The sequence below is a fragment of the Macaca mulatta genome, chromosome 6 (assembly GCF_049350105.2).
Source record: "Macaca mulatta isolate MMU2019108-1 chromosome 6, T2T-MMU8v2.0, whole genome shotgun sequence".
Taxonomy (NCBI): Eukaryota; Metazoa; Chordata; class Mammalia; order Primates; family Cercopithecidae; genus Macaca; species Macaca mulatta.
This window is the reverse complement of record NC_133411.1, coordinates 158,682,889-158,916,517: the sequence shown is the minus strand read 5'-3', so window position 1 is coordinate 158,916,517 and position 233,629 is coordinate 158,682,889. Positions and strand designations below refer to the sequence as shown.

The 233,629-nt window shown below is 46.6% G+C and overlaps 2 protein-coding genes and 1 non-coding gene across 11 annotated transcripts; 1 reads left to right on the top strand and 2 right to left on the bottom strand.

Moving 5' to 3' along the window:
- The first annotated feature begins 10,097 nt into the window (after nucleotides 1-10,097).
- On the top strand, nucleotides 10,098-93,804 carry PDE6A (phosphodiesterase 6A). The gene is given in 22 exon segments (NM_001278479.1): nucleotides 10,098-10,691; nucleotides 19,451-19,603; nucleotides 20,152-20,241; nucleotides 21,682-21,822; nucleotides 31,457-31,531; nucleotides 38,633-38,697; nucleotides 50,393-50,459; nucleotides 54,407-54,454; nucleotides 58,745-58,894; nucleotides 59,762-59,905; nucleotides 61,555-61,620; nucleotides 61,829-61,975; nucleotides 63,077-63,184; nucleotides 67,865-67,974; nucleotides 69,372-69,459; nucleotides 69,660-69,760; nucleotides 70,549-70,656; nucleotides 86,191-86,254; nucleotides 86,539-86,613; nucleotides 88,096-88,179; nucleotides 91,185-91,332; nucleotides 93,482-93,804. Coding segments are annotated over 22 exon segments (2,583 nt in total). The 5' UTR covers nucleotides 10,098-10,217; the 3' UTR covers nucleotides 93,559-93,804.
- Nucleotides 78,508-223,675, bottom strand: PPARGC1B (PPARG coactivator 1 beta). 9 transcript variants are annotated; one of them, XM_077937329.1, is made up of 12 exons: nucleotides 223,565-223,675; nucleotides 133,832-134,005; nucleotides 127,594-127,806; nucleotides 123,627-123,743; nucleotides 120,764-121,886; nucleotides 119,831-119,867; nucleotides 119,175-119,239; nucleotides 117,393-118,203; nucleotides 114,362-114,437; nucleotides 112,135-112,256; nucleotides 108,650-108,804; nucleotides 78,508-78,654 (listed from the first exon to the last, which is right to left on the bottom strand). In XM_077937329.1, exons 1-12 carry the CDS (start codon nucleotides 223,640-223,642, stop codon nucleotides 78,635-78,637), a joined length of 2,991 nt encoding a protein of 996 aa, XP_077793455.1. In that variant the 5' UTR covers nucleotides 223,643-223,675; the 3' UTR covers nucleotides 78,508-78,634. The 9 variants fall into 9 exon arrangements, 7 of the variants coding, with proteins under 7 accessions (XP_077793455.1, XP_077793454.1, XP_077793456.1 ...); XM_077937328.1 differs by lacking the exon at nucleotides 78,508-78,654 and adding an exon at nucleotides 95,827-97,207; XM_015141222.3 differs by lacking the exon at nucleotides 78,508-78,654 and adding an exon at nucleotides 99,563-107,176.
- MIR378A (microRNA mir-378a) lies at nucleotides 221,087-221,152 on the bottom strand. Its single transcript, NR_032504.1, has one exon. It is a non-coding gene; the product is annotated as a microRNA mir-378a (primary transcript).
- Nucleotides 223,676-233,629: the final 9,954 nt, after the last annotated feature.

Below are 233,629 nucleotides of genomic sequence, written 5' to 3'. Positions count from 1 at the left end.
CCAGGGGTGGTTGTGTGCATCTGTGGTCCCAGCTACTCGGGAGGCTGAAGTGGGAGAATCCCTTGAGCCCAAGAGTTCGGGGCTGCAGTGAGCTATAAACATGCCATTGCATTCCAACTTGGGCAACAGAAGGAGACCTTGCCAAACGACAACCAAAACAAAAGCCACAAAGCTTCACCTCCATTGCAGTCTGTTGGTTAAAAGTCATAAAAGCCTGCCTGATTTTAACGGGAGGGGAATAGACCTCAAGTCTCAATGGGCAAAGTGTCCGAGTTGCATGATAAGAAAGGGATGTGGGACGGGAAATATTGGCCACAGCAGCCGCATGGTATTCCATTGTTTGCGTGTATCATCAATTATCTAAGCATTGACAGACGTGTTGTTTTTAGTCTTTTAATATTACAAACAGTGCTCTGAATGTTGACAGTTTTCCTCTGCCCTCTCTCACCCAATCCCTAGAGGGGGCTTGGCCCTCCATGACCATTTATCTGTCAGAGCCACTGTGGCAGGGCAGAAAGCCACCATGCCCAGGCTCAAGAAAGCAACTATCTATTCCTGCTGTTGACTTTGGAGGGAAATTAGGCTGAATTGCTTCAGAGGGAGAGAGAATGGAAGGCCAGATAGTCGAGAAGAAAGATTTTTGAGAGCCTTCCCCAAAATGCAGACAGGGTCTGGGCTTTGCAGGAGCCCAGAAAAGAACCCAGGCCACTCTCTGCCCTGGAGAGTGGGGACAGCCTCCTATGAGGGTGGCTGTTAGTGCCCCGGGAGGCTGGAGCCTGGAAGTGGGAGGTCCCAGCCATAGCAAGGACCCCCAATGCCTGGCTAAGAGCAAAACTGCTGGCCTTTCCGGGGCCACGCCAGCTTAGATGAGGGGTGTATTTGTGGTGGCAAAGCAGACTAAAGGTAAGTTGGCTTTTATGAGGCTGGAGTAAGGCCAATAAACCTTCACATGACCCTGGAGTGGGACATCGGTCACAATAATAATTGAGATTGAATATCCTGCCAGCACTGTGGGGGAGGGGCTTAGAGCATATAAAATTTGATTTGGTCTGGTTGAACCCTGACTGAAAAAAGATAAAATTAAAATAAAAAATTGAAATAAAATTTGATTTGGAGAAAGAAAAGTAATGTGACTCTTACACTCAGGGTGAGGGAGTACAAATCACTCTTGTTATAAATATTTAGATACAGAAAGCGATCTGTTATTTGACATTTCACAGCAACCACAAGCCCCACCATTCAGATCTGTTCTTTCAGATACATGGGCTAAGAGCTGTGGGAGATGGTCATTCAAAACGAAACATGATCTTTGCGTCAAAATATTGACTTTCCTATTATTTCCTTATTTAAATTCAGATTTCTGGATAGCCAGGACAAGATCTTAAAGGATTACCTTTTTCTGTCTTTCTGGTCAAGTTTTTGATTAAGAAGATTTAAAAAAAAAAATCAAGCAAGTGGGCAAAGATTTAACTACACAAATGTTCATATAAAAAATGAACAGTCAAAATAACCAACAGTTGAAAATATGTTAAATAAATTACAGTACAGCCTCCCTATGGAAGTCTGTGAGGCCATAAAAAAATCACTTGATAAAAGAATATTTAATAGCACAGATGTTTACATATATTTTATTTTTATTATTATTATTATATTTTATTTTTTTGAGACAAAGTTTTGCTCTTGTTGCCCAGGCTGAAGTGCAGTGGCGCAATCTCGACTCACTGCAACTCAGCTTCCTGGGTTCAAGCGATTCTCCTGCCTCAGTCTCCTGAGTTGCTGGGATTACAGGTGCCTACCACCATGCCTGGCTAATTTTTGTATTTTTAGTAGAGATGGGGTTTCACCATATTGATCAGCCTGGTCTCAAACTCCTGACCTCGTGATCCACCCACCTCGGCCTCCCAAAGTGCTGGGATTACATAGGTGAGCCACTGCACCTGGCCTATTTACGTGTTTTTTAAACAAACAAAATATGTGTTGCAAAACCACAGTTGTGTTTTTTAAATTACATGATTGGGAAAAAAGGATATATATTAAAATGTTTCTCTTGGTTGTAACCATTATATTCCTGTTTTGTTTACTTGTATTTTCTCAATTATCTGCAACACAAAGATATATTTCTTTATTTAAAAAAAAATTTTGGCTTGCCAGGCGTGGTGGCTCACGCCTGTAATCCCAGCACTTTGGGAGGCCGAGGCGGGTGGATCACGAGGTCAGGAGATCAAGACCATCCTGGCCAACATGGTGAAACCCCGTCTCTAATAAAAGTACACAAATTAGTTGGGCGTGGTGGTGCACACCTGTAGTCCTAGCTACTCAGGAGGCTGAGGCAGGAGAATCGCTTGAACCCAGGAGGCAGAGGTTGCAGGGAGCCGAGAGTGCGCCACGGGACTCCAGCCTGGCGACAGAGCGAGACTCCGTCTCAAAAAATAAAAAGATGTGGCTTAAAAATAATAGGCAAATATATATATCTATATCGCTTCTTCTTTTTACCAAATATCACTGCCTCATACTTAGCTTACATTATCATTATTAATAGCATAATTGATTGAGAGCCGGCCATCAACCAGGTTCAATATACATACTGCTTCTTCTTCCCACAACAGCTCTATAAAATAAGTATCATTGTTTCCCACAATTTGCAAATGAGAAAATGAAGACCAGAGAGTAAATAATGTGTCTAACGTCAAAATTATAAATTGTGGGAAAAGCTGTCTCTGATTCCAATGCCTAAGCATACCTTCCTGCCTGTTGCCTTTTTTTTCTTTTCTTTTTTTTGAGACAAGGTCTTGCTGTGTTGCCAAGGCTGGCCTCAACCTCAACTCCTGGGCCCCAGAAATCCTCCCATCTCAGCCTCCTAAGTAGCTGGGATTACAGACATGCCATATCATGCCCAGCCTAGCTGTTGCCTTTCTGTGACTATTGCCAAACAGTAGGTTTTCAGGACCTAATTTTACCTGACCTTTTCAGGACTGCCCAAAGTTCCCAATTCTTTTTGAGTATAGATTCCTTTCGTAATCTGGCTTTTAAAAAAGGGCATAAGGTTAAAATGCACATAAGGATGAACTTTTTCATGGCTCATCTGCGGACCCAGATTAGATCCTTAAGGTAAAACAAAGAGAACTTCAAAGATTAGCCAAGCGTCAGGGACACAGACCCAATGGGTCCCACGTAGCCAAATAAAATCACTTAATCAACAGGTGACCAGAAAATGCAGAATTGACATCAACTCTAGATCAAGGGTAAGCACAAATGAGATGTGGGAGTGTGCTAAGGTTAAGTATAGAATGAGGGTGGAGACCGACAAGGCTGTTCAGGCAGTTCTAAGGGCCGGTTCACAAGGGAAACAGTCTTCCCTTCTGTGGCTTCCCAGAGAAGGTAGGGTTTGGAAAGCCAGAAGCAGAAAGGCTTCCATTAGGAAATGCAGGCTAAATTGACATTTAAGTCCAGCGAAATGTCCAGAATGGGGACACTTAGTGCCTCCGGGATGTCCTACAGAGGCTCTAGGACACACAGATCACACAAGCTTGCACCATTCTTTCTCAAGCCCCCTCTCCTAGTCAGCCAGCGTGGCTTCCACATTCTACTTCTTGCTTCTAACCCTCTCATTTCTCTCCGTTCTTTTGCCTCCTATCTTGGGCCAGGTCCTCATTACTCCAGGAATATTGCAACAACCTCCTTATTAACTCGCTAGCCCCAGATTCATCTTCTTATATAAATATCGATATTTGATTCCTCTTTGCCACGTTCTCTGCTCTCATACCTTCAATGACAGGGAGCTCACTACCTATGAGGTAATCCAGTTAGTCCTTGGTAGTGACAATAACTAGTAATGATTGAATACCTATGATTAAATTGAGCAGTATGAAATTGTCATTTGTGTAGAATAAAAATAATCATTGGCAGTTTTATATGGTTTAACTTAATATTCATCAGGTGCATAGCTTTGCATTATATTTACTATATTATCTCATTTAATCTCCAAACAACCATGTCAAATAATTCTAATTTTACAGACAAGCAGAGTGAGGTCCAGGAGAAATTAACTAATTTACACAGATAGCAAATAACAGGCCCAGACTCAGCCCCAGGTCTAACTCTCAAGCTCTACGTCATAAGCACTCTGGGTACTGTCTTCTTATAACAACCTGTATGTCTCATCTGCTGGCTAGTCCTGCTTTCTGAATCCTTCCTGAACAAACTGGCACTCTCCCTCACCTCCAACAGCCTTTCAGAGCTTCCTCCCAATTGAATACCCCCAGTTCCTTTACCATAGCTATTTGCAGTAGTGATGAATGGCCTGTGGAGATCTTTACACCCCACACTAGAATTTGTGGTGGCCACTCATATGCTGACCAGCCTGTTCACATTCTAGTAGGTCCTGAATTTCAGAGTGCTATTCTTTCCAAAAAGAGAACTTGCAAAACATCTCTCCTTGATCCATTTGATTCCTTACTTGGTCCTGTTTCTTTTCTTTATTCCCTCCTCTTTACCTCCAAACTTGCAGTCTTTTTTTTTTTCTTTTGTTTGTTTGTTTGTTTGTTTTGAGATGACATCTTGCTCTGTCGCCCAGGCTGGAGTGCAGTGGCTCAATCTCGGCTCACTGCAGCCTCTGCCTCCAGGGTTCAAGCAATTCTCCCATCTCAGCCTCCCGGGTAGCTGGGATTACAGGCACACGCAATCTTGCCTGGCTATTTTTTGCAATTTTAATAAAGACTGGGTTTCGCCATGTTGACCAGGCTGGTTTGCAACTCCTGACCTCAAGTGATCCACCTGCCCCATCCTCCCAAAATGCTGGGATTACAGGTATGAGCCACCATGCCTGGCCCAACTTGCAATCTTAAAATCACCTGTGGACCCAGCAATTCTGCTCCTGGATATATACCCAAGAGAAATGAAAACATATGTCCACACAAAGACTTGTACAAGAATGTTCATAATAGCCAAAAAGTGGAAACAACCCAAATGTCCATCAAGTGATGAATGGCTAAACAAAATAGGGTATATCTATGCGATGCAACATTATTCAGCCATAAAAAGGAATTATACTTTTCATTCAAAAAGGAATGATACATTTCAGCAGAGCATGGTGACACAAAGGAATAAAATACTGATACATGCTGCAACATGTATGAACCTTGAAAACATTACGCTAAGTGAAAGAAATCACACAAAAGGCTACATATTATATAAATCCATTCATATGAATGTCCAGAATAGGCAAACCCATAGACAGAGAAACTGGATTAGGGGTCACCAGGGGAGAGTGGAAGAAGAAAGCTTGGACTGATTGCTAATAGGTGTGAGGTTTCTTGTGGGGTTGATGCGAATTTTCTGGAATTAGTGGTGATGGCTGTACAACACAGCAATTACGGTGGCCTCCCTCACTCAAAACTGACATGGGGTCCTGGAACTGGGAGTATTAAAGATAAATTGTTCAACTCCTTTGTTTTGTTGATAGGGAAATCAAAGCCTTGAGAGAGGATGGGACTTTATCAAAGTTACAGAATGAGTCATTGGCATTGCTGGACCTAAAATCTCATATTCCTCTTTCTAGTAGTATGTGCTCTATTTTAAACTAGATTACATAAAACATCTCCCCTAACTCTACTTGTATCCCCTTTTGCCAGTAAAAGAAGCTTCAGATTTCCAGTTTCTTCCCTGACATCTGAAATCAGGTCCATTTCATAGGTTAGTGTTAGGTGTTAGGTGACTCACTCCAAATACCAACTTATTTGTACCCACCCAAGAATTAGACTGAAGTTTTTCAACAGCCTTGCCTTCCTCATTCTGGCATGTTGAAAAATGAGATAAAAGTAGATTTTTTGGCAAACTGTTGCTTATATTTCTAACCAGAACTTGGTGGTTCTGGTGGGCATGCTATGGAAAAGGACCTGTGCTGAGCTCTTTGGGAAATCTCTTTTTAGAGACAGGGTCTCTCTGTCGCTCAAGCTGGAAGGCAGTGGCATGATCATAGCTCACTGCAGCCTAAAACTCCTAGCTTCAAGTGATCCTCCAGCCTTAGCTTCCTGAGTAGTTGGAATTACCGGCATGAGCCATCATGCCTGGCTCTAGGAGACATTTTAAAATGGGTCAGGTTTTACCCCTATAATTCAAGGAGTTTGTCCTTGATGAAAGTACAGGTGTGCCGAAATAACACCACCTGAAATGTAGAAAATCCCCTTAGAATGGAAGGAAACCAATAGTTTGGGAGTTGTAAGTAGAAAAAGAGTCTGGTTGGTACATCAAAGAAGAATTGACAGAAGTAATGACATTCGGACAGGGTAGTAAGGGACAGGTGGAGGGCACAGCAAGAATGAAGAGGCAAAAGCAAAAAAGAATGAAAACATTAGGGTAAAACTTGGAGTATGTGTAGAGAAATTGTGAAAAACAAAGTAAGACGTGTTGGGGACAAATTCTAGAGAGCTATTAATGCCAGGATTAAGAAAAAGTGTTTAATCTACTAGGCAACAGGATGTTGTTGAGGGGTGGGTTAATGGTTTGGGACAGGCACTGTCATTCACGCTGGTAAAGCCTTGGAGATAATTTTTTTTTTTAAATTTATCAAATTCCTTAGACAGCTGCATACTCTTTGGACCTGGAATTTCACTTCTAGGTATTTTCTACTAAGAAATATAAGGATATTCATTACAACATTGTTTCTAATATTAGGAAATTAGAAACAACCTAAATATCTAACTATGGGATAATAGTTCTCAACTGAGGTGATTTGGAAATTTCTGGAGATATTTTTGGTTGTTATAACTTGAGGCGGTATTATTGGTATCTAGTGATAGAAATGAGAGTAAACATCCTGCAACATACAGGACAGCCTCTCACAACAAAGAATTACTGGACCCAAAATGTTGACAGTGTCAAGGTTGAGAAACCTGGCTGCGGAGGGTAGTACTATGGTATTCTGGTACCTCCATGCAGTGAAATGCTTTGCAATCATTAAAATGAATGGGACAGACTGGGCATAGTGGCTCATGCCTGTAATCCCAGCACTTTGGGAGTCTGAGGCAGGTGGACCAGTCCAGGAGTTCAAGACCAGCTTGGGCAACATAGTGAGACCCCTATCTCCAGGAAAAATACAAAAATTAGCTGAGCATGCTAATGCACACCTTCAGTCCCAGCTACTCAGGAGGCTGAGGTAGGAGGATCACTTACGTCTCAGAGGTGGATGTTGCAGTGAACTGAGATCACACCACTGCATTCTAGCCTGACTGACAGAGTGAGACCCTGTCTTAAAAAAAAAAAAAAAAAAAAAAAAAAGGAAATACCTTTGAAAGATTTTCATGATATAGAGTTCATAGCCCTGTCACCCTGAATGTGTCTGATGTCTCCTAATCTTGGTAGCTAAGCAGGATTGGGCTGGTTATTATTTGATAGGAGACCACTAGCTAACTTCCAACTTCTGGGCTCAAGTAATTTTCCCGCCTCAGCCTCTTGAATACTATAGGTATAGCCCAACTCATGTGGATCTTCTATTTCAATTAAATCCTGACATTTTCTACCTGGAGATAGCCTCAGATTCCATAGGTTGAGAGCTCAGTCCCACAAGACTGTTCCCCTGTGCCTCACCTTTGGGCCTGCAGAATTTCTGACCAGCCAGTTTCAAGTTGGGGTTCCCATGACACCCTTTATGGGTTCAATTAATTACCAGAGTGGCTCACAGAACTCAAGGAAATTTACTTACCTTTACTGGCTTATTATAAAGGATATCACAAAGGATACAGATGAAGACAGGCATAGGGCGAGGTGTCAGGGAAGGGACTCTGGGCTTGCATGGTCCCTGGGCTTGCCACCCTCTAAGAACCTCCATGTGTTCAGCTCTCCAGAAGCTCATCCGAACCCTGTCCTTTTGGGTTTTTGTGGAGGCTTCATTACACAGGCAAGATTGATTAAACCATTGGCCACTGATGATCAACGAAAGCTTCAGGCCCTTTTCCCCTTCCCAGAGGTTGGAGGGTGGGCTGAAAGTCCCACCCTCTAATTGGGGCTTAGTCTTTCAGTGACCAGCCCCTCAGCCTGAAGCTACCTAGGGATTGCCAGGCACCGGCCAATCATTAGTATACAAAAATACATCACTTTGGAGATTCTAAGGATTTTAGAAATTGCATTATCTGGAAATGGTGTCAAAGACTAAATGCACATATCACAATATCACAATACTGAATACCAAGGATGTGTCGGGCATCCTTGCAAGGCCTAGGGAATCAACCCTGACAGATCCCTGCCCTCATGAAGCTCACAGTATAATGGAAGGACAGACAATAGCACAAGGAAACAAAAACAAACATGATAATTGCTGATAGTAATAAATGTAATAGAAAAAATAAGTAGGCTGATACGACCGGCAGAAACCGGGGAGAGGGTATTTGGGGGCTACTTGGGATAAGATAACTAGAGATGACCTGCATGGCCTGAAATCTGGAAGTTAAGAAGGAGAAGGCGTGCAGAGAGCTGAGAAAGTGCATTGGGTTAGAGAGTTCCAGTTCTTTCTTATGGGAGTGTCTGGAAAGTTTGGCTGCTACACAGGCTGCCAGATTGTGGGGTGGGCACTTGTGCAGAGTGCTGGATGAGTGCAGTGCCCCGAGAATTTTTTACACTTTCCAATAAAGGAGGCAATCTGCTTTCCAGTAAAGGTCATTTATGAAGTTCAAAGTGCTAGCAGCTATCTATAATTATGCATTCCACATGGTTCACAACATAGAGCTGCCAGGCTCTAGTGGATGTAGTCATGGAAGCTAAAGTAAGTTTCATCCAGAGAGAAAAGTGCTCTGTCTCCTTCCTAGTGGGCAGGAGGGGCATTAATGAGGATTCTGGTATTTCAAGATTCACTGGAGTTGACAGAACATGGACCATTGTGTGTATTTCTTTCCTTCCTTTTCTTTTTTTCTTTTTTCTTTTTGAGACAGAGTCTAGCTCTGTCACCCAGGCTGGAGTACAACGGCACGATTTTGGCTCACTGCAACATTTGCCTCCTGGGTTCAAGCTATTCTCTTGCCTCAAGCTCCTGCTTAGCTGGGATTACAGGCAGTGCCACCATACCCTGCTAATTTTTGTATTTTTAGTAGAGATGGGGTTTCACCCGGTTGCCCAGGCTGGTCTCAAATTCCTGACCTCAGGTGATCCACCCGCCTTGGCCTCCCAAAGTGCTGGGATTACCGGCATGAGCCACTGCACCCAGCCCATTGTATGTATTTCTGACAGACAACCCAAGAAATTACAGGTTGAAACCAGACAAAAACACATTAAAGCACCAAGAGAAAGATGGAGTGGGTTGAAGGAAAACAGATTTTTAAAGTTAAGGCTCTGTGAAATGGGTAGCGTTAACTAGAGGTTAAAAACAAAATGTTAACTAAAGGTTACCTCTGAGTAACAGGATTATGGGTGATTTTAATTATTTTCTTCGTGTATGTTCAACAGTGAATGTAATATGTATTACTTTTGGAATAAAGGAAAAACTGAAAGGTGTGTTGTTTTATAAGGGCCCTTAGGTCTCTAAAATTAGAGTCATTAAAATCTAAAGCTGATAAAAACTTTAGTGCAAAGATTGTGACATGGGAGACTACACGTACCAGATCCATAATGTACATGAGGACAGCAGGCAGAGGGGCCCTGCATATTGAAAGCCCACATGGGAGAGGCCCTTGGGAAGGGGAGTGGAAGGATGAGGGAAGGGGTCAGGGGATGCAGAGGCTGGTAGGCAGTCATGTCTCAGCTTCAGTCATTCCTGCCATGGGGAAATGTGGACAGAGAAGCCAAACAAATCTCCTAAGCAGTAAATGTCAGTCTTCTGTGTCAGATATTTAAGAAAATTAACAAAGGTCGGAGAAGACACACCTATAGCAAGTAGATTGTCCCTGTGCTGCCTTTTTGCAACCTCTGCTTTGGCGGTGCTCCAGCCCACCTCCTGCTCTGTGCAGACATCTCTTCTTTGCTCTTCCTAGACCAAGGTGAAAGAAAACTCTCACCTTCTCCCATCCGGCCCCGCAGCATCTGGAACACACTGATCCTCATAATCCTTGTTCTTGAGAAATATTAATGACTTAATCTCTCAAGCTTGCTCCCGCTTCTGTGTGGGCCATCACAGTATGTTTTGCAGACAAGACCCAGAGAAGTCCAGACTGGACTTGTGGTAGACCGCCAAACTGCCCTTGGAAGACCTCCATCCCAGTCCTTCTACAGTGTAGCCCGTGGGATTCCCAGTCATGGGCGAGGTGACAGCAGAGGAGGTGGAGAAATTCCTGGACTCGAATATCGGCTTTGCCAAACAGTACTACAACCTCCACTACCGAGCCAAGGTTATCTCCGACCTCCTTGGGGCCAAGGAGGCCGCCGTGGACTTCAGCAACTACCACTCCCCGAGCAGCGTGGAGGAGAGTGAAATCATCTTTGATCTCCTGCGGGACTTTCAGGAGAATTTACAGACAGAAAAATGCATCTTCAACGTCATGAAGAAGCTGTGCTTCCTCCTGCAGGCAGACCGCATGAGCCTGTTCATGTACAGGACCCGCAACGGCATCGCGGAGCTGGCCACCCGGCTTTTCAATGTCCACAAGGATGCTGTCCTCGAAGACTGCCTGGTGATGCCCGACCAGGAGATCGTCTTCCCTTTGGACATGGGCGTCGTGGGCCATGTCGCACACTCTAAGAAGATTGCTAACGTCCCCAACACAGAAGAGGTACTCTCTTCCCCATGAGAGAGAGGGCATGGGGCATTATTTCCATGGAGTTCTGGGGTACAAGTGGGGTGGGGGGCTACTGGCCACCAAGACAAGGCTGGTGACAACATGGTGCTTCTCTTTATTTATTTACATATTTACTCATAATTCTTTATTTTGAAAAAAATTTTCAAACTTAACAGAAAAATTTGAAATACTACAAAGAACTGTTGTCTTTCATCCAAATTTATCATTCATTAGCATCTTGCCACATTTGCTTTCTCTCTCCATTTTCTCTGACCCATTTGGGGGAAGGTTACAGACATCATGCCCTTTTGTCTGTAAGTACTGGCGATGCTCCCATTATTGCACTGTGGATACGTAAGAAATGTCTCTGTTCTGGAAATACACAGTACATCCACAGTACTTCCACACAGTACTTCCACAGTACCTCCACAGTACTTCCACACAGTACCTCCACAGTACTTCCACTCAGAACTTCCACAGAACTTCCACAGTACTTCCACACAGTACTTCCACAGTATCTCCACAGTGCTTCCACCAGTACCTCCACAGTACTTCCACACAGTACCTCCACAGTACCTCCACAGTACTTCTGCTCAGTACTTCCACACAGTACTTCCACACTACCTCCACAGTACTTCCACACAGTACCTCCACAGTATTTCCACAGTACTTCCACACAGTACTTCCACACTACGTCCACAGTACTTCCACACAGTACCTCCACAGCACTTCCACAGTACTTCCATAGTACCTCCACAGTACTTTCACAGTACTTCCACAGTACTTTCAGAACAAGGACATTTCTTACCTATCCACAGTACAATGATGGAGTCATAGAAATGTAATGTGGATACGACACCATTATCTGCTGGGAGTAGTAGCATGTGCCTGTAGTCCCATCTACTCGGAGCGCTGAGGCAGGAGAATCACTTGAGCCCAGGAGTTTGAGACCAGTTTGTGCAACACAGAGAGACTCCTGTCTCTACAAAAAATGAAAAAATTAGCTGAGCGTGGTGGTGCACACCTGTGGTCAGCCTCAACATGGTGACTTCCCAGGAGTGAGGGACCACCAGGCTGCCTAAGGTGGGGTGAACCAGCCCAGGTCAGAAAAGGAGCAGGTCAAACTCCCATGCTGGTTAGTAGTGGGATTGCACCTATGAATAGACACTGCACTCCAGCCTGGGCAATATAGCAAGAACCTGTCTTAAAGAAGAAGAAAACATGAAAAAAGGCTGGGTGTGGTGGCTCACACCTGTAATCCCAGCACTTTGGGAGGCTGAGGTGGGAAGATCACTTGAGCCCAGAAGTTTGAGACCAGCCTGGGCAACATAGGGAGGTCCCTGTCTTTACAAAAAATAAAAAAACCAGCTGGGTGTGGTGGTGCACACCTGTGGTCCCATCTACTCGGGAGGCTGAGATGGGAGCATCACTTGATCCCAGGAGGTTAAGGCTGCAGTGAGCCATAATTGCGCCACTGCACTCCAGCCTGGGTGACAGAGTGTGACCCTGTCAAGAAAAGGAAAGGAAAGGAAAAGAAAGGCAAGGCAAGACAAGGCAAGGCAAAAGGCAAGGCAAGGAAAGACAAAGAAAGGAAAGCTACCATCCAATCGGCTGGATGAAAAGGAAAAAAGAAAACAATTGCTAAAAAGTAAAGAAAAAAGATGCAACACCATGATCTAATAAACAGTTCATATTCAATTTCTGTCAGTTGTCTCAGACACCCATGTAGCACTGTCTTTTGAGTCTCCTTGAATCTCAGACAGTTCCTCAGTCTGTCTTTGTTTCCACGGCGCTGACATTTTTGAAGGATACAGGTACAAACCAAATCTTTTGCAGAACTGTTCTTTCATTTGGGCTCATCTGATACTTCTTTGGGATTAGATGCAGGTCACGCATTTCTGGCAGGAGCACCACAGAGGTGATGTGTTTTCCTTTGTGCTTTACATGCGGAGGCATAATGGCTGTCTGTCCCATTACTGGAAATGTAAACACTGATTACTTGGTTAAACACTTGGCTCTTTCTTCCAGGATCCACTGTTCCCTGAGGTTCTACTGGCAGTTCTGGCAAAGACTTCTTTGATCACCTTGGGCAAATCACTCCCCCTCTCTGGACGTTGGCTTTTAAAGGCAGTAATGCAGTTATCCACATAGCCCTCTGCCCAGGCCAACTCCTACTCGTCCTTCAGAAAAAGTCATTTCCTCAGGGAGGCCCTTTCTAATCCCCCTGTTATAGCCCCCTCCCTAAGCCATTTCTCATAATAAGCCCTGGAGGTCAGGGACCAGGTCTGCCTTGTCCACCAGGCATTTACTCCAGGACCCAGCACAGTGTCTGGCACAAAGCATGTGCTCGGTAAGCACTTGGTGTAAAAGATTCACAATCAAGTCATTATGCAATAATTTCTTTAACACTGTCTCACCCAAAAGAATGTTTGTCCCATTGTGGCCGGGCCCATGCAGGTCTCATTCAGCCCTGCACTGGCCAAACCAGGAACTGTGTTCCAGCATGTCCAAAATCCAGCCCTTGGACATGGTGTGATTTTGTGCTCATTTTACCTCTGGCGTTACTTCAGATTAAGTGTCTTAAGGTTAAAAATAGGAGAGGAAGGGGGCTTCAGGGACTGTCTTATCCAACTGCCTTATTTAATAGACAAAGAAACTGAACTCAGGAGAGCATGGCAGAGGCTTGCCGACGCTCCACATGGCACGAATGCAAGAATTCAAACAGGTCAGCCCGGCACGGTGGCTCACACCTATAATCCCAGTGCTTTGAGAGGCCGAGGCAGGCAGATCACTTGAGGTCAGGAGTTTGAGACCAGCCTGGCCAACATGGTGAAATCCCATCTCTACTAAAAATACAAAAATTAGCTGGGCCTGGTGATGCATGCCTATAATCCCAGCTACTTGGGAGGCTGAGGCAGGAGAATCACTTGAACCTGGGAGGTGGAGGTTGCAGTGAGCCGAGACCGCGCCATTGCACTCGAGGGCAACAAGAGTGAAACTCCGTCTCAAAAAAAAAAAAGAATCTGAAGAGGTATCTTTTGGTCTTGGGCTCCTTGGTGAGGCCAGACTTGTGCCTCTGTGGAAAGCACACCCGGTGGGCTCCCGAATGGGCGCATGGCTCCCATCGTCTCCTCTTGGGCATCCAGGGGCCAGGCAATGGTTCTCCACTCAGGAGATTTTCTGGAGGACTCATCCAACTGGACTGGAGTCTATTCTCCCTTCAACTCTTCTGACTGTAATTGTAGCCAACAGGGATTGCCTCACTCATTTCCCCTCATAACAATCTATGTCATCACTGTCATTATCCCTGTTTCACAGATGATGAAACAGAAACCCAGAAAGTTTTGGTAACTTGCTCAGGATTATACAGATAGAAAGTGGCAGACTCTGGCTAGTCCAAGTACACAGGTGTTTATAACTAATTGATCACAGCCAGTTATAGATTTCTGTGTTCCCCCTCCACTCCTACTGCTTCACACCACTAGCTTAAACAAAGAAAAAAAGGAAAGAAAAAAAAAAGTGGCAGACTGGGAATGATTTGAACCCAGGCACTCTGACCTTGAGCTCACACTCTTGGTTCAGCCAGGGAGTCGTCATAGAGCCTTAATTCCTCTTAATTGCTCTGCTATTCTGTGCTGCCTCCTCCTCTATAAAATGAGGGCATTGCACTGGGTATTTCAGCAAGGTCATTGGATCATGTAGCAGAGAGTTAAGATCTTATGCTTTGAGGTCAGATCTGGATGTGAACCAGGACTCTGTCACTTTCTAAGAATGTGGCCTTGGCAAATCGTTTAGCTTGACTGGGTTTATTTCCTATTTTATAAAATGGGGAAATATTAGCTACCCCACAGCATTGTTGTAAAAATTAAACGAATGGATTATTTCTCATTAGCAGTGTTCTCGGCACACCGTAATGGCTCCTATCGGCAGCTCCTGTTCCTTGTTACTATTACAACTATTTTGCTGCTGCTGCTGTTGTTGTTAAGGATCTATTCTAAGTGATGGATATGTTGTACCAGGTTTGGGTGGAATTTGGAGAAGAATCCAGTCTTGCCCTTCTGGAGCTTTCAAGTTTAGATTCTGTCTGTGGGAAAACAGAGAACATAGATGCTGAGAGCTTCTCTATACCCTAGTGTTAAGGGATTGAGGATTCAGGATGTTTTTCTGATTCTAGAAGATCCTGACTTAACAGTTTGTGGAGCCTCTGTGCTAAGGGACGGCCTGTTGCTTTCTGTTCATCCCTCAGAGTTTACTCAGGAAACCACACCTCACCTTCCCTGGAAACTTTTGGGGCCTGAGTCAGTCTCCCTGGCCAGTGACTTGGGCCTGTGGGTGAAGTCTGTCCAGGCCAGTCATCCCTGCATACACGGTATTTGCATGTGTTTACTTCAGGAAATCTTACTCAATTCACGGCCCTGGGCAGAATGCAACCTTGGGCCCCAGTGGCAGAATGCAGCCTTGGTCACCAAACAGTGATTGGGGCTGGGTGAAGAAGGAAAAGGAAGGTGGTGTAGACAGTGGTCTAGAATCTTTCTGAACCACCAAAAAGTGATACTCTCAGCCGTCAGCACCCTCCAAAAACCTGGGAAATGGTTGCAATCGCTGCATTGTTGAAACGCGAAATCACAAAGGTAGTTCTTTTGGGCTGTAATGAACTTCCCCACCCTCTCCAAATTCCTACTTACCTTGGGAATTGCCTCAGGAAGACTTGCCAGAGGACTGCCAGAAAAAAATATAAGATGCCCAGTAAAGTTTGCATTTTAGATAAACAAAGAATAATATTTTAGTTAAAGAAGGTCCTGTGCAATATTTTGGACACAGTTACACTAAAACATTATTTGTAGTTTATCTGAAATTCAAATTTCATTGGGAAGGCCCACTTGCCTTTCAATATTTACTTGTATATCAATCCTTTCCCCTTTCTCCTAACAGGAAAACCCATGAGGCCTGTCTGTCCCTGTCTATCTTATTCACCACTGGCCCCTGGCACCTAGTCCAGTGTCTCGGACAGAATGCGTACTTAAAATAGTTTATTGAGTGAGTGGATGACTAAATGTCAGCCCTTGGCCAGCACTTCCTGTGGCTGATAAATTCCATTTCTGAAGGCTGTACCTGAGATGACCGTCATTTGTAGACCCTCTCACATTTGTTGTCTGCCCCTGCTTTCCTTCATTTCCCATGAGACCTGGGACCCAGCATGCTAGAACAGGAAAAAAAAAAAAAAAGAAACAAACCTCAAAGAGGATCTTATTCAATACTCTGACTTCACCAAAGGGGAAATTGAGGCTCAGAGGGTTTTCAACTACTGACAATGTGCTGAGTGGCCCTTGAAGCCACTCATAGGACAATTTTATCCTTATCTGGGCTTCCAGGGTGGTCTGCTTCACACGCTTTGAGTCGTGGGCTCATGTTTTACATGACATTCCACTATACCATGAGAACCCAGTGAGAACAACCTCATCTTACAGGTCTTTGCACATGCAATGCCTGGCATAGTCAGTGCTCAATGAATATGAATGAATCAATCTGTCAATCAGTGAGTCAATGAATAAGTCAATGAATAAATAAGTGGAGCAGCTGTGCCACATACCAGCAAGGGAGTTGTCTATAAAATGGGAAAGGTGGCAGTTCTATTTGGCAGGGCTGATGTGAGAGTTAATGAGATAATATATGTAAGATGTCTGGCTCTGAGCCTCATCATTATTACTTAATAAACAGTAGATCTCCTCATGAGACGCAGCAGAGCTTGGCACTGTGAATGTTTGCAAAGGGGAAATGAGGAATCTGAGAATAAGAAGTGGTGTTGCATTGCACTTAAAATCCAAACTCAGCCAGGTGCAGGCTCACACCTGTAACCCCAGCACTTTGGGAGACCAAGGTGGGAGGATCACTTGAGCCCAGGTGTTCAGGACTACCCTGGGCAACACAGCAAAATCCTAGCATTACAAAAATTACAAAAATTAGTCGGGCATGGTGGCATGCCCCTGTAGTTTCAGCTTCTCTGGAGGCTGAAGTGGGAGGATGACTTGAGCCCAGGAGGTTGAGGCTGCAGTGAGCCATGATGGCGCCACTGCACTCCAGCCTGGATGGCAGAGCAAGACTCTGTCTCAAATAAGTGAATACATAAAAATGAAATCTAAACTCTTTCCCATGGCCGCCCTGCTGGATCTGGTCCCTGCCTGCCTGTCTAACTTCCTTGCCCTCTGCTTTCCTTCTCCCTCTCTATGCTTTAGTTACACTGATTTTCTTTCTGTTACTCACCAGGGCCGGCCTCATTCCCATCTCCTGGCCTTTGCATGCTCCGTGCTTAGAATGCACTTCATATAACTGGGTCCCTTGATCCTTCAGCTCTTAGCTCAGCATTACATCTTCAGAGAAGTCTCCCTGCCCACCAGCCTGCTATTCCTTTTATCACTCTCTACAGCACCATCCAGTCCATTTCCTTCAAAGCAGTTGTCTCAAGCTGCAGGAAGAATGCCTAGTTGTTTACTTGCTTTTTTTTGTCTCCCCATTTGAATGTAAGCTTAACCAGGGCAAGAAACTCATTCTTCTTGTTCATTGCTGTAGTTTCAGGGTCTGGAAGAGTGCCTAGCATATAGAAGGCACTCTGATCATGCTAACTGAATGGATGAATCACTTTGGGCTTTCGCTAGCTCAGCCTCTGATTCTGGGCTTTAAAATAAATATAGGTCGGTGCAAACTTTTAATAGTTTGAGCTAAATGGCTTCTAAGTCTCCTCTGCATTTGATAATCTGAGGTTCTGTGACACGGTTGTTTAGAACACTTTATATGCTAAATATATAAGGATGACAATGATCATGTAAATGCCAGTCAATTGGCAGTTGAAGTACTCATGAGGGGAGTTCCAGGACTGAGGACCCAGTGGGAATGAGCTTTCTGGTGGATTTAGTAGCATCTGCCTTGGATGCAGGTGAGGCCCTAAGTATTTGCTTTTCCTGATAGAAGTGAACGTTGGGAAAGTAAAATGACTTCATGAAATGAATCTGAGCATACCTCACCTAGACATGTGCTCAGGAACTCATCACTTCTTGACTAATGCCTTTTTAGAGATTTTGCTTAATCCTCAAATGTTAATTCAAGTGCAGCACTATAAGCTTCTCTTAATTCCTTTACCCTTCACCTGGTTTGAAACAGCTTCACTGATAATAATGCTGTTGACTCTTTATTTAATCCCATTCCAACTAGAGGAAATCTACAGATGCAGAGCATTATGCTCTGAATTCCTTCCTTCTTTCCTTCCTTCCTTCCTTCCTTCCTTCCTTCCTTCCTTCCTTCCTTCCTTCCTTCTTTCCTTCCTTCCTTCCTTCGTTTTTTAGAGACAGGGTCTTGCTCTGTCACCCAGGGTAAAGTGCAATGGTACAATCATAGCTCACTGCAGCCTCCAACTCCTGGGCTCAAGCAATCCTCCTGCCTCAGCTTCCTAAGTAGCTGGAACTACAGGCGCATGTCACCACATCTGGCTAATTTTTTTGAGTTTTAGTAGATACAAGATATTGCTATGTTGCCCAGGCTGGTCTTGGACTACTGAACTCAAGCAATACTCCCACCTTGGCCTTCCAAAGTGTGAGATTATGGGTGTAAACCACCACACCCGGCCCAGACTTAGTTTTAGAGAACTTCTGTGAATTGGCTCTATGAAATACATTTCCACTCAGAACAGCATGAGCTGTGCAGGTTTGGGCTGGCCTGTGTCCCAAGCAATGCTGACAGTCCAAAGACCTCACAGTGCTACCAATAAACAGAAAGGCGGATTCTTGTAAATTTAAGAGAACAAGTCAAGCTCTGTCTTTTCATCCTGACCACATGGTCCACCACAGCCTATACTGGCTTCTCTGGGCTGCATTAGGGGAGGGTTATGGAGGTGTGTGCTCCTCTATACACCCAGAGCTTCAAGCCAATCCCTTGTGACCTATATTACTATTATTGATTTTTCTGTGAGCTGGCCTGAACCTTAGTCACCCATATCCCCAGTGCCCAGTGCTTGACATAAGGCCTGACACATAGTGGGGCTTCTACCAAGACTTGTAGAATGGGGATATCCACTGAACTGGCTGTGTGGTGCTAGAACTGGATTGTTTAAAAAGCTGAAAACAACAAATTCTTTTGTTCAATGACCTGGGCCCAAGTCTAACCCTATCCAGGCTTCTCTAAGAGGCAGCAGGGCTGAGGGCAGGTTCTGGAGTTACACATACACACACGCACACATTCTACACACATGACATTAACCTTCTTGAGTTACAGATACCCCTTCTGTAAGATGGGCTACTAACGGTACTTATCTCCTAGCTTATTGCGAAGATAAAAGTAAGATGATGCAGGTAAAATGCCATGCACACTGCCTGCTAGCAACTGTCATTGTACTTCCTGAAGTCTTTCCTTGGCTTCCTCTTAGCTCTCCCCTGGGTTTTTATTCTGGGCTTAATTGTAATCACCTCAAGAAAGCCTTCTCTAACCCTCCTTCTCCAGGCAAAGTCGGTCCCCCACTCCCATCCCTGGCACTAACGCTACTTTGCACACATCTCCTCCATAGCCCTCAGTGGATTGCATCTCAGACTTTCTTCTTCTACTGGATTTTGGAAGCTTCCATGACAGATATCATCTCTGATTGCCCTGCCCCTGTTGAAGAGGAATAGATGGAAGCACCTTCATTCCCGTGTCAACAGGGGCTTTGGGCTGTTCCATTGTTCTTGCTCTTCATTTGCCTGTCCGTGCTTATCTCTGCCTTCCTTTAGGATGAGCATTTCTGTGATTTTGTGGACATCCTCACAGAGTACAAGACCAAGAACATCTTGGCTTCCCCTATAATGAATGGGAAGGATGTGGTGGCCATAATCATGGCTGTGAATAAAGTGGATGGATCCCACTTCACCAAGAGAGATGAAGAGGTAAGAATGCTTCAGAGACTAAGGATAGCCATACTAGCACATTCTCCTAGCCTATGAAGTCCCCTAAAATTTGCTGTTTGGCCTGGCCTCAGTTTTCCCATCTGTAAGACAGGGAATTCACCTGATATTCTCTGAGGGAGGCAGGATAAAATAATAGTTAACACATTGGGCTTTGGAGTCAGGAATAGAGGGGTATTTGTTCTGGCTCTGCCAATATCTAGCTGTTTGCATTGTGCAAGTTATTTAACTTCTTGGAACTTTGGTTTTCTTATTTGTAAAATGTGGATAATTTTTCAGTATCAACCTCATAGGGAACTTATCAATAAATAGTAGCTATTTTTCATGAATACTCTCCCATCAACATCAACATTCTACATTCGGTGAGTTTTACACTTGTGCAACATCTTATGAGTCTGCTCTAGGATCCATCTGCCCAAATTGTCTCTGATGAAGCTTTGAAAATATTCAGATATTTGCTGGTGGTAAAAGTAGCCAGAGGATGGATTTCTTCTTCTCATCTGCCTGCCCACGTGCTGTTTGATTTTTAGATTCTTCTCAAGTACCTCAATTTTGCAAATCTAATCATGAAAGTATACCACCTGAGTTACCTGCACAACTGTGAAACTCGACGTGGCCAGGTAAGGGGCTTGGGCCAAAGGAATGGACTTGACACATCCTTTCCCTGAAGCATTGATGTGGTCAGGACTGGCAGGCAGATGGGAATGAAGGTGCCTGGGAAGCATTATACAATCTCTGGCCAGCATCACGAGTGTTACAAGGTAATGGCTATCTGTAAAGCTGTATACCAGAGTGGTTATATGCACAAGCTTCAAGTCAGATGGCTTTGATCTGAATCCCTGCTCAAACCACTGACTAGCTCTAAGACCCTAAACGAGTCACTTAATCTTTCTTTTTTTTTTTTTTTTTTGAGATGGAGTCTCCCTCTGTCGCCCAGGTTGGAGTGCAGTGGCTGGATTTCAGCTCACTGCAAGCTCCGCCTCCCAGGTTTACGCCATTCTCCTGCCTCAGCCTCCTGAGTAGCTGGGACTACAGGCACCCACCACCGAGCCCGGCTAGTTTTTTTTTTTTTCGTATTTTTAGTAGAGATGGGGTTTCACCGTGTTAGCCAGGATGGTCTCGATCTCCTGACCTCGTGATCCGCCTGTCTCGGCCTCCCAAAGTGCTGGGATTACAGGCTTGAGCCACCGCGCCCAGCCCACTTAATCTTTCTATGCTTCAGTCTCCCCATTTGAAAAATAGGGATGATTATGGTGCCACCCTCCAAAGGTTGCCATCAATAGTAAATGAGATAATGCATATAGGACAATAGTGCTCAATTGAAGTTCCTTATTATTTTTATTAAAAACCTATGAGATAAATGAAAGGGAAACAGTTGGACCCAATGTAAAGCAGCCAGTTACTTCACCTCTCTGAGCCTCAGTTTCTTTATCTACAAATGGAAGATAATTGGACTGGGCATGGTGGCTCATGCCTGTAGTTCCAGCACTTTGGGAGGCCAAGGCAGGAAGATTGCTTGAGCCCAGAAGTTCGAGACCAGCTGGGGCAACATAGTGAGACCCCCATCTCTATTTTTAAAATAAAAATTTAAAAAAAATGCATGATAATGGGCTGGGTAAGGTGGCTCATGCCTATAATCCCAGAACTTTGGGAGGCTGAGGTAGGAGGATTGCTTGAGGCCAGAAGTGAAAACTCATTTCTACAAAAAATTTAAAGATTATCTGCGTGCACCTGTAGTCCCAGCTACTAGGGAGGCTGAGATGGGAGAATTGCCTGAGCCTGAGAGTTGGAGGTTACAGTGAGCTATGATTGTACTACTGTACTCCAGCCTGGATGACAGAGTAAGACTGTCCCTAAAAAATAAATAAATAAATAAATAAACTTAAAAAAAATCTAAAAGTAAAAATGGAGGATAGTTAACCTGTCTATTTCTCCAAATTATTATGAAGATTAAGTGAAATAAACTCTACAGAACTTCACAGAATTTTTGTTATTCTCCAGCTAAGTGAGCTACTACTTTGCACCTCAAAATCTATGAATATATTTCCGTATTTTTTCAGATACTGCTGTGGTCTGGGAGTAAAGTCTTTGAAGAACTTACGGACATCGAACGACAGTTCCACAAAGCCCTGTACACAGTCCGTGCTTTCCTCAACTGTGACAGATACTCTGTGGGTCTCTTAGACATGACCAAGCAGAAGGTGAGAAAACTGCAGCAACAGACATTTCCAAGAAAAGATTAAATAGGCACTGACTGACGGCTAGAGTCTTGGCACACATTCAATTGCACAGGGAAGAGGCTGGGTGAATTGGGATGGTTGTAGAAAGTTTTACATAGGTCTGTACTGAGGAGAGGAGTGTCAGCCTTTAAAGGGGAAAAGTCAATCTAGGACACAGGTGAGCGAAAACAATCTGTATTTTCCTTAGTCATTTGGAAAGAAAAAAAAAGTGTACATGAAAAGAAACTGATGAGGTGATGAAGGTCAGTGATAAAGAAGTTTCAGTGCGGGTTGAGAGTCAAGGAGAAAGTTGCCAACGTCAGGGATTCTCAAAAAATGTCCTGAAAGTTGCGTGTAAACTTTGCTGCAATTTATCTATTACAGAGCTCACCCAGGCAATTAAGTGGAGGCAGACGCCAACATCTGGTCCCTCACATGCTCAGGGGCCAGATTTGTGGCAGAGACAGCAGCTAAGGGGGCAGAGTTCAATGCAGCTCCCAGAGATGTTTTTTAGATACATTTCCCCAAACAACTTCCTTATTCCTCTTTGTTTAGTTGTTTCTGCCCTATGAGGCTAATTATTTTCTGCCTTGAAACAGAGTTTCCAAGTTATCTATGCTTATTATCTCCTATCCTGAAAACCCAAGGATTTCAGTCAGTGTTACTTTGTACGCCTTGTCATGCTGAGGTGCCCAGGCCAATGCAGACTCTCCAAACATATTGGATCGAGTGAATACATGGATCACAGAATCTTGGATATAGTCCAGAGGCTCCCAAACTTGACAATTCATCAGAATCTTCTGATGAGCTGAGTAAAAAAATTGCTGGACAACATTTTCTGATAGTCTGCCATTTTTTACTTAATGTTTTACAAACGTCTTTCCATGTCAGCACATATGAATTCTTTTTAATAAGCCTTTATACTGAAACATGGGCCTGGCACAGTGGCTCACACCTGTAATCCCAGGACCTTAGGAGGTTGAGGTGGGAGGATGGCTTGAGGCCAGGAAGTTCGAGTCCAGCTTGGGCAACATAGTGAGACCTGTCTCTACAAAAAATAAAATAAAAATAAAAAAAGAAGGATAACACAGACACAGAAAAGGAACATTAATTATAACTGCGGATATAATATTTCAATGAGTGAACGTTCCCATGAAACCACCACCAAAATTAAGGAACCGAACACGACAAACAGCACCTCAGCAGCCTCCTTCATACCTTCTTCGGTACCTCCCACAGCCTCCTCCTGAAAGGTTACCACCATCTGACCTTTCATACCATATTGGTTTTGCCTTTTTGAGGTTCATATACATGGAATCCTACAATACACATGCCTTTGTGTTTGGCTTCTTTTGATTCATCCTTATTGCTTCATTTAGCATGAGTTCATTCATTTTTATTCCTGTGGAATTTTCATTATAGGTATAATCCACAGTGTATTTATTCATTTCCACTGTTGGTGGACATTTGAGTTTTCAGATCTGGTCTATTATGAATATTGTTGTTATGAAACTTCTAGTACATTACTAGTACACAGTTGTGCCATTTCTGTTAAGTATTTACCGAGGAGTAGAATTTCAGAGTACTAGCTTTAGTAGATATTGCCGATCTGATTTTCAAAATGATATGATTGTACCATTTTATACCCTCAGCAGCAATGTATCAAGGGTTTCTTCATCAATACTTGCTATTGTTATTCTTAGTAACTTTAGCCATTCTGGTGAGCATGTGGCTTTATCTCTTTTGTTATCAACATGAATTCCCCTAATGACTGGATGAATATTTTTAAATACATTTATTGGCCATTTGGATGTATTATTTTGTGACGTGACTGTTTTCCCCCATTTAAAAAAATCACGTTGTCTTTTTTATCTCACTGATTTGTAGTTCTTTGCAAATTCTGAGCACAAGTCCACTTTCAAATACATGCATTGCAAATACAGTCACGCACCACATAACGACATTTTGATCAATGATGGCATATACCATGGTCCATAGAATTATAATGGAGTTGAAAAATTCCTATCGTCTAGTGATAGTGCAATGCATTCTTCACATTTGTGGTGATGCTGGTATAAGAAAAACCTACTGCACTGCCAGTTGCATAAAAGCATAGCACATATAGGCCGGGCATGGTGGCTCACGCCTGTAAACCCAGCACTTTGGGAGGCTGAGGTGGGAGGATCACGAGGTCAGGACTTCGAGACCAGCCTGACCAACATGGGGAAACCCCTGCCTCTACTAAAAATACAAAAATTAGCTGGCTGTGGTGGCAGGTGCCTGTAATCCCAGCTACTCAGGAGGCTGAGGCAGGAGAACTGCCTGAACCTGGGAGGCGGAGGTTGCAGTGAGCCAAGATCGTGCCACTGCACACCAGTTTGGGTGACAGAGTGACACTTCATCACACACACACACACAAATATATATATATATATATATCACACACAATTATAAGTTGTAGTACATAATGCTTGATAATAGAAAACTATGTTACTGGATTACATATTTACTATACTACACCTTTTTTTCCATTATTTTAGAGTTGACTCCTTCTACTTATTAAAAAAGAAAAAAGTTAACTGTAAAACAGCCTCAGGCAGGTCCTTCAGGAGATATTCCGGAAGAAAGCATTGTTATCACAGGAGATAAGAGCTCCATACTTGTTTTTGCCCCTGAAAACCTTCCAGGGGGACAAAGTGTGGAGGTGGAAGATGATGATTTTGATAATCCCGACCCTGTGTAGGCCTAGGCTAATGTGTGTGTTTGTGTCTTAGTTTTTAACAAAAAAGTTTAGAAAGTAAAAGAAAAACAAATTTAAGAGAAAAAAAGCTTGTAGAATAAAGATATAAAGCAAATATTTTTGTTCTGATTCAAGCACCAAAGACATAAAAAAAGAAAAAAGAATAACAGAATTTGAGATAATTTTTTTAAAAAGAAAATATTTTTGCACAGCTGTATGATGTGTTTGTGTATTAAGCTAAGTGTTATTACAAAAGAGTCAAAAAAGTTTTTAAAAATAAAAAATTTTGTAAAGAAAAATTTAAAAATTTATAAAGTAAAAAAGTTACAAGCCAGGCTTGGTGGCTCATACCTGCAATCCCAGCTACTCAAGAGGCTGAGGTAGAAGAATTGCTTGAGGCCTGGAGTCCGAATCTGCAGTGAGCTATAATGAGCAAGATCTTATCTCTAAAATAATTACTTAATTAATTAAAAATTACAGTAAGCTAAGGTTATTTACTATTGAAGAAAGAAATTTTAAAAACACATTTAGTGTAGCCTAAGTGTACAGTGTTTATAAAGTCTATAGTAGCGCACAGTAATGTCCTAGGCCTTCATATTCACTCACCACTCACTCACTGACTCACCCAGAGCAACTTCCAGTCCCGCAGGTTCCATTCATGCTAAGTGCCCTGTATAGGTGTATGATTTTTAAACTTTTATAGCTTATTTTTACTATATCTTTTATGTTTAGCTATGTTTAGGTGTGTAGTAGGCTATACAATCTGGGGTAATGCAAGTGCACTCTATAATGTTCACACAATGACAAAATTGCCCAACGACACACACATTTCCCGGAGCATATCCCCATCATAAGTGACGCATGGCTGTATTCTCCCACTCGGTGCTTCCGTTCTCTCTCTCTCTCTTTTTTTTTTTTTTTTTGGAGACAGAGTTTCGCTCTTGTAACCAGGTGGATCACCTGAGATTGGGAGTTCGAAACCAGCCTGATCAACATGGAGAAACCCCGTCTCCGCTAAAAATACAAAATTAGGCTGGGCGTGGTAGCACATGCTTGTAATCCCAGCTACTCAGGAGGCTGAGGCAGGAGAATCGCTTGAACCTGGGAGGCAGAGTCTGCGGTGAGCCGAGGTTGCACCATTGCATTCCAGCCTGGGCAACTAAAGCAAAACTCCATCTCAAAAAAAAAAAAAAGAAAAGAAATTTAATAATCTATTTCTTATTAATTTGTAGGAGTGCTTTATATATGATAGGGATTATGTATCTGTCACATATACTGCAAACATTTTTCCCTGTCTGTGAATTATATTTTAACTTTGTTTATAACATCTTTCATCAGACAGAAAATTTAAATTTTCTCTTTATAGCTTCTGAGTTTTGAGTTTTATTTAGGAAAGATTTTTCTACCCCCAACATTAAAGATAATCTGAAATAATCTCCTCTATTACTCTTAGTATTTTTATAGTTTTAATATAGTTTAATCTTTCATTGATTTTTAAGTTAGGTATGTGTATGGTGTGAGATGGGGTAACTTTTGTGTTTTTCCCTGTATTTTTCCACTTAAAGAGTAGTGTGGGCTGTGAGGGAGATCCAGCTGTGACATCGGTGACACCATTGATTGCCAGTGTTAATTTGGCTGATCTGGCTGGCTAGGTGGGTGTCCCTTTCCTTTCTCACTGCTCCATGCGTGTTCTTGTCTTTGCACTCAGTCAAAGACGGTGACCTTCCCCGACAGAGGAGGGTTGTTCTTGGGTAAGAGTATATGAGTAGCCATGCTCTTCTGCTAGAACATTCAAACAAGCTCTTAAGAATAGGGAGAGGCCAGGTGCAGGGGCATGCACCTGTCCCAGCTACTCAGGAGGCAGAAGTGGGAGGATGGCTTGAGCCCAGGAGTTCAAGGCTGCAATGAGCCATGATCATACCATTGCACTCCAACCTGCTGGGTGACAGGGTGAGATCCCATCAATTAAAAAAAAAAAAAAAAAGGAGTGAGAAAATATATACTTTAAGAAAAAAACAAAAAACGGAATCTTGCTCTGTCACCAAGGCTGGAGTGCAATGGTGAGATCTCGGCTCACTGCAACTTCTGCCTCCCAGGTTCAAGTGATTCTCCTGCCTCAGCCTCCCAAGTAGCTGGGATTACAGGCACATGCCACCATGCCTGACTAATTTTTGTATTTTTCAGTAGACACAGGATATCACCTTGTTGGCCAGGCTGGTCTTGAACTCCTGACCTCAAGCGATCCACTCGTCTCGGCCTCCCAAAGCGCTGGAATTACAGGCGTGAGCCACTGTGCCCGGCTGAGGAAGTATACTATTTTGAAGTACCATCATTTTGATAAGTCGCATCATCAGATACCAGATGTTCATATACATGGGTCTCACTTTTCTGGGATTTTGTTTGTTTGTTTGCTTCTTGATTTTTTTTTTTTTTTTTTTGAAATGGAGTCTTGCTCTGTCACCCATGCTGGAGTGTAGTGGCGCGATCTCGGCTCACTGCAACCTCTGCCTCCTGGGTTCAAGCCATTATCGTGCCTCAGCCTCCCAAGCAGCTGAGACTACAGGCACGTGCCACCACGCCCAGCTAATATTTGTACTTTTGCTAGAGACAGGGTTTCACCATGTTGGCCAGGCTGGTCTTGAGCTCCAGACCTCAGGTAGTCCACCGGGCTTGGCCTCCCAAAGTGCTGGGATTACAGGTGTGAGCCACCAAACCCAGCCTGTAGCTCCTTAAGTGATTCTGTACTGTTGGGCCACATATTGGTTTTAGGGAACCTCTGATTCTAGTGAAACCATTTATCTGATTTAAAAAAAATTCTAGAGACAGGGTCTCACTATGTTGCCCAGGCTGGTCTCAAACTCCTGGGCTCAAGCCATCCTCCCACCTTGGCCTCCCAAAATGTTGGGATTGTAGGCATAAGCCACCATGGCCAGCCTCATCTGATTTTGGCATACCCTTGATTCATAAATATCTTGCCAAATATTGCTAAGCCCAACAACATGCCCTTTGTTTCTCCTTCAGGAAGTGGCAAATGAATGGACTCATACAAATGAATGATTACTTTTTGATTAAAATAATTTCTGGCTGGTCTGAGTGGTGTTTGCACCTAATTAATCACAACCCGTTACAGATTTCTTTGTTCCTTCTCCACTCCCACTGCTTCACTTGACTAGCCTAAAAAATAAAAAACAGAAAAAAAGGAAGATTTTAAAAATGTTTTTTAAAAAAGATTTTTGTGTAATTGAATTCAAAAGACTCCATTTTGAAGTTACCATTCACAGTTTGCAGCAGGATTTGGTCTCAGGCTTAGGCCACTGTGTGCTATAGTGATCTGTTCTCTGTTTATTTTAAACTGCCTGCCTGTCAAACGGGAAAACTACTTTTACGCAAAAATACTCTGAGCTGGGGGAGGTGATACATACCTGTAGTCCCAGCTATTTGGGAGTCTGAGGCAGGAAGGTTGTTTAAGCATAAGAGTTTGAGACCAGCCTGGCAACGTAGTGAGATCTCATCTCAAAACAAAACAAAAAAACAAAAAAAAGAGAGTATCGAACTTCGTCATCCTCAAAATATTAAACAATTTTGTAATTAGAAGTGGCCTATGAGGCTGGGCACAGTGCTTCACACCTGTACTCCTCACACTTTGAAAGCCTGAGTCAGGAGGATCAATTGAGCCCAGGCATTCAAGAGCAGCCTGGGCAATGTAGTGAGACCCTGTCTCTACAAAAAAATTCAAAAATTAGCTGGGTCTAGTGGCACATGCCTGTAGTCGTAGCTACTTGGGAGGCTGAGGAAGGAGGATTGCTTGAGTCCAGAAGGTTGAGGCTACAGTAAACCAGGCTTGCACCATTGCCCTCCAGCTTGGGTGACAGGACAGAACAAGACCCTGTCTCCAAAAAAAAAAAAAAAAAGAAAGAAAAAGGAAAAGAAAAGAAAAAGTGTGAGATGATGATAGCAAGAATGAATAAAAATAAGTGATCTAGGCCACCTACACTCTAAGAACCTGCCCCTCAGGTAGTTAAGATTTTACTTGAGCTATTGGCATTATGAAAAAAGTCATTAAAGCTGTTGATTTGTGCACTTTAAATGGACAAATTATCAGATGATGTGGGAACTATATATCAATTAACCTGTTAAGAAAGAAAGGAAGAAAGTGCAGAGGGAGGAAGGGATGGAAGGAAGAAGGGAGAAGTCATAGATACGTCCAGCTTGCCATATAACCCCTTGTTTGACAACTTCTTGGGACAATCTTCTCCTTGGATCCACTCAGTGTTTGGCCCACATGAGGTGTCAGGCCAATATATTTATTCTTCTTCTGGGCTCCTCTAGCATTTATCCTCTCCTTCCAGCACTGTTTTGGTTCTTGCCTCATTTACCTCACTATTCATTATCTTCTTCATGAGACAATCAGTTCTTCCAGGATACAAACTGTGCCTTATCCACCTGTGTATAACTAGCAGTCAGCAGGTTGTGAGACTCAGGTAGGGCCTGGTTATATTTTTGCCTAGAATTAAAGTTGTTTTCTAAATTTTCACCTAGAATTAAATTTCTTCCTGTTGCTGGCAGTCTAGAAAAAGAGCTCAACTGGGGAGAAGGACAAAAACATGGACTCTGCATTTCATGTGGCTTCCCTTCTGCTTCTCTGGATGATATTAGAATAAACAAACCATGGCAAACATGTTCAAATGAGAGAAACGAGGAGGGCTTGGCATCCTACCCACAGTAACCCAGTGCTAACAGATCAAGGTTTATCCCTGGATAGTAACAGATGAATGAACAGAAAAGGCACTGGAGGATAGAAGCTCCTCTGTCAGGCCCAGACTTGACCCCGCACAAGCTTTGTTGCTCTATGTGCAAAGGAAGCCATGAGGAAGTAGTGGGGAAGAGCCTGTGTGGTTCTCAGTTGGCCTCTCATGAGGCTGCATGACCGTGCAGCTCCTTTTCTGGCTCATTTTCCTCTTCCTTCTGCCTGTGTCTTGGCCGCTTTTATTTATGTTATGTTATGTTACGTTATGTTACGTTACGTTACGTTACGTTACGTTACGTTATGTAATGTATTTATTTGAGACAGGGTCTCACTCTGTCATTCAGGCTGGAGTGCAGTGGCGCAATCTCAGCTCACTGCAACCTCCCCGTCCCGGGTTCAAGTGATTCTCCTGCCTCAGCCTCCTGAGAAGCTGGGATTACAGGCACACACCACCACGCCCGGCTAATTTTTGTATTTTTGGTAGAGACAGGGTTTTGCCGTGTTGCTCAGGCTGGTGTCAAACTCCTGGGCTCAAGTGATCCACCCGCCTCGGCCTCGCAAAGTGCTAGGATTATAGGTGTGAGCCACCGCGCCTGGCCTTGGACACTTTTAGACAAAAAAATTCAACAGAGTTTATTTGAGCAAAGAACGACTCATGAATTGGGCAACCCTCAAAACCAGAAGAGGTTCAAAGAGCTCTGCTGCATGGCATGGCCAGTGAGCTTTCATAGCTGAACATGGAAGCAAAGTATAGAAATAACATGGTCAGTAACAATAGGGCATTTGCCTGTTTTAGGCATGGCCTGATCATTTGGGCTGCCTGTGATTGGTTGAAACTCCACCATTTGTTACAATAATATACTCCTAAGTTGGGTTTTGGTTTGTTTGTCTACTGAGGTTGCAGGTTGTTTTGTAGGAACTCAAATTATTACAGAGAAACTGGAAAAACAGAGATAGCCTCAGGCTAAGGCACCTGTGTATTTTGCTTTAGCAGCCACTTATCTTACAGGTGTCAGCCGTTCTTACTGGATCCCAGATATAGGTCTATTGTCCATATTTGGCATCATTTTTTTCTTTATTATTTGTGAAAAATTATTTTTTCCTGATTACAAAAGCAATAAAGTTTATTATGAAAAATTTCTAAATACATTATAGTCTGACTCCAATCACTCAGAGAAAAATCACTTGTTAATACTTTGTTGTGGGCCAGGCATGGTGGCTGATGGCTGTAATCCCAGCACTTTGGGAGGCTGAGGCAGGTGGATCACCTGAGGTCAGGAGTTCGAGACCATCCTGGCCAACATGGTGAAACCCCATCTCTACTAAAAATACAAAAATTAGCCAGATGTGGTGGCACACACCTGTAATCCCAGCTACTTGGGAGGCTGAGCCAGGGGAATCGGCTGAACCCGGGAGGTGGAGGTTGCAGTGAGCTGAGATGGAGCCACTGCACTCCAGCCTGGGCAACAGAGTGAGATCCTGTCTCCAAAATAATAATAATAATAATAATAATAATAATAATAATAATTTGTTGTAAATGTATTCACAACATTTTCTATGTATAACTGAACATTAGGGTCACATGATATATTCTTTTTGGCCTCTCACATTTTTCACTCATCAGTGTATCATCATCAATGTATCATCTTTTCAATCAGTACACACACATCTGTAACATCATTGTTAATAGATGTACCATAATTGATTTAATAAGTCTTATCTTGTTGGGCACTTAGATGGTCTCTAATTTTTTACCACTATAAAAGATACTGCTTGGGACATTGTTTTAGCTAAACCTTTCAGCACATATTAGCATGGTCTTAAGGTAAATTTCTTAGCCATAAAGACCATACTTTCCCTCTCATGTCCAATAACACTGACGGTGCCCCAGTTCAGCTCCTGTGTATTTGGCTAATGACTAGGCAGGCCCAGTTCATCAATATTTTGAAGGGCAAATGTGACTATTTTCCAACTGTAGTGAGTCTTACTGCCTTTCCAAGTTTAGGTTTCACTGAGTTCTTCTCACTTTCTAAATTTCAGTGTTAGCTGACTCATATAGGTGGGACTTCTTAATCTCCTTTCCTTGATCTCTTTTCAAAACATGTAATTATTGTTTTTTTCATTCCTAGGAATTTTTTGATGTGTGGCCGGTTCTGATGGGTGAAGTTCCACCTTACTCTGGTCCCAGGACTCCAGATGGAAGAGTACGTTCTCTCTGGCCTTTTCAGTGTGATCTGATGTTTAATATATTTCCAATGCAAGGCACAGTAAACCCTGTTGAAGGATTTTTTTTTAGCAGATAGGTATTTGTCTTTGTGTTGGGTTGTCTCCCTTGAAGTTAGAATAATCCCTCATGTTCAATAGCAGACAGGTGCTAAAAGTAAAATAAAACAGCAGAGAGAAAAAAAGTAAAAAACAGCAACAATTCCTCCTAATTGTCATGCCCTAACATCCCTAACATGTGCAAAGTGGCCTGCCTGCCTTCCTTCCTTCCTTCCTTCCTTTCCTTCATTCCTTCCTCCTTCCTTCCTCCTTCCTTCCTTCCTCCTTCCTTCCTCCTTCCTTCCTTCTTCCTTCCTTCCCTTCATTCCTTCCTCCTTCTTTCCTCCTTCCTTCCTTCCTCCTTCCTTCCTTCTTCCCTCCTTCCCTCCTTCCTTCCTTTTTCTTTCTTTCTTTCTAAGCACTATACTAACAAGAAGCAAAGTGTTTAATATCTTATTGGAGTTTCACAGTAACCTTGTGGGGTAGACCAAGCAGGGACCAACATACTCATTCCACAGCTGTGGAAAGAAACCCAGAAAGGTCGAGCAACCTACTCAAGGCTTCACCTTGCAGGAATTTAGAGTTATAGACAATATGAGCTTAGAAAACCCTCATTTCTAGTCTATAATGTACAAATTGGTAGCCAGAAAGCCAAATCCAGCTGATAGATATACTTGCTTGGCTACATAGGTTTTTTACATATTTTTTCTATTTTCTTTCTTTTTTCCTTCCTTCCTTCCTTCCTTCCTTCCTTCCTTCCTTCCTTCCTTCCTTCCTTCCTTCCCTCCTTCCTTCCTTCCTTCCTTCCTCCTTCCTTCCTTCCTTCCTTCCTCTCTCTCTCTATCTCTCTCTCTCTCTTTTTCTCTCAGATAGGGTCTTGGTATGTTGCCTAGTCTGGTCTTGACCTCCTAGTGCTCAAGTGATCCTCCTTTCTTGGCTCCCCAAAGTGCTGGGAAATTGGCGGCTAACCCTTAAAAATCAAAGTCTTTCCCATAAATATCTGAATTCTCAGTTTCTTTTGAAAAGGTGGATGATTAATCAAAACTGGACCCACAATCCAACAGGGCAAATTTGACTGGGGCTAGTAGCAGCTACCTCCTTGGGATGTGGCCTGAGCTCTCTAGTTTGCCACAGTCCCCACCACTCTCTCTTTTTGAGACAGAGTTTTGCTCTTGTCACCCAGGCTTGAGTGCAATGGCACGATCTCGGCTCACTGCAACCTCCGCCTCCCGGTTCAAGTGATTCTCCTGCCTCAGCCTCCCGAGTAGCTGGGATTACAGGCACCTGCCACCATACCTGGCTAATTTTTGTATTTTTAGTAGAGACACAGTTTTGCCCATTGGCCAGGCTGGTCTTGAACTCCTGACCTCAAGTGATCACCCACTTCATCCTCCCAAAGTGCTGAGATTATAGGTGTGAGCCACCGCGCCTGGCCCCCACCACTCTCTTTTATGTACATCTGTGCCCTGCTTTCATTTTTTCTTTTAATCAGACCTCTCTAGGCATTTAAGATTATGATCTCTAGTCTCATCCAATTGCAGCATTTTATTTTGTTTTTATTTTTATTTTTTATAGAGATGAGGTCTTGCTATATTGCCCAGGCTGGTCTTGAACTCCTGGCCTCAAGTGATCCTCCTGTCTTGGGCTCCCAAAGTGCTGGGATTACAAGCATGAGCCATGGTACCCGGCCTAAATTAGGCCCTTTAACATTCCCTCTTCCTTCTAACATCCCTCTCACAATTAATCTGCCACATTCACTTGGAAATACAGCTTTCGTCTGAATTTCAACCAATTAATGTTCCCAAATCTTAGGTCAAAAGCCTCACAATGTCAGCTACATCTTGCTTCATCTCCTTTTAAAAATAAAATAGTGTGTGTATGTTTTAAGTATTTAAAAGTTATACGGGCTAAATAGACTTCATGGAAAAAAAAATAGCAGTCTTTTAAAAAGTGGTATATTTCCATGGGTATTTGTGGCTCTTTCAAAGCCCCTTGTGTCAGCTGCTCAGGTAGAAGGAAACAAAGGTACTTTTGATGGCTCAGTTTTGACTTTCCAGAGGCTGGTGAATTTGTACATGAATATGGCTTTAAAGACTTTGACTGAGCTACAGTGTGTGGAAAAAGCCTAGTTACCCAAAGTACACGGATCTTTTTGTTACTTTTGGGAAAGAAAATTGATTCTCCTGTGGGATTCCAAAAAAATGTCCATTTCTTTTTTTGAGATGGACTCTCACTCTGTTGCCCAGGCTGCAATGCAGTGGCATGATCTCAGCTCACTGCAACCTCCGCCTCCTGGGCTCAAGCAACTCTCCTGCCTCAGATTCCCGAGTAGCTGGGATTACAGGCGCCCCACCATCGTGCCTGGCTAACTTTTGTATTTTTAGTACAGATGAGGTTTCACCATGTTGGCCAGGCTGGTCTCAGACTCCTGACCTCAAGTGATCTGCCCGCCTCTGCCTCCCAAAGTTCTGGGATTACCGGCATGAGCCACTGTGCCCAGCCTAAAAATGTCCATTTCTAACCTTTCTAAAGACTCGTGGGAAACCCTGGGTAGGACAGCAGCGAGGCCCAGGAAGCCCTGAGCCTGCCGGGAGTACAGTGGGCAGCACAGGCCCAAGGACAGGTGGCCCTAGGGGAAGACAAAGATGTCAATAAGGTCCTGGAACTCTGCCTTCTCCCCTTCCCAGGCAGAAACTTATCTCCTAGGATATAATGCAGCCACCTTTGCTTTCTAGAACTGCTTATAAGGTACAACTTGACTATTTAAATTTTTTTTTTTTTGGACGGAGTCTCACTCTGTCGCCCAGGCTGGAGTGCAGTGGCTGGATCTCAGATCACTGAAAGCTCCGCCTCCCGGGTTTACGCCATTCTCCTGCCTCAGCCTCGCGAGTAGCTGTGACTACGGGCGCCCACCACCTCACCTGACTAGTTTTTGTATTTTTTAGTAGAGACGGGGTTTCATCGTGTTAGCCAGGATGGTCTCGATCTCCTGACCTCGTGATCCACCCGCCTTGGCCTCCCAAAGTGCTGGGATTACAGGCTTGAGCCACCACACCCGGCCTAAAAATATTTTTAAGAAAGTTTGTTTTGCCAGGTGCAGTGGTTCATGCCTATAATCCCAGAACTTTGGGAGGCTGAGGCAGAAGGATCACTTAAGGCCAGGAGTTCAAGACCAGCCTAGACAACAAAGTGAGACCTTGTCTCTAACTAAAAAAAAAAAAAAAAAAAAAAAATAGTAGCCGAGCATGGTGACGTGTGCCTGTATTACCAGCTACTTGGGAGGCTGAGATAGGAGGATTGCTTAAGCCTGGGAAACTGAGGCTCCAGTGAGCCAAGATTGTGCCACTGCCCTGCAGCCTGGGTGACAGAATGAGATCCTATCTCAAAAAAAGTAATAAATAAAATAAAGCAAAGTAAAAAATATAAAAAAAGAAAATTTGTTTGTATGTTGAAAAAGTAATACATGAGCACAGTGAAAAGTTCACTCCATAAGAAATCAAATGCCCCTTTCCTCCTGGTCAGCCTCCGTGAAGCAGCTGCTGTTAGCAAACTCTCTCGGCAGGAGTGTTTATGTATATCCAGATATTCACGGAGAAGTACACATATTCTACCACCACCACTCTGCACTAAAGTTATGATTCTATTTTGTGCCTTGCTCTTTTTACTTAACTGAATATTTTGTCATCTTTCCCTATCAGCACAGGCACAGCAATCTCACTCTGGAAACATGTGGTATCCACTGTACAACTACTCTCTTAATAAGAGACGTCACATCATCTCCAGACTTTTTAAAGCAGTCTAGTTAAGACCCCTGGATGGGGCAAACAATGCTTTTACCCACATTTGGGAGTATATCTCTAGGATCCATTACCACATGTGGGTCAAAGAATATGTCTGTTTTGATCTTTGAGAGATATTGCTAACTAATCATAACCTTAAAATCATAGCTGGGAGGGTATGTTATCTAATACAATTTTGTTTTTCCCCCATTGTCCTTAGAACCTTAGAGTTCCATAGTAGTTGCCTTGACCAGGGGTTAATGGAAAAGGAAGAGGGCAGGAAAGGTAGTAAGAGAGAACAAAGCTGCAGGGCCTCTATCTATATACCCGGCCCTGATTCCGTTAAGACAGTTTTATATGATTTGTTTCCATCCTTTGCTTGGGGGAAAGAGAGCTGCTACTTAGCAGCAACAAACACGTACCACCTATCTAATTTTACAGCCAGAGAAACTGAGGCCCAGAGAACACACAGAGTAGGACCGAAACTAGAACAGGAATCCTCACTCTAGGTCTAGCCTCAGCTCCATTCTATTTATCATGTTTCAGGGTTCATCTAGTCTCCCCTTGGATGCTTCCTGTTTTAGGGAGCTCACTACCCCTGGGGGTAGCCTATGCCATTGGAGCGGTTTCAGCTTCTGTCTTTTGTTTAACCAGAGCTTGCCTCCTGGAAGTATTCAGTCAGTGCAGCTGCCGCCAATGCTAGGCTTTGAGCAGCAGAGCCTCTCCCTTACGAGTTGGAAGGTGACCATTGCCGATTGCCCGTCAACCAAACAGACCTTCAGACATCTTTAACTGATTCAGGGATTTCTCTTTGTGGAGGTTCTGAGTCAGAAGGCTTGGGGTGGAGCCCAGGTATCTGCATTGAATTCTCTAGGGAGGTACTTCTCAAAATACCTGTAGTAAAGTAACAGTTTGGTTTTCCTTTTTAAAAAAATTTCCAATTTTGTGTGTGTGTGTGCGTGAAAAACACAAGAAAGGGGAGTGCAGGCGTACTCAAGAGAGTGAGTCATGGCTTCAATATGTTTTGATTGCTACTTTTAAAAATATGACAAAATATATTCCTAGAAAAACAAAATTGTGTAAAGACAGACAAAATATAAACCTGGGATCATGCCACTGCACTTGTGCTCCAGCCTGGGTGACAGAGCAAGACTCCATCACACACACACACACGCACACACACACACACAAAAATATATATATATATACATATACATATGCCCCTTCCCCTTTTGTTCAATTAAACAGACCTCATCTAACTCAGTCAAATTGTTACAAAACTTCCTAAATGACTCTCAGTCTCTGTTTTTATCTTCTCCTGGAATAGTAAAGAGTTCGCAGACTGGCACCCGTCCACGGATTACACCCTGAGCAGCCCTGTTCAAGGTGACAGTGATGCAGACAGTAAAACACTAAGCTGTTAACCTTAGGTGACATAGAGGAAAAGCACTGAGCTGAGAATTAAGGACCCAGGTTCTGATTTTGGTTCACTGTCTTGCTACAAGTGAGTCCTTTCCTCTGTCTGTGTCTCAGCTTTCTCATTTGTGAAATAGTTGCTCGTCACACTTGGGCACACAGAGGACCTAAGAAAAAGGTAATAGAATTTCCCCTGGAGAGCTAGGGGAATGGAGCCACATGCCAACATCTAATTGTATGCTAGAGAGTAATGCAATTGAAGAGCTCTACTTTAAGGGAATAGGAATTTTAACAATGCAAGGAGGTAGGAGGGATGGAAGAGGCAGAGAGTTAGTTTGGAGGCGTGAAGCATGATTGAGAAGGTAGGTCTGAAGTGACGACACAGCCAAGAGAACAGCTGAGTGGTAGGCATGAAGGAGAAATGGGGCCATGACCATAGAGCAGGAAGGATGGCTGATTGGCTGTGATTTTAAATGGGATGGGAACCTCCTGACCACTTTCCCATCTCCCTAGATTCTGGCAGCCGTCTTTATCTCTTTCTTCTTGCACTTATTAAAGTCAAAATTAAAACGCAGAGATGAATCTCTAAATTGAATGTTTTCGGGCAAAGGAAGACTTGCAATGTAGGGCATACACGCAGACTAAGTAGTCTTCAGTATGTCCAAAGAACATAGAGAAAGTGAAGGTTTTATAAAAAAGAGAAATGAGGTCGGGCATGGTGGCTCATGCCTGTCATTCCCAGTGCTTTGGGAAGCCAAGGCAGGAGGATCACATGAGCCCAGGAATCCGCGGCTACAGTGAGCACCCCCATGACTGCGCCACTGCACTCCAACCTGGGTGACAGAGCAAGACCCTGTGTCTAAAAGAAAAAAGAGAAATAGTACATGTTGCCCTCTGAGAAAGTTCATTGACACCAGTAAGGGTCTAGGGAGCTGGCAAGTTTTGACTGATGAGTAATGGCAGTGGGTAAAATTAGTCTTAGATTGCAGCAGGTTGTTTCAGCAACTATCAGATAAAACTGGTTTTCGAGTTACAGCAGGTAGTGTAAGCAGCCAGGCATGCAGATAAGTACATTCTGGGAACAATGCTGTGTCCTGAGTACTTTTTTGCCCCCTGGCTTCTCAACTCTCTTTTAATTGGGTATGACAAAAATGTCCCAATTTGTATGATCAACTTGCACCCACTCAACCTCCAGATCCTCTTAGAGAATTTCCTATCCCTCTTCCCAGCCTCAGATCCCAGGCCTCTGCCTGGCCACTGTGAGCTGGCTCCAAGGTGGAGCACGCTGAATCCTGAGAGTCAGAGAGGACAGGGAGCACCAGAAGACAGCCCAGGCACATCCTTGGAGGGAGCTTATGGCCAGGCTTGGCGATCACTGAAAACCATGGGGCAAAATATGTACAACTACTATATATCAATAAAAACATTAATTTATTAAAACAACAACAAAAACCACGGGGCATATGACGGTAAAGAACGAAGTCTGTTTTAGGGACATACTCCTGTTGAACTTCTAACTGACTCTTAAAGGTATAATTTTTTGGCTGGGCGTGGTGGCTCACACCCGTAATCCCCAGCACTTTGGGAGGCTGAGGTGGGCAGATCATGCGGTCAGGAGTTCAAACCCTGTCTCTGCTAAAAATACAAAAATTATCCAGGCATGGTGGTGCATGCCTGTAGTCCCATTTACTCGGGAGGCTGAGGCAGAAGAATTGCTTGAACCCAGGAGGTGGAGGTTGCAGTGAGCTGAGATCATGCCATTGCACTCCAGCCTGGGCGACAAAGCAAAACTCTGTCTCAAAAAACAAACAAACAAACAAAAACTATAATTTTTCTCTCTTTTGCCAGGAAATTAACTTTTACAAGGTCATTGACTACATCCTGCATGGCAAAGAAGACATCAAAGTAATCCCGTAAGTTTCACCTGTCAAAAGACAAAATTACAATAAATTAGCTTAAAGATCTCAATTAGCTTTATTGGCGATTCTAGAATTGGGCAACACTTCATTCCATAAAATACATAAGTGTTCTGATAAGGTTGACTTTATAGACAGAGAAGGGCTGAAGAAAGCCAAGCAAACATCAAAGAACATGTTAGTCATTTTTAAGATACTTTTCTTATAAGGTGGGAGAGGGAGATAGAATAATAGAAAAATAACTGATTAATATCAGGTTACTGCTGCCTTTTTGTGTGCGTGTAAGGATTAAAGCAGAGGAACTTCGTTATCATGCCTGTTAAAGACTGGAACAGGTCTTTTTGGGAAATTGGCTTTTACCTCTCTCCTAATCGCTAAGAGGATCAGAAACAACTTAGTTTAGGTTTGATGAGGTGGAACGTTATCATGGGTGACTCCACGCTGGTTTTTAGTTTGGTTTGTTGGAGCTTAGTTCAGAGCTTCGTCCAAAACAAGGGCCTCCTAGAGTTTTTATTTTAACACATCTCAAAACATGGAAAACTGCAGGTACATTATCAACTTCCAAAAGATACTCATTCCAAGATCAACACTGACCAAATCCAGAGACCCCATAGTTGATTAGAGGCAGGGAGAGTGGGAAGGAGGCAGTGTAAGATGGTAGAGAGACTCAGAGGGTGAGCAGTGAGGCCCAAGAAAGAGGAAGACTTGACCAGAGCGGTGATGAGGGCTACGGTGGACCAGATTGTGAGTCAGTTGCTCTGAGTCCCAGTCTCACAGCCAGTGCCAGTAAGTGGTTTGTCTGGACCTTAGAGTCCGATGTATGGAATAAGACTGGGATGAAATCAGGGATTTTCAATGGTGCTACTCTTCTGGTACGTGAAGGAGGCAAAGCAAAAGCAGGAAGCTGCAAAGGAACTGACTCAGCCCTCACGGAAAGCCTATTCTCAATGTCCCCTCATGTGTGACCGAGGAGGACAATGAAAAGAAAAGGAAAGAATGCTCTCAGTCCTGCGTCTAGGTAGCTGGGACTCTATGACCATTCGAAGATTTGAACAGTTGCAAACTTTTAAAATATAGGCTTACACTTTTTTGGTTAGTAGACCTTTCTTAAAAACCTGATTACCTTCTTCTCTGTTTGAATCCTCTCCATGTGCTAAAAGCCACATCCATGGTTCTGTCTTGAGACATAGCCCTCTTTCTCAACTTAATTGCAGAGGCCTTGAGGCTATAATTCGGTTGGTGGGAGAGCCACACCTTTAGTCTTATCCCCCACAGCAATTTTGTCCCACTAAAGGGATTTACTGCATGCTAACTTAATCCTCAAAGAGTGGGTGTGATACGCCATGCTGATTCAGTTTGGTCACCAGACCAAACCGTAATAATCCCATCACCCAGATAAACAAGTTCTCAGGGTTATTTGTTATTGGTGAGGATGAGAAGTTGCCTCAAGTTCCTCAATTTCTAGATTATCTCTATTCTTTCATTCCTGCCTGCATAAGGACTGATTACCTTATTCTATTCTCTTCTTCTTTTTTTTTTTTTTAAGATGGAGTCTCACTCTGTCTTCCAGGCTGGAGTGCAGCAGCCCAATCTCGGCTCACTACAACTTCCTCCTCCTGGGTTCAAGCGATTCTCCTGCCTCAGCCTCCCAAGTAGCTGGGATTACAGGTGTGCGCCACCATGCCCAGCTAATTTGTGTATTTTTAGTAGAAATGGGGGTTTCACCATGCTGGTCAGGCTGGTCTCAAATTCCTGACCTCAAGTGATTCACCCACCTTGGCCTCCCAAAGTGCTGGAATTACTGGCGTGAGCCCCAGCACCCAGCCTGATACCCTTATTCTCTCCTAAAGCTCATCTCTCTTTTTTTTTTTCCACCTTATCAAAAACATACTCTTCAACAATTCTGTTTCCTAGTCCCTTTTCTAGCTTCTAGAGCCGCAATCTTATTAACTCACTATCTGTCTCTTAAATGGTCACAGGTCGCAATTCTCTGTTTGTCTCTGCTTGACCAGCATCACATCCTACTAGCCTCTGATAACACTCATCTTGCTGCCTACCACCCAGTCCCTAACCTATGTCTCTCATTTTAGGGTTTTTATTATGGCAGCACCTTGTTTCTAACACAAATCGTTGTTTCAGCCAAGATAGGCCAGGCTCTGCTTTCATAACAAGACCTTGAGACCTGAGTGTTATAAACAACTAAAATTTATTTCACCATCCCACTATGTGTGCATTGCCAGCTAGCAAGTGTGGTTGGAGGTATGGTATGTGGATTGTAGTCAGGTAGGAGCCGAGGCTAATAAAGCAGCCGCCATTTTGAACTTTGCAAGATAGAATAACCTTGCCATAGAGAAGAGAAGAAAAATACACACTGGCTCTTAAAATCTCCATCTGGAGGTGACACATAGCACTTATACTCACATTTTATGGGCACAGCTAGTTACATGGCTACACATTACTTGAGTGGTTAGGAAACGCAGTCTGACTTTGTGCCCAGGATAGACAGCCAGAATGTCTGTAAACATCCAGAATGGCTGTCACAGTATATGCCATCCACACTAATAGAGGGGAAAATCGAATAGTAAATAAATGACTAATCAAACCAAAGGAAGGCAAAATGAAAGTTCAGGAAGAACATAGGTGCTGGATGTGGATGCACTGTCTGTAGCCCCAGCTAATCAGGAGGCTGAGGCAGGAGGATTATTTGAGCCTAGGAGTTTGAGGCTGCAGTGAGCTATGACTGCACCTGTGAATAGCCACTGTACTCCAGCCTGGGCAACATAGTGAGACCCTTTCACTAAAAAAGAGAGAGAGAAAGAAGGAGAGAAGAGCATAGAGCAGGTAGGAAAATAAAATGTACATATCAAGGTGAAATTCAAATTCAAATATATCAATTACTTGAATTAATTAATTAATTAATTTAGTGTGTTAGTGTTTTATAGAGACAGGGTCTCACTATGTTGCCAGGTTGGTCTCAAACTTCTGGGTTCAAGCGATCCTCTCACCTCTACCTCCCAAAGTGCTGGGATTACAGGCATTAGCCACCATGCCTAGCCAATAATTTTTTTTTTTTTTTTTTGTAATAGAGATGGGGTCTCACCATGTTGCCCAGGCTCTCCTCTTCAAACTCCTGAGCTCGAGCAGTCCTTCTACCTTAGCCTCCCAAAGTGCTGGGATTATAGGCATGAGCTGATGCACTGGCCAATAATTTTTTTTTTTTTTTTTGAGACGGAGTCTCGCTCTGTCGCCCAGGCTGGAGTGCGGTGGCCGGATCTCAGCTCACTGCAAGCTCTGCCTCCCGGGTTTATGCCATTCTCCTGCCTCAGCCTCCCGAGTTGGGACTACAGGCGCCCACCACCTCGCCCGGCTAGTTTTTTGTATTTTTTAGTAGAGACGGGGTTTCACTGTGTTAGCCAGGATGGTCTCGATCTCCTGACCTCGTGATCCGCCCGTCTCGGCCTCCCAAAGTGCTGGGATTACAGGCTTGAGCCACCACGCCCGGCCAATAATTTTTAAAAATATAAATCAACTAGATGTTCCAGTTAAACGACAAAGATTGCCAGCCTGGATAAGAAAGAAATACATTACCTTTCATTGATTCTAAGATGCAGTTTTCTACTTTTTGACATTTCTGAAATAGAATTGTGCGATTGTTGTTAGCCATGGCAGACATGATGCAGTTGTTATTGCCTAGGTGTGAACGTGGTCATAACCACAGTCAAAAGACAAAGTTACAATCAATTTTGTCTAAAAATCTCAATTGGTTTTATTTGAGATTCTAGAATTGGGCAATGATTTATTGCGTAAAATAGAGTAAATGTTCCAATGAGTTGAGCAGAAGGGGTTGGTTTTATAGGAACAAAGAACAAAAAGCAGATTGGTCATTTTAAAGCTAGTTTTCTTGTAAGGCAGGACAGGGAAACAGGACAATAGAAAAATAACTGAGAAGTAGAAATCAAGCTATTTCAGGCTACCTTTGTGTGTGTGTAAGGACTGAAGCAGAGGAAACTTCATTATCATGCCAATTGAAACTGGCTTGTTGCTGGGCACAGTGGCTCACACCTATAATCCCAGCAATTTGGGAGGCTGAGGTGGGCAGATCCCTTGAGCTCAGCACTTTGAGACCAGCCTGGGCAATATGGCAAGACCCCATCTCCACAAAAAAGTACAAAAATTAGTCAGGTGTGGTGGTGCACACTTGTGGTCCCAACTGCTCAGGAGGCTGAGGCAGGAGGATCACTTGAGCCAGGGAGGTGGAGGCTACAGTGAGCCACAATTGCATCACTTCACACAGGGGACAGAGTGAGACCCTGTCTCAAAAAAAAAAAAGAAAGAAAGAAAGAAAGAAACTGGCTTAACTGGCTTGTTTGGAAAATTGGCTTTTGTTTCTCCTGTTTTCTCAGAAGGTCAGATAACAATTTAGTGTGTTTAGTGACTTGGAACTTTGATGTAGGTGACTTCATTTTAATTTTTAGTTTGATCTGTTAGGGCCCCTATTACAGGAGTTTAGTCAAAAACAATGGTGTCCTGTAATTTTCATTTCACACCATTCATATCATTGTAAGTATAGTTAATGCTGAGCAACCATTGCTGGTTGCTATTCACATTGAATTCAATTGCCATGCAAAATAATTTTAAAGAGAGATTATGCTATGATTCAGCATTGAAATGAAAAATTGTCTTAACTGGCACAAAATGACAGAAAAAAATGTGAGATACGATAAAAAAAAATCTGTATCTAAAAGAACAATGTTGATCTGAATAAAGTAAAAATTACAAGTGATAAGCATTATAGACTACATTATAGATTAATTGGCAGCATTTAATCTTTCTCTGCACATACAAAAGTCAACAATGATTACTTCCAAGATATGATGAAAAATCCTATATCCTGTTTACAGGGGACTAATCTGAAAGTGAATACAGAGAGGTTGAACATTAAAGATTGAAAAAAGACACACCATGCAAATGCTAATCAAAAGAAAACTTGTATAACCATGTTAACATCATATAGAAATAGACATATCAAAGAACATTAGTAGAGATAAAGAGTCACTTAATGATAAAGGGGTCGATCTACCTCAGTATTACAGGAAGATATTACTATTCTAAATTTGCAAGCACATCATAACATGACCTCAAAAAATATAAAGCAAAAACTAACAGAAATACAAGGAGATATAGACGAATCTATGTTTGCTAATTGACTTAAGGAGCAACTAAAATCAACAAACAGAATATAGAATATTTGAATAATCCAATTAATGAATTTAACCTAATAAATATAAAGAGAACACTGCTCTAAGCCAGTAACAATAAGCTAATTAGGAAATTCTCATATGCTTGGGAACTAAGAAATATCCTTCTGAAAAAATAAAAGGAATATACTTCCAAACAACCTATAGATAAAATAATCAATTAATGGAAATTAGAAAATATTCTGAGCTGAAAGATAATGAAAATATAACATATTAAAGCCTCTATAAAAAATAAAAAACCTGTGTGATGCAGTGAAATTGTGCTTAATGTAAAAATTTACAGCCTTAAATGCACATATTTAAATTTTAAAAGGCTGAAAAAGTAACAAGCTATGTATCCATCCGTATCAGTCAGGGTCTCAACTGAAAATAGGTGTCACATTCAAATCAGGATAATTCAGTGAGGGTTTATTTACAGAGGGACAAATTGCAAAGGTGGGGGTGGAATGAAGGGAACCATAAGAGAATGTGCTATTAGTTGGGGAGCTACTACCACTTCTGGCCCCAAAAGGAAATTTCCATAATCTGGAATGAAAAAGAGTCTTGTAGAGCAAACCACCTTGAGAGAAGCATTGACCTTCAGTCAAGGAACATAGCCAGCTCAAAGCAGCCTTGTCAGTGGTTGTCCTGTCTCTACAAAAATATTTTTAAAATTAGCTGGATGTGATGGCACAGGCCTGCAGTCCTACATGTGAGGCTGAGGTGGGAGAATTGCTTGAGCCCAGGAGGTTGAGGCTGCAGTAAGCCAGGTTTGCCCCCCTGCACTCCAGCCTGGGTGACAGAGTGAGACCCTGTCTCAAACAAAACAAAAAACCTAGCCAGGTGGTGGCACATGCCTGTAATCCCAGCTACTTGGGAGACTGAAGTGGGAGGATTGCTTAAGACCAGGAATTCAAGAACAGCCTGGACAACATAGTAAGACCCTGTCTTGAAAAAAAGAATAAGAGGAAAAAAATTAAAAGTGAAACTTACAAAATCAAGAAGAAATATAACACCAAAACAGTTTTATTACAATACAATATTTATTACAATAAAATAAATAAAAACCTTCTCACAAAGATACCCCAGGCCCAGATTTTTTTCACAGGTGAATTCTACTTAGTGATTTTTATTCATTTATTTATATTTTTTAGAGATGGAGTCTCCCTCTATTGCCCAGGCTGGCTTTGGACTCCTGGTTTCCAGTGATCCTCCCACTTCAGCCTCCCCACTAGCTGGGGCTACAGGCACACACCACTGCCTGAGTTCTAATTAATATTTAAGGAAGAAATAAAAATCTCATACGATTATTGTATGATAACAGGCAAAGAAGTGGCTAGTATAAGCTATATGCCAAAACCCAACAGAAAGGAAAGTTCTGAGTATGCTCCCTTACGGACACAGATGTAAATATCCTAAATATAATTCTAGCAAATAATGGACATAGATGTAAATATTCTAAATAAAATTCTAGCAAATAATGAGTAACAATATATAAAAGATTGCACATCGTTACCCAGATGGATTTATTCCAGGAATGCAGACTTGGTTTAATGTTAGAAAAATCAACCTATATAATTTGCCATTAAGAGAAAAATGACATAATCATCATTATAGAGGAAAATTTTCTTAATCTTCTAAAGAGAATTTTAGGCCAGGTGCGATAGCTTACACCAGCCTCACACTTTGGAAGGCTGAGGCAGGTGGATCACCTGAGCTCAGGAGTTTGAGACCAGCCTGGGAATATATCCATGGAACAGAACAAAGAGCCGGAAACAGACTTACACATATACAGCCACTTCATTTGTGACAAAGGTGCCATTTTAAAGCAATGGAAGAACGAATGATCTTTCAAATAAATTATGCTTGTATAAATGGGTACCAACATGGGAAAAAAAAGAAATGTGATTTCTCCCTCAAAAGTAAATTACACAGCCGGGCACGGTGGCTCACGCCTGTAATCCCAACACGCCTGTAATCCCACCCGAGGCGGGTGGATCACCTGAGATCAGGAGTTCGAGGCCAGCCTGGCCAACATGGTGAAACTTCATCCCTACTAAAAATACAAAAATTAGCCAGGCATTGTGGCAGGCACCTGTAATCCCAGCTACTCGGGAGGTTGAGGCAGGAGAATCACTTAAACCCAGGAGGCAGAGGTTGCATGCAGTGAGATGAGATCGCGCCATTACACTCCAGCCTGGGTAACAGAGCAAGACTCTGTCTCAAAAACAAAACAACAAAGAAGTAAATTACACAAATATAAATTCTAGGTGAATTAGGGGTCCAAATATAAAAGGTCAAACTGTAACACTTTTAGAAGATAGTATAAAAGAGCTTTATGATCTTTGGGTAAAAAATTTATAAATAAGACTTCAGAAACAAATAAAAATATTGATATATTTGACCACATTTAGAACAAAAACTTCTATTTATATCAAAATATACCATTTGGGAGTGTATTAGTTTATCTATTTCTACATAACATATTGTCCCAAAAGTTAGTGACTTAAAACATCAATAATAATTTATTATCTCTCTTTATTGTTGTTATTATTTTGAGATGGAGTTTTGCTCTTGTCATCCAGGCTGGAGTGCAATGGCATGATCTTGGCTCACTGCAACCTCTGCCTCCTGGTTTCAGGTGATTCTCCTGCCTCAGCCTCCCCAGTAGCTGGGAATATAGAAATCCACCATCATGCCCTGTTAATTTTTGTAATTTTTTTTAGTAGAGATGGGATTTCACCATGTTGGCCAAGCTGGACTCAAACTCCCAACCTTAGGTTACCTGCCTTCCTCAGCCTCCCAAAGTGCTGGGATTACAGTTGTGAGCCACTATACCCGGCTTCTCTTTATTATTTATTATTCTGTGGGTCAGAAATTCAAGGGTGGCTTGACTGGGTAGTTTTTTGTTTTTCGTGTTTTTTTTTGAGATGGAGTTTCACTCTAGTTACCCAGGCTGGAGTGCAATGGCATGATCTCGGCTCACCGCAACCTCTGCCACCTGGGTTCAAGAGATTCTCCTGACTCAGCCTCCCAAGTAACTGGGATTACAAGCATGCGCCACCATGCCCAGCTAATTTTGTATTTTTAGTAGAGACAGGATTTCTCCATGTTGGTCAGGCTGGTCTCGAACTCCTGACCTCAGGTGATCTGCCTGCCTTGGCCCCAAAGTGCTGGGATTACAGGCGTGAGCCACTGCGCCGGCCGACTGGGCAGTTTTAGCTTGGGGTAGCTCATGAGGTTGAAGTCAAATATGAGTGTGGGCTGCAGTCATCTGAAGGCTTTCCCGGAATCGGAGGATCTGCTTACTAAATAACTTACTCAGATGGCTGGCAAGTTGATGCTGGCTGTTGGCAGGAGGCCTCAGTTCCTTTTCACATAGGCCTCTATAACGGGCTGCTTGAGTTACTTCGTGGCATGGTGGCTGACTTCCCCAGAGCAAGCAGGTGAAAGCTACAATGCCTTCCATAATCTAGTTTCAAAATAACACATTCATCTCCACCATATTCTTTTGGTCACTGAGACCAGCTTTGATTCATCGTTGGAGGGGACTATACAAGGAAGTGAGAATCACTGAGGGTCATATAGGAGGCTGGTTACTATAAAGAGTAAAAAGGCAAATCATGATACAAGAAAATGTATTTATAGCACAAATAACTGACAAAGGCTCGTATCAAAAATGTATATAGGGCCAGGCACAGTGGCTCATGCCTGTAATTCCAGTGCTTTGGGAGACCTAGGTAGGAGGATCACTTTAGTCCAGGAATTTGAGACCAGCCTGGGCAACACAGTAAGACTCCCCATCTCTATGGTACAGCCTGACAGGTTCTTCTTGCCCGCTGCCCAGAAAAGACAATACACTGAGAACAGCAAGAGTTGCAGCAGAGAAAGAGTTTAATTATTTTAAGGCAGTTGAGCAAAAGAACCAGAGATATTTCTCAAATCTACCTCCCTGAGAATTTGGAGGCCAGGGTTTTTCAAGGATAGTTTGGTGGGCAGGGGGCTAGGGAATGGGAAATACTGGTTGGTTGGGCTGAGGATAAAATCACAGGGGATTGAAACTGTCTTCTTGCAGTGAGTCAGTTCCTAGGTGAGGTCACAAGACCAGTTGAATCTGGCTACTGCGTTCCAGCCTGAGTGACAGAGTGAGCCCTGTCTCTTAAAAAAAAAAAAAAAAAAAAAAAAAGAACATACAAAGAACTCCTACAAATCAATAAAAAGGAAACACTATTGAAAAATGAGCAAAAGTAAATTTAAAAGTAACTTTAAAAAATGAGTAAAAGACATGAACAGAGGAACTTTACAAAAAATGCAAATGACAAATACATTTATGGAAGGTACTCCATTTTATTAATTTTGTAGAGAAATATGAAAGAAAAGTACGATGAGATACCATTAGACCTCACCACAAGGACTATCATGCAAAAGTCTGAAAATACTAAGTATTGACAGAGATGGAGAACAAAGGAAACTTTGTACCACTGAGTTATGGGTCCGGGTAGAGTCAGTCAGTAGCCAGAATGCGAAAGTATAAAAAATATCTCAAAGACCAGTCTTAGGTTGTACAACAGTGATGTTATCTGTAGGAGGGGAAGTTATAAATCATGTGATCCCCAGCCACATAACTCCTGAGCAGTAAGGAATTATAGAAAACCAGCTAGGGAACAATGGCTGGTTATTGTTTAACTACACTTACATCTTAGCAGAATTCAGGTCCCTCCCATAACCCTAACCTTGTGGCCTTTCATTAGCCTTACAAAGGCAGTTTTAGTCCCCAGAGGGGGTCAATTTTGGGAAGGGACTATTATCATCTTTGCTTCAATGTTAAATTATAAACTAAATTCTCCCCATAGCTGGCTTGGTCTATGCCCAGGAATGAGTAAGGGCAGTTAGCTTGTAAAGTTAGAAGCAAGATGGAATCTTGTGAGGTTAGATTTCTCTGTTATAATTTTTGCAGACAGTTCCATCTATGAAAAAAATTTTTAATCAGCTGAGCATGGTGGTTTGTGCCTGAAGTCCCAGCTAAGTGAGCAGCTGAGGTAGAAGGATTACTTGAGCCCAGGAGTTCAAGTTTAAGCTAGGATCATGCTCCTGCATTCCAGCCTGAGTGACAGAGTAAGGGCCTGTCTCAAAAAAAAAAAAAAAAAAAAAAGAGAGAGAGAGAGAGAACACATAAAGAATTCCTATGAATCAATAAGAAGGAAACACTATAGAAAAATGGGTAAAAATAATTTTTTAAAATGAGTAAAAGACATGAACATTAATTTTGTAGAGAAATATGAAAGAAAACTATGATGAGATACCATTAGACCTCACCAGAAGTACTATCATTTAAAAGTCTGAAAATACTAAGTATTGACAGAGATGGAGAACAAAGGAAACTCTAATGGACCACTGATGGGAGTGTAAATTGGTACAATCATTTTAGAAAACAGTTTGGCCTCATCTAGTAAAGTTGAAGATACAAACATCTTATGACCCAGTACTTCTACTCCTAGGAATATACCATGTAGCACTGAGAGCACATATACACCAATGTTGACATCAGCACTGTTTATATTATCCCCTAACTGGAAGGATAGGGGATGTCCACCAACAGTTGAACGGATAACTTGTGCTACAGTAGTATAGGGAACACTGTAAGTCAATGAAATGAGTGAATTACAGCAACGTGACAAAGAAGACAGACAAAATAATATACATTGTATGGTTCCATCTAAATGAAGTTGAAAAACAGGCAAAAGTAAACTAACAAGTACAGGAAAACATGCTTAGGAGGTAAAACTCTACAAAAAAACAACAATGCAATTTAGCATAATTTCAGAATAATGGTTACCTCTGGGTTTAGGGAGAAGGTTATGATTGCGGGGGAAAGTCAAGGGCTTCCAAGGAGCTGACAATGCTGTTCTTGATGTCTATGTGGTTTTATAAATGTTCATTTTCTAATGATTGCTGAGGTTTTTAATGCGTGTTTATGTGTGTGTTTTTTTCTCACAACAAACAAGCAAAAATAATAATACAAAAAATTATAGTATTGTGAGGGATAAGTATATATAAAGCACTTAGCTTAGTGCTTAGTACATGGTAGGAATTCTCCATAGATGAATTTTTTCATTCCCTACATAGTTTTAGTAGCTTCTAACTTTATGAGGGAAGTGATGGTATTTGTTTCTGCTCAGCAGCAAATAACAATCTGTAGAATGAATGCTGTCTCTTTTCTCGGACAGTGAAACTTGGTGGGCAGTCAGTAAAATGTTATATTCGCCACCCTTTTCTCCATGTCTAGATTTGGACATGAAGATTGTTGGCCAACATTTTGGGTTTGGTCAGGTGTAGTGAATGTAAGCAGTTGCTGAGAGCCACCTGAGAGCAGGGGGAGGGCAAAGGCCCACATTTTAGTCTTCAGTCCAGCAATCCCCGCACTGAGAGTCACCATTTGTCTTTGGCCTTCACAGGAATCCACCTCCTGACCATTGGGCTTTAGTAAGCGGTCTTCCCACTTATGTTGCCCAGAATGGCCTGGTAAGTAATGTAACTTTGAAGGGAGAGAGTTTTGGATCAGGTGGAAGAAAGAGTGGAAGGATTTTAGATCAAGAAGAGAGTGGAAAAGATGATGGCAAGTGTGGATCTCTAAAAGCCTGATTCTCTTGTTTCTCTCAATTCAGTTGGCAATTGGTCTAAATGAATGAACAGATCATTGACATTTGAGGAAATATCAAATACATAGATAAATAATCCTTAGGTAGAAAGGTGCAGTCTTGGCCAGGCACAGTGGCTCAGGCCTATAATCCCAGAACTTTGGGGGGCCAAGGCGGGTGGATCACCTGAGGTCAGGAGCTCGAGACCAGCCTGGCCAACATGGCAAAACTCCATCTCTACTAAAAATATAAAAATTTGGCCAGGTGCGGTGGCTCACGCCTGTAATCCCAGCACTTTGGGAGGCCGAGGCGGGCGGATCACGAGGTCAGGAGATCGAGACCATCCTGGCTAACACGGTGAAACCCCGTCTCTACTAAAAATGCAAAAAATTAGCCTGGCGTGGCGGCGGGTGCCTGTAGTCCCACCTACTCGGGAGGCTGAGGCAGGAGAATGGCATGAACCTGGGAGGCGGAACTTGCAGTGAACCAAGATCTTGCCACTGCACTCCAGCCTGGGCGACTGAGCAAGACTCCGTCTCAAAAAAAAAAAAAAAAAAAAAAAAAAAATATATATATATATATATAAATTTGCTGGGCATGTGGCGGGTGCCTGTAATCCCACCTACTCGGGAGGCTGAGGCAGGAGAATCACTTGAACCTGGGAGGCAGAGGTTGCAGTGAGCCGAGATCACGCCATTGCACTCTAGCTTGGGCAACAGAGAGAGGCTCCATCTCAAAAAATAATAATAATAAATAAAATGAAATAAATATGTCTTAGGCAGGCGGGGTCATAAAAGGAGGTTCCAGGTGGAAGGAAGAACATGGGCAAACAACATGGGCATGGAGGCCTGCAGCAGTGTGCTGTATGTGGTTAAGTGTGGCTGGAGTATTAGATTTGAGACAGGAAGACGGCAAAAGATGAAGCTCAAGAGGGAGGAAGGGGTTAAATTACAGCAGGCCTTGGATGCCTTGTCTAAAAGGTGGACTTTTTTTTTTTTTTTTTTTTTTGACAGTGTCTTGCTCTGTTGCCCAGGCTGGACTGCAGTGGTGAGAACTTGGCTCACTGCAACCTCTGCCTCCTGGGCTCAAGCGATTGTCATGCCCCAGCCACCTGAATAGCTGTGATTACAGGCGTGTCCCATCACGCCCAGCTAATTTTTGTATTTTTAGCAGAGAAGGGATTTTGCCATGTTAGCCAGGCTGGTTTCGAACACCTGGTTTCAAGTGATCCACCTGCCTCAGCCTCCCAAAGTGCTGGGATTATAGGAGTAAACCACCATGCTCATCCTTAAAAGGTGGGATTTTAATCTACAGGTGACAGGTAGACAAGCAGGAGATTCACATAGTCGATTTTCATTTTAGAAAGATAACTCTGGCAGGGCATGGTGACTCATGCCTGCAATCCCAACACTTCGGGAGGCCGAGGCAGGAGGATCACTTGAGTCCAGGAGTTTGAGCCCAGCTTGGGCAACATACCAAGACTCCGTCTCTACAAAAAATTTAAAGATTAGCCAGGCGTGGTGGTGCACGCCCACAGTCCCAGCTACTCAAGAGGCTGAGACAGGAATATCCCTTGATCCTAGGAGTTCCAGGCTGCAGTGAGGTATGATCACGCCACTGCATTCCAGCCTGGGCAACAGAGGGAGACCCTGTCTCTAAAAGAAAAAAAGAAAGAAAAGAAAGATGACTCTAGCAGCTTCCTGGAAAATGGATCTGAAGGACTAGGACCGCAGGCAAAGTAACCAGAGCACATTCAAGTAAGAGGTGATGAGAATCTCAGCAAAGGCAGGTGGAATAAAGAACACTATCATTCTTGCTAACAGCTGCTGGGTGCTTATCGTGAGTCAGGCACTACCTAAATTTAATACTCACAACAACTTTGACAGAGGCAAGAACACAAGAAGGGGACAAGGGGTCAGGTCCAATATTGAGAGGGTGAAGCTGGCAGGGCTTTGTGATTGGCTGTAGGCAGAGAGTGGGGAAGAGAGGAGTCAAGGCTAATTTCAGGCTTCTAGACTGGATGAATAGTGCTGTCATCACGCTTGGATGTAAAATGATGAAGTCAGTTTCAGACAAGGTAAAACTGACATTTTTTAGAAGCAGATGTCCAGCAGGTAGATGAAGAGACAATTCTGATGCTGTGGAGAGAGAAGAGTGTTGGAAGCAGAGATCTGGAAGATATCAGGACCAGATGGTGTTTGAAATTATGAGTGTGGAGGAAGGCACCTAGGGAGAGGGAGACAGGCAGCAGACCCAGGGTGCAATCATGGAGGGTGTCAGCATCTACAGAGTGGGTGGAGAAAGAGGAGCGTGTGATAGAGAAACAGAAGGAAGGTTCAGAGGTGTTTGGAGACCCAAGAGAGGGCAGTGTCATGGAAACCAAGAAAGTGGAAAGTTTCAACAGGGAGAGATGATGACATGCAGCAGAGTGAACTGGTAAGATAAGAACTGAAAACCCTCATTGGGTTTGGCACTGAAGAGGTTATTGGCGGCCCCAATGAAAATGGATTTGGTGGTGAGGTGGAAGCAGAACCAGCATGTGGTTTGCTGAGTAGTGGGTGGGTAACGAGAAGGTAAAGAATGCAAAAGAAAAGAGGAGAATGCCTGAGTGGTTGCTATGGGGACCATGATGGATGCAGGAAGGATTTCATTTTCAAGCATGAGAGAGACACCAGCATGCTCACAGACGGAGAGGAAAGAGGCCTCCAAGAGCTCTGCCGTCAGGAGACAATGATGGCAACTGATAGAGTTGGTCAAAGGAGAGGTCAGAAGGCTGATGCAGTGAGCGGGCAGTCCTCGGACAGGAGCAGGTACAGCTCGCTCTCTGAGACCACAGACAGCCCACTCCTGTGTTGTCAGGCAGGGTCTCTGTGAGCCAAGTAGTACGTTTGTGAGAATTAGTAGGCAGCATTTCTCAAAGGATGATTAAAGGAAGGTCAAGGTCATGGTGCTGCAAGCAGATCACAGGCTGGATTTCAGCTCCCAGTTGCCCCTCAGCCTGATGCCCGTGTGCAGTTCACACATTACACAACCGTACACAGTGGCCTCACAGTGCCCTGTAAGTGTCATCTGATCCCTTACCAGTAGGGTAAACTGGTCCGACTTTCAGGAGAGGAATCTAGCAATATAGAACCGGAGCTACAACACCTTTCATTTATTATTCTACTTTGGGATTTATAATCCAGGGAAAAACCCCTACCTGCCCAAACAAAACAGAACCCAAATGTAGTTGAGTCAAATATAGTTGGAGTAGCATATTTTATTTTATTATTTTATTTTATTGAGACTGGGTCTCACTCTGTAGCCCAGGCTGGAGTGCAGTGGCATGATCTCGGCTCACTGCAACCTCCGCCTCCCAGGTTCAAGTGATTCTCCCACCTCAACCTCCAGAGTAGCTGGGACTACAGGCACGCGCCACCACTGCTGGTTAATTTTTGTATTTTTAGTAGAGACAGGGTTTCACCACATTGGCCGGGCTGGTATTTATTAACTTAAAGACCTTGGATACAACCCAAATAAGCAAGAAAGGGGGAACAACAACATGGGATACCCTCCAGTTACTAGTAATGACAAGTTGTAGCCTTAACTTTTTCAAAGCTTAGAAATTATTCAAGAGTGGAGCAAATCATAAAAAGTAATGTTTATAAGGTGACTTTTCTGTCTAGTAGCCTCAGTTAATAATTCCAAACCGTCTCGACTATGTCTACTTGATGAAAAGAATGTGAATGCCTTGGGCAAGAACATGGTGTTCCTGAAAATAGTATACAGTGCTTCGCTGGGTACTGTCTCAGGCCTAATCACACCTTCATTATTCCCCTTCACGGCTCTCAGATTTGCAACATCATGAATGCGCCTGCGGAGGACTTTTTTGCATTTCAGGTAAGTCATTTTTTATTTGCTGTCTTAGTCATATGATTTTTTTTTCTTCCCCCAAAAGCATTAGAATACATTAGAATCCACCTACTCTGCTGGGAAGCAGCCTCAAAAAAGTGAAAATATGACAGGATAAAAGTCCTGTGCCAATGGAAATGGGGACAGAGTTAACTGGGTAATTTCCAAGGTCCTATTCAGTTTTAACATTTGCACCCTTTGCTTTCTGGCCTCAGGATCTATTTTTCCCGCCACAAGATATACAAGATATACAATATATAGTATACAAAAGCTCCAAAGTTTCAGGATCATATTCAGACATTAAAGTTGTATTTCAATAAATATAATCAAAATGCTACTTTGCCAGGTGTTTTGTTGTTGTTGTTGTTTTCTTTTGTTTTTTTTAGAGAGGGTCTCACCCTGTTGCCCAGGCTGGAGTGTAGTGGTGCAACCATAGCTCATTGCAGCCTCAACCTCGTGGGCTCAAGCAAAGCTCCTGCCTCAGCCTGCCAATTAGCTAGACTACAGGTGTGCACCACTGTGCCTGACTGGCCTCAGCACCTTTGCTTATGCCGTTCTCTATCATCTCCTGCTCAAATCCTGTTCTACCATGTCCTGTTGAAATCCTCTCTGCCCTTCAATGACAACCTCAAACGCTACAACCTCTATTAAGTTTTATTATGATTCCTCTGGCTGAATATCATTTCTCTCTCCTTGGAATTTTTATGGAATATTGTTTAATATTCCTTTTGATTTTTTTTTTTCTTTTTTGGAGACAGAATCTCGCTCTGTCACTCAGGCTGCAGTGCAATGGCGCCATCTTGGTTCACTGCAACCTCCACCTCCTGGGTTCAAGCAATTCTCCTGCTTCAGCCTTCCAAGTAGCTGAGATTACAGGTGCCCGCCAGCACGCCCGGCTAATTTTTTGTATTTTTCGTAGAGACAGGGTCTCGCCATGTTGACCAAATTGGTCTCAAACTCCTGACCACAGGTGATCCACTCACCTTGGCCTCCCAAAGTGCTGGGATTACAGGCATGAGCTACCACACCTGACCTTTCATTTGATTTTGTCTTTTTTTTTTTTTTTTTGTAAACAAATGTTTCATGGAAGATATCTTCTGCAAAGGCACTGGCAAAATGCTAACACTTGCTACAGTGGTGGGCCAGACAGGGGTAGTCTTTGTCTCCATGAAGCTCATGATTGCATGGGGAAAGAGACACCGAGCCATGATTAGGAGAAGGGCAGGGGGGAGAGGAGGGGCATTGCAGGAGGTTCTGGCTTAATCTGGGAGGAATCAAGACATATGTCCCCAAAACTTATGTTTGGGCAGTAGAGAGAGGAGAGAAGATTGTAGGAAAGAGATGGCTTATTGGAAGGAACTAGAATAAGTCAACAAATCTGAGTGAGAAATTGAGGGGGAGACTGGCACGAGAAGATTCTAGAGAGGTGGACAGAGGCCAGATCCCACAGGACCTGGAAAGGCACACCAAGGAACTTGTGTCTGCTATGTATTTTCCTTATGTCATCTTTTATTATCCTTGCCTCTGTGTTAGACTAATTCCTCTTAGTGAAATGTGACTTCCTTTAGTCAAGATTGGGTCTTATCTTTCTTGATATCCTCAGCTCTAGGGGCCCTGTCAATATTGATTTGGTTTAGCATGCTAGACTAAACAAATAAAAGAAAAACAAATCATTATCAATCAGGAAATAATTCAGAAGGAAATAAAAATGACTCAGAAAAGTCAGAATTATTTTTTTCTCCTTCAAGAACATTATGAAAAAGCTTAGAGAGAAAATAGTTCCAAAGTTAAAATTGCACTTCATGTGTTGTGATTTTGACCACATCAATGCAACAAGCCGAAGACTTGCTAAGAGTTGCTAACCTGACCACAACCACAGCAGAACGTGGTATTTACTCAAGCCATCCACTTGATTGCAGTTTAACTACACTAGTGAAGCAAATTTAATCTTGTTTTTAGATTCTGGTCTTCCTCCTCCAACTCATCCTCCACAAAGTAGTCTGAATAATGTTGTTTTTTGTTTGCTTGCTTGTTTTTGTTTTTGTTTTTTTGAGATGGTGTTTCGCTCTTATTGCCGAGGCTGGAGTGCAGTGGCATGATCTCAGCTCACCACAACCTCTGCCTCTCAGGTTCAAGCGCTTCTCTTGCTTCAGCCTCCCGAGTAGCTGGGATTACAGGTGTACACCCCCATTCCTGGCTAATTTTTTATTTTTAGTAGAGATGGGGTTTCTCCATGTTGGTCAGGCTGGTCTTGAACTCCTGACCTCAGGTGATCTGCCTGCCTTGGCCTCCCAAGGTGCTGGGATTACAGGCGTGAATCACTGCGCCTGGCCCCTGAATAATGTTTTTAAGAAACATAGGTTGGGCCAAGCGCGATGGCTCACACTTGTAATCCCAACACTTTGAGAGACTGAGGCGGGCAGATTACCTGAGGTCAGTGGTTTAAGACCAGCCTGGTCAACACGGTGAAACTCCATCTCTACTAAAAATACAAAAATTAGCAGAGCGTGGTAGTGGGCACCTGTAATCCCAGCTACTCGGGAGGCTGAGACAGGAGAATCACTTGAAACCAGGAAGCAGAGGTTGCAGCGAGCCGAGATAGTGCCACTATACTCCAGCCTGGGTGACAGAGCAAAATTCCATCTCAACAAAAAACAAAACACGTAGGTTAAATCAGTGACTTCTTTGCTTAAAAATCTTTAATGGTGTCCCCTTTCATTTTCAACAAAATCTGTCTTTTCATCATGGCCTTCAAAGGGAAGGGATTCCATGAAAGTTAGGTAGAGTGCTAGGGGCAGCCAGGTCTGAGTTCAATACAACTCTGTGCTCTTCGGGCAGTGTTCTCCATCCTTTTGGAGACACTCTTTCACCAGGTGCTGAGACAGCTGTTTTGCTTTCCAGTGTTATTTAAATAATAACAATTATCATCTCACCATGTTAAGGATCTTGAAACTTCAGGATTGGAAGACTCACCTACTCCAGGAAGCCTTCCTTGACTTCCTTTTCTCCTCTGGCTCCCATAGTTCCATAACGGTAACTCTCTTAGAGAACTTCCCACACTGCGGTGTAATTGCTGGTTTACCTTACAGATTATGAGCAACCTGAGGACAAGATCTGTGCCTTGGCTTCCCCAGTTTCTAGCTCAGTTTCTTGCCCATTCTAAATGTTTGATGAACCAATGGATTTTATATACACACACACACACACACACACACACACACACACACACACACACACACACATATATATATATTTTTTCAAGATGGAGTCTCTGTCTGTTGCCCAGACCGGAGTGCAGTGGTACGATCTCAGCTCACTGCAACCTCTGCCTCCTGAGTTCAAGCGATTCTCCCATCTCAGCCTCCCAAGTAACTGGGATTAGAGGAGCATGCCACCACATCCAGCTAATTGGCTAATTTTTGTATTTTTAGTAGAGACAGGGTCTTACCATGTTCTCCAGGCTGGTCTCAAACTCCTGACATCAAGTGATCCACCTGCCTTGACTTCCCAAAGTGCTGGGATTATAGGTGTGAGCCGCCATGCCTGGCCTCACCAAAGGCGTCTTATAATTGATCAAGAACTTCGTTTGTTCAGTGAGGCACATATTCTTTCCATTCCAGGAGAGAAAATGAAGTGTTAAAAGTAACATAGGAAGTCAGGGCAAGAGGCAAAATGTGCAGGTTATATCTAGGTTGTTAATTCAAAGTTACAAGAATCATAGCATTGCCCTTTTATGCCAGTCCCCTGCCACTACCTCCCATATCTGAAGGAGAAACATTACCTCTCTGGGCTGTTCTGCACATCAGTACATCCCCGTAATATACTGCCTGACACACTGGGCCTGACATCTGAGGGGTGAACACATCAGTACATCCCCGTAACATACTGCCTGACACACACTGGGCCTGACATCTGAGGGGTGAACACATCAGTACATCCCCGTAACATACTGCCTGACACACACTGGGCCTGACATCTGAGGGGTGAACACATCAGTACATCCCCGTAACATACTGCCTGACACACACTGGGCCTGACATCTGAGAGGTGAACACAAAATGGCTACTTGACTTAAGGAATTCCAACCAGATGGGTTATTTCTCGTGGTAGTTGTTGGTAATTAAACTCATGCAAAATCCAACAAACTCCATCGTCTTGCCACCTCCTCTCAGCCAATCAGGGTCATGATGTAGTGTGTCATGATGTAGTGTGAAATCTATCATCATTGCCTCTGTGGCCTGGAACATGAGGAAATCTAATCTATTCCTTCTCTTGTAGAAAGAGCCTCTGGATGAGTCTGGATGGATGATTAAAAATGTGCTTTCAATGCCGATTGTGAACAAGAAGGAAGAAATTGTTGGAGTGGCCACATTTTACAATCGTAAAGATGGGAAGCCCTTTGATGAAATGGATGAGACGCTCATGGAGGTATGGCTTGCTAGGAGGCCTTTTGCTGCTGGGATTCAGAGTCAGCTTGCTGGGGGAGGCTGGAGGGGGCTGGATGTCACTGGTCTATCACATGGGGCAGCATGGTTGCTATAATCCTGATTCAGCCTCATCAACCACTTTCTTCACTCTCACTTCTGTACTGCACTGATGTGCTGTCCGAGAAATCCACATTTCCTTTTTAAAAAATTTAATCAAGCTGGGCAAGGTGGCTCATGTCTGTAATCCCAGCACTTTGGGAGGTTGAGGCAGATGAATCACTTGAGACCAGGAATTCAAGACCAGCCTGGCCAACAGGGCAATATCCTATTTCTACAAAAAGTTAAAAAAAGATTAGCCAGGCATGGTAGTGCATACCTGTGGTCCTAGTTACGCAGGAGACTGAAGCAAGAGGATCACTTGAGCCCAAGAGGTTAAAGCTGCAGCGAGCCGTGATTGTGCCATTGCACTCCATCCTGGGTGACAGAGCAAGACCCTGTCTCAAAAAAAAAAAAAAAATTAACAAACTTTACTTTTTAGAGTAGTTTTAGGTTCTTACCAAAATTGAGCAAAAAGTACAGAGTTCCTGTATATCCCCTATCCCCACATATGCAAAAACACATTCTCTTTTTGTGAAGTTATTACACATAAGAATGGTGCTTTATGTATGCTAGTGCTTTGCTTACATTGTGGTCACATCCATTCCTTTATCTTAGCCTTATAAGAACTCTGCAAGGTGGACAGCACACAGTTTATCAAACCCACTTTATAGCTGAGAAAACAGAGGCCTAGAGACTCTTGCTATGAGTTTTAGAGGCGAGATTAAACTTAGGTGTTCTGTCTCTGATTCCTCCTTTCTTTCTTTTTCAGTCTTTGGCTCAGTTTCTGGGCTGGTCTGTCTTAAATCCTGACACCTATGAGTCCATGAATAAACTTGAAAATAGGAAGGATATTTTCCAGGACATAGTAAAATATCATGTGAAGTGTGACAATGAAGAAATTCAGAAAATCTTGGTGGGTAATGTTCTTTACTTGTTTCTACTCTAATACAGACTGCGTCTCAGAGATGTGGCCAGATTAAGGCAAAACTTGCAACTCCATGAGAGCATAGCCTGGGTGTGGGTTTGTGCACGGTTGTATCCTTCCTGCCTAGCACAGGGATGCAGCAGCCCTCAACATTTAATGAATGAATACATTAATGAATGAATGAATGAATGAATGAATGAATGAATGGATGGATGGATGGATGAATGAGTGCATAAGCAGATGAGTGCCTGAGAGTGGTACATAATGACTGCACTGTGTGACCTGGGGACAGCTATTCCTTGCAGAAACACCTCATTCTTGGGGTCAGATGTTGGCTTGACAGCTCTAGAAACTCCATTTTTTACTGTGCTCAGGAATGAGGTGGTACTGGAGACAGAGTCAACCAGCCATAGCCCCTACTCTGAGAGGAAGCTTTATCTGGAAGACCAGTGGACAATTACCAGTTTCTCAGAGCCTCCCTCCTGTGGGGTCAGCTCACTTAAAAGACCCTATTAAGCTGGGTGCAGTGGCTTACACCTATAATCTCAGCACTTTGGGAGGCCAAAGTGGTCAGATTGCTTGAGCCCAGGAGTTTGAGACCAGCCTGGGCAACATGGTGAGACACTGTCTCTACCAAAAAAAAAAAACCCACAAAAATTAGTCAGGCATGGTGGTGCGTGCCTGTAGTCCCAGCTACTCAGGAGGCTGAGGTGGGAGGATCACCTGAGCCCATGGAGGTTGAAGGCTGCAGTGAGCCGTGATTGCCCCACCGCACTTCAGCCTGGCTGACAGAGTGAGATCAGAAAAAAAAGAAAAAAAGAAAAAAGAAAGACAGGCTAATGTTTTTAGAGGGCATTTCTTAAGCTGGGAAGATACCACAACAAATTTGATCATTTCATTTCAATAACTGGTAAATTCAGAGGAGAAAACATCCAGTTTGAATAAATTGCCTCATGATTTGCTTGACTCAGTCCGCAGTTTCAGCCAAAGAATGAGTATGTGCAACCTATCGGGCACAACCTCAGTGAACCAGTTACAAGTTGACAGATTTTGCTCTGAGTCAAGAAGTCAGGAGCAAGTAACGGGGTCCAGTTCCCCCTCCTTTGGCACATGGGGACATAGGCCCAGAGAGAGAAGGAACTTGCCTCAAGTTACACAGCAAATGAGAGGAAGAACCAGGACTATGGCCAAGGCCTCCTTACTCCCTGTCAGTAATAATAACAATAAAACTATCAACAACAACATTAATTTATGTTAGTGCTTACTATGCGCCAAGCACTGTGCTAAGTGTTTTATATGGATTATTTAATTTTACATATGTTACTTAAGAATGACTTTGCACAATTGAATTTTAATTCACCAGTTACGTATGTTTATTATCCTCAATTTACAGATGAGGAAACTGCAGATCAGAAGCATTAATAACACTGCTAGTAAGAGGTAGAGCTCGAATTTGAATGCAGGTCTGTATGGCTCTAAAGTCCAGGACCTTGTGCATCAATGAATGTTAAGTGGAATCCTCTTTGCGCTGGTGGTTCTGTTGCAAGGACTTTGGAGGAAGGAGATAAATGGGAATGGAAACGCGGAGGCATGTTGTAACCTATTTTTTTTTCCCCTGCCATTTTGGGTCCTGGCAGAAAACCAGAGAGGTGTATGGGAAGGAGCCATGGGAATGTGAGGAAGAGGAGCTGGCTGAGATCCTGGTGAGCTGAACCGGGGCAGCACAAGGCCTGATGCATAACAAGTGCAAGGTGCTCCTGAGCACGCAGGGGTGTCTCTTTGCAAAGCCTGTTCCCCATCACTCTATTCTGATCCTTCCAGCAGACCCAGGATAGGGACAGGGCTGGACAGGAGGTGGGCACCCAGAAACACTTCATGTTTCCTCATCGCTTGACTCTATTCTTTATACAGCAAGCAGAGCTGCCAGATGCAGAGAAATATGAAATTAATAAATTTCACTTCAGTGACTTGCCCCTAACAGAACTGGAGCTGGTGAAATGTGGAATACAGATGTATTATGAGCTCAAAGTGGTGGATAAATTTCACATTCCACAAGAGGTGAGGTCAAAACAAACATCTTCGATTTCCCTTTTTTATTTTCTTACTTGCTTGCTTTAAAAAACAAAACAAAACAAATTCAATCTGTAAACTACCTTAAAAATAATCTACCCTCAGCATTTAGGATTTAAAGAATTAGTCATGTTGCACAGATGAGTCATTTATAAGAAAAGAGACGCGCTGTTCTCTGTGTCCTGTGAAGTGTGATGTTCTGGGTGCATTGGTTTCTTGCAGTGGGTTCTGAGATACTAAGCTCTGAAGGCTGAGAATAGACGTGCTGCAAAAAATGGGTCCTATAGTTAAATGAGGGCAGAAAATGTGGGCTAAACCAATTTAAACAGGGCTCATTCCCTGCAGGATTCCTTACTAAGCTTTGCTGTGAGTCTAGGGGCATGGGGGACCGGAGAGAAGGTATGTATGGAAGGCAGTGGGATATGGTGTGAAGAATTTCCTGAACTTGTTTGATTTTGATTAAAGCAGTGGTTCTCAAAGTGTTGCCCCAGACCACATCCACACCACCTAAGAACTTACCAGAAATTCACATTCTTCTCTTTCTTTCTCTCTCTCTCCCTCTCTTCCCTCTCCTCTCTCTCTCTCTCTCTCTCTCTCTCTCTCTCTCTCTCACACACACACACAGACACACACACACACTCTCCCAGCTCTGATAAATCAGAAGCTGTGTTAACAAGTCCTCCAAGTGAGTCTAATGCACATGCAAGTTTGAGAACCAGTGGATAAAAGAGTCCTTTTGTTTTTTTTTTCCCGGTAGAGCCCCTGTTAGCTTCTCCAAGGACAGTTGCTCTCCAGGGCACAGTTTGGAAATCACTGATGAAGCTCAGTCAGAGGAATGACGCATGCTCAGCTCGTTTCCTAACAACAAAACAACAACATCTTCTTAGTGTTGAGCAGTTTGCAAAGTACTTTCACAGCATAATTGCATTTATTACAAGTTCTCACCTCCTGGCCCAATGATGGGGTTGGAGGACCTTGAGCCTCAAAAGAGAGGGCCATGGGCTATGCTTTCTTCATGTTTTTGTTATTCCAACCCTCATGAGACCATTTCAGGTGTGTCCTACCTCACTGATGTGCATGTGTTCACAGGCCCTGGTGCGGTTCATGTACTCCCTGAGTAAGGGCTACCGCAAGATCACCTACCACAACTGGCGGCACGGTTTCAACGTGGGACAGACCATGTTCTCCCTGCTGGTGGTATGGTGGGGCTGGTGGGGCTGGTAGGGTGGGCTTGCATCACACTAGACAATCTCATGCAGACTTTACATGGTAGCAATAGCATTGTTCTTCTTTCTCTATTTGTTGTCTTTTAAGAATGACATGAAAGCAGTACAAGTTTAGTGTAAAAGGATTCCAAGAATAGAGATGCATATAAAACAAAAAGTGAAAGAAAGCTGCAAGCTATCCCCAACCTCAGTCTGTTTATTTGGGGGTAACCATGTCACAGGTATAAAAATAGTTCAACAGGGCCGGGTGCGGTGGCTCACGCCTGTAATCCCAGCACTTTGGGAGGCCGAGGCTGGTGGATCACGAGGTCAGGAGTTCAAGACCAGCCTGGCCAAGATGGTGAAACCCCATCTCTACTAAAAATACAAAAATTAGCCAGGCGTGGTGGCAGGCGCCTATAATCCCAGCTACTTGGGAGGCTGAGGCAGGAGAATCACTTGAACCCGGGAGGCAGAGGTTGCAGTGAGCTAAGATCAGGTTACTGCACTCCAGCCTGGCAATAGAGTGAGACTCTGTCTCAAAAAAAAAAAAAAAAAAAAAAAAAAAAATCAACAGTTCAATTGGTCATTGGTTATAGTCTTTGTTTGGGGCATAATGACAATTAGGAACATATTTCATTTTTCAATGGCCTCATATAAAGAGGTATCCATTTCTGTAGTTAGCCTGGCAGTGCAAGTCATAGTAATCTGGAAATCCACTTAAAAAAATAAAGATTAGAAAACCTTGGAATAGAAAAGTTTGCCATTCACCATTCAAGATGCCTGCAAACCACCTGTTAGCTGCTCCCATAAACACAACGTGTGTTCTTTTCCCCAGAGAAATTTTCTGAAATTTCTTTAAATTGTGGCAGTGTTTAGAGAAACAGCAGTATCAGCCACCTTTTAAATTAAGCTTTCTGTAGTATTAAAATCAGAGAAAAGGTAAGTGCAACATTCGGTTTTGTTCAGCCCCATATGCAAGCCCCAACAAGGACAAAGAGGAGGTCTAAAGCTGCATCATGTTCCTTTAGGTATTTCCATGAATCTTCTCATCCACTTTTTAGAGAGTTGCTTCTACCTGTCTGAACCCTGGGAGGCCTGATTGACTATAAAATCGAAGATTTCCCTCTAATGTATAATTAGCTTTAAATTCCCTATTACTGGTACTTACTGGTACCTCTCTACCAGCAAGAGTGAGCCCCCAGGAGCACCACTGGAAACTTTCCTCATAGACGCTAACTTATCTTCATCTATTTTGAGGTCGGTAGTAATTCTGGTTATCGATTGCTTTGGCCTCTGATTGCACGAGTTATTATGGGAACTTTCAGGGAAAGCTATTTGGGAGCAGGAGTGAGCCTGGCCAAATAATAAGTTCTGAACCATCAGGGAGACAGAACAGAGTAAACCAAACCCAATATAAGCCCTTGGGGACTAGAAAAGAGGCCACTTAGTGGTGCTTGAACAGAGTTCAGTTAAGTTTGTCCACTCATAAGTCTGCATAGCTCCTGAACAGGGTCCAGTGGTACACTTACTTTTTTGTGGTCCCTTCATAGCATCCTGTAAGGTTGCCTCCCAAGGGACTGTGATGTGGTGGTGCATGCCACCAGGCCAAGCTAACTTTTTGTACTTTTAATAGAGATGATATTTCACCATATTGCCCAGGCTGGTCTCGAACTCCTGACCTGAAGTGATCCACCTGCCTCAGTCTTCCAGAGTGCTGGGATTACAGGCATGAGCCACCGCACCCAGCCCAAAATAAGATCATTTAGCCCAGCGTGGTGGCATGCACCAGTAGTCCCAGCTACTCAGGAGGCTGAGGTGGGAGGATCACTTGAGCCCAGGAGGTCCAAACTGCAGTGAGTTGTGATTGCACCACTGCACTCTAGCCTGGGTGACAAAGCAAGACTCTGTTTCAAAAAAAAAAAAAAAAAAATTAAATAAATAAATAAATAATAAATAAAAATATAGTAAGTTAAATACTTATAGAAAGACCTTAGCTCTTTTAATAAAGAAAACTCAGTTTTCTTAAGTGATCAAAAACCTAATAAAGACAACTTGGAGTACAGGAAATCAATTTGGTAAAGCACAGAATCTTTGTTTCCTAGGCCAATTACCTAAAATATAAATTTCCTATTAAAAGCAGACCAATACTCAAAGAAAATATGTTGTTTTAAAAGAGAGGTCCAAGTTCTAGTTTTGCATCAGTGTACTGTTGACATTAATGTTTAAGACAGCATTAATTTCAAAATTTCAGAAAAACTCACAAATAATTTTCTTCTAATCTTAGCCAGCTTAATCACACATACAATTACTTTCACAAGATTTATCCTCCACAAGCCTTCTACAACTTTCTTATCCATTCAGCTTTTGTCTTGTAGTTTTTCCTCTTCTCATTTTGGAGCAACCAGTTATCCTACTTTAGAACAAAAAAAATTTTTTCCCCTTAACAAAATAAAACATGCTAATATCTTATAGCTTTTTCTGACCAAAAGTACTTTTTGCCCTCTTATATAATTGCTTATAGAATTGTTTCCATTATTGTTTTATTCATAATATATTTTTAATTATTACTATATTATAAATAACATTTTAATTGTGTTAAGAATTCTAAATAATAAAGAAATATATATTAATATATGTTAATATAGCCTTATATTAATTAGAATTCTTAACCCTTAGTGACCTTTATTTCTAGTGAACACTAGGAAGCAAGCAAAAATTGTGAACTGTCTGTCACGCCAGCAATCTGTAGATCAATAGTCTGTGAATAATAATTTCTGGAAGCATGTACTTTCCCATAGTACAATCTGTCACTGTGGCACAGAACATGTTTAGTAACAGTCTCAAATATTTTTAGTCTCTTGGTAATAAGAAATTGTAGAGGAGTCTACATTTAATCTCTATCCTCTTAGAATTTTTTTTCTTTTGAGACATAGTCTTGCTCTGTCACATAGGCTGGAGTGCGGTGCTGAGAACACACGACTCACTGCAGCCTCGGCCTCCTGGGCTCAAGCGATCCTCCCACCTCAGCCTCCCAAATGTTAGGTTTTGAAGGGAAGGCGAGGGTTAAAGAAAGACACACACACACACACAGAAAGAGGGTGGCTCAACAGCAAATGCAGGCTTTACGCCCAGCATAAAACCTACAGAAGCGGGAACCGGCCTAATGCCAGAGCCCACCGCTGCTTACAGGCTGGGGGTACTTATAGGTATGGGCGGGAGGGGTCTGGGCAGTTTGGCTTGTTGCCTGGCAGGCTATTGATAAGATGTTCTCATGATGAGGCGGTTTTGCCCTTGGCCTGGTGGGATGCCATTGTGGTGTTTCTTGGACTTTTGCCCAGCAAGATATGATAGGAATGTTTCTTTAGTTGAGCCTTTGTCTGCCTTGTGGTCAGGTGGTTAGGAAGGATGTTTCTCCCGACCCAAACCCCCGTGAAATGTTTCACTTTGACCAAGGTCTGCAAAATAATGGGGAGCTTACAAAATGACGCAGTTGGGCCTAACACCAAGTAGCTGAGACCACAGGTGCGTGCCACCATGCCCAGCTAAATTTTTAGTTTTGTAGAGACAGGGTCTGGCTATGCTGTCTAGGCTGATCTTGAATTCTTAGGCTCAAATGGTCCTCCTACCTCAGCCTCCCAAAGTGCTGCCATGTGTGACCTGCCATGCCTGGCCCTATCTTATTTTTTGTTTCTTTCATCTTGACTATTCTATGCACCTCATATAAGTGAAATCATACAGTATTCGTCCTTTTGTGTCTGGCGTATTTCACTTAGCATAATGTTTTTAAGGCTTATCCATGATACAATTTTAAGGCTGCATAATATTCTATTGTTGGACTTGGAAGTCTTTTCAATCTTTCACGATTACAGTGTCACAATACCCTTGGATGGACTTTTTTTGTGTGTGTATTTGTGTTCATATTTTTGGCTCAGAGGGTTTGGAGACCTTTGTGTTTTATTTAAAATTATTTCACCATCCAGATCATGATGCAAATCTCTGCCCTTCCTCATCCTCGTCCCTTCTCCCTTGGCTGAAATGCTCAGGCCAGAGTAGGTGCTAGGGCCCGGAAGCAGGAATTCTGACCAGGCTACCATAGAGGGTGACAAGAACACCACTTAGAGTGATTGCTTTCTTAGAGTCAGCATCAGCTCTCCAGAGTGCTTTCCCACATTTTGTTTCAACACCCAGCATCAACAAGGAGTTAAGTGTCTGGCAGAATCCCAGGGAAGGGTTCCTCCAGGCTGTGCTTAAACCAGTAGACCACGTTTGGAAGATTTGCTTTACCAGCCTGGTCATGTTCAGAAATTCTCCAAATCCTAAAACCTGACATCTACAAGTTTCTTAAAACTCATCTAATCCTTGACCCTCAGTATGCAGATTGGGCTACTGAGGTTCAAAGGGAGCTGAGACCAGCTAAAGTCAACTCAGAAATAGGGTGACCAGTTGTTCCCATTTACCTGGAACTTTCCCCATTCTAGCACTGAAAGTCCCATGTCCAAAAAACCCCTCAGCCCTGGGAAATCCTCCAGTCAGCCTCTGGAGCCAGGATACAGCCAAGATCAGACCCATGAGTTTTTAGTTCTGGGCCCTTCTTCTCACACCCGCCTTTTCAGCTCTGCTTCCAGCCCCTACACAAAAGGAATGATTTGCACTCTGATTGCCCTTCCAGACAGGAAAGCTGAAGCGCTACTTCACAGACCTGGAGGCCCTGGCCATGGTCACTGCTGCTTTCTGCCATGACATTGACCACAGAGGCACCAACAACCTCTACCAGATGAAGTGAGTCAGCTTCCCTCCTCACCCCCAGCCCTCCGGATTCATTAGCCAGCTCTGTGTGGCCCCCAGGCAGACTCACTGGCCAACAGGGAAGCCTTGTGGTCCACAGCTTCCCACTGCCTTCTGCCCTTGGGACCTGGGTCTCCTCCTGTAGCAGCCAGAATAACGATCCCCCAAAGATGTCCAGATCTCAAATCCCTGAGCTGGGGAGTATGTTGCCTTACATTCAAAAGGGACTGTGCAGATGTGATTAAGTCGAGGATCTTGAGATATAGGGATTATTCATTCAAGTGGGCCCCGTGTAGTCCCAAGAGTCCTTATAAGAGGGAAGCAGGAGGTCAGAGAGGAGAGAGGACGCTACCCTGCTGGCTTTGAAGATGGAGGCATCGCCTGCAAACAAGGAATGCATGTGGCCTCTAGAAGCTCAAAAGAGCAAGGAAATGGATTGTCCTCTGGAGCCTCCAGAAGGAAAGCAGCCCTAAGGACCCATTTCAGACTCCATACAGAGCTGTAAAATAATAAATTTTATTGTTTTAAGCCATTAAATTTGTGGCAGTTTGTTATAGCAGCTGTAGAAAACAAATGCACTAAACTCCTTTATTCGTCTCCTTCCCTGTCCTACCTGCTGCACTAATTTGTGCCAAGACGTTAATAACCAGTAATGGTTCATTCACTCATCTCATATTTATAATGCTTCGAATATAATGTGGTAGGCTCTATGCTAGGCAAAGGAGGTGCTCTCATGAGCAAAACAGCTCCTGTCCTCACAGAGCTTATATTTCAGACAGCCCACGAAGCATAGTTCTTGGACCTGATCTCATTGGATCCTCACAACCACCCACTGGGCTAGGCAGAGCAGGGGCTAATGTTATCCCTACTTACAGATGAGAAAACTGAGTCTCCGTTCAGGGCCCATGGCCTGTAAGTCATTAACAAGCTCTGAATTCATGCTGCTCTGAGTCTTCTCAATACTTCCATGCTGCTCTGGGGCCAGATATTGGGTTTACATTTTACATTTTGAGAATCTAAATACTTAGCGCAGTGTGTGGCACATAGTAAGTGCTCAACAAGTGTTTATTGAATACAGAAATGAATAAACATACGGCTTGCGGAAATTCAGTGGTTTCCTTCAGACTTGGATCTGAAGAATCAGGGCTAGATGATCTTGAAGCATGGCCCAATGCTAATGCCCCTAAAATCCCTTATGGCATTGTGTGCGTTTGTGGTTTTTTCTGGGGGAACGGGTCTATGCTATTTACTAGATTCTCTAATGAGTTCGTGACCCAAAAGGAACTTGGAATCACTTGTGGAGAAGGCTAAAGACTGAGTCAGGAGACTTGATGTTTAGTCCTAATTTTCTATTGTCCACTCCATATTGATTCTCTCTCTTTCTCATTCAGATCCCAGAACCCACTGGCCAAGCTCCATGGGTCCTCCATCTTGGAAAGACACCACTTGGAGTTTGGCAAAACACTGCTCAGAGACGAGGTAGGATGAGGGCCAAGGATGCACTGCCCACAGGGCCTGGGTCAGAGGCTCCATTTCACAAGGAGCCTGCGTGTGCCCAAGGAGCATGCTTTCCATTGGCCTGGGCTGCCTCTGCCATCATCTGGGATAGCCATTGGTAGTTGGGTGACTTTACTGCCAGCATCAATCCTCTCCCATCTTGCCTCTGCTTTTTTCTTTAGAGCCTGAATATCTTTCAAAACCTCAATCGCCGACAGCATGAGCATGCCATCCATATGATGGACATTGCAATCATTGCCACAGACCTCGCCCTGTATTTCAAGTTGGTATTTCTTCTCATTCTAATAGTAAAAGTAACAATGATTATATGTGTGTATATATATGTGTATATATATTATATGTGTGTATATATGTGTGTGTGTGTGAATATATATATATATAGAGAGAGAGAGAGAGATTTTTTTCTTTTGGGACAGGATCTCACTCTGTTGCCCAGGCTAGAGTGCAGTGGCACCATCACAGCTCACTGCCTCCTGGGTTCAAGGGATCCTCCCACCTCAGCCCCCTGAGTGGCTGGGACCACAGGAATACCACCACTCCCGGATAATTTTTTAATTTGCTGTAAAGATGGGTTCTCACTATGTTACCCAGGCTGACCTCAAACTCCTGGGCCCAAGCCATCCTTCTGCCTCAACCTCCCAAAGTATTGGGATTACAGGCATGAGCCACTGCACCCAGAAACAATGATTATAATAATAACAAACATCATAGTTCCAATTAATTTAGCATATACTATGTGTCAGGCACAACACGTGTGTTATGGACACATTGATTCTTGCTACAACTCTATGAGTTAGATATTATTACCCCCATTGTACAGATGGGAACACCAGGATTCAGGACAAAAGATTTGCTAAGATTAGATAACAAATCAGTGTCAGAGACTTAGGTTAAACCTAGGTCTTCACTCCCAGGCCTTGGTTCTTTCAACCTTGTTTTGTGAATTTTGTTGATTTAATAAGCCTCCATCTGAATCAGCCAATGTTAGCAGCTCAGGTGTTGCCTTATTCTAAGATTTGCTCCCTTTACTAAGACTGATGTGTTTTGTAGGAAGAGGACGATGTTCCAAAAGATCGTGGATCAGTCTAAGACATACGAGAGTGAACAGGAGTGGACACAGTACATGATGCTGGAGCAGACACGGAAGGAAATCGTTATGTGAGTTGGGATGGGGTTAAAACCTGATCCTCTTAGGCTTAGGATCATGAGGCGAGACGTTGCAGTGACAGCTCTTGCTGCCCTCAACAAGCCTTGGGACTATTTCATTTTGGAGGCTTCAACATATGAAAAAATGAAGTTTTTTAAATTCCAACTGCACAAGCTATATGTTTAATCTTTATTTTAGCACTAAAAATGCAAGACAGTATATTATTATTTTATTTATCTGAATACAAAAATATGTTATTTGAAGTAGCTCAATCATACTATCTAAGATTTGGATGATAAACTGATATAACTTTCAAGTTTTTGATACAACAGAAATCACTATACCAATTAAGGGGTTTTTGTTTTGTTTTGTTTTGTTTGTTTTGAGATGGAGTCTCTCTCTGTCACCCAGGCGGGAGTGTAGTGGTACGATCTCAGCTCACTGCAACTTCCGCCTCCCAGGTTCAAGCGATTCTCCTGCCTCAGCCTCCTTAGTAGCTAGGATTACAGGCACCCACCACCACGCCCAGCTAATTTTTGTATTTTTAGTCAAGACCAGGTTTTGCCATGTTGCCCAGGCTGGTTTCAAACTCTCGACCTCAAGTGATCCACCCACCTCTGTGTCTCTCAAAGTGCTGGGATTATAGGTGTGAGCCATCAGGCCCTGCCCCAATTAAAGTTTGAGTGATACTTAATGTGTCATTCAAAACACATAGGCTTAATTTTTAACATATTCCTTTACATAGGACAATATCCTCCAATATAGCTGTGCTAGTCACAAATTGGTTATGGTTGGTATGAAATTCATATTGCATAGTCTGGCATGGTTGATAATGGGACTCAAATTTAAGTTGTCTAGTGAACGTCTTTTTTCAGTTTTCTCAATGTGCTTCCATGATTCACCTCAATTGACAATGGAGTGAGAAGGGTAAATTTGAGGCCTTTTACGAATATGTGGCCCAAGCCAAATGGTCCCCTGGCTCCTCTGTGATGGGTCCAGGGCATTGAAGGCAATGGTCAAGAAAAGTTGCAGGGGAGACAATGCCTGACTAGTTGCCTAGGAAGCATTGGGTTATTTGTTTATCCCCAAATGCTTCTGTGGAAATGAGGCTTGATTAAGTCACAAGCATTGCAAGTGTCTGCAACAGAGAAGAGGAGACCACTGACACAGGCTCCAGAAAGAGGTGGGCGGCAGCCATTGCCACTCCTTCAGCCCTGCAGTTATCCAACCAGGCCTCCTACAAAGGTCCCCTGATTCTGGGAGCAGTGCAATCTGCTTTTGCTGAACAAGGGGACATGCTCAGCCCACGGTTACTCATAGACTGACCAGGAACTGCCCCCCCTGGACATTTCATTTATTTATTTATTTATTTATTTATTTATTTTTGGGATAGGGTCTTGCTCTATTACCCAGGCTGGAGTGCAGTGGCAGTCAGGGCTCACTGCAACCTCAACCTTCCAGGCTCAAGCAATCCCCCCACCTCAACCTCCTTAGTAGTTGGGACTATAGGCACACTACACCCGGCTAATTTTTGTATTTTTGGTAGAAACAGGTTTTGCCATGTTGCCTAGGCTGGTCTTGAATTCCTGAGCTTAAGCGATCCACCCACCTTGGCCTCCCAAAGTGCTGGGATTACAAGTGTGAGCCACCACATCCAGCCACATTTATTTATTTATAATTTCAACTTTTATTACACATTGAAGGATGCATGGGCAGGTTTGTTACATGGGTATGTTGTGTGACACTGAGGTTTGGGGTATAAGCGATCCCATCACCCAGGTAGTGAGCATAGCACTCAGTAGGTGTTTTTTTTTTTTAGTCCACACTCTCCTCTGTCTCCCATCTGGTAGTCCCCAGTGTCTGTTGTTGCCATCTTTGTGTCCATGTATACTTAATGTTTATCTCACACCTATAAGTAAGAATATGCAGTATTTGGTTTTCCATTCTTGTGTTAATTCGCTTAAGATAATGGCCTCCAACATCATCCATGTTGCTGCAAAGGCCATGATTTTGTTCTTTTTTATGGCCGTGTAGTATTCCATGGTGTATATGTAACACATTTTCTTTATCCAATCCACTGTTGATAGCACCTAGATTGATTCCATGTTTTGCTATTGTGAATAGTGCTGTGATGAACATGTAAGGGCATGTGTCTTTTTGGTAGAACTCTTTGTTTTCTTTTGGATACATACTCAGTAATGAGATGATGGGTTGAATGGTAATTCTACTTTAAGTTCTTTGAGAAATCTCCAAACTGGTTTCCATGGTGGCTGAACTAGTTTACATTCTCACCAGCAGTGCATAAACATTCCTTTTTCTCCACAGCCTTACCAGCATCTGTTATGTTTTGACTTTTTCTTTTCTTTTCTTTTTTCTGAGACGGCGTCTCACTCTGTCACTCAGGTTGAAGTACAGCAGCACGATCTTGGCTCACTGCAACCTCCACCTCCTTGGTTCAACCTATTCTCGTGCCTCAGCCTCCAGAGTAGTTGGGACTACAGACACCCACCACCATGCCCAGCTAAATTTTTTTTGTATTTTTTGGTAGAGACGGGTTTTTACCATGTTGACTAGGTTGGTCTCAAACTCCTGACCTCAAGTGATCTGCCTGCGTCAGCCTTCCAAAGTACTCAGACTTCTTTTGACTTTTTAATAATTGCCATTCTGACTGGTGCCAGATGGTATCTCATTATGGTTATCTGTTTATTGACTTCTGCTTTTTCTTTTTTTGAGATGGAGTCTCACTCTGTCGCCCAGGCTGGAGTGCAATGGCACAATCTCAGCTCACTGCAACTTCCACTTCCCGAGTTCAAGGGCTTCTCCTGCCTCAGCCTCCTGAGTAGCTGGGATTACAGGCATGCGACACCACACCTGGCTAATTTTTGTGTTTTTAGTAGAGACAGGGTTTTGTCATGTTGGTCTGGCTGGTCTCAAACTCCTGACCTCGTGATTCGCCCGCCTCGGCCTCCCTAAGTGCTGGGATTAGAGGCATGAGCCACTGCGCCTAGCTGACTTCTGTTTTTTCCTAACGTTTTTCTTTTTTTGACTTCCATAGCTGGACATTTCAAAATGGCTCAGCAGAAGGACTAAATAGTTGAAAAGAACACCCTGCTATTGGATAGGGGGACTTGATATTAGAAAGTTGTCTATTCTCCTTAATTAATTATTCATTTATGGGTGATTCCAAAACAAACAAACAAACAAACAAAAATACCCTGCTTTATTCTGGGGGAATTAGGAAGCTGATTGAAAAATTCTTACGAGAAATGAGTACGCAAGAATAAACAGAAAAAGAAAACAGATAAAAAAGAATAGTCAGAAAATTCTGACATAGAAAGTAATAATGGTGACCAGCAGAACTAAAGGCAGTTCTGTCCTAGGCAGAAGTCGCTCAGATCAATGGGATGATCTTAAGGATTATGTCTGTGCCCAAAGTGGGTTTTGTACCAGTGGAGAAAGGTACAAGTTCATCAGCGGTGTTGGGACAATGGGATGGCCACAAAGTGAGCTCTCTAGCTTATTCCTTATACCAAAATAAATTCTAGATGTAATAAAAAATTTTAAATAACCAGGGAAAGAAAAGAGAGCATGAAAAAAGCCTGGAAGAATTAAGAAGAGGCCGGGCGTGGTGGCTCACGCCTGTAATCCCAGCACTTTGGGAGGCCGAGGCGGGTGCATCATGAGGTCAGGAGATCGAGACCACTCTGGCTAACACGGTGAAACACCATCTCTACTAAAAAAAATACAAAAACTAGCTGGGCGTAGTGGCGGGCGCCTGTAGTCCCAGCTACTTGGGAGGCTGAGGCAGGAGAATGGCGCGACCCCGGGAGGCGGAGCTTGTAGTGAGCCGTGATTGCGCCACTACACTCCAGCCTGGGCGACAGAGCAAGACTCCGTCTCAAAAAAAAAGAATTAAGGAGAATAATTTCAGAGCAAGCTTTTCAAAATGTGACATGAGGCCGGGCACAGTGGCTTATGCCTGTAATCCCAACATTTTGAGAGGCCGAGGCAGGCAGATCACCTGAGGTCTGGAGTTGGAGACCAGCCTGGCCAACATGGTGAAATGCTATCTGTACTAAAAATACAAAAATCAGCTAAGCGAGGAGTGGGACTCCATCTCAAGATAAATAAATAAATAAAACAAAATAAAATAAAAATAAATAAAATATGACATGACAATCATAAAAGTCATAAAATTAGATGGAGAAATCTGATTATGAAAAATTAAGGATTTCTGTACAACACACAAAAACACGTAGTCTAAGTAGGAAAGTAAGTGATAAGCTGGGGGGAATATTTGCATCACTTCTAAGAGAAAAAGAGCTAATTTCCTCAGTAAATAAGGTGTTAAATCGATTCCAGGAAAAGGCTAATCCAATAGCAAATGGGCAAAAGGCACAAACCGACAGTTCCCAGAAAAGTTACAGTGCGATATAAACCTATGAAAAGACGGTGATTATAAAACTACAATGAGATATAATTGTTAACTCCTGTTGTCAAAGATGAAAACATTTGCTACCATTCCGCGTTGGGCAGGGTGAGGGAAAGGGCCACCTCGTTCCACATGTGGGAGTGCAAAGAGGCTCAGTCTTTGCGTAGGGCGATTTGGCGGCACCTATCAAAGCTGTAAGCGCTCGTACCCTTTGACCCAGCAATTCCACTTCCAGGATTTCCCCTCTGGATATTCTCCCACATGTGCACAAAGCGTATGTACAGAGTTATTTGTTGCAGAATTGTTTGTAACACAAACAAGATTGAAAACAATCGAAATACCTAGCAATGGGGAACCAGGTTAAATAAACGATAACACTTTCATACAATGGAATGTCTTACAGATTTACAAAGAAATGACATCAAGTGAAAGGTATTATGTTTAATTTTAAAAGAAAAAAAAGCCAGGAGCAGGATCTCAATCATTGTCAAAGTCAAGGTGACCTTATTTAGGTATCTTCAGCTGATGACACACATACCCCTCTGGGAACTCATGTCCTTCCAACATGTATATCAGCATGGATAGCCTTAAGGGAATCAGTGTTTGCTTTCGTAGTATTAATCTTCCTGAGAAAGAAGCAGACCAGTAGGCACAGCATTCTCTCATTCTTCCCCACCTTACAAAATAAAGGCAAACTCCGTTCTTTCTTGACTCTTCCTGCAGTGTGTTGTCCTAGAGACAAAAACCTCTGGGCAGCCAAACAGAGGGACTATTTGAAATATAGTCATGCCTGGGTATACTCAGGGGATCGGCTCCAGGACCCCCTAGTATACCAAAATTGGTACAAACTCAAGTCCTGCAGTAGCTCTGAAAACCCCCTGGATGTGAAGAGTCGGAACCCCCTATACATGGGTTTTGCATCCTGCAATCCATGTTCAGCTGAAAAAAATTCATGTGTAAGTGGACCTGCGTAGTTCAAACCCATGTTGTTCAAGAATCCCCCATACTGGTGTTGTCACAGCCTCTTATAATTAAGGCATTATAAATCTAAGGAAGGGGCCGGGCCCAGTGGCCATGTCTGTAATCCCAGCCCTTTGGGAGGCCAAGGCGGGTGGATCACTTGAGGTCAGGAGTTCAAGACCAGCCTAGTCAACATGGCAAGTCTCCATTTCTACTAAAAATACAAAAATTAGCCAGGCATCATGGTGCGTGCCTGTAATCCCAGCTACTCAGGAGGCTGTGGCAGGAGAATTGCTTGAACCTGGGAGGCAGAGGTTGCAGTGAGCTAAGATCACACCACTGCACTCCAGCCTGGGTGACAGAGCGAGACTCTTTTTTAAATTTTTGTAGAGATGAATAAAGGTCTCACTCTGTTGCCCAGGCTGATCTTAAACTCCTGGGTTCAAGCCATTCTTACACCTCAGCCTCCCAAAGTGCTGGAATTACAGGCATGAACCACTGGACCCAGACTATCTGTTCAAGAGTTTTTACAACTTTAATTGCCAGGCACTCCCCCTGAACCCCACCCCCATTCCCAGCCAGTGGGTGGGATTGTACAGGGGGGCAGCAGGTGAGGGATTTTTCATTTAAACATCTTACTTCTTTCAGAGAATGTATCACTGTTCAGGGACCATGACACTAGGGCAAAGGCACATCAGCAATAAGTACTGAAGATGGCAGCAACTGATTTAATCCACACCACTGTCTTCTTTCTATCATCTGTCTTTACAATTTTTTTTCTTTCTTTTTTATTTGGTCATAGTCTCTCAACAGAATCATATGATCTATCTATCTATCTATCATCTGTCTGTCTGTCTGTCTATCTATCTATCTATCTATCATCTATCATCATCTATCTATCTGTCTGTCTAGTCTACCTACATACCCTCCATGTACCTTTACCTTTCTTAGAATTAAAAATAAAAGATAAGTTGGATGTATTATAACATGCTTATTTAAATTTAAAAATAGGAACTGGGCATGTTAGGGAGGCTGAGACGGGCAGATTGCCTGAGCTCAGAAGTTCAAGACCAGCCTGGGGAACATGGTGAAACCCCATCTCTATTAAAATACAAAAAAACAATTAGCCAGGCATGGTGACTTGCACCTGTAATCCCAGCTACTCTGGAAGCTGAGGCACGAGAATCACTTGAACCTGGGAGGCAGAAGTTGCAGTGAGCCGATATGCAACCACCACACTCCAGCCTAGGCGACAGAGTAAGACTCTGTCTTGGAAAATTTAGATTATCCAGGTATGGTGGTGCATGCTACTTGGGAGGCTGACGTGGGAGGATCACTTGAGCCCAGGAGTTTCAGACTACAGCTAGCTATGATCATGCCACTGCACTGCCCTCCAGCCTGGGCAACAGAGAGAGACTCTGGTTAAAAAAAAAAAAAAAAAAAAGAGGAAAAATGGGCAAAAAAATGCTGAATCCTACTTCAGTCTAGTAACAAGAAATATTCATTCATTAACCAATACTTTTTAAAAAATCCCATCCTATCTTGTTAATAGATGAATTCAAAAAAAGATACTTTGAGTGTTTAATCGTTATTTGTAAAAATAGTAGTATATTTTGTTATTTAATTGTGTACTAATAACTTAATCCAAAAGAAAATTTTTCAACACTTAGAGGCTTATTGTTAAAGAAAAATTTTTAATTATATAATTTAAATAAATGGATATAATTGGTTGCAGGTAATTATGAAAATTGATCAATGAAAGACTTTCAAGCATATATGTAGTATACACACACACACACATATACAGAAACACATATGCATATACATGTACACATATACCCACAATATTAGGATAACATTCTATGGAGAAGTCAAGTGGAAATAGAGGTTTACAGAGACAAGGAAAGATGTAAAACTCTAGACTCTTAAAAGAAAAGCTTGCTTATGTGCTTTTATCATGGGTAAAAAATGACGTAACAAATTTATTTTAAAAAGTCAGTATGGCCGGGCACAGTGGCCACATGTGTAATCCCAGCACTTTGCAAAGCTGAGGCGGGAGGATGGCTTGAGCTCAGGGGTTTGAGGCCAGCCTCGGCAACATAGTGAGACCTTGTCTCTATAAAAAATAAAAATTTCCGGCCGGGCGCGGTGGCTCAAGCCTGTAATCCCAGCACTCTGGGAGGCCGAGGCGGGCGGATCACGAGGTCAGGAGATCGAGACCATTCTGGCTAACACGGTGAAACCCCGTCTCTACTAAAAAAAATACAAAAAACTAGCCGGGCGAGGTGGCGGGCGCCTGTAGTCCCAGCTATTCGGGAGGCTGAGGCAGGAGAATGGCGTAAACCCGGGAGGCGGAGCTTGCAGTGAGCTGAGATCCGGCCACTGCACTCCAGCCCGGGCGACAGAGCGAGACTCCGTCTCAAAAAAAAAAAAATAAATAAAATAAAATAAATAAATAAAAATAAAAATAAAAATTTCCCTGAGTATGATGGCACGCACCTGCGGTCCCAACTACTTGGGAGGCTGAGATGGAAGGATTGCTGGAGCCCGAGAGGTTGAGGCTGCGGTGAGCCCTGATGGTGCCACTGTACTCCAGCCTAGGCAACAGAGTGAGATCCTGTCTCAAAAAAAAAAAAAAAAAAAGTCAGTATGTGTAATGTACTATAAATTAGATCCTTTGAAAATATCAAACTTATGATGTAATAGCTTAAGATGTCAACTTAAAAATGTGTAAGAAGGTAGCACTTTTCAAAATTCTTTAGGTAGGGATTTAACAAAAAACGTTGGGAGACCTGTAATGCAGCATTTCTCAATCTTAGCCCTGTTGACATTTGGGGCTGGCAACCCTGTTCTGGAACTATCCTGCACCTTGTGGGATGCACAGGACTAGACACCAGGAGCACCCCCACCCCTCCCCAGGTGTGACAATCAAAAATGTCTCCAGACATTGCCAAATATCCCCTGCGCAAAAATTGGCCCAAGCTGTTTGCTATAAAGCCATCTCGGGGCCCATTGCTTAGGTATATAATTAGAACTTCTTCACACCTGAGTAGCATGTAGCTGTTGCACACTTGGGGCTTTGGTATCAGACAGCCTGGGTTCAAGTCTCAGCTCTTTCACTTATTGGTGGTGTGGCCTTGAGCAGGTGACTTACTCCCTCACCTCAGTTTCCTCATCTGCTTAAGGAGGATCATGGCAGTGCCTGCTTTGTGGACCATGATGGGGGCTGAGCTGGAGTATGTGGAATGTAGTGCAGTAGGTAGTGGTGTTCGGTGCTTCCTGTGGTATAAGAAGACATATACATTTGGCCTTTGTTCCTGGTTCCTGACAGAGATCCTAAAACCCTTGGAATTTCCTGAGTGATAAGAGTGTCTTTTGTTCTGATGGGATGACTCTTGGCAGGACCCTAGACAGCTTCAGGCTGGGGGCTGGTCACCAGAAAGATCAAGCCTTCATTTAAAGCTTGGAACTTTCAGCCCCATCCCCAACCTCCAGGAAGGGAAGAGGCTGGAGATTAATTGCCAGTGGATAATGATTTAATCAATCATACTTCTGTGATTAAAAACAAGAAAAAACAAAAAACACACACAGACACAAAAACAAAACAAAACAAAAAACGCCATAAAAACCTCTAAACAGCAGTGTTTAGAGAGCTTCTGGTTTGGTAAATACTTCGAGGTGGTGGGGGGCTGGCATGCATTCCCCCTCCCATAACTTCCTCTATCCATCACATTCATTTGGCTATTTCTGAGATGCATCCTTTACAATAAACCAGAAAATGTCAGTAAAGTGTTTCCCTGAGATTTGTGAGCTCATCTAGCAAATTACTGAACCTCAACGCAGGGACACATTTCAACTTTGTTGCCAGGTCAGACAGAAGGGTAGGTAACTTGGGGACCCCATACTTGTGGCTGGCCTCTGAAGTGAGGCAGTCTTGTGGGGCTGAACCCTTAAACCTGTCGGGTCTGATGCTAACTATAGGAATTTAGTATCAGAGTTGAAATGAATTGTAAGACAGTCAATTGGTGTCAGGATTGGTTGTTGTGAGGAAAATCCTAATACTCCCTTCGTGTGTTTTGATTATCTTGGAGTGCTTATGTCCACGGGCTTCCTGTGGTTGGAGGCCCACACCAATTGACTTTGACTTTTTTTTTTTTTTTTTTTTGAGACAGGGTCTTTCTCTGTTGCTCAGACTGGAGTGCAGTGGCACGATCATAGCGCACCGTAGCCTCAACCTCCCAGGCTCAAGTGATTCTCCTGCCTCAGCCTCCTGAGTAGCTAGGACTACTTCAGTAATTTTACTCTAGGGCCAAGATGTTATAGAAACTCTAGAGCGAGGGCGTGACTTCCTTTTCTTCATCAAACTCTTGACATTTCCGCTTAACTCCAGATTTTGCTTCTGACAGTCTGACCAAACCATGAGTTGGAAAGGCTCACAGATCCTCTGGTACTGTGGTGTTTGTGCACGGCTTGTGAGCTAAGAATGGCTATTATATTTATAAACGGTTGGGGGAAAAAATCAACAGAATAATATTTCATGGTCAGGCGTGGTGGCTCACATCTGTAATCTCAGCACTTTGGGAGGCCAAGGCAGGCGGATCACTTGAGGCCAGGAGTTTGAGACCAACCTAGTCAATATGATGAAACCTGTCTCTAGTGAAAATACTAAAATTAGCTGGGTGTGGTGACACACACCTGTAATCTCAGCTACTCAGGAGGCTGAGGCAGGAGAATCGTTTGAACTCCAGAGGTAGAGGTTGTAGTGAGCCTAAATCGTGCCACTGCACTCCAGCCTGAGGAACAGAGTGAGACTCTTGTCTCAAAAAGGAAAAAAAAAAAAAAGAGTATCTCTTGACAAATGAAAATCATAAGACATTCAAATTCCAGTCTCTGTAAATAAAACTGTATTCTTTTACAGATGGCCACATTCTGACTTTCATGAGTCCTAGGCACTTTTGTCTTTGTGCCTCCTTCCTCCATAAAAGTAAATAAGTAAATACAAATTATATTTTATGATTGTGTTGGTATGAAGACAAATATAATCCAGGCTGAATTCATTCTTACATATTCAGTCCTATTGTGTCCTTTTTTTCCTGCTGATCTTGAAAGAAATTAAAATATTTTCATGGGCTCTGGAGAATATCATGGGCCCTCAGTGCTCTGCTGAATGGACGAGCTGACTCTGCTTATCCATGCTATTATCTATGGCTGCTCTCACATCGCAGTGGTAGAGCTCAGTCTTTGCAATAGGGACTATGTGGGCTGTAAAACCTCAAATATTTACTGTCTGGCTCTTTACAGAAAGAGTTTGCCAATTCCTGGTCTAGTGTTTTACCAATGAGGAAAGTGAGGCCCAGAGAGACAACGCGACTTAGCTGGTGTCACACGGGCATTTGTGGAGCAACAAGGCCTTGGACTCAGCCACACCAGCCCTTGCCTGCACACCTACCACTTTCTTAGGCTCCTCCAAGACTTTCCCCAGCAGGATCTCCTGCCGTACCCTCCAGATAGATGTAATTCCAGGGAGGGTCTGAGTAAGTGTCCTGAAAGGGCTGGCTAAGAGGAAGGCTGGAATGCGTTTCCTGAAAGTTGGCCAGGAGTCAGGAAGAACAGCCACTGAAACTCACAGCCAAGGAGCCAAATGTTTCAGGAAGAAACATTTGCCTTGGGGATGGTCCAGGTGGATAAGAGCTCAGCTTGCTTTTAAGAGCTCTACACACGAGGGTGAGCCAGAACAGGAATGAGATGAATGCAGGTGCTGATAATGAAGATGACGACACTGGGTGCATTTACAAAAGCATCTTATGTGATCATCACAGTTAGTCTCAGAAAGGATATATTACATTGACCCATAGGAAACTGCTGAATTTTAACTGATTTGGACTAACAAAATCAGAATTTCATAGGATCCAACTTAATATGAATATCTCATTTTACAAATGAACAGACCGGGACTCAAAGACATGAAGTCGCTTGCCCTGGACACAGCAAGTGAGGAGAAGATGGAAGGTCTAATTCAGCTCTGTCTGATTCCAAAGCCCTGCATGGAATTTTGCACTGTTGTCCTATTGAACTCTATCCCCTCCTCTTGACAATTCGTCTACTGAGAGCATAAGGTTCACATTTCTGAGCACACAATATTTTTGTGGCGTACTCTTGCTTCTTTCTGCATTATAATCATGTTGCCCTTTATTCTATTCCATCCTGACACATCTCTCTTCCTCACTTTGCATGTCTAATCTGTCCCCAAATGCTGCTGAGTTGACTTCCTAAGTGCCATATCTGTCTGGACACTTCTCTTTATTGCCATCTCCATCTCTTGCCCAGATCCTGCAGTGGCTTCCTAACTGGGTTCCCTGTGTATGCTCCTGTCCCTCCTACACTGAAGCCACAGTGATTTCTGTGAAATACAAATGTGACCACGTCACCCTTCTGTTCTAACTCCCGTCACTTTTCCTGTTGCTCTTAGCATGAAGACCATCCCCTTGCCACGGTGCCTGGGCTCTGTGTAGGCTGCCCCTGCTGCTCTGTGGAACTTCTCTTACCAGGTCTCCCACCTGCTCCCTGAGCTCCCCCTACCTTTAAGCTCTTTGCGCCAGGCTTCCTTCTACCAGGGCCTGCACACTAGATGTCCTTCTGCCTGGAATGTGTTTCTCCCACTCCCTTCTTTAGCAAGTAAATGGTTACACATCCTACAGTTATCAGCTGGAGGGGTGCTCTCTCAGGGAAGTCCTCCCTGACCTCCCAGACCTTGGTGAGCTTCTCTTTCTCATATTATCTCCAAGAATGAAAGTCCTTTCCTTCAGAGCAGTCGTTTGTTTACGTGTTAACCTGCATGTGTGGGATAACTGTGCAATTCTCCAGCACATCTGCAAGATCTCTGAGAGCACAGACCATGTGAGCCCAGCCTCTTCCTGGCTTGCAGAGGCCGCTTTCCCTGTGTGTTCTTCCATGGTGATGAAGGCCATGACCCCATGATGGGGGCTGCACCCTTATGAACTCATCTAAACCTCATCACCCCACAAAGGCCCTGTCATCTAATAGCATCATATTAGGGGTTAGGGCTTCCACATATAAGACTGGGAAGAGACAAACATTCTGTCCATTAAAGAGGGCTCCTATGTACCCCCCTCAAGGCCTTTGCTCCATTGTCACCTGTTATATGGCGCCTGGGCTGAGCTAGTCACCTTTACTTTTGTTTTCTTTCTTTCTTTCTTTCTTTCTTTTCTTTCTTTCTTTCTTTCTTTCTTTCTTTCTTTCTTTCTTTCTTTCTTTCTTTCTTTCTTTCTTTCTTTCTTTCTTTCTTCCTTCCTTCCTTCCTTCCTTCCTTCCTTCCTTCCTTTCTTTCTTTCTCTTTCTTCTTCCTTCTTTCTTTTCTTTCTTTATTCTCTTCTTTCTTTCTCTCTTTCTTTCTCCTTCCTTCCTTCCTTCCTTCCTTCCTTTCTTCTTTCTTTCTCTCTCTCTTTCTCCTTCCTTCCTTCCTTCCTTTCTTCTTTTTTTTTTTCCCCCACCTTGGACCTTTTTCTGCCATTCTACTTAGCATATTGTGATGACAGGTTTTTTTTTGCCCTGTGTTCCTTAAGTGACTGTGAGCTCCCTGAAGGTCCCTCTGGATCCCCCGTGCCCAGCACAGCACCCGGGACCCCAGTGCATATAAGGGGGAGGTGCTGAAGTGAATGTGAAGCTTCATCTTTAGGGCACAGGGCTCGAATTGACTTTTCTGGCACCTCGGTGTCCTTCCTTCATCCCATGCACACAGCAAATCTCTGTCTATAAAATTCTTAGGTGTGTTTCTGCAACCACTGGGAGTGTTTTTCACATGATCCCTCCAGCTAAGGGAAGTAAGCATCCAGTGCCCTCCTGAAGCCACCAGGCAGCCAGTGACTCTTGTATGCATAGCTGAGCATGTATTTGCTCAACCTATCTGACATTGTAACATGTCCACAGCACTTATTAAAGCATGGGGCATGTATTCTGAGGTTATTATAAAGCATAAAGGTGTCTCTAAGAAATGTATGCACTTCTGAAAGCTTACTTAAAGACTTATTTGAATTTTTGAGAGTTTACATAGTTTAAAATGTGCAGTGGCATGATCATAGCTCACTGTGGCCTCAAACTCCTGGGCTCAAGCGATCCCCTCACCTCAGCCTCCCAACGTGCTGGGACTACGGGCACATGCCACCACACCTGGCTAATTTGTGTATTTTTCATAGGGACAGGGTCTCGCTATTTTGCACAGGTTAATCTTGAACTTCTGGCCTCAAGTGATTCTCCTTCCTCAGCCTCTGAAAGTGCCAGGATTATAAGTGTGAGCCACTGTGCCAGGCCCATAACTAAAGATTTTATTTAAACTTGTTAATATTTCATGAGTAACTCTTACAGCCTCACAGACCGGCTTATAGAAAATATGCCCCATACAGCTGATTAATTATAAAATTATCCAAGCAGCAAGTTAGGTTCAGAGCCCCAGCCTTCTCTCACCCCTCACTCTCCCCAGCTCCTGCCCGTTGGTCTCACCCTGCCACAGGCAGTCGTTGCTGCAGGCCAGCTCTTCTGCCCTCCTGTTGAATTACTGCAGCAACCCATCCCCCTCCATCCTGCTCTTTTCTTCCTTCTCCATCCTACAAGTCTTGCCAACTGCCTTCCTGCAGCACAGCTATGAAGAGGTCACAATTGGGCCTTCGACCTTCAGCTGCTCCCCATTGCTTACTGGATACAGTCTGCACTCCCTGGCGTGAAATTTAGGGCCCATGCCATATGGCCCTGCATTACCAGGATTACCTGCTTTAAAATGTTTTCTCAAATCCACCCCCCTTGCTCCTTCCTCTTGCTCCAATTCTTTGTCTGTGTCCCCTTCCTTTCTGTTTTCTGTTGTACCCACCTATGTAATAATACCTGCCTTGCCTTTCTATGAGTGGGACACTCCCTTAAGAGTTTACCTTTGAACCCTTTCTACCTACCCACACCCCTTCCTTTTCTTTTTTTTTAGATTGAGTCTCGATCTATCACCCAGGCTAGAGTGCAGTGACATGATCTCAGCTCACTGCAACCTCTGCCTCCCGAGTTCAAGCGATTCTCCTGCCTCAGCCTCACAAGTAACTGAGATCACAGGTGCATGCACCATGCCCAGCTAATTTTTGTATTTTTAGTAGAGATGGTTTCACCATGTTGGCCAGGCTGGTCTCGAACTCCTGATCACAAATGATCCGCCCACCTCAGCCGCCCAAAGGGCTGGGATTACTGGCGTGAGCCACGGCACCTGGCCCTTTCCACTCCTTAATGCAAGGCCTCTTTGCTACAGCTGTTCACAGTTCTCTCTACACTATACATTTTCTTTTTTCTTTTTTTACCTTTTAAATTTTGTGTGTGAGAGTTTCTGCCAGATGAGGAAATGGCCTAGAAGAGAAAGAAATCTCTTAGTATTAAACAAAACTCCTAAATCAGAAAAGCTAACTGACTGATAGAAAAAAGGAGCATATTGCCTCCAATGGAGCAAAAAGTGATTCTTGAGGGAGGAGAGCAAATCTTAGCTATTACAGTGGCCTGTGGTTCTCCAAACAGATGGACGGCATATCTGCGGTATTAAAAGCTCCTGGTGGGGCAATTACTGAAAAAGTATCTAAAAAGGCTCTTTGGCAGTTGGGGCAGGGAACAATGATGAGAAAAAAGGTTGAGAAACACTTCTCTACAGTAGACAAGACTGAAGGGACTCTGAAGATGTGATGAGATTTAAATGAAATTGATGTTTGGACAGTCCCTGGAACAGTGCTTGATACATAAGAAAACCCAGTACATGTTCCTTATGCACATACCATGTTCAGACACAATACTTAGATTTCTCCATCCACCATCTCATTTAATCTTACACCTGTTTTGTGAGTAAAGTGCGATTATCATTACAGACAGGGAAATGGAGGCTCAGCGAGGTGGGGGTAGTTGCCCAGTGTCCAATCTCTGATCACTGACAGAGGCAGGATCTAACGCTGTCTGATTTCAAAGCCCAATCCCTAGATGCAATGGGTGTGAGCCCTTTCCTCACAACGAGACAAAGTCACCTACTAGTGGGGGTGGAGAAAGGTGAGAGAGATGGAATTAACCAGTACATGAAGTCTTAAATGGCCCCGGACTGATAGAGGGTGTCTTGTGTGCCCAGGGCCATGATGATGACCGCCTGTGATCTCTCAGCCATCACCAAACCCTGGGAGGTGCAGAGCCAGGTATGAACTCCTGTTGACCCGAGAGGAGGGGCATCCCAGTACTGGGAGCAGCAGGTCATGAGGCTTGGGCTCTCTCAGCCCAGCTCCAGAACCAGCTCACCTGTGTTCCATCCTCCCTTACCAAGACATGGGAATCACTTTACGTCTCTCCAGTGATGACAGCAAAGCGAGGGTGGCAGGGTTTAACCTTTTGGTTGAGTTGGAATTGCAAGTGGGGTGGGAGCAGGGGTAGGGGATTGGGCTGGGGCTTTGACTCTGCGTGTGTGAGGGTCTGTCTGTTGCAGGTAGCTCTGCTGGTGGCTGCCGAATTCTGGGAACAAGGTGACCTGGAGCGCACGGTACTGCAACAGAATCCCATTGTGAGTAGATAGCGGATGTCAGCCTGATGTTAGGCGTGTGTGCTCCATCCTGACCTAGATGTGACCTTGCCATGATGGAGAGATGTGTGACTTTACCACAAAGATGACCTTTTCCTAATGCAGTGGTTCTCAAAATGTGGTCTTCAGGCCACTGTCAACCTCATTGCTTGAGAACATGTTAGGGATGTATATTCACAAGCCTCACCCTAGGTGTACCCAACCAGAAGCTCTGCAGGTGGGGCTCTGCAATGAGTGCTCTAACTAGTAAGCCCTCCTAAAGTTTGGGAAATGTGTCCTTAGCTCACTCAACTGCAGAGCTTGGCAAGCGGACTCCAACACTTAGATTGCCCTTTCAATTCCACAGGTCTAGAAGTCCATCCGCCTCCCCTGACCCTAATCTAACAGCACAGAGTGAGCAAGCTGTGCACCTATCAACATTGAAAGTTAACTTGGCTGAGACAGTCAGCCAGCTTTCCATGGAGATGGAGAGATGGGGAGATGGGGAGATGGGAAGAGCAACCAAAGTTTCCCTGAAGTCCCTGAAGGCAAAGCTGGGAAGCAGAGCAGGGTTTGCAAAGGATGGGTTAAAGAGAGAGACATTTTGGGGACAAACCATTGACATCTGGATAGGCTAAACCTGTGAGAGTGTGCTAAGGATGCAGGGGCCACCATGGCAGGCTTAGGCAGGAGCCGAGGGAGAGTGGAAGGCTGGGAGGAGCAGGTCCTGTCGTGAAGGAACACGTGAAGGGCCCCATGGGCTTTGTCGTTCTCTCTCTCTCTCTCTCTCTCTCTGTAATATTTTCAAATATAATGAGAATAGTCAGTGAATTCTAGTGCCCATCAGCCACAGCCAACAATTTGTAGCAGTCTGCCATTCTTGTTGTATCTATTCCATCCAGTGCATTTTTTTGCTTTTGGTTGCAGTATTTTAAAGTAAATCTCAGACTCTATATCTCTTCCATAAATACTTTGGCACATATCTCTATGAGACAGGAGTGTAATATGGACAAACCATAAACACAACCACAATACCATTAACAATCACAAAATTCATATACTCAGTATCATCTAATCCCCAATTTCTGTTCATTTTTCTTGATTAAGAAACAGAGTTCAGTTGATTTGTTCAGATCAGGATCTAATCAAGGAGCATACTGCCTCTGGTTTTAATGTCTCTTAAGTCTCTTTTAATCTGTAGCAGGCCCTGCCACCCCTCCCACCCTCTGGCCTTTTTCTGGTATGCCGTTTATTTGCTGAAGACAGTGGGTCTTGTTTTTGTGCAGTTTCCCACATTCTGGATTTCGGTGGTTGCACCCTCATGGTGCTCTTTAACATGTTTCTCTATTCTCCTATCTCCTGCAAAATGCTCATCAGGTCAGGAAACATGATGAGTTTACAGTTTGATTTTAGTAAGAATGCTTCATAGATAGGGTGGGTTTCTCTTACTGTCCAGTGCAGTTAACTCTTTCTCCCCTATGACAGCCCATGATGGACAGAAACAAAGCAGATGAACTCCCTAAGCTTCAAGTCGGCTTCATTGACTTTGTTTGCACCTTCGTCTACAAGGTAGGCCCTTGGCTTCCTCACACTCAAAAACATGTATTTGATAAACCTGGGATTTCCAGACAACATCGGGAATAATAAGCCCTAGCAGGTGACCAGTGGGTGATACTTTACAAAGCGCTTCTCATCTCTAATGGGGCATTTGATTCTCAGGACAGCTCTGTGGATCTTATGTGATTGCAGCTCTAGACTCCAGCCTGGGGCACATCCTAGTTGCTTAATACATAGCTGTGGGGCAAATGACTAAGCATAGATTCAGAGAGAGGAAGGGGAAACACAGCAGACATATGTCCTTCTAACTTCCCTAGCTGGTGGAAACATTATAGGCCAAAAGTAATTGTGAAAAGATAATCTGGATTTTCTCTTTGAGCTCTTGTTCAAAGTTAGTCTCCTTGAGAAACTCACTGCTCCCAACTTTCTGTTATCTGTGCCACCATCCACCTCTCACTTTTAATTTTTATTTTGGCCATGTTACACATGAGAAGACAGAAGTCAGAGATGCAAAATGACAGTGCCAGTGTCACTGGACTCAGCCATAAGGCAGGATTTAGTCCAGATCTCTTTATGCTGTGTGAGTGCAGCCCTTCTGCTAGGAAGAAGTCAAATTTTCTAAAAGGCAACAAGAGCATCTGAGATATAACTCAGAATAACTGGGGTGCTCTAACCCACAGGGCACAGTGGCTGGTGCTTGCCACCATCATCAGTAATATTTCTTTTTTTTCATTGAGGACATGTGTTTTTTGCTGGCGTTTTTTTTTTTTTTTTTTTTTTTTTTTTTTTTTTTTTGAGACAGGGTCTCCCTCTGTCACCCAGGCTGGAGTGCAGTGGCACCATCATGGCTTACAGCAGCCTTGACCTCCCAGGCCCAAATGATCCTCCCACCTCAGTCTTCTGAGTAGCTGGGACCACAGGTGCACACCACCACATCCAGCTAATTTTTTTTTTTTTTTTTTTTTTTTTTGAGACAGAGTCTCACTCTGTCACCCAGGTTGGAGTGCAGTGGTCTCACTCACTGCAATCTCTACCTCACTGCAACCTCTACCTCCTGGGTTCAAGCAATTCTCCTGCCTCAGCCTCCCAAGCAGCTGGGACTACAGGCACGTGCCACCACACCCGGCTAATTTTTGTATTTTTAGTAGAGACGGGGTTTTGCCTTGTTGGCCAGGCCGGTCTCAAACTCCTGGCCTCAAGCAATCCACCCACCTCAGCCTCCCAAAGTGCTGGGATTACAGGTGTGAGCCATGGTGCCCGGCTGAGGGAATGAGTTTTAATCATCAGGAATATTATTAAATAAGGGAGACGGAGCTAAGTGCTTTATGTACGTTATCAAAATCACACTGTGGGGTAGGTATTATTACTATCCTGATTTCATGGCTGAAGGTGAGCTCTGGTAGTGACCCACCCAAGGTCACATAGTTTGTGGCAGAGCCTGGACCAGAACCCAGGCATCTCCGAACAGTTGGCTCTGGCTGGCATTTCGCAGTGGGCCCTGGATTTGCTGTTCTTACATTGGGCAAATCCACTCCATCAATCTGCATCTCAATTTCCTTACCTGAAGATGTAGAAGTGATGAATGTTATTTTCCTACCTCACAGGAATTTGAGGACCAGAGGAGATAAATTGCTTCATAAACTGTAATGTGCCGTGCTCAAAGAGCTGTAAGAGCCTTTAAGAATCATCTTCTCGGTGGCTCATGCCTATAATCCCAGCACTTTGGGAGGCCAAGGCAGGGGGATCATTTGAGGTCAGGAGTTCAAGACCAGCCTGACCAACATGGTGAAACCCCATCTCTACTAAATACCAAAAAAAAAAAAAAAAAAAAAATTAGCTGGGTGTGGTAGCGCATGCCTGTAATCCCAGCTACTTGGGAGGCTGAGGCAGGAGAATCACTTGAACCCAGGAGGCAGAGGGTGCAGTGAGCCAAGATTGCGCCACTGAACTACAGCCTGATCAACAGAGTGAAACTCAGTCTCAAAAAAAAAAAAAAAAAAAAAAGATTTATCTTCTCAACATCCCATTTCACTCAGAAAGTATTTACTGAGTATCCTTGTGTCCCATACCTTGTGCTAGGCCAGGGCCACCCCAGGCAACAAGGCAGCCAATATCCCTGCCCTCTCCAGGTTCTCAGCCTTTCAGGGAGACAAGCAAAGGGAGTCATGACAAGGAAGCAAGGTGTGGTAAGAGAGGGCTTTGGGAGCTTCCAATGGGGGACTCCATTTACCTAGGGGGCCAGAAGAGGCTTCTTGGAGAAAGTGATATGTAATTGGAGGCCGCAAGGAAGAAAAGGGGAGGTTAGAGTGTTCCAGCAAAGTGAACAGCTTGGGTTGAGCATGGTAGCTCACGCCTGTAATCCCAGCACTTTGAGAAGCCAAGGCAGGAGGATCACTTGAGGCCAGGAGTTTGAGACCAGCCTGGGCAACATAGGGAGACCCTGTGTCTACAAAAATAAAAAATTACCTGTGTGTGGTGGCAGGCGCCTCTAGTCCCAGCTACTTGGGAGGCTGGGGTGGGAGGATGGCTTGAGCCCAGGAGTTTGAGGCTGCAGTGAGCTGTGATTGTGTCACTGCACTCCAGCCTGGACAACAGTGAGGCCCTATCTTGGAAAGAAAAAAAAAAAAAAAAAGAGCAGCTTGTGTGAGGCTCACAGAATGGAGGACACACTCTAGGAACTAAGAGATTTGGATTGCTTGGAGAATGCAAGATGGTCAGGGGCAGGAGGACACTGGGTCATGGAGTTAGGGGTTTTCACTTCATCCTGAAGGACAGGGGTGCCACAGGAGGAGCACAGGCTGGTATGGACCAGAGGTCCTGCAGTATCAGCATAGTGACGGGAGGCCCCGCGGCATCAGCATGGTGACGGGAGGCCCCGTGGCATCAGCGTGGTGCCGGGAGGCCTGCTACCCTGAAGCAGCTCATTCCAGTGTTGGGCATTTCCAGCTGTGCCACCCGCTTGAGCCCCGACCCTGGGGCCTGGCTCTTGTGCCAGAGGCACATACTCTGTCTTCCAGGAATTCTCCCGTTTCCACAAGGAGATCACCCCAATGTTGGACGGGATCACCAACAATCGCAAAGAGTGGAAGGCGCTTGCTGACGAGTATGACGCCAAGATGAAGGTGCAGGAGGAGGAGAAGCAGAAACAGCAGTCAGCCAAGCCAGGTTTGTGGAAGCGGGAAGCAGGGACTCCCACCACCCACTCCCTGGGCACTCGGTGTCTGCTTCTGGCCTCAGAGCCTCATACACGGAGTCTCATTCAGGCCTCCTGATGGCCAGTATTGTCCCCATTCTGTGTGTGAGAGCACCGAGGCTGGAAGAGACCAAGTCACACAGTAAGAGGCAGAGCCTGGTCCCCAAGATTGAGGCTGAGGAAAGCTCCAGGCCTCCCAGCAAGTGCCCCCTCAAGCAACATAGCACAGACTCTGATTTTTGGGCTGTGGACTTATGTCCCTACCCTGGGGCAAAGGAGAAGATATATAATTCTTGGTTGGAAGGAATTTTATTTTTATTTTTATTTTTTTTGAGCCGGAGTCTCACTCTGTCGCCCAGGCTAGAGAGCAGTGGCACAATCTCCACTCACTGCAACCTCCACCTCCCAGGTTCAAGGAATTTTTCCGCCTCAGCTTCGTGAGTAGCTGGGATTACAGGCACCCAGCACCACGCCTGGCTAATTTCTGTATTTTTAGTAGAGATGGGGTTTCACCATATTGGCCAGGCTGGTCTTAAACTCCTGACCTCAGGTGATCCACCTGCCTCGGCCTCCCAAAGTGATGGGATTACAGGCATGAGCCACTGCGTCCGGCCTTGGAAGGAATTTGAGGCCCTATTTCCAGCCTTCTGTCTGATGTTTGAGTCCTATCTGTACCATCATGAGTTTATGCTTGCATACCACCAGTGACAGAGGCCTCACTACCTTATATGACATCCTTATTCAGTACCACTATTAGAAAGGTCTACCTTGAACTCAAATTGTTCTCCTTGTTGAAGCTTCCACTTAGCGGTCATGGTTCTGCCTTCAGAATCAAATGGGATTTGTTTGTTCTAACTCTTTACTACTGACAGCACTGCCCCTCCCCCAAGTCATTTCTTTTACTGGTTGTGTGATCTGTTTCCTCACAGGACATGGCATCTCGTCCCTGCCTCACCCTGACTGCCCTCCTTCGCACACCCATCCCTCTTCACCCATGGCTCTTACACATGGAAAATATCAGGGCCTCAGCTCTGCTCTGAGCAGTGTGGGTTGATTCTAAATGGGCAGCTGCAAACGTAGGGGCCACTTAGAGTTTTGCAGTTTATGCTGTGCACAACTCCAGGGAGCATCCTGTACATCACAGATGTGTATAGCTATTTTGATTTTCCAGAAAAATGGCAGTGAGATATCCTGGGAAATAAGTGCATTTTTCTAATTTGTACAAATTGTCTTTTGGGCAAGTAGTAGGTCAGTGCAAATTTGTGGCCTTCAGATAAAAAAATACAGATTTGGCTTACATTTTTTTCTCCTTCTTTTTTTCCTTATAGCTAGAGAATCAGTAGCAACATTTTTTTAAATGTGATTTTTTTGGCCACATTTTAAAATTGGAATATTTAAGATTAAAAAAATCCAGATTTACAGCCTTTCCTTCTTTCTTTTTTGGAGATAGAGTCTTGCTTTGTTGCCCAGGCTAGAGTGCAGTGGTGTGATCATAGTTCACTGCAGCCTCAAATTCCTGGCCTCAAGCGATCCTCCCACCTCAGCTTCCCTAGCAGCTGGGACTTCAGGTGTATGCAACCATGCCCGGCCAATTTTTTTTTTTTTTTTTTTTTGTAGAAACCAGGTCTTGCTATGTTGCCCAGGTTGACCTCCAACTCCTGGGCTCAAGTGATTCTCCTGCCTTAGCCTCCTGAAGTCTTGGGATTACAGGCGTGAGCCACTGTGCCTGGCTCAGCTTTTCTTTCTAAAAGAGTAAAAGGGTAAGATCTGGCCACACCAGTCTATCATTTTTACATGACAACAATTGGCTGAACCTGAGTGACAATTGCCCCCTTTGGATGAGACAGAGGTTGTCTCTAGTTTGTCAGTGTTCACCACTCCCCAGGTCTCCCAGACGCTCGTGCCAAGTACTGGTTCTCCCTTGTCATCATCCTCGTGCTGCTATTTTTCTTAGAGAAAAGTTCTCAGTTTCTGTGATTCTCCTCACACCTGGTTTGTCTTCTGCATCTGTTGGTCGCTGAAAGCTTTTAAGTTTGCAACTCTTGGTCCAAATTAGGTCAAAGGGGAAGCCCACGGCAGCCTCTTGTCACCTGGTGTGTTCTTTTTCCTGTTTCATTGCAGCAGCCGCAGGAAATCAGCTGGGGGGAAACCCCAGCCCAGGGGGTGCAACTACATCCAAGTCCTGCTGCATCCAGTAACACCACCGAGGATCTGCTGGCCGGACGGCACCACCCTTTCCTGGGAAGACGTGACTCAAGCCAGTGGAAGACCACCCACCCTGAGAAGTCAAAGAGTCATAGGATTTCAAAACTGATACAGAATTTCGCTTCCAGGAGTGTTCAATCTTTTGGCTTCCCTGGGCCACATTGGGAGAAGAATTGTCTTGGGTTGTGCATAAAATACACTAACACTAATGATAGCTGCTGAAATTAAAAAAAAAAAAAATCACACACACAAAAAATCTTATAACGTTTCAAGAAAGTTTATGAATTTGTGTTGGGCTGCACTGAAAGCCATCCTGGGCCGCCTGTGGCCCACAGGCCATGGGTTGAACAAGCTTGGCTTATACCTTATCCAGTGGTTTTTAAACATTCTTTTAGTCTTGAGAACTGCCTATTGAGCTAAAACCAGTATTCTAGCTTTCACAGACATTAATTAAACATTTAATTAATGCCAGATGCACTGGCTTGCTTAGGATCATTTTTGTTCTTATACTTTCATTTAATGTATTGTAAAAATTCTCAAGCATTTTCAAAAGTAGAGAATTGTACATTGAATCCCCACATACCCATCACCCAGATTCCAGTATCAAGATTTTGCTACATGTATTTCATCTGTCCTTTTTATGTTTCCTTTTCAATTTTTTTTCTTACCTGAAGTGTTTAATGGCAAATCCTGGCTAGGCGTGGTGGCTCGCACCTGTAATCCCAGCACTTCAGGAGGCTGAGGCAGGCAGATTGCGTGAGCCCAGGAGTTTGAGACCAGCCTGGGTAAAATGGCAAAACCCTGTCTCTACAAAAAATACAAAAATTAGCCAGGTGTGGTGGCGCTCACTTGTAGTCTCAGCTACTCAGGAGGCAGAGGTGAGAAGATCCCGTGAGCCCAGAAGGCGGAGGTTGCAGTGAGCTGCGATCATGCTACTGCACTCCAGCTTGGGTGACCGAGCGAGACTCTGACTCAAAAAAAAAAAAAAAAAAAGGCAAATCCCAAACTTATCATTTCACACCTCTACTAAGTCATCTTTAAAGAAATAAGGATGTTTTCTAACATAGCCGCATCACTGGCCCATGCAACCGATGCCTGCCTAATACCCAGCTGTGATGTATGCTTTGATGGGCTGCACAGACCCCAAGCTTCAGCAAAGGACTTGGGACCCCACCAGCTTTGAGTGCTGTTGACAGACCACCCTCAGTATCAGCCCCATCAGGGGTTACTGCAGCCTTTGCCAGGGTGGCCTACACCCAATGACTGACCCATGCCAAGTGGAGAGGCCTGGCCATCTTGGCTGAGCACAGGATAATTGTGCAGGGCTGTTCCAGCTCCAGGACTCCTCGTGGGGTCCACTAAGGCTGTCGCTGGGCTCACATCACAACTCGACTTCTTCTTCTGCCCACTCCTATCTCCTTCCCTTCCCCAAGCATCGGCTCCCAGGGCACTGCTTAATAAGCATCCTGCAGACTAAGTCCATTTTAGAGTCTGTTTTCTGGGACACCCAACTTGTGATGCCAGCCCTTAATCAACCTTCCTTCATTCTCATGAATGTTTTTAGTGGCTGGCTTGCCTGAATCTGATCCAAACAATTTCACACATTGAATTTAGTTTTCTTTTTGTTGGTTTTTAGAAAAAAGATGTACTTTTTATTCTTGGATTTTTCATTGATTTCACAGAGTATAAATTAAGACAAATTATTCTCAATTTCAGAACTTCTATTTCTTAAGTTAACAGGCATTCTGTTGGTTTAAAAAGATATATGTGGGCCGGGTGCGGTGGCTCACACCTGTAATTCTAGCACTTTGGGAGGCCAAGGCGGGTGGATCACCTGAAGTCAGGAGTTCAAGACCAGCCTGGCCAACATGGTGAAACCCCATCTCTGCTAAAAATACAAAAATTAGCTAGGTGTGGTGATGCGAGCCTGTAATCCCAGCTACTCAGGAGGCTGAGGCAGGAGAATCGCTTGCACCGGGGAGGCAGAGGCTGCAGTGAGCTGAGATCACGCCATTGCACTCCAGCCTGGGTGACAAGAGCAAGACTCTGTCTCAAACTAAACAAAACAAAACAAAACTAAACTAAACTAAATTTCTCTCTCTCTCTGTCTTTCATGACGAGGTCTCACTCTATCGCCCAGGCTGGAGTGCAGTGGTATGATCATAGCTCACTGGAGCCCCAACCGCCTGGGCTCAAGCAATCCTCCCATCTTAGCTTACCAAGCAGTGGCGACCACAGGCATGTACCACCATGCCCTGCTAATTTTTTTTTTTTTTTTTTTTGAGACAGAGTCTTGCTCTGTCGCCCAGGCTGGAGTGCAGTGGCCGAATCTCAGCTCACTGCAAGCTTCGCCTCCCGGGTTTACGCCGCCCTGCTAATTTTTTAAAACCTATTTTTGTCGACATGGGGTCTCATTCTGTTGCCCAGGCTGGCCTCAAACTCCTGACCTCAAGCAATCCTCTTGCCTCAGCCTCCCAAAGTGTTGGGATTATAGGCGTGAGCCACTGCACCTGGTCAGGACTTATTTCTTTTAAACCAAATCTAAGTATGTTCTGGCAAGTCTGCAATACCTAGCAGAATGCCACTGGCCTGATCAGCATTCGCACCATAGTAGCTGATGTTGAAAACAGCACAAATAAACCAGAATTTGAAAATGACAATAACATGCTAAAAATTTGCAAGTCAGTTTCTGTTATGCTTGTCCAAATCCTCATTTTTTAAATTCTCTGTTGTTCTCCCCCATCAGCTTTATGGAGATACAGTTAGCAAATAAAACTTATACATATTTAAGGTACACACTGCGATGTTTTGATATACATTGTGAAATGATTGCCATAATTAAGCTAATTAATAGATCCATCACCTCACATAGCTATGGTTAAGTTTCTGAAGTCTCTTTTAATCTATGAAGTGCTCCTTCCTTTTTTCCATTGCCACCAACTTGCAGAAATTGAGTCAGTTTCCCCACATCCTGTATTTATCTGTTTGTTTCTTTGTGGCCACATGTAACACATTCCTGTCTCATTCTAATAAATGGACATTAGCTCTAGAACTTTTCTTCCTTCCACACTGAATGTTATGCAGAAACTAATATATTAAAACAGTTGCTTTGAGGAGAGGGAGGCACATGGTTTTCCCAAACTGTAAACCACTGATCTACTGTAATCTCTCTTTTTAGACACACAAGGAAATTGAAGGCCAGTGAGAGATGGGGCTGGGCCAAGTTCCTAGTACAGTTCCCTGGCTTCCCTCCAGGAGATGCCCAAGGTCACAGAGAACACAGTGTACAGGGCATCCACATCCTGGTGGCCTCCAGAGCAGATCAATCTGGGCCCCTGACGCATGAGCCCTGCTCCTATTTGCAGGTCATGATGTCAATAGAGAGCTGGGTCTGGAACTTGCATCTTTAAACTCCCAAACTAGATGTTCTGCTCTGCTGCAATGCACACTCTGAGAGCAGTGGTCTTTAAGCAGAGGCCTGTCCTAAGAATGTCACATGTGGTGGTTACATGGCAGAGTAGCAAGGAGAAATAAGTGTCACTCAGGAACACGTAGGCATTGATGTTGCTGGTCCTGACTCTGCTGCCATGTTTCTGAGTCCCTTCGGCAGGTTCCTTCTGCTCCACTTCCAGCCTTCCCAATCTGTCAAAAAAAGGTCAAGATCCTTGCGGTGCCTCTCTCAGAGGACTATGGTTAGCACCAAATGAGACTGAGCGCAATAAGGATCACAGTTGACGTTGATTAAGTACTTACCATGTCCTAGGTACTGTGCACGATCTAATTTCATCCTAATAACAATACTCCAAGGGAGAAACTGTTACTAGCTCCATTTATCACATGGTGAGGAGCAGACAGAGAGATTAGAAAACCTACCCAAGGACACCCAGCTGGTAAATGGTGGAGCCAAGATTCAAAGCTAAGCAGCTTAGGCCAGGCGTGGTGGCTCACGCCTGTAATACCAGCACTTTGGGAGGCCGAGGTGGATGGATCACCTAAGGTCAGGAGTTCAAGACCAGTCTGGCCAATATGGTGAAACCATCTCTACTCAAAATACAAAAATTAGCTGAGTGTGGTGGCAGGTGCCTAATCCCAGCTACTTGGGAGGCTGAGGCAGGAGAATCACTTGAATCCAGGAGGCAGAGGTTCCAGTGAGCCGAGATTTCACCATTGCACTCCAGCTGGGCAACAAGAGCAAGACTCCATCTCAAAAAACAAACAAACAAACAAACAAAAAGTGCCATGCAGATTGACACCAGAACCCCAGCTTATAAGCATTTTCCTTGCACCATACTACTTCTGCAAATCAGGTTTTCTTGTTGTTGTTGTTTTTAAAGAACGTTAAGAAAATAAAGGACCTTTGAGTTCAGCTAAGCAAATTGTTTCATATTTGGGAAAGCCAGGGACCAAAGAGGTGGTTTACCCAATTCACACAATACAGAAGTGGCAGAGATGGGTCCCAAAGGCAGGTCTTGAGGCTCTGCATCTGCCATCCTATTCCTTGTACTATGGGTAGGATCCACTCAGGAATTCCTGATTGATGGGGCCACTGCCCTGCAGTGCATGGAACAGCAGGCCTGTTCTCCTGAAGCTTACCATCTACAACAGATGGGCAACAGGTACTGAGCCCTCAACCACACACATACTCTCATCACACCAGAGAGCTCTGCCCCTAAGTAGAAACATTCCTATTAATTTTAATGGGAAAAAAATCATGATGTGTTCCCTTGCAATCAAAGAAATCCAAACAATTTCCATGGCATGGGAAAATAAATCACCTGAACAAGGAGAATATATGTATGAGTTTGTATGAGTTTATGTAATAAATAGCAACCGGAAAATAGTTTGCACATAACATAAAATGTAATCATGCATTGCACCTGTTCTTGTTTATTGTATTTATTTATTTTGAAACGGAGTCTTGCTCTGTTGCCCAGGCTGGAATGCAGTGGCACAACCTTGGCTTACTGCACCCTCTGCCTCCCAGGTTCAAGCAATTCTCCTGCTTCAGCCTCCTAAGCAACTGGGATTACAGGCGATCGCCACCACGCCCCGCTAATTTTTGTATTTTTAGTAGATACGGGGTTTCACCATGTTGGCCAGGCTGGTCTCGAACTCCTGACCTCAGGTGATCCACCCGCCTTGGCCTCCCAAAGTGCTGGGATTACAGATGGGAGCCACCGCGCCCAGACTGTTCTTATTTATGTATAATTCTCTTGCCAATGTTTCAACCCTTTGGGGCTCATGGGTATCTTGCATTTAAAAATAAGTTAAAGCACAAAAAACAGCTTTAGGGCAAAATACAGGCTAACCCCTTTGAGACGTGAGGAAATAACACACAGGCACGCGACCGAGAGTCTTGGAAGATGCCACTTCCTCATCCTACTTGCTGGAAGTACACAAAGGAAAATGTTCTGAGTTCACTCAATTACCGCACACAATGCAGGCCTGCTCTCTATGAGATCCTCTGACCAGAAACCATTTTGTAATTACAAACTGATGAGTGTTTTGCCTGGAACCATAATGCCAAAATATCTCCTACAGTGCATTTATTCAATGTGCTTATGTGAAAAAGTTGATATACCAAAACAAGGAAGTCTTTGTTCAGAAAGTGGTATAGCTTTATAAAAGTCAGGGCAAAAAGTCATTCATGGAACAGCTGTTATGTGAGATGAGTCTGAATGGTTATTTTATTTATTTATTATATTTTATTTACTTTACTTTTTCAGAGATGGGGGTCTCACTATGTTGCCTGGGCTGGCCTTGAACTCCTGGGCTCAAGTGATCCCCTACCTCAGCCCCTGTGCCCAGCACGAATGGATATTATGAACCGTGAAAAATGCCGTGAAGGAAAAGTGTGGTGAAGTGGGGGACAGACATCATCCGGGGTCTTATCTGAGAAGGTGACGCTGAAAACTGAAATCTCTTCCCCATTTAGTGGTCAGAGTGTCCCTCAATGAGCTCCCAGGACCAATAAGGAAAGACACACATGGGCAAAGCTGTGGGTGGTATTTTGTTTTTAATCTCCATAGTGTATTTGTTAAGTTTATTTATAAGCAGATCACTTCACTATTTACAGTACATGAGCATAGAGATTCTACAGTTTCTGTGATGTAAACAATAACCCCACAGTGGGAGTTTGAGAAAAGAAGCCAGTTCTGAAGTATTTACAGACATTAAAATAGAACTTTATACTCACAGAATAATAATACATAGAGCAATTTGGTTAAATTATCTAGGAAACTATAGAATCTGACAATGTACAAATACAGGAAAACATTTTCTCATTTAGAAGGTAAGACAGAGAAATCACACCAGAAAGAAAGTAGGGACGATGACAACCACAGTAATTAAAAGCCAAGAAGGTTTCCTCCTTGCCTCTCACAGACAAAGGATTTCTATAAATAAGGACACAACCCAACAAAATGGAAAAAATATATAAAAATCCTCTACCAATTAAAAAAAATAGCAAAACTAAAAACTTGATTCTCAATCATTAGCAGTGTCCTTTAAAAAATTAAAATTTAGCTTTCTATTATAAATAACAAAGCAGATGTGTCCCTCTGTGTAGGTGAAATTCTTGCACCTTTCTCAATAAATGCATCAATGTAATTCCACACACACACACACACACACACACAAACACACACAGGCACAGACGTGTGTATGTGTGCAGATACACACACATACCCACCACAAACACAGCCTCACACTCACGCACTCAGGCTGTAGTTACCTTGTTAAGCTTCCTAATAAATAATGCCCCCTACAGTAGTACCCCTGGGGATGACAAAACCTCACAGGTTTAGCCATTCCTTGGTTTGACCCTGTCGCAGAGTCAGGGAAAGCCCTGGCTCCTATTGCTTAGAATTCTCTAGGCTGCGTGGTCACACCAAGAGAAAAGAATTTGAGTCCAAGATTTGGAAATGCTGGAAAGGACCATAGGGACCACCTTACCCAGTTGATTAAGGCTGGCTAAAGACACCTTCTTTAGAAACCTGGGGTTGGGGAGAGGGCTCATGTTGGTTTCAACATTAGCAGCTGCCTCTGGAAGAGGCAGATGCTCCAAGCCAATGCTAACAACATGGCACAAGGAGGTGAGGGGGTGGGTGTGAATTCCAGAGCAGACTGCACTAAGCTGGACTTCTGGATGGTCATCTTCCCCAGAAACCATTTGGAAATCCAAGCAGTCTACTCCCCTGCTGCATATACCACCTTGTCCAAGCTCCCCTCGAGATTTCCAACCTGTTTCCGTCAGAATCAGAACATCCCTCAAGAAACAAAGTTGGGAATAGTTTATGACTTTTTATTCCTAACACAAAAAACATTTGACAAGATTTTAAAAATACAAAATACAAAAACAAAAAATTGAACAAAAAAACCTATTTGGCTATTCGGTGGACCATATCAAAGGTCATGGCCAGGCCCCCCAAAGAATCCTTACACCCAACTTCTTATCTTGCCTTGAGGGCATAATTCAGACCACCCAGCAAAGGTTTACTTAACAAGGTCGGCAGCTGGGCTGCCAGTATTGCAGTTACAGTAAACCCCTCCCGGGCACCTGGACCTCTCCTGGTCCACTCCTGTCTCTTCTGCCCACAGGACAGCTAGTGCATTTCTCAGTTCTGCGTGAGAGTCTGCTAAGTGGCTGCTTCTGCTTCTGGAGTCTTCTGACCCTAGTGTTGCACTGATCTCTGAACACAAAGGTGGTTCGTTCATGCCATTATATTTCATTCCCAAAGTTCACGATGGACAGCAGGGTGGCTGAAAGGATTTGCCTTCTATCTGGGTAGCTGGTGGAGACAACCTTTGGCCACTAGATGGCGACCACATGTAGATAAGGCAAAGTGCTGAGGTGGAAACTGACCAATCCCCTTCACAAGGAACCAATGAGCAAGGGTGGTCAAGTGAAAAAGGAAGCTTTTATAAGCCGCCTTGGAGACTCCTTTGACCAAAAAAACAGCACAGGGGGGTTCCAGCTATATAAACCCCTCTTTGAGGAGTTGTTGCACAGCCCAGGGACCGACCACCTATAAAACCTATTTTCCAAGCCCCAAATTCGGGCAGTTGGATTTTTGTCCTCCTTTCGGATGTGCAAAGCATACTGATGAAATGCAGTATCTGAAAAGCTGTCCCCACGAATCACGAAGCCTCAGTCACTGCTGCTATACCATTACAGAAACAAAAAACAAAAGCTGTCCTAAACATATGCAGCGTGATCAATGCCTCCTGTTGCCCCATATGTTTTACAATCATTTGAAAGAAATGTGTGAAAAGTGCCTAAGCTGTTTTTCTTTAAAAAAAAAAACAAAAAAAAAAACAAAAAAAACAAGTGTATTGCTAGTATTGTCTGCGAACAAGACAGAAACAGCCGAGTGGTCACAACATTCGGATTAACAGCTGTCCAGTGGGGACAAAGACAAGGTTAATATGAGATTTGACATCATTACCTAGCCAAGTTGGGGGTTTAATTCCTTACTGTCCCCACTAGAAATTATGGCTTAGATCTGTCCTGGGGAGCTGGTCTCCTTGGATAAGGCAACTCAGCCAGGACACAGTGGGACTGAACCTACCGCTGGTTGGTTCTTGTAGAGAACCTCACCCTGAACAGGAGCTGGGTCAAGTCAGAGAATGGAATCAGTTTCAAGGAGGAGTGATGGATTCCCAATGCTCCTGGCTGGGGATCTGAGCCTCTCAGAGGTGAAAGGGACTTTAATGCTCATATTCAACATTCTCGTTTGGTAGATGAGGACACAGGGGCCCAAGGTCACACAGCAAGTAAGAAACACTGGGGTTTCTGATTCTGAGATGGCTTATAGTTAAGTAACTTACTCTAAAACCCATTTCACTCAGCTGCACTGTTTTCATCTTTCTGTAAAGGTAGGTACCAAGATCTAAATCCATGGCTCCCTGTTTCGAGGGCTTCCAACAAAAGGCCAGCAAAGGGTTGGCCCCAGCACTGGCTCTCCTGCTGCTGGCAGCTCCTGCTGCTGACAGCACTGGCTCTCCTGCTGCTCTCTCCTACCTGACAGCAGCCCCATTCCTGAATTCCCTGTCCCAGTCTCTAGAAGAGCACCTCATACAGCCAAAGGAGACTCATATTTTCCAGGTAGAAACACGGAGCCAGGCCGAAGTGTTGGGGTTTTCTCAAAGTGCTTTTATTTGGTTAATGCAAAGTCAGCATTTGCCTACTTCCTGGGCATCCTGTAGCCGGCTCCCAGGGCTTCACCCATCCCATGGTGGTTCTGGGCCAAGGACACATCCATGCATGTGGGTTTCCAATTCTGAAGCTCTTCCTTCATTTACCCTGTACCTCCAAACTTGACAAGCAGACCTGGAGCCCATCTGTATGTAAAAACACCTCAGGGACTGGGGGACTAGCTTTGACATATTGCACATGCACTAGTTTTCTTCTGCCCCACCGGTAAGCGATGACAGGGTCCCTCTTCTTTGGCCAGTGAAGCCATTACATTCACTTTCTTTACTATTGTACATCCAATTTCTTTCCTTAATCATATCTGATGCTGGGATATGGGTAACCCCAAACTGAAGGCAGCTGCTAAATCTCAAATGCTAAAAAAATACTGCAGTTTTGACATCAGTGAGTCAGATCAATACATCCTGTGGGGCTGGTGCTTCACAGTTGGGATGAGCCATCTCTCAAGCTGCAGGCTCAACTGGGATTAACTGAACTCTATACCTAGGATGGGCCATGGACTGAGCTGTCCATGCAGAAGGCCCAGGCTGTCCATGCCTTCCCTGCCCTTCTACTCACCACCGCACAGCAGCCCCAGTGGGCCTACTGCACATGTCTAGGAGAAATCACTCTCAAAAACCAACAGGAACAGGCTTTAGGCAACAAAAGACGTCTCACGGCATCTCTTCCCATGTCAGAACTTGAGTACTGGGTCTTTGCAGCTCAGAGCATTCCTCCCTTCCTTCTCCTGCCCGCAAAGCCCTGCCTCTCTCCTGAGTATATATGACACTCCATGCTGCAAGATTTCAAGGCAGATGCAGATACCTTATGGGTGCTTTTTGAGTCAAAGCAGCTTTTTGGTTGAGGGGGCAAGTTGTGACGGAGCAGGGGGTGAGGGCCTTAGCTGCACTCCATCCACTCATATTCTTTACCTCTTTGATGCATTTTCCTTCGGTAACCAGAGCCCCCGAGAATGGGGATTCTGATTCAGCCTTGTACAGACTGAGGAAGGAGATGGAAGAATTCCACTTAGTGGTTGGATCAGACATTTTTGGAAAACACCAGCACGGCACAGAAACAGACAGTACGATCTGCCCTGTGCGGGCGGCTATCGACACAGTCTACAGCAAGCTTTATGGCGATTACATGTAAACATCATCAAGAGCAAACACTAGGACAGAGCTACAACGAGATGGTTGCCAATGGCAGCTGCTCCCTCTGGGTTACTCCTCAGTTTGGTGGGAAAGAGACCAAGGTTCACTCGTTTTTCTGAATAGACCTTGGAGTTGCCCTAAATAATACACAGCACCGAATGAGTCCTTCGGGATAGAGGTTGTCTGCAGGGTTGGTAAATTTTAGAATTTGTAGCGTTTTATGTACAGGATGGCAAGTAGAGACTACTTGATGCCCTTGGCAGTTGGCGTTCCCTAGCCCTGACTTTACGCATGTCATGTCCCAATGCCACGCTCAGGTCTCTGCTCAAGCGCCAACGTCTAAGCTAACTTCAAGTGTCCTAGATTAACCTGACATGAAAGGACAGCTTCAGCTGACCCCAAAGCAGGGAGGGACACGCTCGTCCTTTGCTAAAACTCTCCATTTCTTTACTCTAAAGTATCACCAGCCCAAGGCCCACCCTTTGACCAAATGCAATCAAGGAAGAAGCAAATAGGAGGGGCTTAGAGATCATCCACAGCCCAACCCCTTTCAGCACACTGGGGTGCCAGGGAGTAGAAGGGACTTATCAAAGTTACAAAGGAAATTCTCGGTAGAATCTGCACTTCCCCAACTCTCCAGATTTGGAATCTAGTGTTCTTTCCTATCTCAGTTCTCTCCTTGATGCAAATCAGGACTTACTTAGTGGAGGCAGCAGAAAGATCTAAATTCTATCCCATTCCATAATCATTTATTGTGTGTCTACTATGTGCTAGGCAGTGAATAGCTAAAAAGGAAATCAGAATGATCAGGTCTGTGCTGTGGGAAGTCCCTTTTTTGGTCCATCTTCCTAAGCCCTGCCTTCCCCAAATATGTTCCTGTCTGTTATTCGTCTACTGCCCCCTGCACCTTCCGCAAGGGGATGTGTGTGTCAAAATAGTATTGGGAGTTTTGTGCCGCGGAATAGCATTAGGGGAGTTTTCTCTCATGGAACGGAACATCACAGACAGGGTAGAAACCCTACAGACAGGCATGAAACCCAGCCAGCATATGGTTCTGTGTGATCGTTGAAAACCTTCCAAAGATTAGCCCAAGATGTCAAATAGACTGAACCCTAATCAATTAGTAATGACTTACCAGAGCACTGATTTCAGGATTCTTACAGCGCATCCAGGCTCAAGGAACCTGAGTGGTGCAATTGATTAGTTATGTCTGTATCAGTCAAGGAGGTGGGAGTAGAGGCACATGAGCTATGTATTTGCCATCTTGGGCTAGACACTGCCTCAGCAGAAGCTAATAATGTTGAAACGTGTCTAATCAGTTCATTTCACAGGAAAGGAAATTGGAGTCCAGAGGGGTCAACTGCTGCGACACGCAACAGTTCAAATTCCCTATCCCTACTAAAGCCTGTCTCTTCCAGCCTTATCCATGGGCTGGGAGTATGCTCACCACCCAGTGGAAGATCATGGGCTCATTTTACCTACTGAGGTATTTGATAATCTTTAAAAAAGTAAATTCTCAACAGACTAGGCTTTGCATAAGCAACAAATTACATTAGCCTGTTTAGTTTAATGAGCCACTTTCAAACTTTTAAAGCAGCAGGACTTTAAAAAAAAATTATAAAGATTTCCCAAGGAACCCTGATGTATGAAAGAAATCAGAAACAATATACTCACACCCTGCCTGGCCATGCTCCCTGCATGAATGGCCCCCAAGGTACCCACAGAACATTAAGCTGGAAATGGCTTTGACATCACTTAAGAACACAAAGTTTAAAGCAAAGCCCAATTGGAGTGTTTTCTCAGTTGGAGGGAAGCTAGGAGATTGTCCTATCTATTTCCAACCTTCACTCCCTCCTCCTGGCTCCCCTGCCCCAGCCACCAAAACAACTTTACAGACAAGGACAAGGTAAAGACGAAGGGCTACCTGAGGGAGTAGGATGGGCTGGTGGCTGGCCCAAAAAAGATGACTGCTCCCAGACCACCTGTCTGTACCGCTGCCAGGGGTGTCACCAAAGTTCTGACACTGTGTCCACAGACGCAGGCAAACCGCAGGACCACTCAGGATCAAAGCTGATGGTGCACCCAAGACACATGCCGGGGCTTGAATTCACCTGATGCTGGTGAATCAACAGTTAACGTAACCCCTAAAATGAGCCCTTAGGCTTCCAGCCTGGTGCCCAATTTAGCCAAACTCACCTCTACCAGTCCCTGAAACTGTGTCTTTACCCCAGCTACTACGGACGCATGGGACCAAGAATCAGAAAGTCTGGTCTGGGTCACCGCTCTGCCTCCTCACTGGCAACCAGAACTCCCACAGTCATTTCGCCTCTTGGGGAGCTGCCAGCCTCCCCTGGAAAACAGGAATGATGCAGCTCACCCTGCCTTCCTTACAAGATACTCAAGGGTCTGAGTACAAATGGATGGACACACACTTGAAGCGTGAGCTGGGCACAAGATGGGGGCTCTTATAATTTGAGCCAAACTTGCTCAGTAAGAGACAAGGCAGGGCTTGGCAGATACGGCCTGGAAACGGCAGGCCGCACTTTCCTGCAGACCAGCCTAGCGGCCACCCAGCACCTCCAGGGCAATCTGGCAAGGGGAGCAGAGCAGCTCAGTGGCAAACACCTCATGACAGTGCATAGTTAAAAAATCAAGGAAGCAATACAATAATCCCAGGCACAGTACATCTGAGCCATAAATACATTATTTTAAGGATATACTTTTTTTTTTCAATTAAAAATGAAGTTTATAATCCTGATTCTATTCACAAGTAACAATTTCATCATCACACACTACAGACAAGAAATGTTATGGTGAACACAGCTGCAAGTCTACGAGAGGAAGTCAGTCGGGAAGGAAGGGGCGATGGGTGACTGACCCGCATTTCGAGGTGCACCCAGGACAACCCGTTGGAAGCGAGGACACTAATGTGGCAGTGGAACGTCAACACCATGGAAACTCACGGACAGAAGCAGCTTTGTTCAATGTAAACATTGATTTTTTTTTTTTTTTTTTAAAGGACAGCAGTTTCAAGTCTCTCTCACGGGTGTTCTCTCACGCTCGCTCGCTCTCTCCTCATATACTTGATTTCTTTGAAAACGTAAACATATTGGAAGGGCCTTGTCTGAGGTATTGAGGTATTCCTCGAGGGTTAAGGCTGTTATCAATGCAGGCTCTGCTGGGCCTCTTTCAGTAAGCTGTCAAAATCCATGGCTTCGTACTTGCTTTTCCCTGACGGAGGAAGGGCCTCTTCTGAATTGGAATCTGGGCATGGGGGTGAGGAGGCAGGGAAGAGGGGAAGGCAGTGAGCAACTTACAAAGACTGGATGGTTGAAAAATCTGCCACTTTGAGTGGGCACCGTGGAGTGGCTGCAGCCCAAGGCCTTGGCTGTCCTATCTAGAGACCTGGAGGTCCAAACTAGAGCACTCCGGAGCCTTTCTAGCTCCAACACCCTACAACTCTACTTCCCCCAACAGCTTCTCGTCCATTAGTAACCTGCTACAGTGCCACATAAGGGAGAGCTGACAACACTATAATACTTTTTTTTTTTTTTTGGAGACGCGGTCTTGCTCTGTTGCTGAGGCTGGAGTGCAGGGGTGTGATCTCAGCTCACTGCAACCTCTGCCTCTCAGGTTCAAGCAATTCTCCTGCCTCGGCCTCCCAAGTCACTGGGACTACAGACGGCGCGTCACCACACCCAGCTACTTTTTGTATTTTTAGTAGAGACGGGGTTTCACCATGTTGGCCATGATGGTCTCCATCTCTTGACCTCATGATCTGCCTGCCTCAGCCTCCCAAAGTGCTGGGATTACAGGCGTGAGCCACCACGCCCGGCCAACACTAGAATTTTTTAATAGATTGGGAAAGTAATTCCCATAAATGGATATGTAGCCAATTGCAGTGCCGCCTGGCCCGGCACCCAGCCAGGCCACTGACACTCAGTCCTGTACCATCAAGGCTGCATTGGGTTCTCTCCAATAAGTGTTTTTTTTTTTTTTTTTTTTTTTCTTTCCTTTTGAGATAGGGTCTTGCTCTGTCACCCAGGCTGGAATGCAGTAGTGCCATCATGGCTCACTACAGCCTCGACCTCTTGGGTTCAGGTGATCCTCCCACCTCTGCCTCCTGAGTAGCTGGGACTATAGGCACAAGTCACCATGCCTGGCTAATTTTTGTATTTTTTGTAGAGACGGGATTTCACTATATTGCCCAAGCTGGTCTCGAACTCCTGGGCTCAAGTGATCCTTTTGCCTCAGCCTCCCAAGGTGCTGGGATTACAGGCATGAGCCACTGAGCCTGGCCAAGTAATTCTTTCATACATTGTACTTCCTTGTCCTTCTTCATCATCTTGTCCCCAGGTGGCTGCTGCCTTATCTGGGGTCACCACGGAATGCCCCTGAAGGGGACAGGGTAGCAGCTGGCCCTGTGAAGTCAAGGAGACCGCAGCCACGGTTCTGCCAGCTGGCTGTGCACACGACTGAATCTTCTTAGAGGCCATGGGAGGTTGGATTCTCTTTGGTAGCAGTCACAGGACAAGACAAGGTGGACCAGAGGCCAGAAGAAAAACAAGATGGTAGCCTTCAGGCAAAGGGGCTGCAGTGTTACACCAAGCAGCACACTGGGGTGTGGGGATGGAAGCTATGTCCACAGGGGGCTTTAGCTCTGGCTTTTGTTCAAGAAAGGCACTTCCTCTCAAGCTTTGAGTCTTACTAGACTATGGCTGGGTCTCGGGGGCTTACCGTAGTCAGTGTATCTGGGCCAGCAGAAGTGCCGGAGCCCACCGTAGCTCAGGTGGAAGGAGGGCTCGTTGCGCTTCCTCAGGGCAGCGCCGTTCCTCAGAGAGAGGGCCGCGTGCTCAGAACACCGGTAGGTAATGAAGCCGTACTTCTTGCCTCTGTGGGGAGAGGAGAAGGAGAGTATGTTATTCGGCTGGCTGGATGGACACTGTGAGACCAGTCATTACTAGATGAGGAACAGACTGCCACAGTGATTCGATACTCGCATCATGGCCCCCCTAGATAGAGACGACGTGACCACCAGGCTGACTTCTGCAATGTGGTAATAATGAAAGTAGCTAATACACTGAATGTCTGCCAGATGTTGGCCACCACACCTTGCCTCGGACGCTCCTCAGATGAGCCTGTGAGGTGGGTACTGTTGTTATCTCCACCTTGCAGATGAGGAAACAGCTTCTGTGGAGTTCAGTAATGTACCCAAAAGCAAGTGGCAGAGCAGGGATTCAAACCCAGGCCTCTGACATTAAAGCTGATGCTCGTAACAGCCCTGTATGTTTCTCCTGTTATTCCCATCTCCCTATACTACTGCACCTCTTTCTGCCTCCTTCAAATCCAGCCTCAGTCACCAATTCCTTGGCTGCCATCTTGGCCTTCACCTCCCCTTCTGCACACATCTTGCCCTTCATGGTAGACATCTATGATGCCTGCCTGTTCAGCTTCCACTCCCCTTCCTCAGACAACAGCATGTGTGGTCAACCAGGCTCAGGGTGCCAGGGCAAACCACATGACAATGGCCCTTCCTGGATACCATGGTTTGTTCAAGGATAAGCCTGTTTACTCAAGGCTGCACCCCAAAGAACCCATCTCAGGTCTTTGCTGGAGTCATGTAGTGACTCCTACCTCCCCAGGGGTCTCTAAGTTGCTGGGGGGTAGCTTAAAGCTACAGGCAGCCACTTTGCAACCAGGAGAAAAGTCTGCCTGAGAAGGACCAAAAGTCAGTTCTATTCCAACTTTTCACTTCCATGAACAACAGAGAGTCCCGACTGACATATCATCTGCTACGTAAACTCTTCAAGGCAGAGGCAAAGTGGCATTCACCAACTATTAGCACAGGCTTACAAATAGTGGGTGCCTAATAAACATTTACGTGAATCATGTTTCCTGACACCTCTCTGAACCAGCGCCAAGTTTGAACCCTTCTGCCTCTTTCTCTATTTATTTTTTGAGACAGTCTCACTCTGTCGCCCAGGCTGGAATGCAGTGGTCGCAATCCCAGCTCACTGTAACCTCTGCCTCCCGGGTTCAAGCGATTCTCATGCCTCAGCCGCCCGAGTAGCTGAGATTACAGGCATGTACCACCAAGCCCGGGTAATTGTTTTGTAGTTTTAGTAGAGACAGGGTTTCACCATGTTGGCCAGGTTGGTCTCAAACTCCTGTCCTCAAGTAATCTGTCTGCCTCGGCCTCCCAAAGTGTTGGGATTACAGGCATGAGCCACCATGCCCGGACCCTTTTTCCTCTTTAAATGTCTAATATTGGTAGTACGTCCAAGACTCTTTTTTAAAGATTCTGTGTGTTTTTAAAATCTTAACAGATTGATCTTTCTCTTTAGAGATTAATGTGCCTGCTTTATTTTTGCATGTTGTCTTCATTTGATAGCCTGAAAACTGCACAGAACTTAAAATGGTTCTATTTGTATAATGGTTCTTTTAAAAAAAATTTGGTAAAAACACTTAACAGGACATTTACCATCTTTGCCATTTTTAAGCATACAGTTTGGCAGTATTAAGTATACTCATACTGCTGTGTAACGAAGCTCCAGAAATTTTCCACCTTGCCAAACTGAAACTCTATGCCCATTAAACAACACCTCCCTTATTCTCCCTCTCTGCAGCCCCTGGCAACCACCACTCTTTCTGTTTCGATGAATTTGACTACTTTAGACATAGCATATAAGTGAAATCATATAGTATTTGTCTTTCTGTGCCTGGCTTATTTCACTCAGCACAATGCGGTCAGGTTCATCCATGTGGCGGCATGAGTCAGAATTTCCTTCCTTTTTAAGGCTTCATAATATTCACTGTATGTATAGAAACCATATTTTGTTTATCTGTTCATCTGTTGGTGGACATTTGGATTGTTTACTCCTCTTGGCTATTGTAAATAATGTCGCTATGAGCTTGGGTGAACAAATATCTCTTGGAGATCCTGTTTTCAATTCTTTTGGATATATACCCGTAAGTGGAATTGCTGGATCAGATGGTGGTTCTAGGTTTAATTTTTTGACGAATTGCCATACTGTTTTCCACATCAGCTGCATCATTTAAAATTCCCACCAACACTATGCAAGAGTTCCATTTTGTCCACATCCTTGCCAGTATTTATTTTCTGGTTTTTTCATCGTAGCCATCCTAATGGGCAAGAAGTATATGATAACTCTTACACCAGAAACTATTTTCTTGCTGAAGCTTTCTATTATTATTATTGTATGAGAATGTAAAAACCCTAATAACTTAGTTTGCCTTAGTGTTTGCCAATATAATAGAAGATAATTTAGAAATATTTCAAAACTGAGTTTTGACATCTAAATTGTGTATTCATATAAAACCTGTTCTTTTTGCAGATCCCCTGACAGGTAAAACACTGCTTCTCCAGGTGAGTGACGAAAACCCAGGGCTGCCTAGTAGAACAGAAGGCCTGGGACCTTGTCTTATTTTTTGCTCTATCACCCAGGCTGGAGTGCAGTGGCGCGATCTCGGCCCACTGCAACCTCTGCCTTCTGGGTTCAAGGGATTCTCCTGCCTCCGTCTCCTGAGTAGCTGGGAATACAGGAGTGCACCACCAGATCCAGCTAATTTTTAAATTTTCAGTAGAGACGGGGTTTCACCATTTTGGCCAGGCTGGTCTCGAACTCTTGACCTCAAGTGATCTGCCCGCCTTGGCCTCCCCAAATGCTGGGATTGCAGGTGTGAGCCGCCATACCCAACCAAGGCCTGGGACTTGCTGCTGCAGAGGAAGGGAGGGGTGAGCAGCACAGGGTTGAGGTAGAGTGGGGTCCCAGTGCCAGTCTTCAAGCTGCCAGGGGCTGCTGCCCCGCACTATCTCCAGGCCAAACGCCCTGAAGCAGACACATGGGCTCCGGCTCTGGCTTTGCCACCAACTAGCTGCCCAGTTAACTTGTCTGAACTCCTGCAGAAAGGAGAGCAATTGAAAGACTAGGAGTGCTTATGTCCCTGGCATGCTGGCAAGTTAAGATAGAAGAATGAACGGAGACTGCCTGGCACTTAGTAAAGCATCAGCACGTGTTTGCTGCTGTTACTGACTGCATTACCATTTCTGGTCCTTCTCCTGGGCCTGGCTTTCTACATCTAGGCTATGGATTTCATCAGATTCATTCCACAAGCCTTGGACATCTTCTTGTACCCAGCTCTGGATCAGGACCGGTGCCCCTCTCTGCTCCCTTCATCTGCCATGGCTTGGCTCAACTCACCTCTTACTTCGCGTCAGCACCTCACACTCCACAATCTCACCAAACACTTCAAAACGCCTCTTCAGCTCTCGGGAGCTCATGTCGCTGGAGAGATTTCGAATGTACACCACACGGCCTTCACCCTGCCCAAGAAGGAGGATACAGACTCGGTCATTGCCTGGCTTCCTGGGGCCCCTCTGGGGGTGTGCTCCCGTGGAGTTCTTGTCCTAGTCCATGATGCCTGGCTGAGTGAGCAATACCAGCTGGAGTCAGAGAGAGGTCAATGCCAATCTCTACCCCAGAGGACCTGCCCTTGTTGGAGGAGGTTGTTGGAAGGGAAGGGGCCTCCAAGGAAGCCACTGCTTACATGAAGGAAATGAGCAGAGACTGGGGCTGTGAAAGGGGAGGGATTTCTCACCATTTATATGCCTGCATATTCAGTAGCTTTTGGACTTACCTTTCAAGTCTGAGCAGGGGAGGTGCTGGGGTAGGGCAAGCACAGGAGGCAGGTTGATTGTGAGTGTGACAGTGGGCTGGAAGGAAGGGGAATGAGGTGGGGGCGTCAGGGCTATTGGTTTTGCCTGGGCAAAGTGGCTGAAGCCACAGTATAGACACTGTCACCAAGGCGTCACTCAGGAGAGTTCTGTGCTATGCCAGTGGGTGCCTAGAACAGCCTAGCAGAGGGAGCAGGTGGGAGAAAGTCCAGACTGGAACTCCCCTTCCCCTCCTCTCAGATCTGTGACTTGATCTGGCTGAAGCCACTGCTATTGGAAAAGTCACTGTGACCTGCTAGAGAAACTTCAGCCTTGTTCCTGGACACCTGTGTTCCCATAGGAAAAACACAGTTTCTTGTCCTGGACAGGCTTGCTCTGGAAACACGTTACAGCCAGTGATTCTCCAGCCATCCCACCCCCGTACTACACGTGCCAAGGAAGAAAACCCAGGCGGCGGGTCCACAAACAGGACTCCGTCGTCAACAGTCAGGGGAACTGTGCATCCCACAACATACGATGTCCAAGCTCAGCTCAACAGAGAAATCCCCTCCTCCCACTCTCCTTGCAGCTTCTTGAATTCATAAAGCTCTTTCCTGCCACTGCTCCAGACACTTGTCCCCGAGTCTTTGCTTGGTCGCTCCTTTTCATCAATCAGGGCCCAGCTCCCTGAAGGTGCCCCTCCCTGGCCACCCCGTAAACACATCGTCCTCAACAGTCCTGTTTATTCCAGATCGTTACTAATGGCACATTACTAATTTCACAGTGCTTATCCCAATCTGCAATTACATTGCTTATTCCTTTGTTACAAGTCTGTTATCTCTCCCTTCTGTTCAGTCAGGAGGGGGGCCTCATCTCTCTTGTTCATTGCTGTCCTCCAACGCCCAGAACTGTGATAGGCCTGTAACTGCTGAATGACCAGACACAGACTCCAAGAAGATTCTCCATGCACAGTCCATGGTTTTAAGGACCTGCATGCAGACAGCTGTGCACCTCTAGGGTATGAACACCTCCTGTGTGCCCCTCCTCCCTGAAGTGCCACATCACATGGGAGACCCAGCGGGAGTCTGCCTTGTGTTTTCATCCTATTTTCCTCCTTCCTTTCTAGTGACATGGCCTAGCTGGCCAGCTCCAGCTCCCCACTCCAGGCCCCTGGTGTGTTTTCTCTGTGGGGAGCTTTGCAATAGGGTCACCAGGCAAACGCAGAAGGCCAGGGCCTGTGGACTAACTCTGGGAGGGGATTAGGGAAGTGGGTGGGGAGGAAGGGGCAGGCTCTCTTGGTCCCTTGGCACTGATCAAGTTGGGGGAACCCTTGGGAAGCACAGGCCCTTACGTACAAATGAGGAAAGTGAGGCTTGGGGAAGCTGGGGGACCTGCCCACAGTCACACAGAAGGTGGTGGCAGGGCTGGCTTGTGACCTGGCCAGCCTGGCTCTGCTCCCCACTACCACAGCTTGCCCACTTGGCTCTCTCAAGGCCCCTGACACTGAGCCCTAAATCACCACCAACAGCACACTCACGGTCAGTCTCTTGGCTGAACTTTGCATGGTGCCACCTTTGATGCCCTTTAGTGACCTGCATGCTCTTCAAATGAGAGAAATATCATTGCCTTCTGCTGCCATAGTCCCTTCTTCCCCAGGCAGAGGCCGAAGACTGAGGGGCTCACCAGCCAGCCTCAAAGGCTTTGGTTCATGAAGCCCCCACACACTTCCTGCTCCTTCCCATTCACTCCAGGCTCTGGGCCCCCAGATCACTTACAATGGCCTTTTCCCGCCGCTTCCTGGCGTGCCGGATGCTTGGCGTTCTGTCTGAACACGGCCCTCTGCTCTCACATCTGTCAGTGAACAAGCAAAGCAGAGGCACTCACTCTCAGGAGAGACCATGGGGGTGGGGGCGGATCTGCTCCAGGAGGCAAAGGATGCTTCCTTAGGACTCGTTCACAAGGGCACACGAGCTGCAACTGCCTCCTGCAGAAACCCAGCTTCCCCTTCCGTAACGACAGCCCAGGGCTGTGTGTGGGCCTGAACATCTGGACACATGCCTACTGCCAGCTTCCGGACTGGATCACTGGGAACCACTGTGTTGCTCATTATAACCCTACCCCCTTCTGAGCCTTGCCTCTCTATGCCATTAGGGGTAGAAAAGTCCTTTTGCTTTATTATCTTGTTTGGTCTGATTTTTTTTTTTTTTAACCCGATGAGGTTTTATGTTTCTCCATTTTCCAGATGAAAAATCTGAGGCTCAGGTTTGAGATGGGATTTACTTAAAGTCAGAAAGCAGAGAAGTCAGAAGCAGGTCCTTCTGAGTCCAGAACCACTGCTCCCTATGGGTTCATGCCTCAGCTAAGCAGCAGCCCCTGGCCAGCGCAGCTCCATGCTTCCAGGCTAGCTATCAGGCTCATTAGTCCCATAGCCCGAGCAGGCTCCCGGGTGCCACCCACCTGCAGCCTTCCTTGCCTGCCTGCACACTGCCCTCACTCCTCCAGCCTGAGTCACTGAGAAATACAGCACAGAGGACAAGAACACAGGCTTGTGAGTCAGACAGCTTGAGTTTGAATCTTAGCCCCACCGCCTCCCTGTTGGGTGACCTTGGGCCAGTTACAGAAGCCCTCTCAACTTCAGTTCTTCATCTATAAAATAAGGATAACCAATTGTGTCCATCCCTTGGCCATTTGTGAGGATTAAATTTAAAAATGCATGTCAATGCTTAGCCCAGGAACTGCTCCGTAAATATTTGCTCTATTTTTCTATGTAACTTCTTTGAGCCTCAGCTTCCTCATCTATAAAATGGGATAAGCAGCAGATACCTCCAGGTGCACCTGTGAAGCTCAAATAGGATAATGGGAGGGGAAATGACTTGCAACTTTAAAGGGTTACCTAATTATAGTATTATCGTCCCTTTTGCAACAGAATTGGTAGACTTTCCCCACCCGAGGAGCTGAGCATGCCTGGAAGGTATTGTGGAGTTCAAGATTTGTGTTGTTAACCCAGCTTAACGTGCTTTCTGTTGCTGTGTGTTTGGTACAGGTCTAGAGAAGGCTGATCAGTATCTTACCAGGTTTACCAGGTACTGAGCTCAGCCAGGTAGCTGAGCAGGAGCCAGGTTACCCAATTTAAGTTTCTGCGGTGAGCAGACAAAGTCAGCCCTGAACCTGGCCCAAAAGTGAGAAAAGAAAAAGGAAAATCCATGGGGGTTTCTGAGAAGTTCTCGACTCTTCCCAGGCAATTCTATGAATGCAGGCCCAGTCCAAACACCTCTGAGCCGGGCAGGAGAGAAAGGAGGCCAGGGAAGCTCCAGCTTGGGGGATGTATTTCAACATGAAGAGAACCTGGGACACTGCCTAATGTGGAGATGGAGTGCTTTAGCTCACAGCAAAGCAAGGTTGAAGCCAAACCTTTGACATTGGAACACTGTAGGGCAGAAGCTACCCCCTGGGGAAAGAACGGAGCCAGAAAGAGAGGCTCAGCACAGTCGGCAGAAGGCAGCTGTGACTGACTAATCTTGGCTTCTACAGTAAGGGCTCACTGGAGAAATTGCTGCAGACCTCCCTTTGAGGAACAAAAAATTTAGGGCTTCTTAATAATAGTTTGTGGAGAGCCCACAAACCCCCTAAAATTGAATGCCCAGTTAGATGTGTATGCACATTTTAATGGGAAGATGGGCCTTTGCTTTAATCAGGTTTTCAAACAGTTAAAAGCCCTTGTTGTCGATGTGTATAAAGCTGTAGTCTTTTTACATTTTTATTTAACAAAAAAATTTTTTTTTTTTTTTTGCTAGTCCCTTTAGAAGGGAAGAAGTATCTTCACAAGACCTAAATTCTGGTCTCAGAGTATGATATTCTAGCAATGTCATCAGCATCACCTGGGGACTTGTTGGAAACGCCAATCCCTGCCCCTGCCCCACCCCAGACCTACAGATCAGATACCCGGGTGTGGGCCGTGTGGGCCGGCCAGTGGAGGCCCAACAAATCCTGCAGCGGGTTCTGCAGCTGGGCTCTAGCCCAAGAGCAGCATCTAGTGGCCACTCGGCCTCACCTCAACACAGGGCTGGGGATGACGACACTGACCCTCCTCAAGCCTTCCCCAGGGAGAATCAGGACCCACTGTGATCATAGAGAAGCGACCAGTACCCTCCATTTTTTTTCTGGCCAGCTCCCCAGCTGACTTTTGGACTGGCTTCTTCTCCAGTCTGGTTGAGCGAGCGAGGATGATACGAGCAAGCGGGCTCATGAGGCATCATCCCTCCACTGAGGTCAAAGCCCTTCAAGGGGCAGCCGACTGGTGAAAGCCACGGCGCACCTCAGCAGGACCCAGAAACCTTATCAATGCTTTATTGTCCAGGCATTTTCTGGAGCACAGATTAGAATTACACTCATCTTTCTTTTACATGTAAACATCTCCAGAATTCAAATGTTGGGGCATGTATGTTTGCACAAAAACCTATCCATTTTACAAATATAAAAGCAAAAAACACAGATGGGTAAGGGACAAGTTCCTTTAGACATAAGCCCACAAACAGCCAGGAAGTGGGTTTTCTTTCTTTCTAGAGGCCAGGATATTTGGGACACTCCCGATTTCACACACCAGGCTTTGCCTGCCTCCAGGACTCACCCACAACTGCCCCAGAAGACCACCTTCAAGGCCTCTGACCAGGACATGGGCCACACAGGGAAATGCAGCCTCAGTTTCAGAGCAAGTTTCCCGGGGATCCTCCCGCCTGGGGCTCCTGGTTCCCTGGGAACTGGGGTCCTCCACTGCCCGCTGCCTCTCCTGCGGCCCCCTGTTCATACCTGAAGTTCCTCCGAGTGGCTGGTGACCAGGAGTGGCAGGATGAGGAGCCAGAGCTTGAGCGGCTGCGGGAACAGAGCTGCCGGCTGGCCTTGCTTGGTGGGCTCTGGTAGGGGCAGTGGTCAGAGCAAGTGGGGCTAACCCCTGAGTCCTCTTCTTCATTGTCCTCCTCCTCCTCCTCCCCTTCTTCCTCTTCCTCCTCTGGGAGGAAGCTGCTCTCGCCACTGCTGCTGCTGCTGTCTTCAAAGACAGTGTCATACTCTGGGCTCTTGCAGGAGGCCAGTTCTTCCTCCTCCAGGGCGGTCTCCAGCAGCCCAAAGTGTTTGGTGAGGCTGGCTCGGATCTCATGGTCTCTCAGCAGCATGCTGTCCTTGGGTGGGGCGCCAGCACCACAGCTTCTGTCTTCCTCCCTGCCAGGGGACTGCGCCTCAGCCCGAGGGGCACCCTGCTGGGGCCAGTCCTCAAGGTGAACCCCAGACAGCTCCCAGGACCTCAGCACCTTCCTTTGCAGGATGCCCTCTGGTCGGAGCACCTGGCAGTAGTCATGGTCTCCAAAGGAACAGGAGAAGGGACGCTTCTGGCCAGCCTGGGAGGCTGGCTGGGCCGTGGCATGTCGCAGGTGGGACAGGAGCTCACTCCGCTCCGGGTGCTTCTTTGGCAGCTTATGGGCAGCCCCTGGGGTGGCCTTGAGTGACAGGCCCTCAGGGGAGGGGAGGTTGAGAGCTATTTCTTTGCCCAGGCTGTGCTTGATGTCCGGCTTGAAGGGATCCTCCTCTGTGGGCTTGTACGGTGGTGTGGTGGGTGGGGTGAGTCCTGCCCAAGCAAGAGGAGAAAGGTAAGATAAAGACAGATCACTTCTCCAAGGGACACTGAGACCCTAAGTTTGGGGCCAAGCATGGTAGCTCACACCTATAATCCCAACATTTTGGGAGGGCGAGGTGAGTGGATCACTTGAATCCAGGAGCTCAAGACCAGCCTGGCCAACATGGCGATATCATGTCTCTACTAAAAACACAAAAAAATTAACCAGGCTTGTTGGTACATGCCTATAATCCCAGCTACTTTGGAGGCTGAGACATGAGAATTGCTTGAACCCAGGAGCAGGAAGTTGCAGTGAGTCAAGACTGTGCCACTGCACTCCAGCCTGGGCAACATAGTGAGACTATGTCTCGAAAAAATAAAATAAAATAAAATTTTAAAAAGACCCTAGTTTGGGATGGCAATAAAATGGCCAAGTGCCCTTACTCCCCCAACCCAGTGGATGGCAGGCATCACTAACTGATCACTGCACTGCTGGCTGAGCCTGGAGGTAGCCTGGGAATCCTTCAATTCTTTGGAGTTGGCATGTGATGAAATCCATTTGCCATCCCTTCTGTGACCTACTAATGGCAGCTGGAACCTCCCAATCTTCCAAATACCTCTTCCTGATCTACATCCAATCATTCAACAAACCCTCCCAACTATACCTCTCATATGCCTCTGGCGTTTCCCATGACGGACAGGGGGCAGGCACCGCAGGTAAAACTGCCCACCGGGGCTGGGCGCGGTGGCTCATGCCTGTAATCCTGGTTCATTCCCAGTGAGTCTTCTTTATGGTATCTATTGCAATTTGTAACGATCTTCCTTTTTTGTTTGTTTTTTGACTGCCTATAACATAAGCCCCATGAAGGCAGGCATCTTGTGCATTGTTCATTACGTGGCACCTTGCCCGTGCATGATGAAAAACTCAGAGATGTACGGGTGTTTTCCTGAAGGCACCTGCCAGTGGAAGCCCCCTGGCTCACCTGCCGTGCCACAGAGCTCCACTGTCAAGGTCTGCTCAAAGCTCTTCTTGCCAAAAGTTGGGTCGCTGGTGGAGGCAGGGAGGACAGAAAGGAAAGAAGCAAGTCAGCATCAGGCATCCACCTCCCCACCCACGAAAGGGTCACATCGAGTGCTGTGACAGGCCCTGGCTCTGCTGCCCATGGAAATGGAGCCTGAGGTGCATTTGCTCTGGGGGAACCCCCATCCCGGCTGTTAGAGGAATTCAAGCTGCACAGCTCTTTTAGGAGACACAGGCAAGGTTCACTGGAGGGTAAATAGAGAACAAGTGTTGTCAGCCTCCTTATTTTATAGAGGGAGCAACTGAGGCCCAGAAGGAGGAAGGGACTTGCTGAAAGTCACAGGGCACTGTCAGAAAAGAACTCTTTTCAGGGTCCCCAAGAGGACAGGTTATGAAATGGCCTGAGGACTTTCCTCTGGCCTGCAAAAGTTAGTTTCTAAAAACCAACTCCCTTCTAAAGGAGCCCAGCTCCTGAGGGTCCCAGATGACAATCAGGGCACAGGGTGTGGGACCAGGACCAGGCATGGGGGCTGATGAACGCCCCCATCACCACCAACACAAATATCCAACAAGACAAAATCTCATGGAATAATACACCAATAATTTTTAAAAATCTACCTTTGTGACAAGGTCAGCATGAGGCACCTGGGAGAGTCTGAAAAGAAGACAAAGAAAAATAAGATTCCCCAACATGGTATTGCTAGCAGATGTTCCCCCTCTGGAGGAGACCCCAGGCCTCCACTGGTGCCAAGCAGAGCTGCCCTTTGGGCAGGTGACCAAATACCTCTGTCACTTTTAGAGAAGGGCAGAACAACTCAAATCCACCTTTCATCCCAGGTCTCAGCTGGGGGATCTACTTGGATTTTGCAGAAAGTACAAACAGGTGCAAGGGTGACCCCTTCTGGCTAAACATGTAGCACAGTGAGGAAGAACTTGACTCCAAGCCTCACTGCTGTGGGCTCTGGACAGACAGCCCTGCACAGGGCTCATCATTAAGTAGCTCTGTGCCTGAGTTTCTGTATCATAAAATGGAGACAATGACAGTCCCTATCAGAGAGGCTTCTTGTGAGGACTCAATAGGGACAATCTGTTAGTCCGAGGCCAGTGCCAGCACGGTAAGTACACAGTGGCTAACTGTTGTTATCATTACAGTTATTAGCAGCATTTAAGACCCTAGCTGCATTGTGGAGCTGAATGTATATAGCCTTATGCTTCTGTCACATCATCCCCAGTGAATCTTCTTTACAGTACCTATTGCAATTTGTAATTATCCTCCTTTTCTGTTTACTTTTTGACTGCCTGCTTAATTCGTTAAGTGGCACCTTGCCCATGCAAGATGAAAAACTCAGATGCATGGGTGTTCTTCTGAAGATCTGCTCCAACTAGCCCAAAGAAAAGCTGAAAGCCAGGGACGGGAAGGGACTTGTCCAACCCCACATAACACTTTGTTGGGGGACAGGGACTTGAACACAGGGCTCCTGGCTCCCAGTGCAGAGGGGCATGCTGCACCCCATCCCTGCCCCCTCTTCGCAGACCACCAACTCAGACTACCTCTGGGAGGGAGCTGCGGGCAGCTGGGGTCCTCATCCGTGTCCCCACACCCACTCTCACAGGGGCTCTCCAGGGCAGGGATCTGGGGTCCCCGTAGGAGCTGCTGGTCTTGGCCACTGTCCTCGTCCGTGGGGCTGCCCAGCTCCCGCTCTATGTCATAGGCCTTGGGAGCCAGGCACAGTGAGGGCAGAGCACCTTGGGGCTCCGAGGGGACCAGCGGCTCATCTGCAAATGTCAGCCAGGGGCCCAGCTCAGGGTTCAGTCTCCGAGAACGCCGCACAGGGCACACAGAGCTCTCCAGCTTCCTCCCCAGCTTCGTCCATGGCAGGCCTCGGCCTGGCCTTTTCCTGCCCCACTCCTCCTCCTCCTCTTTTTCTTCTTCCTCTTCCTCCTCCTCTTCTTCCTCGTCTTCCTCCTCCTCCTGCTGCAGCCTGGCAGGCTGGTGGACCTCCCCTTGCACCTCTAGCCGCAGTGGGCGCAGGCTTGGTCTGGGCCCGGTACTCTTGGGTGAAGCTGCGATCCTCACCTCCTCCACCGAGGATGGGTGACCAGGGGAGGCCTGGCTGTCTTTCGGGGGCCTGGGCCTTGACCGAGGTGTGAGGGAGGCATAGACAGGCGTGGCCAGACGGTAGGGTTTGCTGACATCACAGAGCACGTCTTGAGCCAGAAGTTCCCTCAAAATGGAGAACTCAGCCCAGGAGGCTTTGGAGGGGTGCCGGGACCAGGGCCGGGATCTGACCTGCTGGGAGGGGTTGCTGCAGGTCTTGGGGAGTGGCTCAGGGGCCTGTGGGGGCAGCTTCCTCTGGGGGAGGCAGTAGGTGTGCATGTAGCGAATGAGTTGCACCATCGCCTGCATGTCTTCCTGGGAAACCGGGGCACCGGGGTCTGCCCTGCCCAGAGCTAGGGAGTCCTGGGGAGAGGCTGGAGCTGGCTGGGGGCTCGGGCAGTCCTCACCCGGCTCCTCGTCCTCCTTGGCAGGGAGCCGGGGGCTCTGGAGGCGTGGTGACTGCAGACCCCTATCCTGCAGGCAGGACTGTGCTGAGGTGAGGTGCTTATGTAGTTCTGTACAACTCCGGCTCTGAGACTGCGTCATGGGAGCCTTCTTGTCTTGGGTGCTGTCCACCTAGAGAGGGAGAGAGGCCAGAGTGAGGAAGGAGGCCCAAACACTCCTCCAGTGTGTCTCATCCACATGGCCACTGGCCAGCCCACTGTGTCTCACCTGGATCATAGGAACAGCCAGGTTTCCTTCATTCCGTCCCCAGCCTCCCACACAGACTCGGGCACCTGGCCGTGCTCAGTGGATGAGGAATGAAGGAATGACCAGCTTCCTAACAGCTCTCCCAGCCATGGAATTTCGCCCCTGCAGACCCTTCCAGATTCACTGGCAAAGCTCCACTCTGACCACTCCACCCCCCTGCTCCGAACCCTTCGGCCAAGAGCCGGGCAGTAGATTCATGGTAGCCTGGGGCTGGGTATAGGAAGCACTCACTGCAAATTAGCACTGGGGGATTCATCTATCTCGGCTCACTGCAACCTCTGCTTCCCAGGTTCAAGCCATTCTCTTGCCTCAGCCTCCCAAGTAGCTGGGATTACAGGCATGAACCACCACACCCGGGTAATTTTTTGTATTTTTTAGTAGAGACAAGGTTTCACCATGTTGGCCAGGCTGGTCTCAAACTCCTGAGCTCAAGTGATCCGCCCGCCTCAGCCTCCCAAAGTGCTGGGATTACAGGAGTGAGCCACCGCGCCCAGCCTGAATGATGGATATGTTCTAAAACTGGATAATGGTCATAACTGCATGGGTGTAAGTTTACTAAAAGTCATAGAATTGTACTTTTACAATAGGTGGCTTTTATGTATGTAAATTACACCTCAATAAAGTTTAAAAAAAACAAAAAATTCGGTAGCTCCTAGTGCCCACAGGATAAAGGGGAGGCTCCATGGCTGGATGTCTGAGGTCCTCTGCACTCGCACCAGTCAACCTCTCTCCAGTCTTAATTCCCCCCAGTGTGACTCATTGTTGTGCTGGAACTTTCTAGCAATGGCTGTCAGATGCATCTCACTTCTCTGGGGAAGTTCCTAGGCTCCCAGAGAGCAAAGAGCTGGCTCACAATGGGGTGTGGCTACTGCTCCTTCAACAGAATGAGGCATGAGAGGGTAGACCTTCGTTTCAGGAGGGCCAGCCAGGACAAGTAGGGAGGGAGCAAAGGGACTCATTCCCCAGCGAAGCCCCAGCAAGGGAGAGGCTCCTACACTGAGCTGCTGTCTGAGAGGGACCTGATTCTGCCTCTGAGGATCAAGGATTGTATGCAACAGTTCCCAGAAAGAGGGTCCAGGACCAGGAAGAGGAGGGGTTGTGTGTAGCCTTTGAGGACAGGACCGCTTGAAAGCCACCTGTTACACCTCTCCTTGTTAGGCTTGGAAGATGGGGCTCAAGGAGGAAAAGGGATGTTCTTTGACCCTGGATATCTATGACAGAGCTTTAAACTCTCCAATGGCTCCCTGAGGGGGGTTAAAAAAATCCAAACTACTTACTGTGGCCTCCACAACCAGCGCAATCTTGTGTTTTGGTCTGTCACTTAGTCCTCTGAAGGCTGGCCACACTTTCCTCATCCTTTCTCTAACCTGAGTTAACATCTACCAGTGTCTGGAACACTGAAGTGTGAGAACGTCCAGGGCTCCTTCTAGAACCCTAACCTAGCTGGATCTCCAGAGGCAGTGCCCAGGACACCAGCTACAAAGGCTGTGGGAGGAGCGGGAAGAGATACTAGAAGTTGATTGAACTCACTATCCTCCACCACAGCTGAAGGCTGCAGCCCCAACAGACGCCTGGGGGCAGATTTGGGGGCATGTGAAGAAATACCTTGACACAAGGCCGTTGACTTTTAGATCTGAGGCCTGCCTGGCGCCAGGCGCTCCCTTCCTTCTGGGTGTCAGAGCTTGACGTTGGGTAGGATGTGGCCAGGAGGAGCTTCTGCAGCTGAGGGAAAAGCAGAGAGGACAGGAGCCGGGGCTGAGCCAGAGGACATGGACTGCATGGCCAGCCCCTCAGGACTGACCTTGGGCATCACAGGACCACAGGGAGAACATGGGGTGGGCATTCCATGACCTGAGATGATGACCCCAAGATACTAGGTGCAGATGGCAGATTGTCTAACAATCCCGAACACACATAAGTATCCTAATAACATACAATTCCTTTTCAGAGTTAATAACCCCAGGGAAGAGCTATGACTTTGAAAAACTCAAGCAGGTCTTGGGTAATGTCTGTCTATTCTACTGTTAAAATATTATGATACAGTTTTATTGGGACATTCTAAGTGCACACACGCACACACACAATCTGGAAGGTTAGGTACCAAAATGATTCTCTGGTGTGGGATTCTAGCTGATTTCCCTTTTGTTATTTTTGTTTATTCGTATACCTGTAAAAATTAATTTCTTAAGTAAGGTAATACTTGTAAATGGTAAAAAAAAAAAAAAAAAAAAAAAAGACACATTGCAAATACTAAAGGGCAGACAATTAAAAGCAAGTCTCTCTCTTGCCCAAAGTCCCTTTCTCCCTCCTAGAGGCAACTCCACTAACTACTTTCCGGTGAACCTATCATGAGGCGGGCTTTCATTATACAAGAATATATATGTAGTCATTACCTCCAACCCACCCTGTTGTTTTGTTTGTTTTTTTTGAGATGCAGTCTCTGTCACCCAGGCTGGAGTGCAGTGGCAGGATCTCGGCTCACTGCAACCTCCACCTCCCGGGTTCAAGCGATTCTCCTGCCTCAGCCTCCCAAGTAGCTGGGATTACAGGTGCCTGCCACCACACCCAGCTAATTTTTGTATTTTCAGTAGAGATGGGGTTTTACCATGTTGGCCAGGCTGGTCTCAAACTAGTGACTTTAAGCGATCGCCTCGGCCCCCCAAAGTGCTGGGATTACAGGAGTGAGCCACTGTGCCTGGCCCTATCCTGTTGTTTTTACACAAGTGGAAGACTACACTTAAGCTTGTTCGGCTTTTTTTTTTCTATAAAAATTGTAAAAGCTCTTGTGCTTCTGCACCCTGAGGGCAGGTACACAGTGTACCTGAGCTGAGAGAGCAGAAAGTTGAATACATTTGGATTTTCCACCGGAGATCCTAGCCAAGCTTGAGAGCAAACTGAGAAAGATCATGAGATTTTAGTACCGCACGGAGAGTTTTCCTGAGGGACATTCCACCCCAAGTCACTCCAACAAGGAATGCCAAAGGCCCAGGAGCCAGAGAAAAGGCCACTCCACACTCTTGAGGAGCCACAGGATCCTGGCCACCTCAGCTACACCCCGAACCAGCACCCACACGTTTGTGACTTTTCGATGGGAAAGGATCCTGGGACTGGGGGAAAGAGACCTCATTCTAGCCTGGCTCAGGCCCCGTGCACTGTGAGAGCCTTGATTCCTCCATTGCTATAATGAGCAGGGGCAGGGAGACTACATGGCTGGATTAAAACCTCTTTTTTTGACTCTAAGAATATGACAGAAGTTGCTGACCTCAGAAAATCACACAGACACACAGAGGTCCACGGGTCCTTACAAGTCTATTGGTGGACTCTCTGGGATCCATGGCCCGACCTAAGGTCCAGATGACTTCTCAGGGCCTTTTTGTTTTGTTTGCTTTTTGTCTTTGAAAGCGATGGGGTCTTGCTCTGTCACCCAGGCTCGAATGCAGTACCATGATCCTAGCTCACTGTGGCCTCACACTCCTGGGTTTAGGCAATCCTCCTACCGCAGCCTCCAGAGTAGCTGGGACTACAGGCACATGCCACCATACTGGACTAATTAAATAAAAAAACCCAAAAATCATAGAGCTGGATCTTCCTATGTTGCCAAGGCTGGTCTCAAACTCCTGGCTTCAAGGGATCCTCCCACTCAGCCTCCCAAAGTGTTGGGATTACAGGTATGAGCCACTGTGCCCGACCCCTCAGGGCCTTTCAGGTGTCTGTCGGTACGCAGGGAGTCTAGACAGCAAGTCTGTTTCCTGTGTGCCTCGCACGATGGCTGAAACAGAGGCACTCAATAAGCGTGTAGGGAATGAAGGTAATCTAAGGCATGGGTGGGAAACAACCTTTGACCAGCAGGGGTCGCACTTTGCCTCTTTAAGGTTTGGTCCCTCTCCAAAGGCCCCATGCAGAAATGGCACTAGAATGCTTGTTAACACTCATGGTTGCACCAGAAGTATTAGTTCATATTTACTGAGCAATTCTATGTGCCAGGTACTGTTCTAAGTGCTTCATGTGTATTATCTGCTGTAATCCTCCTAATAGCCTTTGACATAGGCACTATTATTAACCCCACTTTATAGATCAGGCAGCTGAGGCTTAGAGAGGTTCAGGATAAGTGCCTAAGGAACATACAAGTACTAAATGGCAGGGCTGGGATTCAAACCTAGGCGCTTTGATTCCAGTCTGAGAGGAAGCAGAACCCCCTCTCGGCAGGAGCCATAATGTGGGACTGAACATATTCTGTGCCTGGCATGGTGGGCGCTTCACACTGCTTTGGGGAACTTGAAGGCAGTGGGAAGGAACGGAAAGGGTCCTAGACTAGGAGTGAATACCTGAGTTCTAGTCTTTCCTGGCACACTGACTTGCTGTGTGACCAGTGGAGATACCTTCCCCACTCTGGGCCACAATTTTCCCAGAATTGGGCTTGAGGGTCACCAAGGGCCTTTCTAGCTCAAACTCTCCATAACCTAAGAACTCTCCCGGCTCAAACAGGCTCTGATTTTCTAGCTGAGTCCTGCCAGCCTCCAAGAGCTACAGTCCCAAGGGAGGGGACCAAGACAGGCTGAGCAAAGCTGGACTTCACACTCTAGGACAGCTCAGCTTTGGGCGCTCTCAGCCTGGATTAAGAGCAACTGCTTCCAGTAACTTCTGAGTTCCAGACTCCTTTGAAAATCTGATAAAATCTGATCTTCTCCCTAGAAAGCTGCTATTCCATGTGCACCTTTCCACATTCCATACACATAGTCACACAGCATTTAACTTCTGCTAGTGGAAGTGTAAACCAGTCCAACCTCTTTGGAGGGCAATCTGGAAGTATCTGCTTAAACTGGAAAATCACAGATCCATAGACCCAGGAATTTCATTTCTAAGAATCTGTCCACTTACATGTCACAAAGGCCTGTGTAGGAACAGTTACTGCGCCACTGCTTGTAATGAGGAAGAAGTTGAAACAACACAAATACCCAACAGGGGAACCAGCCCATCCCTACCAAGGAACATAACACAGCCAACACAAAGAATGCAACAGAGCTCTACATGCTCATCTGGAAGAGCTTCCAAGACACACAGTTAACCGTGAAAGCAAGGTGCAGAGCCCTGTCTAATGTAGACTCCCTTTTGTAGTAAAATCTTTTAAAAGGTAGAAGAGGAAAGTCACATAACAGATCAGTAACCATGGTTACCTCTGGGACAGGAACAAGCAACAGAGAGAGGCCTAAGGAGGTTTTGCTTTTAACTGTCCACTTCTACTATCTGGATTTTTACCATGTGTGTGCAATCTGCAGGAAAATGTTTTGCAGCAATTTCAAGGATTTAACACATAACTAGGTCAATCCCTAAAGTACCAAAGAGCGTAGAGAATACAGGTGACGCCTCTGTCGTTAGTTCCTCTGTCTAGGTGGGAAAGGTTAAGCCCAGGGGGCCTCACACCTTCAGCCCAGGCTCTCTGCGGTGATCAATATTGCCAGTGATGCATAGAGTCCCCTGCAGGGCTGGAGTGGATTGCTCTGCAACCCATGCCCTGAACCAGAAACCTAATCCCAGGCTGCAACCATCACTTCTGCTATAAGTAGGTTCTCACCAGTGAGAGCTCATCCACCTCAGGGGCTGGGGCCGAGGGCTTCTCTGGGACAGGGCTAGGGGGCGCAGATGAGGGGGCAGGCGAAGCTGAGGTGCATGATAGAGCGTCTCCACCATCCAGGGCTGGGAAGGCAGCCAGACCCACGTCATCTTCAGGGATGTCATCCAGGGTCTTGGTGAGCTCTGCCAGGAGGGCCTCGTTCTCACTGTCAATCTGGAGTGAGGAGGGCGGGAGGACCAGAAAGGCAGATGGGGAGATGGTTAGTCACCACCTTAGACTCATTCTCCACGGTGGACACCAGCTCTGCCCAGCCGGTTGGCCCACCATCACCCTCCTGCCATACCTTCCCCTCAGCCGCCCCCCACCCCCAGCAGAGCTGCTCAGTATTCCTGGCATAGCAGATGCCCAATAAATGTGTTATTGACTCCAAGAATCCCAGAATTTTATGAACAGACAGCAGGTGATAATGGAAAGGGCCCTGCCTGGGAGTCCCACTTTTGGCTCTGCTGCTTATCAGTATGTGACCTGGGCACAAAGTTGTCCACCTGAGCGACACCTGCCTCCCCGACCAAGGACAGAGGCTGGCCTACCACACTGGTAGCAGCAACCTGTTGCAGCCCCTCAGACCCTGGGGTCCAGGCAGTGTGAAGGCCAGAAGCTTCAGGGTTCAACTATGACAATAATAACCACAGCAGTGACGAGGCAGCTATCATTTCTCTGCAGGTTCCCAGAGCTTACTCTCCTCATTCACTCCTGAGGAAGTAGTAAGTATGGTGATTAGACACTCAGGCTCTGGAGCTGGGACTGGACCCCAGGTCCCATACTTAGCAACTCTGGGCCCTTAGGCAAGTTAGTTTTCTGATCTATCAAGTGGGATAACACACAGCACACATTTCCTAAGGTTACATCTGAGGACTAGATGAGTAAACTTAGGTAAGATGCTTAGAAAATGGTGCCTGGCACAAAATAAGCACTTGCTACTGTGATGACTGTAACTGCTACCACTACCACTGCTAGTGCTGCTACTGTTACACGATTTCTGCCAGGACGATGATGATGATGGTGGTGGTGATGGTAGTAACTGCCCCCTGCACTCTTTTCTCCCTTCCCTCCCTTTCCCGGTGGCTACTCTGTGCCTGGCTTCATGCTGGACGATGGTGATAAACAGCACGCAGAGACTGACATGCCCGGCTCCCATGGAGCTTACCCTCCAGTAGAGGACGGGGTGAAACTAACAAACAAGATCATTCCAGAGCGTGAGAAAGGCTAGAAGAAAATAAAAGGAAGCCATGATGGAGAAAAAGAATGTGGCGAGGACTTACAGGCTCTTCAGGGTGGTCCCAGATGCCTTCTCTGAGCAGCTGATACTTAAAAGTAGGCTTGAAAGACACGAGCCAGGTAAAGTGTTAAGGAGGGGAGACCCAGGAAAAGGGAAACCCCAATCAAAGGCCAGGGGCACAGCACTTGGCTGAAGAGAGTAGAAAGGCTCTGTCAAGCTCAGGGAGGCCTCACAGCAACCTCGCCCAGGGGCGCACGATTCTGATCTCCTTTTTGCAGTTGAAGACACAGAGGCTCCTGGAGGCTCAGCAACTTGTCAGGGCTCACGTAGCAAATAACATCCAGAGCCAGGACTTGGACAGCAAGAGTGCCCCACGCACAGATGAACCATAAGGAGGGTCAGCGTGCACACCCCCAGCCCACAGGCCCCCATGCCCAGAGGCCTGGTGCCGAGAGCATGTGGTTTCTAGGTGAGACACCGAGTGCCTCATTTAGTAAGGCCTGGTCCCTGGGCTGTTCTGGCAGCAGGCACATTCTGTCACATGACGCCTCCTCCAGCACTCTTTCCCATCCCAGGTCAGGCTGTTTATCCTTTCTGCAGGAAGTTCATCTGAAATACACATCTCGTGACGGCCTTTTGGCTGCACTAAATCTGTTCCAGGCCTTACAGCCGGAGCAGCAGCTGAGAAGTTCGAAGGGGGAACACGGGGAGAGAACAAACACGTTTGTAATTTTTAGAACAGAGCTAAGAATAAAAGAAAGGTCAAAAGAAGATTTTGGTTGGGCCTGACCCAAGCCCTGGGGACGGAGGCCCGAGGGTAGATCAGGGCCTGAGGACTACGCAGGGGGGCTCACTGGCTGCTCCCCACCCTATCCACAAGTCTCCTTCAACCCTCAGGCCAGACTCCCAACCCTGTCCAGCTCAGAACCATCTGTCCAGCTTGATGGGGAGTTAAGATCCTAGAACCTGGAGCTCAGTGACCACTCTTGGGGTTCTGCCATCAAACGGTGATCTTAGGCAAGTCGTTTCCCTCCTCTATGCCTTGCTCCTTTCCCTGTGAAATGGGAAGACATGATCCCTGGCCAGCCTCCCTCCCTGGGCTCCCAGAAGGCCAAGTCTGGAAGCAGTAATGAGAGTGCTTTGTAGAGTGCTTAGGCCCCTAAGCTCAATGCCTGGGACATGGGAGGCACCACGGCAGATTTACTGAATGAAAGAATGAATGAACCAAACAATGAACAATGGTGGGAGGCTAAGTTCAGTGTCTCAAAGACCAGATTCTAGAGGGAAGTCATTCAGAGATGACATCATCAGCACTGCGTGAACTGAGAATTCTCACTCTTTCCCAGGGATAGTACCAACGGCCAGAGATATTGTGAATTATTACAAATGTCAGAGCTGGAAGGGCTCTCAGGCACCATGTAGAGAAGAGAGATTTCAAACGCATGGCACACACGCTACTGCTGCCCTGTATTGCTAACGGCCTCTTCCTTCCATGCCAGCATTTTTCCTGATGCAGGGCTTCAGGTGACAACTGCCAATCAATCACAGTTGGCACTCACAAGGAAACCTATCTGCCATTATTTTTTGGGGGGCGTGGTGGCAGGGGAGGAAGAAAGCCCCAGGAAAGAGATCTTTCAAGGTCACACAGTGAGTCGGGGTAGGACTAAGGACTAGAACCCAGGACTTAGAAAGCCAACACTGACTTAGTGAGTGCCGGTCATGGTGCTGAAATGAGTCCAAAATGGCAAAGACCTCAAGAAGTACCCATCAAGTTGGGTAAAAGCAAAAGTCCTCCCCTTCTCCCCACCTCTCCCCACCCCACTCCACTGAAACAGCCAGGTGGGGGTGGAGGCCCTGAGCCCGACTAGGAGGAGCAGCCAACCCTGCCCACGCTGGTCACTGCTTTCTCCAGCCATCCATCCCAGGGAGCTGCGCCACCCCTCTCCTCTTCCCCAGGCCCATTAGCTCGGCTCTCCCTGCTCAGCATAGAAACAGAGTGCAAATTAATGGAGAGTTAATCAGCTGAGGAAGGGATATTAATAGACTCAGCCCCACCCCCAGTCTTCCTGAGCTGATCTCAAGCAGGAGGAGAAGGAGCCTTCAAGAAATCTGAGGGAAAAGGCTTCATTTTGAGGACCTAGAGTGGCTTGAAGAAACGTCACGGAACAGAATGTAGGCCACCAGGGCAGAAAGAAGACTCAGAGATCGCTACTATCCAGGGGGCTTAAATTGAGGTTCAAGAAACCCAGGAAATTGGCTACCTCCCTCCCATTTTTCTGGGAGTAGGTCCAGACCCAGTGACTCTTTTCCTGTAGCCTCAACAGATTGATTTGTCCGTGTTCCTTCCTCATTCCTCACATGGGGAAACGGAGGCCCAAACAAAGGGAGCTACTCATCCACGGACACACAGCAAATTGTTGCACAACAACCAAACACCTGCCTTACTCTAGAAATATTTACTAAGGGCCTGTCATGTCCCATCCCTAAGGACTCTGGGACATGCAGAGAAATGGAAGCAACGTTCCCATCCCGGAGGAGGTGTCAACCCTTGCAACTGTAGCTTGTTCTCCACTCTCCCAGTTTGTTTCCGTAACAATGGTGCCATTTAATTGTTAACAGAGCTTGGCACGGGCAGCAAGGCTCCATGATTCCCATTGTTCCCATAAAGAAACTGTCCAAGTTAGTGCCAGAAAGGGGACTAGAACCTATGGCTCCTAGATCCCAGCTCAAGGTTTTTGGAATGGGTCAGTTTAATCAGTTCCTTCATTCAACACCTATGAATTGAGTCCTTACAATGTGCAAGGGCCCCAGAGATGAATAAAGTGTTGTTTGTCCCCGAGGATCTTGCAGTCTGAAGGACACACATGCGTGCAAGAGATGGGAGCCCATGAGCGGGACTAAGTGACCAACTGCCTTAGGAAGAGGCATCATGAGAGCTGGGTGTCGAAGGATTCATTCAGTGCATGACTGTTAAGCCCTGACAAAGTGCCCGGCACTGTGCAGAGCCCTGGGAATACAACAAAGAACAATGCAGACACAGCCCACATTCAGAGTTTCCGATGGGCAGGGAGCAGAGGGTGGGGACAGGCCCCAGTCACATGCACAGAGGGTGCACCGGTGAGCAATGGATAGAGCTAGCCTAATCTCAGGAGAGCTGGTGGAGTGTGCAGCCCATGAAAGGGAGAGGGGCTGGAAGGGCAGAGCTCAGCCAGCTGTGAGGACTGTTTTCCTTGCAGGGCTGGGGCCGCACCAAGCTTACTTGTGCCTAAAAGCACTAGTAGGACCTCATCAGAGGCTTGCCGGTGGGTCTGGCCATTATCTGAGTAGGTGGGGGGCCTATATAGTCTTGGTGGGGATGGTCTTCAGGGAGCATCCAAACCCCTTTCACTCATGAGTTCTCTGCAACCTAAAAGCATTTTCTGGAGTTGGCCCCCTAAAAGGAAAGGTGCAATATGGCAAAGGAGTTGTCCCCATTGTTCAAGCAAGAAAATGGAGGTCTCTGGTTGGAGCCAAAACTGCAGTTTGGTTCTGGTAATTCCTCACTGGGTTGGCAAAGGGGTTCAGTGTAGCGGTGAGGGGTGTGGGTTCCTAGATTACAATCTTTGCCTGGATCCTTACTAGCTGTTTGACCTTGGGCGAGTTACTCAACCTTCCTGAGCTTCCCTTTCCTTGTCTGTAAAACCAATTATTAGGAGTACACAACTGATAGCTCCCCTTCCTCAGAGAGGCCTTTCCCGACCACTCAGTCCACAGTCCCTTCTCTATTTCCTTTTTGCCCTTATCACAAGTGACTACTGTTTGTTCACATGTTTACAGACTGTAAAGTCCTCTGATGAACACAGTGCCTGACACATAGGGGGCTCGGTAAACATTTCTAGAAGGATGATAAAATCCATCAGGAGGACGCTTGGAAAGGACGCTTGCAGCACACTACCTTGGTGTTCAGCATGCGCGATGTTATTGTTGTTATTGTTATTATATTGCCAGATAGGCACAGAGAGCTATGGCTTCTGCCCCTGATCTTTACGAGGGAGAAAATTCCAAGAAAAGAATCATGAATCTGAATGTGTCCATCACCCAGCTAAATACGGCCAATCTAATTTCATCTATTACCTTCTAGGCCGCACACTCCCACCCACACATGCAAATCCATGCAGAGCTTGCTTTCTTCTGAAGCAAACCCCAGACATCATATTATTCCGTAAGAGGCCTTCTTACAGGAAATGCTAGCCATTACATGCCCCTGAGGCTCGGCGCTGGAGCACCAGGGCTGGAGAGGCACATGCATAGTGGTTCTTGGCACTGCCTCTTATTAAAGAACCTCTAGGCTTCAGCTGAAAAAGGGAGATAATTGTATTTACAACTGAAAGTTGTTAAGAAATTTAAATGAATTAATATACACAAACAGGGACAGCCCCCCACAGAACAGCTGCTCAATAAATGCCAGTCATCTCATTATGGTATCATCATGGTCATAAAGTCCTGGCTCTGGAGGCAAGAAGACTAGGTTTGAGTCCAGTTCAGCTACTGACTAGGTTAATTGCCCTAGGCACAGGACTTAACTTTTCCAAGCCTCATTTTCCTTATCTGTAAAATGGGAAAATACTGGAGCCTGTCTTGCAGGGTGGGGACGAGGATTGGATGAGATAATGTAGGGAACAGAGGACCTGGACCTCTGTGGCACACAAAGGGGCTTAGTTCTGCTCGGGAGGCCTAGAGAGCAGTTCATCTCACCCTTACTTCCCGGAGGTGATAACAGCAAAGGGCCAAGTAAGGCGTGTGAGCTGCGCCAGATCAGGGGCCGATCCAGCACAAGAAACCGGGGCCCAACAGCTCTGGTGGGTGAGGGGACTTCCCGGCATGAGCAAGTGCAGGAGAGGGCAGAGCAAGGCAGAGCCGGGATTTTGAGGACAGAGAGGCCTGACAGGGTGGGAGGAGGGGAGACTGGAGAGGGCATACCTGGAAGAGCTCGGAGTCATCGGGGCTGTACTGGTTGGGTTCAGTCTCTGAGTTCTCTGGGCACCACTGCAGCTCCCCAAAGCAGGTGGCTGAGTCAAAGTCGCTGGCATCCAGCTGGGAGAGGTCGAGTTCTGGAAAGTCAGCATAGAGTTGCTCCTCCCCGGACCCTCCACCCTGAGGAGACAGGAAGGAAAGAGGTGGATCAGAGCTGAGGCTGGCTAGACCCAAGCAGGGGCCCTCTCAATAATGATGCAGCCAATCTGGATCCGTGGCCAAGGCCAGATTTTGCCAAATGACCAAGAAATGAGAAGATCAGCTCCACCCCTTGGTAGAATCTTCTGGTAGCTAAGCTAGGCCCCAACAGTATAAACTTCCCTGCTGCTCTCCCCTCTGCACTCCTCTACATCCCTCAAGGCCCTACCCACATACATCTCTGTCCTCTTACCAGAACTGTTTTGTTGAAAACTTTATTAGAGACTGTAAATGAGGAGCTAATCCTTTACACATATGTCCCCACTTATAAGTGGACTTCTTGAAGCTAACAATGCCTCTATATTAATAATGAAACAAAAACAGCAATGATAATGACTGACACTAATGTGTGACTACTAGGTTCTGAAGAAACACTCATCCATGTTCCCAGGGATTTTATAGGAATATATGTAATGTCTAAAATTACATATATGATGGAATATATGATGGAACATATATGATGAACATAAAATTACATATATGATATAATATGATGGAACACCAATCAGTAGACAATATGTAAATAAAGTCATAAAACACCCGTATCATGGGCCGAGCATGGTGGCTCATGCCTGTAATCCCAACACTTTGAGAGACCAAGCTGGGCAGATCATTCGAGGCCAGGGGTTCAAGACCAGCCTGGCCAACATGGCGAAACCCTGTCTTTACTAAAAATACACAAATTAGCCAGGTGTGGTGGTGCATGCCTGTAATCTCAGTTACTTGGGAGACTGAGGCATGAGAATCGCTTAAGTCTGGGAGGCGGAGGTTGCAGTGAGCTGAGATCATGCCACTGCACTCCAGCCTGGGTGACAGATGGAAACTGTCTCAAAAAGCCAAAAACAAACAAACAAAACAAAACAAAAACAAAAACAAAAACAAACAAACAAAACACCCATATCATGAAATACTACAGTGCTGTTGAAAAGAATGAGGAAGATCTGTGTGTTCTCCAAGACACATTAAATAAAAAACAAAGTTGTAGAATATCAGCATGTAAAATAGAACCCCACATGTGTAAAAAAAAAAATAGAAATCAAGCCGTATATTTCTCTATGTAGCACAGCATGTATGCAAACACACCGGAAAAGATCTAGAAGGTCATAAACCTACCTAACAGCAGTGAGTGGGGGAGAAGGGAGCCACAGGTGACTCGGATAGCAGCATTGCTTGAATCAGTGGTTCTCAAAGTGTAGTCTCAGACGGGCAGCACTAGAATCACCTGGAAACCAGGTATGTGGGAAATAATATAAATTCTCAGGCCTACTCCCAGAGCTACTGAATCAGAAGGCAATCAATTTCTCACCCTGGTCTCCCAAGTTTAACGGTCATCAATAGAAAAGCTGCCCTACAGATTCAGAAAGAGCCTGAGTTGGGGGGCTGACACAGAAACAGAAGGGCCTGGTGATGTTCTGTTGGCCCTGGGGCCTGGCAGAACTGAGTCGAGATCCCCATTCACCAGCTGTGGACTTTGGGCAAGTCCCTTCATCTGTACAACGTGGACAACAACAATATGGGCCTTCTATGTTAAGATTAAAAGAGGCAATGTCGTTATAGCCTGGCCTAGTAACTGCTCAATAAATGTCAGCTAAGAGTAATATAACAAATGATAATAATAATGATGAAACAATGGTGTTTCATGGTAGGCTGAGAGGAGCGGAAACTGTCTCGGAGAACAAAAAGAGGCATATGTGACACTTAAGAGAAACAGGTTTTCCCCAGACCTTTTCCTTAATTGTTCCCACTTACTAGGCCTCATAAATTATGAATAAATGTATATTATTAGCTCAACTTGACACAGGAAAAAGGCTTTTATCCAAATTTGGGTCAAATGTCTTAATTGGCGTTTTGCAAAAATCCTGCCTACACAGGCGGCACCAGGCCCAGGTCCTCTCAAGCGGCCGGCCCCCTGCCCTCAAGCAGGCAGCAAGGTGTCCAGCAAGTCTGTCTCTGAGAGCACGGCTCCACCACCCTGCCCACCCTGCCTATTCTTTCTCCAATCCACATGTATTCCACAATCCTCATTACTGAGAGCCCAGTCACTCTGAGCCAGGCACTGTGGAGGTGGGTGGGGAAGGATGACATTAAACAAATAATCACACAAACAAAACATGTGATTCTAAATCGTGACTCTCCAGAGAAGAGCAGAATGCTTCTGAACCTGACTGGGAATCTGAAGGTGAGAGGGACACAGGTGCTTCCTCAATCTCTGGGTCCCCCAGGTACCCCCCTCCCCGCAAGCCCAACTGTCATGCCCCCCAACTACAAATCACCAGCACTCAATGGCTGCCCCTGCTGCGGGAACTCAGGTGGATTCTCTCCGCTGCCTCTTGAGAGCTTCTTTCTCCTTCATGCCCAAGCAGACTGTGGGGATGCAGCCGGGGTCCTGTTCTACATAGATAATTGGTTTGTTTCCTGTTTTGGGCCATTTCTAGTAAGTCTGCAATACGTGCGTACAAGTCTTGTTTGGACATATGTCTTTACTTCTCTTGGGTAAATACCTAGGAGTGAAACTGTTGGGCCATATGGTAAGTGTGTGTATAAGTTTATAAAACAGAAAATTGTTTTCCACAGTGAGAGAACACTCACTTTGTACATTCCCATCAGCTGTACGAGTGTTGCACCCTCTCCAACGCTTGGTATTGTCAGTCACTTATTTAGCCATTCTAGTGGGCATGTCCAGTGCTACTATGAGCCAGGCACTGTGTTATATAAGACTCAGCTCCTTCCTCCCTGAGTTGACATCTTAGTGAGGGAAGAAAACACATAAATATTTCATTCTAGACTGAGTTAGTGCTATGAAGGAGAAACAAACAAGGTGCACTGATGGAAGATAACAGGAAGCAAAATCTATCATTTTACCCTTTTTATTTTTAGAGACAGGCTCCTGCTCTGTTGCCCAAGCTGGAATACAACATGGCTTGATCACGAATCACTGTAGCCTCAACCTCCTACGTTCAAGCGATCCTTCCACCTCAGCCTCCTAAGTAGCTGGGACCACAGGTGTGTACCACCACACCCGGCTAATTTTTCTTTTTTAATTTTTTGTAGAGACAGGGGTCTATGTTGCCCAGGCTTGTCTCATCCTGCCTCAGCCCCACAAAGTGCTGGGATTACAAGTGTCAGCCACTGTGCCCAGCCCAGAATCTAAACCAGATGGAATGTCAGGAAAAACTTATTGAAGGAGAAGTCAGGCAGTGGAAGAGGTGGGAAGAGGACTGCAGGCAGAGGGACCGTCAGAGGCAAAGACCCCAGTGGGGACTGAGCCCAAGGCATAAGGCGCTGAGGTCAGTGAGGCTGCAGCTTGGTGACTAGGGGTGGGGGATGAAGAAAATGGGAAAAGATGACACTAGGAAGGCTGATGGAGGCTGGATCAGGTAGGGATCGGAAAAGGATTTGGGTTTTACCCCAAGTGTGATGGGGGTAGGACTGGCATAGAAGCCGGGAGATGGTTTAATAGCTGTTGTAGCCATCCAGGAGGGGACAGGTGGTGGGTCAGGGAGGTACATCTCAGACACCATCTAGGGACTGTGGGACAGAAGGGAGGGCCAAAAGCAGAAACACAGGTTGCTAGGCAGCTAGGGCCTCCCAGGCCAGCAAAGCCCGCAGCAATAAGTTCTTGGGTGAGCTCTATGTTCCAGATCTCCCTCTCTCCAGTAACTCAGAGCAGACAGCTTTGTAGGGCTTGCTTCTTAGAAACAGCTTTAGAACCAGAGTCCCAGAATCCCAGACTAGCCAGGAACCCGCAGCTCTGAGGTTGTCCAGGTAAGTCATGGTGAACAATCTGGGAGGCAGAGGTCCCTCCAAAAACCAGACAAAAAGCTATGGACATTTTTCCCCACAAGATGCAGGTATGCGCACGAAATGTACCTTAACTTTTAGAACTTCATAGAACTAGCTTAAGAACTCCTGACCTAGCTGGTCTATCTCCTTCACTTTGCAAATATGGAAACTGAGACCCAAAGAGGATAATGGATTTGCTCGGGGTCATCCGGTGAGTGTCCTTCCCTCGAAACCATACCACCTCCTTTACAAAATGTCCACAAAATGGCTGTGATGGCTGCACTTATTGATTGCCCATAGCAGCTCAACATACTCAAAGTGTACCCAGCACATAAAAACAAAGAAACCTCAGCTTCGCGGCCTTGTCAATTAGGCTAAGACCACTCTCTAGCTAAAAACCATTAAGCAACGCATTAAGAGTGATTTCTCTGGCCATCTCCATATTTAGAGAGGCTTTTGAAGGAGTGCTTCCAGTGGCCCAGTTCTTTTTGAAAGGTCTGAATTAAGGCCTTCTTGTCCTGTCCCGGGAGCCTTCTACAGGCCTTGCCAGTGGAGCTGGGAGGTCGAAGCACATCCTTACTAGATGCCAAGGCCCATGCTAGTGCCTTCTATACATGCTCTCACCAGTCTTAAATCAACCTAGCAGGGTGGGTGCTACCGTCCCCATGTCAGCAAGTCATTTAAATTAGGTTACTAGGGCCAGGCACAGTGGTTCACGCCTGTAATCCCAGCACTTTGGGAGGCCGAAGTGGGCAGATCACTTGAGGTCAGGAGTTTGAGATCAGCCTGGCCAACATGGTGAAAACCGATTTCTACTAAAAATACAAAAATTAACTAGGTGTGGCGGCAGCTGCCTATAATTCCAGCTACTCAGGAGGCTGAGGCATGGATGGCAATGGATGCAGTGAGCCGAGATCGCGCCACTGCACTCCAGCCTGGGTGACAGAGCAAGACTCAGTCTCAAATAAATAAATAAATTGTAAGTAAGTAAATAAATAAATAAATAAATTAGGTTGCTAGGGCTTCCAAAACAAAGGACCACAACGGGGTGGTAGCTTAAACAACAGATGTCTGAGATTCAGGTGTCTGCGGGAATGGTTCCTTCTGAAAGTCTGTTCCAGGCCTTTCTCCTTGGCTTGTAGATGACCATTTTCTCCTTGTTTTTCCATGTTTTCTTCCCTCTATGCGTGTCTGTCTCTGTGCCTAAATTCCCCCTTTTGATAAGGACACTAGCCATACTGGATGGGGGCTCACCCTAATGACCTCATTTTAACTTATCTCTGTGAAGACCCTAGCTCCAAGGAGGTCACATTCTGAGGCACTGCGGGTTTAGGGCTTCAGCACACCTTTTTTGGGAGGATACAATTCAACCGTAACTCCCAGGGTCCCAAAGGGGTGAAGCTGGGATTCAAACCCAAGTCTCTTCTCTCCCTATGAAGCCAGGACCCTCATCCATCACCCTGCTTCTGAAAGTGAGAAGGAATATTCAAGACCATTCATTCCCATCTACAGATGGGGAAATGGAGCTTGAGGCAAGGGTTGGGGATGGCCCAAGTCATACGGCAAGTTTGTGGCTGAGCCAGGACAGACCTGGGACCAAACACACTGAACAGGAGGCTCGTGTGTGCGGCCTCTCTGGCCCCTCTCTGTGCCTGCTCACCCCCTGCCGTGGGCCCCCCTTCTCCAGCAACACCACACCGCTTATCTGAAAGGACTGTGGCTGCCCCGAGCCAGGGAGATAAATGGCCCTGGCCATGGATTAATGGGGTTTCATCCAGACTCACAGAAGTGGCTTCATTGGAAGCTTGTGAATCTTGCCGGAAATTGATTCCCTGCTTAAGAAAGAATGCATCTTCAGGAAAAATTGGTGGTTCTACGTTCCTGGCTATAATCAGCAAATCGCCTAGCACAGTGCCTGGTCCAGAGCAGATTTTCAGAACTACTGAGTGGGAAGGAAGCTCGAGGAGGTGGGGCGGAGGGGTGGCTGCAGTGACAGCCTGGGTTCTGGGTCTGTGAGGACTCACTCTGCATCCTTCTTTGGGTCACCTCCCCCTCTCTGGTCCTCACTGCCCTCTCTGGAAAAGAGAACATAAAACCAGATAGGCCTTCTGGACACCCCCTGCTCAAGCATTTGATATAATTCTGTACTTATCAAATTTCTGAGATCCATATAGGCTTTGGGGAAACAGGCAGAACTCAGCATTTAATGAACAAATAAAGGAATGTATGTGTGAATGACTTTCCAGAGGGGAGACAAAATGCAGAAGAAGGACTGTCTTGAAATGGAAGGTAGCCTAGATGAGGAGGGCAAAAAGGCCCTGGCTTTGTGGTTAACACTGACCCTTTCAGATCAGGACATTTATGTTTTTTGCGACCTCGGTTTCTATTGACAAAATGCGGATAATAAAAACAATCCTGCCTCCCAAGTTCTTATAAAGATAAAGTACCACAGGTTGGGAACATGGCATGGATCAGACACCCATGAGTGGTGATTATGGATTACTATGGTCTGAATGTTTGTGATCCCCCAAATTTATGTCGAAATCCTTACCCCCATGGTGAGGCCATGAGGAGGCGAGGCCTCTGGGAGGTGATGAGGTCACGAATGGGAGGCATACCCTTATAAAATAGACCCAAGTAAGCTCGGTTGCTCCTTCCACCCTGTAAGAATACGAGAAGCTGCAATCTATAAACCAGGAAATGGGTCCTCACCAGATACGAAATCCGCCGGCGCCTCGATCTTAGGCTTCCCAGCCTCCAGAACTGTGAGAAATAAAGTTCTGTTGTTTATAAGCCACGCAGTTTATGGTATGTTGTTACAGAAGCAGAAACAGACTGAGACACAGATATGGCACTTTCTAGTTCCCAAGTGACATTCACAGCTGTGCTCTCATCAGTACCTTCCAAAGATGCAGGGGATGGCCAGTGGTTAGCGTTTGCATCTGACTGATGGGAACACTGGGGCTCCAGGAGGGTCAATGCTTCGTGAACTCATCCCCTGACCCACATCCTCAGTTCTAAACCTGCCGGCTCACCCAATTCTTTTCTGTCAACTTTGACCAGCCGCCTAATCCCAGTGTCATCATGGCTCGTGGTTTCTGTTGGGGGAATGATCTTGACCTGCCAGCCAGACCATGCTGGCTCCATTCAGGCTGGCCTGCAATGGTGGGGAGTCGGCCCCTACCCAGCTGCACTGACCTCCTGTGACTGCCATCTTGGATACCCTAAGTCCTGCCCGACTGCCAGCCTGGTGCCTCCTTCACTGACAAGAAGTTGTATTTGCCGGGCGTGGTGGCTCACGCCTGTAATCCCAGCACTTTGGGAGGCCGAGACGGGCGGATCACGAGGTCAGGAGATCGAGACCATCCTGGCTAACACGGTGAAACCCTGTCGCTACTAAAAAATACAAAAAACTAGCCGGGCAAGGTGGCGGGCGCCTGTAGTCCCAGCTACTCGGGAGGCTGAGGCAGGAGAATGGCGTAAACCCGGGAGGCGGAGCTTGCAGTGAGCTGAGATCCGGCCACTGCACTCCAGCCTGGGCGACAGAGCAAGACTCCGTCTCAAAAAAAAAAAAAAAAAAAAAAGAAGTTGTATTTGATGATCTGAGATAAGTTATTCTTCTTAAACTGCTGTCAGGAATGAAGACCTGCAATGAGATCTGCTAGGGTGGCAAGCACACGGCACTGGGCTCACCATTCCCTCTTTCCATGGCGATACCACTAACTGATCCCAGTCTGACATCCTGCTGAGCCTCAAGCCTTCTTAACACGGAGCCTCAGCAGCTGTTACTAATTGATTAGAAGGGGCCTAGTCTACATTATGACCCTGTGCCTCTACTTACCTTCTAGGAAGGAAGTGTGGGAAATACCTATGAAGTCCCACATAGCCATTTCACTTTATAAATGTTTTGTTCCTTCTCTCACCTCTGTTATTTGGCCTGCCTCTCACCCATTCCCTTCCCAATGGGTGGAAGCCCACTGAGTTTCCTCTGGGAAGCTGCCCTTCCCTTACCCCCAAGAAAGCAATCCAGGGAAGCACATCCAGGCCAATTAAAATATCCTATGGCCACAACAACTGGTTGCATTGGGTGGGTCAGAGCAAATACCAGGAAACTGCAACAGCATTTGGACAAGGGGGCTGCGCTGGTTGGATTCTGTTCCGAATAGGCTGGCAGCCCTCTTTGCCACTACCTGCAAAGGGCCTGCCTGGGAAAGAAGCCAGAGCAGAGAGGGCAGAGTCAAGAAACAGACAGAGATAGATTCCCAATAAAATAACTGAAGCACTTGGATTCAGCTGTGCCTGAAGGCAGGCATTCCCTGTGCTCCACAGTTCCGTGAGTGAATACATTCCCTCTCTAGATTATATGCCAGTTGGAGTTTCTACTACCCATCAATGAAAAAGTGATAAGTTATTCATTTCTCTTACATTATGGAAAAAGAAACCCAATCTTCCCATGTCTTCCAAATTAATGCAAATCACCTAAAGAAGCTTCCAGGAGAACAGTGGGGAGAGTAGTTTATCTTAGTCCCCACAGAAATACCTATAGCATCATCTGAAATAAGACTCAAAGTCACAAACACAAAGTTAAACTCCAGACAAAATAAGTGGACAGAAGAGAGGGGCTCTGAGCCCAGCCTAGAAGAACAGAACATCTTAAACTCAGAGATAAACCAGACCATTGGAAGGGCCTCCCACCAAAACATTTAAGGCAAAAGATCTCAACCCGGCATCCAAGGCCCTTTCTGTGCGGAAGCATCCAGGTTCAGGCTGGCAGAGCTCAACCTTGGTGATTCTCAGCCTTTTACAGCCGGTCTTCAAGCCTTAGCCAAGTAGGTGGTGCCTGGTCAGGGCTTGGCGTAAGGCGACCCGACAGGAGGTCACCAGGTCTGGCGAGAGTGGATCTTCCAGCCCAGAGAAGAAGATGGGGTCCAGTGCTCAGAAGTGAGCTCCAAGGCTGGGCCAGACCCAGCCAACCAGGAAGAAGCCCAGTTTCCAGGGACCTTGGAAGGCAGCTCTGCCTGGTAGGCAGGGCAACAGGATGGAGAAAGCTGGGATCCCTGACACTGCCCTGGGACACCTATCTCGGGATCTGAGAGAGGACTCAACTCAGAGCTCATCAAACTTCCTGTCATTTGGAGGCAGTTTTCTGCTACTTGCAGCCAAAGCTAATCCCATCCAGGCCATCTCAGGCCTTTGGTATAACAGGGGTTCTCCTAACCAGCCTCTACTCGACCAACCAACCAGGTTAACCAACACTCCCCACCCTCTCCTGTAATAACACCCTTTACTAATGCCCAAGGCGCCCCAGAGCCTCAGCTGGTCTGCTCCCACCAGCTGAGTTGTTTATTTACTAAGATTCAGTTATTTCTTCCCAAACCCACTCGATAGTGTAATCACAAAATGTCATTAACTGGTCCATAAACAGAAAATATGAGTACAAAAGAAGAGATTTCAATGAAAACTAAGTTGAAGGCTGTGGATTCAAGGAAGTTGAGTTGCTAAAAAAGCAAACAAACAACACTGTCATCAAATTTCATGTGAATGAGATCATGGTAAAAGATTAGGAGAAATTTGCAAGAATCAAGAAAGATTCAGCACTCAGACTGCTTGACAAGAGTCAAAGTTCTTGATCCACCTGAATGCGTCCTGAAACTGGAAATTGGAACCCTGGCACCGTGGGTGTGGACTATGGAGGGAATCAGATGACTTAGAGTTTCAGTGCTGGCACCACAAACAGTCCTATAGCAAAAGACTGGCAAAAATGAATGTACATGTCATATGGCTTCGCTAAAAGACAATGTAGGCATGTGTTTCACAATTTTGAGCTTTTCTGACTTTTTCCTAGGAATTGCCCTCTGCAACCTCCGGGCACCTCCCAGGTATAGTTCCCACTCTCATTAGATAAGAAGGTGACTATTGCACACAGGCTCTGGCCCACACAGCACAGGAAATAAAGCCTTATGATGGACTACTGCAATACAGAACCAGGGTTTTGTACACCGGAAGGGTCTGGAGTAACACTTTTTGTGAATGAATCTCTCAATTTGCAAATGAGGGCATTGAGGCTGAGAAAGAGGGAACAGGGAGTCACCCAAGATCCACACAGCCAGCTCCTGACAGGGCCGGAACACAAACCGGGATCTCCCGTGTGACCTGTCCAGACCAGTTCCCAGAATAACAGGCCACTTCCTCAACATCTGTGGCCCATCCACCAAAAGTTCCACATTAGATTCATCTCTCTTTAAATGACAAGGGAAAGAGAGAACAGGCAGTCTCCTGGGCAGGTGCTATCTTACAGTCATCTCCTCACCCACTCCTATTGCCTGCAAGCAGCCCCTTATCCACTGAAGATCTGCAAAGTCTCTAGTTGCTGTGTCGGGGTGAGATGACCTGGGGTGGGGCAGCTCCTGGATGGCCTGGCATGTGGCTATGCAGAGCCCAGACTCCCCTCCTTCAGCACCGAGGTCAGCTAGGCCCCCCTCCCCACCTTTGGCAGGATGGATCCTGGCACCTGTCAGGAAGGTGGCCTATCAGCAGGTACAAGCCTGCCCCAGCCCAGGAAGGCAGTGTTTCATTTTGTTTGTAAACAATAAGGTTGAAGTATATTCTGCACAAGGTGTTTTAGGACAGGGTAATATACACATTGTGTCTGCCTGCACTCACAGCCAATTTTATGCACTTGAACTCAAGGGCCTCTTGAATTCAAAGGAGAGTGGCAGGAAAGCACTTGCTAAACTGTAAAATGATGTACAGGTACATGTTGTTAGGCTTTGCTGAGGCAGGGCTGGCCCTGGCTCATAACTTGCTAGTTATAGGGAGTTGCTTGCCCTCTCCGCATCTTTCGAGACCAGCCTCCCTCCTGGAACAGTTGTGCGGCTTAAGTGTCCACCCCAGGGCCTCTGCGCTGGAGCCTTCCTCAGCCTGGAACACCTTCTCTCTCCTTCATCTCCCATAGCGGCTTCCTTCTTTCTATCCTCATCCCAGGTTGAACGTCGCTCCCGAGATGGGCCTCCCTGACCACTGCACCCTAAATGCCCCCCCCATCTCTGGCCTACCCAGCACCCTGCTGGAATTCTCTCAATTAGCAGTTATCATTCTCTGCTATCCCCTGCCCCCTTTTATCAGTATGTTTTTATATTATAGTAAAACATAAATAACACGAAATGTATCAGTATAACTTTTTTTTTTTTTTCCTAGACAGGATCTCATGCTGTCGCCCAAGCTGGAATGCAGTAACATGATCATGGCTCATTGCAGCTTTGTCTTCCCCAGGCTCAAGCAATCCTCCTGCCTCAGCCTCCTTAGTAGCTAGGACTGCAGGCGCACACAACCACTCCCAGCTTGCTCCAGGTTGGTCTCAAACTCCTGGGCTTAAGCAGTCCTCCTGCCTTGGTCTCCCAAAGTGCTAGGATTATGGGTATGAGCTGCCATGCCTGGCCCATTTTAAACATTTTTAAGTGTGCAGTTCAGTGGCATTAAGTACACCCACATTGCTATGCAGCCATCACCACCATCCATCTCCAGAACTAACCCCATTACTAATTTGTCTACTTGTTTACTGCTGCCTCCCACAACTGGCAGCTCCATGTGAGCAGGGGCTGTGTCTGGGTCTGTCTTCCTGCCCACTGTATCTCAAATGCCCAGCATAATGCCTGGCACATAGTAGGTACTCAACAAACATGTGTTCAAAAAACAACATGAGTGTCTTGTAGAGGGTATAGGGCTCTGCACAAAAACAAGAGAGCGCAACATGTGCATTTTTTTCCATACAGCCCCGAGACAAGACCAAGCTTCCTGGCAGCCTCAGTCACCAGACAACAACTTCAGGTTTTGTCAAAGTCTGTGCGGGCAAAACCGCTGAGAGCTCCATTTCTTTCCTGGTTCCAGGCCCCTCTATGAGGTCAAGAATGAAGATATATGATCACACAAACCACCTGACATCAACACTCACCATTTCAACACATCAGCTCTACCGAGAGCAACATTTTATCAGTTGCTGAAGGGCAGGCACAAAAATAGACTGCAGGGATCAAATGCCATCCTCAGCTGCTCTCTTGACTCTCAGGAGTGAAAGGCCCTGGCATCCGAAGACCCCAGGGCCTGGGGACCTGAAGGCAGGGGTCAGCTGTTCCAGCAGTTCACAGAAATTAGAAGGTGGAGCCAGGGCTGGAATTAGGGTGCCTTAGACATCAAAATACTCAGTCATCAAGGTAGATCATATTTTAATGCAATTTTAAAATTAATGCAAAATATCCACCCAAGATTAACAAAATACCAAAATTCCAAGTAAAGGTGAGGTCAGTGGTGCCGAGTTTTTCCCTCTTGCCTCAGGTTCCTGTAGGGCTACGCACGGCCACGTCACTGTTTCTGCCTTTGTTTTAAAATTGGATATTTTGTTCAGCATAGATATTTTCACATCAATTATTTTTTAAACACTGATATAAATAGGATTGATCTTGATGACTGAGTTTTTTGGCATCTCCTTAAATTTTGTGCCAGAGCCAAGTGCCTCCTTTGCCTTACCTTAGCCGTCATCTTGGTGGGATTAGATGGGGAAAGTTACTGTTCGTGCAGGTGACTAAAATGGGACCATGTCTCAGGTCACACCATTTAATGGGGCCTCAGTTTCAACATCTTTGCAATGGGGCCCATAACCTCGTAGCTGCTGTGGAATTGTTGAGCCCTCATGAGGTATTTTGGAAGGGGATTTAGGAAAACTGTCAAGTGCTTATAAGAAACTCTCCAGTTTCTTAAATTTGTTATTATTTATTTGTTATTAAATTCTTCTCAAAGATGGTGAATGGCCTGCCAGGATGGGGGGTGGCATTCAGCTTTGAGGTGAGTTACAAAACACGTGCCTTATTTCTAATGACAGGAGTGAAGTTCATGAAATGCATCGATTTTGCTTAAGAAAAGAAAGAGACTGGAGTAGATTCCTGGTTCTTCCTGCAATCAGGATGTCCTCTGGCGGTCCACTTGCTGGAATTCTGACCCTGGTCCTGAGTCGGAAGGAAAGCAAAGGGTGACTGCTAGCTCACATCACACAGCTGAAGGGATGACCACTGACACCCTGCTCAGGAAGCTGGCAGGTGCTTCCTTTCCTTGCCATGTTGTGTGGCATTTCCTCAAAATTCGGGTGTGCCTAGGGACATGACAGCCATCCTCCTGTGTCAGGAGGATGACAAAGTACCTGACTTTGGGGAGGACAGAAATTGCTGGACTGATGATAGTTTTATGGCATAGTGAATGTACTTAATGCCACTGTTCTGTACATTCATAAATGGCAAATTTTAGCCTGAGCAACATGGCAAAACCCTGTCTCTACAAAAAAAAAAATACAAAAATATTGGCCAGGCACGGTAGCGTGTGTCTGTCGTCCCAACTACTCTGCAGTCTGAGGTGGAAGGATCACCTGATCCCAGGAAGTTGAGGCTGCAGTGAGCTGTGATGGTGCCACTGCACTACTCTAGCCCGGATGACAGAGTCAGACCCTCTCTCAAAAAGAAAAAAAAAAAAAGGTAAATTTTATGTTAGGTACACTTTACCACAATTTTTTTTAGAAAGTCTGCCAGGCACAGTGGCTCACGCCTATAATTCCAGCACTTTGGGAGGTTGAGGTGGGTAGACGGCCTGAGGACAGAAGTTCAAGAGCAGCCTGACCAATATGGTGAAACCCCGTCTCTACTAAAAATACAAAAATTAGTTGGGCGTGGTGGCAGGCACCTGTAATCCCAGCTACTTGGGAGGCTGAGGCAGGAGAATCGCTGGAACCCAGGAGGCAGAGGCTGCAGTGAGCCGAGATCACACCATTGCACTCCAGCCTGGGCAACAAGAGCGAAACTCTGTCTCAAAAAAAAAAAAAAGTCCCAGAGACCTAAAAAAACAAAGGGTCCCATATACTCCATCTGGAGATGTTCTCTGGGGTCCTACAGTATTCACGTTCTCTGGTTCTATTTCTGCATCTCCTGCCCTGGCTGGCAGAAGATACCGAGGGAGCAGGGCCAGGGCTCGGCTGAGAAGCCCTTTTTCCTGTAAACACTGTTATAAATAACCCAGAAAGAGGCAGAAAGGGGGTCCTGGCAAGAGAGTGAAGGTCAGGCAGCCCCTTCATGGCATTTAAGGAAATGTCACGCTCAACAGGGCAGCAAGATGCCAGCGCACACCTTCAGCCCAGTGCTGCCTGGGGCTGACTGCCGCTTTGCTGTCATGCCAGAGCCCCCGGGCAGCACTCACACCCAGGATATGCAGCCCTCTTAGGTGTCCAGCTCCTGTGGTTTATGAACAGACAGGGGACCCTCAGGTGCGTGGACAGGCAGTAGGTAGCTGGCGATTCCCACTTCCCAGTAGGCTGGGGGCCTTGGAAGGCCAGAGCTGAAGTCTGTTCCCCAATAACCCAGGCCAGGACTCCACACCAGCCTGGGTTGTCAGCCAACACATGACCAGGCCGAGGGAGCAATGACTCAGCAGTGCTCGGCCCACAGCTGCCCTTGCTGCTGCACAGCGTGGGAGGTGGAGGGGCCTCACAGCCCATCTGGTCCTGTGGTTCCCACACCAGGCTCCCTGGGGAACCCCCACAGCTCTACCATGGCCCTGGGCTTTGAAATGGGAGGGATTATGAAAGAGTTAATTAGGTTTTCCATGGTTATTAACCAAAAGTCATACAGTGACAACCCATCATATTCCTATTTAACCAGAGTGAATTGAACATTATGTGATTGGCAAAAAAAAAATAGGCCAGGCGCGGTGGCTCACACCTGTAATCCCAGCACCAAGTGGGGGTCAGATCACCTGAGGTCAGGAGTTTAAGACCAGCCTGGCCAAGATGGCAAAACCCCATCTCTACTAAAAGGCGTGGTGGTGCACACCTGTAATCCCAGCTATTCGGGAGGCAGAGTCAGGTGAATTTCTTGAACCCAGGAAGCAGAGGTTGCAGTGAGCCGAGATTGTGCCACTGCACTCCAGCCTGGGAGACAGAGCGAGGCTCCATCTCAAAATAAATAAATAAATAAATAAAAAGCCACATTTCTGTTTCTTTCTTACACATTAGAAGTAGGGTGATGTATCTTGCATATGATTCTATATTTGCATACACTCATACACACGTACCTATTTTCCATATACACTACTTCGTAGTCTATTTAAGGACCCTATGATGGTTTATTTGACCCAAACCCCAAACTAAGAAACCACTCCCCAAGTCCATGGTATTTACCACTCAGGGTGTCTGAGCAGCCTGTAAGAATCCAGCAAAGTGGGTATTCCCCATTTTCTCTATTTGACTTTGAAAGAATGGGGAGGGGAAAGTTCTCCACGCCTGTTAGTACCTTTGACAGTCTTCCTGGGTTCCAGAAGCCCAGGCAACATCATGAAGGAGGAAGCTCCCATCAAGAGGGGCAGGGCTTGCCCACCATGCCCAGCGAGCTGCAGGCAGAGCGGACACCAGGGCTCGTCACTCACTCTCCTGCTGAAAACCCTCTCCTGACTTCTCACTGCCCTTGACTAAAACCCAGAGTCCTCAGGGGCCGAGTGCCGCTGCAGCCTGCCTGCTTTCTCACCACCTCCTGGACTCTCCCACCCTCCCCATACAGTAGGCATGGTGGCCTTCTTCCTTCCCCTGGAACACAACGCTCTGTCTGGGGCTGTCCACCTGGGACACCTCCCCCAGGTCCTGGGGCCACCTTCCCACTGTTCAGTCTCAGTGACAGAGGCCTTCCCCAACACTGCAATCCATCCACTTACGGGGATTACATCACTGTGGGTTTTTGGTTTTTTGAGACAGAATCTCACTCTGTCGGCCCGGCTGGAGTGCAGTGGTATGAGATCAGCTCACTGCAATCTCTGTCTCCTGGGTTCAAGCGATTCTCCCGCTTCAGCCTCCTGAGTAGCTGGGACTACAGGCATGCTCCACCACCTGGCTAATTTTTGTATTTTTGGTAGAGATGAGGTTTTGCCATGTTGGCCAGGCTGGTTTCAAGCTCCTGACCTCAAGCGATCTACCCACCTCAGCCTCCCAAAGTGCTGGGATTATAGGCGTGAGCCACTGCACTCGGCCACATCACTGTGTTTTAAGCACAGCATGGACCCAGGGACCATCCATCTTCTCTCCAGAATATAAACTGTCCAAGCACCTGGCCTTGTCCTTTGCTGAGTCCCAGCACCTGGAAAGGTGCCAAGCAGTGAGTAGGTTCTTACTCAACCTTTGCAGGATGGGAGGGTGTGGGGTGGAGGGGCAGGGGCACCATTTCCCAGGTCAGTTTTGGCATCTCTGCCTCACACTATTGTGAAGCCTACAGTCTCTCTCACACTCACCCCCCTTTACTGGGGGTTGGGGGGTGGTTTCCTTCCGCATCCATTTATTCCCTTAGGGAAACTCCTGCCTTTCCTTTTCCAGTGGGTCAGATGATGAGAAACGCAGACCCACAGGCTCCCAGATAAAGCCGGTGGGAAAGAGGTTCTCTTTGGCCCCAGCAGGCTCTCCTCGGTCATGTGGCCAGTGAGGGCCAGAGGCCAAGGGAAGCCAAGGAGGCCTGCTGAGCAGACCCCCACTCGCTCAGGTCCTGCAGACGCGAGGCCCTGGCTGGCCTTCTAAGCCACAGCTGAGCCTGCCTTATGTAGAAGTGTGTTCCAGAGCGAAGAATTGGGCGGTACAGTGAATCTGTGTCAACTGAATCACACGTTTCCACACTCCCTTCTTCTCAAGTAATAGGGATGTGTCCGGGGTGGGGGTGGCAATGCAGCAGGCTCCCCACTCCTGGGCCTCCTTACTGTGTGCTCATGACAGAACAGACACCTGAACTAGGAAAGGGGGAAAATCAGATGCTCGATTGCCACCCAGGACTAAGAGAAATAGGCAGGAGGAGAGGAGCTCTCTCTATGACAGAGCAACGAGGTCTCCTGTCAAATGAAGCCCCTGCCACACACACATGTAAGTACCATGAGAACCCACTTTCCTGCCCTACTAAGTTTCTCCCATTCTACTAGGACTGCAGGGTCTTGGGGCTCATAAAAATCCTTTATGCTGTAAATTAGATATTCTCCCATCTGATAGTCACAACAGGGCAGAGGTTAAGCCATTTTTTCAACAGGAAAGCTGAGGTTCAGAGGGGGAAAGTGAGCTGCCTAAAGTCACAGAGCAAGTCAAAGAGAGGACCAGGACTAGAATCTCAAGATCTCTGAGTCCTAGTGGACGCAACAGTACAGAACACTGGATGGGGAGTCACAAGCTGAATCCTCTCTGCTAATAGTATGAGATTTGGGACGAGTCCCTCTACTTCTCTGAGCCTCAGTCCCCCGTATTCCAGCACTGGTCAGCCTCAGATAGCAGTCAACCAGGGCCCTGAGACAGGCAGGGTCAGCACATGGGCAGGGTGGGAAAGCGTGAGGTGCCCCATTAGCAATTCCTAAAAAGGAGGAGAGACAGCGGGGGTGGAGGTGGTGTGTACTGAGGGCTGGTGAATCCTCAACTCGGAGAATCCCTGAAGTGGCAAGCGGGAGCTCTGCTGGCTCCTCCCTATGCTACTCACGGTGTGCTCCATGAACTAGCAGCATCAGCCTCTCCTGGAGCTTATTAAATACCGCAGCCCTTCACACTCATCCCAGACCTCCTGAATCAGAATCTGCGTTTTAACAAAATACTCAGGTGATTCATAGGCACATTTAAGTTTGGGAAGCAAACATTTTAAAATCAAGAGTCAGATCCTTATCATGTGACCATGGATGCAACACCTGAGTCCTCCTAGCCCCAGTTGCCCCATCTGTAGAGATAAAGCTGTGTATGCCTCACGGAAGCGTTATGAGGGCTCTGTGTGATCACGTATGCCAAGAGCCTAGCCCAAAGCCCGGCAGGTAACAGCTGTCCAAACTGCTAGCTTCCTTCCTTCTCGAGAGGTCAGAAGGCAGGAGGCTTCTGCCTCCATCCCAAGTCCTGCCTGCACATCCGGGAGGCGAGGGAAAGACCCCCATGGGGCCACAACACATGGAGACAGGGTGGGAGCAGAGGGAAAGGAGGAGAGGAGAGGAAGTCAAGAAGAAAAATAAAAACAAGCAGCAGAGACCATCTGAATCCCGGGAGGCAGGCAACATGCAAAGCCCAGAGACACAGCCGGTTCAGCTCACGTCGCAAACTGAGTGCTGCCAGAAGCCAGCAAGCCAGGAGGGACGGAGCAGCAAGGGCCACATGGCTGTGTCCTTTCAGACCGTGTTTGACAATGCTTTTCCAGACCAGCTCTGAACCGGTTCCTGAGGTCAGGGCAGACACTACACTGAGGGTCACTGGAGCAGCCAGACAGAAGCTGGGGCCTTGGGCCAAGCCCTGAGAAGGATCCGAGTGAACTAGAGAACACTTATCCAGAGGACCGTCAACCAAACAAGCTTGGGGATCGGGGGTGGGGCGGGGCTGAGCTGTGTAATCTTGGCCAAATGATTGAACTTCTCCGGGCCTCAGTAAAATAGGGGACACCCACCTGCTTAGGGTTCTTACGAGGATTAACGAGAAGGGCTTCACATAGTGTCTAGTGCAAAGTAGATACTCAAAAGACGATGGCCATCAGTGAGATTACTACACAAGAGTCCTTAAGCAACTACAGCTGCAGCCCAGACCTCCCTGCAGCTTCCTCACACCCAGTCACTGAGTTAACCCTGCATGCTCTGAGATGGACCCAGTTCACACCACCAACTCACACTTCAATGGCAGCCACAGCCTCCTGCCTCTACTCCAGCCCCCACCAGGCTATTGGACACAGAGCAGCCACAGCTATCTTCTTAAGACACAGACCTGACCCACTGACTCCCTCTGATTCCTCCCAGGTAAAGACTGAAACCCTTCCTGTGGCCTGCAAGGTCCTGCACGGTGCGTCTCCTGCCTCCCTGTCCCACGTCATTTCATACTGGCACTTACTCCCTACTGCCACTCTGAGCCCTGCTGGCTTCTTTCCACCCCTGGCACTATACAGGATCTGTCCCCCAACAGAGCCTCTGCACATGCTGTTCCCTCTCCCTGGAACACACTTCCCACCTATAAAGGCTTTGCCTACTTATCTCCTATTCACCCTTCACTCCACTTCCTTGAGGAAGCTTTTTCTGAGCTTGCAGATCATATAAGGAGCCTTACTGCACCTTCTCACAGCCTTCTGGATTCCAGAGGCTTCTGGAGCTGAGCACACTGGGAAATTAAGCATTTATTATTCAACATATATTTGCATGAGTATTTTATTAATGCTCACTACTCTATCTCTGGCACCTGGCATATAGTAAGTGTTCAATAAACACTTGGACAGGGGATTAGGAGCCTGGCCATTCCCTTGCACCCATATCACCCACTCGTCCTACAAGGTCTTGCTCTCTCTCTCCTCATCCCCTATGTCTTCATTCTCCATACACACGGGACAAACCCCGACACTACCTGATCCACGCCATATGTCCATGACCCATAGGCCCGGCGCCAGAGATCCAAGCGTTTCTAGATCTGATTTTCTTGAAAGCAGCTTTGGGTCATGGCCAAGGGAGGCGTGTGCCGCCGCCTCAGCAGTAAATGCTGATGAAGCTGTCTGGACCAGCTGAGCTGAGATCAGGAAATGCCAAGATTTAAAAGCATCCGGAACCCATTTATTTATTGTTGTTCTTGCACTTCCAGGCTATTTTGAGCTTCAGATCAATCGGTTGGCCCTCTTCCCTCCAAATATCACTCCTGAAACACCCAACATTCACCTGGCCCCATCTGTTGGGACTCAGCTCCCCCTGCCCCATCTGTCACATGACAACAGCAGCAAAAACAGCAGAGGCTGTTTACCAGGTGCCTCTGTGAGTTGTAAGTGCTCTCACCAAAAGTCCCTAATGGTCCCAAAGGGAGGTATTGTTAGCTCCATTTAAGACATGGGGAAATTGAAACTCAAATAAGTGAAGAAATTTGCCCAGGGTCACACAGCTAGAGAGTGCTGAAACGGATTCAACCCCAGATCTTCCGAATCCAAAGACCAGGCTCGAAATCGCTTGGCAGGCCGGGCATGGTGGCTCACGCCTGTAATCCCAGCACTTTGGGAGGCCGAGACGGGCGGATCACAAGGTCAGGAGATCGAGACCATCCTGGCTAACACGGTGAAACCCCATCTCTACTAAAAGTACAAAAAACTAGCCGGGCAAGGTGGCGGGCGCCTGTAGTCCCAGCTACTCGGGAGGCTGAGGCAGGAGAATGGCGTGAACCCAGGAGGCGGAGCTTGTAGTGAGCCGAGTTCGCGCCACTGCACTCCAGCCTGGGCGACAGAGCAAAGACTCCTTCTCAAAAAAAAAAGAAAAGAAATCGCTTGGCAATACTGCCTGCCTCACTCCTGTCAAAGCTCCCCATACACACTGCGGGTTTTCTCATCTCTGAGTTCTCGGTGATATCTTTCCGGTCACCTGCAAGGACCACCAATGTTTTCGCACCACTGGCCAAAAGCCACCCCTCCCCACATGAACTGCTATGGAAGACTGTCAAGATGGGCTGTTAGGTGGAAGGGGATGTTAACGTTATATGATCCTGTTTACACTTTTTTTATGATACATAGATAGGTACTTCATATATCCATAGATTAGTGCTAGAAGGACACACAAGAATAGTAGGAGTTGGAGGGAATAGGAATAAGGAGTTGGTTGGGCATGGGGGAGGTCAGAGAATATTTACTTTCTATTTTACATCCTTCTTTACTCTTTGAAGGTTTTTATTTTCATCATACACATGCTGCAACTCATTCCTCAAAACCCAATTCGGGCCAAGAGCAGTGGCTCAAACCTGTAATCCCAGCACTTTGGGAGGCTGAGATGGGTGAATTACCTAAGGTCAGGAGTTCGAGACCAACCTGGCCAACATGGTGAAACCATGTCTACTTTAAAAAATGCAAAAATTAGCCAGGTGTGGTGGTGTACACCTGTAGTCCCAGCTACTCAGGAGACTGAGGCAGGAGAATCACTTGAACCCGGGAGGCGGAGGCTGCAGTGAGCCGAGATCGTGCTACTGCACTCCAGCCTGGACCAAAAGAGCAAGACTTTGTCTCAAAAAAAAAAAAAAAAAAAAAAAAAGCAAACAAACAAACAATAAAACATTCATATGCCACCTCCCTGATGGAGCCTGCCCTGATTGCCTCAGCTTTTCCTTCCTCCAGTCTCTCTCTGGGCATTTAGGTCACTGAGACTGTGTCCCCAGTGCACGTACATATCAGCAGAAGCCTCAAGGCCTAGGTCAGAGTCTCGGGCCTCCAGGGTCTCCCTTCAATCTGAGCCTGAGCCTTTGCTCAGGGAGGGGCATGAGAGCCCTTGTGAATGAATAACTATTTTACTTTCTATCTTGGTCCATGCCTCCTGAAGCCAAAGAAGCTGGAAACTCTAAAATGGAGCTTGGGGGTGGGGAGGAGAAGAGGAGAGCAGAGAATCAGAGGGTAAATTCAGCTCCTGGAAGCCTGCCCAGTGCTCATCCCTGGGAAATGACTCAAGCACCACTTATGCCAGCAGACAGTCCATTTGGGCCCTGAGGTCACCAAACCTCGTCATGGTCCTGCTTATTAAATATACAGGTGTGTGAAATAAAGCCACCACTTCTCGTTCTGGGATTCTGAGGAAGGAACAGACAGACAGGGATGAGAGGTGAGGAATCTGTCCCCCATTCTCCACCCTTCACAGTCCATCTAGTGAGGTCTCCACTGTGGCTGAGGTTGGACCACCAGGTCACACTTGGCTCTTGGTGGGAGCTTAGCAAATGTCCTATCTCACCTCTCAGGCAGCAAGGAGGTCTCTGCCCTCCTCCCCTGCGTGGGGGCTGGGGACCTCTGAGAGCTTGGTAATATTTGGCCGTAATAATCACTGCCCTTTGCTGAGCCTCTCGTTTGTGCCAAGCACATTATGGACATCTCATTTATACTGTCCAACAACCACATAAAGGCAGGAAGACAGACTGTCCAGTCCACTCTACAGATGAGGAAACTGAGTCCCAGGGATGGTAAGCAATGTGCTCAGAATCACTCGGCTAAGTTAGGGGTTGTCAGAATTGGACCAAAGTCTGCTGGGCATCCGAGCCATACCAAGGTTGCAACAGGGGAAGAACATGACCTAGAACTCCATTGGCTGCGGCTATGTGATTACAGTCAGGCCACCCCACGGCCCTAGGCCTCAGCCTTCTCGTTTGCTCAGTGGACTGGCTGTGCACAGGCAGCATCGGAATCAACTAAGCTGAGGCCATGCTTCTCTATCTCTGATCACACACCTGGAGTGGCAAGACATACTCAGAGGCACACACAGGAGGTATGGTGCCTCTTTTCAGAACTCCATTTTACCCCCAAGATTTGCCATAATAAAGTCAAGTCATTTAACTGGAAAGGGGAACATTCTTCTATTATAAAAACAAAACTAAACAAAACAAAAAAACAAAGGCATGTTAGGGACTAGAATGCAAATGCTGGATTAATTTTTCCAGATAAAATACGATTTTTTTGTGGTGTGGACTATTCAAATCAGTTGTAGGTTTAGCTGATGGGGCTACTTTGGAGGCAATGGTGGACTGTTCTGAACACTGACTTTGGAATGAGAAAGAGTTGCATTAATTTGGGCTTGGTCCCTTAACCAGCTGTGTGGCCCTGGCCAAGATACTCAACCTCTCTGAGCCTTAGCTCTTTTATCTGTAAAATGGGAATAACAAGATCATACTTGTAAAGTAAGGATCCTTAACCTCTTTTGAACCATGGGTCCCTCTGAGATCTGGTGAATCCTATAAACTTCTCACAACGTTTATGAATGCATAAAATAAAAAATAAATGAATTTTTTTTGGTGGGGGGCAGGGATGGAGTTTTGCTCTGTCGCCCAGGCTAGGTGTAATGGTGCAATCTCGGCTCACTGTAACCTCTACCTCCCGGGTTCAAGCGATTCTCCTGCCTCAGCCTTCCTAATAGCTGGGATTACAGGCACACGCCACCACGCCCAGCTAATTTTTATTTTAGTAGAGACAGGGTTTCACCATGTTGGCCAGGCTGGTCTCAAACTCCTCACCTCAAGTGATTCACCCACCTTGGCTTCCCAAAGTGCTGGGATTACAGGTGTGAGCTACCGCGCCCAGCCAAAATATTTTTAAATGCACCAAATGAAACATAGAATTATAAAGAAAATCAATACTATCAAAATATATTTATAAAATAATTAAAAAGTCAATCTGTTATAGTAGTGTTTCCTTATTAACAAATAACAAGAGCTAGTGGCGAGCCTAATAATTACTTATAATTTGGAAATAGCAATGAGCCTAAATATTTGTAGATATCTCGAACAAGTGATATACAAATATCTGTGATTTCCGTTGACAACAAAGTCACCGTTACCACTAAAACTTTTTTCGTCCCCTACATTCATAAAGGAAATGCTAAATTTCAGCTAGAGATTCATGAAAACAAAGATGTAATATTTTTCCATCCAAGTTCACAGACCCCTTAAACGTGAGGTTTAAAGCATTGTAATACAGTGCCTGGCACACTGTGAATGTTCTTTAAGGCTGGCTGGTCTAGGTTATGCCAGGCTCTGATCTCAGACACACCAGGGCTGGAGGCTCCACCTATGCGCCAATAGGAGTCCTGTAGAGGAGCATTTTGAGCAGCCCTGAGCCCGTCCAGGGCTCAAGGAGGGATGTGGGTCACTCGAAGCTGTTGGGCGAGGGAGGGAGGCCCTTCAAGCTAATCCAGAAGCTTAGGGCTGGAAGAGGGATAAGCTGCAGTTAGAAATGCACACAGGCTGTCTCAGAGCAAAACAAACCGTGTCCTTCCATGCATTAACTCTGTCCTCGGCTATGTCTGCAAAGGAGCCCTTTCAAATCCTTCCTCCCTGATGTCTCCACCTGAGTGGTTTATCAGCATCTCCTCCTTAGATCCAAATGGAATTCTATTTCCACCCAAACTAGTTTCTCCTTCAGTCTTCCCCAGGTCAGTAAATGGCAAACCCTTTACCCAGCTGCTGAGGAGCAAAACTTAAGTATTCCTCTCTTCCCTCACCCTCACATGCCAACCATCAGCCAGTCCTGTCTGCACTCTCTCCAAAATACCATTCTCATCTCTCCCTCCCTGCTGCCACCACACTGGTGCATACAATCATCTTACTAGACTTTCAGCAGACGCTCAGCTGGCCTCCCACTCCCACACTTCTTCACCCCACCCCAAGTTGGTCTCTCCCACAGTAGCCAAAATTATCTTTAAAATATGTAAATTAGGGTTATGTTACCCACCCACTGCTCAAAATTCTCCAAAGATGTTCCTATTGCACTCACAATGAAATCCAAACACCTGTGGCTTATAAGGCCCTTGCCTACCTTGCCAGCATCCTCTTCTGCCACTTTCTGCCTCGCTGACCATGCCACAGCCATCTTGGCATCCTTTACATTGGAGCTCAATAGCTGGTCACTGCCCCAGTGTCTATCCACAAGCCATTGTTGCATGGCTGGTTACTTTCTGATGTTTAAATCGAATGTCACTTCCTCCAAGAGCCCGCCCCACCGCCCCGACTGCTCACTCTGAAGTGGCCACCACCCTCCCGACTCCATCACACTCTCCATCGCATGGCTGTGTTTTATTTTCTTCAAGATCTACATCACTGTCTGAAATGGCCTTGTTGGTTCTGTCCAGGTCCACCCCCACCAGAATGGAAGCCTCTCAATGCTTCCTGCTGCACCTCGGCACACAGTAGGCACTCTTCAGATTTTAGTGAGACTTCTCTTATGTGGGAAAATGGGCTGAGCTCTTGACATGCACCATATCATTCAATCCTCATGACTGGTATTATTCCCAATTTACAGAGGAGGAAACTGAGGAGGCCTAATGAGGTTCCCCAGCTGGGTTAAGGGAAGTCTGACTCCAAAACAGGGTTCTTAATCACTGTTATACTGGGTGGGGGGGGGAAATCATCCCCCCTGCCTCCACAATCATCTCCAAACAGGAGACATGGGAAGGATGGTTCTATAGAAAACTGCAGATGAATGGGGCTGAGGTGATGGTATCCCAGGTCTCAAGACGCTGTGACTTCATCCCGCTCAGAAGCTGCCGCCTTCCTGCATCCTCCGCCCCGAGGAGCTGGCTGGCAGAGACGTGGCATCCACACCTGTACTCAGATTTGCATGTAGTGCTCTGGAAACTCCTCACTGCTTCTTTCTCCTCAGTTGCCTTTTCCAGGCCTCTAATCTCCAGATCAGGTTTCCAGAGCTGTGAAATGTCCTCTCTTAGGTCATTCTCCAGCTTGAGGCTAGACATCTGGGATTTAGAACAACACAGCCCCAGGTGGAAAAAGACCTTGACAGCCACTTAGTCCAATGCCCCACCTTATGCTTTAACTACAGTAGGTGCAGGTACCTCATGAGATACTTCCCCTTTTTATCTCTATTTTACAGGTGAGGAAACTTGACGCCCTTGGAGACACCCAGCTAAGCAGGTAGTTGTCCAGAGACTGGAACTCAGGAAATCTCACACCCTAAGCTATGACATCTAATTTCTATGCTAGAATCAGAACAAAAACCTTTCCGTTTCAGAGCTGCTGCAAGGAAGGCATAGGTGCCAGAATTACAGAACAGCAGAGTGAAAGGGAGCCTTAGCCATAGCTGGCTCTAATTCTATTGTACAGGAAAGGAAACTGAGGCCCAGAGTGGGAAGTCTCTTACGGAGAATCTAGCTGACGCTTTGACGTCATGATGTCTCATGTGTCCCCATGGCCTTGGACCCAAGGCAGGGTGGCACTAAAGGGCACACATCAGTGGGGCAATGGCCCCCACACAGGACCCACCCCAGGATCGCAGGCCCCAGTGGAGAGCTAGGAAGACCCTGGTGCTTGCATTCCAATCTGGTTACAGCAGGAAGGGCAGGTGTTGGGCAGACAACGCTTCATCAGCAGCGGGCTGAGAGGCAGCTGCTGTGCAGAGCTGGCCTTAAACAGAACTCCCTGTTACCATTTTAGTCCTGTTGCCAGGGGATGGGCCTGGCTGGGACAACAGCCTCCTTATATAGGGCAAAGCAGGAATCCTTGCCCACCCTTCTCCTGCCTCAAAGGCAACGGGCACAGAAAAGACAAAATAAGCAACTGCCCTTTAGAGGCAAACACATCTTTGCCATTTTACTGCTTAGAGAATTTTGCTTGAATGTATGTGTGTGTGTGCGTGTGTGCATGTGCACGCTCACATACATGAACGTATGCACATGTGTGTGTGCAATAAACAGCAAATCAGAACAAAGTGCTCTGGCCTGGGTTCTCTGAGAGTGTGTTGTGCCGCCATAGGCTCCCAAGCCAGCCCCCCTGCCTACATGGGCCTCAGTTTCCTCTCATGTGGATATTCAAGAGTTAAACTAGACACTATCTAACATTTGTCTTGGCCTTAACACTTGCTAATTTTATGAAATCCAGACAATCTGAAACCTTACCATTCATTAAAAGCACCAACACATGGGGTGACAACATCATCAGCTGGTCTGCTTGGAAGGCCTTCCCCAAGAGGTTCACACCTCCCAGTTTTTCTCTAACAGAAGCTGAATTTTAACCCTTCCTTGATAGCTCAAATCATTGGGAGTTGGCAACTTTTTCTGTAAAGAGCCAACTGGTAAATATTTTAGACTTTTGAGCCATAAGATAGATTTCTGCTATAACTTCTCAACTCCGTAGTGCAAAAGCAGCCACAGACAACACATAAATAAATGGGCGTGGCTGGGTTCCAATAAAACTTTACAAAAACCAGCAGCTGACTGGATTTGGCACACAGGACCATACGTAGCTTGCTGACCCTGGAATCATCGTAACACACACATCCCTGGGATCCTTTGCCCTGACACAGTGCTGCACCCAGAGAACTGGGATCCTCAGAGCTGCTTGTCTCTGCCAGGCTGGTCTGTCTGAGTGTCTTTCCCTCTGTTTTTTCCTCCTTGGTTTTTAGGGTCTCAGCTTACACATCTTCCTCCTACAGGTCTGCTGTCTTCAAGAAGTTCCATTCCCCTCTGCTTGGGTCCTGTTTCTGATCTGCAGTGGACTGGTCACACAGCTCTCCAAGCGTAAGGCTGTATCTGAGACAAGTGGCACTGGGGTCTGAAGGAGAATGGTTTGTGGAACCACAGTGCCTGGTTTTTGTGATGACGGTTTTGGCTACCGCGGGGTTCTGCATTGGATTCCAGAAGGCAGGGGCTGCTGGAGGAGATGTGTCTGAAGGCATGAGGAAACTGGGGTGTGATATGCCCTCCCCAAAAACATTTGCTGCACGAGTGCCAAGGGAGGCAGTGTAAGGGCCTTCTTTTAAACAGCACACTGGGATTTTCCAGAAGACAGAGGATGCCCTGGGGAACCAACTTCTTTCTGTTTTTCTCCTGGGACTTGATGACAGAATCACCTCTCCCTTCCTGCAGGAGAACATCTCCTATGAGTCAGGGGCTCCTCCCAGTAAGCAGAAATCACTCCTTTGACCAAGAAGAGCTGCCCCACGGCCTCCACCCACTTCTCAGGAAGGCAAAAAGGAAGGAGCAAGCAAGAGCAGCTGCCCCCACAGACTGTGTGAGGGAAAGTCTACCAGACCAGCCACCCGAGGGTGAGGAAGGCAGGGAACCACAGGGAGGCCCAGACGATGGAGAACACACTCTCTACCTCACCCAGAGACCGCGCCCACCTCTCCTCCACCTGGATGAAGCAGCTGAGGGTATGTGGCCACAAGGCTTTGACTGCCATCGTTTTATCCACACATCTCTGAAGGTCTTCAGGCAGAAGTGGCAGAAACTTCTTTTGTGGGACCCCCAGGGCAGATACAAGACACCAGTGGGTAGAAGTTGCATTTTTTCCATACAAGGAAGAATATGTCAAAATGAAGTCAGTGATTTCTTCTTTGTGGGGATTTATACCAAGGCCAGCAGTGCAAACTGCAAGGGGGTCTTAAGCATCCAAGCATGAACACTGACTGAATGAATGAATGCAACTACGGAACAAGGCTGCATCCTGTTCAGGCTCTTATCCTTCATCAGCACATTCTTTAAGTGTCACAATAATCCTCAAGGTAGAAATGAATATGATACCACTTTGCAGATGGGAAAACTCGGGCACAAAAAGATTTAAAAGAGAAGCAAAAGTGTGCAGCCAGCCAGAATTAGAATCCCAGTGTCCTAGTGCCGACGTCTCTAAAATTGCATTCCTTAAATGAAATCAAGAATTCCATTCCAATTCCATTCCAATCCTCTCATCCCCAACCCTGTCCCACTACTCCCAAAAGTGGAGATGATTCACTCTGGGAGAAGGTCTTGGCCTTTCTATGACCCTTCTTGCCTCTGGGGAGCTGCTGTGAAGAATGAGGGAGTGGCACCCCACATCTCAGAGGCTCCAAGGAGGAAAATTTCTGCCATGCTCCATGCTGACTAGAAAATTCCGAAGTCTCCCCTGGGACACTGGAGGAGCCCTGCTGGCTCCCGAGGGACTATCAATGCAAGCTCTGTTTGCCAATTCCCATTTTACAGCCTCATGTCCTGCTTCTCCCACCCTTGATTTCAAACATCCTGACCAGTCCCATCTCAGCACCTCTGAACACCATGTTCCCCTTTCTACCACTCCAACCACTCCCCACCTTCCCTCCCAGGCCACTCTGTTCTCTTCAACACCCTGCCCTTTCAAGCCTTGCCTAGGGGATACTCTCTGTCCCACTGACACCCCTCCCATGACTCAGCATCACTTACCCATAGGGAAGCCAAGGCCAAGGACTTAGAATGTGTGTCCTGGGGTCCCCCGGGCCCAGCAGGTGCGCATTCATCCAATGTTTGTTGAATAAATGAAACTTTTATAGACGACTCCTTTTATATTTAAACGGAAAACTGCAAGGCACTGAGATACCGCCCTCATTATCTTAATCTGTCAAAAGTTGTTAAAGGTGGCTGGGTGCGGTGGCTCACGCCTGTAATCCCAGCACTTTGGGAGGCCGAGGCAGGTGGATCATGAGGTCAGGAGATCGAGACCATCCTGGCTAACACAGTGAAACCCTGTCTCTACTAAAAATACAAAAAATCAGCCGGGCGTGGTGGCAGGTGCCTGTAGTCCCAGCTACTTGGGAGGCTGAGGCAGGAAAATGGCGTGAACCCAGGAGGTGGAGCTTGCAGTGAGCTGAGATCATGCTACTGCACTCCAGCCTGGGCGACAGAGCAAGACTCTGTCTCAAAAAAAAAAAAAAAAAAAAAAAAAAGTTGTTAAAGTGAGAGAAGGGTACTGCTGGACACCAGGCCAATCAGAGCAGCTCGACTGTCTCCTTTATTCAAGGAGCTTTTGTGCAAGATTATTTGCAGAGGGAAGACAAGGAGTCCTACAGCAAAAAAAAAAAAAATCCCTCCCAGCACCAATATCCTCTACTACCCATTCTGCAGAAATTGACATTTGCTGTGAAAGACCGGCCTCTCCAGACCATAAGATCACATCACACACACTTTTCCCATAGGTCAGCTCTCCCAGTCCCAATCTGGAGTGGGTATGCTCTGGAGCTCCTTGCACACCTGCAGGGATGGGGAGCTCATGAAGAGGCAGGAACTCATCTCTAGAAACTCAAGCAGGAGCTCTGGGTGCTCATTCGTCCAATGAGCACTCAGCCTGTACAGTCTTTTGGCTGCCGCAAGAGTTGGGAGTGAGGTTTTTTACAGAGGGAAGACAAGGAGAAACCTAATAGAATCAGTTTTTTTTTTTTTAATAGAATTTTTTTTTTTGAAATGTTGAAATGGAGTCTCTGTCACCCAGGCTGGAGTGTAGTAATGGGATCTTGGCTCACTAACGTCAGCCCCCACCCCACCCCCTGCCCCAAGCAATTCTCGTGTCTCAGTCTCCTAAGTAGCTGGAATTACAGGCAGGCACCACCACGCCCAGCTAATTTTCATATTTTTAGTAGAGAAAGGGTTTCATGATGTTGGCCAGGCTGGTCTTGAACTCCTGACCTCAAGTAATCTGTCTGCCTTGGCCTCCCAAAGTGCTGGGATTACAGGAGTGAGCCACCACACCTGGCCCATAGAATACTCATAAGAAGACACCCAGTTTGGTTCTCTTACCAACTGCTGCGGAATCTCCCAGGGAAGCTTGTAAAAATGCAGTGTCCTGGGCCCTACCCCAGAGAGCCTGAAACCATCTCTGGCAGGGACCCAGGAACCTGCATTTTAACCAAGTTCCCAAGTAACAAAGTAACCATTATTATCCATGTCCAGATTCCTGAGGCCCAGGAATCTGCATGTTTCACATACTCCCGAATGGATTTCCTGGTCTCATCTCACAGGTGGAGTCACTGGGACCCACCCAACAGAAGGAAAAGCACTGAATGACAGGAAAGCAAATAATCAATGAGTGTTGTCATTCATTTATTTGCTAATTTCATCAGGTCCCAAAACAAGGGCACTTGTACACTACCAGATGCCTCACCCTAGAATCAGAATCTCTCTCAATTGTGCTCCTAGTATTACATTTTAAGCCTCAAAGGCCTCCAGGAAGTGCAGGCTACTGACCAGCTCACTCTGGATTGGACTGGTTTGGGGCTACAGCAGCCTGGACAGGGAAAGCAGCTCTAGCCAATGACTGCAGAGCTGTCTGCACAGGGAGGGTGTGCAGGGGTGAGAGCGGAGGCACACCCCAGAGAGATTAAGTGAGCCTGATGTTCCGTAGAGGAAGCCACTAGGCTTCCACACAGCTAGGAGCGGGTAATGTGCTCAGAACTAACCAGGGCATCATTATAAATGATGCTGCCAAAAGGCTCTGGTCCTGGGAAGGGCAGACTGTGCCTATCATTCTGGTCCTTTTGACCTCTGTACTATCATCACCACCAGCACTCCCCCATACTGAGTATTTAGTATATTACCAAGCATATCCCTTAGGTTATCCCACTTATTCCCTGCAACAACCCTACACAGTAGGCATGATTATCATCCCTATTTATAGACAAGGAAACTAAGGTTCAGAGAGGTTAGGCAACTTGCCCAAGGTCACCCAGCTAGAAGTGGTAGAGGCAGGAAACAAACCCAGGCAGTTTGACTGGAGATCAAGGGCAGATCCTTAGGTCTACACACTGCTTCTCCTTCCTTCCTTCCCACAAATTCTTGGAAATGTGTCATCAAGCCCTGAAAGACTGACAGACCACAGCAGGCCAATTTCACCTCCATGTTCATGAGGGACTGGGATAATAAGGCAGTTCCTGAACAAGAATGGATCTAGAAGTGCAGCTTCGGGGAATCCCTTTCAGGTGCATGATACTTTACAGTCTACAGTGGGAAGCACCATCAAGAAGGGATTCAGAACAGTGAGCCCAGAGCCCGGCCGCCTGCTCTACTGCAGCTGTGTGATCTTGGGTATGTGACTTGACATTTGTGTTCAAGTGTCGTTTTCTATAAGATGAGGATAACAATAGTAACAACTTCATAGAATTGTTTTGAGGATTAAATGAGGATATAAACAAAGCACTCAGAACAGTGCCTAACACACAAAAAGTGTCATTTAATGGCTTCTGCTATTATAAGTATGCCAAAATGATTTCACATTTATTACTTCTTTTGATCCTCCTAGCAACTCCGCTTGGTTCACAGTACTGGATCATTTGTCCTACTTTGCAGATGAGGAAAGTGAGCTTCAGCAAGGAAAATGACTTCCACAAGGACACAACCTGTGTACATAAGTCTGCATTCTCAGATCACTTCCCAGGCAAGCCCCCACCTTGCATTTGTCTTTCTTTTGAGCCCTGATATTGCCCCCATTTGTTCAGTTGATTCACGTCTAAAGAGAGCTGAAAAAAGTACAGGAATGGCTACTACACTGACAAACACACTCCTGCTTTCAATGTCCTAATATCTGCCTATGGCAGACATTACTAGGCGATCACAGGCCTCTTTCCTGCTGAGCCAGAGCACAACTTTGGACTCTTCAACCCAGAACAATTTTTTTTTTGTATACTTTAAGTTCTAGGGTACATGTGCACAATGTGCAGGTTTGTTACATATGTATACATGTTCCGTGTTGGTGTGCTGCACCCATCAACTTGTCATTTACATTAAGTATATCTCCTGATGCTATCCCTCCCCCATCCCCCCACCCCACAACAGGCCCCAGTGTGTGATGTTCCCCACCCTGTGTCCAAGTGTTCTTATTGTTCAATTCCCACCTATGAGTGAGAACATGCGGTGTTTGGTTTTCTGTCCTTGAGACAGTTTGCTCAGAATGATGGTTTCCAGCTTCATCCATGTCCCTACAAAGGACATGAACTCATCCTTTTTTATGGATGCATAGTATTCCATGGTGCATATGTGCCACATTTTCTTTTCTTTTTTTTTCTTTTGTAAAACGAAGGGCTTTATTCAGCTGGGAGCATCGGCAAGCTACTGCCTTAAAATCCAAGCTCCCTGAGTGCACAATTTCCGTCCCTTTTAAGGGCTCACAACACTAAAGATTTTACATGAAAGGGTCGTGATTGATTTGAGCAAGCAGGTGGAACGTGACAGGGGCTGCATGCACCAGTGGTCAGAGAGAAACAGAATAGGGCAGGGAGTTTCACAATGTTCTTCTATACAATGTCTGGAATCTATGAATAACATCGGTTTCTAAGTTATGAGTTGATTTTTAACTATTGGGTTTAGTCCAGGCAGGCCCAGGCCTGGTTTCAGGCCTGGCACCAGGCTGCCTGTCTTTAGTTTTGCTTCGTTGTTTTTTCTTAAAACAGGTACTGAGTATAAAACAATTGAAAGGGTCTCTCTCTTTCCTCATTTCCCCCCTTTGAGACTCTCACTTTTTATTAGTGGGAGTTCTCTTATTTTTGCTACTTATGTCTTTTTGTGCAATAGATTGATAGTGATTCATATTGTACACTTGTGCTGAAGCATTTTGGTAAACTAAGGTAGCAAGGAAGCTTTTTTATCATTTGAAGAAGTACAGGTAGCAAACAAGGGAGCAGTAAGCAGGTTCTTTTTACTATTATAACTTTTATTATAAGAGTTTTAAATCCTCCTAGTGCTGGGAACTAATTTTTAAACATGGCTTCAGGGTTGAATTTGTGCTACACTTGTACAGGCACATGTGTCAGTTTTGTCATATTTTTAACTATGTCTTTAACTACTTGCCTTTGATTATCTATGTGTAGACAATAATGAGTAAGGTTAAATTTCTTATAGACCTCTCAGCTGCTAGCAAGTAGTCAAGAACCAATCTATTTTGATAGACAGCATTTCTTATCTGAGTTTCTTGCCGGGCCACAATAGTCAAGGCTTGACCAGTTTAATTAGTGATGATTTATGATGATGATGATGATTATTATTATTATACTTTAAGTTCTAGGGTACATGTGCATAATGTGCAGGTTTGTTACATATGTATATATGTGCCATGTTGGTGTGCTGCACCCATTAACTCGTCATTTACATTAGGTATATCTCCTAATGCTATCCCTCCCCCCTCCCCATGCCACATTTTCTTAATCCAGTCTATCATTGATGGACATTTGGGTTGGTTCCAAGTCTTTGCTATTGTGAATAGTGCCGCAATAAACATACGTGTGCATGTGTTTTTACAGGAGCATAATTTATAATCCTTTGGGTATATACCCAGTAATGGGATGGCTGGGTCAAATGGTATTTCTAGTTCTAGATCCTTGAGGAATCGCCACACTGTCTTTCACAATGGTTGAACTAGTTTACAGTTCCACCAACAGTGTAAAAGTGTTCCTATTTCTCCACATCCTCTCCAGCACCTGTTGTTGCCTGACTTTTTAATGATCGCCATTCTAACTGGTGTGAGATGGTATCTCATTGTGGTTTTGATTTGCATTTTTCTGATGGCCAGTGATGATGAGCATTTTTTCATGTGTCTGTTGGCTGTATAAATGTCTTCTTTTGAGAAGTGTCTGTTCATATCCTTCGCCCACTTTTTGATGGGGTTGATTTTTTCTTGTAAATTTGTTTAAGTTCTTTGTAGATTCTGGATATTAGCCCTTTGTCAGATGAGTAGATTGCAAACATTTTCTCCCATTCTGTAGGTTGCCTGTTCACTCTGATGGTAGTTTCTTTTGCTGTGCAGAAGTTCTTTAGTTTAATTAGATCCCATTTCTCAATTTTGGCTTTTGTTGCCATTGCTTTTGGTGTTTTAGTCATGAAGTGCTTGCCCATGTCTATGTCCTGAATGGTATTGCCTAGGTTTTCTTCTAGGGTTTTTATGGTTTTAGGTCTAACATTTAAGTCTTTAAGCCATCTTTTTATATAAGGTGTAAAGAAAGGATCCAGTTTTGACAGTCATTACCAATTGACTGCAGATGGTAGGTGACCAAACCTAACCCTTCCATTGTATAGACAAAATCTTCTATCCAAACTTGAGTTATTTCTAAATTTAGTTATGATTGGTCGACAGGGTGCTCATAGCCCAGTCCATGTCCCTACATGTGTCAACCTCCCTGCAGATGTCACTGGTAGATTATAGTGTCCCTGCAGATAGAATGTGATCACAGCGGCACCCATCTTTCCCTACATCCAAGAAACTGCTCAACAGACACACTGCTTAGAGCCGGCCCACAAGCTCACTTTTATGACTACCAAATTTTATCAGCAGATGTTCTCAGCTAATTCTACATCAGCAGGTCACCTCTGTGTGACAACAGACACCAGCAAAAGGTATGGTAGGTAATTTGTTACTAATCACACTTTAAAATGCCAACCTGGGGCCAATTTGGTGTTTAATGTAAAAGTAGAGAGGTTCAGTGGGCACAAGGGGCTTTTATCCTTTCCATCATCTCTCTGGACAGCAATGCCTCCTGGCCCAGCTGTCGTGGGTCAGTGAAGCTAAGCTCACATACACACTCTTGCCCGGGGTGGGCCCGTGACCTAGTCCTGGGCAACCAGAGGGCCATCTTTTCCAGCCATCATGACTGGCTCAGGACTGAACATGTGCCCCCACTCCAGACAATGAGAGTCTGCCTTAGGACACTGGCTGGTGCTACTGGAAAAGAAATGCTCTCTTGCTGTGGTTGCTAAGCTGATCCATGGGAAACCCTAAGGCCGTTTCTCCCATTGGCTGGAAAGAGCCTGTGTGGAAATGGAGCTCTCAGAGAGGAAAGCAGAGCTGAGAGATGGAACTCCTGGATCTAACTAAACCTGAATCCCACATTTTCAGTTAAGGGAACCAATCAACTTCTTTTTGCGGGGGTGACTTTGAATCAGCTTTCTGTAACACTGCCAAAACAGCCCTAAGAGTCAAACACTCACATTCTGATGCTGGAGGAAAGAAATGCAGCAGGCACCTGATACCTGCAGCTTCTCTTATCCGTGCCACAGCTGGTGGTAATCTGGGCATGCACAGGAGAGTGAGCCTGTGTGCTCTAACATGCATGTTGTGGCAGTTAAAAAAGTTTCGAGACTCACTAAGCTTGACCCTGTGGTTTTCTTTTGATGACTTTTTTTTTTTTTTAAACTATGGACTCTGGGCACCTAATAAAATTGATAAGGCCTGAGCCAAGTGCATTAATATTCTACTTCTGAGGCCTAGGACAGGATTCTACTTCTATTGGAAGGAGAAGACTATTATTCATTCACTTACTCATTTTACCCACATTTCCTGCTGTTTGCTGATCTCCACTAGGACCCTCTGAAGTCTCTGTCTTTTCTACTACCAAAGATATTCCTCCCCTTGATCTTCTCAACTTTCAGTTTCTCCATCTGCAGCACATGTGCAGTGGGGGTTAGACAGCCCACCCTGGGACAAGAGTTTCTGGGAAGGCATCTACACACACGCCTGTCTCTGGATCTTGGCTCCTGCTCCTGGGGCATCTTCCCATCAAAAATAAGTGCCACAGGGCTGGGCACAGTGGCTCATGCCCGTAATTCCAGCACTTTGGGAGGCCGAGATGGGAGGCTCACTTGAGCTTAGAAGTTTGAGACCAGCCTGGGCAACATGGCAAAACAAAACTCTGTCTCTATAAAAAAATACAAAAATCTGGCTGGATGCAGTAGCTCACATCTGTAATCTCAGCACTTTGGGAGGCCAAGGGAGGCAGAGGTTCAGAGTTCAAGACCTCACCTGAGGTTCGGAGTTCAAGACCAGTCTGGCCAACAGGGCGAAACACTGTCTCTACTTAAAAAAATACAAAAATTAGCCGGGGGTGGTGATGCGCACTTGTAATCCCAGCTACTCAGGAGGCTGAGGCAGGAGAATCGCTTGAACCCAGGAGAAGAAGGCTGCAGTGAGCAAAGATCGAGCTACTGCACTCCAGCCTGGGTAACAGAGCAAGACTCCGTCTCAAAAACAAAACAAAACAAAAATCCGCCTGGCATGGTAGCAAATGCCTGTAATCTCAGCTACTGGGGATGCGGGCAGAGGCAGGAATATCCCTTGAACCCGGGAGGTCAAGGCTACAGTGCGCAATCACACCACTGTACTCTACCCTGGGCAACAGAGGGAGACCCTGTCTCAAAAAAAAAAAAAAAAAAAAAGAAGAATGAGTGTCAGGGGTTCAGCCCTCAACTTGCCTTCACTCTGAGCCAAGCCTTGTCCTGGACCCTTGGGCAGCTTACCTCACAGGTGTCAGGGAGGCTCAGCAAACCATTCTGTTCTCTGGCCTCATTTAGTGCCAACCTAGGTTAGAGTGCCACCAGCCTCTGACAGTCACAACGCTAACCCACAGCAGGCTCCAGGCACACCTGAACAACTCGTGTGGCACCGTCAGGAACCAAAACAGAGGGTCTTTGTCTTTGTTCATGAAGAGCCGGGACTGGGCTCTCAGGAGAGGCACAGTAGAGGCCAAGGCCAAGTGCGCAGCAGGCTCTCTATAATTACCTGGCACCAAAAGGTAAAGGGGAAAAAAAAATCTTTCTGAATGATAAAGATTTATGAGACATTCGAGCTGCCAAGTTCCACCAAAAGATCATAAACTGGAAAGGAGGGTGGTGTCTTTTACTGTGTGCTTGCTAAGTGTCAGGCACTAGGCTCTCTCATTTGATTCTCCCAGCCCTGCAAGAAGCATCCCTCTTTACAGATGACAAAAACCAAGGTTCACAGAGGCCCAAAATCACCCGGCCAAAGGGGGAATGAAAGCAAGATTCTAACCTGGGTCTGCCTGGCTGCAAAGGCCATGCTGCTAGCCTCTTTCCTATCCTACCTTTACAACCAGAAGGGCCCTTAAACGAGGGCATCTGGTCCAATCTCTTGCTGTGCGGACTGGAGACTGAGGCCCAGGAGGGGCTGGCCACATGGGAAGAGGCCTGCCTGGGATCGCGCGTTACTGTTACCCTGGGTGAGGGTTCTCTCCAGATCTCCTGAACTCTATTAGTATAGAGAACCCCTTGTAATTAAGGGTCAAGGTCACCCTGAGAGAGTATATAAACAGATTCCTCCTTCCTGAACTGCTAACCTGCACCAGGCACCTATCTTGTGGGGGAGAGACAGCAGTGATAAAGAGAGTCCCCACCATCCAGTCAGAGGGAGACCTCAGGCCAGTGCCCAGGAGATTAGGACTCAAGAAGGAACTGAGAGAAACTCAGTTGCCTGGAGTGAGGCTCAGGACACCCGGGAAGGACAAGGGTGAGGTATGCAGGGCCAGATCTTGAAAGGACTTCTAGGCCACAGTATGGGTGGCCTCTGCCCCAAGACGAGGAGGCCACTAGGGGGCTTTCTACAAGACAGTGACATGATAGATTTGCACTCTGGCTGACATGGAGATGCAGCCAAAAATGGCAGCAGGAAGCCCAATGAGGTGGCTGCTTCACAGGCCGATGTGAGAGGGTGGCCTCTGAGTGGGAGGAAGTAAAATGAAGGAAAGGAGGGATTGGACCTATTTGTGATCTATATTCACGGGTAGGACTGACAAGACTCAGTGACTCCTGGCTATATGCAGCAAGGTAGAAGGAGAAATTAAGGTAGCCTCCCTGACTGAGGACTACAGCAACCCACGTGGAAGAAAGAAGGGAAACAGGGCTGGGGTCTGGGGTGATGCAACAAAGACCTCCGCTTTGAATAAGCTGAGTGTGAGGTACCTACAAGCAAGGGAACAGTGCGGTCAGCCCCAGGCAGGCAAGTCAGGAGGTCTCCCACGCCCACCTTGCCCAGGCTGGGGCAGGCATGTATATACACCCATGCCTGCACACATGTGCATGCGGAGACGGGTGAAGGGTGGCGTGGGTATAAACATGGCTATTGCCATGCTCCTGTTTATATAATGCCTCACACACAACTACCCCTCTTCTGCCCAGGATCTGCAAAACGAGAACAACAGGAATAACAGACCATCAAATCAACAAGGGCCTTAGCGATACTCGTCTTGAACCTCTCAATGTACAGAGGGGGAATTTGAGACCTGGAGAGGGAGAGGGACCCTGTCTCAAGTTCGGTGATGAGACAGTGGAGAGCTGAACCAGAATCTGGGTATCTTCCTCCCAGCCTGGGGCTCTCCTACCACACTGAGTTTCTCTCCATTCCTTCTCCTTGGGTTACAATCTCCTGGGCACTGGCCTGGGGTCTCCCCCACCTGACTGGATGGTGCAAACTCTGTCTTTCACACACTCTCTTATCTGGTACTCAAAACATCCCGGTGAGGCTGGTGTTTCCCCCATTTCACAGATGAGGAACTAAGGACCCAAAAAGGTCAAAAGAATCCCCCAAGGTCACAACTTCAGTCCATGATTTGTCTCTCAGGTCCTATGCAGTCATCGTTAAGGTCACTTGATCCCCTTTACTCTGACATGCTACTCTCTTTATGAAAAACTGTGCAGCCCATTCTGAGCTCCCAACAGGGCAAAATGGGCAAATGGAGTTCTGTAATTCCACTGATGGCTGCACATCTTAGAGGAAATTAACTAATTGGCCTCTGGGGTGTTGAGTATGGCAGGAGGGGAACAAATGTGCCCCAGGGGTGAGGAAGGCCTGAGTGGGCCAACAGTCTCTCTCTCTCTCTCTCTCTCTCTCTCTATCTCTATCTCTGTCTCTATCTCTCATTCCAGTGTGACATCAATACCAGGACCCAGGAGTTCCACTGCCCACTTCAGGAACTTCTACCTTAAGCACCCTGCATTTCTATCTAATCTGCAAGCTTGGACCCACAGGCTGTATTCACATAAGCCCTTTTTTCCCTTCTTCCTTCCTGCTCCCTACCTCTGTCCCAGCAGACACTTGGCAGCCCCTCAGAGGCCCACTGGGGGTCAGGAGTGAATGTCAAGCATCTGACCAGAGCCCAGGCCAGCCCTGTGGGTTCACAATAGGGAACCTGCTAATGTGCAGGACCCTAGGGCAGCAGCCCTGTGATTGGCTGGCAAGGCCAGGCATCAGGCCATCCCAGCACCCGGGGCCTCGTGACCCCAAATCCCAGCTATTAATAGATGAGAACCCTTCAGCCCCCCTGCCCCTACCCAGCCTCCCTTCCCTCTTGGCTGAAAATAAAAGGGCGCCTTGAAATGGTACAGGGGCCCAGATATCCAGCTCAGCTGCTCTGGGCCCAAACCTTCTGCTGACCTCAGGGAAAATACTCCATTCTCTAGAAATCCAGGGATCTGTCAGCTGTCCAGGCCCACTCAGCCCACGTCCTTGCTTCTTCCCCGATAACAATCCTGGTGTAGCTACTGCTTCCAGCCCCCAGATTTCTGAGTCATTTGGATCTCACTTTAATATGCTGCCACCAACAAGGCATTCATTAGGAACCCACTGCTTGGGGAGAAGGAAGGTTGTACATGTGTATGCTGCAGATATTCGTCTTTGAAGAAAAAAAATTTTTAAGAGCTTCTTTATACCTTATACAAGAGGAATGGCCACACCCAAGGTCACACAGTAAATGAATGACAGGAATCAGACTCCCAAGCCACGCCCACCCAACCCCAAGCTGATCAGGAGCCTTCTCCCAGCCCACCACTTGGGCCTTTGCTTATGCCAGGCTAACAGCCCAGTGTGCCCTTCTTACTTCTCTTTTCTTCTCTTAATCTCCCCTCTCTTCTTCTTGGCTTAGCCCATTACCACCTCCACCAAGAAGCCATCCCCATCTAAATTAATTTAGCTCACAGCTGTCCCAACCCCCACTTCCCACCAACACACAAATTCCCCTTAATGCATTTACTGAGTCACTTGCTTGGCACTGACCAGGAATGGCATTAATGATTGTTTTTCTTTACTGAGGAATGGCAAATAGAGTTTACCTCACAGGCCAAGTCCCATCAGGGTTATTAGTAGCTGTCATTGTATGGGTATAGGTTATGAGACCATATATCCAAGATCAGCAGGAAAGAGTATGGTGATTGATTAGCGATGTCTGCCTTGGCCAGGGCATCCCTCAGCACTAGTGCCAGATTTTGTTTTCCTGCTTTAGAATTTACCCCCATCATTCTGTTGCTCCCAAGACTAAACTCCGTGAAGCAGAAATTTAGCTCAGCAGATCAGTCAGCTTGAGCTGTAAGGGTTCCCCCACCTTGCCGACCACTCAAACGGCAGCATGATGGCAAGCAGACAACTTAGAGGGAAAAACAAGAAACATCCCTTACGCACTTCAGTGGTGTTCACACAAAGAACTCCATAGCCAGCACCTCAACTAATCTGGACAAGAAGACTGAGAGGCAGACAGGTAGTCTCTCTCCTTTTCACAGGAGGAAACTGAGGCATGGGGAGGCTAAGTGACTAAACCAAGGTCATTTGGCAAGCCTGGGCCTGATCCCAGGTCACAGAATGGCAGCTATGCAGAACCATAGGACTAAGGGCAGCCAACCTGTGAGGTGACCATGCACCTGCCCTCTCATATCTCCCATGACAGGAAGCTCCCTACTGCCCAAGGCAGGCCAGCTCATGCCATTTTTCATTCAGAAAGCCGCTTCCTTTTTTTTTTTTTTTTTTTTTTTTTTTTTTGAGATGAAGTCTCACTGTGTCACTCAGGCTGTAGTGCAATGGCACAATCTCGGCTCACTGCAACCTCCGCCTCCTGGGTTCAAGCAATTCTCCTGCCTCAGTCTCCCAAGTAGCTGGGATGACAGGTGCCCGCCACCATGCCTGGCTAATTTTTGTATTTTTAGTAGAGATGGGGTTTAACCATGTTGGCGAGGCTGGTCTCAAACTCCTGACCACAGGCAATCCCCCGCCTCAGCCTCCCAAAGTGCTAGGATTACAGGCATGAGCCACTGCACCCTGCCGGAAAGCCCTTTCTTAGTTCAAGCCAGCACTTGCCCTTCTGACCTCCACTTACCAGTGCCACGCCTCTCCCATGCCGATGTTTGCAGGTGGCCTGTTTCTTCTGAGCTGCACACCTCTACTGCCTCCGCCCATGTGGAAGAACACCTGCTTTACAGTCATCCTGCTTTTGATTCTGTTTTCTCTGAGAGCCGATCTGTTTGCCTACTTTGGTGACAGAACCATCTCCTCCCTAGTTCTAGGCCCCAGCTTTCTATTAATGCACTTAATGTTTAAAATTATCAATAACTTTTTGAGATTAACTATGCTTCACATTATCTAACCGCTGATACACGACTACCCCTCCGCTGCCAAGGATCTGCAAAACTAGAACAACAGGAATAACAGATCATCAAATCAACAAGGGCCTTACAGACCCTTAGTTCAAGTCTCTCACTGTACACATGGGGAATCGGAGGCCTGGAGAGGGAGAGGGACCTTGTCTCAGGTTCAATGCTGAGACAGTGGAGGGCTGGACATCTTCCTCCCAGCCTGGGACTGTGCCCACTAAACATCAGTTAAGACTTGACTTGAAATCCTGCACCCAATTCAAGGTCAGGAGAGCCAACGTGGGTCACACACTGAGAGCTGGTGACCAGTAAGGATGAGAATCTGAACCGGCCAGGCCTGGGGCCAGGCAGCCACACTGGGCTCTGGCTGCTCATTCCGAGCTGGAACCTGTGCTCTGGGTGTGTGGGTTTTCGATGCTCCAATCGCACACGGCTCTGCTCCCCTCTGTCACTCAGCTCCCAGACCGCGCGGCAGAAACAGGCTTTGCACCTGTGGGCCTAGGCATTCATCCCAGCTTTCTCTCCTCCCACTCCCCTAGGATGGAAAGCCCTCTCACTCAGACCTCCTCTCAGCTTCTTGGGCTGAGGAGAGTCAATCACTTGCTGCCAGCCAAGAGGGTGTTAGGAAATGAAAATGACACCAGGAAACAGGAGAGATCTCGTGCAGACCAAGGCCATGGGAAGGGGCTGGGAAGGGGTTCCATCCACTCCTTTATCAATCATGGAGCACCGAGCCCCTCCCTGCATCCCAGATACACCCTGGGCCAAGCCCAGCACACAGCACCGTGGGAAGGCACAGGCATGCCCTAACCTTGCCACCTCCAGAAGCCTCTCACATCTTCCTCCCCAGCACACCTGTGGCCTCCTCTTGGAACCCCTCCAGACCTTTTCAAATTCTCTTTTTTGCCAGGTAGTCTCAAAAGTCACTCCTGGCCCCCTGCAACTGAACCCCATTATTTCCTCCCTCCCTGGACTTCCTAGAGCATGTTGATTTTTATCTGATTTGTCTCCTTGTTTCTGACTCTCTAGAGAGCTCCGGGGATGCAGTGGCCTGTTGTTCTTTTCACTGTTGTATCCTCAGTGTGTGGCATACAGTAGATGCTCAATAAAATCCTGAAGGTATGGATGCTGCAGTGGTGCCTGAAGTGGTCCGGCAACGCTTTGTGAAGATGGGGGTTTCAAAACTTGGCCTTGAGGGCAGAAGAGACGGCCCCTCCCCCAGATGCAGGAGTGCCCGTTGTTTTTGTTACTGAGCAGCACTGAGATCGTGCCAGGCATGGTGTATGCACTCACCCCACTGAACTCTAGCAAGCCTCATCCCCATCTTATCACTGGGGAGACAGAGCCAGAGAGGCCTGGCCATCTGAGACAGTGCAGCCAGCCTGTAGCAGAGACCAGACTCCAAATTCAGGACTCCTTTCCGTGGGCTGCACTCAGATTCGGAGCCTGGCTGGGGTCAGATCACAATGGGCCTTTGGGTGTCCCAAGGAGTCTGGACTTTGTCTCAAGGAATCTCCTCCTTCTGAGGAGTCTAGTTTTTGTGACATTCAAAAACTAGGCCTTACTGGGAGTAACAGCTTTCTAGGGCTTCCTCCACACTGGTCTGTGATGAAACTGCCTCTCAAACACAGATGCTGGGCACGGGTCATCTCCCCTGTGAGATGGTTCTAAAAGTTTCTGGATAATCTCTTTTCCTGGAATCCTGGAAAAAAGAGGATGGTTTTATGACCACACACTCCATCAAACTTCCCTTTTTTCAAACAATGAAATTGAGGCCATGAGTGCCAGGTTTTATCTGTGGTCACCCAGCCACAGCCAAGCAGTGATAGATCCTGTGGCCTGGGGTGCTGGTGGGGGAGCTTGGGCAGGAGGGGGCGTGAAGGGCTGTGACTTGCAGGAGGGGTGAACCTTGCTCTATGAGGGCCCACGACACCAAGCCCAGGCCATGGTGGGAGCTGAGACTGCAGCTCATTTATTCTAAGGATGCCCTTGTGACCAGAGCTGCCCAGTGACGGCTGCCAGCAGCTGTGGGAGGTCATGAGAACTGTATGGCCACTAGCTGGTGGGATGGCAGGGATGCTGGTACTCTCCATGAGGCGGTCTTGAAGGTCCTCGACCCAGGGAGCTCAAGAGCCCCGCTTCTGCTTGGAGCCTCCTCTCCCTGCCTCTGGAGTCTCCCTGGCCACTGGAGTACTAAGATAAGTCAGGGAAGCTCACAGACCTCTTCTCCCATCACGGAGTTGCAGACTGATGGGTAAGAGACAGACTAAAGCCTTTCCAGGGATCCAGGCCTCCTCACCACTCCTGGGTCAGGGGCTGCTTCCCTTCTGCCATCCCCTCTAAGACAAAGTACCTGCTGAGACACGGCTGATGCTGCTCCATGGATGTGAGCAGCCAGGTGCTCTGTGTGTGTTTGTGTCTCTGTGTGTGTGTGTGTGTGTGTGTGATGCTGCTCCATAGAATGTGAGCAGCTGGGTACTGTGTGTGTCTGTGTGTGTGTTTGTGTGTATGTGGCGCTGCTACCTGGATACGAGCAGCCGGGTACTCTGTGTGTGTGTGTGTGTGATGCTGCTACATGGATACGAGCAGCCGGGTACTCTGTGTGTGTGTGTGTGTTTGTGTGTGTGTGTGTGTGTTGCTGCTACATGGATATGAGCAGCCGGGCACTGTGTGTGTGTGTGTGTGTGTGCGCGCGCGTGTGTTGCTGCTACATGGATATGAGCAGCTGGGTACCGTGTGTGTGTGTGTGCGCGTGTGTGTGTATGTTACAAAGACAGTTTTTAAATCCCTACTTCTAAGCGTCCCCATCTTGGGAAGCTAGAGGCTCTGGGTGGTGTGGTTCTCATGGGGAGAGAGGACCAAAGAAGGCAAGAAGTGAGGATGCTGGGGGAGGGGGCCAGCTGCCCGGCAGTTTCCTTAGGAGACCCAGTCTGTAAAAGGAGTGAAGAGGCCTCTGGGACCCATGAGGGACAAGGCAGCCACTTAACTCTTCCCTCCCTGCGTAGGAGGGTGGCGGAATTTCCCAACACATTCTCCTGAGCTCAGAGCCAGGCGGGCCCCCTCCCACTCCTGACTGTCAGCACCGCTCAGGCTGGGCAGGGGCTGCCAATGGCCCAGGGGGTGGTGGCTTTTGGAAGGAGGCAGGAGAGTCTGGGTGGCGGGGGGAGGAAGGGAACAGGTTCTGCAGACAGAGAGCTCAGCAACCGTGGCATGTGTTTCTGGACTTCCCTCTAAAGTTTCCACATCTGTAAAGTGGGCAGAGCATGTGTGGGCAGCAGGGGTCTGTGTGGGTCTACGTGTGTTTGGGAAAATTGAGAAAATGACTCTAAAGCCAGGGCATATACTAAGTGCTTTCTATGAATTGTAGATGAAAAAAAACCACAAAACTGCCTCAGCAAAAACAAGAAGAAGAACAGATTCAGACTGAATTCTAGCCCTGGCCTTGCTGCTTAAGGGAAGCCATACCATCCTTCGGAGGCTCAGGCCCAGCACCTGCACATTGGGAATAACCTCCTTGCAAACTGAAAGGGCTCCCCACAGGCCCATGATCGCCAACCATCATGGAAGAGCTAGGCTGAGGGTGGGGAAGGACTCGGGACCAGGAACTGGGCAAGAGCAAGGGTGTGTACACACATGTGCGTGCAGAGTGCAGGAAGCCAGGAGAGCCTCTCCCTGTCCGCTGCCAACGGGAAAAGGTTACAGGGCCATTTCCATTGTCAACTGAGAACACACACAATCCTGCTCAAACTTGTCTGAAGCTCCAGAGATAGCAAGTGGCAGAGAGGGGATCTGAATGTGGGGCTAACTGCTGAGGCCACAGTGCCTCCATTACACTACAATGGTGGCCTCTGGGTGGGTCATTCCCAGGGCCCCAGATGTCTTCATTGCATCCTAGCTGCAGCTGACACCAACGACCCACCCAACTCTCATCAAACCAGCACCCACCTACACATGCTCTCAAGATCCCCCGGTTCAATGAATGCCAACCACAGCAGCATCACTGCCTGGGAGCATTTGGGTGTTCCACCTTAGCACAATGATTTGACTTGGAGATCTGGGATGCAAACTGAACTGAGTGCCTGGGGCAGTCCTACACAATGCAAAACTGTCCAGCCCAAAAAGCTCTGGGGTGCTCAGCCGGGCGTGGTGGCTCACCCCTGTAATCCCAGCACTGTGGGAGGTGAGCAGATCACCAGGTCAGGAGATAGAGACCATCCTGGCTAACACGGTGAAACCCCGTCTCTGCTAAAAATACAAAAAATTAGCCGGGCGTGGTGGTGGGCGCCTGTAGTCCCAGCTACTTGGGAGGCTGAGGCAGGAGAATGGCATGAACCCGGGAGGTGGAGCTTGCAGTGAGCAGAGATTGCACCCCTGCACTCCAGCCTGGGTGACAGAGTGAGACTCCGTCTCAAAAAAAAAAAAAAAAAAAAAAAAAAAGCATTGGGGTGCTGCTGGAAGTTGAAAAAAATAAACATAAATTAAACTTTAAAAATCTTTTGGGACCCCTTTTGGGAAACGCTGCACAAGGCAAAATTTTTGCAGTGCAGACAGGAAAACCAAGGTCCAGAGAGGGAAAGGAATTTGCCCATGGTCTCACTGCAAGCCAGCAACAGAAGTAAGGCTATGGTTCAGCCCCTACTACTCCCAGTCCAATGTTCTTTCATCACCTACACTCTGCTGCCTTTTCTATGATACCTATTAGAGTTAGAATAGAATGTAGAAGGGTTCAAAAAGAAACATACTTGTATGAGGAGAAAATTAGTAACAAAGACAGAGGAAAAGAGGTAGTATCTTGGTATGGCAGAGAAGGAGGTGGAGGTGAAGACGGTTGGGTAGTCTATGTATTCTTGATGCTAACCACTAGGGGGCAATGCTGGCTTTGGACAGCTTGGCTGTGTCCTAAGAATTTGTTAAGTGGTCAGGGAGAGGAAAATGGAACGACTTATTTCTATCCAATCTGATTTACTTTCTGTATAGACAGTCCAGTGCACCTAATACCACAACTCCCTTCATTGTTGCCTGTGGAGAAAGAGAAGGGGGTAGGGGGTGAATTGGAGAAGGAGATCCAAAGACAGAACCTGATCAGAAAATCCAGAGCTCAGATCCAAGTGCTTCCTGGCTCCCATCCTAGGACAGGGAAGAGGTGTGGGCATCACTTGCGGAAGACCTTACCACTAGGCATGCCTAGCTGCAGACTCAGCATGCCTCTCTAGGTCTTTCAGGAAATGTTTATCTCAAGTGTCAGCTTCAATTAATTGGGAGGACTACCTGAAGCCTTGTTTTGCAGTGGATTCTGAGGCCTGTTGGAGTTCAGGAGTAAGAGTGTGGACACTGAATTTGTTCTGTCTGCCATGGGTGCTGAAAGGCACATTTCAGCTCCTGCGCCATCTCAGTCATGACCTTTATCCCTGTGGCCACATGCCTCACCCTACTGTACCCTCCAAGCAACCTGGGCAGCAGGTAGGGCAAGAATCACTGAGCCTCTGTGAAGGGAAAGAAGTTGAAGACCTGTAGGGCCATGAAAACTGTCCAGAGTTACACAGGGCCATGATGATAGTGGGGACAAGAACCTAGGACTCCATCTCACCTCTTATTACCACTACGCCCTGCCCCCTCCAGATCTACAGAAAAAAAGTGCATTCTCAACTGCCTCTGCCCCCAACAGGCTGTAGTTATGGCTTATACAGTAACACCCAGAGTAGGGGGTGATAGTTCAGCCATGTGGGGCTGGCAGGAGGCCTCCACAGTAGGGAGCGGCCGTACTCCACCCCTATACAACCCTCAGCTGCCAGTGAACACAGCCCACCAAAGGGAGAAGGGGGGAGCAATTCTAGGTGGAACTGTGGAACCAGTTTCCCCGCCTGCTCTGGCAGCAGCTCGCCCTGCTCTCTGGCTGTGGGGACATGCTTCTCCACTGAGTCCCAGATGAGCGCATCTAGACCCTGGGAAGTGTGAGTAGGGACAGAACCCAACCACTGGACAAAAATGCTCTCAACTCCCAAAGCAGCAGCCTGGTCTCCATGACTCCCATGAGTGGGTCCTGGAGAATCTGTCATCTTCTGAGAAGGCCTACAGGATCTAGCTACAAACGGAGTTCTACAAGTCAGTACAGGGCCAGAGGCGGGAGGGAGAGGGGGTGAGGTTCGGGTCTGCCCAGCTGCCAGGTCACACATGGGGCAGGGACCTAGTCATTACAGGTCCCTAAAGTCCTGGCACCATAAATAGAGACAAACTCCTAAGGGGTGTGGCCTGCATGCTAAATGAATGAATGAACAAATGAATGAATGTCAAAGCTGGCAGTCTTAGAGATCATCCCAATCCCCGCCAATGTTCGGATGTGATTACTGTGGTCAGGTCATCATGGGACCAGAAGCCAGAAGGATTACCGGCGCGGCAGACCTCTACTGATCTGCCACTATGTGCCCGGCTCACTGCTAAGTGCCTTACCTGCACCATCTCATGGCAACCTCACAGCACCCAGGGCTATGCCAGATTTTTAGCCCTGCTGTGCAGGTGAGGAAACCGGAGCCCAGTGCACACAGTCAGTAGCAGCAACACTAACTTTAACTCAGGCCCCTACACCCATTCTGTGAACTTCTCTATGACGGTGTCCCCTTACTAGGGGGGAACAGGGGACTCCACAAGCTCTCTGCCTCATGGCTGCTGCAAGGTGCCACCCCTGAACTTCCCGCTGGGGCTCCGATGCCCTTGTCACCACGGCCTCTCCCCAAACGGAATTCAGATCAGAGCTGAAAGGGGAACCCAGGACAAGCACCTTCTTTGCTCTCTTAACCGGTGCTACAGTGGCCAAAGCAGGAGGGCTCAGGCTGGAGCCCTGAGGCTCACTGCTGGACACCTACTTTCTGACTGGCAGGTATACAATCTGCCATGCACCTGGGGACAGAGCACCAACATTCCAGAGAAACGGCAGTGGGGTGCCTGGCAGCAGAGGTGGGGCAGGCTGAGCCCCGCCCACAGTCCCCAGTCCTCATGAGAGTCACCATCACGCTGGGCAGCCAGGTCCCTCCTGAAGCTCAGGCTCAGTTCCCATTTGAGAGGGATGGGAGCTGAGCCTACACCACGCCTCCAAGTGCTTCCCCTCACGCATCCATTTCCAGCACGTGGCTACCCTGCCGGCCCCATCTCAGTCCCTCCCGCGGCCGCTCTGCCTCCCATCACCATGTCTATTAGCCTCCTCACATTCTCAGTGCGTAACTACACATTGATTTGGATATGTGACTTCCATCTGCCTGTCCTCCTCCTGACCCCTGTCTATGAAGGTGGAGCTGCCTTTTGTGAGGAGGGACCAGGCCAGAACAGAGCAGCCAGCCAGGCAGGGGCCAGGCTGAGACACACCTAAGAGTAGAGGCTGCCTTGCCCCACTCCTGCCCACGGGGCGGAGCACTGGCTGAGGAGGGTCAGCTGCCAGGATCACCCATGCACCAGCTGCACAAAACATGGCAGACAGACCAGCAGGAGGCCGGGGACGTGCGGCAGCTTCCATCAAGCTTCGGGAGGCACAGCTGGGTTCCCTCTGGAGGCTGGATTAATAAGAGATATGCAGCTCTCATCTGGCTGCACAAGCCACCACCACAACAGTCCTTGCCTCACAACCCGAATCACAGCCTGTGGGGTTGCCCCACACACCAAGAAAGTACAGACTGAAAGCACCAGCCCAGCCAACACTGCTAACCAAAAACACTAAGTATGGGCAAAGCTGGTACATGGGAGAACAATGTCTCACAAACACCAACCATCATACCCCACTAGAAAACATCTGCAACACAGACCATTTCCCCAAACACCCTCCTGCAACGCCACCATAGCCAACGCCTTTACCTTAAGCACCAGGTATGTTCACAGTACAACCACCATCATACTAAACACACACACAAATATCTTCACAAGGTCACAAACACTGTTACACCAAACCCCCTCCACGGATTCACCACCACCACCACCCAGTCAGCAGTTACAGAAAACACAATTGTTAGAGGCTGAGTTGCATTGCCCTACAATTCATATGGTGAAGCCCTAAACCCCACTACCTCAAAATGTGACTGTATTTGGAGACAGACTCTTTGAAGAGGTAACTAAGTTAAAATTAGGTCACTATAATGGGCCCTAATTCAATATGACTGGTGTCCTTATAAGAGGAGATCAGGACACAGGCACACACAGACCAAAGACCACGTGAACTCACAGGGGAAAGATGCCCATCCACAAGCCAAGGAGAGAGGCCTCGGAAGAAGCTGACTCTGCCCACCCCTTGCTTTTGGACTTCTGGCCTTCAGAATTGTGAGAAAACCCATTTCCCTGGTGTAAGTCACCCAGTCTATGGTACTTTATTACAGCAGCCCTAGCAAAGCAATACAACAGCAAACACCACAGCAACACCGTGCAGCCTCCTCAGCCAAATAAATCCATAGTGCCACACACCATGACTGGAGACTGGCTGCATCACCAGCACAAACACCGCGTCCTGAGACAGCCAGCACATCACACACACTACTGTACCCTAACCCACCATCACCACATCACAACCATGTGTCTGCCCAACACCCTTCCAGCAGCACGTCACAACCGTCAACCCAACACGCTCACAGCAAAAGCCTTCACCACCAAAGCTACCAAAATAACCTCTGGCCCAACACCTAGCTCTGGTGGCAGCTCCTCCAAGGGTCCTGGGGCAGCCCCAACCCAGATAAGAGCAGGCCCCTGAGAGGTCCCCACCTTTGCCCAGCCTGGCATGTCTGAGTTGGAAACCTTCACTTCTCTGAGCCTGTTTCCTGCCTGTAAGTCTGGGATAACAGCAACTAATTCAGAGTTGCTTAAGGATTAAAATGAGAATGTAAAGCAGAATGCTAAAGCTTGGGGACAATGTTCAGTGACATCACTTAAACAGGATGAAATTGGCCATGGTGGGAATATTTACTTCCTGGACACTTGAAAATGCTACAAATCAGAGCCTCCCACCTCAGAGGCTCCTGCCCCCAGAATCAGTTGTTATGCATTTACCAGCACACCACTGAATGTAAGGCAGAGCAAGTGGAGTGCTGCTTGATAGGCAAACAGAAACAACAAGGAAAACGGAATACGGCTTGCTCTGTCTTTCTATGAAAACTGGCAGAGGAAAAGAAAATGCCCCTCTTGCTATAATTTATGTAGGACACAGTAATAGATGGCTGCTGTTACTCTATGCCTTAAATCTGGCCTCACAGGTCCAAGACGACACCCAGCTAGTTCCCCATCCTCTGCCCACCTCTGCTGTCACACCTGACTAGAATATCTCCATAGCCCTTCAGACCTGGGCAATCAGGGCCCTGCCCTCGGCTTTGCACTTTAGGGGCAACGCTCTGGCCCTCCTCCAGCTGTTCCCTCCCCACAGAGCAGGGAGTCCACTTGTGTAAGGAAACCTGCCTACCTGGGCTGCAGATGCATTTGGGACCCCAATTTCCCCACCTGATTGGCCCTAAGCCCGCTTCCAGGGGCCTCTGCGGGTCTCTTCTTGGGCCCATCATCCTCAGGACGACTGTGCAGTGGGGGTTACACATTCCTAGACCCAAGGCATGACCAGGCAGTGGCTGCCTGCAGAGAAAATGGTGGCTGGTGCTTAGAAATGCAGGTGCAGCATCCGCATGCATGTGCACAAGGACCCCCACGTGCAGGCGGGGAGCCTCCACTTGTACTCTCACCCTGCTCTCAACAAACCAGCCATCCAATTCCTTCAAAGTTCTAGAAATGAAGTTTGGAGACAGTAATGATGAGGGGCCTTCAAAGCCTGAGGTCCTCACTGCAGAGTAGCCGCATCCACACAAACGACAGAAAGCCTTGACCCTGTAATAATTTTGTGTCACATTTAATCAAGTCCTATGATGGCTTTGGTGTTACTCAAGGTGTCTCATGCTATTCCAGACAACCCTTGTGTTTCAACTATATTCTCGAATTTTTATTCCTTTTTTTTTTTTTTTTTAAGAGTCTTGCTCTGTTGCCTAGGCTGGAGTGCAGTGATCATAGTTCACTGAAGCCTCGAACTCCTAGGCTCAAGAGATCTCCCACCTCAGCCTCCTTAAGTCTTAAGTAGCTAAGACTACACTACAGGCCATGTGCCACCACACTCAGCTAATTTTTTTTTTTTTTCTGGTAGAGACAGGGTCTCACTCTGCAGCCCAGGCTGGCCTTAAGCAATCCTCATGCCTTGGCTTCCTGATTTTTATTCTTAACACAACTCTTGAGAGAAAAGGAAGGTCCTACTATCTCCACTTAACAGGTAAAGAAATTGAGCCTGAGAGGTTAAGTTACTTGCCCAGGATGACACAGCTGATAACTGCCTTGACGTAAACAGTCTTGACTTTGTGTGGGCACCCACATCTTCCCCTATCTGGATCTTCAACTTTTTGGAGGAAGCGATGATATCCTGTATGTCTTTATACTTTGAGGAGCTACGAGGCAAAAGACACATGACTCTAGGAAGGAAACAATTAGGGTGTTCTCTTATTTTTTTAAACGTGAATCCTAAGAAGTTAAATAGAATTTGACAGCCAGAGAGGAAGGCTTCCAGACTGAAGTGGTCATCTCCTGCATTTCTGCCCCTGAGAAGGCCAGATCTGGCAGGAAGGCAGGGGCTCCCACAACCCTGAGGGAGGACAGAGGCTGAGGGGCAGCTGAGTGGGGAGTGCCGGGCTGCTGTAGAGGTGAGGGGGCTCTGAAGATGATGAATGCACCACTACAGCAGGCAGAATAAGGTCTCCCACAGATGTCCACGTCCTGATCCCCCAAACCTGAGAAGATACTACCTTACAGGGCAAAAAAGGACTCTGCCAATGTGATTCAGAATCTGGAGATGGGACATAACCCCGGATGTCCTGGGCGGGCCTGGTGTGATCAGAGGGTCTTTATAAGAGGGAGGCAGAAGGGTCAGGGTCAGGGCCAGAGAAGGAGGTATGAGCACAAAGTGAAGGGGCCACAAGCCAAGGAATGCAGGCAGTCTCCAGAAACTAGAAAGGGCCAGAAAATGGCTTCTCTCCTGGAGCACCTGGGAAGGAATGCAGCCCAGTCACACCCTCACTTCAGCCCTGTGAGGCTCATGTTTGGCTGCTGACCTCTGAAACGGCAAGATCTGTGTTAAGGCACTACGTGTATGGTAGTCGGTTACAGCAGCAACAGGAAATCACTGCAGCCCCCGTTCGAAGTATAAGTGAGAAACCTGAAGCCCAGAGAGGAGGAGGGCATGGTGGGGTGGAGAGGGAGGCAGGGTGGCGGTCTCTCAACCTTGGGGAAAGACCAAAGGAGAAGCACTTCCCCACCTGGATGAGCTTCCCAAATCAGTGGGAATGTGCCCCCTGAGGCCTGGCTCCGGCAGCTTATCACTTCGCCATTGTCATTTGTAAGGGGGAAAAGTATAAGACGTTATGCAGTGTAGACTGGGGTCCCCAGCCTTACAGCAGGAGGTGAGTGGTGGGCAAGCAAGCAAAGCTTCATCGGTATTTACAGCTGCTCCCCATTGCTCGCATTACTGCTTGAGCTCCACCTCCTGTAAGATCAGCAGTGGCATCAGATTCTCATAGGAGTGCAAACCCTATCGTGAACTGCACATGCAAGAGATCTAGATTGTTTACTCCTTATGAGAATCTAATGCCTGATGATCTGAGGTAGAGCTGAGGCAGTGATGCTAGTGCTGGGGAGTGGCTGCAAATATAGATTAACATTAGCAGAGAGGTCTGACTGCACAGAGACTGTAATAAATCAATTGCTTGCAGACTCATCAAAACTCTATCAGCGGCCAGGAGCGGTGGCTCACGCCTGTAATCCCAGCACTTTGGGAGGTTGAAGTGGGCAGATTGCTTGAGCTCAGGAGTTCAAGACCAGTCTGGGCAACAAAGTGAAATCCCATCTCTATAAAAAATTATGAAAATTATGTCAGGCGTGGTGGTTCACGCCTGTAATCCTAGCAAGCACTTTGGGAGGCCAAGGTGGGTGGATAACCTGAGGTCAGGAGTTTGAGACCAGCCTGGCCAACGTGGTGAAACCCCATCTCTACTGAAAATACAAAAATTAGCCAGGCATGGTGGTGGGCGCCTGTAGTCTCAGCTACTCAGGAGGGTGAGGTGGCAGAATCACCTGAACCTGAGAGGCGGAGGTTACAGGGATCCGAGATGGCACCACTGCACTCCAGTCTGGGCGAAAGAGCAAGACTCCATCTCATAAAAAAAAAAAAAAAAAATTAGCCAGGCCTGGTGGCACGTGCCTGCAGTTCCAGCTACTCAGGAGGCTGAAATGGGATGATTGCTTGAGCCTGGGAGGTGGAAGCTGCAGTGAGCCAGGATCACACCACGACACTCCAGCCTGGGTGACAGAGCCAGACCTTGTCTAAAGAAAAACCCTATTGCTGAGTGGCAAGTGCCAATTAAGCTGCATCTGGTGGCCTTAAAAATATGTTTGGGACAACTTCAAATCTCCATACGTTCTGGATTAAAGTCAAGGCAGAATATCCAGAGACCTTCACAAAACACTGAAAAGCCTGCTTCCATTTCCAACATCCTATCCTTGTGCAGCAGGGTTTTCTGCAGCGACAGCAACCAAAACAAGATTACGGAGGAGACTGGAAATAAGCAACCCACTTTGGGGGTCACTATCTCCCATCAACCCCAGATGGGACCATCTAGTTGCAGGAAAACAAGCTCAGGGCTCCCACTGATTCTACATCATGGTGAGTTGTTTAATTATTTCACTACACATCACAATGTAATAATAACAGAAATAAAGTGCACAATAATGTAATGCACTTGAATCATCCTGAAACCATCTTCCCTGCACCCGCCGCCCCCACCCCCAACCCCATCTGTGGAAAAACTGTCTTCCATGAAACCGGTCCCTGGTGCCAAAAAGGTTGGAGACCACTGGTGTAGACAAATGCAGGAGAGTTCCAGAGGAGCAGAGTTCAGCTCAGTGATCCTGCCAGATGTCCAAAGGGAATGGGATACCCCAGTGAGAATGTTCAGTCCCTGGAGTTGAATAGATACTATATTTTCCAGGCATGTTAAGACAGGCTTTCTAACTTGGGAAGGAACTGAGAGGGTTCTAGATTTCTAGAGTTGTTACCTACATTGGGAATGATGCTCCAGCCTCATCTTCTAAGATCTGCCTCTGCTTACTCTGAGACCCCATGTCTGTGAGCACATCCTAATGCCATCTCTCCACGCAGCCTTTCAAAGCTTCCTGATGTCTCCAAGAACTCAAAGAAAAAATCAGGAAGAAGGCTCTTTCCCTGGGAGCCCTGAATTAGCCATCAGTTCTAAACAATTATTTATTATCAAGGAATCTTTCTAGTCTGCCTCTCCCAGACCATATCCCGTAGAGTGGGGGAAAAGGCTGGAGGCACAAGCATGTATGTGTGGGTTCTAGGACTTCCCTGCATGAACACCCACATAGGTCCCAAGGCTTACCACTGTGAATCTGACACCCCAACCTGCACCTTCCTCTCCCAGCAAAGCCAGCAAGGGAAATGGGCTGAGATGCCCAACTTTACAGAAAGAGGACTGTTGTTTTCTAGTGCAGGGAAGACTTCCTCCCCTGGCATGAGGGATATCCTTACTATGGGCCAAGGAGTTTCCTGGACAGCTCTGTACCCACTCAATGCAGGGGCCTGGTCCTCATCTCTGACAGCCTCGTCAGCTGAACCAACTTGGAAAGGAACATACTGGTTCTGTTTCCTCCTCACAGCCCTGCTACCACCCCTCTGGGCTGGTTCCAGATGCAGGTTTTCAAAGTGCAAGCAGGAAACCTGCTTCTCTCAGAGCCATTCAGAGAAAACCTACTTTCCCCAAAGAGGCCACCTAACTGCCTTTGTAGGGGGACAGGGAGCAGTGAGGATGAGGGGACAGATAATGTAATAATCACCCCATATTTGCCTTTAGTAGAATCCAATGATGGGTGCTACTGTGTTCTGTAAAGGACACGGGCAGGACTGCAGAGTATAATCTTAGGCCCCATGGCAGAAACCAAGAACACAGCCCGTGACACCCTCTAGAATCCAGGAATAGGACAGATTTTTTGGTTGAGAGGTTACTTATTAGGAGGTTTAATCATCATCTTGCCTGGTTCACATTCCAACTCTGCCACATGTAAGCTCTGTTGTCAGGCAAGTTACTCAGTTACTTTTGAGCCTCAGTTTCCCTTTTTGAAATATATGACACCAGTAATATTGATCTTGCTAAGTAGGATGGACTACAACAGATGGATGCAAAGCGCTAGTCAAACTGTCTGCCCTAGAAAAAGACCTTAATAAACAATGCCTTTAAATATATAGATTAATTATTAAGGCTCTGCTGGGTCTGGTACTGTTTTTAACCCAGTGAAGATATTTTATTTTAGCCTGCTCTTCCTGGTTACCTTGTAACCACATAACTTTAGATTTTTTTATTGTTACCCTTCTTTCAGACCACCCCAATCTAGCAAAAAAAAGTCATAATCATAATCATAAATTTAAAAACAAGACTTAAAATAAAAACACTAAACCTGCAATTTGAGTAGGCTGCCACAAGGTGGCAGATTTTTTATGGCAACATCATTTGTAAGGTCCAAGCTTTGCCTGAGGGTTCAGAGGTGATAGCTCTGCTACTGTTTCACAGATAGTAATCACAACATTTCTATAGGCATTCATTTAAAAAAAAAAAAAAAAACTCCTTATTAAAATAACAGCCTTAAAAAAACTGAGCAATTACTATGTGCCAGGTATTGTCGAGTACTTTAAATATACTATCTAATCCTAAAAAACAATCCCACAGATTGGGGCTTTATTATCTCCATTTTTAGAATAAGGAACTGAAGTCTCAGATGGGTGGAGTGACATAATGTGCAACAGATGAGACCTAACTGAGTTCACTACTTGATAGGCCCTGGGCAACTTTTACAGCCATCGACCTCACAGACCAGAAGAGATATGACATTGTCCTTCCCATTTTCTCAACTAGGAGTAAACCTAGATTTGACCCATCTCACATCTTTGGACTTCAGGTCAGGGATGGTTCTGATCCAGAGATGGTTCTGCTCCAGAAGTGGCTGGGCCGGGTGGCTCACACCTGTAATCCCAGCACTTTGGAAGTGCTGCGACTGTAATTCCAGCTACCTGGGAGGCTGAAGTGGGAGGATCGCTTGAGCCCAGGAGGCAGAAGTGGCGGTCAGCCGAGATTGCAGCCCTGCACTCCAGCCCGGGACAGAGACTCCGTCTCAAAAAAAAAAAAAAAAAAAAAAAAAAAAAAAAAAAATGCAGAAAAATGGCTTGAGCCCAAGAGTTTGAGACCAGCCTAAGCAACATAGTGAGACCTTATCTCAATGACAAATTTAAAAGTCAGTCAAGTGCAGTGGCACGCACCTATAGCCCCAGCTACTCAGGAGGCTGAGATGGGAGAATTGCTTGAGCCCGGAAGGCAGAGGTTGCAGTGAGCTGTGATCACACCACTGCACTCTAGCCTGGGTGACAGAGTGAGAACTTCTCTGGAAAAAAAAAAAAAAAAAAAAAAGCCCCAGGAGTCAATGGCCTCTGAAGGTCCTTCTGGCTCTCATGCTCTGAACCCTCAGGACCTACACATTCCACTCATCCACAGCCAGGACAGAGCTCACAGGGGCCTCAACGAGAGAGACTCCAAACACCTCCCCCTGCCCCTGAACTCCACCATGACCAACAGCCCCTGACGACAAGAAAAGAAAAACACACCAAGCATTTAACGTCTTTCATTCCACTTCATATCCAAGGTTGGCTGTAACTTTAATAGGAAGAATAAAGAAAGCCTTAAGAGTCACCCAAGAACAAGTCACCCAAGGGCCACGGTGAAGCTCCCCTGAGGAATCCAGAATGGGACCTGCAGGACCAGGGCCAAAGGCCAGAGGGAGCAAGCAAGGCTGCAGCGCTAGAGTGGGGAGGGAAGTTGCAGGGGATGGCAGGTCACCTCTCTCAAGGCACCTGAAGGTGCTCAAGGGGCCCTGGTGAGCCAGGCACAGTGGCTCATGCCTGTAATGCTAATACTTTGGGAAGCTGAGGCAGGAGGATTGCTGGAGCCCAGGAGTTAGAGAACAGTCTGGGCAACATGGTGAGACCCCCATCTCTACAAAAAAATTTAAAATGTGCCAGGTGTAGTGGTGCACATCTATAGTTCCAGCTACTTGGGAGGCTCAGGTGGGAAAATCACTTGAGCCCAGGAAGTTGAGGCTGCAGTGAGCCCTGATCGCACCATTGCACTACAGACTGGGCAACAGAGCAAGACCCCATCTCTTTAAAAAAAGGGGTGAGGGAGAACCTTGGCGCCATGAGGGAGATCTAGAGGATGGAAGTGAGATTCAGCTCAATACCCAAATTGTCAAGACTGTCCCCAAATGAAATAGGCTGCCTCCAGAACAGTGAACACCTTGTCCTTCCACACATGCAAGCGTTAGGCAGAAACGGTCCAAGCCCTACCCGGGGGGGGGGTGGGGGCTATTTAGATAACTTGCCCTCTAAAATCCCTTCCATTCTTGAGAGCCTTGGAATTCTCCCTCAGGACAAGATAGATTCACTGAGAGGCCCCATGGGTGGGTCAGGCTGCCAGAATCAGCAGAGAGGTACCTGAGGGCTCTGCAGGCAGACAGGAAAAGATCTGCGGGCCTGGCACAGTGGTTCATGCCTGTAATCCCAGCACTTTGGGAGACCAAGGTCAGGAGGATCACTTGAGGTCAGGAGTTCAAGACCAGCCTAGCCTACATGGTAAAACCTCATTTCTACTAAAAATACAAAAAACTTAGCCGGGCATGGTGGCGCCTGTAATCCCAGCCACTTGGGAGGCTGAGGGAGGAGGATCGCTTGAGCCCAGGAGGCGGAGGTTGTGGTGAGCCGAGATTGCACCCCTGCACTCCAGCACGGGTGACAGAGACTCTGTCTCAAAAAAAAAAAAAAATTCTGTGGGATTCCTGACCCAAGTCACCCACCTGCCTCCCTGCTTGTCACTGCCCTTGCATTTATCCCATCATCTCACATAGGTCCCCAGGAGAACCCAAGAAGAACCAGGATCTGGCCAGAGAAGAGGATGACAGTTTCCCTGAGGAGGGAACAGCAAAGGATAGGCAGATATCCAAATCCCAAGAGCAAAAACTTGAGCGCTCATGGTGACAGGCACTGTGTCAGCTCTTTAAACACATATTATCTTATTTTACCCTCACAATACCACAATCAGGTTGGCAATACTGTTATCCACATATCCACAGGATAACACGGCACTCCCCTGCTATGGATGAGGAGGCTGATGAGAGCAGAACCTATCGCCTGTCAAGTTAATAAATCCCGGTCTTCTCTACATTCTACAGGAGTAACATCATGCAGCATTTGTCTTTCTGCATCTGGCTCATTTCACTTGGCATAATGTCCTCCAGGTTCATCCATGCTACACAAATGACAGAATTCCCTTCCTTTTTTAAGGTTGCATAATATTCTATTATATGTACATACCACATTTTCTTTATCCATTCATCTGTCAACAAACACTTAGGTTGTTTCCATATCTTGGCTGTTGTAAATAATGCTGCAATGAACGTGAGAGTGTAGATCTCTCTGAGATCCTGATTTCATTTCCTTTGAATACATACCCAGAAGTGGGAAAAGCAGAAGGTAGAATGCTGGTGACCAGGGGCTGAGGGACAGAGGAAATGGGGAGGTGTTTGTCAGAGAATACAAAGTTTCAGTCATGCAGGATGAATAAACTCTGGAGATCTACGTGACAGCAATGTGACTAAACACTATATCGTATACTTGAAATTGACTAAGAGAGTAGATCCTAAACGTTCTCACCACACACACATATGCATAGGCACACACACACACACACACACACACACACACAAAGATAACTGTGTGAGGTGTTGGATATGTTAATTACCTTGATTGTGGTCATCTTTTCACAATATATACATACATCAAATCATCACATTATGTACGTTAAATAACACACAGTTTTTATTCGTCAAGTATACCTCAATAAAGCTAGAAAAAGAAAAGAAAAAAGCCACAGCAGCAGGATTAGACCCCAAGCAGCCTGCACTGTGGAGTGTGGGAAGGGGACGGACGCCTGCCAGCATCACTGAACAAATCCGCCCAGATGCCCTGCGCTGCTTTAATAACTAGAGCAGCAGGAAATATGCCTAGGTTCCAGAAATCTCCCCGTTAATCCCCATCCCCCAGTTCAGGGCATCAGGAGCCTTTTTTCAAGATGAGCAAGCTCGGCCGGGCGCAGTGGCTCAAGCCTGTAATCCCAGCACTTTGGGAGGCCGAGATGGGCGGATCATGAGGTCAGGAGATCGAGACCATCCTGGCTAATACGGTGAAACCCCGTCTCTACTAAAAAATACAAAAAACTAGCCGGGCGAAGTGGCGAGTGCCTGTAGTCCCAGCTACTCGGGAGGCTGAGGCAGGAGAATGGCGTGAACCCGAGAGGAGGAGCTTGCAGTGAGCTGAGATCCGGCCACTGCACTCCAGCCTGGGTGACAGAGCGAGACTCCGTCTCAAAAAAAAAAAAAAAAAAAAAAAAAAAAAGATGAGCAAGCTCTCCTTAAATGCCCAACAGGACTGGGTGTACACTGTGGGACTAAGTCAAAAGGGACCTGCTACACCTTGGGGCAAATTCCAGAAATAACTCCTCTCCTCCTCTCTCAAGGGGCAGCCATGCACAGCAGGCTACAATTCCTTTCTTATTTGTGCAGCAGGCACATGAGATCATTACTAGGACAATGTGTGTCACATAAGCATAGCATTTGGGCTTCACTTATGTTTCATTCTATAACGTACAATGTCAACCCCAAGCGTGTCCCTGGCTTCTCTACACTTGCTGCCACCCCCTCATGACAATAATCACATGGCTGCTGGAAATACATTCAAGTCCCTTTATTCTCATTTAATTCTCATACTCATTCTGTGAGGCAGATAAATAGTATCCCCTTTAAACAAGGAAAAGGCTCAGAAAAACCAAGCAATGTGCCCAAGGTCACACAGCATGTTACGTAGCAGAATCCTCAGATCCAGTCGAGTTGGTCAAAAGCCCTTCCCATAGCTACCATTCAATGCCAAGACTGTGCCCCTGGTTTCAGGAGCACTGCAGCTAGGGTAGCCCAACCTTAAGTCCCACCGCCAACAATTCTTCCCAGGAACTGCTGCCCAGAGCCCTCTGCTGCCCGCAGTGCTCTCTGCCTGCCTCGATCTGCTGGCAGTTTGCTGTCTGCTGGCCCTCTGTGGTCTGCTTGTTCACAGCTGTGTCCACGGTGTTGAGCACACAGCCTAGCACAGTGTATGCATAAGGAATGAACCAGGTAAGTGTCCCTAGGGCATCCTTGGCTCTTGCAGCATCTCCTGTATTATGTGTGTGCCATTTCAGCAGGGACCACACCTTCTTCATGTCTGGAGCACCCTGTGGGCGCTCTGGAGTTCCTTGCACATAATGGGTGTTCCAACTCACAGGTGAATGAGTCTAACACAGAAGATGCAGTGGAAAAGTCTTGGGTTCAAATCCCAGCTCTGCCACTTACAGGCTACCTGACTTAGGCAAACAGCACTGCCTCTCTGAGCCTCAATATCTAGGGCAGGTGTGGGTGGCCCCTGGCCCAGGGGGCTCTTGGCAGCCAGGCCCCTCACCAACTCCCAAGCAGCAGTCTTGCAGCTGCCCCATGCTGCTGCTGGCAGCACGCCCAATGAAGGATGTAGGTCACTCTCAACCAAATGCATTTCCTCTGGTTTGTGAGGATGAGGGAAGGAGCCGGAGGAGCTCCATCTTTGCAATGAACCAACCCACCCCAGCCCAGGGCTCAGGTTAACTCTCATTTGTATGCTGTCCAAGTCCAACTTGAGTCAACAGCTGCTGAAGACAGGTGACTTAACCCTCAGTCTCTGGCTTCTGGACACCAAATGGGAAACGGTAGTACCCCTCCTGCCCCTCCTGCTCCATGGTGGCCACTACTGCTACAGCTTTCACCAGTGCTAGGCCCCTCTGCTTGTTCACCCCTCATATCCACTCTAAGAGAAGTGCAGTTATTTTCCTCCTGTACAAATAAATAAAGAGGCAAACAAGTCAATTACTTGCCTGAGGTCATGAGTAAAACATAACTGGCTCTCAAGAAGACAGAGAAGTGCAAACCACAAAACAGAATCTCAAGCTACATCCATGAGGAGTCCTACTGTCAACAAATGAGGAGGTAAACAAATTTAAGGCCACAGAAAAGACCTCTTTAAACCTTAATGAAGACCTAGAAGGCCTTAAAGATAGATTCTTCAATATAATGCTAAATGAAAAAGTCATAAAGACAATATGATCTGACTTTTTTAAAGGAAAAATAAATATGTGAAAAAAGAAATAATAGTCACTTTTAAATAATTATGGGTGGTTTTTATTTCCTTTGAAAGGGTATATCTGCATCTTTAATTTTCTTCAACAAAGATTGAATTCTTTTATAATAAACTTCTAAAACTAGCCTTTCATTTTATAGTTAAAAAACAAAGCAGGAAAAGATATGATTATATGAACCACAGTTATTGGGAATGTATGAAACTAATGGCCAAGTCTTTAATTACATCTTCTTTACAACTAGAAGCAACATATTAAAATTTCACAATTATTAAATGTTTGTTGAATTAAAAACAAAAAACAAACAAAAAGTATACAACCCCCAGTAGAGATACAAGACACCATGGAGCCTGGAAGGAAGGCTGAAGACCACAGGCGGGGCTGGCCTCCGCCCTCTTGGAATCCCCGTGGTGATGAGTTCCTGGGGGCATGTGTTGTAACTGTCCACACCCTGCTCCCAAAAGATGGCACCTGCTGGGGCACGTGACCACATAGGAGATTCCATGTGGATTCTGATCCCCCAGCGAGGTCCCATACTTGTTCACTAAGGTATGTCTCAAACAGGAACTGCTATGTACAGCGCCAGTGAAACACACAATCACAGTAACAAGTGTACAATGCACAGGTCTGCCTCTTCTCTTCCCCGTCGACTCTAAGAGAATGGAGATGATCTGCTCCTAGCATCCAACAGAGCCTAGCATGATGACGACTCAGTAAGCATTTGTTAAATAAATGAACAGACAAGAGGATGTATGATTGATTAGGTGAATAAAAAACAAGTGAGTGAATGAATAAATGAATGACTTCTTGTCTAGAACAAGGGGAGTGGTGGGACTTGCCCAAAGGGCAGGGTTACCCAGCAGACAGAGTACACCGACGAGTTGGCCAAATGACCTTTAATTTAGCCTTACCACCATGAGCTGTGCCCTCACATGGCCAGACCCAGCCCCAGTTCCAGCTGGTGCTAACCACAGACGGTGCTTTGTGTGGGTTTGGAGGGGGGCAGGGGTTATGGAATAAGGGCGAGAGGGAGAAAAGTAGCCATTACTCACACTGTTACTAGGAGAGATTAATCCAAGCCAAAGAATGCCCTAAGCTGCCCACCTGGCCTTTTTCTAGAACTCAAACTCCTAGAGCTACAAGAACTGCCTCCCAGGGGAATGGGGTCCACAGGAGTCCAAGGCCTCCACATGGGTCTGCGTGGCTCCAGCCCTGTGATAGTGGCCCCCTTCCTCCTCCCAGCTGAGCCCCGTGAGCTAGCCATCCTAGTTTATCTGCACCATGACCCTGACGGGGGCCCAGCCTTTCCAATTCTGGAAACCTCCCTCTTTTATTAAGCAAACCAGTTAGCCCCACTGACCTCCACTCTCTGCAGCTCTCTGAGCAGCTGGGTGTTAAATCGCAGATCCAAGAGTGGAAATTGACTTGTGTCGATGGTGGCTGCAGACGCTGACACTATTAGTTGGAGAGCCAATGAGGAAGCCCTCATCCGTCAGGACAGCCTGGCAGGGCTGAATTCAGGAAGGCCTTGGTTCTGCCACTTATCGAGGCCTTGTGGATTTTACTCATTTCAAATAAATACTGTAGCTCAAGCGATGGCCTCAAATGCACTTATCCACCCACCTCACCCAGGCTGACTTGGCCATCCCCTCAGGCAGGGTGCACACTGATTTATAACTAGCATATCACCTGCTCTGAAAAAAAAAAAATGCTCAAACACACCAGGTTTCTTTATGTAGTTCCTGTTGGATCCCATTTTCACAAGTCGTTTGTGTATTTTATGACGAATGACAAGCTCAGCCGCTCAAGGCCTCTGCTCTTGGCTTTTCTCACTGCCTGGAATACTTTTTCCCCAGAAGGTTGCTTCCTTTTTGATTCTCCAGCTTCAGCATGAATACCATCTCAGAGAGGCGTCTGGACCACACTTTCTAGTGTAACCCGCCTACCCCCATCACATGTCCTTGTTTTATCGTCTTCAAAGGGCTTATCACTAGCTGAAATCCTCTTGTGTATTTTCTGCCTCTCTGTGTGAGCTCCTGGAGGACCATGCTGGGTTGGGGCTCACTGCTGTATCCCCAGGACCAAGCACAGTGGTTATTGAACAGGGTTTGGATGAGAAGGAAACTTCCCTTAGCAAAAACAATTAATGAGCCAAGGAGATTCAGTCCTAGGGGTCCAGGACCAGATTCCATCTCAGGGGGACAGTGAACAAGACACATACCACACTCCTAGTCAAGGAACGTCAGATCATCTGTGCTCGAGGGCCAGTCAGGTAAGGCCCTACCCCTTGTTGGGGGAGGAGAGACACGCGGAGTCCAGTGTCCTAGGGTTACTCAAAAAGAGAATCTCACTTTGAAAGTGATCTGCAGAGTCTACAGGGGCAGGACAAACCCTCACATTTCCTAAGGGAAGCTCTATGTCCCATAGTTTCTAGAAGAGGACAACAGAATTGACATTTGGACCTGATGCTGGTCCCCAAGGCCAAGGATGTTGCTTCCTTTCTGCTAAAGCCCCAACATCTGGACCAGTGCTGGGACATAACAGGCACGTCAGTAAGAATTTTGTTTGTTTGCTGCTTGTTTTTTTTGTTTTGTTTTTTGTTTTTCTTTTTGAGATAGAGTCTTGCCCTATTGCCCAGGCTAGAGTGCATTACCTCAGAGGGGTGAAGTCATATGCCCAAGGTCACACAACCAGCAAACGAGGGCAGAGCAAGGTCTTGAACCCTGAGTGCTGCTGCTGTGCCTCCTGCAAAGCCAAGCAGCAACAATGACGCCAGCGGCCGGGCGCAGAGGCTCACGCCTGTAATCCCAGCACTTCGGGAGGCCAAGGCAGGTGGATCACCTGAGGTCAGGAGTTCAAAACCAGCCTGCCCAACATGGTGAAACCCTGTCTCTACTAAAAATACAAAAATTAGCCGGGCATGGTGGTGGGCACCGATAATCCCAGCAACTTGGGAGGCTGAGGCAGGAGAATCGCTTGAACCCGGGAGGCAGAGGTTGCAGTGAGCCGAGATCACGCCATTGCACTCCAGTCTGGGCAAGAAGAGCGAAACTCCATCTCAAATAATAATAATAATAACAACACCACCACCACCAGACAAGCAGGACTCCAGCACTGTTTCAGCCATCTTCTGCAACCATGGCCCAAAAAGGCTAAGACCCCAGTCTAGGGTCTACATCTAACAGCTAGTAAAACTGAGATTCCAACATAGACATCTTTCAGCTCTGAAGTATTGGCTCTTACGGGTTCACCCATGAAAGAGCTGGCACTTAAAAAATCAAAGACAGGTGTGATGGTGCATGCCTGTAATCCCAGCTACACCAGAGGTGAAGGTGAGAGAAATGACTGAGCCCAGGGGTTCAAGGCTGCAGTGAGCTGTTTGCACCACTGCACTCCATCCTGGGCAACAAAGTAAAGCTCTGTCTCTTAAAAAAAAACTTTTTGAAAAAAATCAGAATGCTCTAGGCCAGGCACAGTGGGTCACGCCTATAATCCCAGCGCTTTGGGAGGCCAAGGTGGACGGACCACTTCAGGTTAGGAGCTTGAGACCAGCCTGCCCAACATAATGAAACCGTTTCTCTACTAAAAGAATATATATATATATGTAGTGTATATGTATATATATAGTAGTATATATGCATATATATGTAGTGTATATGTGCATATATAGTGTGTGTGTGTGTGTATATATACACAAAAATTAGTCAGGTGTGGTGGCGTGTGCCTATAGTCCCAGTTACTTTGGAGGCTGAGACAGGAGAGTTGCTTGAACCCGGGAGACAGAGGTTTCAGTGAGCTGAGATCGCACCACTGCACTCCAGCCTGGGTGACAGAGCAAGACTCTGTCTAAAAAAAAAAAAAAAAAAATCAGGATGCTCTGGAAGAAACTGCACGTTGCCCATGGCTCCTACTATATATAACAAGACAAATCAGGACCTGGTTACCTGTCAGACCCAGCCTCTGACACCTGACTCTGACAGGCCCATTCTTCTCAGAGCCTCACTCTGCCTACGTGTTTAACCAGATGACTTGACTGTAAAGTTTTAGGTAAGTAAAATTTTATCACTCATTTGAAACCAAGTAAATATTAATGTGATATTATATTTTGACAGCTTTCTACAGTTTTTAAAACACTTTTCTACTTATTATCTGATCTATCCAACAGCCCTGCTGTTGAACTAATATCCTCACTTCACAGAGCAGAAAACAGTGACTCAGAGAGTTTAGGTGACTTAGTCAAGCTCACCCAGAGGCTCAGAGAGTTTAAGTGACTTAGTCAAGCTCACCCAGAGGGGAGGCAGTCTGATCTGGACCCCGACCCGAGCCCAGGAGGGATCCTCCTCCAAACCGAGCTGCCAGGGGAGGGGGGCAAGCAAAAAGGACCCGGGGCCATGTGAGGGAATGGGGATAAAACAAGCTCAACGCACAAATCAGGAAGAAGAAAACTGACAACTGATAGGAGTTCACAGGAAAGGAAACACAGGTGAGTCTTACCATCCAAAAAGGACTATGAATTAAAACTTCAGAGACTCCAGATTGGCAAAGATCAATGAAGTCTAATAACATGCTGTGTGGGTGAAGGTGTGAAGAAACAAACACTTCTTATTCATTTCTACAGAAACATAAACACATAGAGAGGAATGTGACAATATACATCAAAATGTTAAATACACACACCGGCCGAGTGCGGTGGCTCATGCCTGCAATCCCAGCACTTTGGGAGGCCAAGGTGGGTGGATCACCTGAGGTCAGGAGTTCAAGACCAGCCTGGCCAACATGGCGAAATCCCGTCTCTACCAAAAATACAAAAATTACCTGGGCATGGTGGCAGGCACCTGTAATCCCCGCTACTCAGGAGGCTGAGGCAGAAGAATTGCTTGTTTTTGGGAGGCAAAGGTTGGAGTGAGCCAAGATCACACCACTGCACTCCAGCCTGGGCAACAGAGCAAGACTCCGTCTCAAAAAAAAAGAAACAAAAAAAGTAAATAAATACACACACCTTTTAACTAAGCAATTCCCCTCTGAGGCATTTATCCTATGCATATGGTCACATGTGTGCAAAATGACACTTACTGCAGACTAGCAGTAGCAGTCAATTAGAAATAACTTATTTCTGTATAAGAGGTAGGTTAAAAAAATATTTTTTTCATTAAAAATAAATACATAGGCCAGGTACAGTGGCTTACGCCTCTAATTCCAGCATTTTGGGAGGCCGACGTGGGAGGATCACTTGAGGTCAGGAGTTTGAGACCAACCTGGCCAAAGTGGTGAAACCCTGTCTCTACCAAAAACATAAAAAATTAGCTGGGTGTGGTGGCACATGCCTGTAATCACAGCTACTCAGGAGGCTGAGGCAGGAGAATCGCTTGAACCCGGGAGGCAGAGGTTGCTGTGAGCCACTGCACTCACGCCACTGCACTCCAGCCTGGGCAACAGAGCGAGACTCTGTCTCAATGAAATAAAATAAAATAGCAATCACCTAAATGCCCAACTAGTTAAACAAACTATGATCAATCCAAACAGTGAAGCAGATCTCTGCATATTGATATGAAATGATCTTTAAGAAATACTAAGTGGAAAAAAAAAAAAGTTGCACAACAATGTCCTTAGTTTGCTACTATTTGTGCAAAAATAAAAAATAAATAAAATAAAAAATAAAAACACAGGAGGCAGCAAGTTAGACCCCATAGATGCAATGTTTGTATGGTTTACCTCTGGAAGAATACATTAGAAATTAGTAGAGCATTGCTCTGGGGATGGAAACACACGAATGTGAGTGCAGGGAATGACTGCCATTTGTAACATGCATAATGTTTTTGTTTGTTTGTTTATGTTTCATCTTGACTCCTGACTTCAAGTGATCAAGATGGAGTCTCACTCTGTCACCCAGGCTGGAGTCCAATGGTACAACCTCAGCTCACTGTAACCTCCGCCTCCCGGGTTCAAGTGATTCTCCTGCCTCAGCCACCCGAGTGGCTGGGATTACAGGCACCTGCCACCACGCCCGGCTAATTTTTGTATTTTTAGTGGAGACAGGGTTTCACCATGTTAGCCAGGCTAGTCTCGAACTCCTGACTTCAGGTGACCCACCTGCCTCGGCCTCCCAAAGTGCTGGGATTACAGGAGTGAGCTGCCACGCCCGGCCTGTAACATAATTTTTTAAACCAGGGTCTGTGTTACATTTGCAAAATAAATACTAAAGCAAGTTCATTGTCTCTTTCACATTGAACCACGGTGTATGCTGAAACTAGTAGGAAAATGAGCTTGCCAGGCAGCTGGGTCTTCCTGGGGCCTGCTCTGCGTGAGCCCCACCAATCTCTTCCCCTTGGTTCTGCTCCAATTGCAGTCTGAATCACAAGGTGGATCAGTTAACACTTCAAACAGCCCGACTGAGTAATAGATTCTAAATCAGGAAGCCTGAGTTTAAATGCCTTCCCCACCAGCAAGGGCATTTATCTTGTTCTATACGTATTAACGGACATATAGAGGGATGCGGTACATAGTATGTAGACTAAAAGCCAAACCTCGGGAGTGATTAAAGCCTGAGAAGTACTTGGAGGTGATCAGATATTGTCCAAACCTGGTATTATCTGAGTTTTAAAACAGGCAGCAATATCAGTAGCTGTGGTAGGCACAGGCACAGGGAAGTAGCAACACAGCCTTACATCTGTTTATGACTCTACAACTTGCAATTTGCTTTCACATTCATTATACATGCATTCTCACAGCAATGCAGGGATTGCTGTTCCCATTTTATAAAGGAGGAGATAGTTAAACTATGACTACCGTCTAGGTTCTTCCCCTCTCAAGGTCATGGGTAGGAATCTGCCCATAAAAGATGGCTGAGAGGTGAGAAAAGTGTGGCCAAGGAGAGAAGCTTGGGGAGAAGTGAAACCTACCTTTATTTTCTCAATAAATGTTACCTTTATTTTCTTAAGCACTGCCTATGACTAGTTATTTCTGGGTGCTGGGATTAGTTTTATTTTCTTTACTTTTTTTTTTGGACAGAGTCTTGCTCTGTTGCCCAGGCAGGAGTGCAGTGGCGCAATCTTGGCTCACTGCAACCTCCACCTCCCAGGTTCAGGCAATTCTCCTGCCTCAGCCTCCCAAGTAGCTGGGATTACAGGCATGTGCCACCACGCCCAGCTAATTTTTGTATTTTTGGTAGAGACGGGGTTTCACCATATCGGCCAGGCTGGTCTTGAACTCCTGACCTCAGGTGATCCACCTGCCTCAGCCTCCCAAAGTGCTAGGATTACAGGTGTGAGCCACCGCGCCCGGCCGGGATTAGTTTTCTTTACTTTCTTTTACCTATTTGTACTCTCTTGTTTCAATAAATTAACGCATATCATTTTTGTAACAAGAAAAAATATAATTTATATAAACATAAAAGATCAGCACCATAGAAAAGGTAAAAAAAAAAAAAAAAGAAATAAAAGAAAAGAGATAATACCATATTCAGTTGAAAGGCATTTAAACCTGCTAAACTGCTAAGAGTGTCAGGGTGGGGATAACCTTACTTTCTCTGACAAATTAGTCCCTAATACTGAAAATTTTTAAATATTAATTTCCAAAAATTCCATATTACATTTGTTAAACAAAACAACCAAAATATAAAAGTAAAAGGAATCTAAGGTTATTTCTTCAAAACACTTTGGTATTAACGATAAATTACAGTGCAATTAAACAAATGTCTGTGTTACAGCAATATAAAACATTTAAGTTTTAAATTTCATACTTATTAGCTTCTTTTTTACTCTGCAAAATTGCTTTTACATTAACTTGTTCTGTAAAGCTCAGAGCACAGCTTTCCCTGGATGTACACAGATCCTGTCTTCCAGGCTGAAGCCTGGCCAGGCTGCCTGCACGGGCACCCATCGTGCGTACTTGGACCTGCTGGTCAGTCCCATGGTTACCTAATGCACCCGGCTGCAAAATCCAGCAGCTGGTGTGGGCCAGAGGTAATCGGATGGCTTTGGTATTGAATTGTCCATTGGCCACATGGTACATTAAGTGTGGTTCACTCTTTTTCCACTTGATGTGAGCTTTCTTTAAATAATTCCAGACCTCATGGTTGAACCAGCAGCGGCTCTGTAAGCAGCTCTGTGTGAAAGACACCAGGGGCTGGGGCCCAAGAATGGCCATTCTGAGCCTCAAAGAGCATCCACAGCCAAGTCTGCAGACCCCTGGGGTATCTGATATTCACTGACACCTTCCTCCCCCTATTAACATATATATTTTTTTCACTAAAACAGAGAACAGAGCTAAAAGGAAGTTTGTTTTGCAGATTTTAAAAAATGATTTAAGGTGGATAAAATAATGCTGTAGGAAAGGGGAAGAAATTATTGTAGATATCATCTGTCAGTAGAGGATTTTGAATGACTTGCTCCTTTAAAAAAAAAAAAAAAATCTGGTCTGAAGTTCCCAATTCTCGCCCAATCTTTCCACCCCCATGAATGACTTATCCAATGTTCCGTGATTCACTGGGGAGGTTGGAAATCAGGGATTCTCTTGCCTGGAGTTCCTCCTCCGCCTTCTCCTCCTTCCAAACCCACTCGTTTAAGGCACATGATCCCATGACAAATTTCTTCCAACTTACAGTTCAAAGAGAAGTCAGCATTGCACCTGTCACCAGGAAAGGGGCCACATAACCTGGGGAGTTAAGAACCTACACTGACATTACCCACTGGGTGCAGGGAAAGTACATTATCCATCTGCGATGAGACTGTTTCCTAGCTCCATCTGTCCATCTGTCTCCAGGAACTAGTCTCCCTCTCTATCCAGTACCTGGTGGTTCAGCTCCAAGCAGAATTTACCAAAGCAAAACAGCCCCCACGATTCACAATCCCAGACTTGTGACACTTTAAAACAGCTCACGTTTAGAAAGATAATGAGTCACAGGATGGCAGAGATTAGGAAACTCAGGGCCAGAGTGGGGGCAAGACCTGTGCAAGGTCACACAGCAAAGAGGAACAACCCAGGCCTCCCTCCAGACTCCAGGTACAATATTCTCATCGTGACACTCTTCTTTCCAGCACAGATGCAAAATTCTAGAAACAATATTTTTCTCTTCCCTAACTAAATTACATAGAGATCAATGGAGATTACAGTTTTCTGGGGGCGTTTCACAGTTGCAACTGTTGCAAAATCATACAATGGCGGGATGTGGCAACTCCGAAAAGACTGGGGATCATCGCTCCAAAAAGAATTCAAGATAAGGCAGGGAACTCAGACAGGAGTAGCTGAGGGGCTCCTTTCAAAAAACATCTCTCTTCTCAACCAGACGGATCTGAAGGGCCACAAGTCTCACATTCCCATCCAGTTCCTACAACAGTGACCTCAGTGGGTAAGTCACTTAACATCCCTGGGCTTTGGGTTCTTCGTCGGCAAAACGAAAATGAAAATCCTTACAAGGATGTGAACTGTGGATGTGAAAATGCTGTGTTGAATTTCACAGTGACATGCTAACAGGTATAACGGTAAATAGGAGTAATAATCATTATGATGGCACTAAGTATCATCTGCATCATTACATTTATTGAGGGCTGTACCTGGTGGTTCTACGGTGCCTGGCCCCACCGATTCCTGCTGTATTGGGCCAGGGACTTGAGTCAGGACTACAGTTGAGAAGTTGTGCTCCAGCCTTTGTGTCAATCCTTGCACAAATCCCTGCATGTCCCCCACTCACTCCTAGGGCCTGGGGATGAGTGGTGCAGGCCACAGGGTGACACCACTCATTCCATGCTGCCTGTGAAGCCCGGGGAAGAATTCGTCACTCTCAAAGTCACTCTCCTTCTGAAACCTTCCCAAGGCCTTTCCCCTTCTCCGGAGCAGCCTCCAGCTAGTTTCTCGGACAGGAATCTTGGTGTCCCTTCTTTTGATTCTTCCAGACATTTCGTTCATGCTGTCTGTTCCTTGCCCCCACCGGGTGTCCTCCAGTTAGCTCAGAGCCTCCCCACAAGCCTCCCACCTAGCCACGCATTGCTCAGTCATCAGCCACATGATATGCTAGCCTTCATGACAGCCTGGCCCCTGGCTAGGAGGCCCCTCCCATCAATTGGCCAGCTCCTGCTCATCCTTCAATACCCCTTCTGCTACAAAAGTTGTCTTGACACTCTGCCCTGGGCACCCTCCATGGCCATCTGCAGATCTGTTCATCCAGGGCAGGGAGCAAGGCTTGCTCAAATCTGCAACCGGTTTCCCATGCACAGGGAGTGACTGCTGCATGCCTTCCTCCACTAAGCTGTCACCAAACCATCTGGTCACTGGTAATTGTCATTATTATTGATCATAACACCCAGACCCTGCACGAAGCTCTTCAGACATTGTACCTTCTCATCTTTTCAAACTCAACTACCCACTGAGATTATATATATATATATAACTTTATATATATATATCTTCACCCCATTTCACAGGTGAGGAAACTAAGGCCCAGGCACAATAAGTAGCATGCCCTAAGTCAGCAGCCAACTGACAGACTCTGGACTCAGGCCCTGACGCAGAACTCTGTTCTTCACTGTTCTCGGGTGCCTCCCGCTGGCCCTCAGACCCTGGGCTATGCTCATCACCTGGAACTGGCTGGTACTGCCCCTCCTCTGGTTGTTTTGCAACCAGATCATTGAAAATCTTCTGGCAGGCCAGCTGAGCAAAGGAGGGCTCTCTTCTCCTTCTAGGGTGGATTCTAAACCTCCACCTCCCTCTCCCACTTGGCTCCTCACCCACTCCTCAACCCCACCCTGCTCTCCCTGGGACCTGATCCACCAACCTGGGCCTGCTCTAGCCTCTCAGGAGATGGGCCTCTGGCAAAGCAGCTTCCACCCAAGACACCATCACTGTCCTCTGGTTTTGCCGGCTATGGTGCCTGCCCATGGTCCACCCCCACCCCATCAGGGAGGTGTGGATGCAGGCACAGAGGGAGGAGGTTGCCACATTCCTGTTGGGGCTGGACCAAAAAGTACAAGCCAGGCTGCCACTCCTTCAGCCACTGGGACAAAGAGCAGTGCTACAGTAGGCTGGAGGCCCCAGGCGCTGCTGGGCAGGTACCTGGTGTCCACACCCACAGGGCAGGGAGAAGCTGTTGCCCAACCCCAAGGAGAAAGTGGCATGAGGTCACTGGGGCACTGGGGCATGATATTTTGGGGTGGGGCCCTAGTCATGCCTGCCTGCTGGGCCCTGGGGACCTCTGTGTGGCTTGGTCAGCAAAGGAGCTATGTCCCCAGGCCCCACACTCACCCTCTGAGCATCAGGCTCACGTGAAGAATGGCACTAAAAGTATTTTTCTTCTGACACTGTTGGGAGGGTTAGGTGAGCTCAGCAGCCTGTACCGCTTAAGGACTTAGCCAATTACTCACTCATTCAAGACACATTCAGTGATGCAAAGGAATAAAGTTGGACTCTTACCTTACACCATATATAAACACTAACTCCAAATGGATCAAAGATATAAATGAAAAAGCTCAAACTCTAAAACTCTTAGAAGAAAACAAAGCAGGCAAAGGCTTCCTGACATTGGATTTGGCAATGATTTCTTAGGTATGACACCAAAGGCAGAGGCAACAAAAAAATAGATAAATTAGACTACATGAAAATTATTTAATTTTGTGAAATAAAAGACACTATCAATAGAATAAAAAGGCAACTCATAGAATGGGAGAAAATATTTGCAAATCATATCTGATGAGGCTAGTATCTCAAATATAAAAAGAACTAAATGTCAACAACAACAACAACAAAAAATAAACAACCCAATTTTAAAATACAGGCAAATGACTTGAAAAGACATTTATCTAAAGAAGATATGCAAATGGCCAATAAACACATTAAAAAATGTTCAACCATTAGGGAAATGCAAATCTAAACTAACCACCTCACACCCATTAGGATGGCTACTATTTAAAAACACAAACAGAAAACAGGAAGTGTTAGAGAGAATATGGAGAAACTGGGACCCTTGTGTTCTATTGGCAGGAATGTTAGATGGCACAGCCACCATGGAAAACAGCATGGTGGTTCCTCAAAAAAATTCACAGTAGAACTACCACATAATCCAGCAATTCCACCTCTGGGCACATACCCAAACGGGTTGAAACCAGGGTCTCCAAGAGATATTTGTGCACCCATGTTCATAGCACCATCACTCACAATAGCTAAAATGGGAAAGCAATCCAGGTGTTCATTAACAAATGAATGGATAAGCAAAATGTGGCATATTCAGTGAAATATTATTCTACCTGAAAAAGGAAATTCTGACATTCGCCCCCATAGGGATGAGCCTTGATGATACTATGCTTATGCTAAGTGAAATAAGCCAGCCATAAAAAGACAAATACTGTGATTCCACTTGTATAAGAAACCATGTCACAACCAAAATCATAGAGACAGAAAGTAGAATGGTGGTCATTTGAGGAGATGACACCTAACAGGACTGGAAGGAGGTGAGGAAGCGGCAAGCCATGGCAATGCCTGGGAAGAACATTCCTGGCAGAGGGAACAGCAAGTGCAAAGGCCTCACTACACTAGCTAGAAGACTAATTCTACTATCAGTGGAGCCACACCCTGACCACACTGTGGAAGCTGCACATAGAGCTGGGATGGCAGTGAATCAGGCATCAGAAATAGATTCTAGTCCTACTGCTACCCCTAAGCGACTACATGGTCTGGGACCAAGACCAGCACCCCTCTGATCTATAAGGGGCCTGATAAATCAAACTGTCACTGGTCTGGGGGTGTGCAGGTGACTTGTGTTCTCTCAGGCTGCCTTCTTCCTCCCCTCTTCCAACCCATTCACCTCATAAAGTAATCCTAATCCCCCCACCTCCTATGAGCTGTCCCATACGTGGGTGTGGGATTGAGGATCAAGGAGGACAAACACAGGGACCAAGACAAATATTTGAAAACTGATTACCGTCAAGATCCTACCAAGTCACTCTCTGGACCTCTATTTCCCCATCTGTAAAACGGGAATACTCCTTTTGCCTATGATACAAGATTGATGTGAAGAGCAAATGGAAATGCCTGATAAAGAAGTTGCCCTGATCTACACAGGCATTATTATAAAGCGGCTTTCGATCTGTTCCCTGGTCATTCACATCCTAAATGCTAGCCTGTGCCCCACACTGAGGCAGGAAAGAGGGAGGGGAGGGAACTGGCAGAGTTCATGACGCTCTATGAATAGTACCTGATTTTTAGTACCAAAGCAGGGGTGTCATCAGAGGGAGCTTTTTAAAGACAGAGAAGCTTAAGGGTCTGCTCTCAAAGATTCTCACTCAATAGTTCTAGGACAGCCCCAGATGTGTAATTATGATTTTTTTTAACTACAGAGTTGATTCTGATGTGCACTCATGGCTGAGAACCACTGATTAGTTCTACCAAGCCTGGCAGGTAAGTCCTATTATCATTCCCATTTGGGAGCTGGCTAACTAGAGCACAGAGCAGCTATCTAACTCCTTAGATCACACAACTAAAAAATCACAAAGCTGGCCAGGCACAGTGGCTCCCGCCTGTAATCCTAGCACTTTGGGAGGCTGAGGCAATAGAATCGCTTGAGCCTAGGAGTTCGAGACCAGCCTGGGCAATATAGCAAGACTCTATCTCTACAAAAAGTAAAAAATTACCCAGGTGTGGAGGCACATGCCTTTACTCCTAGCTACTGGGGAGGCTGAGGTAGGAGGATCCCTTGAGCCCAAGAGGTCGAGATGCAGTGAGCCTTGATCACACCAGCTTGGGCAACAGAGCAAGACTCTGTCTCAAAAAAAAAAAAAAAAAAAAAAAAAAAAAAGTCACAAAGCTAAAATTTGAACCAGACTCTAAAGCCCAAGCTCTGACGAATCACTAAGCACAGTGCCACTGTTTCTTGAGGCCAATCAGCATTTATCTAATGCCGAGCTACATACTCTTTGTACTACCCTAAGCAGCCTTGGAAACATAAAAGACAATACCTTATTTTCAGAGATTGCATTAACTTTCAAAGAAAGCTTTCTTTAAGGCTAGACTAACTCATTCATCTGGCATCATCAAGGAATTATGTATGCTCACAATATGCAAAGTTTATAAATAACTTGGAATGCCAAAACTTTTGCCTGCTTTTGATAGACTTCCTATTTTTGATGGTAATACCAAAATGTACTTCACACTTTCTTGCTTTCTCAGAGAACACTGAACAGAATGTACCTTTTCTCAGAGACGATACACTGTCTTCATCACCAATGAGCTTTGCGCTTTCACACAGTAATGTATTCAGGAACAAGACAGGTGTGCAGGAGCCCTCAGCCCCCTCACTAATTGGCCCCAGGTTGGCTTTGGTGCTGCAGTCCACGTGTCTGCCTCTGGTAGATCCTCACCTCTCACCCCATGCCTACATAGGCACACGCTAACAGAACCAATGTGCTGCTTCTCATGTCATGAGGCCTTGCCCGACATGACTGCCAAGCTTGTAAGAACTGTGTGCAAACTAAGAGCAAATTGGCCCTAAGTAGGAAAGGTGCCGGGTGCAACATATGAGGAGATTCTAAGCAAGGGAAGATCCACGCAGCATGGAGTTCATCTTCTTGGGCTGGGCACTATGGTCACTGGTCCCCAAGTCCTCTCTTGCCCCTTCACCTCCCTGGATTTCTCTTCCTTCCTCATGAGTGCAGGCAGCCTGCCTAGTCACTCTGGAGTAAGTAGGTGGGTCATGGGCATGAGGCCTAGTGTAAAGTGCTGGTTTCAATACCCTGGGAAGATGTGGGAACATTTGACCAGACACCTCCCTGCAGATACCAAGACTCTTGAAACTCTGAGCCCCTCCCCAGTGGAGGCAGAGCCATGCCCTGGAACAGACTGGATTCCTAGCAGTGGTTTATCATTCCACAAAGATCTGTGCGCTGCAGGTGTATTCTGATAGTGGATTCCGGAGGCTCCACGAAGTGTTTGCCTTTGATCTTTTGTGTGCAAGGCTTATCTTGGTGACAAGGGCAGGTGACTCCTTGTGGGGACTGGTACAATGCTGCCACATTCACCTCACCTACATATCCTAGCACGTCTCCAGGCACAAAGAAGGACCTCTGGGGTCAGGCAAACGTCAGGCAAATGTCGTGAAAGATCGAACAGCATTTGTTCATCATTCAGTCATCCAACAACTATTTATTGGGGGCCTACAGTGTGCCAGGGACTGTTAAGTCACTGGGGGATTTGATGGAAAACCAGCTCGATGAGTTCCAGTCCCAACCGAGTAGAGAAGAGGGAACAGTAAAGAATAAATATGGCCGGGCACGGTGGCTCAGCCCTGGAATCTCAGCACTTTGGGAGGCCAAAGCAGGCAGATCACCTGAGGTCGCAAGTTCGAGACCAGTCTGGCCAACATGAGCAATCCCATCTCTACTAAAAATACAAAAATTAGCCCGGCGTGGTGGTGGGCACCTGTAATCCCAGCTACTCAGAAGGCTGAGGCAGGAGAACCATTTGAACCCGGGAGGCAGAGGTTGCAGTGAGCCGAGATTGTACCACCACACATTCCAGCCTGGGCGACACAGCGAGAATCTGCCTCAAAAAAAAAAAAAAGAAGAAGAAGAAGAAACACATAAACAAAGGTTATAAAGGGCTGAGGCTACAGTTTACATTTAACCAGGCTCCAGGGAAGGCCAGAGTAGGGAACAGACCTGGCACACAGTGGGCCTTGAATAGATGGATGTTCTCCCCATATAAATCCTCTTCTGTAGCCCCATCTTGGCTATGAGGGTACCACTCTGAGCCCTCTGCCCTCTTACCTATATCTAGTGATTTCCACTGAGCCCCACAGCTGAGGCAGGGTACAGGCCCTACCACCCACCCCAGCCATACCACAGATGCCTCCTGTTACCCCATTCCAGTCCTTTCTATGTGCTCAGCCAAATTAGCCACACTGCAATGGTTAGGACCATGTGCTCTGAAGTCAGACAAACCTAGATTCAAATCCCAGCCTTGCTACTTGCTAGCTAGGCGATTTGGGGAAAGTCACTGACCTTCTCCAAGTCTCAGTTTTCTCATGTGCCATACTGCCAACCTCAACGGTAGTTGATTAAACAAGATAAAGCACCTAACAGCCCTAGCTTAGAACCTGGCACATATCAACAAGTCTCTAAGTGTTGGCTCTTTTATATTATTACTGTTATGAATAATAATAATAATAAAACTCTTTGCCAACTCCCCACTGCCTGCCAAGTCCAAACTCCTCAGCACAGTCAAAGCTCTCCTCCTTAGGCAGTTTGCCCTTCTGTTTTGTTTTGGGATGGCTGGAGGGCAGAAATAAACTCACCAGAGTGGCAGAGTATTAAGGGAAGGCAGGGAACACAAAGTGTCTGTAGCAGACTGTGGGGATCACAGAGCAAAAACGGCCAGTTCTGACAGGGGGAATTACAGGAGGCATCTCTTGAGCTGAGCCTTGCAGTGTGCAGGTGCAGGTGGGAGAGGGGCACGGAGAGGGGACAGACACTTCATGGTGGGGCCCCCATGGTTGCCTGGTATAGGGGAGGAGCTGCAGAGCAGCACCAGCACCACAAACTCTGGGTTGACCTAGGTCTACCCAGCTGTAAAATGGGGATAGCAGTGGGACTGCTTCATGGGGTTCCTCTGAGATTAAATGTGATTACACGTGTGAAGGATGTGGCACAGGGCCTGATCTCTTCAAGGGGATATAGTAGCTGTTAACTGTTATCACCACCACCACCATCATCATCATCATCCTTGAAGGACATGGTTGAAGATGATGCCTACCTAGGAACTCTTAACACCAGGGTTCATGTTAAGAATATTATGTGGCTATGCCAGGCATGGTGGCTCACGCTTATAATCCCAGCACTTTGGCAGGCCAAGAGGGTTGAATTACCTGAGGTCAGGAGTTCAAGACCAGCCTGGCCAACATGGTGAAATCCCATCTCTACGAAAAATACAAAAAATTTAGCCAGGCATGATGGCAGACGCCTGTAATCCCAGCTACTCGTGAGGGTGAGGCAGGAGAATCACTTGAACCCAGGAGGAGGGTGTTGCAGTGAGCCGAGATCACACCACTGCACTCCAGCCTGGGCAACAGGGCAAGACTCCGTCTCACCAAAAAAAAAAAAAAAAAAGAATATTATGTGGCTGTGCTCTTGCAGTGGTGGGAACAGTATGGCATTGCCAAACACAGTATTTGACAAATAGATGGATAGTCAGATAAATGGGCATTTGAGTCTTCAAATTCCATACCCAGTAGTCTGCTTCTGCAAATGCAGGGTAGGTCTGCAGGTGTTTTGAGCAGGGGCTGCTATGGCCTGGGACTGCCAGCAGCATAAAGGCCAGGTTGCCCTCAGTGCCAAGGATCCAGGGCAGGGCCCTCCCCAGTGTTCTGGGTACCACACTTCCTTGCAAAGAGCCTGAGACCAGAAATAAAGGCGTGAGCAGCCACGTTGCCAAGGCTGTTTGCCATGGCAACATCAGGGAGCGATTCGTGGGCCGGCTGCTGCAACTGCTCAGGGCCTGGTTGGTTTCTAACATCTCCTCACTTTCCCTCTGCTAAATGACTATGTTCTGCCAGGCAATCACAGGGAAAAAATACGGCTGCAGAGCTGTCGGGGAGCATCCATCTCTCAGCCAAGCAGGGCTCGCCCGGCTGAGTTCCCAGACAGTGGGTCCCAGACAGTTGAGTCCCAGCCACTCAGAGCCAGCCCTGACCAAGCAGACAGCAGCCGAGGGCCCTGTCTTGCCTCTGCTGAGTGACCTGAAGGCATCCTCTGATCTGTTTCTAGTCTGTTTCCTTCCTTCAAGGTAAGGGCATTAAGCAAGATCATCTCTAAGGCACTCCCAACTCCCAGAAAGCTCAAATTGACATTTGGGTGTTTCATATTTTTACATCATTATCGTTGTCATCATCCTAGCGACTACCATTTATTGAGCGCTTACTATATGTCAGGTGAAGCTGCAAGCCTTAATTATCTGCAGCTATCTTAAGTTATCCTACAAAGAGCACACTATTATTATCCCCAATTTGGGGGATCATATATGAAGAAACTGAGGTCAGAGAAGTTAAGATACTTGCCCAAGGTCACATAACTAGTAAGTGGTAGAGCACTGATTTAAACCACAGGCAGTTAAAACTCCAAAGCCTAGAGCTCTTAACCACTACTGGATATTTCTTCTCCCTTCAAGTGGCATCTCACTAGATGGGTTTCCTAAGTCAGTACTGCAACACTTGCTAGGACTGGATGTGATCCCTCGTCACCTGCCCCAGAAGTAGACAGGAAAAAACACTACAAGAGGAACCTCAGGGCCTTGACTAGATCAAGGACCTGGAGCTCAGGGGGAAGACAAATGGCAGAGTCTGCATTATATGTGTCTCTTTTTCATAATAACAAGGGTTACTACTCATTGAGCATTTCTGAACACTTTATAGACATTGCCTCAACTATTCTTCACTAAAAGCCTTCAGAGTATATGCTACTATCAGTCCCATTTCCTAGAGAGAAAAAGAAGGCCCAAAGAAATTCTCTGCCAAGCTCCCAGGGCTTTGCCCCAAGCAGAACCCAATCCTAGCATTCACAGCCACTAAAACAAACAATTAGGGCAAATGTTTGTTTTCTTACCTAAAACACCAAACAGTCATCACAGGCCTTTGGGGACAGTTAATCAATGACTTTATCCCACCATTTGTGAAAGTCTCTCAGGTCTTGTCTCTGGTCGCCTACTCTAGACCTGGGTGGCAATTCGGTCTCTGTCCTGAGGAAAGAACAGGGTGGGAGCCCACGGATCCAGATGCCACCAAGAGCCTGTCAACCCTGTGCCCAGCTGGGTGACCTCAGGCCAGGCCCCTCCTCTCTGAGCTCTGTGAACCCCGCTGCTGACCCCTTGGCTCCCGCTCCCTCACTGGGTAGTCCTAAGCATCTCATGAGAGAACTCGTGGTCAACTGCAAGGGGGACCTTTGGGATTCAGGAATGACAAGAGTAGGAAGAAAATGCAGTCTGACCAGGGGTGGTGGTAGACCTTGCCCCACAGTACCACAGCCACCCAAAGTCCAGCCACTCAGGGCAATGGTGTCTCTCAGAGGACTACCCACCCTGGCCCTCCCCAAGAGCTAAGGCCCACCGCACCTCGCAAAACCTGACACTGGAAATGAACTTGCCAGGCAGTCAGGGGCCTGGGCCTCCTCCAGCCAAGCAGCTGGGCCTCAGTGTTCTCTCTTCTGGAAACGGCAAGGTGTACCTGATATCTCCAAGGGCCCCCTGCCCCAAGCCTGGAAGGAGAGGGAGCTGCTCATGGTGAAGGTTCAAATCCCAGGTAAGCCGCTCACTAGCTTCAAGACCCTGAGCAACTGACGTAACCTCCCTGCACCTCAGTTTCATCACCTACAAAATAGGGAAAGCCAGTCTCAGTTATTGGGAGAAATCCATGCAATAGCACTCAGAAGTCTCTTCACAGATACACAGTGAAACAGTCACAGATGAAGTGACGGCTTGTACATAGAGACGGCATAAGAGTGGCTGCAAGTCTTCAACAGTGGACGCTGGGTGATGGAGGAATGGGGAGTCACCATACTGTTCTCTCTACTGTCTACTTCTGTATGAGTTGACATTTTCCATAGTCAAGTATTTAAAATACAAAGTTCTTTTCAGAGAACCTGACATTGAAACATATAAAACACTCTTCTAGGCAACCACAGTGCTAGTCCAGGATAAAAATAATTTCTTGTCCTCCCAGAGCTTTCAATCCAGTTGTAGGAATAAAAGCAAACACAGATACCATGGGATAGTAAGTGGCACAAGCCACGTGGGTGGTGGAAGCAGAAGAAGTTAGCTTCAAAGGCTTTCCAGAGGCTGGACGCGGTGGTTCACGCCTGCAATCCCAGCATTTTGGGAGGCCAAGGCAAGCGGATCACGAAGTCAGGAGTTCAAGACCAGCCTGGCCAATATGGTGAAACCCCGTCTCTACTAAAAATATAAAAATTAGCCGGGCGTGGTGGCACATGCCTGTAGTCCCAGCTACTCGGGAGGCTGAGGCAGAAGAACTGCTTGAACCTGGGAGACGGAGGTTGCAGTGAGCCAAGATCACGCCACTGCACTCCAACCTGGGCGACAAAGTGAGATGCCATCTCAAAAAAAAAAGCTTTCCAGAGAGTGCAGGCTTTCGAGAGGGGGCTTAAAGTTCAGGTAGGCTATGAATACATTAAAATGGCAGAGATGGTGGTGGGGAGAGGACATTCCAGTTCATTCCACCAGACTTGGATTAGTCCATCCCTTCTCAGGAACACTCGGACTGAAGATATAAAACAAGAAGCAGCGTCTGCCCTGAAGAGGCTCATAGTCTAGCATATTCATTCACTCAATGAGGACTGATTAAGTATCTGTTATGTTCCAGGCACTGATCTATTCACTGTGGCGGAAAAAAAAGGTGGATGAAATGAACGAAAATCCCTACCTTTGTGGAGCTTAACGTCCAGGAGTGATTTCCTAATCTTCACCTCCCCGGTTCAAGTGATTCTCCTGCCCCAGCCTCCCAAGTAGATGAGAATACGGGCATGCGCCACCACGCCCAGTTAACTTTTGTATTTTTAGTAGAGACGGGGTTTCATCATGTTGGCCACGCTGGTCTCGAACTTCTGACCTCAGGCGATCCACCCACCTCAGCCTCCCAAAGCGCTGGGATTACAGGTGTAAGCCACCATGCCTGGCCTCTTCACAACAATCATAATCATCATATCTTCCCACTTGAGGAAACAGAAGCTCAGAGAGGTTATGTGACCTGCCAAAGGCCTCAAAGCTGGCAAATCGCAGAACCAAGACTCAAACCCAATAAGGGGATTCCAAGATCAGTGCTCTGCTGGCCCTGCATACTGCCACACAGAAGATGGAACAGCTGGCTTGGAGGTGAGGGAGAAGGCATTGCCAAAACAATGGCTGGTGAGCGGCGGCTCGCAGGATGAATCATGGAAATGGAGACGGAGGACACAGAAAAGGGCAGCCCGAGTCTAAGCCTCCAGGAGGAAAATTCAGGGTTTTCCTGGGGAAGTACAGGATCCCAAAGTAAAAGCAGACAGCTCAAGACAAAGTCAAGGGCCTAACTGTCCAACTTAAGTACCTGAAGGCCCTTGGAAATCAGGTTTAAGTTTAGACTTTAATTTTAAAATACTGGAGAGCTGAGTTATCAAGCTATGAAAGTCATGGAGGAACCTTAAATTCCCATCAGCAAGTGACAAAAAAGCCAATCTGAAAACACTGCATACTGCATGATTCCAACTATATGACATTCTGGAAAAGGCAAAACTGTAGAAACAGTAAAAAGATCAGTGGTTGTCAGGAGTTGGGGGACAGAAGAAATGAAAAGGTAGAGCAGATTTCTAGGGCAGTGAAACTATTCTGTGTGATGTTATGTAACCATGGTGGATACCTGTCACTATACATTTGTCCAAACCCACAGAGTGAACCCTAATGTAAACTACAGACTCTGGGGTGACAACGATGTGTCAATGTAGGTTCATCATTTAGAACAAATCTATAACTCTGGTGGGGAATGTTAATAATGGAGGAGGCTATGCATGTTGGGGGCAAGGGTATATGGCAAATCTCCGTACCTTCTTTTCAATGTTGCTGTGAACCTGAAATTGCTCTAAAAAAATAAAGTCTTAAAAGAAAAAAATGTACTGGGGAGCCATGGGAGATGTGTGAGCAAGACAGTGATGTCAGATATGCACTCTAAGAGGACTGATCTGCCATCAGGGCTAAGGACAAATGGAAGAAGACAAAGTCTGGTACGGCAAAGATCTGTTTGGTAGTAACTGCAGGAATCTAGTTACAAACAGACAAAAACCTAGATCAGAAGGGGAGAAGAACAGAAAGATCAATCCAATCAATTCTGCATCAGCTGAGTATCAATGGGATGGATATGAGGCACTCTGACTACCTTGTAGGAGGACAGATAGAAATTGACCCTGATCATTTTCTTCCAAATGACTTTATTTGGGTACCCTTGACTCTCTAATAAGAATTATGCTTCTCTTTTTTATGCAAAATAAGATTACATGTATGAAAATTAGCTCCATACTTGATCCTGTCCTTCTAAAGTGTTTCAAAGAGAGAATTATTCTAAGTTTTATGAGCAGCAGATGAATGCTCATTTTAGATACACTGTATTATTTCACTCCCAACCCTGAGAGTTAGGGCCTATTATCCCCATTTCAAGGATTGAGAAACAGGCCTAGAGAAGCAGAGGGACTTGTTCTGCATTCTTTCTCTTTTTTTTTTTTTTTTTTTTGAGAAAGAGTCTCACTTTGTCGCCTAAGCTGGAGTGCAGTGGCGTAATCTCAGCTCACTGCAACCTCTGCCTCCCAGGTTCAAGCGATTCTCCTGCCTCAGCCTCCTGAGTAGCTGGGATTACAGGCGCACACCACCATGCCCGGCTAATTTTTGTATTTTTAGTAGAGACGGGGTTTCACCACATTGGTGAGGCTGGTCTCAAACTCCTGACCTCATGATCAGCCTGCCTCAGCCTCTCAAAGTGCTGGGATTACAGGCATGAGCCACCGCTCCCGGCCTCTGCATTCTCTCTATACAATCAATGTGGCTTCATTAGCTCAAGGTGCTAGAAAAACAACGATGAACAAAAACCAAGAGTAGTCCCTGTCTTCAAGGAGCTTGAAGTCAAGTAGTCTGGGAACACTGCCCACTAATGCTGGCTCTTCTACTTACTCAAAGGTAATTAGTCTTCCACAAGTCAGTGAGTTCTCTGAAACTGTAAGATCTGTACAACTGTGCAACAGCACCTACATTTTGCACAATCTCTATGAGCATGAAATGTAGTAGTGCAAACAGAAGGCTCAGTAAACTGCATGGGGTCTAGGGGATACTGAGTAAACATCACTGATGATGACAATGATGAAGGAGAAGGCAAGGATCAACACTGCAATGTTCTTGTAATGCATTTCAAGCCTGAGCCCCCTTTGCAAGGCTGCTTCTCACTCGAGCCAGTCTTTCTTCTATTTCAAAGGAAGAAGGAAGAGGGTGACTCACGTGGCATAGTGGAACTTCTGCCTGGCCTGCACTAGCTGCTAAGAGCAGGGCCCCAAAGTAAAGAGGAAATATGAGCCCCTATGGCCCAGCTGCTGGGCCGTTGCCGTTCCTGGGTTTCACAGGCATCCTGATCATTAGCACCAGCCAGGGAATCCCAACGAAAGTGGAGCCCAGGTCTCTGGTGAACATGACCCCTTTTGGCTCAGGTGAAGAAGTTACTCTCCCTAAGTCTTATACAGATGAAGAATGGGCAAATGCACCCAGTGAAGGCTACACTTCAACCTTCTCCCACACACTATACACTTGTCCAAACCCACAAACTGATTTGAAAAAGAAGTTGGCCTTGGCTTCAAGGGGTGTGTGGGGCCATTTTCCCAGTTCTCCATGTGGCAGGGGCCCCTTCTGGGTGCTCAGTCCCAGCTTTAGAACAACAAGGAGACAAGATACCAATTACAAAATGGGCCAAGTTCAGAAACTCAGAACCACAAATCACCCATGATCATATGGGGAAGAAGTTCAGCATCACAAGTAATCAAATAAATGCACATTCAAACAATAAGGGTAACAGAATTTATTGATGAACAGACCGGTAAAAATGAAAAACAATGAAAATATCAACAGTTATCTGGGTATAGGAAACAAGGTGTTCCCAGACTATGCTGGTACGCAAATAAGTACAATCTTTCTAGAAGAGAATCCAGGAATGGGTTTGATGGAGTAATTTCACTTCTAGGAATGTAAAGGAAGGAACAAAGACATACACAAAAAGATATTCGTTTTAGCATTGCTTACAATAGCAAAATAAAATTAAACAACTTAAATGAGTAACGATAAAGGATTAATTAAATACATTTCGGTTCAATCTTCAATGAAACATTATATAATCATTAAGATACTAAGTAGAATATTTACTGATGTGGAAAGATGTTCACAGCATATTGTTTGGAGGAGAAAAAAAACAAGTTACAAAACAGTGCGATTCCAAGTTACAAATCAGTATATTCAGGATAACTCCTTTTTTTTTTTCAGACTGAGTTTCGCTCTTTTGCCCAGGCTGGAGTGAAGTGGCATGATCTCGGCTCACTGCAACCTCTGCCTCCCGGGTTCAAGCGATTCTCCTGCCTCAGCCTCCCAAGTAGCTGGGATTACAGGCGTGTGCCACCATGCCCAGCTAATTTTTGTATTTTTACTAGAGACGGGATTTCACCATGTTGGCCAGACTGGACCCGAACTCCTGACCTCAGGTGATTCACCCGCCTTGGCCTCCCAAACTGCTAGGATTACAGGCGTGAGCCACTGTGCGCGGCGACTCCATTATTTAAAAATAAGATGCGATCTATATGAACAGGAAAGAAACAGTCTGGAAATATACATGACAATTAACAGTGGTTATCTTTGGGTCATGTTATATATTTCTCATTTTTTTCTTTATGCTTGGCAGTATTTTCTAACAATTCTATAATTAAATATTTTTAAATAAGATGTTAGAACAGATGATTTCTAAAATTCCCGCCGCCAACTCTGACATTTTGTGCATCTATGACTGATGCCCTAAGCAACTCCAAATAGTCCATATTTAGTGTGGGCTTGCTGTGTGGCCTTTGGGGCCAAAGCCTTTGCCCACAGCTGTAGCCCTCTGCATTCCTCTCTCCCACACTCACTGCCCAGCTGTCTCCCCTGCCAGCCTGGCAGCTTCTGCTTGGCAGGACCCAGCTGCGACCCTGTCTGTAATCCATGTGCCTAGCCAAGAGCTAAGCAAAGGAACACGGCTCAGCATATTGACAGGTGCCTTGCGGGCACAATGATAAAAGGCACAGCCCTAGTGCTAGAATCTTACTGGACACCAGACTTACACAAAGCGCTTGGTTGTATAACACAGATGCAGAAAACCAGAGGACAGAAAGCATGACGAGCTGGGCTGGGAGAGCCTACTAGAGGAGAAGGCCATGCAGGACGGGTGGGTGAGGGCACTCTGGGCCAGGGGCACAGCCTGAACAAAGGTGAAGCCACCCACAGTCCTTTGGGATTCATGCCTCAAAGCTTTCCAAGAAACTTTCGCAATCCTTGTTCTGCTAAATTTCCGTACTTTGGCCCCAATGGGTAAAAGTTAAGTCTTCTAAACAGAAGTCCTCCCTCTAATCTAACCCTGGATTAGCCACCAAAGACAACAACAATCTTTTGGGACAAAGACAATGAATTACCATTTAATCCACTTTCCCCAAAGCTCCCAAAGGGAGATGGAGGAGGGGAGGATCAGGGAAAGTTTGGGGGAGGAGAGGGGGTTGCAGGAACAACCAGAACATCTCACATGCAAAACAATGCTCACCCCCACCACTGGGCCATTGGATTCTCTTGCGGCACCACCAGCCCCATTTGACAGATGGAGGAAATGAGGCTCGGAGAGTTCAAATGGCTTGCTCCGGGGTCACCCAGCCAGAGAGTGGGGAAGGTGACTCCACTCAGGCCTTCTGACTCCAAGTCCAGTGCTATTTCGAGGTAACACACAGGACCTGGAGTCAGGAGCCCTGGGTGGCTCTGTCACCCTCTGGCTGCATGGTCCCATACAAGCCGCTCACCCCTCGCAGCCTCTTTCTCCAACTGTAAAATGAGGAGGTGCACACTGGGCCCGCCCAGGTCCTGTTCCGGCTGGGCTCTCCGAGCCTTCTAGGGGCGGCTCAAAGCTCATCCTATCAATTACATTTCCCAAGTTGGGCCGGCAAAGATCACCAGAAGATCCTCCGCCTGTCACGTGGTTAAACAAAAAAAAAAAGGCAAACGTCCCAGATTAACTTTCACTGCACTGCTCCTGCTAACACCTGATTATTCAATTTTCTAGTCTCCTTGGGTGGAATATTTCTGCTAGCTAGGCTCGCTGGGCGGCTAAAGGGCAAAATAATTAATTATTGCTGAGCCAAACACTGAAGATCCAGTTAAAATCCGGGGTATGGTCCAAAGCGGACAGTTCTTGACATGGGTCCCTGAACGAGTCTCCGGCTATTTCAGGCCTCCCTCATCCGCATTTCAGCCAAGAGATTTGGAGACGACCCCGGGCAATTTCGAGATCTGGGGACAGAATCTTCCCAAGAGCGACTCTGCCCCTCCTCCCGCACTCAGTGCCCGCTAGCCCCAAGCTGTCGGCTCTGGGGGTACTGAGGCTGGGACCCGCCTTCGGCGCAGACACCGGCGCGGGGCGTGTGACGGAGCCCGGCGACGACGGCGGGAGCTCCACCGCAGTTTCGTCAGAGGTAAAGGTACGCGCCCGGCGCGCGCGGCGTGTGCACACACACACACACACATGCACACGCGCGCGCAACCTACTCAGCACACATTCCCCCCGACCTCGAGAAGCGCAATCACACGCCACTAGCCCCTCCGGCCTCAGCCGCGAACCCACCCAAGCGCGCCCGCCACCGACCACGCGGCCCAGCGGCTCCCCTACGCAGCGGCGTCTGCAGCGGGCCAGGGCCGGCCTGCCTCCCGCGTGGCGGGCTTCCTCTTGGCGACACCCTGCCACGCCACGCCGTCCCAGCCGCCAGCCCGAAGTCGCCACCCGGAGTCCGCCCGGAGCTGAACGTCTCGGCTGCGGCGTCCCCTCCAAGTCGCGTTTCACCGCAAGGAGTCAGCTTGCAAGCCTCTCCCCGCCCACCCGGTCCCATGACAGCTGCTGCCGCCCAAAGACAGGCAGATTATAACAAGAAGCAAAGTTTCCCTCTCTCTCCTCCCACCTCCCTCCCCCCATCTCCGCCTTCCCCCTCCCTTCCACTGTTATGCAAAACGGGCCGGCACCGGCGCTCCCACTCCAGGTATCAAATCAGCCCCCGCGAGCCGCGCCCGGTTCCGCCCGGCTGCCCCTCTCCGTGCCCAGGCGTGTGCCAGCACCCGGGGACTCCTCCGAGGTTCCGCCGCATCTCCAGCTTCCCAATGACCCGCAGCCGGGCGCCCAGAGAAAAAAGCCCTAACTCTGGAGCCAAACTTTATGCTTGCAACAGGCATTGGGTGGGGAAAATGGGGGAAGAGGTGGGGGGCGCGCACGCCTCGTGCTGACATTTTTGGTGGCTGCTTGTCCCAGCAGCACCCTTCTCCCAGTCTCCAAGCCACCAGCTTCCTTGCTCCCCCGCGCCCTGGCACACCAGAGCACCCTCTCCTGTCACGCGCGTGTCGCCAGTGGGGCTCCCGGGCTCAGCCAGAGCCTGGGACTGCGCCTCGCCTTCCCTTCCCCCAGCATCGTGGAGCGCGCACCGGGGCCGCGCACCGCAGGGGGACCCAGGCGCCCCCAGACAGTCCTTCCGCCCCCATCCAGCCTGGCTTTTCCCCCCAGGGGGCTCCGCCCGATAGCGAAACCAGGAAGACGCTGTCTCCGCCCGCGTGTCCACGTGCCCCGCAGACCCCTATGCCTTTAGCCGGCAACTGGCAGGAAACTCCGCGCTGCGGGCGCGGGTAGAAAACCTAGGGGGGCCAGCAACAGCACTCGGGTGACTAGAGCCTGGAGGACTAGGGTACTCCGGAGACCGGAGCAAGCACCCGTGCCGGGGCCACAAGTCCACGTGAAAGTACGGCAGCAAGTGCCGGGAGCTGACGGCGCGCCTCCAGCACCCAGCGCCAGCCTGAGGGTACCTCACACCGTGGCGCGCCTACACCTCCCAAAGGAAGCGCGGTACCCCCCAGGTCTGCCCGCGGGGGGGCAGACTCCAAGCGGCCAAAGCTAGACCCTCCCCAGCGGCAGTAGCGCCCCCAGCGCTCCAGCACGCTCCGGGAAACCTCCGGCTCCCTGCCCCGGTAACGAAGCGCATCGCAGGGCGCCTGGAAGGGGGGCTCTGCAGCCTGGAACCCCCAGTTACCTCAGGGCGCCCACCGCTGCCTCCCGGCCTCCGCGGCTGCGGCTGCGGCCCCCGCAGCTCAGCACCCCTGGCCCTGGGCCCGCAGCCCCGGCCGGCCGTACCTGCGTGTCAGCGAGATAGTTGAGGAAGAAGGAGGAGAGCTCTTCGTCCAGCAGCGCGCCGCAGTCGTTCCCCGCCATCTTCCAGCCGCGGCTGCAGCGTGCGGCGGAGTCAACGCCGAGCCGGCCCGAGGGGAGGGAGCCAGCGAGCGAGCAAGGGAGGAGGGAGGAGGGAGTGAGGCCGGCGGGAGGCGGAGGGCGGAGCTCGAGCCCCCGGCTGCCGCAGGGCCGCTGGCTGCGGGGGCGGGGCCGCGCGGCGCCCGCGGGAGCCGGGGGTCGCTCACCCACTTTCCTGCGCCGCGTCTGGCGCCGAGACCGGCTCCCGCAGCCCTCAGCAGGGGGTAAAGCACAGGCAGCCGGGTGGCGGTGCCCCAGCCAGCAGCCCGATGCCTGCGCAGCAATGCGGGCAGCCCCCGGCTCCTGCCAGAACGAATCACATTGCGTTAGCGCTGGGCGGACCCTGCGAGACAACCTGCTTCTGCACAGCTGGGGAAACTGAGACTCAAGAAGGCATAGGACCTCGTTTGAAGCTACAGCTCACATCAGTTGCAGGAAGGGAAAGCTCAGGTCTTACTCCCCTGGAGGATTGAGTTTCTCTACCCAGGCTACAAGGCCAGAGAAGGAGGGAGAAATACCATAGATCAAAAGAAAAGAAATCAAGAAAGTCTCCTTGGAGGAGGAGGCATTTTTATCTTTTACTTGAAGGGTGCGTTTGCCTACATTCTGTGCTAAACCTGATCATATATGTCTCTCTCTCATCGTCCCCCAACACCCTTCCCCCAAAAAACTCCAATGAGTTCTCTTACCAATGCCCACAATGCATGAAGGGGCTGGGCTCCTGCCAGCCTCCGCAGGCCCACTCACAACGGGCTTGTACACCCAGCAGCCATTCACCTAGTAATCTCTTCAGGGCATCTTTCCCTATTACCCCTCGGACTGTCAAGCCATTTCCTCTCCTTCCACCCCAACCATGATGGGCTCCCTTAGCTCCATCAGCAGGCCTTTTTTCTCTAAAAGCTGGTCACAGTTGCCATTTTACATTTGTTGCAGTGAAGACTTAATCTTTGTATCTGTCTTACAAGACGCTAACATCATGAAAGCAGGGCCTAAATCTGCTTTTGCACTTGCTGTATCCGCAGTTCCTGGCACACAGTAGGCACTTAATAGATGATGTGTTAACTGAAAAGGCTGGAGAATTTTGATTCTCTGCCACCACCACCACGCATTATACAGATAAGGAAACTGACTGTCAGTGTGTACATGGAGTGACTGCCTGAGCCAGAACCAGAACTCAAACCTCCTGACTCCAAACTTGAACTCTCATCATCATGCCCTGTTGTTTGCCAGACAGGAGATGAGGGCACTGCCTGGATGAAGGCAAGAAGGCGGGAAGCTTTAGGTCTGTTTTATTGGGCACACCTGCCTCCTGCCCTCCCACCCTACACTCATAAGGGCTGCCCCACCCTGCCCACCTAGCAAGGGCTCCCTTCCAGCAGGAGAAGGAAACAGAGGGAGAGTCCCCAGCACACCTGCTGAGACTTGAACACCAGGGCAAAAGCTTCCTTCTCCAGTCTGAGGTTCCCAGAACCGCAGGGCGTGATTTCACTCTTTGGGCTTAAGGCCAGTGTGCTTTTAAGGAACAATGCATTCCAACAGAGAGCCTGCCTCTAGCCTCAGAGCCCTAGACTAGGAGTCAGGAGTCCTGGGTTCTGTTTAAGCCCTGCATCTGGATACTGGAACATCTGGTTTGTTCAGGGGGTGAAGAGCATGGGCCCTGGAGTCACACTGCTTGATTTGGAACCATAGCAAGTCATTTAGTCTCAGGCCTCAGTTTCCTCATCTACACAAATGGGGACCAAAAAACCACCTACGTCATAGGGATGTTTTGATGATTGAGGAGATAATATATGTAAAGTGCTTGGCCCAGTGCCTGACCTCATGGAGAATATGCTAAGCGCTCTGTTCTGTTTCCCTTCTGTTAAAATGGGAATAAGAAATATATATCCCTTGAAGGCACTAGCCAATGTTACTTGCCTTTTTTCCAGCACTTACAGGCTGCTGACTGACTCTGGACTCCAATACATTCAGATTTGAATCCTGGTGCAAACTAGCTATGTGCCCTTGGTCATTTACTTAACCTCTTTGAGCCTCAGTTTCCTCATCTGTAAAGTGGGGATAGCAATGGTACTGCTTGCTCCACATAGGGATCTTATGAGGATGGATTGAATGAAACAATGCAATTCATGTAAAGTCAGTTGCCTGGCCCTGAATCTTGCAGGCAGGAAATGCCCATCATCACTATAGTCATCACCAACATCACCAATGTCATCGCCATTAGCGCTAAGGACTTGAACTCTCCCAAGACCCCATTTTTTTGCTACTCTCCTGGGCACCAGAGTCAGAGTCCTGTGGGATGGTTTCCGGAGATGTCCCTTCCAGGCCCAGCCTGGCCCCTGACCGGTGGTGTGTCCTTTACAGCCCAGAGGCCAAACTTTGGATGACCAAACTTTGAAGTATTCCCAAAGCCAGCCATCTCTAGCCTTGGTCCTTGCAGAGTTGCCATTCATTGCCTTGCCAGGGAAGGCCCGACAGCACTTTCTCAGAGGCTTTTTTGTTTTTAAAACTCCCATGTTGGTAGAAAAGCCACACATTGCCCAATGTCAAGGACTTTCTCGCCAATCACTATATCCTCACAACAGTCTTCTGGCTGGCAAGAAACTTAGGCGAGAAAGGGCCTCACCTGAGATATCTAGCCTCCTTTTCAAAAGCATATTGTCCCAGAAATTCCTTCATCACAGGTCGCTCACAGAGTCTCAGCCTCATGGAGGAATTTGAAGTTCCTCTGGCCAGTGGAAAAATGTGAAGTTCTTAACTGAGATTAAAAGTCCTGGCCTGGGTGTGGTGGCTCATGCCTGTAATCCCAACAGTAGAAGGCTGAGGCCAGAGGATCACTTGAGTCTAGGAGTTTGAGAACAGCCTGGGCAACATAGGGAGATCCCATCTTTACAAAAAATACCAAAAAAAAAAAAAAAAAAAAATTAGCCAGGGGTTATGGTGCACACTCATGGTCCCAGCTACGTTGGAGGCTAAGATGGGAGCATCACTTGAGCCCAGGAGGTTGAGGCTGTAGTGAGCTGTGATCATCACTGCCCTCCAGCCTGAGACCCCATCTCAAAAAAAAAAAAAAAAAGCCCTCAAAAAGCCTGAGGTGCTAGATGATCTTGTGCCATTTGCTTCTCTTCTCTGAGGCTATTTTCTTATCTATAAACTGAAGGAGCAGCCTGGCCTGGTGGCTCACGCCTGTAATCCCAGCACTTTGGGAGGCCGAGGCAGGTGGATCACCTGAGGTCAGGAGTTCGAGAGCAGCCTGGCCAACATAGTGAAACCCCATCTCTACTAAAAATACACAAATTAGCTAGGCATGGTGGCAGGCGCCTGTAATCCCAGCTTCTCAGGAGGCTGAGGCAGGAGAATCGCTTGAACCTGGGAGGCAGAGGTTGCAGTGAGCCTGAGGACAAGAGCGAAACTTCGTCTCAAAAAAAAAAAAAAAAAAAAATGAAGGAGTGGTCGGTTGGGTGCACTCTAGCCTGGGGACAAGAGCGAGCCTTCTTCTCAAAAGAAAAAAAAAAAAAAAGAAGGAGCAGACCAAGCGCAGTGGCTCACAGCTGTAACCCCAGCACTTTGGGAGGCTGAGGCAGGCTGATCACGAAGTCAGGAGATCTAGACCATCCTGACTAACAGGGTGAAACCCCATCTCTACTAAAAATTTAAAAATATTAGCTGGGTGTGGTGGTACCTGCCTATAATCCCAGCTACTAGGGAGGCTGAGGCAGGAGAATTGCTTGAACCCAGGAGGCAGAGGTTGCAGTGAGCTAAGACTGTGCCATTGCACTCTAGCCTGGGCAACAGAGCAAGACTCTGTCTCAAAAAAAAGAAAAAAGAAGGAGCTAGCCTAGATGAACCTCTGCAGAGTCCTGTATCCCAAATGTTATGGCAGTTTATAGACATCAACCAAAACTTAGAGCTTTTCTGTTCTGAGCATGTGCCCAGCGCCTGAGTTTATAGCATCTCTCATCCTTCCAGCAACCCTCCATAGGGTAAATCATGATGTCCATTTTATGACTGAAGAAACAAAAGTTTAAAGGGGGTTAAAGTGATTGGCCCCGGACTACATAGAGTCAACAGCTCAGATATGAACCCAGGTGTGTACACAGTCCAAGCTACAGACACTGGAAAGGGAGGGTGAAAAATCTCATAGCATCTAACCTCCCCATGAAAGCTAGAAGGGCAGCACATTTCTTGTTTGGTAACTTCCAAGTGAAGGGCAATAATAATGCCAAGCTTGGACATTGTGTGGCTTGACTCCTATCTTCTCTGCCTTTTTTTATCAGCCTCGTCTCCCTCAAGATTAGTGAAAGTGAGCCTTGTGCATACCTAGTGCAAAGCGCAGAGATCGCCAGGCTCCATGGAAATGGCTACAGCAAAATGAACCTATTTGACTTGAATACTTTAGTCACTACCGACAAATGCTCAAAAGTTGAAACATCAGCATTTTCTCCTTTCCGATAGCAAGATAATGCTTTATTCAGACCCTACATACAGCTGTGGTTCTCAAACTCTGGAGGGCGTGACAGTCACTTGGGCTCTATCGCCAGAGATTCCAATTCAGGAGGTCTGGGGTGGGCCCAGGAATCTGTGCTTAATAGGCTCCCTTAGGTGACTCTACTGTAGGAGATGAGACACTATTCAGCAGATATGTAGTGAGCAGCTACTATGTGCCACCCACTGCGCTAGATGCCATGGATAAATTGGTGAACACAACAGCCGCCATCTCTGCCCACATTCTGTTCAATGCAACTGCTTAGTAAATTTGTGTTGAATGAGGGAGGGAGGTAGGACGTGGGTCTTGATAAACGCAGAGGCTTCCTGCCAGCCACCCACGATTCTGTGATTCTGTGACCCAGGCCAGGGAGCCAGATGCTCATCTATTTCCCAGCTTCTGTCCAGGAGGCAGGGACTCAGGCCAAGAGGAACTAAAAAGCTGCCTGCTTTGTATTGTTGATGCTGAAAACCATCTCCACCTCCCATTGAATGATAGAACTTTAGAACTGTGGAGGGGCAGTGGAAAGGTGTTTTCCACCAGCTTCACTGTATAGGTAGAGGAATGTGGCTAAGGTCACACGGCCCTTTAGTGGCAGAGCCAGAACTGGAAGCCAGGGCTTCAGATGGTGTGTGGAGTGCTCAGATGGCTTCCATAGGATGAACTTCTCCTCAGGGCTGATCCTTTAGAACAACATCAGCTAGATGGTAGCATTTGAGGGTCTCAGAGTCAATGATTGGGGCCTTTGACTCTTGAAAGCCCATGAAGCAAGGCTCTTTGTGTTTAGCAATGCTCTCTTCTTCCTGTAGGGTTAACCTATGAACTCACCAATGCATTTGGGGGAAATAGCTAGCAGATCACTTTCTGTTTCATAGGCTACAAGTGATTAAAGCGCTTTCAAATCAGCAGGTAAGGGGCATTAGCAGCTATAATGTCAGTTATTACTGTTTCCCAGTTTTGCAAAAGCCTCATAAATCCTCCTCCTTCATCCTCCTCAGCCCCATAAATGACTGCACAGAGCATGGGAGCAACAAAATTAGATAGGGATAGAAAAGTGTGCTTTTTCCTTATCTACTCACGGAGCAAAAGATCCTAGACAGGACCCTCCTTATGCCCATTTAATAGACGGATAAACAAAGGCCCAGAGATGAGAGTTCTTTCTTTTCTAGAGAGATACAAATTCTATCAGGTTATTATTTAAATATATATACACATTTTACATATATATATATACACACACACATTAGAATGATGTATATTTGTGTCAGAACTGCAACATTTAAAGAGACAGTCACCTGACATTAAAGGGCAACATAGTTTATATTAAGTTATTTCTAAACTCAATGTAGGGCACCTATGAAATAAGACAAGCAGATGGAAAGAATACCTGAGTACCTGTTATTCTTTATACTTTGTCTCTTATCGGCTTTGGGATCTTGGGAAAACCACTTCTTGGTAAGGGTCATCCTATCTGTTGTACCTGACCTAGAGTTTTTTCAATTATATATTTTTATTATATATATTTTATATTTTAATTATATATTTTTATTTAGAGACAAGGTTTCGTTCTGTCACACAGACTGAAGCGTGCTGATGTGAGCATAGCTCACCGCAGCTTCAACTTCCTGTGCTTAAGTGATCCTCCCTACTTAGCCTCCCAAGTAGTAAGGACAGTAGATATACCACCTTGTCCAGCTAACTTATTTATGTTTTTGTAGAGACAGGGTCTCCTTCTGTTGCCCAGGCTGGTCTCAACTGACCTAAAGTTTTGTGTGGATCAAATTCAGTTTACACAGGACTGTGAACTTTACATTCATTATCCTAAGTCATCAATAATGCTCCTTTGGCGAATTTATCCTGAGTGATCCAAAAGATAGGAAAATGACAGCATGACGTTTATTCATCCTTTGATCAACAGATATTTTTAGATTCTATTGGGTACCAGGTACCATGCTACAGGTCCACAAATGGTGACTACGATGCAATCTGACTGTCATGTAACTCACAGCTCTGATCTCTACAATGTGCATGGGAGCACTGCATGTCACCATGCAACTTGGTAGTGTGTAATGAGTCCTTCAGTGAAGAAAGTTGGGGACTGGAGACTGGAGGGGTTGAGGGACAAGTTAGGAGTTGGAAAAGGAGTCTAGGGGAGCGGGGGTTCCTGAACCAAGATAACAGAAGTAGCAGGAAGGAAATGGAGGAAGGATGGGTTAAAGCCTTATTTTAGAGTGGGAATCCATTGGCTTTGGCAATAGGTTAGAAGTGGTGAGGGAATAAAAGGAAAGGGTCAGGACACACAGTTTCTGACTGTGTGGATGGTGATCTTAGAAGAAAGGTAGCTCAGAGGAAAGTCTCCCAAGGGAAGCTTTTCAGGTGACTTAGGAACATCCAAAGGAAAACACCCCGGGGGAGCACATTGGTGCCAAGCAAAAACTTGGAAATAACTTCAACATCCAGCAAAGCAGAACAGTTCAATTCCACACCTAGCGACAGACAGACAGAAACTCACATACATGCACAGAGAACCGTTCACCTCAGTACTGTTAATTATGATAAAAATATAGGGTACCAGAAAAATGAACTGCGGTGAGATCTCACAATGGAATATTAGATGATAGTGAAAATAAATAACATCTCCATGATTCCACACAGATACCTCTCAAAAAGAGTGAGTAAGACAAACAAGCAGCCTAGGGATACATACAGTATGATGTCATTTATGCAATATTTTAAAACATGTAACAATACTCCATAATATTGGTCAATGCATGTATACAAAGTAAAAGCATAAACATGGGACAATGAAGACACAGATCGATGTTAGGAAAGTGAGAGGAGATGGGGAACTAGGGCTGGCTGCCCGGGTGTGTCACCTGTACAGTAGCATTGAGATCTGTACTCAGAAGGGCTCTATGCTTGGTTTAATGCTCCGCTGTTGCTGTCTTTAAATTCATAATGATTTTTGAATAATGCATTTTCATTTTGCACTGGGCCCTGAAAATTATATAGTCCATCCTGGGGTGGACTTGAGTACATCATGCAGAAGAAAGCTCCAACTGTACCTGTAAATATATCTTTATTTTTTTAAGAGACAGGGTCTCGCTATGTTGCCCAGAATGGAAAGTCATAGCTATTCACAGATGCCATTCCTCAACTAATCAGCACGGGAATTTTGACCTGCTCCATTTCCAGCCTGGGCTGGTTCACCCCACATTAGGCAACCTGGTGGTCCCCTGCTCCCAGGAGGTCATCATATTGATCCCAAACTTAGTGCAGATACCTAACCAGCATAGCACACCACAGCCTAAAATTCCTGGGCTCAAGCGATCCTCCTGCCTCAGCCTCCCAAGTGAATAGCTGGAACTATAGGCACACACCACTATGCCAAGCTTAGAAATATCAATATTTGTTAAATATGTGTGGTATATTGTTCCTTGAGATTTTCTGTATGATTAAAATATTTCATGATACAAAAACTATGAAGGTGTAGTGGTTTACTTACTTGATGAAATACTCTGCAGAAGGTAGAAAGCTATATAAAAGAAATGTGTAAATTGTCTTCTGAATTCAGCTCCTTAAAAATAGAAAAAATAATACTGAGTGAAAAAAGATGATAAAATGTATATAAAAAGGTTACAACTGTATGCATAAATGTACACATAAAGTGTGTATGTTAGAATGACATTAAGCAATGTGAACAAATGAGACATGATCAGGGTGGCAGAAAGAATTTCTTTTATTAATAATATTTTCATTTGTGCTGTTACAATTTTGTCTTTATAATAAATAAAATATAACTTACTAGCTTCTTTCTAAATAAAAACCAACCCCTCTGATAGCTATGTTGCAAACGTGTTATTTAAGTAACAGATATATATTGGAACAGGGACATTTTGGAGACCAAGCAAGGGGTAACCACGATGGTGGAACTTCAGGACTCCACATCAAAATGAGCTCTGAACTGGGAGTCAGGGTGGAGTTCCACTCTGGCTGGCACTGAACCCACAGTTGGATGAATCTTCTGTCCACTCTGAGGCTCACAATCCCACTCTGCACAGTGATGGACTTGAACTGGATCATTTGTCCCAAATCTGTTGCAGATGGGCATCTCCCCAGGGCCTCTGCTCTGACTATGAAATGCTCTGATTCCCTCTCCCATTTGTGGGAGAAGTCACCTGGGCCATGTGTAGTTTGGCAGCAGAGGTGGTTGGGGTCAGGATGTTGAGAGGAGAATCCAGGTCAGTAGGCCACCCCGGGAGCATTTTACATGGGGTAGAATCTCCTTGGCTTCTAGAGCAGCCAGGAGAACTACAGAATCCCAGGGAGCGGGCATGGCGTCACAGGCATGGAAAGGTACAGAGAGCATGACATGGCATCATGGGCACAGACCTTAGGTATAGCAGAATATCACAGTCACAGCCCTGGTTTCCTCAGCTTCCCCAAGAATCCTGACAGACACTTGAGGGGGAAAAACATGAAAGGAATATTCTCCCTTCTGTCAGAGTTGTTTCATTATTTCATTTTAAAATTAGAAATTATTTTAAATTACACAAGTAACACAACTATTTTATCCTTGTATAAAAATTGGAAACAACAGAGAAAGGACAAGGCTCTGTGACCATTCCCTTGCTAGAGGTACCCACTATGAGCGTTTCATGAGTGGACTTCTAGAACTTTTTATTGATTTACACTCATTTAGGTTCATAGAGAAACTCAAGATTTTGTTTGGGAGATTTTGTTTTTATGAGAAGAGCATCTTTTTTTTTTTTTTTTTTTTTTGAGACAGTTTCACTCTTGTTGCCCAGGCTGGAGTGCAATGGCACAATCTGGGCTCACTGCAACCTCTGCCTCCTGGGTTCAAGCGATTCTCCTGCCTCAGCCTCCCTAGTAGCTGGGATTACAGGCACCCGCCACCACGCCCAACTAACTTTTTATATTTTTATAGAGATGGAGTTTCACTATGTTGGCCAGGCTGGTCTCAAACTCCTGACCTCAGGCGATCCATCCGCCTCGGCTTCCCAAAGTGCTGGGATTACAGGCATGAGCCACCACGCTCAGCTGAGAACGGCTTCTTAATGTGATTACTATTTTGTAATTTCCTTCTTAGAGTGTCTTGGAAGTCTTCCCATATCAGTACACATAGATCTACCTTCTTCCTTTACATTGCTGCATGGTTTTCCCCGTGTGAGTGTGCCACAAACTTCATTTGTAACTATTAGTCCATCATGATTCTAGACTTGCATTCTCCATTTGGTTGTGTGGTCCTGATTGGATCACTAAAGCATATGCAAAGCTGGGGATAATTTGTTAATAAAATGATGACAATGGATGAGTTCTTTCATTCATTTAAACAATAAAAGCCTATGGAATGCTTACTTTGAGTCTTCATCTTTTAATACACAATTGAGCCAGATCTACCTACATGAGTTCGGTGAATAACATTAATCATGTTGCTACATTGTTTG

Excerpts from the sequence above, each read along its gene's own strand:
- PPARGC1B (XM_077937328.1), bottom strand. The coding sequence starts at position 223,642 with ATGGCGGGGAACGACTGCGGCGCGCTGCTGGACGAAGAGCTCTCCTCC. Across the intron at positions 134,006-223,564 it reads ACTATCTCGCTGACACGCAG|GGTGGAGGGTCCGGGGAGGA; the intron begins GTACGGCCGGCC and ends CTGTCTCCTCAG. Across the intron at positions 121,887-123,626 it reads GTCAACGGCCTTGTGTCAAG|GTGGACAGCACCCAAGACAA; the intron begins GTATTTCTTCAC and ends CTCCCTCTCTAG.